Genomic DNA, 288,358 nt, shown 5'->3' with positions numbered 1-288,358 from the left:
CAGTCAACCGCACCGTCGGGAACGCGGCCCATCGGGGGCGGAGCAACAGGGGAGGACCTTCAGGTGACATGCTAACACCGTTTCAACAGCGTGCAGCGCGCGACACGATGACGTCATTTCAGAGGGGGCGGAGGATAGAAAACCGGCGTCAAGCTGGCGCCCCTGATTTCGGCGTTGGAAGGGATTCTCCGCCCGATCGCCAATTACGATGATCTTTAACCTTGCTGAAAAGCCTGTTAAGTTGTCTTTCATTAAACAACTTTTGGAAGTCTGCACACATCAATCGCAGTGCCCTCATTACACAGCTCAATCAAGTGAGTTAAATCTGATTTAACTGGCTTTTCTAAATTAATCCACACTTTGCCAAGTGACCAATGATTTTGCCCCAGATGATCACTTTTCAAAGCTTTCCTACTACCGAGGTTAAACTGACTGGTAACATTTTTAATTCTCCAGTCCTCCACCTTTGCATTTAAGAAAGAGTGGAGCTTTGGCCAGTGCCTCAGCAATTTCCAATCTTACTTCCCTCAGTATTCTCAGATTCATTTTATCTTGTCTGGTAACTTATCAACTTTAACTTGAATACTTCCTCTTCATCAGCCCATTCAGTGTCTCAACTACAGATGTTGCAACTTTTCGATATGCAGTACCTACTTGAGTTTAACGTCATAATTTTCAATTATTAGGCCCGAGAAGTTTACTTCGACTGCCCACTATGTAGTCATATGATAGTATTCAAAGTTCTGTAATAAATGAGATTCCTTTTTGTGTGCACAACATATCATAACACCACTGCAGTGAATATTTCTCCTTGCTTTGTAGATTGATAAATGCTGCAATCAGAGAGGCCTCTGATTCAATTTGCTTGTAATGTATAAATTATAAATTCAACCTGTTCTTTTGTATTTTACAACACATGTTGAACATAGAAGATAACAAAATGTCCCACTGTACTTTGTTAACAGCCTAATCTCATTTATAGCTTAGCGGATCCTTGAAACTAGTTGTCCCTAACCTTCAGGAAGTTTATGGTTATTTTCACATCAAACTTCTGAAGATTGTCCTTGTTGCAGTTTGACAAGGAGCAATAGACTTCAACTCTGAACCTTCCAACACTGTGTCAGGGATTGTCTCGTTAAGCTGACAATCCAACTGCCACACAACTCCTGATAACCATATTTCACTCTGTTCCATGAATTATTCTGATGTTATGGCAGAATTCTGCTGTGTGCTCTGTTTCACAGAGACATGGCTCACCCCCGCCTCACCGGACTGTGCCATACAACCTGAAGGCTTCTCTATTCACCGGGCGGACCGCACGGCATCTTCAGGCAAAGCGAAGGGTGGAGGGGTTTTCCTCCTCATCAACTCCTCCTGGTGCTTGGATGTGGTGATCCTGGCGACCTACTGCTCCCCAGACCTGGAATACTTGACCGTAAAGTGCCGCCCATACTATCTTCCACGTGAGTTCACTTCAGCCATTATCACAGCGGTCTACATCCCACCCCAGGCAGAAGTGAGGAAGGCGCTGCATGAACTGTACACAGTCATAAACAACGATGAAACAGAACACCCGGAGGCCTTGTTCATCATGGCCGGAGACTTCAACAAGGCCAACCTCAAGAGTGTACTACCAAAATTCCACCAGCACACCTCCTGTCCCACCAGGGGCGACAACACTCTTGACCACTGCTACTCAAAAATCAAGGGCGCCTACCGTTCCATCCCCCGACCGCATTTTGGGAAATCAGACCATAAGACTGTGCTCCTTCTCCCGGCTTACAAGCAGAAACTCAAGCGGGAGAATCCAGCTAAGAAGGTTGTGCAATGCTGATCCGAGGAGACAGAAGAACTCTTACGTGACTGCTTAGAGACAGTGGATTGGTCCATATTTAAGAACACAGTGACTAACTTAAATGAGTATGCCACCACCGTCACAGACTTCATCAGCAAATGTGTGGACGACTGCGTGCCAAAGAAAGCAGTACGTACATTCCCCAGCCGGAAACCATGGCTCAACCGCGAGATTGACTCCCTACTGACGGACAGATCTGAGACGTTCAAGGCAGACGACCCTGTCCTACACAAGAAATCCAGGTACGACCTCCGCAAAGCCATCCAAGATGCCAAGAGAGAATATCAAACTAAGCTAGAGACACAGACGGACTCTCGGCGGTTGTGGCAAGGACTAAACAACATAACGAGCTACAAAGCAAAGCCGAGCAGTATCTCTGGCAGCAGCGCACCCCTCCCCGATGAACTTAATGCATTCTATGCTCGGTTTGAGCAGGTAACCAACAATCCGCTGTCGAGTGCCCCAGCAGCCCATAATTCACCCATACCCACCATCAAAGTTTCCGAAGTCAGATCGGCCTTACTGAAAGTGAACCCACGGAAGGCGATGGGCCCGGACGGGATCCCTGGTCGTGCACTCAGAGCCTGCGCATACCAGCTGGCAGAGGTATTCACAGACATCTTTAACCTATCCCTACTCCACTCCGAGGTCCCCACCTGCTTCAAGAAGACCACCATCATACCGGTACCAAAGAAGAACCAGGCAACATGCCTCAATGACTACCGCCCGGTGGCCCTGACGTAAGTTGTAATGAAGTGCTTTGAGAGGCTGATCATGAAGCGCATCACCTCCATACTCCCGGAACGCCTTGATCCACTTCAATTCGCATACCGTCGCAACCGGTCCACATCAGACGCCATTTCCCTGGCCCTACACTCATCCCTAGAGCATCTTGAAAACAAGGACTCCTACATCAGACTCCTATTTATTGACTACAGCTCCGCCTTCAACACCATAATCCCAGCCAAGCTCATATCAAAGCTCCAAAACCTAGGACTTGGCTCTCCACTCTGCAACTGGATCCTTGACTTTCTGACCAACAGACCACAGTCAGTAAGAATGAACACCAACACCTCCTCCACAATAGTCCTCAATACCGGTGCCCCGCAAGGCTGTGTACTTAGCCCCCTACTCTACTCCCTGTACACACACGACTGCGTGGCAAAACTTGGTTCCAACTCCATCTACAAGTTTGCTGACGATACGACCATAGTGGGCCGGATCTCGAATAACGACGAGTCCGAATACAGGAGGGAGATAGAGAACCTAGTGGAGTGGTGTAACGACAACAATCTCTCCCTCAATGCCAGCAAAACTAAAGAGCTGGTTATCGACTTCAGGAAGCAAAGTACTGTATACACCCCTGTCAGCATCAACGGAGCCGAGGTGGAGATGGTTAGCAGTTTCAAATTCCTAGTGGTGCACATCACCAAAAATCTATCCTGGTCCACTCACGTCGACGCTATCAGCAAGAAAGCACAACAGCGCCTATACTTCCTCAGGAAACTAAGGAAATTCGGCATGTCCACATTAACCCTTACCAACTTTCACAGATGCACTATAGAAAGCATCCTATCGGGCTGCATCACAGCCTGGTATGGCAACTGCTCGGCCTAGGACCGCAAGGAACTTCAGAGAGTCGTGAATACCGCCCAGTCCATCACACGAACCTGCCTCCCATCCATTGATTCCATCTACACCTCCCGCTGCTGGGGGAAAGCGGGCAGCATAATCAAGGATCCCTCCCACCCGGCTTACTCACTTTTCCAACTTCTTCCATCGGGCAGGAGATTCAGAAGTCTGAGAACACGCACGAACAGACTCAAAAACAGCTTCTTCCCCACTGTCACCAGACTCCTAAATGACCCTCTTATTGACTGACCTCATTAACACTACACCCTGTATGCTTCATCCGATGCCGGTGTTTATGTAGTTCCATTGTATATCTTGTGTTGCCCTATTATGTATTCTCATGTATTTTCTTGAATTTTTTTAAATTCCCTTTTCTTCCATGTACTGAATGATCTGTTGAGCTGCTTGCAGAAAAATACTTTTCACTGTACCTCAGTACATGTGACAATAAACAAATCCAATCCAATCCAATTGTAACCCCCAAAAATGGATGGCTTTGAACCTGGTAGGAAATAGAAATATGAAGACTCCTAAACACAAACACAACCCACTTCCAACTTTAAGGAAGAATGAAAGAAATGCAGACTTGCATTTATGATCTCCGGATGTGCAATATGACCAAAGAGGTTTAGTCACTGTAATGATAGGACAAACATCAATTTGCACACAGCATGCTCCCAAAACAATGTGATAATGTGATAATGAGCAAATGAACAGTTCTTCTAATTTAATTGAAAGATACAATTTGACCAAGGCACTGGGCAAAACTCCCCTGTTGTTCTTCAAAATAGTACAAAGAGCTTTTGTGTCCACCTGAGAAGACAGACAAAGCCTCGGTTTAACACATCATTCGAACGACTGCACTTCTGACAATGTAGCACTCCCTCAGAATTGCACCGGCATACCAGCACAGATTCTTCTGTGTTCAAGTTTCTCGAATGGATCAGTGAACCAACAACATTCAGACTTGGAGATTGATGGACATCAATTCAGTTGAGACGCTGAGTAGTAGTGAACCGATGCTTTAATAGACTAAAAGTGTGCCAACCTGTAGCTCATCCCGCACTGCAAGACTGACCCAGATCGACGGGCTTTATACCTCCTCAGAGGGGCGGAGCCAACAGCAGCACCAATAACAACATTCCAACAGTACAACAGCAACAACCAATAACAGAACAGCAATAACAGTAAGTATATACAACAGTGGAGATAATGATAGTAATAGAAGAGTAGAACAATAGTGAACATATATACAACAGCCATACATGGCTCACCACAGAGTGCGAACAATGAGCTACAACTGACAGCTCAGGAAGAGAGTACGGTAAAATTGTGAAAATAAGAATATTGGCCCGAATTGATCTTGTCTACCTTAAAATGGAACACCAGTACAAACGAGAAAAAAGAATACTAGTTCAAACTGCTATTTCCTTATGGGACGAGATAAGGGCAATCAAACACTCTCAGGAGGTGGGTCACTTCTTTAAATATTTTAATGAGGCTGTATGTCTAAAAATGTTTTAAAATGTTGCCTGTATTTCAGGCTTAATGGTGGGGTTAGGTACGTTTTGGCGCAGCCATTTGGGCGCGGCCGTTTTGGCGCGGCCGTTTTGGCGCCAACCGTTTTGGCGCCGGCTGTTTTGGCGCCAACCGTTTTGGCGCCGGCTGTTTTGGCGCCGGACGTTTTGGCGTCAACATGAGGGAGGTGTGTTCATCAAATTTAGTAGTCGCACAAACTTTGTTACATTTTGTTTAAAAACCAGTAGTCCCCGTTTATAACGCGGGTGTTGGGGTCCAAGACAGCCACCCGCGTTGTATCCGAGCCGCGGATATCCATGATGGGTGTTTTAAATTTATTTTAAAATCTATGCATGCGCTTCCCATTGTGAGTCTACGGGGGGGCGGGGGGAGAGGTCAGACCCCCGTAGACTCACAATGGGAAGCGCTAGCATAGATTTTTAAATAAATTTTAAACCCCCATCGTGGATCCAATTAAAATTTCAGCGGCCGGCTCACTTTGATCCGGAGAGGGAAGCTGCTCTCACTGAAATCAGCCGGCCGCTGAAATTGACACTGCCGGCTGCTCTCTCCCTCCAATCCAACTTTTAAGTTTTAATGTTTCTGATTGGAGGGAGAGAGCAGCCGGCAGTGTCAATTTCTTTTTTTTTCCTCCGGCTTGCCCCCTCTTCCCCCACATCCTCCAACTAGACCCCTCTCCCCCCACACCCTCCGGCTCGCCCCCTCCCCACACCCTCCGGCTCGCCCCCTCCCCCCCCCTCTCCCTCCCCCTCTCTCCCCCCCCCCTCTCTCCCCCCCTCTCTCCCCCCCTCTCTCCCCCCCCCTCTCTCCCCCCCTCTCTCCCCCCCCTCTCTCCCCCCCCCTCTTCCCCCGTCCCCCACACCCGCCCCCCTCCTCTCCCCCCCCCTTCCCCCGTCCCCCACACCCGCCCCCCTCTTCTCCCCCCCAACACCATACCCCCCCCTCCTCTCCCCCCCAACACCATACCCCCCCCTCCTCTCCCCCCCAACACCCGCCCCCCTCCTCTCCCCCCCAACACCCGCCCCCCTCCTCTCCCCCCCCAACACCCGCCCCCCTCCCCCCAACACCCGCCCCCCTCCCCCCTAACACCCGCCCCCTCCCCCCCAACACCCGCCCCCCTCCCCCCCAACACCCGCCCCCCTCCTCTCCCCCCAACACCCGCCCCCCTCCTCTCCCCCCAACACCCGCCCCCCTCCTCTCCCCCCCAACACCCGCCCCCCTCCTCTCCCCCCCAACACCCGCCCCCCTCCTCTCCCCCCCCAACACCCGCCCCCCTCCTCTCCCCCCCCAACACCCGCCCCCCTCCTCTCCCCATCAAAGTGAGCGGCCAGCTCACTTTGATCCGGAGAGGGAAGCTGCTCTCTCACTGAAACAATCAGCCGGCCGCTGAAATTGACACTGCCGGCTGCTCTCTCCCTCCAATCAGAAACATTAAAACTTAAAAGTTGGATTGGAGGGAGAGAGCAGCCGGCAGTGTCAATTTCAGCGGCCGGCTGATTGCTTCAGTGAGAGCAGCTTCTCTCCGGATCAAAGTGAGCCGGCCGCTGAAATTGACACAACTGACAGTTCAAAATAGTAAATTGAATGTTTCAACAACAAATACAATAGTTTTCTGAATACAAGAATTTCTGTTGTCTGCGCCCAAACGGCCGCGCCAAATTGGCTGCGCCCAATTGTCCCATGGCGCCCAAACGGCTGCGCCCAAACGGCCGCGCCCAATTGTCCCATCCCCTTAATGGTGGCCTATTGGGTTTTCCGTGTGTTGTCAAAATTGGCAGCTAAAGGGAGGCATGGACTACTGCAGGGAACAAGCAAGTGCTTTACTGCAGGATTTTTCAAACTCAGGATTGCGGGTGGGTGTGGGGAGGGTGGCAGAGCAATCGGTCGTGGTGTTCCTGATCACAGGAAAAGGGCTTCACGTCCGTGACCGGCTTTTAGGTTGAGAATGCCGTCCGCGACTGCAGCATTTTGCCTTGCTCTATCTGATTGGCACCCAGATTATCCAATGGGTGATTAGCTTTCCTAATGTCACATTCAGCCCCTCATTGGCCCCCTGACCAATAGGAAGAGTCGGGGGCAGTACTTCAGGCGGTGGGGTTGTTGGAGCTCGGGGACTGAGAAGGACACGGAGAGTGGCCGAGTGAAGTTTGTGTGAGAGGTGAGAATAGTGGGTCACGATGTTGGTAGTCAGCACCAGTTCACCATCACAGGGAGGAGGGATTTTGTGATAGCTACGTCTACAAGTGTTCTAACCTGCCTGAATCCTATTGGCTGGGGACTATTGGTTATCCCATGACTCTTCAGGGGTATGAGCTCGCCCAATGAGCAGGGGGCGGGGCAATCACTAGTAGTTGTAGCTGTATAAATAGAGCTGGCCAGTGTGGTGCCAGCTAGAGAAGGAAGCAGTGGTGAACTGTTGCTGCTGCTTTGTACTTATTGTTGTAAATAAAGTTACTTTCTGTTTGACTCTACAAACTTGTGCTGGATTCTTCATAGCTCTCACAACAGGGATTGCAGCAATTTGTTTGTTCTTCATCCTGAGATCCAAGAAGAAAGCACCAGCAGCAATAATAAATGACATGCGTTTCTCCACTGGGACAGGGCAAGTGGAATTTAAGGACCAGCATGTGAAATCTGTGTGAATGTTTGAAACCTCTGCACTCGTGTCACTATAATGATGTATTAGAAGTTATCAGTCTTCACAAATAAAACTCATGGGACGCCATGTGCTTTTTAAAAAAAGTGAATGCAGTCTGTATGCATGCATGCCACCTCAGGGGGATTCAGCAGTGCGCAGGCGCGATGCCCAATGGGGCAGACTGCCACCTTCTGACATCAGCGTGCAGTCCCAGTACCGTCTCCTCCAGACATCAGCGTGCAGTCTCAGTACCGTCTCCTCCAGACATCAGCACGCAGTCTCAGTACCGTCTCCTCCAGACATCAGCGTGCAGTCTCAGTACCGTCTCCTCCAGACATCAGCGTGCAGTCTCAGTACCGTCTCCTCCAGACATCAGCACGCAGTCTCAGTACCGTCTCCTCCAGACATCAGCACGCAGTCTCAGTACCGTCTCCTCCAGACATCAGCGTGCAGTCTCAGTACTGTCTCCTCCAGACATCAGCGTGCAGTCTCAGTACCGTCTCCTCCAGACATCAGCACGCAGTCTCAGTACCGTCTCCTCCAGACATCAGCACGCAGTCTCAGTACCGTCTCCTCCAGACATCAGCGTGCAGTCCCAGTACCGTCTCCTCCAGACATCAGCACGCAGTCTCAGTACCGTCTCCTCCAGACATCAGCGTGCAGTCCCAGTACCGTCTCCTCCAGACATCAGCACGCAGTCTCAGTACCGTCTCCTCCAGACATCAGCGTGCAGTCTCAGTACCGTCTCCTCCAGACATCAGCACGCAGTCTCAGTACCGTCTCCTCCAGACATCAGCACGCAGTCCCAGTACCGTCTCCTCCAGACATCAGCACGCAGTCTCAGTACCGTCTCCTCCAGACATCAGCGTGCAGTCTCAGTACCGTCTCCTCCAGACATCAGCGTGCAGTCCCAGTACCGTCTCCTCCAGACATCAGCGTGCAGTCTCAGTACCGTCTCCTCCAGACATCAGCGTGCAGTCCCAGTACCGTCTCCTCCAGACATCAGCGTGCAGTCTCAGTACCGTCTCCTCCAGACATCAGCGTGCAGTCTCAGTACCGTCTCCTCCAGACATCAGCGTGCAGTCCCAGTACCGTCTCCTCCAGACATCAGCACGCAGTCTCAGTACCGTCTCCTCCAGACATTAGCGTGCAGTCTCAGTACCGTCTCCTCCAGACATCAGCGTGCAGTCCCAGTACCGTCTCCTCCAGACATCAGCACGCAGTCTCAGTTCCGTCTCCTCCAGACATCAGCGTGCAGTCCCAGTACCGTCTCCTCCAGACATCAGCGTGCAGTCCCAGTACCGTCTCCTCCAGACATCAGCACGCAGTCTCAGTACTGTCTCCTCCAGACATCAGCGTGCAGTCTCAGTACCGTCTCCTCCAGACATCAGCGTGCAGTCCCAGTACCGTCTCCTCCAGACATCAGCACGCAGTCTCAGTACCGTCTCCTCCAGACATCAGCGTGCAGTCTCAGTACCGTCTCCTCCAGACATCAGCGGGCAGTCTCAGTACCGTCTCCTCCAGACATCAGCGTGCAGTCTCAGTACTGTCTCCTCCAGACATCAGCGTGCAGTCTCAGTACCGTCTCCTCCAGACATCAGCGTGCAGTCTCAGTACCGTCTCCTCCAGACATCAGCACGCAGTCTCAGTACCGTCTCCTCCAGACATCAGCGTGCAGTCCCAGTACCGTCTCCTCCAGACATCAGCGTGCAGTCTCAGTACCGTCTCCTCCAGACATCAGCAGTGCAGTCTCAGTACCGTCTCCTCCAGACATCAGCACGCAGTCTCAGTACCGTCTCCTCCAGACATCAGCACGCAGTCTCAGTACCGTCTCCTCCAGACATCAGCGTGCAGTCTCAGTACCGTCTCCTCCAGACATCAGCACGCAGTCTCAGTACCGTCTCCTCCAGACATCAGCGTGCAGTCTCAGTACCGTCTCCTCCAGACATCAGCAGGCAGTCTCAGTACCGTCTCCTCCAGACATCAGCACGCAGTCTCAGTACCGTCTCCTCCAGACATCAGCGTGCAGTCTCAGTACCGTCTCCTCCAGACATCAGCGTGCAGTCTCAGTACCGTCTCCTCCAGACATCAGCGTGCAGTCTCAGTACCGTCTCCTCCAGACATCAGCGTGCAGTCTCAGTACCGTCTCCTCCAGACATCAGCGTGCAGTCCCAGTACCGTCTCCTCCAGACATCAGCACGCATCTCCAGTAACAGGCAGTACCGTCTCCTCCAGACATCAGCAGCGCAGTCTCAGTACCGTCTCCTCCAGACATCAGCGTGCAGTCTCCGTACCGTCTCCTCCAGACATCAGCACGCAGTCTCAGTACCGTCTCCTCCAGACATCAGCACGCAGTCCCAGTACCGTCTCCTCCAGACATCAGCGTGCAGTCTCAGTACCGTCTCCTCCAGACATCAGCGTGCAGTCCAGTACCGTCTCCCTCCAGACATCAGCACGCAATCTCAGTACCGTCTCCTCCAGACATCAGCACGCAGTCTCAGTACCGTCTCCTCCAGACATCAGCACGCAGTCTCAGTACCGTCTCCTCCAGACATCAGCGTGCAGTCCCAGTACCGTCTCCTCCAGACATCAGCGTGCAGTCTCAGTACCGTCTCCTCCAGACATCAGCGTGCAGTCCCAGTACCGTCCTCCTCCAGACATCAGCACGCAGTCTCAGTACCGTCTCCTCCAGACATCAGCGTGCAGTCTCAGTACCGTCTCCTCCAGACATCAGCGTGCAGTCTCAGTACCGTCTCCTCCAGACATCAGCGTGCAGTCTCAGTACCGTCTCCTCAGACATCAGCGTGCAGTCTCAGTACCTGTCTCCTCCAGACATCAGCGTGCAGTCCAGTACGTCTCCTCCAGACATCAGCGTGCAGTCTCAGTACCGTCTCCTCCAGACATCAGACGTGCAGTCCCAGTACCGTCTCCTCCAGACATCAGCAGCGCAGTCTCAGTACCGTCTCCTCCAGACATCAGCAGTGCAGTCTCAGTACCGTCTCCTCCAGACATCAGCACGCAGTCTCAGTACCGTCTCCTCCAGACATCAGCGTGCAGTCTCAGTACCGTCTCCTCCAGACATCAGCGTGCAGTCTCAGTACTGTCTCCTCCAGACATCAGCGTGCAGTCTCAGTACCGTCTCCTCCAGACATCAGCGTGCAGTCTCAGTACCGTCTCCTCCAGACATCAGCGTGCAGTCTCAGTACCGTCTCCTCCAGACATCAGCGTGCAGTCCCAGTACCGTCTCCTCCAGACATCAGCGTGCAGTCCCAGTACCGTCTCCTCCAGACATCAGCATGCAGTCCCAGTACCGTCTCCTCCAGACATCAGCACGCAGTCCCAGTACCGTCTCCTCCAGACATCAGCGTGCAGTCTCAGTACCGTCTCCTCCAGACATCAGCGTGCAGTCCCAGTACCGTCTCCTCCAGACATCAGCTCGCAGTCTCAGTACCGTCTCCTCCAGACATCAGCGTGCAGTCTCAGTACCGTCTCCTCCAGACATCAGCGTGCAGTCTCAGTACCGTCTCCTCCAGACATCAGCGTGCAGTCCCAGTACCGTCTCCTCCAGACATCAGCGTGCAGTCTCAGTACCGTCTCCTCCAGACATCAGCGTGCAGTCTCAGTACCGTCTCCTCCAGACATCAGCGTGCAGTCTCAGTACCGTCTCCTCCAGACATCAGCAGTGCAGTCTCAGTACCGTCTCCTCCAGACATCAGCGTGCAGTCTCAGTACCGTCTCCTCCAGACATCAGCGTGCAGTCTCAGTACCGTCTCCTCCAGACATCAGCGTGCAGTCTCAGTACCGTCTCCTCCAGACATCAGCGTGCAGTCTCAGTACCGTCTCCTCCAGACATCAGCGTGCAGTCTCAGTACCGTCTCCTCCAGACATCAGCGTGCAGTCTCAGTACCGTCTCCTCCAGACATCAGCGTGCAGTCTCAGTACCGTCTCCTCCAGACATCAGCAGTGCAGTCTCAGTACCGTCTCCTCCAGACATCAGCGTGCAGTCTCAGTACCGTCTCCTCCAGACATCAGCATGCAGTCTCAGTACCGTCTCCTCCAGACATCAGCGTGCAGTCCCAGTACCGTCTCCTCCAGACATCAGCGTGCAGTCTCAGTACCGTCTCCTCCAGACATCAGCGTGCAGTCTCAGTACCGTCTCCTCCAGACATCAGCGTGCAGTCTCAGTACCGTCTCCTCCAGACATCAGCACGCAGTCTCAGTACCGTCTCCTCCAGACATCAGCGTGCAGTCCCAGTACCGTCTCCTCCAGACATCAGCACGCAGTCTCAGTACCGTCTCCCTCCAGACATCAGCACGCAGTCTCAGTACCGTCTCCTCCAGACATCAGCGTGCAGTCTCAGTACCGTCTCCTCCAGACATCAGCGTGCAGTCCCAGTACCGTCTCCTCCAGACATCAGCACGCAGTCCTCAGTACCTGTCTCCTCCAGACATCAGCGTGCAGTCTCAGTACCGTCTCCTCCAGACATCAGCACGCAGTCTCAGTACCGTCTCCTCCAGACATCAGCGTGCAGTCTCAGTACCGTCTCCTCCAGACATCAGCGTGCAGTCCTCAGTACCTGTCTCCTCCAGACATCAGCGTGCCGTCCTCAGTACCGTCTCCTCCAGACATCAGCGTGCAGTCTCAGTACCGTCTCCTCCAGACATCAGCGTGCAGTCTCAGTACCGTCTCCTCCAGACATCAGCACGCAGTCTCAGTACCGTCTCCTCCAGACATCAGCGTGCAGTCCCAGTACCGTCTCCTCCAGACATCAGCACGCAGTCTCAGTACCGTCTCCTCCAGACATCAGCGTGCAGTCTCAGTACCGTCTCCTCCAGACATCAGCGTGCAGTCTCAGTACCTGTCTCCTCCAGACATCAGCGTGCAGTCTCAGTACCGTCTCCTCCAGACATCAGCACGGCAGTCTCAGTACCGTCTCCTCCAGACATCAGCGTGCAGTCTCAGTACCGTCTCCTCCAGACATCAGCGTGCAGTCTCAGTACCGTCTCCTCCAGACATCAGCACGCAGTCTCAGTACCGTCTCCTCCAGACATCAGCGTGCAGTCTCAGTACCGTCTCCTCCAGACATCAGCGTGCAGTCTCAGTACCGTCTCCTCCAGACATCAGCACGCAGTCTCAGTACCGTCTCCTCCAGACATCAGCGTGCAGTCCCAGTACCGTCTCCTCCAGACATCAGCGTGCAGTCCCAGTACCGTCTCCTCCAGACATCAGCGTGCAGTCTCAGTACCGTCTCCTCCAGACATCAGCGTGCAGTCCCAGTACCGTCTCCTCCAGACATCAGCACGCAGTCTCAGTACCGTCTCCTCCAGACATCAGCACGCAGTCTCAGTACCGTCTCCTCCAGACATCAGCGTGCAGTCCCAGTACCGTCTCCTCCAGACATCAGCGTGCAGTCCCAGTACCGTCTCCTCCAGACATCAGCGTGCAGTCCCAGTACCGTCTCCTCCAGACATCAGCGTGCAGTCCCAGTACCGTCTCCTCCAGACATCAGCGTGCAGTCTCAGTACCGTCTCCTCCAGACATCAGCGTGCAGTCTCAGTACCGTCTCCTCCAGACATCAGCACGCAGTCTCAGTACCGTCTCCTCCAGACATCAGCGTGCAGTCTCAGTACCGTCTCCTCCAGACATCAGCACGCAGTCTCAGTACCGTCTCCTCCAGACATCAGCGTGCAGTCTCAGTACCGTCTCCTCCAGACATCAGCGTGCAGTCTCAGTACCGTCTCCTCCAGACATCAGCGTGCAGTCCCAGTACTGTCTCCTCCAGACATCAGCGTGCAGTCCCAGTACTGTCTCCTCCAGACATCAGCGTGCAGTCTCAGTACTGTCTCCTCCAGACATCAGCGTGCAGTCCCAGTACTGTCTCCTCCAGACATCAGCGTGCAGTCTCAGTACCGTCTCCTCCAGACATCAGCGTGCAGTCTCAGTACCGTCTCCTCCAGACATCAGCGTGCAGTCCCAGTACCGTCTCCTCCAGACATCAGCACGCAGTCCCAGTACCGTCTCCTCCAGACATCAGCACGCAGTCTCAGTACCGTCTCCTCCAGACATCAGCGTGCAGTCTCAGTACCGTCTCCTCCAGACATCAGCACGCAGTCTCAGTACCGTCTCCTCCAGACATCAGCGTGCAGTCCCAGTACCGTCTCCTCCTGACATCAGCGTGCAGTCCCAGTACCGTCTCCTCCAGACATCAGCGTGCAGTCTCAGTACCGTCTCCTCCAGACATCAGCGTGCAGTCCCAGTACCGTCTCCTCCAGACATTAGCACGCAGTCTCAGTACCGTCTCCTCCAGACATCAGCGTGCAGTCCCAGTACCGTCTCCTCCAGACATCAGCACGCAGTCTCAGTACTGTCTCCTCCAGACATCAGCACGCAGTCTCAGTACCGTTTCCTCCAGACATCAGCGTGCAGTCCCAGTACCGTCCCCTCCAGACATCAGCGTGCAGTCTCAGTACCGTCTCCTCCAGACATCAGCGTGCAGTCCCAGTACTGTCTCCTCCAGACATCAGCGTGCAGTCTCAGTACCGTCTCCTCCAGACATCAGCGTGCAGTCTCAGTACCGTCTCCTCCAGACATCAGCGTGCAGTCCCAGTACCGTCTCCTCCAGACATCAGCGTGCAGTCTCAGTACCGTCTCCTCCAGACATCAGCACGCAGTCTCAGTACTGTCCCCTCCAGACATCAGCGTGCAGTCCCAGTACCGTCTCCTCCAGACATCAGCGTGCAGTCCCAGTACCGTCTCCTCCAGACATCAGCACGCAGTCTCAGTACCGTCTCCTCCAGACATCAGCGTGCAGTCTCAGTACTGTCTCCTCCAGACATCAGCGTGCAGTCCCAGTACCGTCTCCTCCAGACATCAGCACGCAGTCCCAGTACCGTCTCCTCCAGACATCAGCGTGCAGTCCCAGTACCGTCTCCTCCAGACATCAGCACGCAGTCTCAGTACTGTCTCCTCCAGACATCAGCGTGCAGTCCCAGTACCGTCTCCTCCAGACATCAGCGTGCAGTCTCAGTACTGTCCCCTCCAGACATCAGCACGCAGTCCCAGTACCGTCTCCTCCAGACATCAGCGTGCAGTCCCAGTACCGTCTCCTCCAGACATCAGCGTGCAGTCCCAGTACCGTCTCCTCCAGACATCAGCACGCAGTCTCAGTACTGTCTCCTCCAGACATCAGCGTGCAGTCCCAGTACCGTCTCCTCCAGACATCAGCGTGCAGTCTCAGTACCGTCTCCTCCAGACATCAGCACGCAGTCTCAGTACCGTCTCCTCCAGACATCAGCGTGCAGTCTCAGTACCGTCTCCTCCAGACATCAGCACGCAGTCTCAGTACTGTCTCCTCCTGACATCAACGCGCTGTTCAAGTACTGTCTCCTCCTAACTTTAACCCACGGTCTCAGTACTGTCTTCTCCTTGTCGTCAGCGCGCGTTTCCAGTACTGTCGCCTTCTGACATCAACCCGTGGTCTCAGTTCTGTCTCCTCCTGACGTCAGCGTGCTGTCCCAGGAACGTGCCATCTCAGTGCCGTCTCCCCCTGACATCAACCCAGTAGCGTCTCCTCTTGACGCAGCGTGCTGTTCCAGTACCTCCTGATGTTAACCCGCGGTCTCAGTACTATCTCCTCCTGACATCAGCGCGTGGTTCAAGTACCATCTCCCCCCCTGACGTCAACCCGCGGTCTCAGTACCGTCTCCTCCTGACATCAGCGCGCTGTTCCAGTGTCGCGTCCTCCTGACGTTAACCCGCATCTCTGTACTGTCTCCTTCTGACGTCAACGCACGGTGCCAGTATCATCTCCGCCTCACGTCAGCGTGTGGTCCCAGTATTGTATCCTCCTGATGTCAGCATGTGGTCCCAGTATTGTATCCTCCTGATGTCAGCATGTGGTCCCAGTACCGTCTCCTCCTGACGTCAGCACGTGGTCCCAGTATTGTATCCTCCTGGCGTCAGCACGTGGTCCCAGTAATGTATCCTCCTGGCGTCAGCACGTGGTCCCAGTATTGTATCCTCCTGGCGTCAGCACGTGGTCCCAGTATTGTATCCTCCTGGCGTCAGCACGTGGTCCCAGTATCGTATCCTCCTGACGTCAGCACGTGGTCCCAGTATTGTATCCTCCTGGCGTCAGCACGTGGTCCCAGTAATGTATCCTCCTGGCGTCAGCACGTGGTCCCAGTATTGTATCCTCCTGGCGTCAGCACGTGGTCCCAGTATTGTATCCTGCTGACGTCAGCACGTGGTCCCAGTAATGTATCCTCCTGGCGTCAGCACGTGGTCCCAGTATTGTATCCTCCTGGCGTCAGCACGTGGTCCCAGTATTGTATCCTCCTGGCGTCAGCACGTGGTCCCAGTATCGTATCCTCCTGACGTCAGCGTGTGGTCCCAGTATTGTATCCTCCTGGCGTCAGCACGTGGTCCCAGTATTGTATCCTCCTGACGTCAGCACGTGGTCCCAGTATTGTATCCCCCTGACGTCAGCACGTGGTCCCAGTATTGTATCCTCCTGACGTCAGCGCGCGGTCCCAGTATTGTATCCTCCTGACGTCAGCATGTGGTCCCAGTATTGTATCCTCCTGGCGTCAGCACGTGGTCCCAGTATTGTATCCTCCTGACGTCAGCATGTGGTCCCAGTATTGTATCCTCCTGGCGTCAGCACGTGGTCCCAGTATTGTATCCTCCTGGCGTCAGCACGTGGTCCCAGTATTGTATCCTCCTGGCGTCAGCACGTGGTCCCAGTATTGTATCCTCCTGGCGTCAGCACGTGGTCCCAGTATTGTATCCTCCTGGCGTCAGCACGTGGTCCCAGTATTGTATCCTCCTGACGTCAGCACGTGGTCCCAGTATTGTATCCTCCTGGCGTCAGCACGTGGTCCCAGTATTGTATCCTCCTGGCGTCAGCATGTGGTCCCAGTATTGTATCCTCCTGGCGTCAGCACGTGGTCCCAGTATTGTATCCCCCTGACATCAGCGCGCGGTCCCAGTATTGTATACTCCTGACGTCAGCGCGTGGTCCCAGTATTGTATCCTCCTGGCGTCAGCACGTGGTCCCAGTATTGTATCCTCCTGACATCAGCGCGTGGTCCCAGTATTGTATCCTCCTGGCGTCAGCACGTGGTCCCAGTATTGTATCCTCCTGACGTCAGCATGTGGTCCCAGTAATGTATCCTCCTGACGTCAGCGCGTGGTCCCAGTATCGTCTCCTCCTGGCGTCAGCACGTGGTCCCAGTATTGTATCCTCCTGGCGTCAGCGCGTGGTCCCAGTATTGTATCCTCCTGGCGTCAGCGTGTGGTCCCAGTATCGTATCCTCCTGGCGTCAGCACGTGGTCCCAGTATTGTATCCTCCTGGCGTCAGCACGTGGTCCCAGTATTGTATCCTCCTGGCGTCAGCACGTGGTCCCAGTATTGTATCCCCCTGACATCAGCGCGTGGTCCCAGTATTGTATCCCCCTGACATCAGCGCGCGGTCCCAGTATTGTATACTCCTGACGTCAGCGCGTGGTCCCAGTATTGTATCCTCCTGGCGTCAGCACGTGGTCCCAGTATTGTATCCTCCTGGCGTCAGCACGTGGTCCCAGTATTGTATCCTCCTGGCGTCAGCACGTGGTCCCAGTATTGTATCCTCCTGACGTCAGCGCGTGGTCCCAGTATTGTATCCTCCTGGCGTCAGCGCGTGGTCCCAGTAATGTATCCTCCTGACGTCAGTGCGTGATCCCAGTATTGTATCCTCCTGGCGTCAGCACGTGGTCCCAGTATTGTATCCTCCTGGCGTCAGCGCGTGGTCCCAGTAATGTATCCTCCTGACGTCAGTGCGTGATCCCAGTATTGTATCCTCCTGACGTCAGTGCGTGGTCCCAGTATCGTCTCCTCCTGACATCAGCGCGCGGTCCCAGGACTGTGTCCTCCTGACGTCAGCGCGCGGTCCCAGGACCAAATTTTGTTTTAAAAACAGTCTTCCCACCACAAGTGGCAGCAGAGAGCAGGTCAGCACCCGACATGTACACTGACGTCATGCTTTGGCTGAAAAATCATGGCAGGAGATTCCTTCACTTTGTAGCTACCAGCAAACAAGCAACAGGAGCGTGTGATGAACTGAAGATGGATCAGTTAGCAATAAGGAAGAGAGCCAGAGACACAATCTGGCCAGGATCTCAGAACTGAATCTGCTGGAGAGAGCTTATCAGGAAAGTCCACGGCAGGACAAAGCAGTCCTGGTGTCAGCTCCAGGGCTTCTGATGAACAACCCATTATGAAGAAGCTGAAATGGGGATCAAAGCAGTATAAAGATGATTTCTTGAGCTATGGATTTATTAATTGTAGGGGCCAGAATTGCTGATCCTGAGGCCATGTTGACGCCTCGAGAAACGCAACGGCGTCAACACTTAGCCTCAGGATCAGAGAATCCCGCCCCTCATGATCAGCGACTTTCACCTGATCTCTCACCTCACATTGCTCCCCAAATCTTTATGTCTGCCCTCTCTCTCTCTCTTTAAGTCCCCACTGCAATCACTCCCTGACCCTTCAGACCACATTGTGCACATATCCACCCCTTGTAATCTCCATCCCAATGGGCATAAAATGTACCTGTTCTTGGACCTTGGGTTAAGGTCTATTCCAGACCGGGAGCCAAACTTGTAAATCAGGTGGGTAACCTACTAAGGAAAAGGCCCATCATGGAGCTACAATTCATCAGCAGCACTCCTCCCACCCACCTGGAAATCCTGAACGAGTAAATATCGAGGCCTATATTTTTGTTTTTACCAGGATGTATTGACAAATTGCAAGAAATCAACTGGATTGTGTGTGAGGAACACAATCCTACTGACCATTTTGTTTAATGTTATCAGCTCAGTCAAATACAGTTGCCACAGCAACGCCTGTGTCCATTCATATAATGTCTTTAACTTAGTAAAATTTTATTCTTAGAACCTCACGGGCCGTTATCAAATTCAATTTGACTACATTGGGAGATATTAGGGCAGATGACCAAAATTCGGGCCAGAGGTAGGTTTTAAAGATCACCTTAACAGAGTAGAGAGAGGTAGAGAAGAAGAGAGATTTAACACATTGTCTGATAGTAGTGGAGCTTAAATTTGATAACCCCCAAATCTGTTGCCGAGATCGCAATGCATGAATACCCCATGTTCATTCATACAGGTAGCACATAAACTTTCTGCCTAGATTTTTTTAAATCATTCATGGGATGTGGGCACCATTTATTTCCCATCTCTAATTACCCTTAAGACGGTGTCTGTGAGCTGCTCTCTTGAACGGCTCTAGTCCATGTGATATAGGTACACCCACAGTGCTGTTAGTGAGGGAAGTCAAGCCACATGCTAATTTAGTTCATTGTAGTGTGCTGCCCAGTTGATTGGCTGTTTTCCTCAGCAGAGGGTCCAGGTTTGTATGAGGCTAGCACCATTGTAATCTGGCCTGCCCTCCTTAAAGCCTGACTACATCTCCTGGAGGCCAGGTACATTCTGGCTACTAAAACTGGTTGTACCTGGAGAAAGCAAACAAAATGGCACAGCAGACCAGGTAGCGTGTCCCACAGTTTTCAGATGGAATGCTAGAGACAATGGTTGAGAAGGACAACAGGAGGAAAGAAGTTCTCTCCCCTCAATGGCCAGAAAGTCCTCCAGACAAGCGGTGATCAGTCACAGTGAAAAGATGGACATGAATGAAATGAAAATCGCTTATTGTCACGAGTAGGCTTCAATGAAGTTACTGTGAAAAGCCCCTAGTCGCCACATTCCGGCGCCTGTCCAGGGAGGCTGGTACGGGAATCAAACCGTGCTGCTGGCCTGCTTGGTCTGCTTTAAAAGCCAGTGATTTAGCTCAGTGAGCTAAACCAGCCCCTGGACATGGTGGCAGTGCCATTAGTGTAGCCAGGGCGACCTAGTTGCAGTGCTGAGGGAAGTTTAATTATGTCATGCAAGTGGTCAAGGAATGCATCTTCGCATATCCTACCTTAATAACTCCAAAGGAAGCTGTTGTTAACAAAGATAACGCAGCATCTCGCTCCCAGTGCAATCCTAGCTGGGAGGATGTGTTACACCATGTCCTGAGTTGGGCCTGCTTTTATACCTTGCACAGAACGAGCCCCAGGTAGTTGTCCTCCGCCCTCTACCTGGGGAGTTCGTACTCCGCGGGTCCCACAGGGAGATCAATGATCAAAGGAGCATGGACGAGTTGGTTCTGCGAAAGCTTATGATCCACTATCTCTAGCATGGTAATGGTAGCTAACCTCCTGAGAACACATGTGGACCCAACTGTGGTGCAGTATCTGATGGTTCATGTCTCCAATTTCATTGCAACACAGGAAGACCATAAGACCTTAAACCATAGGAGCAGAATTAGGCCACTCGGCCCATCGAGTCTGCTCCGTCATTCAATCATGGCTAATATTTTCACATTCTCCTGTCTTCTTTCCATAACCCCTGATCCCCTTATTAATCAAGAACCTATCTATCTCTGTCTTACAAACACTCAGTGAATTGGCCTCCACAGCCTTCTGCGGCAAAGCGTTAACAGATTCAGCACCCTCTGGCTGAAGAAACTTCTCCTCATCTCTGTTTTAAAGGATCATCCCTTTAGTCTGAGATGGTGTCCTCTGGGTCTAGTTTTTCCTACAAGTGGAAACATCCTCTCCACGTCCACTCTATCCAGGCCTCGAAGTATCCTGAAAGTTTCAATAAGATCCCCCTTCATCCTTCTAAACTCCAACGAGTACAGATCCAGAGTCCCCGAGCGGGATTCTCCAATCCCGCGGCAGAGTTTCCACACCATGGTAAACGGCGTCGCGTTTTACGATGGCGTGAACGGGCCACTCCCAGGACTAATTCTGGCCCCTACAGAGAGCCAGCACAGCGCTGGAGCGGTTCATGCCGGGATCAGCAGCTGGAGCGGCGCGAACTGTGCTCCGTGGAATCCGTGCAGGCGCAGTTGCGCCGGTGTCAACGCGCACATGCGCAGTGGCCTCCTTCAATGCGCTGGCTCCGATGCAACATGGCGCAGGGCTACAGGGGCCAGGCCACATCGGAGGCCACCTCAGGTTCGGACCCCCCTCTACCCCCACAGGCCGCCACCCGACCCTTCAACGCCGAGGTCCCGCCGACCCAGAGCATGTTAGAACGGCGCCAGCGGGACTTGGCTCTTTACTTACACAGCTAGGCCCATCCGGGCTGGAGAATCAGCGGGCCGGCCGCGTAGAGCGGCCCACTCCCGGCACCGTGCCAACCACACTGGTGCCAATGGCACTGATTCTCCGCTCTGCAGAGAATCACGTGCCAGCATCGGGGTGGCGTGGCCTGTTCGTGGGGATTTTCCGGCCCGGCCCAGGGCTGGGAGAATCCCGCCCCTCAACTGTTCCTCATACGTCAAGTTTTTCATTCCAGGGATCATTCTTGTGAACCTCCTCTGGACCTTTTCTAAGGCCAGCACATCCTTCCTTAGATACAGGGCCCAAAACTGCTCACAATACTCCAAATGGGGTCTGACCAGAGCCTTATACAGCCCCAGACGTACATCCCTGGTATTGTATTCTAGCCCTCTTGACATGAATGCTTACATTGCATTTGCCTTCTTAACTGCCGATTGAACCTGCACATTAACTTTAAGAGAATCATGAACAAGAACTCCCAAGTCCCTTTGTGCTTCCGATTCCCTAAGCATTTCCCCATTTAGAAAATAGTCTATGCCTAAATTCCTCCTTCCAAAGTGAATTACCTCACACTTTTCCACATGGTATTTCATTTGCCTCTGCATGCTACAGTGAAAGCTTAGACTATGCAAGGTGATGCATTTTGGAAGATCTAATTCAAGAGCGGACTATACGGTCAATGGAAGAGTCCTGGGGAAAATTGATGTACATAGAGATCTGGGAGTTCAGGTCCATTGTACTCTGAAGGTGGCAATGCAGGTCGATAGAATGGTCAAGAAGGCATACAGCATGCTTGCCTTCATTGGACGAGGTATTGAGTACAAGAGTCGGCAGGTCATGTTACAGTTGTATATGACTTTGATTAGGCCACATTTGGAATACTGCGTGCCACATTACCAGAAGGATGTGGATGGTTTAGAGAGGGTGCAGAGGAGGTTCACAGGATTTTGCCTGGTATGGAGGGTGCTAGCTATAAAGAAAGGTTGAGTAGATTAGGATTGTTTGCGCTGGAAAGGTGGAGGTTGAGGGGGAACCTGATTGAGGTCTACAAAATTATGAGAGGTATGGATATGGTGTCAATTACAAGGGGTCACGATTTCAGGGTGAGAGGGGGAAAGTTTAAGGGAGATGTGTGTGGAAAGTTTTTTACGCAGAGTGTGGTGGGTGCCTGGAACGCTTTGCCAGTGGAGGTGGTAGAGGCAGGTACGATAGCATAATTTAAGATATATCTAGACAGATATATGAACGGGCGGGGAACAGAGGGAAGTAGATCCTTGGAAAATAGGCGACAGGTTTAGATAAAGGATCTGGATCGGCGCAGGCTGGGAGGGCCAAAGGGCCTGTTCCTGTGCTGTAATTTTCTTTGTTCTTTGTTCTATGGTCATTAAAACTCAGGATGTTACCGTGCAAGTATAGCTTGCTGCCCTGCAGGCTCAGACTACTGGCTGTAGATAATAGAGTTCAAAGGGGCTTGCTGAGTCTCACAGCTGTCCAGCAATTTGTGCTCAAGCAGGATAGTATGGTTGCTGAGGTGTCATCCCAGGGCAGGGAAGGCTTCTCCCCAGCATTCATGCAATAAAACCAATGATTCAGCATGCCAATCCCATTCCTTCTGGCAGCAAGGCTCTCACTATATGTGTGGTAGCTACATGGTAGCCGAAAGAATGCTGAAAATGTAGAGTTGCACAGGATGAATGAATTATGACTGTTGTCAGGATATCAGACATTGAGCAGCATGATGTGTACGCAATTGATGGCACCTTGCACCGGGAAAAGCCTGCTCTGCTGGGAAAGCCAAGTCCTACTTCTCTCTGTACAAATCCTCTGTGACCTCTTAAATGCAACAATGTAAAGTGAACAGCTAGGTGTTAGTTATCCTGTCAGTTCCACCTTGGAAAAACGTGCTGGGGCAAGATTGCAGGGCGACAGTCACCTTTGATCATCACTGGCAATGCTGTCCTTGTCCTGCTCTGAGGTTGCAGAACCACCTAATTTGTTCAATCATGGCCCCTAGCTTAGGGGCAGCTTGAAGAAGTGATCCCTGAATATCCTGGGTGGGTACTTTCCCCTGTTGAGAACTGTGGTAGTATGACTAGGGGTATTATGGTACCTCAAAGGTGAGCTTCCATTGGTGCAGAGGACTCGCTGCCCATTGGCCCGGGTAAGTCATGTGCCTCTCAGCCGATTGGCTGAGAGGTAGGTAGCTCCGCCTACAGAGCGGGATATAAGAACCCGTGTTTCCCCGGCAGTCGGCCATTCTTCTGTACGTCTGCTGCCGGGCACACATCTTGTGCATTAAAGCCTTTTGTTTGGATCACATCTTCGCCTCGTGTCCAATTGATGGTGCAGCAAAAATGCTCCTTCTTATCTCACTTTTTCTTTATTCTTTAATGGATGTAATATCGATGGCTGGGCCAGGATTTATTGCCTTTCCCTAATTGCCATTGAGAAGGTGTAGGTGAGCTACCTTCTTAAACAGTTGAAGTCCATGCGGCGCAGGTATACCCTCTGTGGACAGCTTGCCTTCTTTGTTTTCTTTTCACCCTATGCTCCATCTCCCTCCTGCTGAACATCAAGGGAAACTGCAACTCTAGCCCCATGACTGGGAGCAAGTGGTACGTATAGTATTCAATTGTTCGTTGTTTGATTATGTGTGCCTGTTGACTCTTCACCGGGCTGCTGTTAGTCAAGCCTGAGTGTGGTTACAGAAAATCAGAAACTAAACTGAAGAAAGAAGCTATGAGCATGAGAGAGCTTACGTTTTGAATAAACTCCTGTTCAGACATTGAAACCAGAGTGTCATCTCTGCATATCGCTGAGGCATAAAACACAACAGTGTGCTCAGGACTTTCTGAAACATCCAACTCCTTCAGGACTTCACCAGTTTTTCTCAAACCCTCTGAAACACTTAATACTTCAACAAATTCAGCAAGAGGCAGTGAAAAATAATAACCTGCAGGTTGGAAGATAGTGCTGGTGGGTGGATGTGGGGTGTCTTGTGCCACTGAATGCTTGCGTGTTCAAAAGAGGGCATTAAGTAGAGTGGCCAGGTTGAAAATGGGATGTTGAGTTTAACATCAGCACTAAATATCAACATTATCATCTTCCTAAACTGCATGCTTCTTGCACACGTTCATAACCTCTGCATTAACATCCTCAACAACATGGCATTCCATGCATGTTGTGTGGTAAGTGGTTGGGAACGGGACAGATTCCATTTTACTCCTAAACCAGCACGTTTAACACTGAAAGTGCCAGTATCATGATGTTAAATTTTGCAACCACATGTGCCCATCAATTGGATTTAACCCCTGATGTACCACGTTTAACTTAACAGCAGCAACTTAATATAAATTAACTTGAACTGCCCCCCAAGCCAAAAAAATCTCAAACTTGACAACCAAATTTGCAACATAAATAAGGGCCAATTTTCCCGACTTCATCCTGTTGAAACGACAGAAGTCAGGGAAATAGGGCGGATATGTAAGTTGTTTAGTGTCCACCTCCTTTATGCTGCCGCAGAAAGTGTGGGACCTCCAGCAAGGAGAAAAGAAATGCCAGTGCTTGCAACGGACAGGTATCAGTGCGCCACTTCCACCCAGTGATGGGACAGAGGTGGACCGGGAAGATATCCCCTTAATTCTTTCACCGCAGAGGGCACCTGTAATCACACGGAACATTTGAGGTAATTTTGCTCCTTGGAATTTGCGGTCCTTGATAAGTTTGAAAAGTGAATGTGCTAGAGAAACAAACGTATTCTTTGACAGAATTTGGATTCAAGCACATATGTTGCTTTCAGGGTCTGCTGTGCAAGACAGTGCAGCTGTTCTGCCAATTCCACATTTAAATGATATTAGAAGTCTCGAGCTATAATCTTTCAACAGGTTTCTGATTGATGATTCGAAAGGGCTAAGTAATGAGTAGGAGACTTTGGAAGAAAATTACATTGATAAAATGTTTCTTTTTAAATGTTCAATGCAGCTGATTTGATTTCCTTTGTGGTAAATTGGTTATTTGTTTCATGGAAGTCATTTGCCTGCCAATCAAGAACACAATCTACTCAGGACATGTGTCTACTTAGCGATGCAGTGATTGACCCCATGGCAACTCCTTGGATGGCAACTCCTTGGTTTTTTTTTAAGGACGGGAGATGGTGCAATCTCAAACCAGGATCGAGCTGAACTAGAAGGAATTTAAATGCTCAGTCTATAAACCATCAAAATTTCAAACTCTGTTGAACTTCATGTGATATTATTACATGCGGAACAATGGGCAGCTCTGAGTGATTGATAGCTATCAACACCTTTCAAAGGTTTAGATGATATCCTAAATCGTCCTTTTTATTGCTAAATGCTACATGTACGATTCACTTTTTATCCAGTTTTGGCATCTTTTATTTTCTGCGGATCATATCAGGCAACAACAACGAGCATTTTGCTGATGTCCAATTGTATACCTTTTAGATTCAATCATCCACCCAGTCTGAAAATACAGATAATATTAACAAATGGGCTAGATATTTCTTCCATCTTCCAGCCAGTTTCTGGGTGGGGTTTATGCTAAAGGGGAGAAGATGGGAAAAGATCACTCTCCACCTCAACTCATCAATACTCCCGCTTCCACGCCTCAACATAAGACCATTGGATTTCCAATAGGAAGCGAGAGATTATGTTTTAGAATGTCTGCACATAACTAAATGGTTTCCATTAACTGAAGGTCCATTATCCAATGTATTTCCCATCATTTGGCACATATTGATGACGGATGCAAAGGGTGCCTCTGTTTTTGTGTTGCAATGACAGCAGCAGGTGTGGATTTGCTGTTCTTAAATATTAATGAAATGAAAAATGAAAATCGCTTATTGTCACGAGTAGGCTTCAATGAAGTTACTGTGAAAAGCCCCTAGTCGCCACATTCCGGCGCCTGTCCGGGGAGGCTTATGTAATCAATCATGAAAACTTTGAACAGAAACTTGAACTTTACTGGCCTCTGTGGTTCTCCTCAGCAAGTTCACTCACTTCAGGCCCTGGCAAAAGACTGAGGAAGCTGCCAAGCAGGTAAAAATGAACCCAAGATTAGACATGGTTTGGGCAAGAATATGTCCCCTCATGCAAAAAATACACTCTTTAATTTCAAAGAGCAAAAAATAGAAACAGTCATTGACAAGAAAAACAAATTAATCAAGAGACAAGTAAAGCTAAAAAATTGGAACCATGCAGAGAGATCCATTGCATCTTGCTCCTCGACTTGAGCATGAATAGACTGATATGATCTAATGCAACCTTTGCTGTATTTTTCTCAGATTTTGTGATGAATCGCTGTTTCTGATAATTTATTGAATATTTGAACTGCAGATTAAAGTACACTGCTAAAATACACTGCTAAAATATCAACTCCCCTCTGTGGTACAATAAACAAACTCACTACTCACGTTAAGATGAGCTATTATCAATTTTTCTAGTTATACCCATTCAAAATAAAGAGAATATCCAAGCATTTGAGTTTCAATATTGATGCACGATCAATTGTACAAAGACCAGAGTTGGATACAACTGAGGCTTTATTGCTCTAAGATGTGTGGCCTCCCACAGCAGCTTGCGAAATGGCTGCTGAATGAGGACACGCATATTTATACTCTGCCTACTGGGCGGAGCCAGCAGGCAGGGACTACCGGCGAATCTGTAGTACAGGTCCTACCTTATATCACCTAATACAGGTGTAACAGTGGTTTACCACATTCACCCCCAGTTAAAATTGAGTCCGGCGGGGGTGGTGGAGAACTATATACAGCGATGAATTTATATTTACAGTATTTGATCAGAAAAAAAATGTCTTTTGAAGTCTGGTGCCAGTTGGAAATTTAACCGTTCCGGTGCCTTGATGTTCCGCTGGGATAGACGTAGCGGTGGCGGCGATATCGGTGCTGGCCTGATGTTCGGTGACTCCAGGAGTGTGCCGCAATCCTCTTCATCCTCGGGCGTGGGGAGGGGAAGGAAGGATGGCCCTGGTGGGGTTAATGCTGGGAGTGCCGGGGGAGGGGAGGGTGGCGCCGGGCCGGGGAGGTGTGTGTGTGTGGAACCTGCTGGTGCCAGGCCTCTGAGGGAGACAGTATCTTGGCGGCCATGTAGGCATACTGGGGGTTGGCATGGAGCAACTGCACCCTTTCCACCAACGGGTCCGCCCTGTGGAGTTGGACGTGCCTACGGAGCAGGCCAGGTCCTGGCGCTGCGAGCCAAGTCGGGAGCGACACCCCAGATGTGGACTTCCTGGGGAAGGCAAAGAGACGTTCATGGGGTGTGTTGTTAGTAGCGGTGCACAGCAGTGACCGAATGGAGTGGAGTGCATCAGGGAGGACCTCCTGCCAGCGAGAGGCTGGGAGGTTCCTGGACCATAGGGCCAGTTGGATAGCCCTCCATACCGTCCCGTTCTCCCTCTCTACCTGCCCGTTTCCCCGGGGGTTATAGCTGGTTGTCCTGCTGGAGGCGACACCCCTGCTGAGCAGGAACTGCCGCAGCTCATCGCTCATGAATGAGGATCCCCTGTCACTGCGGATATAGGCGGGGAAACCAAACAGAGCGAAGATAGTGTTGAGGGCTTTGATGACGGTGGCAGGTGTCATATCGGGGCATGGGATGGCAAAGGGGAATCTGGAGTACTCATCGACCACACTGAGAATATACATGGTTCGGTCGGTTGAGGGGGGGGAGGGGAGCTTTGAAATCCACGCTGAGGTGTTCAAAGGGGCGGGAGGCCTTCACCGGGCGCGCACTGTCCGGCCAGTAGAAATGCGGCTTGCACTCCGCACAGACCTGGCAGTCCCTGGTGATTGTCCGTACTTCCTCGACGGAGTAGCGCAGATTACGGGCCTTGACAAAATGGTGCAGACGAGTTACTCCCGGGTGACAAAGGCTGTCGTGCAGGGCCCTTAGTCGGTCTACTTGTGCGCTGGCACATGTACCTCGGGATAGGGCATCTGGGGGCTCGTTGAGCTTACCGGGACAATACAAAATCTCGTAATTGTAGGTGGAGAGCTCGATCCTCCACCTCAAGATCTTATCATTCTTGATCTTGCCCCGCTGTGTGTTATTGAACATGAAGGCTACCGACCATTGGTCAGTGAGGAGAGTGAATCTCCTGCCGGCCAGGTAATGCCTCCAATGCTGCACAGCTTCAACGACAGCTTGGGACTCTTTTTCGACGGATGAGTGCCGAATTTCTGAGGCATGAAGGGAGCGGGAAAAGAATGCCATGGGCCTGCCTGCCTGGTTGAGGGTGGCGGCTAGCGCGATGTCCAATGCGTTGCTCTCTCATTGAAAGGGCAGAGTCTCGTCTACTGCGTGCATCCCGGCCTTGGCTATATCGGCTCTGATACGGGTGAAGGCATGTTGCGCCTCGGCCGTCAGGGGAAAGTGGGTGGACTGAATGAGTGGGCGGGCCTTGTCTGCATAGTTTGGGACCCACTGGCAGTAGTACGAGAAGAACCCCAGGCAGCGTTTGAGGGCCTTGGGGCAGTGAGGGAGGGGAAGCTCCATGAGGGGGCACATGTGATCGGGATCGGGCCCCAGAACTCTGTTCTGGACCACATAGCCGAGGATGGCTAAGCGTGTCGTGCTAAACATGCACTTCTCCTTGTTGTAGGTGAGGTTGAGGAGAGTGGCGGTGTGGAGAAATTTGGCGAGGTTGGCATCGTGGTCCTGCTGGTCATGGCCGCAGATGGTGACGTTGTCTAGGTACGGGAAGGTGCCCCGCAAACCGTACCGGTCGACCATTCGGTCCATCTCCCTTTGGAAGACCGAGATCCCGTTAGTGACGCCGAAGGGAACTCTGAGGAAGTGGTAGAGATGACTATCCACCTCGAAAGCGGTGTATGGATGGTCCGATTTATGAATGGGGAGCTGGTGGTAGGCGGATTTGAGGTCTACAGTTGAGAAGACCCGGTACTGTGCAATCTGATTGACCATATCAGATATGTGTGGGAGGGGGTACGCGTCGAGCTGCGTATACCGATTAATGGTCTGGCTGTAGTCCACGACCATTCTGTATTTCTCCCCAGTTTTAACGACTACCACTTGGGCACTCCAGGGGCTGTTGCTGACCTCAATAATGCCCTCCCGAAGCAGCTGTTGGACCTCGGACCTGATGAAGGTCCTGTCCTGGGTGTTGTACCGTCTGCTCCTGGTGGCGACGGGTTTGCAATCCGGGGTTAGATTGGCGAAGAGGGAAGGCGGGTCGACCTTTAGGGTCGCAAGGCCGCACACAGTGAGGGGTGGTAGGGGCCCGCCGAATTTGAGGGTTAGGCTCTGGAGATTGCACTGGAAGTCCAGGCCTAGGAGTAGGGCAGCGCAGAGGTTACGGAAGACGTAAAGGCAGAAGCCGCTGAATTCTACGCCCTGGACCATGAGTGTGACCGTGCAGAACCACCGGATCGCGACGGAATGGAATCCGGAGGCCAGGGAAATTCTTTGGTTGGCGGGGTGGACCGCGAGGGAGCAGCGCCTTACCGTATCCAGGTGTATGAAGCTTTCGGTGCAGCAGGCAAGAGGTCACATAGCCATTGATTTTCACACTGGTCGATGCGGTGGCCAGGTTGTGCAGACGAGACTGGTCGATCATCACTGAGGCGAGTTGTGGTTGGTCGTCGCTGACGTCGGATGATGGGGAGCCTGGGGGGTCCAGGTGCTGGAATGCTGTCGGTGTCCATGTCCCGTGGTGGAGACAAGATGGCGGCACCTGAAGTTCCTGCGGGGGACAAAATGGCTGCATCCATGGGCCGAACGTTGCGGGGGTTGGACAAGTTGACGGCACCCATGAGCCGCACGTGGACTGGGGAGGAGAAGATGGCGGTGCACACTGGCCGCGCGTGGACCCGGGAGGTGAAGATGGCGGCGCCCACTGGCCGCGCATAGTCCGGGGAGATGAGATGGCGGCGCCCATTGTGTGTAGACTAGAGGGGTGGGGGCGATAGCGGCAACTGTGCGGGCCTGGCACACCGCGGCGAATTGCCCCTTTTTGCCGCAGGCCTTGCAAAGGGCAGCGCGGGCCGGGCAGCGTTGGTGAGGGTGCTTCTGCTGGCCACATAAGTAGCATCGGGGACCCCCGGGGTGCGTGGGCTGGCGTGTGGTGCAGGCGTACAGGCTGGGTAAGGCCCCGCTGGAGCGGCCGTCTGTGGGGTCGACGAGGGGTGGGCTGCGCGGCTGGTAGGGTTGGCCTGGATGTTACGTGAGGCGACCGTCATGGAGAGCGCTAGCTTCTTTGTTTCAGCTCGGTCGGGCGTGGCCCCTTCTAACAGTCTTTGGCGTATGAGGTCCGACCTAATCCCCGTTATGAACGTGCCCCGCATAAGAAGTTTGGAATGTTCGGTGGCCGTAACGGCCTGACAGTCACAGTCCCGGAGTGGGATTAGGTCCCGCCAGAAGTCTTCTATGGAATCACCAGGGAGTTGAGAACGAGTGGCGAGTACGTGCCTGGCGAAGAGCGTGTTTGTTTCCTGTGCGTAGTCTTCTTTGGGGAGTGCCATGGCTTCGGCATAGTTCGGGGCGTCCTGGATCAGCGGAAACATGTTGGAGCTCAACCTTGAGTACAGGATCTGTATCTTCTGAGCCTCCCGAACAGGGGTAGTTGCTGAGTTGATATACGCCTCGAAACAAGCTCGCCAGTGATTAAAGTCCTTTTTGGCGTCACTTGATGGTGGATCCAGCTGCAGGCAATCCGGTTTGATTCGGAGGTCCATCTTTTAGAAAATCTTAGACCAATAAATTGATGCACGTTCAATTGTACAAAGACTAGAGTTGAATACAACTGAGGCTTTATTGCTCTAAGATGTGTGGCCTCCCACAGCAGCTGGCGAAATGGCTGCTGAATGAGGACACGCATATTTATATTCTGCCTACTGGGCGGAGCCAGCAGGCAGGGACTACCAGCGAACATGTAGTACAGGTCCTACCTTACATCACCTAATACAGGTGTAACAGTGGTTTACCACAAATATATTGAGCATCTTTGGAATATTTTGCATTTTTGATCTTATTGGATCCAGACTTGATACCTTAGCTATTCTGGGTGCCCATAACCAATTGTATGAAAATGAAATGAAAATGAAAATTGCTGTTGAAGAAATGTTTTCAGTTTAATGTGCACGGTAGCAGCTGCATTTGTGACACTTCTGCTTTCCTGATTCCTGCAAGGGGGTTGGACTTCATTTACAAAGAACAAAGAACATTACAGCACAGGAACAGGTCGTGCGGCCCACCAAGCCTGCGCTGATTCAGACTCTTAATTTAGACATACTACTACTACTTATTGCTCAAATGATCTGTATCCCTCCATTTCCCGCCCGTTCATGTTTCTATCAAGATTCATCTTAAAAGTTGCTATCGTGTCTGCCTCCACCATCTCCACTGGCAACGCGTTCCAGGCACCCGCCACCCTCCACATGAAAAACTTTTTTCGCACATCTCCCCAAAACGTTCTCTCTCTCTCACCTTGAACCTGTGCCCACTTGAAATTGAGACTTCCACCTTGGGAAAATGTTTCTGACTATTCACCCTGTCTATACCTCGTAATTTTGTAGACCTCAATCATTCTCCCCTCAGCCTCTGCCGTTCCAATGAAAACAATCCAAGTTTATTCAACCTCTCCTCACAGTTAACACCCTCCAAACTAGGAAACATCCTGGTAAACCTTCTTTGCACACTCTCCAAAGCATCCACGTCCTTCTGGAAATGTGGCGACCAGAACTGCATGCAATCTTCCAAATGTGGCCTAACTAAAGTTTTATATAACTGTAACATGACCTGCCAACTCTTGTACTCAGTGCCCCGGCCATTGAAGGGAAGCATGCCGTTCGCCTTCTTGACCTCCTTATCCATCTTCATTGCCAGTTTCATGGAATTCTGGACTTGAACGCCCAGATCCCTCTGTATGTCAATGATTCCAAGGGTTCTGCCATTTACTGTATAATTCACACCTGAATTTGATCCTCCAAAATGCATCAGCTCACATTTGTCAGGATTGAACTCCATCTGCCATTTCTCTGCCCACCTCTCCAATCTATCTATATTCTGCTCTATTCTCTGACAGTTCCATTCACTATCTGCAGCTCCACTTATCTTAGTGTCACCAGCAAACTTGCTAATCTGATCATCTACATTTTCCTCCATATCATTTATATATATTATAAACAACAGTGGACACAGCACTGATCCCTGTGGAACACCACTAGTTACCGATCTTCACTCTGAAACACTCCCTTCTACTGTTACTTTCTGTCTCCTGTTGCTAGGCCAGTTCTTTATTCATCTAGCTAAATGGATCCCATATGACTTTGCATTTTGTACCAGTCTGCCGTGAGGGACCTTGTCAATCGCCTTGCTAAAGTCCATGTAGACGATATCCACAGCCTTTCCCTCATCAATTAATTTTGTCACCTCCTCAAAAAACTCTAGCGAATTGGCAAGACACGACTTTCCCCCCACAAAACCATTTTGTCCATCTCTAACAAGTGCATTTACTTCCAAATGTGAATAAATCCTGTCCCTCAGTATCTTCTCCAACAGATTCTGCACCACTAATGTCAGGCTCACCGGCCTATAATTACGTGCATTATCCCTGCTTCCCTTCTTAAACAAAGGGACAACATTTGCTATTGTCTAGACCTCTGGAAACTCGCCTGTGGTCAAGGATGATGCAAAGATGTCTGTTAAGGCCTCAGCTATTTCCTCTCATGCCTGATAAGTAATCTGGGATCTATCCCATCTGACCCAAGGTACTTGTCTAACAATGCATTTTAAGATACCCAAAACTTCCTCCTTCATTATGCTGACATGTCCTCAAGTATTCATGCACCATCCCTCACGCCAACATCCATCATGTCCATCTGAATACCGATGCAAAGTATTCATTAAGGATCTCTCCCAGCTCCTCTGACTCCACGCATAGCTTCCCTCCTTTGTCCTTGAGTGGGCCTACTCTTTCCCTAGCTACCCACATGCTCCTTATATATGTATAAAAGGCCTTGAGATTTTCCTTGACCCTGCTTGCCAATAAAGTTTCATGGCCTCTTTTAGGCCTCCTAACTCCCCATTTGAGTTTGTTCCTACTTTCCATATATTCTTCAAAAGCTTTGTCTGTTTTTAATTGCCTAGACCTTATCTATGCTTCTTTTTTTTGACTGGTCTCACAATTTGTCCTGTCATCCACGGTTCCCTAATCCTGCCATTTCTGTCCTTCATTTTCACATGTCCTGCACTGTAATCAACTGTACACAGTTATAATCAACTACGGAACAGAACACCCGGAGGCCTTGTTCATCATGGCCGGAGACTTCAATAAGGCCAACCTCAAGAGTGTACTGCCAAAATTCCACCAGCACATCTCCTGTCCCACCAAGGGCGACAACACTCTTGACCACTGCTACTCAAAAATCAAGGGCGCCTACCATTCCATCCCCCGACTGCACTTGGGGAAATCAGACCATAAGACGGTGCTCCTTCTCCCGGCATCCAAGCAGAAACTCAAGCGGGAGAATCCAGCTAAGGTGGTCGTGTAGTGCTGGTCCGAGGAAACAGAAGAGCTCTTAAGTGACTGCTTAAAGACAGTGGACTGGTCCATATTTATGAACTCAGCGACCAACTTAAATGAGTATGCCACCACCGTCACAGACTTCATTAGCAAATGTGTGGACGACTGCGTGCCAAAGAAAGTAGTACGTACCTACCTCAACCGGAAACCATGGCTCAATCGCGAGATTAACTCCCTACTGAAGGACAGGTCTGAGGCGTGCAAGTCAGGCGACCCTGACCGATAAAAGAAATCCAGTTTCCTCGGACCTCCGCAAAGCCATCTGACATGCCAAGAGAGAATATCAAACCAAGCTAGAGGCACAGACAGACTCTCGGCGGTTGTGGCAAGGACTAAACAACATAACGGGCTACAAAGCGAAGCGGAGCAGTATCTCCGGCTACAGCACACCCCTCCCCGATGAACTCAATGCAGTCTATGCTTGGTTCGAGCAGGAAACCAACAAACCATTGTTGTGTACCCCAGCAGCCCATAATTCACCCATACTCACCATCACAGCCATCAAAGTCAGATCGGCCTTCCTGAAAGTGAACCCTCGGAGGGCGACAGGCCCGGATGGGATCCCTGGTCGTGCAGTCAGAGCCTGTGCAGACCAGCTGGCAGAGGTGCTCGCAGGCATCTTTCACCTGTCCCTACTCCACTCCGAGGTCCCCACCGGCTTCAAGAAGAGCACCATCATACCGATGCCAAAGAAGAATCAGGCAACATGCCTCAATGGCTACAGTCACCTCCATACTCGCAGAATGCCTTGACCCACTGCAATTTGCACACCGCCACAACCGGTCCACAGCAGACGCTATTTCCCTAGCCCTACACTCATCCGTAGACCATTTCAACAACAAGGACTCTTACGTCAGATTCCTATTTATTGACTACATCTCTGCCTTCAACACCGTACTCCCAGCCAAGCTCATATCAAAGCTCCAAAACCTAGGACTTGGCTCCCACTCTGCAACTGGATCCTCGACTTTCTGACCCACAGACACAATCAGTAAGAATGAACACCAACACCTCCTCCACGATAGTCCTCAATACCGGGGCCCGCAAGGCTGTGTACTTAGCCCCCTACTATACTCCCTGTACACACACAACTGCGTGGCAAAATTTGGTTCCAACTCCATCGACAAGTTTGCTGACGATACAACCATAGTGGGCCAGATCTTGAACAACAACGAGTCAGAATACAGGAGGGAGATAGAGAACCTACTGGAGTGGTGTAGCGACAAGAATCTCTTCCTCAATGCCAGCAAATCTAAAGAGCTGGTCATTGAATTCAGGAAGCAAAGTACTGTACACATCCCTGTCAGCATCAACGGGGCCAATGTGGAGATGGTTAGCAGTTTCAAATTCCTAGGGGTGCACATCTCCAAAAATCTGTCCTGGTCCACCCATGTCGACGCTATCATCTAGAAAGCACAACAGCGCCTATACTTCCTCAGGAAACTAAGGAAATTCGGCATTTCCACATTTACTTTTACCAACTTTTACAGATGCACTATAGAAAGCATCCTATCTGGCTGCATCACAGCCTGGTGTGGCAACTGCTCAACCCAGGACCACAAGATACTTCAGAGAGTCGTGAACACAGCCCAGTCCATCACACAAACCTGCCTCCCATCCATTGACTCCATCTACACCTCCCGCTGCCTGGGGAAAGTGGGCAGCATAATCAAAAACCCCTCCCACCCGGCTTACTCACTCTTCCAACTTCTTCCATCAGGCAGGAGATACAGAAGTCTGAGAACACGCACGAACAGACTCAAAAACAGCTTCTACCCCGCTGTTACCAGACTCCTAAATGACCCTCTTATGGACTGACCTCATTAACACTATACCCCTGTATGCTTCATCCGATGCCTGTGCTTATGTAGTTACATTGTATACCTTGTGTTGCCCTATTATGTATTTTCTTTTATTCCCTTTTCTTCCCATGTACTTAATGATCTGTTGAGCTGTTCGCAGAAAAATACTTTTCACTGTACCTCGGTAGACGTGACAATGAAAAAATCCAATCCAATCCAACTGGTCTTCAAAAAACACCCACATATCAAATATGGATTTACCCTCAAACAGCCGCTCCCAATCCATTATCTCCACCTCTTGCTAAATTCTGTTGTAGTTTGCTTTCCCGCAAATTAGCACCCTCACTCAAGGACCACTCTTGACTTTATCCATGAGCATTCGAAAACTTACGGAATTATGATCGCTATTCCCAAAATGTTCCTCGACTGAAACTTTGGTCACCTGGCCGGGCTTATTCCGCAACACTAGGTCCAGTAAGGCCCCCTCCCTAGTTGGACTATCAACATACTGTTTCAAAAAACCCTCTTGGACACACCTGACAAATTGCTCTCCATCCGAACCTCTGGCACTAAGGGAAACTAAAATCACCCATCACAATAACCCTGCTACTTTCACTCCTTTCCAGGATCTGACAACATATCTATGCCTCTGTATCCCACAGGCTGTTTGGTGGCCTGTCGTACAACCCCAACATTGTGATTGCATCCTTCTTATTCATGAGCACTACCCATAATGCCTCATTGCTGGAGCACTCCAAAATATCCTCCCTCATCACTGCTGTAATATGTTCCCTAACCAATAATGCAACTCCCCACCCTTTCTGCTACCCCCTCTGTCACATCTAAAACATCAATATCCTGGAACGTTAAGCTGCCAGTCCTGTCTCTCCTTTCACCATGTCTCCATAATAGTAACAATATCATAATTCCCCACATTGGGCAGCACGTGGAACAGTGGTTAGCACTGCTGCCTACAGCGCTGAGGACCCGGGTTCGAATCCTGGCCCTGGGTCACTGTCCGTGTGGAGTTTGCAAATTCTCCCCGTGTTTGCATGGGTTTCACCCCCACAACCCAAAGATGTGCAGGTTAGGTGGATTGTCCACACTCAATTGCCCCTTAATTTAAAAAAAAAATAATTGGGTAATCTAAATTTATAAAAAAATAAAAAGTAATTCCCCACATTAATCCAAGCTCTAAGTTCATCCGTCTTACCTGTCATACTTCTCGGGTTGAAGTAACACACTTCAGACCTCCAGACCCACTGAGAGCCATGACTTCTCTCTGCCAGCTCTCCCTCTTTGCTATATTTGTCTTAGTCTCAAACTCTTCCCAAGTCTCAACACTTGCTGGCCAGCTGCTCCAGTTCCCACCCCTGTCATACTCGTTTAAACCGTCCTGAACCATTATCAAACCTCGCACCACAATATTGGTGCCCTTCCAGTTTAGGTACAACCCATCCTGCTTGTATAGGTTCCACCTTCCCGGAAGACATCCCAATGATCCACATATCTGAAGCCCTCACACTACATCAGCCATTTATTGATAACATTGGTGTAGGTGTCTAAATGGATATGATTTAATCTGGGAGGTTCACTTTAAATTGTGGAGATACTTTTGGTTGTAGTATATGGTCCTGAACTCTGATGCTGTCATTTCATAACAAGAATGTCTTTGTAATAACTGCTGATTTCTACAGTGCCCCAACCCACTCTGAATTATTTTCCTTGCATCATCATTGGTTCTTTTGTTAGTGACTTGTAGGTTTCCCAGCACACTACGAACTACACATACACGACAGAGAAAGTGCTGGAAAATCTCAGCAAGTTTGGCAGCATCTGTAGAGAGAGAAAGGAGCTAATGTTTTGAGTCCGATGACTCTTTGTCAAAGCTAACAGACAGAGAAAGTGGGAAATATTTATACTGTGGAGTGAGAAAGTAAGATGAGTCATAGTCACAGAAACCCGGGGAAATCAGGTGCTAATGGCTATAGAAACCAAGGGGAAAGAGTGCTAATGGCAGTCCCCAGAGAGAACAAAAGATGTGAAAGGCCAAACAGCAGAGAAACTAACATCAGAGAGTGAACTGGTAGATATGTGGGGAGGGGAAGCAAAGAGGAGAAAGGGTAAGGAAAAGTGGATAAGATGGGGGGGGGATGTTAATATACATAGAACATACAGTGCAGAAGGAGGCCATTCGGCCCATCGATTCTGCACCGACCCACTTAAGCCCTCACATCCACCCTATCCCAATAACCCCTCCTAACCTTTTTGGACACGAAGAGAAATTTAATATGGCCAATCCACCTAACCTGCAAGTCCTTGGACTGTGGGAGGAAACCGGAGCACTCCGAGGAAACCCACGCAGACACGGGGAGAATGTGCAGACTCCGCACAGACAGTGACCCAGCAGGGAATTGAGCTTGGGACCCTGGTGCTGTGAAGCCACAGTGCTAGCCACGTGTGCTACCGTGCTGCCCTTGATATGTATTAAGAAAGACAAGAAAGAAATGGTAAAAGACAGTTAAATTGAAATGGGATGTAAACAAATGGGTCGAGGTGGGGTGGAGCTAATTATTTAAAGTTGTTGAATTCGATGTTGGCACCGGAAGGTTGTAACGTACCTAACTGGAAGATGAGATTTGTTCCTCCAGTTTGTGTTGAGCTTCACTGGAAGATTGTAGCAGGCCAAGAACAGACATGTGGGCATGGGAGCAGGGTCCTGAATGCGTACAGACCGAAGATGGTCAAGTGATCACCCAGTCTGCGTTTGGTCTCTCCGATATAGAGGAGACCACATTGGGAGCAGCGAATGCAGTAGACCAAATTGTAAGAGATGCAAGTGAAACGCTGCTTAACCTGGAATGAGTGTTTTGGGCCTGGGATGTTAAGCATAGAAGAGGTAAATGGGCAGGTGTTACACCTTCTGCGATTGCATGGGAAGTTGCCATGGATGATGGGAGAGGTATTGGGTATGGTGGAAGAGTGGACTCGATTATCTTGAAGGGAACGGTCCTGTGGAATGCTGACAGAGGGAGTGAAGGGGAAATGTGTTTGGTGGTGGCATCACGCTGGAGTTGGCGAAAATGGCGGAGGATTATGCTTTGCATACAGAGGCTGGTGGGATGAAATGTGAGAATGAGGGAGACTCTATCCTTGTTCTGGGAGGGGGCGAGGGTAGTGGCGGGGGGGATGGACTGCACACTGTTGAGGGCCCTGTCAACAACTGTAGGTGGGAAATCATGGTTGAGGAAGAAGGAACACATTTTTTAAGCACCATTTTGGAAAGTGGCATCATCGGAACAAATGCAACACAGGCGAAGGAGTTGAGAGAAAGGGATGGAGGCCTTACAGGGTGTAGGGTGTGAAGAGCAGTAGTCCAGATAGCTGTGGGAGTCAGTGGGCTTGTAGTGGAAGTTAGTGGATAGTCTATTGCTGGAAATAGAGACAGAAAGATCAAGGAAGGGAAGGGAAGTGTCTGAGATTGTCCAGGTGAAAGTGATGGAGGGGTGGAAACTGGAAGCGAAGTTGATGAATTTTTCCAGGTCCGGACGAGAGCATAAAGCGGCACCAAAATAGTCATCAATGTATCGGAGTTGTGGGAGGGGACCCGGGTATGCCTAGAACAAGAAATGTTCACCATACCCCATAAAAAGACAAGTGTAGCTCGGACCCATGTGGGTACCCATTGCTACACCTTTGATATGGATGGAGAAAGTGGGATGAGTTAAGGGAGAAGTTGTTGAGAGAGAGAACGAGTTCAGTCAGGCGGAGGAGAGTGGTGGTGGATGGGAATTGTCCGGGTCTCTTTTTGAGAAAGAAGCAAAGAGCTGTCAGGGCATCCTGGTGTGGGATGGAGGTGTAGAGGGATTGCAATCCATGGTGAACAGAATGCAGTTAGGGCCCGTGAACTGGAAGCTGTCAATATGACGCAGGGCAGCAGAGGAATCCCGGATGTAGATGGGGAGGGAATGGACCAGAGGAGTGAGGATTGAGTCAAGTTAAGAGGAAATAAGTTTGGTGGGGCAGGAGCATGCTGACACAATGGGCCTGCCGGGACAGTCCTATCTGTGGATTTTGGGAAATAGGTAAAAGCGGGCTGTCCAGGGTTGGGAGACTAGAGGCGGTATTCTCCCCTACCCGGCGGGGTGGGGGGTCCCGGCGTACCGGAGTGGCGCCAACCACTCCAGCGTCGGGCCTTCTCAAAGGTGTGGAATTCTCGACACCGCGAACGGCCTTTCCGCCCCGCCAGCCAGCGCGAATGGCTGGCCGAAAGGCCTTTGCCAGCCGGCGTGAGGCTGCGCATGTGCTGGAGCATCAGCGGCCGCTTAAGTCATCCCAGCGCATGCGCGGTAGGGGGGTTCTGGTTTAGCTCACTGGCTTTTAAAGCAGACCAAGCAGGCCAGCAGCACGGTTCGATTCCCGTACCAGCCTCCCCAGACAGGTGCCGGAATGTGGCGACTAGGGGCTTTTCACAGTAACTTCATTGAAGCCTACTCGTGACAATAAGCGATTTTCATTTCATTTCATTTCACTTTTCATTTCTTTTCATTTTCATTTCATTTCATTTCATTTCATGGTGGAGGCTGTGGCGGCCGCGGAAGAAAAAGAGTGCCCCCACAGCACTGGCCCGCCGGCAGATTGGTGGGCCCCGATCATGGGCCAGGCCACCGTGGGGGCATCCCCAGGGTCCGATCGCCCCCGGCCCCCCCCCCCCCCAGGACCCCGGGGCCCGCTCGCGCCACCTGCTCCCACCGCCACCAGAGGTGGTTTAACCCACGTTGGCGGGAGAGACTTGGCAGCGGCGGGACTTCGGCCTATCGCGGGGCAGAGAATTGCCGCGGGGGGGTCCGCTGACTGGCGCGGGGGGCCCGCCGACCGGCGGGGCGCGATCCCCGCCCTCGCCGATTCCCGGGTGGCGGAGAATTCCGGCCACGGCGGGGGCGGGATTTACGAAGGCCGCGGGCGATTCCCCGACCATTCGGGGGGGCGGAGAATTCCGCCCTAGGAGTTTGGAAGCCATAGGGGGAAGACACCTGGAGGAAATGAGGTTACTAACGGTGTTGGAGATAATGGCTTGGTGTTCAGTGGGCTGGTCATGGTCCAGGGGGAGGTAGGAGGAAGTATCTGAGAGTTGCCGCTCAGCCTCTGCGAGGTAGAGGTCGGTGCGCCAGACAACAACAGCACCCCCTTTGTCGGCAGGTTTGATGACAAAGTTGGGGTTCGACCTGATGGAGTGAAGAGCAGAAAGGTCGGAAGGAGAGAGGTTGGAATGGGTGGGGGGGGGGGGGGGGGGGCAGAAAAATTAAGAAGGCAAATGTCCTGTCGACAGTTCTCAATGAAAAGATCAAGGGCAAATAATTGTCCCGCCCGGGGGGGGGGGGGGGGGGGGGGGGGGGGGGTCCACGTGGAGGCAGAATGTTGGAGGCACATGAAAGGATCAGTAGAACGGGGGGAGGGGAGGGGAAGGAGATTTCCCAGCATTTTCTCTTTCATTTCAGATTCCAGCATCCTCAGTAATTTGCTTTTATCAAATGCACCTACATCTGTCTGTCTCTAGTTGTGTAGCCAAGAGATAGGGGGCTGGTTTGCCTTGTTTTATGCATTTATTTCAAGATTCAGTGAGTGTAGTGCATGAAGAAAAATCAGATTGAGAGAGAAATCAATGTTGTGAAGACATCAAATAGAATACAACAGTTTTTGTTTCAAATACAAGTGAGTATAAAAACATTTATGCACTAAAGGAGTAACTTACAAGGAAGTAAAGCGATATTACCCAATTCCTCCTCTCGGATAAAGCGTATAACCTGGCTGCCCATTCCAGTGCAGCATCCCAACGTCAGCATCTAAAAGCTGCTCCATCTGTGTCCTTGTGTTCCTTTCAGTCATATGATCCCCAAAGCACCTAAACTGTCTTGGCAGTACATTCCTAGTTTTGTCTTCTCTAATCAAGTACTGGTCTACTGTATTCCATTTAACTTGGCTGTTTGATCAAGATACCCTTAAGCTTACGTTCTTCAGATATGTTAAAAAGAAAGCAATGTCATGCACTACCCAGATGTTTAATGTGATCATTATCCATCTGTTCACTCGTTCAGCTTCTCCGATTTTTCAGGTAATCACTAGCACTTCCTTATCTGAAGATGACCTCCCAATGAGATTACACAAGTTCCAAAGTAAAGACCGGTATCTTTGCCTAGAAAACATACTGATTACAGATAGTGAGAGAGCAATATATTTTGCCCGTGCCAAATGCAATCTTTCTGTGCATTATATTTTTGTTGGTAATGAAATCGAACATCCAAGTTTTGTCATCACTGTGTTCCACTTCTCAATCATCTCTGAATTTCAATGATGCAAAAATATCCTTTGCTTTATCACTCATCGGATATATAAGTGTTTGTAATTGTCTAATTTTCATTCCATGTACTAGTCTTGACATGATGTATTAGCTTTCCCAATATTTTATTGCAGCTTCACCAGTACATTAATTAATTTTTTAAACATCAAAGCGTGAACCCTGGACCAAAAAATTAAGCTGAGAAATTCTCTCCCAAAGGCAATCAAAACATCCCAGTGATTTTTCCACACGGATCTATACTTAGTCAAAGATTCCACTCTCCGCAGAGAAGTTAATGTAATTGTCAGTAGAACCAAAGGGGAGATGAGGAGAATTATTTTATGCAGCAAGCTGTTATGGTCTGCAATGCCCTGCCTAAAATGATGGCAGCCATGATGTGGAGATGCCGGCGTTGGACTAGGGTGAGCCCAGTAAGAAGTCTTACAACACCAGGTTAAAGTCCAACAGGTTTGTTTCGAATCACTAGCTTTCAGAGCACTGAGGAGGGAGCAGTGCTCCGAAAGCTAGTGATTCGAAAGAAACGTGTTGGACTTTAACCTGGTGTTGAAAGACTTCTTAAAATGATGGTGGAAGCAAAATCAAGGATAACTTTCAACAGGAAATTGAATAAATATCTGGAAAGGAAAACAATTTCAGTGCCAAAGGGAAAGAAAAGGGGAGTGGACTAAAGTAACAACTCTTTCAAAGAGCCAGCATTGGCAGGGTGGGATGTATATCTTCCTTCCCTGTTGTATCATTCTAAAATTCTAATCAACTTCCTGTCACACTCACGATATCTTTTGTAACCATTTTCTCCATTTTGCTTGTGAATATTTTTTGTCATGTTTAACCATAATTAATGAAGAAAAAACAATTAGCGATTACACACCAATAGGCAAAAGCGTTAAAGATCAGTGTCCACCATGTTATAAGTAGCAGCAGATAGGTTAGTTGTTAACTTAATTGCCTGAATTACTTTCAGATGTTGAAATGGCACCAAATGATAGATATAGGGGCAATTCTTCCCAAACGTTTCCAAGTCTGGTAGTGAACGGAAACTGCCGCAAGCTTCCCGGCACTCAGCCTTGCAAGACCGTCACCGCGATTCAATGTGAACTGGTCCACTGAAGAAGGCCCCGCAGATTTCAGGTTGCAAATGAAGGCTCGCCAGCTGATTCGGCAGGACTGCGCATGTCAGCCAGCCCGCTAACAAGGTAGAGCAGCATTAAACATTAAACATCCAACCCCACTCAGTTCGCAGCCATGGCGCCGAGACGACCGGCCTCACGATTCGGGGATACAGATCTGCCGAGGCTCCTCGAGGTGATCGAGACCAGGAGGGGTGTCCTGTTCCCCAAGGGTACTGGAGGGTCAGCCACAGGGCAGCCCGTGTCACCTGGCAGGAAGTGGCATAGGCTGCCAGCTCAGGCAATGTCACCAGGAGGACCGGCACCTAGTACCACAAAAGGGTCAAAGACCTACACCGGGCCGCATGGGTGAATTGGCACCGCCACCCCCCACTCCCCATGAGATTGCACCTGGTACTGCCTCCACCCAGCATCATGACCTGTTCTGGCCCACCCATGCTGCCCACGCTGTCCACTCCCCAAACACCTCCACAAAACCTTCTCCCCCCTCCCACCACAATCCCCACCCCAACCACCCCTCCCAGAATCAGTCCCTCCCACCCACACTGAACCACGCGTGCAGCTAACGATGCCCTCTATGTATCCCGCAGGAGAAGCTGGCCCACAACCTTCAGGAGATGGCCCAGACTGGCGGCAGAGTGCCGGACATCGGAATCCTCACCAACTTCAAGCAATGGGCCCTGGAGGTTACAGGGGTTGCCTACGACAGAGCGGTCACCAATGCGGAGATCGGTGCATGACGCAGAGGTCAGGAAGCACCAGGCCCACCTAGATGAACAGACATGTGAGTTGTTATTGTCATGCAGACCCATCCCTCCCAATGACCACATATCATTCGCCCGCAAGACCTCCAGCCGACAGCGCAGGCCCATCCAGGGTTTCCCCCCCATCCACGCCTCCCAGGAGAACACCTCGGAGGAGAGCTCCGAAGATGACACAATAGATGCATCATAGATGTCATCTCTACCCTCCACCAACCCAGAGACACGCATCTCGGTGGGCAACGTTAGTGAACAGGCTCCTGTGGCACATTCTGGTGAGCACCACACAGTTGCTGATACACGTCTGGTGGCAGCAGTAATGCCCAGGCGAGACAGCAGTCGGAGGTCTGCTGGATCCTCTACCCAGCTGTATCCAGTCAGGTTCTGAGCCTCTTGAACATGTTTACACAGTGTTGATACAAGCGTAATGGTGCGGCTGTGACATTCAGAGGGGGATGTCAGTGACCTTCCAGCAGGTCCATAGCCTATTGGAGGACTCATAGAGGCTACGGGTGCAGGAGAGGGCGCCAGCAATATGTGGCACCGAGGCCAACACCACTAGGGTGACAACCGCTGTGGAGAGCCTGGTACACAACGTCAACAGCATGAGTGGAGGTGTCCAAGGCGTCGCGCATGGCTGAGGGCCTTGGTAGACTGTCCAACTCAGTAGGGGTCGTGACCCATTACCAGACTGACCTTGATGTGGCGCTCCAGGACATGTCCCAGTCTCGAATGGGAATAGTCGAGACGCTGTGGAGTGTGTCCCAGTCACAGGTGGGCATTGCTGAGTCACTGCAGAGCATGTCGCAGTCACTGACGAGCCGAGCGAGGGCGTTGACACCATGGTGAAGACATTGGGGAGCCGCTAGGACTGACAGAGCCAAATGGTGCAGGGGCAGCCGAGGCTCGATCCAGCTGCTCCATCATCCCGAGGTGAACCCCAGGGCCATATGGGCACCGACAAGGAGAAGGGGGTACTGGGTGCCAATCAAGACCCATCCCATGGAGTGGCGACAGTGGCCACCAGCTCCCCCGGGTTCCACCCGCCTGACGACGCCACGTCTCATAGTGAGCACCCGTGACAGGGTCTCATGGCTGTACATGTGCTGCCGTCAAGTGCACCAGGTCCCTCGGCCCCCAGAGGATGCCCTCCAGGGGCATCGAAGGCCATGGGACATGGTACGCAGCAGGCTGCCTCCACCTCTAATGTGCATCCAGGGGAAAGACCTAGACACGTTAGAACAAGGAAGACTGAGGATCACTGAGGGAACTGAAGAAAGGGAGAAGATGGAGGTAGGTAGGGAGTGGGGGTGAGGCGGGTGGTGCAGAGAGTGGGGTGGTACTATCGGGAGAGTGGGGCAGTGTTGGACGTGATATATTAAAAACCCTTCACCACGACCAGTATGTCGCCTCTGTCACTTTTTTCTGCAATGCAGGCCGACCTCCAAACCCTTGCCCCCTCACCCCGTGGCACACCGCACACAGATGATGGGTGTGAGCGAGCAATCAGCAGACAGGCAAGGGTCAGACAATGGTATAAACTGAGGAGTCCCAATGCTCAGCTCTCTGCGGGTTATCATCATCATCCTGCCCTCGACAATAACCCGTTGATGATGCCGACACACTCCCAGCTGCCTGGGTTGATGTAACACAGACCCTGGGAGGGAGGGAAATGGGGGGAGCGTTGACGGACCAGGCCATATAGTATGGGGGCTTCCCTGGCACTCGAGGCTTGCTGGACCCTCGCCACTGCCACCTGTCCTGCAGCATTCGGCTGATCCGTCGGTTCCTCCCCAGGATCATCCTCCAGATCCTGCTGGTCCGATGCCCCCTGCCATGTTCCTCATCCTCCTCCTCCTCAGAGATGGCCACATGTTTCTCATCCTCCACCTCCAGCACATTGCCCTGATGCTAGGTGGAGGGCACAGCAGACCACCACAAAGCGATGCCCTCCAGGTGGTTTACTGCAGGGCACCACCAGAGCGGCCGGGGCATCGGAACCACATTTTGAGCAGTCCGATGCGCCATTCAATCACTGTCCGTGTGGCCACATGGGCCTCTTTGTACCAGGTCTCCGCTTTAGTCTCCGGACTCTGTACTGGCGTCATTTGCCAGGTCCTCAGCGGGTACCCTCATCCCCCAAGAGCCCATCCTGGGGTGGTCCTCGAAGAGGCCGGGGATGTCTGACTGCCCCCGGATGTAGGTGTTGTACACACTCCCTGGGAAGCGTGCACACACAGCACACAAGCTGGATATTCTGGGAGTGGAACCCCTTCAAGTTAATATTGGCCACTCCCAGTTGGCCTCCATTTCCCCCATTGATTTTGCACCCTCCACCCGGAACTGCCAGAGGGAGAGCTCCTGCTCACTGGACCACAGACCCTGTATCCCTGACACCCGGACATAATGTTACCATTGCACTCATCTACCCTCTGTCCATGGACTTGTCTCTGGGGCTGGGGCTTCTCCCCTGGGTGTTCGGATGTTGGCTGCTGCATCTGTGGTGTTACCTTCTGGAGTGTCTAGGCACAGTGTCCAGTCATCACAGTCTGATTGGGATGCTAGGCAATAACCCCTACATGCTGCATGGCCCGCCCACCCACGGGAATCAATTTAGGATGTGTGAAGTGCTCACATAACTATGATTCGCAATTCCTTCTTCACAATAGCCTTCAGCCGCAAGACCAAGGCCTCCACAGTCAGTGGGTGGTCAGTCGGGCAGGCAGTCAGGCTTCGCCCCGGAATGAGTACAGGCGATCCAGGGGTTGGCATGGTGGACCCCACCCTCCCCCAGTGTCCCCAGGCTCATTGGCTGTGAGCGAAGATGGCTGCTCACCTCCTCGACTCTCCACAGACGCCCTTCGGCAAGTTTGCATTTTAAAACAGGAGCACTTAAGCGGCACCAGCGTGAGCACTGGCTGGGGAGGACGCGAGATCTCGGGAAACCATTGGACATGGGGTGGCTCCCGTCAATTGTATGGGAATGGGGCTGAAGTGATGATTGTTGGTTTCTTGCCATGCTACAGTGGGATCCCGACGCGAGCAGGCCAGTTGCATTGTAAACAGTTTGGCGCCCGGCACGGTTCTGTTATTTGGCCTCTCCCGCTATTCACCGGCCTCATCGCTCTCTCGCTCAAGCGCAACGAGGCCACTGAATCGCGCCCTTTGTAAAATAGAAAGAAAAAAGCTTCTTTGAATGAAAAAAAATAATCTACTTCACACTCCAGTGGGCACTTCACACAGCATCAAAATCATGAGATCAGTTATCACTCAATAGATACAAAGGCCAACTCTTTCATCTCTTCACGTTTAGAAAAATGCAGAAATCGTGATAAAAATATTCAAAGACTGCCGCTATCCTCATTTAGTCCAGCTCCCACTGTTATGTTGCAGCCCAGCTTTGTAGGTACCCATTATATTCTTTCACATCCTGTCTGTGAGTTTTTGATGCCTCTGCCAAAATCCTTTCAGAGCTTGCTGTGCTGGAGTTATTTTAAAGATTTGCTCTCTTTATGCTCACCTGTTACCTCCTCCTCCTGCAGTTTTATATTAAAACATTTTCTTCTGCTTTCCTGACTCACTTTCTTACTCTCGACCACCAGCTTGGCTACTCCCTTCAGTCTGAGACCATCTTTCGGAAAAAGCAGGGACTTACAAATTCCATTCCATCCCGTTTCAAAAATCCTGGTTCCCTGGGGGTGTGGTCCTTTTTGAACTTAAAAATCGCCACAGTCACCTTCACAGCAGTGCCCGATGGGAGCAGTCGTTCATTGAGAAAGTCTAAAGGAGTATTGGTAACAAAGCTGAGAATACCAACAGAGCCAAAACCATCCACATGCAAAAAATTGAGCGAAAGCCAACTCAAAATCATACACAGAATTGAAAGGCATTCAGAACACATGTAAAACATCGATGTGTACAATACCATTGAACACAATATACACTGACTTAACCTTCCGTGGAGCCAACCATTAAAGCTTTCTGTTTTGCTTCAAACAAGAATTAATTGGCGCTTTCAAAAAATCTTTAACTTTCCACGGTGACTGTTACAATGAATGGCAGCATGACTCCCACACCTCCTTGTGAGAATTGGAATTTCGGGGATTATTTTTGTTCCATGCCTTGAGATAATGGATGAGGAAATTATACATCTGTAGAAAGCTATCATTCAAATAGTTTGTGAATAGAAGCGGTGGAGGCAATGAGGGGGAGGCGCGTTTTCAAATGTAAGAGATGAATGACAACATTGGGAGGCAGTTATCCTCTCTTATTTGGTGGACCATCATTTTAGCTGGATGACAGGGCAGCACGGTGGCACAGTGGTTAGCATTGCTGCCTATGGCACTGAGGACCCGGGCTCGAATCCCGGCCCTGGGTCACTGTCTGTGTGGAGTTTGCACGTTCTCCCCGTGTCTGCGTGCGTTTCGCCCCCACAACCCAAAGATGTGCAGGTTAGGTGGATTGGCCACGCTAAATTGCCCCTTAATTGGAAAAAATATTTGGGTATTCTAAATTTATAAAAAGAAAAAAAAAATTTTTAGCTGGATGACTGCCATCTCAGAATAAAACCAGAGTATTAATTGAAGTTACACTTGTGCCATAAGGCAATACTAAGATATTTGCCACTATGTACGAGGAATGATATATGGCTATTTGAATTACAAGATGCAGTTCAGCGTGCAGGAGTGATTTTTGATCTTTTTGGGCTGGTTTTCTCCACGCTTCCCATCACACTATCGCCACAGGTGGGACACGGACCATGTAAAGGTCCATTGACCGAGGGTGGGAACTTCCAGTCTCCGGGCAGGCGCAGCCAGAGAATCCCGCCCCTTGTTTTTTTTACTTGCTTGGTCATTGTTTTATTGGTTATCTGCATTACAATCATCAGTTTACAAGTTTATTATATTTCCGGACTGAAGCTTTAAATTTAGGGTAAATGGAGGGGGTCATGTGACCTGTTCAGCAGTCTGTCTGACAGTAAGCCTGGATGGTTTGATTGTGAGAGCTCAGATTGTTTAACTGAGAATAAGAGCATGATATTTTTTGGCTGTCAGCTGTGTGCACTCAGTGGACCTGGAAGCAGGTGTGAAACATATGCCTGGTCGCAATCTGTATAGAGAGCAATTTCACACTGACTGGCCAATTAATGGCTATACAAGAGGGCAGCGTTGCCAGGAAGCCAGGAAAAGGGCAGGTGATAAGAAGATAGAGGATGTGGGTTGGCTCCCTCAGAGGGCTGTTGCTGAGGACCTGTAAAAATTAAGTTGCAACGGGAAAACTATGCAGAGTGTCATGGCGGCATATCAAACACACCTCTGTCCCGCCCTGGGTCAAGTTGAAGCTGAAAGGTAAAGGCTGCCTCTGGCCAAGTGGTCTGCCCACCAACAGTCAGCTATCAGCCACATAAAACTACATTCAATAGGCTCGTTAATGGGCTAAATTTTCAGCTTGATTGTTGGCCTATGCACTTCCGAATAGGAGTTTGCACATTCTTCCCGTGTTTGCGTGGGTTTTGCCTCCACAACCCAAAAGATGTGCAGAGTAGGTGGATTGGTCACAATAAATTGCCCCTTCATTGGAAAAAAAATTATCGGGTACTCTAAAAATAAAAAAAAGAGGTGCAGCCTCGTTACAAGTGGTGTAGGTTAGCTTTAGGTGATGCGAGCTTTGTAGGGACTTGGATCACCAGCTGAAGTATGAAGTCACTATGCTCAGCCCTATGCTGCACATCACAATCGGAGAGTTTACATGCTGCTTGCATCACTTTGAATGGGCTTGGAATGATCGCACATGGCATCCCCAAGCCTGACGTTGGCACTATGCAGTTTAGCCTATTTTATCTATATAGATGGATTGTTATTAGTCAATAATGAGAATCTTGTCCTGGAGAGTAGGAAACTATATGAAATTAATCTTATCAGGACATTAGTCCAGTCTAATTCACAGATATGGCCATTTCTGGAAAGACTGATTTGCTTTTCTAGTTGAATTAAACTGAGTTTTGAAATCAGAAACAAAAAGGGAATTATATTTGTGTCATTAAAAATTGTTTACAGTGTACAGGAAATTGCATTTGAGTTCATTGTCCATTAGTTCTGGCATTGCTTTGCACTTTAATTTAAACATTCAAAGTTTCATATATCAGGTTTCTTATGAGGAAGGATGAAATGTGTAGCTGAGCAGAGCATTAGCAGTTTCAAGAATTTACTGTCTAGCTTTCGAAAGTACTTCTGAACTGAACATTTATTTCCTGGCTGAAGTGCTGATGAGCACTGAAGTTAAAGGTAGGATTTGGTTGTTTTGTATTATCCATGGAAAGAAACTTGCAACAAAATGGATTGGCCCCAGAGTAACAATAATGACAGTATAGTGGCTGGGATCAACAGAAACTGGATAGAATACAGTTTATGTCAACATCTCAACATCACAATGTTCATTGAAACCACTGTACGTCTAACACAATTCCAAGCCTCTTTGGATCTCTAGGCATAAATAATATGTACAGTTAAGGATACTCCAAGGAGGAAATGAAGTGTCCATTATGATTTTCTCTGAAACTCAGCACATGCACATGTGTATCTGAATTGCAAGCATTATTCAACACAAGTGCCTTAACCGAGTCAGCATGTTCTTCAATTACGCCAGTACGAGATGATTGCAACATCACAGCTGCCCTAGTCAAATTTGCCAATGATATCTTCTGTGACTATGATGTGGAGATGCCGGCGTTAGACTGGGGTGAGCACAGTAAGAAGTCTTACAACACCAGGTTAAAGACCAACATAATTGTATCAAACACTAGCTTTCGGAGCACTGCTCAGGAAGGAGCAGTGCTCCGAAAGCTAGTGTTTGATACAAACATGTTGGACTTTAACCTGGTGTTGTAAGACTTCTTACTGTGTTCTGTGACTATGACATTGAATGTGGCAAGACAGGTGGAGAAAGCAGTTAATATAACACATATATTCTGGGCTTATTAATAGTGTTATAAATACAAAAGCAAGGAGGCTATGCTAAACCTGTGTAGGACACTAGGTAGACCTCAGCTGAAATATTGTGTACAGTTCAGGGCGCCACACTATAGGAAGAGTGAAAACGCATTGGAGAGAGTGCAGAAGAGGTTTACAAGAATGATTCCAGGGATGAGAAAGTTCAGTTATGAAGATATATTGGAAAAGCTGGGACTGTTCTCCTTGGAGGGAAGAAGGCTAGAGGAGATTTGATAAAGATGTTGAAAATCATGAGGGGGCTAGACAGAATAGAGAGGGAGAAACTGTTTCCACTCGGAAAAGAATCATGAATGAAAGAGTACAAATGTATAATGATTTGCAAAAGAAGCAAGTGTGATGTGAGAAAAGCTTCACACAACGTGTAGTTTGGGTCTGGAATGCTCTGCCTGGAAGTGTGGTGGAGGTAAGTTCAATCAAAGCATTCAAGAGGGTATTAGATGATTATTTGAATATAAATAACATGCAGGGTACAGGGGAATGGCACAAAATCATGATGCTCATTTTGAGAGCTGGTGCAGGCACGATGGGCCAAATGGCCTCCTTCTGCACTGTAACAATTCTGTGATAGGAACATCTCTATGGCCTCACACACCCTAACTTCTTCAGCATAATGTATCTTCCCATATCCACTGGCACTAAGCACAGAATGCACAGGAGCATCTCTGTCTCTGTCTGCACTGTCTTTCTCATTCACCTGAGCCCCCCTTTCTGAATCTTCTTCTTCATACCAATCCCCATTTCCTTCCTCACTTTCAAAAGTTCTCGGACTCAGTTCTCAGTCATGACTAAAAACTCCCACAGTCTAGCACAAGCCTCCAAAATGGGAGTGTTGTTTTGTATGTTAGACATGGTAAACAAATCGAATGGTTGTTATTGTTGGATATCTCTGCTGTTTTTAAATTTTTTTTTTTTTAATTCATTCCCGGGATCCGAGCGACAGTGCCTGGGCCAGCATTTATTGTCCATCTCAAGTTACCCTTGAGAAGGTGGTGGTGAGCTGCGATCTTGAAGCACTGCAGTCTGTGAGGTGTAGGTACACCCCACAGTGCTGTTAGTGAGGACTTTGACCCAGCGACAGTCAAGGAGCAGCGATATATTTCCAAGTCAGGCTGGTGAGTGGCTTGGAGGGTAACCTCCAGTGAAATTGTGAAGTTTATTTTATTCCGTCTCAGAAAGAGATCACATCGCTGCCAGTTTCTCCTCACCCTACTTGACCTTCAGGGTAACTGATTTTAAATTATTCTTTCTCTCGGGATCTGGGCATTGGTAGGAAGCCGGCATTTAATTTCCCATGTACAACGAGTGATCGCTGAGCCATTTCAGAGGGCTGTGATGTAGTTAAGCTAAAATCCTTCACTGTTATCGTGGTGATTTGTTTTGCTGCATTGCAGCATCACAGTCAGCACTCTGCTCATCTAGCCTGGCAACAGGAATGGGTTCAAAGAAAAGGACGGAGCAGGAGAGAGAAGGAGCACTTGATGGTTATTATTAATGAAGAATTTAGCAATAATGAACTATTATTCCAGATAGATTATTTGAGGTTATATAATAATAAGTGGGTCAGTCAGTTTTAACTTTCTTTTATCCACAGAAACATACCCGATGACAGTCTTCATTAGGTTCACTAAGGATAACATATTAAAAATCTCACATTTGCTTTCAGATTTTCGATAAATTCTCATATCCACATTAATATTGGCAAATGTATATAAGCCTATCATGCAGGAATTATACCTAATACCTGCAGGACATGTTTGCATTTATTTTTTCACATTATAAATTAGAACATCGAGATTTATAGTGTGAATGAACAAATATTTGAAATTGGGACTGAAGTAGATCTGCACACCCTGGGCAGAATTCCCGTGGCAGGGGATTGTTTCCTGCTGTGGAGGCTGACGGGATGTCACGCCATACCTTCCACCCCTGCTGTAATTCATTATGCACCTGGGGGTTTTATGCCATCTTCCATCGCGGGCCGAGCTTGATGGCATGAGGCATGCCATCGTACTCGGGCGCTGCATATAAAAGGCGCCCAGCATCACTGACCCACTGTTGAAGTAAGAAGATGGATTTCCAGGAACACACTGAGACTGGGAGGGGGGCCTCCTCGAAGAAACTGAAGCTGGAAGGTTCACCTGATTGATGTCCACCCACCACTGTGGTGTTCTAGGCTCCGAGGTCGCTGGCAGCCTCCATTCCGAACTCCGGAGGCAGCTCCAGATTTTCGCACGCCTTCACCACATCCCATTGGCAGGATGCAAATCAGTTTCACACAAGCCACCAGTGGGATTCCCGATCTGCCATGGTGGACATAATCAGAATTTCACGGCAGCATGAAACAAATTTTGGGCCTCCTGACAAATCACCCCCGCCCCCGGCCATCAATCCCACCAGCAGGGGCTTGGGAGAATTCCATCCCCTGGTCCAATTATCCTTCACCCTCTAACCTCACTTCATCTGAAAACTATCTTAGGCTATACTGGTCATGTGCAACACTAACGGCAATCAAATAATATTCTAATTTATTCTTATGTTGACAATTCAATTTTAAAATTTCAGTCTGTTTTTCAGTTGTATCTGTTAGATTTCTGTTGTATCATAGACATTTGACTTTATAAAACCAGTTTAAAAGTACAGAATAATTACTGAAAAAAGAGATATGCCGTTGAAGCTTTTTGCCTTGCACTCATCAGGACATCTACACAAGATAAACCAACAGGAAAGGGAATAACAATTTATACCGCATGAGAAAATAGTGCTGATTGGTTGGCAAGTGGACAATTTACAGACAGAAGAGGGGCAGCATGGCAGCACGGTGGTTAGCACTGTTGCTTCACAGCGGCAGGGTCCCAGGTTTGATTCCTGGCTTGGGTCACTGTCAGTGCGAAGTCTACACATTCTCCCCGCGTCTGCGAGGGTTTCCTCCGGGTGCTCCGGTTTCCTCTCATTTGTCCAGAAAGATGTGCTGTTAGGTAATTTAGACATTCTGAATTCTCCCTCTGTGTACCCGAACAGGTGCTGGAATGTGGCTTCCAGGGACTTTTCACGGTTACTCCATTGCAATATAAGCCTACTTGTGACAATAAAGATTATTATAATTATATCTTTGAAACTTCCAACAAACAAAAGCTTAGAGGACCACCATTCCCAGGCTCACATCTCATGGAAGTTCCCTGACCGATCAAAATCAACCTACTTGATTTGAATTTGAAACAAAAGCTTAGTAGTTAACTGTTCTCTGCTACATTCCCTAGGGAAGCACATCTATAAGCAATGTCCACTTGCCAAGTAATCAGCATTCTCTTCTCATGCAGTGTAAATAGTGGGTCCCATCACTGTCATTTTAACATGTGTAGTGTCCTGTTGAGTGCAAGACACAAAGCTTCAATAGCATCCCTTTTTCAGCAATATTCAAGTTCTGTAATTCCAAATGACTATTTGTACAGATTAATGTTCCTTTGTATTGGTGTAGCACTGCCCTAAGTTAAGTATAGGTTATTGTAGTTGTTAGGTGTAGTTTAACTTGTAGTGTTTTATGTTGCATGTCGAAGTAATCCTTGTGTGTAAATAAACCATCTTTGAATTTGAACTGACTAACTGGTTGTATGGTCCTTTGATCGATATCAGGTAAAGCCTTGTGGTGGTACCATTTGATACCTGGCGACTCTGAAGAGCATCATTATTAATTGGCAACATTATTGGCGTCTCCGGTGCCGATTGGCAAGATCATTGGCGGTGTTCGTGGGATAATATTCTCTTAAATTGGCAACAACGTTACACAGCAATATTTAGCAGAGTCAGTGATTGACAGTTTTATTAGACCTGAGGCAACTGCTTGGTGGATTGTTTATTGAACTTTCTCTTCATCCTTGAATGCATCTCCATTATCCTGCTTTGATGCTAACCACAATGTTAATAAACACTCTTGCTACGATTGATTGCCCCTCACCACATCAAAAGCAGCAAAATGCTTTGACTTCCTCTTTTTCACAGCAGGAAGCATGGAGCTGGGGGCGGGAGGGATGGTTTAATGGGGGGGATCTGATGGGAGGTCTGGTGAGGGTCTCTGTTTAGGGTCAGGTGGGAGGGTTTGTTCAGGAAGTCTGATGGGGGAATCTGCTGAGGGCCTCTGCTGAGGATCTGATGGGGTGTCTGATGGGGTCTTAAAGGGGGGGGTTTGGGGAGTCGGTCAGGTGGGGGCAGGATTTGCATTGTAGTGGAGAGGGTGCCTGCCGATGGACTTTGGGGGTCACTTCTGTTATGCTCTGAGCCCCTTAACCCACCGCACCTGCGCCACGCTTAAAAATACCTGCACCAATCCACGCCCACATGCATCCTGGCCTGGTGCATCACTAGGGCTTGGAGAATGAGGCTTCCAGCCGTTAATCGGATGCAAATGGGTGTAAATGACCCATTTGTATCTTCCCACCAGCGCAGGGCGTGTAGCCCCCATCCATCATCAGCAGGGAACCAGAGCATCGGAACGGCATTGATTCCGTTTTTAGCCTGACGCTCGATTCTCCACTGGATTGGGAACCTCACTACCGGCGGCAGGCAGCAGCGAGTCCACCCCATGTTTTCTTACCTAACATGGAGGGAACCTTGATGTTTCAGATGTCACCTGATCGAACAATTACTCTTCGTGTGCGCCATCATTCTCTGTTATTTTAACCCAGGTGTTAGCCCATCATTCTAAATGGATGAAGTAACAGACTGAAAGACATCAAGTGGATGTGCCAGCGTTTACCCTCAAGCAATAATTACTAGGTTTCTGTGCTTTAATTTACGGTATACACAGAATTGGCACAATTTGTACCTGTTTGTTACTTGGCACTAAAACTTGTGCATGACACTGTTAGTTCTACTGTGTAATTCTTTTTCACAGTGGGTGGCTTAGCAAGCACCTGTAACTGATCCTACACCTATTTAATGCAGCAACATTAATGTTTATTTTTTAAACAATTAAAATAAAATTCCTTGCTGGAGATTTTACATTCTCTGCAGTCTATTGGGAGAGGGGGGATAATATTTGCACATGGTTTTCCAGTGTTAGGTCTGCACTCCAAGGTGACCTTCAATAGTCCTGTAATCAATGTTCCTCATTAGGTTTGAACAGCCAAATGTATAAAATGGGTTTCTGTTCTATCTCTTGATGAAGTAAAATATGAAGGCCGGAATTCTCCAGCTTTTGGGATTTGTTGTTGCCACTGGCGGTGCACCCCTGCCCATCGGTTTCCTGGCGGCGTTGGTTGGCTTCAATGGAAAATTCCATTGCCAAGCGACGGGAGTAGAGAATCCTGCGCCAGCGAATGGTGCATCGTTGAAAAACACGTGGCTGGAGAACCCGGCCCAAACGTAAAGCACAAGTCCCCACCATCCATGACAGTACTTGTTGGGCCTATTAAAATCCAACCCTTCTCCATTTGTTTCTAAATGTCTTTCAACGGTTGTACTGCCACATCCAATTCCAAATTACTGCTGCAACTCTTCTTTGTAAACTCAGTCACAAACAAGCTCACGCATGACCACGCTTGATGCTCAAAACACATAGAAGTATATGTACATGGTACAGGTTGTTTAGCTCAGTTGGCGAGTTGTCGAGAGTGTGGTGCAGAATGGTACCAACAGTGTGGGTTTGATTCTCATACCAGCTGTGGCCATTCATGGTGGTCTGCCTCCTTGCTTTGCCCCATGCTTCATGTGGAATGGTGCCCCTCAAGCTATATAATTAATTCTCTGTCTCCCTCTCTGTAATAGTTAGGGGCTGGTTTAGCTCACTCGGCTAAATCGCTGGCTTTTAAAGCAGACCAAGCAGGCCAGCAGCATGGTTCGATTCCTGTACCAGCCGCGCCGGAATGTGGCAACTAGGGGCTTTTCACAGTAACTTCATTGAAGCCTACTCATTTTCATTTTTCATTTCAGAAGTCTATTGGTCATGGCTAATAACCTCGCATATTCATGGATACATAAATGTTGCGGCTGAGGGGTGGGATTTTAACCATCAGATTGGCTTCCACTGGAAGGCTATTCTGAGGGCAGATCCTCATTAACATACTACCTGTGAGATACCTGGCAACTGAATGTGCATTGCTCACTGAAGTACACTGGCACGTGGCCGCTGTAATATCAGGAAGACTAGAGGACAGCTCGGCCTGTAGGAACCTTGGGGAGGGGATGGGGCACCGGGGTTGGGAGAAGGGTTGGCTGGCGGTGATTGAGTCAGGCAGCAGCAAGTCACATTCTCTTTGTGGAGACTGGAGGAGAAAAGCTTTGTTTTAGAGGCCTTTTTCTCCTGGTGTCCAGATTTCCCTAAGTGGAGCGTACGGCATGGTAGCACAGTGGTTAGCACTGTTACTTAACAGCACCAGGGATTCGAATCCCGGCTTGGGTCACTGTCCGTGCGAATTCCGCACGTTCTCCCCGTGTCTGTTTGGGTTTTCTGCGGGCGCTCCGGTTTCCTCCCACAAGTCCCGGAAGACATGCTTGTTAGGTGAATTGTGTACCCAGGCACCGGAATGTGGCAAGCAGGGGATTTTCCCAGTAACTTTGTTGCAGTATTAATGTAAGCCTACTTATGACACTAATAAAGATTATTATCATCCTTCAAACAGTATCGGGGACTTATGACTTAAAACATTTTTTTAGATTGCTTTATTAATTTTAAATATAGTTAATTTTAAATATAGTTAAACTTCAGGGGCGGGATTCTCTGACCCCCTGCCGGGTCGAATTCTACGGCACTGGAGATTTGGCGGCGGCAGGAAACGCGCCGGTCGGCGGCCGCTCGATTCTCCGACCCGCGATGGACCGAAGTCCCTCTGGTTCTATGCCGTCCCGCCAGCGTAAATTAGACTAGGTCCCTTATCGATGGGACCTGGCGGTGCGTGCGGGCTCCGGGGTCCTGGAGGGGGAGGGGGCGGGGTCGGTGCGATCTGGCCCCAGGGCTGCCCCCACGGTGGCCTGGCCTGCGATCAGGGCCCACCGATCCGCGGGCGGGCCTGTGCCATGGGGGCACTCTTTTCCTATGCGCCGGCCATGTAAGCCTCCGCCATGGCCGACACATAGATGAACCCCCCTGCGCATGCGCGGGGATTGCGTTTGCAGCTGCTGACGCTCCCGCGCATGCACGGACCTGCGTCGGCCGGCGGAGTCCCTTCGGCCCCGGCTGGCGTGGCGCCAAAGGCCTTTCACGCCGGCCGGCTGGGCACAAACCACTCTGGCGCCGGCCTAGCCTCTGAAGGTGTGGAGGATTCCGCACCTTTGGGGCGGCCCGACGCCGGAGAGGTTCACGCCACTCCGTCCCGCCGGGACCCCCGCCCCGCCGGGTACGGGAGATTCCTGTCGTAGATGTTTCTCTGAAACTTCACCGTGCTTACTTCAGCATTACCTAATTATTACATATATGATCCCCATAATTAACCTGTGCTTTTGCTATGACAGTAAAATTGTTCCTTTTAGTTCTGTAATTTGCATCGCGCTTGTCCCCATCTCCCACTGTAATTTTGGCCATAAGATCAGCAAAAACCCTGAAGGAATATTTTGTTGTTTATTCCTCCTTTTTCAACCAGTGAGACACAAGCAGGCCATCGGCCACATAGGGTTAGGTGGATAGGCCATGATAAAATTGCCCAAAAAAGGTTGGAGGGGTTACTGGGTTACGGGGATAGGGTGGAAGTGAGGGCTTAAGTGGGTCGGTGCAGACTCGATGGGCCGAATGGCCTCCTTCTGCACTGTATGTTCTATGTCACATGCAGGCCCATTCAGCAGACTTCAAATGGAAGCTTAATCCCAGATGAACTAAAGCTTTCTTAGCTGATTCTCAGCAAAGATCAAAGCCTACAGGGAGCCTATATGGAAGGAAAGGCCTTGATCCCCCACTCCCTGTCCTTAGAACCACTCAGCTCCTACCTTCACTCACCTTCATCTTTCATATGGAAATCCGTGAATGTGATAGTAACTGCGATGTATGAGACAGACACAGACTTAAGGCCCTGCGCCCAGTTCCCCATCAGAATATGCATAGGGTGCAGAGGCAGAAGGGAGCGTGGAAGAGATGGTCACTGACGTTCCTGGTGTTGGCAAATGGGAGTAAATTGAAGGTAGGTTGGTGAGGTGACTATAGGCTGAAAGGCCTCAGTGCCAGCTGTTGCCTCTTTTCCCATACTACCCTGTCAGACTGGATTACGGTTGAAAATCCAGTCCTATGCCTTAATATGAAAGGAAAAGACTGCAGTTCCTGGAAATCTGAAATAAAATGCAAAATGCTGGAAAAACGCAGCAGGTCTGGCAGTATATCAGAGAGAAAAACAGAGTTAATGTTTTGAATCTATAAGATTCTTCTTCAGAGTCATCCTATACATTCTCAATGTTGATGATCTTGTGTGATATTGAAGTAGCTTCCTTCTTTGCACATTGCACTCACTTGTAAATATTGAGATCATAATTGTAGGAACAATAGAAAGCCATTTGGTCCACCAAATACTTTTGGATTGATTTTAACCACACATTTTCCCATATTTACTTGTTCCTTCTTTCCCCATAAAATGTCCACTTCTCCTTGAACTAACATTTGCTGCAAGGAGACTCTTCAGTAATTTATCTCTTTCTCCAGGAAATGATAGCTGCAAAAGTATTGGAGCTTTCCTGATAGCTTAGCGAGCTTCACCATGGCATAACGCAATTATATAGGCCTTGCAGGAAAATTTGGACCAGAATTCTCCTGCCGTCAGGAGTCTCTTTTCCCGCTGTCAGTGCACCCCAGTCTACGAGTTTCCCGGCAGCCTGGGATGACTTCACTGGGAAATCCCATTGTCAAGCGACAGGGGTCGAGAATATCGCCGCCATCGAGAAATACACAGCTGGGGGACCAGAGAAGCCATTTTTCATCCGTGCTGTGATGATACTATTAGCTTCAGAATTCCAGGGTTAAGCATGAGAAAAGCCATTCACGATTCTCCTACTTGCTAACTAGGAAAAGCTGGAAAAGTGCTCACCAGGTAACAGCAAAGGCAGGCCTGGCATTGACACCTCCCATGAGAACATCCAGTGAATGTGCTCACACAAATGGCTGCCCGGACAAGCGCCTGAGGGCAACTTGTGCCCAGGGAGTCTATTCTAGCAAAAGGTCAACAATACATTTAAGACGGAAGGACAGAAAAATATAAACATCTTCTCAGCAGTGTATCACTCTGAATGTAAATGATCTTAGAGTGTTGTTTTCCTGTTTTATTCATTTTAAAACAAGAAATTTGAATGAGAAGGAGCAAAAGCAAAACTCTCCTAAATCTTATTTCTAAAATTATTGAGCTGTGTACAGATTTGATCATCCAAATGATTGCAGTCTGCAATGGCTATTTTGTTTTTCCGACAATGCCTCAGACATTACTATTCTCTGACATAATTGCACTTTGTAGAAATGGAAAACGGTAATTGTTTTATTGACAATAAGCACTGTAAAAAACTAGCATACCAAACATAAATATGACCCCTATTTTTGATGCCTTTGAAAAAAATTAATGCTTCTTCCACAATGGGAAAAGGAATGAACTGCACAAGTTTCTATTTATCAAACACCCTTTTCCGATCTAGAATTTCAAATTTCAATGAATGTCTAAGACAATACAAAGTGAAACAGGAATACAATGTTCAATAATAGCACTGTGTGGATTTTGTATTCGCTTTGCCTAGGTACTTGTCTTCTTATAAAGTATTAATGTAGATCACTCAAAAATAGAAAGAAACCTAAGAGCACATGCTATACCTACAGTGACTTACCCTTGAATGTCCGAATAACCGAAGGACGTCAAACAATCATAATCCAGACGGGAGCTATGCTGAACAATCAACCCATCAACAGCTACCGAGCTTTGATTGAAACTCAGAAATAGTTTGTAACTGTAGAATCCGGTTTTGCTCAGTTTTTTTTAACAAAAGGGCTTTTATCAAATATTTTCAGCCTTAATTTTAACATTTGGTGACATAAGGGGGCATGTGAGCAGGAAGCTTGCTTGGTTTCAGGGGTGTGAAGTCCAGGCCATTTTAGTTCCTGGACTTCATTCAACTAATTAATTAATTTGCATGTATTTGTTCAACGGATGTGGGCAGATAGTATCCACATTCCTAATTATCCTTGAGAACATGGTGGTGAGTCACCTTCTTGAACAACTACAGCCCTTTGGTATATATAGTTACAGCTATGGTGCTGTTAAGGAGGAAGATCCAGGGGCAGGACGGTGGCGCAGTGGGTTAGCACTGCTGTCTCACGGCACCAAGGTCCCAGGTCCGATCCCAGCTCTGGGTCACTCTCCGTGTGGAGTTTGCACATTCTCCCCGTGTTTGCGTGGGTTTTGCCCCCACAACCCAAAAGATGTGCAGGGTAGGTGGATTGGATATGCTAAATTGCCCATTATTTGGAAAATATGAATTGGGTACTCTAAATTTTTAAAAAATGATTTTGACTTGGTGACAGTGAAAGAGTAACAATATATTTCCAAATCAGGATGGTGTTTGATTTGGAGGTGAAACTTGCACTTACTGGTGTTCTTATAGGTGGCATTGGTTGCAGGTTTGGAAGATGCTGTTGAAGCAGCCATGGAGAGTTGTACATGGTGTATACTGCGTCATGTGAGAGTACACGCAGTACCTTACGGACAGAGACGAAAAGCAGACTGTTAGATTTGGTAAAAACATTGCAGTTAACATTACCTGACAAAATGCGAAAAGATGAGGTAATTATGGTGGTGGTTATGCACTTAAAGTTGCCTGAGATACAGTCCGACTCATTGGAAATGGCAAAAATTCAGTTGCACATTAAACAAATGATACATGAGAAAGAATTAAAGCGGCTTGAATACGAGAGAGAGAGAGAGAGAGAGAGAGAGGAAAAAGAAAGTGTGAGAGAGAGAGAGAGGAAAAACAAAGGGAGAGAGAGAGAGAGAGGAAAAAGAAAAGGAGAGAGAAGAAAGGAGAAAAGAAAGAATAGCCCTAGCAGAACAAAAAGAAAAAGAAAGGGAGATACAGATCAGGGAAAAAGATAAAGTGAGGGAGTTTGAACTTCAGAAAATGGCCATGAAACATGAAAGTCAATTAAAATTGGCAGATATAAAGGGAAAGGTACAGTTGGATAATAGTGATGAGGATAGTGAGAAGGAGCATCATAGTTGAAGGCTTGGTGGGAATCTATTTAAATATGTTCAAGCATTGCCAAAGTTTGACGAGAAGGAAGTGGAAGCTTTTTTCATTTCATTTGAGAAGGTAGCTAAACAAATGAAATGGCCACAGGATATGTGGGTGTTACTGATTCAAACAAAGCTGGTAGGTAGAGCTTGTGAAGTGTTTGCATCACTACCGGAGGAGGTATCTGGAACGTATGAGGAGGTGAAGAAATCGATCTTAAGTGCATACGAGCTAGTGCCTGAAGCTTACAGACAAAGGTTTAGAAATTTAAGGAAAGAATTTGGTCAAACATTCATGGAGTTTGAAAGGCTCAAACAGGGTAATTTTGATAGGTGGATAAGGGCTTTGAAAATAGACTAAACGTATGAAGCTCTCAGAGAAATTATACTTTTGGAGGAGTTTAAAAATTCAATTCCTGATGTAGTGAGAACTCATGTGGAAGAACAGAGGGTTAAAACTGCGAGATTAGCAGCAGAAATGATAGATGATTATGAATTAGTTCATAAATCAAAGATTGGTTTTCGACATCAGTTTCAGCCGGTGAGGGATAGAAACTGGGGACATGAGAAATACTCAAGTGGTAAAGGTAAAGGTAATCTGATGGGAGACAATAAGAGAGTATACCTCCGATTAAAAAAGAAATCCAGGAGGTTGGAAAAGAGATGAAAAGTTTCAAATGTTTTCACTGTAATAAACTAAGCCATGTAAAGTCACAGTGTTGGTGGTTGAAGAAAAGCACTGGAAAGGCTGATGTGGTAAAACAGGATAAGACAGTGGGATTTGTTGGAGTGGTAAAGGAAAGCCAAAGGGAAACGAAGGAGCTGCAAACGATTGTACAGCCTGTTCAAGAAGTAATTGTTAAGAAGGTGCCAGGTGTCTTTAAAGAATTTACCTGTGTGGGTAAAGTTTACTCATGTGTATCAGGAGGAGCAGATAAAGAAGTCACAATTTTAAGAGGTACAGGGGTTAATCACTCTTTAATGGTAAAAGATGAGGAATTATGTAGTTTGGGAAAAATGTTGCCAGAAAAGGAGGTGAGATGTGGAATTCAGGGTGAGAGGAGTAGTGTTCCATTATATAAGGTAAGGTTGGAAAGTCCAGTGAAGAGTGGTGAAGTGGTAGTAGTAGTAATAGATCAACTATCTTGTCCAGGAATACAGTTTATCTTGGGCAATGATATAGCTGGATCGCAGGTGGGAGTGATGCCTACTGTGGTTGATAAGCCAGTGGAAAATCAGACAACTGAAGTGTTGAAGGACGAATATCCTGGGATTTTTCCAGTTTGTGTAGTTACCCGGTCGCAAAGTCACAGGTTAAGACAAGAGGAGAAATCAAAGAGTGAAGATGAAGTTGAAGTGCAATTATCAGAATCGATTTTTGATCAGATGGTTGAAAAAGAACAAGAACAGGTGGAGGATGAGGCAGATATTTTTAGTTCAGGAAAATTGGCGGAGTTACAACAGAAAAATGTAGAAATAAAACAGATATATCAGAAAGCATATACGGAAGAGGAATCTGAGAGTATACCAGAGTGTTATTACCGTAAAAGTGATGTCTTGATGAGAAAATGGAGACCTATACATAAGCAGGCGGATGAAAAGTGGGCAGAAGTTCCTCAAGTAGTATTGCCGGTCGGGTATAGAAAGGAGGTGTTGCGAGTTGCACATGAGGTACCAGTGGGAAGTCATTTGGGAATCAGGAAAACTCAAGCTAAAATCCAGAAACATTTTTATTGGCCTGGACTACATAAAGATGAAGTTAAATTTTGTCAATCATGTCACACATGTCAAGTGATAGGGAAACCTCAAGCAGTGATAAAACCAGCATCCTTAATACCCATTCCAGCATTTGAGGAACCTTTTACGAGGGTCCTAATTGATTGTTTAGGACCGCTTCCAAAAACAAAAAGTGGGAATCAATATCTTTTGACTATAATGGATGTGTCTACTAGGTTTCCAGAGGCCATTCCAGTACTAATATTACAATTAAAAGGATTGTGGAGGAGTTACTTAAATTCTTTACTAGATATGGACTACCCACAGAAATTCAATTGGATCAAGGATCAAATTTTACTACAAAGTTATTCAAAGAGGTTATGGATAGCTTAGGAATAAAACAATTTAAATCAACTGAGTATCATCGTGAATCGCAGAGAGCGTTAGAAAGGTGGCATCAGACATTAAAGACAATGTTGAGCGCGTATTGTCAAGATTATCCAGAGGATTGGGATAAAGGAATTCCATTCGTATTGTTTGCAATTAGGGATGCACCTAATGAGTCCACCAAATTTAGTCATTTTGAACTATTTTTTTATCATGAGGTAAGAGGACCACTTAAATTGATTAAGGAAAAATTGGTGCGTGAGAAATTGGAAATTACACTCTTGGATTACGTGTCAAATTTTAGGGAAGGATTAAATAGAGCAGGTGAATTGGCTGGACAACATTTGAAAGTTGCACAAAATGTGATGAAACGGGTAGCGGATAAGAAATCCAAAGTTTGTAATTTTGTCAGTGGGGATAAAGTTTTAGTGTTGTTCCCAGTAGGTGAGCCTTTAAAAGCTAGGTTTTGTGGACCATATCAAATTGAAAGGAAATTAAGTGAGGTGAATTATGTGGTAAAAACACCAGTTAGAAGGAAGACTCACCGAGCGTGTCATGTGAATATGCTTAAAAGGTACTTTGAAAGGGAAGGAGAGAAAAAGGAAGTTTTAATGATTCTAACTCAGTGACGAACCAAATCCAGATGACTGTGAATTTGACATACGTCAAATTAAATTGGAAAATGAGGATGTTCTTAAAAATTGGGATGAATTGTTAAGTTACCTCCCAGAGGAAAAACAAACTGACCTGAAAGAGTTATTGATATCACATGGGTAAGTTTGTAGAGATAAATTGGGAAGTACTAAAATGGCTATATGTGATGTAGATGTGGAAAATGCTGTTCCTATCAAACAACATCCATATAGACTTAATCCTTTAAAATTGGCACAGGTTCCACTGGCGGGTGAAAGCAGAACTAGGGAACATAGCCTCAAAATAAGGGGAAGTAGATTTAGGACTGAGTTTAGGAGGAACTTCTTCACCCAAAGGGTTGTGAATCTATGGAATTCCTTGCCAAGTGAAGCAGTTGAGGCTCCTTGATTACATGTTTTTAAGGTAAAGATAGATAGTTTTTTGAAGAATAAAGGGATTAAGGGTTATGGTGTTCGGGCCGGAAAGTGGAGCTGAGTCCACAAAAAATTAGCCTTGATCTCATCGAATGGCGGAGCAGGCTCGAGGGGCCAGATGGCTTACTCCTGCTCCTAGTTCTTATGTTCTTATGTTCTTATGTTAACAGAGAGATTGAGAGTATGCTGAAAAATGGCATAATTGAAGTGGGTTGCAGCCAATGGAGCTCACCCATAGTGATGGTACCTAAACCAGACGGTACCCAACGGTTGTGTGTGGACTATCGAAAGGTGAATGCAATTATGAGAACGGACTCTTACCCTATCCCACGTTTGAAGGATTGCATTGAGAAAGTGAGACAATCTGCTTTTATTTTCAACTTCCAGACGTGGAAAGAACATTAAAAACATCGTATGGAGTTCTTTGATCGACTTCAGGAGGCGGGTTTGGTGATGAACCTAGACGAAAGTGAATTTGGAGAAGCCCGAATCACTTTCCTTGAGGGGTTCCGATACCCTCAAGACGAAGGGAAATAATGCGATTTCTTAGCATGAATGGAGTTGATTGAACCTTTGTGCAAAAGTTTTGTGGCATGATTACTCCACTGATGGACTTGCTAAAGAAAGGTGAAAAATGTCAATAGACAGCGGACTTTCAACAGGCATGTGACTGCCTGAAATCTGTGATTACCGATGCTCCTGTATTGGAGAATTGCAAGGGACTCTGTGATCAGATTGAACTGAAGTATCTAACTTTAAAGAGATTTGCCGAGGCGTAGAGGAATGGATGGATCGTGCATTGACTTTCTTGTTCAAAGAGACTGTCAATCAAGAGGATTTCGGTTGGAGGAAGAAGAACGGGAAAGATGGACTTTCTTATTATGCCTGTTTGCGTGTGCTGTTTTTTTTGTGAAACAAAAAAGTATATTTACTGTGTACATTTCTTAGTGAATGGTGCAAAAGTGAAAAATGAAACCATCTTGAAGTTGATGGTTTATTTTTTTTTCTTGGGGGGAGGAGTCATTTGAGAGTACCTTTAAGAAATGGATGTTTAAGCAATGTACCTTTAAGAAATAGTGTAGCTCATATTACTGAAGTGACGTCAGAGGGGGGAGCTGAGCTGAGATCACTTCTGTTTTGTGGGAGTTTTAGTTTCAGTTTTGAGAAAAAGAGCTTGGGTGTGTCTGTGTTTGCAGTAAACTGGATCTGCTGTGATCTTTGCCAGGAAAGACTATCTCTGAATCATTTGGGTGATTTAAACTCATAATATTAATGTCTTTAACCTGATGTGTTTCTGCTTAAAGGTGTTAAGTCTGTTGGAGGTTTGAAGGAACATTTTGAGGAATTATTTAGTGTTGTATTATTTTTGGGGTTATCTTTGAAGTAAGGGGTGGTAAGGGATCCAATGTTTATTTAAAAAGGTTAAGTTGAATTCATGGAATAAACATTGTTTTGTGTTTAAAAACCCAGGTGTCCATAATTGTAGTACTACACCTGAAGACCAAGCCGTGTGCTTTAAAGGGAGAGGTTGGTTGAACTCCATGATACATTTTGGTGTTCTGAAAACGCCGCTCCCATGACAACTGTTACCACTGTGTACTGGAGGGAATATTTACTGTCGAGCATGGGGTCACAATCAAGTGGACTTCTACATGGTGTTAAGCTCCTTGAGTGTCGTTCAAGCTGCACACACCGAGGCAAGTGGAGTGTTCTATCGCATTCCGGCTTATGCCTTATAAATGGTGGTCAGGTTTTGGGGAATCGGGAAATGAGTTACTGCAGAATTCCTAGCCTCTGAACTGCTATTTTACCCAGCACTTTTATATGGCTGGTCCAGTTAAATTTCTGATCCGTACTAACCCCCTTTGACTGTGGGAAATGCGGAGATGGTAATGTTGTTGAATGACAAGGGGATATGTATTGATTCCCTCTTGTTGGTCATTTTTATGGCATGGGAGTTATTTGTCATTTATCAGTTTAAGCCTGAAAGTCAGGGGCGGGATTCTATGATCCTGAGGCTAAGTGTTGATGCCGTCGTAAACGCCATCAGCGGTCCTGCGCCCTACAGGGGGCCAGCACGGCACTAGAGTGACTCATACAGCTTCAGCTGATGATACCGGTGTCAAGCGGGCACCGCGGATCTGCGCGTGCGTGTTGTAACCGGCACAAACATGCGCACGCACGCTGCGACCAGCGCGATCATTGCTGATCACAATGATCAATTGACACAGCACTGCTGTTGAATGCGTTCAACCCCTGTCACTTATTTCTCTTTGCAATGTCTTGACATGTAAGTGAAGCTTGTTCCATAGTTGGCAACACTTTTGTATTTGAATCAAAAAGTTATGGGCTGGATTCTCCGATTTTGTGGCGATGTCTGGAGGAAGCGGCCAAAAAGTCCTGCTGCCCCCGCACCGATGGGGGGCTTGCAGCCGCACCATGTAAGGTATTACCTGCAGACACGGACGGAGAATAGTTGGGTCCGTGGCCGCGCATGAACACGGCGGCGACCTGCAGCGGCCGTGCCGTCCAACATGGCGCCGGCCACACGAGGAACCGGCATGCCAGATAATGCCCACCTGTAACCCACCTCGCCATCCCTGCACCACCCCCCCAGCAGTCCTCCCAGCTCCTGACAAAGCCGCCCCGCCAGCGGAACAACCCCCCCCTCCCGCCCGCCACTGTGGTGGCGCTAGACACAGTCCGCAGCCACTACGTGAGGTACCCAAAAACTGAGAGGATACGCGACTGACGCTGTCAGGAAGTTGGCCCACTGGGGGCGGATCATTGGGGGAGGACCTCAGGTGACGTCCTGAGGCCGTCGCATCGGTGAGCAGCGTACTCAGCGATTATGCTGTTTTTGAAGGGGCGGAGCATCCAAAAAATGTCACTACCCCTGATTTTGGCCAATCGTCGAATGCGATTTCAGTGTCAGAAATCAGAGAATCCAGCCCTATCCAGTCCCACTTAAGGCTGACACTCCAGTGCAATATTAAAGGAGTGCTGCACTATCAGAGGTACTGGCTGGAATTCTCTGGCCGTTGGGAATCTCTATTGCCACTGGCAGTGAACCCCCACCCTTGGTTCCCCGGCAGCATTGGGTGACTTCAATAGGAAACCCCATTGACAAGCGATGGAAATAGAGAATCCTGCCACCAGCGAAAGGCGCGTAGCTGGGGGATAAAGAATCCTGCCCACTTTGCAGGTGAAATTTTCAACTGGAGCCCCATTAGTCCCTCAAGTGGACGTAAAGGTTCCCAGCACACAATATCAATGTAGAAAGGGAGAGTTATTCCTGATGTCTTGGCCAATATTTGTCCCCCAGTCATGAACACATTGTTGTTTGTGGGAACTTGATTTGTGCACACTGACAGCCACGGATTCTACATGTAGTGACTACAAGGCTGTCAAATATTTGCTACCTTTAAAATCTTGAAAGACGTTCTTTGTTTTCTGTTGAAACCAGCCAATAGAGCATTTTAAAGATTTGAGTCCAGCAGTATTTTCGCAGCAGCATGAACTTTGAGAAAAGATGCTTTACTGTATACTGCTTGTGCTCCTGACGTCTCCACTGCAGATGGTACAGGAGCTGTAACTAGCTAGCAAACTGCAATGCAGACAACCACCTATCCATAACTGCACTGACATGGGGCTGGTTTAGCTCACCAGGCTAAATCGCTGTCTTTTAAAGCAGACCAAGCAGGCCAGCAGCACGGTTCGATTCCTGTACCAGCCTCCCCGGACAGGCGCCGGAATGTGGTGACTAGGGGCTTTTCACAGTAACTTTATTGAAGCCTACTCGTGACAATAAGCGATTTTCATTTTTTCATGTTTTACATGGATACAAGTTACTCTCATATAAACAGTACTGCTCACATTGCAAAATCTATTAGCCAGCTCTGTGAGCTTTGAATCTCTAGACACTGTGGCAGAGCTATTAACTGTTCTGAATCATTACCAAATTGTTTCCAGGCCTGATCTATGTTTGTCACCAATCATGCACATACTGTGAGTTGCTATGCACTTCCCGCCCCCAGCGTTCCCTTTCTACATCCTGTGGATTGTGTGTAGTTGGGCTGAATTCTCGTTTGGAAGACTAAGGACGCAATTCAATGGAAAAAAAATCGATGTTAGATTTTGGGTGCATTTAGCAGGCAGTGTCTCAGCGGGTTCGGCCCAGCAGGGAAGGCTTCTTGCAGATTGGTGCGGCATTTTGTCTGGCTGCCCTGATCCTTCCCACTCTTTCAGCAGCAGCAACCACCACCCCCCCCCCCCCATCCGCCATTTTTGATTTCCCCCTCCCTCCACAAACCTCCAGAACGCCCCCAGGAATAACCCATCACCCCCTCTGACTGGTCAGGAATCCAGGGTCTGATCCCTGTCAGTGCCAACCTGGCAGTGCACCTTTCAGCCTGGCAGTGCCACCCTGGCACACTGTCAGTGCCAGGTTGCAGTGCTAAGGTGTGTAGGTGCCAGAGGAAGTGACAGCGTGCAATCCTATCCTGTCCTCGACTACCTGGAGGACTCTAAAGGTCTGGGAGACCCTCCAGGTGCCATTATGACTGGTCCAGGTTAATGCAAACCAGTATTAAATGGTGCCCTGGCAACATCTCCTGGATGCATATTTAATTGATCCTAATTGATCATGGATGGATGGTCCTGGGGAGGAGGTGGTTACTGGGGTGGTGAGCGGCGATGGGTCACTCACTGGGTAGGCCCTACCACATGGCAACCCCACATCACCGACCGGTCACATGCCATCCCCACCCCACGTCCCCCACAACCTCCCACACAGCACAACCTCTGCGCCCAGCACAGCCCATCCCTCGGATAGAGGACAGAGGTAGTTTGGAACATCGGTGAGCAAGGTTTATTTGTGACAATATTATGTACAATAACTGTGCCTTAGCCCCGAACACTATCCTATGGTATAACACTATCCTGGTGTCTACCTTTCTAATCTTACATGTCCTAATGCTTGATCTAGGTGTGTTCCAAGAGGTACATCAGAAATGGAGGCAGCCTGTGCGTTTCCTGCCCTGTGACCTGGGTCCCATTTGGCAGCCACTCTTTAGAGCGACTGGGCTGCATGGGCCCGGCAGATGGTGCCACAGATGGCTGCCCATCAGATGTACCAGGGACAGGTAGGGTGTTCAGAGGCGGTGTTCCAGGAGCTCCTCTGCGGCAGTCACTGGCACTTGCCCCAGTACCTCCTCCTCCATCGGGGTGCCCGGTGACAATCAGGCTGCTCCTTGAGTTGGGGATGCAGCTGGAATGAGCTGTGTGGCGCTCCACCGTCACCTGGCACTGCCAATTTTGGAAGCCCACCTTTGTGGTAGTATGGCTAGAGAGATCATATTATCGGAGAACCAAGCTGCCATTGGTACAGCAGCCTCGCTGCCCAGTGGCCCAGGCAAGTCATGTGCATCTCTGCCAATTGGATGTGGCTGGTCATGTAACTACCCGCCGATTGGCTGAGAGGTTGGTAGCTCTGCCTACAAGGCGGGGTATAAGAGCTCGTACTGGCTGGCAGCCGGCCTTTCTCTGTATGGCCACTGCCGGGCTCACATCTAGCGTATTAAAGCCTGTTGTTTGGAACTTCACTGTGACTCGAGTCCAATTGATGGTGCATCAACCTTTGTCTCGAGATGGATCTCCATGCTCGCGGCCATGGAGCACAGGGACTATGCCACATCTCTCTGGGACTGTGCCACGTCACTCAGCGGCTGTGCCAGGTCCCTCTATGAGAGGCTCAGGTCAACCAGCGCCAGGCCAATGCTCCCAATGCCACAGCTCTGACACATGGCTGCCTGTGACAGGGCCGCTCTGTCCTGCGCATCAGCCATCAACCGCACACTGTGCCCCAGGTCTGACCCATGACTGTACCCTTGCACCCAAGGCCTCTACCATGGATGCCACCCACGTGGTGTGGCCTAGGCAGTACGGATTGTTGCTCCTGCAGCTGGTTAGACTCCTCAAACTGAGCCTGCAGGCGCTAGATGGTTACTGACAACCCCTCATCTATTCCCCGGCTCTGCGTCTGCATCTCCAACACTGATGTGACTGTCCTTTCCAGAAGCACTCAACCTGCCTGGAAGGCAGATCATCCCTGGGGTCGGGCCACCTCTGACCCTCCGCCCGCTCGAGGGTTCCTACCTCCACCTGATGCACTGCTTCATTTATGTTGTACGCACCAGATGGTATCCCAGGAGCCTCTTCAGTAAAGTGCCGAGCTGAGGTGAGCTTCTCTCAGATGGTGGAGGGTGCCAGTGGCAGCAGTGATGAGAAGTTGGTGTCATTCCCAGATGTGTGCTCCGGGGTGTTGCAGGGTTGCGGTGCGGGGCGTGGGATCCCGGACAGTCCTGCCTCGTCGCCAGGTGTGTCGCGGGGTTGCAGCGGGGGGGAGAGAGACCCCAGCTGGTCCTGCCTCAGCGGCAGGTGACCCACCTCTGCGACTGCCGGCTTGCTCACCCCGCTAATCAGGTCTATCACTTCTGCTCCGCGGCGGTGAGGTGCCGCAAGTCCCACTTCTCCCACTCCCAGCGGTTGTAGTCGGCCTTCTCCCAGGGGAACAGATAATGCACAGCCTGAGACACTCAGGCGCAGGCAACTGGTGTCTTATATCTGTAGGGCGCCTGACCATGGTGGGCAGTATGGGTGTTGGGATCTGGTGCAAGGTGGGGTGCACATACTGCGGGCGGTTCGGTTCGGTCATCCTCTAGGAAGATGTGGGAGTTGGGTGCAGGGGAGTGTGGGATGGGGGTGGTGCCAGGGGCTCACCCAGGTGCCGAGAGGAGGTCATGCACCTTCTTTCTGCTCAGCTGTCCAGTCCTCACGGTGGGCCCAAGGTGCTCATGGCCGCTGCCACCTCTGCCCAAGCCAGTTGATGTTGGCGAGTGGTGCCTCATTCCCACCATCGGGAACAGGGTGCCATGCCTCTCCTTCATGCAACCAGCAATATCTCAAGCTCTGTGTCCACGAATCTCGGAGCCTCTCTTTGCATCTTCTTGGCTGGAACGATAGTGTTTGAAGAGGAGTGCCTATATGCAGCTGCAGCTTGTCAGGCTCTTGAGTGACATTCCCTACCCCAGTGAATCTCATGCCAGCGTGGGTTGGAATTGCACGATGTCCACGTGGCGCGAGTGCTGGCCCATGATTGGCTCCAGCAGTCGCGCCCCCATTGAGACTGTGGAACACCCAACATTCAGTCCCGGTGTCAGCACTTAGTCTCTCAAATGGAGAATCCAGCTCATTAAGTGCATTCTTTGCAGCTGTTTTTACAAAGGAAGAATATACGACCCAGGCAAGGTGAGAGGAGGAGTTCACAATTGATAAGGAGGAGGTGTTAGAAAGGCTGGCCAAGATTCTCTATTTATGTTCTCCTGCCAGAGCTGAATTGCACCGGGGAGTGCAAATCAGGAAGCAATTCCAAATTCTTAGCCATGAAAATGTTTGCATGGTGACTATTGCGAGTGATTCCTGAGGGAATCTCTATATGGTTCTTGATGTTTACCCATCGTGGATACTGGTTAAATGGCTATGGGAGTGGTTGGGGCACAGCAGTGGTTATCAAGGTGACATGGGGAATATGACAGGGAATGGAAGTGGATGGAAGAGTAAGGAGCTAGGGTTAGAGTATCTCACAGTCTTTTGTGGAACTGGGCTGAATTCTCAGAGAACTGAGGTGGGCCTTCAAATCCAGTCTGCCTTGGCACTTACCTCCATGGCCACCTCTGAATTGCCCCCTCAAGACAGTATGCCCATTTTGATCACATCACTGCCACCCCACTTGTTTCCCCAATCCCTCTGGAAAATATAAATCATGCTTGTAGCGATCACTTCCATGAAGATGGGTCTGCCAAGTCGGGAGATTTCCCGACCTGAGCATCACACCTCCATGGTAAAAATCTGGAAGGTAAATAGCCTGGTGTCCTTTATTGCAAGGTCTTGAATACAAGAATAAGTAAGTTTGGCTACAATTGTATGAGACCACACCTGGAGTGCTGTATGCAATTTTGTCTCCGTATCTAAGGGAGGTTATCATTGCCTTGGAGGCAGTACAATGAAGATTCACTAGATTGGCTCCTGAGATGAAAGGATTGAGTTTTGTCATATAATTAGAGGCTTTTTTTTCTTTATTCTTTCATGGGATGTATGTGTCGCTAGTAAGACCAGCATTTGTTGCCCGTCCCTGTTTGCCATTCAACTGAATAGCTTGCTGGACCACAGAAGAGGAGAGTTAAGTGTCAACCACATTGCTGAGTAAATTAGGTCTATATTCTCTGGAGTTAAGAATAATGAGAGGTGATTTCAGAGAGTCGTGAACACCGTCCAGTCCATCACACGAACCTGCTCCCATCCATTGACTCTGTCTGCATCTCCCTCTGCCTTGGAAAAGCAAGCAGCATAATCAAAAGACTCCTCCCATCCGGGTTTTTCACTCTTCCAACATCTTCCATCGGGCAGGAGATACAGAAGTCTGAGAACACGGACAAACAGATTCAAAAACAGCTTCTTCCCTGCTGTTACAAGACTCCAAAACTACCCTCTTATGGACTGACCTGATTAATACTACACCCCTGTTTGCTTCACCCGATGCCTGTGTCTACGTATTTACATTGTGTCCCTTGTGTTGCCCTATTATGTATTTCTTTTCTTTTCATGTACTTAATGATCTGTTGAACTGCTCGCAGAAAAATACTTTTCACTGTACCTCGGTACACGTGACAATAAACAAATCCAAATCCAAATTGAATTGCAGCATTCAACATATAGGAGCACTGTGTCTGGATAGGGTGGAGGAGGGGTGGTCATTTAGGACTGAGGTGAGGAAAAGTTTTTTCACTCACAAGGTTGGGAATCTTTGAAGCTGACTGCCCCAGAAGATTGAGGATGCTCCATCATTGAGTTTATTAAAGACTGGTATGGCATCTTATTGCATAAAAATAATTTTTAACCTATTCTCACCTGAGAAAGGAGCTGCGTTCCAAAAGCTAGTGATTCAAAACAAAACTGTTGGATTTCAACCTGCTGTTGTAAGACTTCACATTGTGCCCACCCCAGTCCAACACCGGCATCTCCACATCATAACTTTGACGAGGGGACAGATTACAATGTATCCAAATTTGCCGATGATACAAAGCAGGATGGGTAAGCAAACTGAGGAGCACTCAAAGCGGTTGTGATATAAGCAGTTTAAATCAATGGACGCGGTCATGGCAGATAATAATAATCTTTATTATTGTCACAAGTAGACTTCCATTAAAACCACAATTAAGTTACTGTGAAAATCCCCTGCAAATTATGAAATCCATTTTGGTAGGATTAAACATTGAGAAGCAAGAAAATGTTGGTATTCAGAGGGAATTACACCTGCAGATAAAGCATCAGATGTTAACATGCAGGTACAGCAAGTGACTAAAATCACAAATTGTTTATTAGCCTTTATTACAAGAGAATTGAAGTGGAAAGAAATCTTACTGCGATTATAGAACCTTGGTGAGAACATACCTGGAGTAGTGCGCACTCTTTTAGTCTGTTAATCCAAGGAAGGATATACTTGCCTTCAATGAAGTGCAACAGATGTTCACTTGACCAACTCTTGCAATGAGGGGATTGTCTTCTGAAGAGAGATTGAGTAGTGTAAGTCAGGTTCTAGGCAGAAAAGATTTCAACAGGTTGGTGTTTATCATGACTGGAGGTGCCAAAGCACAGGTAAGGATTTCAGTAGCGGAGCGGATGAGGTTAGTTTGGAAGTAAGCAATACAAAAGATATGGAAATGGAAGCTTTGATGATAGATGTGCATGAGGAGTGTTCAAAATGTTGTTTCCTGCCAAACCGCACTTGTCCGTGAAGGTTATGGTGATATATATCACTCTAAATACACAAGGGGTTAATGTAAATACACGTGGACTAGCTAGACATTAGAGGGAGCACCAGAGACATGACTCACAGACATTCAACCAATAGGTCAGTAAGATAGGACACGACCAATGGGCAGTCAAGACACACACAGAGGTGACACTACCACAAGGGGGCTACCCATATAAAAGGACACAGCACACATGATCTTTCTCTTTCCAGTGGAGACACTTAGTAAGTACAGACAGGGGTGATTGAAACACATCACACCCACCACGTGGATTGTAGCATACTGGTTAGTTAGTCTGAGTAGCTATAGCAGGATTAACAGGAGAGTCGAATCCAAGTAGGAGAATCGTTAACAGTTTAATAAATGTGTTAAAGCTATCTCCGTCTGAACCTTCCTTTGTCAGAGTGCACATCAAGGGAGCAGCTTATGCTGCGTCAAGAGCATAACAAAACAAAGGTAAATAACACTGTGGTTTTACGTAATACAAATACCTCACTGGCTTTAATAACGGAAGGTAAAGTAAATGGAGTAAAGCAGGTCTACCCGTTGCCACAAGACAGCTTGGTTTAGCTATTGCTGGCTTGTTGACAATGGGTTAAGAGAGGGTCATTCAGGATTCCAGCAGTCAATAATGGAACTACCTCTTAGAAATCCCTTGTGCCTGACTGATAAGCATACATTGCAGCACTGAAGCCTCTGCTGAATCTGTCTGAGTCAGCTTATCTCCAAGCAGCCTGCTGAGCAATTAATATTCAAACATTAAAGAAATTCTTGCCTTAGAGAATTGAATAGATAGGAATAATTTGGAGTGATTTTGTTAGTGCTGTTAAATTCTTTCATAATCTAAAAGAACCGTCAGCTTAGTTAAAAGCTTGTTTTTATTTGGCCTGTGTGCCATTCAGCCAGAACAGATACATTTGGTAGCTTATCTTACCTATTTCAAGGAACCTGCCTGAAGGTCATTTCCTTCCAAGTCTCTACAGCCGCCTAATATGAGCATAATGAGAAATCGCAACATCTTGTATTTACGCAGTGCATTTCACTTCCTCAGGGCATCCCCAATGTTTCCAGCCATTGAAGTGCTTTTGAAACGTATTCAGTGTGGTAATGCAGGAAAAACAACAGCCAGCAGGATCCTACAAAGAGCAATGCAGCACAGGAAGACGCCAAGGGCATTTAGGGATCAGCACCAAATGCTGGCCTGCCCAAGGATGGTCCACATGCCAAGGAAGGATAAATAAAAATATTCCCAATTTCTTTCCACTGAAATATTTCTCCAATTCTCTTTTGAAAGCGGATATTGAATGTGTATCGCCATCCTGTCAGGCACTGAATTCCAAATCTTGAACAGTCATTATGCAAAAAAGGTTTTCTTCAACTTGCCTCTGGTTCTCTTATTAATCACCAGAGATGTGGGCGGCACGGTGGCATAGTGGTTAGCACTGCTGACTCACAGCACTGAGGACCTGGATTCGGCCCGGCCCCGGGTCACTGTCTGTGTGGAGTTTGCCCATTCTCCCCATGCCTGCGTAGTCTCACCCCCACAACCCAAAGATGTGTAGGTTACGTGAATTGGCCACGTTAAATTGCCCCTTAATTGGAAAAAGAACATAATTGGATACTTTACATTTATTTATTGTTTTAAATTAATCACCTAAGACCTGTGCCATTTTGCTATCAAGCCTTCAGCTTTTGGAAACAGTCTCTCTTTAATTACCCTTTTTTTAAAACTATCTGTACAAAAGACATAACCCGAATGCCTCATTCCTCGAACCATTCTAGTCGATCTTTTCTGCAGCCTCTCCAAAGCCTTCATATCCTGCCTGAAAGTGCGGTGCTCAGAATTGGACACAATTTGACCCCAGATGGGGTCAAAGTAATGCTTCATAGAGGCTCAGCACAACTTTCTAGCTGTTGTACTCTGTGTTTCGATTTATAAAGCCCAGGATGATTTGTGCTGTATTAGCTGCTTTGTTAATTTGCTCGGCCATTTGTGAAGATTTATGCACACACATCCCCAAGTGTCTTCCTTCTTGCAGTCCTTTACATTTTTACTCTGCCGCTTGTATTGTCTCTCCTCTTCCTCCTCACTGAACTATATTACCCCACACTTTTCTGCATTCAATTACATCTGTCATGTGTCCACCCATTCCATCAGCCTGTCTATCTCCTCTTGTAGTCTATTGCTACCTTTCTCGCTGTTTCGTGCAATTCCGAGTTTTGTGTAATCCTCCAAATTTCAAAATTGTGCCCTGTACCCTTGCATCCAAGGCATCCACACATATCAGAAATAGCAGTGGTAAACAGTGAAGAAGATAGTAATAGCCTTCAGGAGGAGGTGGACAGGGTTGGGGGAATAGGCGGACAAATGGCAGATGAATTTCAGTGCAGAGAAGTGAGATGGGTCCAGAAAATACTGTGCTATTTGTTTAAGGTTACACGTCAGATCTTGAGACTAGCTTACTGTAAACTACCCTTTCTACAAAATACTTGAGAGTAAACTGCATCGCATTTGTCAGTTGTGTGTGTGAATAATTCTTCTTTTCAGCCTTTTTCAGCTGTGTCATTGTGTTCTTTTTTGCATCCTGCTGTGCTACTTCTCAGCCATGATTGTACAACAGTTTGGATAATCCAGCACGATGGTCATCAGGCCAATCTGTGATTCTCATGACAGCTGTGGATCAAACGTTCTAAATTCCTCTCTTGATTGTTCTTCAATTGAGCGAGGGTCTGTGCGAGGAGCATCAGATCAAAAGGCCAACCCTTCAGCATTAACTAGTTACTCAGTTATGGGAAGTGTTACATTTGGGAAGAATCCTGTCCTTAGCCAATAACTAACTGTTTATTTTCCAGCAAAGGTTGTGATCAGAAGGGGGCGAGGAGATGGATTTTGGCCATCTTCCTCTGAGGACAAGTTTGTACAGCCCTTAAATACTCGTCCGACCAAATTCATCAACAAAGATTAGAACTGGGATTTCCTGAGTCTACAAAGGCTTAGGAGTACATTAGGTAATGCTATAATACACTAAGCCAACAATGGAGTGTGGTGATATACAAACACACATAAATGTGTATAATTATGTAAAAGTATAAAGTTGCATATCAGTGCATGTATTCACACGTATGGGGCGCGATTCTCCGCTCCCCATGCCGGGTGGGAGAATCGCGGGAGGGCCGGGCGACTCATTTCACGCCTCCCTGGCGCCCCCCGCGATTATGCCACCCCCTGCTCGGAAGAATTGCCGCTCGCCATTTTTCACGGCGACCGGCGATTCTGCAGCCTGGATGGGCCGAGCGGCCTGCCGTTCCTGACCGGTTCACGATGGCAGCAACCACACCTGGACGCTGCCGTCGTGAACATGGGCGCCAGAGGCCCGTTTGAAGCTTGTGGGGGGCAGAGAGGGGAGTGAGCACCACAGCCGTGCTCGGGAGGGGACTGGCCCGCGATCGGTGCCCACCGATCGTTGGGCCGGCGTCTCAAAGGGACGCACTCTTTCCCCTCCGCCGTCCCGCAAGATCAAGCCGCCATGTCTTGCGGGGCAGCAGAGGGTAAGACGACCACCGCGCATGCGCGGGTTTGAGCCATCAGCCGTCGTGACGTCAGCCGCGCATGCGCGGGTTGGAGCCGGCCAACCTGCGCATGCACGGCTGACGTCTCATAGGTGCCACTGTCACATCATTCTCAGCGCGCCAAGGCCCGGCGGCCGAGAATAACTGAGCACCACTCCTAGACCCTGAGTGGGGGTGAATAAGGTGAGTGGAGCGGCCTCCGAGGCCATCGTGAAACTCGGCCGAGTTCACGACGGCCTTCCCGATTTTTCTCGGGAGCGGAGAATTCCGCCCATGATCTCTGGCTAGCGTCAGACATGCATCACGTGACTGAAGTAACCGCGCAGTTGGTGATAGGACGTACTGAAAGTGCAACAACCTTTTGTGCTGAATCCAGCGGAAGAACTGGGTGCAAACCTAAGACTGAAGAAGACACAAACCAGCTAGCAGAGCCGGTGATCAACGGCACCTTGGCTGCGGTGCATGTGGAACGACCAGCAATGGATGAAAATGGGATACTTGCACCAACTCAACCATCACTCAGGAGGTCGACCAGTGTAAGGCGCAAGCCTGACAAACTGAACTTGTAACAACAGGTGTTCAAATCATCATGCATATCACGTTATTTAAAATGCAGTTATATTATATAAATGCCTCCAAAGGAAGGGGGATGTGGTGATATGCATACACACATAAATGTATAATTGGATAAATGTATAAAGTTGCATATCTGCATGTATTCACAGATATGGGGCAGGATTCTCTGACTCCCTGCCGGGTTGGAGAACCGCCGGGGAATCCCTGCCCCCGCTTGCTGCCGAATTCTCCAGCGCCAGGGGTTTTGGCAGGGGCGGGAATCGCACCGCGCCAGTCAGCGGCCGCTGGCAACAGCCCCCCTAGCATTTGTCCGGACCACGATGGGCCAAGTGACCGCCCATTTTCAGCGGGTCCCGCCGGCGTAAATCACAACAGGTCCTTACCGGTGGGACCTGGCTCCACAGGCGGCCTGCAGAGTCCTTGAGGTGGCGGGGGGGGGGGCGAGGGGATCTGGCCCGGGGGCATGGCCCCACGGTGGCCTGGCCCACAATAGGGGCCCACCGATCCACGGGCGGGCCTGTGCCATGGGGGCACTCTTTCCCTCCCCACCGGCCGCTGTCAACCTCTGCAATTGCCGGTGCAGAGAAGAACTCCCCTGTACATGTGCTGGGATGATGCCAGCACACGCTGGCGCTCCCGTGCATGCGCCAACTCGCACCGGCTGGCACAGGCCCTTCAGCGCCGGTTGGCGTGGCACCAAACACTCCGGCGCCGGCCTAGCCCCTGAAGGTGCGGAGGATTCTGTACCTTCGGGCTAGGCCTGACGCTGGAGTGATTCACGCCACTCCTCGGCGCTGGAGTGTCTTGCCCCACCGGTTCGCGGAGAATCCTGCCCATGACCTCCGGCCAGCAGGTAGTGTCAGACATGTGTCACATGATTGAAGCAACTGGGCAGTAGGTGGTAGGACATACAACAGGATAGTCGCATTTAGAGTAGTTCCCTAGGAATTCGAGTAACTTTGTGTATAAAACTGTCAGTTATCTTTCCACATGCTTTAGAATGAACCATCATTCAGGTTGAACACATATATGTTCTGTGTGCATCTTAATCATTGGTGGAACAACAGAACACAACATGGAGCTGTCAGATTTGTAACTCTGTTAAAATTTCTGAATTAGCAGAATAATGCATCAGTAACAAACTTGCTGCTTGGTACTTGGTAATATTTTCCTCTATGGTAGCGCAGCCACTTTATGGGGAAAGCCTTTGCGGTCCACATGACCCGGACCGGCTTGGTGCCTATCGCACAGGAGAAAGCAAACCCCAACCAATGGGAAGAAAGCGTGGAGCCCTGGGAGCAGTGTGGACCCTGTTGCCACAGAATTTAGACCTAAGTATTGCCGTTCTGTGCCTATACACAGTGGACTTTACCTGTTGTTAATAAACCCCTTTGTTCATTACTAGACACCTCCCAATGTATTGTCTCAAGCCACCACACCCTCCGTAGTCTTCCACCAGAGAATGTTCACAGGACATGTACAATGAGTGCAGCTGATGAGTACATTCATTTCCTTAGAGGGCATTGAGATTCAAGTTTGTGGAAGATTGTTCCAGTCTTGAATTGTTCTTGAAAAAAAACGGAATTTACAAAGAATGCATGTTAGGGACTAACTCACATCCGGACTCCCTAAAGCCTGTCCACCATTTATAAGGCACAAGTCAGGAGTATGATGGAATACTTTCCACTTGCCTGGATGAGTGCAGCTCCATCAAAATTCAGGGAGCTGGACATCATCCAGGGCAAAGCAGCCCACTTGATTGGCACCTCATCCATTTTTTAAAAAAAAATTTAGAGCAACCAATTTTGTTTTTCCAATTAAGGAGCAATTTAACATGGTCAAGCCACCTACTCTGCACATCTTTAGGTTGTTGGAGTGAGACCCACGCAGATACGGGGATAATGTGCAAACTCCACATGAACAGTGACCTGGGCCGGAATCAAATCCGGATCCTCAGCGCCATGAGGCAGCAGTGCGAACCACTGCGCCACTGTGCCACTCCTGGAACCTCATCCATAAACATACTCACTCAACCACCATCGCACAGTGGCAGTCGTGTGTACCATCTACAAGATGCAACTCACCGAGGCTCTTCCAATAGCACCTACCAAATGTTTAGAAGGACAAGGGCAGCAGCAGTATGGGAACACCACCACCTGCAAGTTCCCCTCCAAGCCACCCACCATCCCGCTGAAGTTGACACTGCCGGCTGATTGGAGGGAGATTCAGTGAGAGAGGAGCAGCTCACACAGCGTCCGGAAGTGGATTGTGCAGAGCTACAGCTGCCTCAACCCTGCACAGCAGACAGGTTCTTTAAACCGGTGGCGGTCAGAACATATTTTTGAAAGGCAATCCTTTCCTCTAGTTTGGTGAAACCGACCAGAGTTCCTGGTAAGTTTCTGTGGGTTTCCCTCTGGAATAACTCCTCATTCTGTGGCAATCAGAGAGCTTGTTTTAATTAGATCCACGATGGGGGTTTTAAATTTATTAAAAAATCTATGCATGCGCTTCCCATTGTGAGTCTACGGGGGTCTGACCTCTCCCCCCGCCCCCCGTAGACTCACAATGGGAAGCGCATGCATAGATTTTAAAATAAATTTAAAACCCCCATCGTGGATATCCGCGGCTCGGATGCAACGCGGGTGGCTGTCTTGGACCCCAACACCCGCGTTATAAAGGGGGACTACTGTACAAATGCTGGCCTAACCAGCGATGCTCATATCCCGTGAAGACATAAACAAAAAATAAGGTTATAGCTGTTGATTATGAACTCTTCAAGTTTAAGATTAATATACGCTTAAATATTTAATTGTTCATTCAAAAGTTTATAGAGGTATATTAACCCATGGACTTTTCTTCGGTTTTCTTCGGTTTTCACAGTGACCAACTGAGAGACGCAAAGGTTTCTCAAGTCATTGTCTCTGACAGAATGAGCTGCCTGGCATTGAACTTCCTCAAGGACAATGTTTTTAACAGTTTTTGTGCCCCAAGTGGCCATACTTTAAGTATGGCACTGTCAGCGGGTCACTATACAAGGCAGGAGAGTGATAGGGGCTGGTTTAGCACAGTGGGCTAAACAGCTGGCTTGTAATGCAGAACAAGACAGCAGCGCAGGTTCTACCCATGAACAGGGTCTCCCTGAACAGGTGCCGGAATGTGGTGACTAGGGACTTTTCACAGTAACTTCATTGAAGCCTACTTATGACAATAAGCGATTATTATATTCTATTATTATTATAATGTCTGGTATAGCATTTCCTTATTTGAAGAGTGATTCACGTTCCTTTCATGAACTCATGCATTTTGGATTATTTAGAGGATGTGTATTGACACTGTACATTCCACAAAATTATTTTCGATTTGGCTTTCTAAGTAACAGCATTTTATATTAACCTCAAGGGGGAAATCTTGCACTTTGTAGTTGGGCACTGATGGACATTGAGTATTACTAATTTGCATGATCTTACATTTCTCTATATTATTGGTCCATTTGATGAGGCTGGTTAGATATTTTTGAAGGCTAACCTTACCTGTTGCTTGAGTCACAATTCTATGAACCAGAAAGTAATCTGCAAAGAGTGTGATATGGCTTGATATTCTATCTTGGATATCATTTAGAAAGAGGAGGAACAGGGTGGAGACAGGGCCATATGTTCGGGCATACCACTTAATAGAACATAGAACATAGAACAGTACAGCACAGAACAGGCCCTTCGGCCCTCGATGTTGTGCCGAGCAATGATCACCCTACTCAAACCCACGTATCCACCCTATACCCGTAACCCAACAACCCCCCCCCCCCCCTTAACCTTACTTTTTAGGACACTACGGGCAATTTAGCATGGCCAATCCACCTAACCCGCACATCTTTGGATTGTGGGAGGAAACCGGAGCATCCGGAGGAAACCCACGCACACACGGGGAGGACCTGCAGACTCCACACAGACAGTGACCCAGTCGGGAATCGAACCTGGGATCCTGGAGCTGTGAACCTTTTATGCTAACCACCATGCTACCGTGCTACCAAATTGGGTATCCAATTTGAGGCTGTGACTCTTTGGAAACGTTTTTCCCACCACGTTGCACGCAGCATCGATCTCATTATACCGGGTGAATAGCATAATCAAAATCGCGGGCGCGATTCTCCGCCCCCCACACCGGGTGGGAAAATAGCGGGAGGGCCTCCCGACATTTTTCAAGCCCACCAGCTATTCTCCCACCCCCCCTCACGCCCGACCCACGCCACGAATCGGCGCTCGCCGTTTTGTACGGCGAGCGGCGATTCTCCAAGGCCGATGGGCCGAGTGGCCGGGCCTTCACGCCCGTTTCAACATGGCAGCAAACACACCTGCTCGCTGCCATCGTGAAACGGGCACCAGATGCCCGTTTGCGGCATCGGGCGGCCCGATTGGCATGGCAGTACCACGGCCGTGCAAAGGGGGGCATAGGCCCGCGATCGGTACCCACCGATCGCAGGCCGTGCGTCCATAACGGACGCACTCTTTTCCCTTCGCCGCCCCGTAAGATCAAGCTGCCACGTCTTGCGGGGCGGCTGAGGGAAAAGACGGCAACTGCGCATGCGCGGGTTGGCGTTGTCCAACCTGCGCATGCGCGGCCGACATCATCGGCCCCGTCAGCCGGTGTGACGCTTGACGTGCGACCTTGACGACCGTTGTCAAGGCCGCGCCACCGTGACGCACGGGGCCGCGCTCCTAGCCCCGCCCCGGGGGGAGAATCAGCCCCAGAAGTGGGCGTGAAGGCTGCCGTGAGTCACGGCCTGTCCCACGGCAGCCTTTACGATTCTCCGCATTTGCGGAGAATCTCGCCCGAGATTCGGGCTGGGAGTGAACCATTTTGCAATTCACCCGCCCACTCCTGATGGCGAGATCTGGATTCTGGCCAAAAATGGCAAGAAAGTCATGAGGCCTAATTTGCATTCATTTCAATGTCACTAGCGAGATTGAAGTTGAATGCAGCAGTGTCCTGGGAGTCACCCGACTCCCAGCGAGAAGTCACATGGGTGTCGATTAGTACTTCTCTACAAAAATGATGACCTGGCACAATGGCTATCAAGGAGAAGTGAGGAGGTGAATAGCCTCTCCATTTTTTGACATGCAGCTCAAGGCAAGTGTAGTTTCTGCCCAGAGCTCTGCTGGGGGTGAGGGCCCTTCAGAGGGGGTTAGGGATCTTCGGGAGGCTGAGGGATCTAGGTCGGGAGTCACCCCTTGGCCGGGGGGGTGGTGCTTTGCGACTGTGAGGCCGACTGGTCACCTTTACGCGATGTGGACGTCACTAGCTAGGCCAACATTTTTTGCCCATTCATAGTTGTCTTTTAATAGGTGGTCGTGAGCTGCCTTCTTGAACACTGCAATTCCTGAGATGTACATCCATAGAGCTGTTTGGGAGGGGGCTCCAGGATTTTTACACAGCAACAGTGAAGCAATGGCCATATATTTCCAAGTCAGCGTGTTGAGTGACTTGAAGGAGAACCTCCAGGTGGTGGGGTTCCCAGGTATCTGCTGCTCTTGCCCTTCTAGATGGTAGTGGTTGTGGGTTTGGGAGATGCTGCCTAAGGAACCTTGGTGAGTTACTGGAATGCATTTTGTAGATGGGACACATGACTGCCACTATTCATCGGTGGTGGAGTGTTTGAATTTATGTGGAAGGGCTAGCAAGCAAGCGGGCTGCTTTATCCTGGATGGTGGTGACCTTCTTGATTGTTGATGTGGAGATAACAGCATTGGACTGGCATGGGCACAGAAGAACTCTACTACACTAAGTTAAAGTCCAACATGTTTGTTTGGAATCACTAGCTTTCGGAGCACAACTCCTTGAAGGAACTATGCTCCAAAAGTTAGTAATTCTAAACAAACCTATTGGACTTTAACCTGATGCTGTAAGACTTCTTCTTGAGTGTTGTTGAAGCTTCATTCATCCAGACAAGTGGAGAGTATTCCATTACACTCCTGGCGTGCCTTGTAGACGGTAGACAGGCTTTGGGGGATCAGGTAGTGAGTTATTCGACGTACGATTCCTAACCTTTGAACTGCTCTGGTAGCCACAGTATTAAAATGGCTCATCCAGTTCAGTTTCAGATCAATGGTAACCCCCAGGATGTTGATTGTGGGGGATTCAGTAATGATAATGCCATTGAATGTCAAGGGGTGGTGGTTGGATATTCTCTTGTTGGAGATGGTAATAGACTGGCACATATGTGGCGCAAATGTAATTTGCCACTTGTCAGCCCAAGCCTAGATAATGTCCAGACGGTGCTGCATTTTGGACATGGACTGCTTCGTTGTCTGAGGAATTACGAATGGTGCTGAACATTGTGTTGTCATCTACGGACATCTCCACTTCTGACCTTATGATGGTTGGGAGGTCATTAATAAAGTAGCTGAAGATGGTTGGCCCTGTTACCCATAATTATAATAATAATAATCTTTATTGTCACAAGTTAACACTGAAATGAAGTTACTGTGAAGAGCCCCTAGTCGCCACAGTCTAGAGCCTGTTCGGGCACACTAGGGGATAATTCAGAATGTTCAAATTACGTAACAGCACGTATTTCGGGACTTGTGGGAGGAAACCGGAGTACCAGAACAGAGCCAACCACACACAAATGCCACCTGTCTGTCCTGTGAAACTATCCCAGTACAGAGCCATGCTGCAGCTTCTCTTTGCATGTGAGCAGACTCAGATCCACTGATCAAAGCTATTTCAAATGAGGGATTCGCACTGTTAGTTGTGAGAGCACTTCATGCTTCTGCACTCTCAAGTGCCTCCTTGAAGGAACAGGTGCCATGTCTGAGAGGATGATTAGAGGACTGAATGCACAGTGAGCCTGAACTCTGCGAGCATCCGCATCATAGTAGCAGCTGCCAACAATCAAACAGTAAATTTCAAGGCTTCTCCACTGCGGACCCTCTCATGGCCAAAGGGTCTGGATGTCTGGGTGAGCGGAGGATAACTGAGCATAGCCTCCCTAATGTGGCTGGTATCGGTTTGGGGCACAGAGGTTCCTGATTTGGTAACGAGTGAGTGTGCAGAGTGAAATCTGCCAGCACAATTGGCTCATTGGATGGTCCTCTGAGAGAAGGCAGAACAGTCATGGTAAAGGTGGAGAGGTTTTGGAGATATCAAGGTCCTGGAAACGAAGACCTAACTGATTTGTTGCTCTCTCCCCTTTTCTAATTCCGTCCAGATACAAAATAATTTCTGGTGTCGATCCCGTGGAGGCTGCCGTCATTGTGCTTGTTACATAGATACATAGAACATACAGTGCAGAAGGAGGCCATTCGGCCCATCAAGTCTCCATCGACCCATTTAAGCCCTCGCTTCCACCCTATCCCCGTAACCCAATAACCCCTCCTAACCTTTTTTTTATGGTCACTAGGGGCAATTTATCATGGCTGATCCACCTAACCTGCACGTCTTTGGGCTGTAGGAGGAAACCGGAGCACCCGGAGGAAACCCACGCAGTCACAGGCAGAACGCGCAAACTCCGCACAGTGACCCAGTGGGGAATGGAACCTGGGACCCTGGTGCTGTGAAGCCACAGTGCTATCCACTTGTGCTACCGTGCTGCCGTGTTGTAATCAAGACGGGCAGACGCAAAGAAGACAACAAGTCCAACACAGGCTAGATGCAGCACTCCATGTGCAGGGAGCTGCCGCACACCCTGAAGACCCGGCCACCCATCAGACTGAGGAAGGGCCCAGAAAGGGTGTCCAGCGATGTGCCAGGGTGTACAGGAATTGTTGGTGTTTCAGTGGGTCACTAGACAAGGCAGGAGAGTGATGAACACTTGCTGTGAGGAAAGCTCTGGTGCTCCTCGGGTTCTGATTAAATCTGACAAACAACATGTTCACACTCACCCTCATGACAAAATCTGCATCGGGGCTTTTGTTCTGGACTACTGTGCCCAGGAGGTGGGGGAGGATGGGGAGGAGGGTGTGGTGATATGATTTGCATAGCTGTCTTCCATTGGTGCAGAACACCGGCTTACCATTGGCCCTGGTCGGTCATGTGCCTCTCGACCGATTGGTTGAGACCAGTCATGTGACGGCCCTCCGATTGGTCGAGAGGCTGAGTTAACCACGCCTCCATACCGAGGTATAAATAGTCAGAACGCCCGGCGGTCGTCCATTTACTGTAGTCGACCGCAGGGCTAACTTCTAGCTTATTAAAGCCTGACTTTTGTACAGCAACTCGTCTCGCGTTCGATTGATGGTTCATCGGAGGGGGAGCAGGGGAATAAGCGGTGAGAGTTCGGGAGGCCCGCTGTGAAGATTAAAGTGACAGAGGCTTCATATGTATCAGGTGTGAGATATTTTAATGCTGAACAGTTTAATGTGAGAGATTTCCGTTTTCCTTTTGCGGCCTTTGAGGCCCTTGGCGGTCGTCCTCCGGAGGGCCTGAAGCAGGAGTGCCCTGGCAATTTTCTCAGTGGCATAGGCATCTCTGTGCCCTCTGAACTCAAGGTGCATCGGTATCAGGTGAGGGAGATTCAGAAGAACTGGAGACCGTTGTATCGCCTTGGTATAGGGCCCCAGGATGGGCTTCTGCACCCCCTCCCCAGTGAGGTTTCCCGTAGGGCCATGGGTGACTCCATGAGATGGAGGGGCAGCTGGAGTGAACTCCAGAGGAATCAGAGTCATCTGGCCCTGCCAGTCCTGAAGGCTCCCCATTGTCTGCACCATGGTGTAAATGCCTCCAACAATGATCGTCACTGACTGGGACATGCTCTGGAGTGCTTCAGCCATGTGATAGGCAGAACATCTTTTTAGTTTGACGGCAGCATCCTGTCAGTGGTCAATATCACTCATGTTACTGCTGCATAGTAGCAGAGTACAATAAGAAGAACACCAGGTTAAAGTCCAACAGGGTTGTTTCGAATCACTAGCTTTCGGAGCATTGCTCCAACCTCAGGTGCAGTGCTCCGAAAAGCTAGTGATTCAAAACAAACCTGTTGGACTTTAAACTGGTATTGTAAGACTTCTTACTGTGCTCACTCTAGTCCAACGCCGGCATCTCCACATCGTAGCAGAGTAAAATAGCTAGCCTCACCTGTTACTTAAGTTTTTGAGATGCCGCGCCCTTCCAGGGTAATCTGAAGTAGCCTGAACACTTTTCAATGTTGAAATTGATGGCCTTCGGCATGTTCATGAGTTTGCACAATATACAGTGTGAAATAATCTGATTAGGGTAGTCATTATCCCACAAGATGTCTTTGGTGTTCCCCATTTCAGCATACTGTTAAGATTTGTTGTTCTCCCTTACATTGGTACTCTTGCAAATTGTCCTGACAAGTGCTAAATGTCTCTTTTTTTCAAACAATACTCAAGTTCTGTATTACATAACGACTATTCTTTCACCGAAAGAGAAAATGCTGGAAAATCTCAACAGGTCTGGCATCATCTGTAGGGAGAGAAAAGAGCTAACGTTTCGAGCCCAGCTGACCCTTTGTCAAAGCTAAAAGACACAGAAAGTGGGAGATATTTATACTGTGGGGTGAGGGAATGAAAGATTAGTCATAGCCTTGACTATTACTAAGCTAGACTATTTGTTAGCTGTCTATTATGCTGTGATGTATTCTGGTAAATTACAGAAAAGACGAGTAAAAAGAATGAGTTTGCTGGATCAGAAGGGGGCCCTTTCTTGTAAATTGGAGGGACACTAGCTCACATAACCAGTCAACTGGTAGTTCGCTTTTGTTTGTGAATTGTTGAAAGATATATTTGTAACCTCGGTGCAAAGTCACTTGCTGCAGTTTTAAGTGCATGGTTTGGGATTCATCTAGAAAGCAAGCTTTAGATAGATCAATATTATGGAGGAGTTTGTCAACCTCATTAGTTGTAATTGTAACAGCAGGCATGGTTTTGTAAGGATGCTATCGTACTATTCAGGTGCCCTGATTCCTTCCTTGAAAACATTCTGAGACTGTTAGCTTAGCGCTCCAGTTTTTTTCCTTATCATCCAATAGATGCTTGTTACCTTCTTCTATTCTATATTGCTACTGCTTCCTTGGAAGAAAATGTTCTTTGCTTTTTAAGCATTTTTAACCTTTTGTATGGGTAGAAAATAATGATAACCCTACTATTATTTGATAATGAAGATAATGAATTCTCTTCCCCACCCCCCACAACCCCTTGCCCCTCCTCACCCCAATTGGAATAAATATCGCACAGTGGTCAAACTGCACATAGAGAGAATTTTAGCAATTTCCCTGAGCATTTTTTTCGACATTATTTAAATTTTCAATTCTAATGTCGAAATGATTACTTCAACAACGTGTCTTTTTTTAATCAATAATTTTGTTTGCACAGTTTAGCATTTTATAAATAAAAGACCTCTAATTAAATCTTCCAATTAAATCAGCATAACTCAACGAAGAATATTTTACATACAAAAGTCAGGAAGTGGTACACAACGTGGGTAACCACAAAAACCTTCTCAATCCTGGAGTGTTGCGGTCACCTCTAGGTGGTGGTGAGGTATATTAAACAATTAGTGGACCAACTATATGTGTGCAATCAGGACCAAGAGTTATCCTCATTTCAATGTCTACCGCACCATTTAAAATAAAATCATTCTCAGGATGTGGCCAACGTAATGGGCATTTAGCAAATCAATCAACATGATCTTCCTGTCATAGTGGGATTTGAAATCATATTCTCTTAATTGTTAGTCTCCGGATAACGAATTTAGTAACAGAGCCACTGCACTATCATATCTTTTACCATTCAAACATGCTTGTCTTGACCATTTTGTTTCCATTTTTAAATTAGATAATTTTTCAAGGGGAGGATCATTGTAGAAATATCTTTCCCAGATAGTTCCTGAAACACAGCCATCATCCTTCAGTATTATAAGCAATGTCAGTCAGATATAGCTACATGTAACATACAGGGGGACACTCCAGAGATTACATTTGTATCAGTATGCTTACAAAGCCAAAATGATGTTTATCCAATTAATATTTTCATCTGTTCCAATGTTAATATAAAATAAAAAATTTTGTTTCTTATCTGTTTTCATTAACGTACATCAAACCAAACTCCCGTTTTGCATTAATTTTATATTTCTAAGATGGAAATCTCTCGGGCATGAAGAGAGGTGTGTGAATAGAATAATAACTACTTGGATGGACAATATGGTCGTATGAAAAGAGCCACATTTTGAAGGGGAGTGGGGGCACCATAGATTAAGATAGAAATTAATTAATTGAATGTGTTTTGGTTAGCTCTGGAGTCTATTATTAATGCATTTGAGGAACATGTTACCTGGAATTTTGTACTGTCTGTGCAGAACACAATGTAATGCATCATTTCACCTGAAAAGGCAAGTTATTATCTTTCTCAAATTAAATTCTAATGAAACCTCATCATTGACAACCAATATCTGCCGCAGGACATAATGTTACCTGAGTTAATCTGAGCTATATGAACAATAATGTTAAAGCACGTCTGAACCATCTATTGATCGGCTTCCTCTTATTTTCTCATTTCAGGTCATTTTTGATGTTCAAAACATTTTATGGAATTTGATTGCACATAACGTACATGCATGATAATTAAGCAAACTATCACCGTGTCCCACATCTTCCAATCGCAATAGCAGGATGTTTGCTATGGCATTGAAAGCTCTAGGGAGCTGCTTTACACTGGAACCAGGAACTTCTGATACCCCAGAAAGGGCTCACTGATGATCTCCCATGTGACCTGTAAACATGCAGCATGGGCGGTTTACTCCTATCGTACCCTGGTTTGTACACTGACCTAGTGAGCGATGATGCTGCAGGCTTCTCAGGAGCACAGCTCCACATACATCAGATGGCGTGTCAAAGCATCCCCAGTGCTATGGCAAACCTGACACAACTCACCCCCCTTCTAATAGTACTGCTCACCTCCCCAACATAGCTCGTGTGAAACAGTCAGGAGTGCTGGCAGATGCGGGATGTGTTTGTGATGAGGGGGAACGAGGAGGCGGAACAGGGGGATAAGCATTATTGGGGGTGTGCGTATTGTTAGGAGGGGGGTGGTGAGCATTTCTTCAGAGGAGGGGAGGGGGAGTAATGAACATTGTCGGGAGGAAGTGAGCAGAGGTGAGCGGGAGGGAAGCGCTGTCTAGAGCCAGAACAGAAAGCTCCTAAAGCTTCAGTTAGATGAGAAAAGAGGCCAGTTTTAAACATGGTCAGAAGCATGCGCTCCCCATACCACTACTGAGCATAAGATCTGATTCGATGTGTCTGTACTCCATCAGTAACCCTGCTAGGATCACTTCACTGATTTATAGGGTGGCACGGTAGCACAGTGGTTAGCATTGTTGCTTCACAGCGCCAAGGTTCCAGGTTCGATTCCCAGCTTGGGTCTCTGTCTGTGCGGAGTCTCCCCGCGTCTGCGTGTGTTTCCTCCGGGCGCTCCGGTTTCCTCTTACAAGTCCCGTAAGACATGCTGTTAGGTGAATTGGACATTCTGAATTCTCCCTCCGTGTACCCGAACAGGCGCCGGAGTGTGGCGACTCGGGGATTTTCACAGTAACTTTATTGCAGTGTTAATGTAAGCCTACTGGTGACACGAATAAAAGATTATAAATTTTATAAAAATAACATTGTATATTTATGTGTTGTCACCAGTAATATCCAATGCTTGTTAGTAAAGTTTTGCACAAGTACCTGCAGTTATATTTTGGGATGGTGGGATTTATTTATTGATATTATTTAAAATTTATTACATAGCAACTAAGTAAAATTTTAGAAAATGATTTTGGCCCAGTTTTTCATACCTTCATACGCCCCCCAACCCCTCCCCCCTGCTCCCGGCAATGACCGTTCATACCTACACACGCCCCCCCCCCCCCCCCCCACATGGCCATTCACACCTACACACTCCCCCCGTGCCCGCTCATACCTGCACACGCTAACCCCATGCCTGCTCATAGATATATATGGGCCCTCACATGCCCACTCATACCTATACACACCATCCCTTGGCCATTCATACCTGCACATGCACCCCCATAACCATTCATACATGCATATGCCCTCCCCATGGCTGTTCATACCTGCACATGTGCCCCTATGACCAGTCAGTCATGCAAACACATCCCATACCCATTCACACTTTCACATCCACCCATGTCTATTCACACTTTCACACATCCTATGCTCATTCACACTTGAATGCACTGCCATGTCCATTCACGATTCACACATCCCAAGCCGGTTCACACTTTCACACGCGCCCACTCCATTCACACTTGCACACACACACCCATGTCCTTCTTCCAATCCTCTCACTCCACACCAACTCACAATCCATGGTGCCTGCAGCATTTTGCTCTCTCCCCTACTACAATCAACTTTCTCCCATTTCCCTCTAAGTCTCCATACCTGCCCCATCTAGCCATTCCTCTGCTCCCCATCTAATCTCCCTCCCGCAACTCCAAGCCCAGGTGTTCGCTGCTCAGCGGTATTTCATGCAGCCAACCACCCACAGCGCTATGATTCGTGTGGTGGATGCTCCACTCACTCACTCATGCTGTTTCAGGGTCCACGGTCCATGGAAGTCTTCATCTTCCAATCTCTGCAGCTACCTTAGGCCTTCCCCCAGGTGAGTCCCGCCATGTCCACGCCAAGTTGGTCAGGACATGTTCCAGACCAGCATGATACCTCCCTGGTGGTGTGAATAATTGGGATGGAGTGACAATTCCAGTTGGGGCTTCATCTGCATCCCATTGACCAATGGAAAATTGGCATCTGGTGGGTAGGTTGACCTGTCACGATGGGCACGAGTGCATTTTCGCACCGTGATTTCAAGCAAGTGGGAAACCAATTTTTCAGCTCTTATCGACATGCCCCTCCCCATCGTGCCTGCCATCACTGATGGGACTGGAAAATCCCAGCCTATATTACTGATAAATTTATTTTGCAAACACCCATCCCACACATTATGCAGAAGATATTCCATAAAAGAGAATTATGAGCATATTAGAAGAGACTGAGAAAACATTTGTGGTGAAATTAGTATCTTTATTGCAACAATTTAAAATATTAAAATATTAAAACAATTTAGGGCAGCAGGGTAGCATGGTGGTTAGCATAAATGCTTCACAGCTCCAGGGTCCCAGGTTCGATTCCCGGCTGGGTCACTGTCTGTGTGGAGTCTGCACGTCCTCCCCCTGTGTGCGTGGGTTTCCTCCGGGTGCTCCGGTTTCCTCCCACAGTCCAAAGATGTGCGGGTTAGGTGGATTGGCCATGCTAAATTGCCCGTAGTGTCCTAATAAAAGTAAGGTTAAGAGGGGGGTTGTTGGGTTACGGGTATAGGGTGGATACGTGGGTTTGAGTAGGGTGATCATGGCTCGGCACAACATTGAGGGCCGAAGGGCCTGTTCTGTGCTGTACTGTTCTATGTTCTAATGCTTCTTTAAATCCCAATCTGAAGCTTTCCATCATTCTGATGACATTTCTCTCAGGAACATTTAGGCAAATTGCAATCTCACCAAATTTATTTTGGTTGACAGAAGTACCATGCACAGCAAGGAAGTAATGCAGTCAGAACATAATGGAACGCAGTGTGCCTAGTTACAGGGCAGTGAGCCCATGATCTCCACATGTTAAATTATCAATCTACATCATCAGATGGCACTGAACCATGGAATTCCTCACGAGCGAGCACATTGAGTGTGAGGTTCACCCCGGAATCATTCACACATATTTGCAATCAGCTCATTAAAAAGTAACACTGGTAGTCATCTTTTGCCTCAGTGTATCACAAGGAATAATCTGCCAAGTATGGATCTGAACAACAGGGCTCAGGTTTGATCCTGGTCTATGTTGTGTGGCCTGATCTCAGCTCAGATAATACTGAGGATGGTACAATTGGCTTCCACGCTCCTCAGGTAGAAAAGGACAAAATGTAACTGGGGTTTCTAATCCTGATTACTTTTTTTTAAAATTGAGCGTCTTAATTGGCATACTTTTGTTTCCTACCCTCCTGTCTACTCTAAATGTCAGAACATTATGAACATTGGATCCCAAATGTGCCATTACATCTACTTTTCTTATTGTGCCTTCTTCATTCATTAGAAACAGACCTCATGTGGATTCTTTGGCATGCTGGTTTGGAAATTAGTTCCTCAGAATTTCAATGAATCAACTGAATGATTTTGTTAGACATAGAAAATTACCCAAAGCAGATACAAAGGACTTTGAATCATAAAATTCCTACAGTGCAGAAGGAGGCCATTCAGCCCATCGAGTCTGCACTGACCCTCTGAAAGAGAACCCTACCTAGACCCATGCCCCTGCCTTATCCCCGTAACCCCACATAACATTTTGGACACCAAAGGGCATATTAACATGGCCAATCCACCTAACCTGCACATCTTTGGACTGTGGGAGGAAACCCATACTGTAGACATGGGGAGAATGTGCAAACGCCACACAGATAGTGACCCGAGGCAGGAATTGAACCCAGGTCCCTGGTGCTGTGAGGAAGCAGTCCTAACTCTTTGCATTGATCCTTCTAACCTTATTTGACATAAATCACAATTGGCAGCATGGTAGTATTGCGGTTAGCACAATTGCTTCACAGCTCTAGGGTCCCAGGTTCGATTCCCGGCTTGGGTTACTGTCTGTGCGGAGTCTGCACATTCTCCCCGTGTGTGCGTGGGTTTCCTCTGGGTGCTTTGGGGGGGTTTAAACTAATTCAGCAGGGGCATGGGAACCTGGATTGTAGTTTTGGGGTACGGGAGATTGAGAGTATAGAGGTCAGGAGCACAGATTTGACTTCGCAAGAGGGTGCCAGTGTTCAGGTAGGTGGTTTGAAGTGTGTCTACTTCAATGCCAGGAGTATACGAAATAAGGTAGGGGAACTGGCAGCATGGGTTGGTACCTGGGACTTCGATGTTGTGGCCATTTCAGAGACATGGATAGAGCAGGGACAGGAATGGTTGTTGCAGGTTCCGGGGTTTAGGTGTTTTAGTAAGCTCAGAGAAGGGGGCAAAAGAGGGGGAGGTGTGGCGCTGCTAGTCAAGGACAGTATTACGGTGGCGGAAAGGATGCTAGATGGGGACTCTTCTTCTGAGGTAGTATGGGCTGAGGTTAGAAACAGGAAAGGAGAGGTCACCCTGTTGGGAGTTTTCTATAGGCCACCTAATAGTTCTAGGGATGTAGAGGAAAGGATGGCGAAGATGATTCTGGAAAAGAGCGAAAGTAACAGGGTAGTTGTTATGGGAGACTTTAACTTTCCAAATATTGACTGGAAAAGATATAGTTCGAGTACATTAGATGGGTCATTCTTTGTACAATGTGTGCAGGAGGGTTTCCTGACACAATATGTTGACAGGCCAACAAGAGGCGAGGCCACATTGGATTTGGTTTTGGGTAATGAACCAGGCCAGGTGTTAGATCTGGAGGTAGGTGAGCACTTTGGAAACAGTGACCACAATTCGGTGACCTTTACGTTAGTGATGGAAAGGGATAAGTATACCCCGCAGGGCAAGAGTTATAGCTGGGGGAAGGGCAATTATGATGCCATTAGACATGACTTAGGATGTGTTGGTTGGAGAAGTAGCCTGCAAGGGTTGGGCACACTGGATATGTGGAGCTTGTTCAAGGAACAGCTATTGCATGTTCTTGATAAGTACGTACCAGTCAGGCAGGGAGGAAGGGGTCGAGCGAGGGAACCGTGGTTTACCAAAGAAGTGGAATCTCTTGTTAAGAGGAAGAAGGAGGCCTATGTGAAGATGAGGCATGAAGTTTCAGTTGGGGCGTCTGATAGTTACAAGGAAGCGAGGAAGGATCTAAAGAGAGAGCTGAGACGAGCAAGGAGGGGACATGAGAAGTCTTTGGCAGGTAGGATCAAGGAAAACCCAAAAGCTTTCTATAGGTATGTCAGGAATAAAAGAATGACTAGGGTAAGAGTAGGGCCAGTCAAGGACAGTGGTGGGAAGTTGTGTGTGGAGGCTGAGGAGATAAGCGAGATACTAAATGAATACTTTTCGTCAGTATTCACTCAAGAAAAAGATAATATTGTGGAGGAGAATGCTGAGACCCAGGCTATTAGAATAGATGGCATTGAGGTGCGTAGGGAAGAAGTGTTGGCAATTCTGGACAAGGTGAAAATAGATAAGTCCCCGGGGCCGGATGGGATTTATCCTAGGATTCTCTGGGAAGCCAGGGAAGAGATTGCTGAGCCTTTGGCTTTGATTTTTAGGTCATCATTGGCTACAGGAATAGTGCCAGAGGACTGGAGGATAGCAAATGTGGTCCCTTTGTTCAAGAAGGGGAGTAGAGATAACCCCGGTAACTATAGGCCGGTGAGCCTAACGTCTGTGGTGGGTAAGGTCTTGGAGAGGATTATAAAAGATACGATTTATAATCATCTAGATAGGAATAATATGATTAGGGATAGTCAGCATGGTTTTGTGAAGGGTAGGTCATGCCTCACAAACCTTATCGAGTTCTTTGAGAAGGTGACTGAACAGGTAGACGAGGGTAGAGCAGTTGATGTGGTGTATATGGATTTCAGTAAAGCGTTTGATAAGGTGCCCCACGGTCGGCTATTGCAGAAAATACGGAGGCTGGGGATTGAGGGTGATTTAGAGATGTGGATCAGAAATTGGCTAGTTGAAAGAAGACAGAGAGTGGTAGTTGATGGGAAATGTTCAGAATGGAGTTCAGTTACGAGTGGCGTACCACAAGGATCTGTTCTGGGGCCGTTGCTGTTTGTCATTTTTATAAATGACCTAGAGGAGGGCGCAGAAGGATGGGTGAGTAAATTTGCAGACGACACTAAAGTCGGTGGAGTTGTAGACAGTGTGGAAGGATGTTGCAGGTTACAGAGTGACATAGATAAGCTGCAGAGCTGGGCTGAGAGGTGGCAAATGGAGTTTAATGTGGAGAAGTGTGAGGTGATTCACTTTGGAAAGAATAACAGGAATGCGGAATATTTGGCTAATGGTAAAATTCTTGGTAGTGTGGATGAGCAGAGGGATCTCGGTGTCCATGTACATAGATCCCTGAAAGTTGCCACCCAGGTTGATAGGGTTGTGAAGAAGGCCTATGGTGTGTTGGCCTTTATTGGTAGAGGGATTGAGTTCCGGAGCCATGAGGTCATGTTGCAGTTGTACAAAACTCTAGTACGGCCGCATTTGGAGTATTGCGTACAGTTCTGGTCGCCTCATTATAGGAAGGACGTGGAAGCCTTGGAACGGGTGCAGAGGAGATTTACCAGGATGTTGCCTGGTATGGAGGGAAAATCTTATGAGGAAAGGCTGATGGACTTGAGGTTGTTTTCGTTAGAGAGAAGAAGGTTAAGAGGTGACTTAATAGAGGCATACAAAATGATCAGAGGGTTAGATAGGGTGGACAGCGAGAGCCTTCTCCCGCGGATGGAGGTGGCTAGCACGAGGGGACATAGCCTTAAATTGAGGGGTAATAGATATAGGACAGAGGTCAGAGGTGGGTTTTTTACGCAAAGAGTGGTGAGGCCGTGGAATGCCCTACCTGCAACAGTAGTGAACTCGCCAACATTGAGGGCATTTAAAAGTTTATTGGATAAGCATATGGATGATAAGGGCATAGTGTAGGTTAGATGGCCTTTAGTTTTTTTTTCCATGTCGGTGCAACATCGAGGGCCGAAGGGCCTGTACTGCGCTGTATCGTTCTATGTTCTATGTTCTATGCTCCGGTTTCCTCCCACAGTCCAACGATGTGCAGGTTAGGCGGATTGGCCATGCTAAATTGCCCTTAGTGTCCAAAATTGCCCACAGTGTTGAGTGGGGTTACTGGGGATAGGGTGGAGGTGTGGGCTTAGGTAGGGTGCTCTTTCCAAGATCCGGTGCAGACTCGATGGGCCGAATGGCCTCCTTCTGCACTGTAAATTCTATGAAATTACTCTGAAAAAATTACAAGCTGTAAGTACATAGATGCATCTCTACATTTAAATTTAAAAGGTTGGACACTTGCCTGGCTGGCTTGAGGTGATGTTTCTTGCTTTATATTGTTGCTGTAATTATGCATCAATCTTATAAAAGATTCACTTTCAATACTGCAAGCAATATTTAGTTTTAATTCAGCATTAAATCAGCAACCTCCCATCAATTAGGGGTTGCAATGTCAATTTGGAGATAGAATGATGATATGCAATCTCAAAGACTACCTGCTAGAATGAAAATATGGCACCTCATGACCTCATTTCATTCCCCACAGTGGAGAGCTTAGCCAGGCAGGACCTGAAACACCTGCTGCTCACACATCAAAAGGATAAAAATCTTATCACTTTCCTCCTGTCACCAGTCACAAATAGTTGCCTTAATCTTAAAAGCCTTTCAGGTCAAAATATAAAAAGTCAGCTTACAATTGCAGAAATCTAAACTGCGGCTGTATTGTTTTTCCATAACCAAGGAATACAAGGTGGATAGCTTGTTCTTCCTGAGAAAACAATATACAGCTCATTTTCCATTTTGTAGCCCAAAAATGTGCTCCATTTTTGTCGAATTGCAATTTCACCCCATCTTCTGTAAAGAGAGGTAAATGTGCACGGTATTATATTTCTATTGTTAATCTATGAAAGAAAGGTAATTTAATGATCTTCATTCATGATTTTACATGATAATGCACAGAAATGGTTACCTCCGGATCATAGTGGTTGTGAGATCTAATTACTGGGGTGGTCGATGATGCAAAACCTGAGAAATAGCCAAGATGACAGCCCAAGAATTGGAGCATTAAAGTCCTTGGGATGGATAAAAGCAAATTACTACGGATGCTGGAATCTGAAACGAAAGAGAAAATGCTGGAAAATCTCAGCAGGTCTGGCAGCATCTGTAGGGAGAGAAAAGAGCTAACGTTACGAGTCTGGCATAAGCCTCCCCGGCCAGCGGCACAACTGTCAGTAAACTATGACAATGCTGGACACTTTACGTACCCCCCTCTCTCTCCCCACCACAGCCACAATGCCAGTTTCACAATGTTTAAGAGCACAAGTGAAACTTGCAATCGGGAATTCTGTCCATCCATCGGAGGCGGAGCATTGCAGAGGCCCTGGAGAATACCAGGTTGGGCCCGCTAATGGTGTTTACTGTACGTGCGTTCTGGAACGCACTGATGCCACTGTCGAGGTGACAGAGAATTGCGATTTGGCGTGAAATCGATGCCCATCACGATTTCGGAACCGATTCTCCGCCCAATCGCATTTCCAGATTTCAATGTCAGCCAATGCAGAATCCTGCCCGTTGGCTCTAAAATCATATTGGTTTCTCCCAGGTGCCTGTCATAACTCCAGCAGCATCCCAATGGATCATTCAGAGGTGTGGTAGCAGCAGGGTTACACTGTTTCTCTAGTGGTCTCCATGAGTTGCAATGGGGAACTGATGGAATTCCCATGGAATTTCAGGGCTTGTATCTATTCTGTGAGATATGCATCCAATGATAGGATCCCCACAAGAGCTCTCTCTACCCCTTGCAGTAACTTTGTGGGAGAATGAGCAGAATCCCTGAACAAACAATGTAAATGTTCATCCACATTGCTTATCCGAGGTTTCTGTCAATGTCCATCCAAAGTTAAAACTGATTGAAGGAGAATCCTGCTGAAGAAATTCTACCTCCAAATATCACACTTCAGAATACATTTTTCAAAAATCTGAAGAGAGAAAGAAACATGATTGTTTCATGTCATTTCATATTATTTATTAGCAGGAGTGCACCTCCTAGCTGCACAGCAGATTTTCTAGACCCTGCCAGCCCATGCTCACATCTTCCTGTTTCCACCATCTTCCCCTACTTATCACCTCTCTTCTCCACCCTTGATTCATGCACCTTCCCCACTAATTCAGTCCCCTGCCCTGTTATATCTTTGCAGGACCAAAACATTGTTTGTAGCATAGAATCAAGTGAAAGCTGGTTTGGTTTATAAACATACATATGCAAATGGCCACAATATTACACTACTTCCTCCTTAATGGAAAAGCTACACAATGTTTGCATTGCATTCAACCTATTTTCATATTTTGTTTTTAATTTATTTACAAATCAAACTTAACCACAGGTTTCCTACTCCCAGGAGTATATCTCTTTTCTTGATCTAAACTTTGAATACTTAGGGAAGAACCTGACCCATCCTGGCCTGAGTCTGAGAACTTTTCTCCAACAAAGATTGATTTTGACCTTGACCTTCAGTTGGATCTTCTACTTCATCAGGCATGTCTCGCTGTCTCTGCCTTGGATCAGGCACAGCAACTATTGTGTTACGGGCCAGGGTTTAGAGAACCCCAAAGTGTATCACAGAGTTCACCTGACCCACAGCTTTTAATAGATTGTGGTGTGAGGAGCACACGGCCCACTCTACAGGTGTGGTACAGCAGAAATGGAAAAGTATTTTTTAAAGCAAAACAATGTTTATTCTATGAACTCAAGTTAACCTTTTTGAAACAACAGTGACCATCTTAGCAACCATCAATTCAAATACAACCCCCAAAGACTACAACACTAAGTAATGATTAAGCTGTCCTTTTAACATCCATAAGACTTAAAAACCTTCAAAACAGAAAGACATCAGGCTTAACTTCAGATTTATATTTACTACTGAAAATATTTATAATTCTGAATTCCCCAAATGATCAAGATATAGTCTTTTGATGGCAGAGAGAACAGCAGTACACCTGCTCTGTCTGGCTTCAGCTCCAACACTGAAAACAAAACTAAAACACACCCTGCAGCCTGCTCAAAAACTAAAATAAAAAGCTGACAGGCAGCCCAGCTCCACCCAGTCTCTGACATCACTACAGTAGTAAACACCCATTTCTTAAAGGTTCTCTCACTCCAGGTATTTATATACACACCCATTTATAAACACCCATTTCTTAAAGGTACTCTCACATGACAATTGGTACTCTACTTGTATCCCAACTATCTTATATGATTCTTCCAACTTCCTTCTTCATGAAACTCTGAAGGTAAAACATGATCTACAAATCCAATCTTTCCACTGCTAAACATCTTGATCAAATACTTGTGAGAAGTAGGTATTTTCACATCTCTTCTTGGTAGGCACTTCAACCACTTGTGAGGATAATCTTTCATTTTAACCTTTTGGTTCAACTTCAGACTTTTTTCTCTCACTATACCCCTATTATGACAATTTTCTTTGGGGTTCCATAAGGAGCAAGCAAACTACGGAAAGTATCAAGAGTTTTTCTCATTGTCCAATTCACCAAAACCTTCTCACCCATTTTGAATGGCATCTCTAGCACGATAAATAGTTATTAACCTTCAAATTCTGCAAAATCTGTGTGCAGCTGCTGCCACACTCTCGCTGGCCATTTCCATGGTTGCAAAGGTACAATGGCAGCTTCTTTTCTATCACTTGGAATATTCCACATTGTTTCACTGTGTCACTGTGTCTTCTTTGTCCCAAGTGTTGATCATATGAATCATATTGCAAATGTGATCTGTATAATGCAAGAATTACAATTCTGGCTCCCCACATAGTAGAACCGTTATCCACCATTCTTCCATATAAAAAAGTGCCTGATTTCTAAATCCAGTATCTGTGTTGGCCACATGCTCAGTTGCTACATAATCACACACTTTTGCCAATACAGGATACCTGGAATTGTTCTAAAATAGTGGAAATGTTGCAGGCCACTTCTCACCTGAACCCTTGGTCATCGCTTAGAGGTTCAGGTTCCCGAAACATGGCCACCAAGAGGTGAATCAATCACACAGTTCAGAGCTACTTTGAAGAAATGAGATGAATATCGGGAATTTAGAGATGTCGTGAATAACACCATTAGAGACAGACTTATGTGGGCTGAGAAATAGTGTTATCTCAAAAAGACTTTTACAGAAAGAAAATTAAACCTAAAGAAAGCTTTAGAAATCACAACCCTTATGGAATTAGCAACTAAGGAAGCCCAACTATTAATTTTGAGCATCAAATTCCATGAAATGTCAGCTGAGACCTGAACACTAACACAGGTCCAAAATTGCCATTGATATGCAAAAACTGGGCACAGCAGCTGATGGCGGGAGTAAAGATGCAAAATGCAAGATTTGTGGTAAAAAGGCACACACAAACATGCGAGTTGGAGAAAGAAACAAAAGTTTCAACCAAGAATTATAAAAAGCAAGAACCAAATACATCAAATGAAAAATCAAAGTATCCACATGATACAAAAGGGGAGTGAAAAAGGACCAGAGTCACAGTCGGATGATGAACTGTGTCGTTGAACACATTGGCCATTGCTGGTGCAACTAACCATTACTGGGTCACTCCTTTACTGGGAAGACAACCAGTGAAAACGGAGGTGGACGCTGACACAGCTGTTGTATTAGTACCAGAAACTGTTTAAGAAACTATTACATATCACCTTGAAACTCTCAAAGATAATACTTAAAACCAATACTGGAGAAGTGGTTTGGTTCAGCGACCGTCTTGAGGTAAATGTGAACGGACAGACCGCAGATTTGACTCATGAAGGATGTTTGGATGGGAGTTGCTCCAGGTGACCAAATGAAGAGTTGGAGCTGCTCAGAGTGCAGTCTGCAGCACCAATATTCCTTCCCTAATCACTCTGTACAGCAGCATCTGAAATCCAGTGAATATTCCAACAGCAAGAGGAATTACCGTAACCTTACTTTGCTTCACCAATCAGTGTATTCCTTACAGCCTGAAGAGCATACCCCTTTCCAATAAAGCTCTTGTTTATTTGTAGCTTTGTGGTTTGCAAGCCTATACTTTAAAAATACCACAGGTACCTGACAACATTGTGAACATATCTCCCTTCAGGTTTTGCAAACAATCAGCTGGATTATATTCCAGTACCTGATTTACGGTTGACTTATAATCACATTTGACTTTGGTACTACCGCTAGTGAAATAACCAAATTATCTTACTTAGAGCTAATGTTCTCATATCCAACTCTTTTCAGTTTTTGCTCCAAATAAAGCATGGGGTATTGGATGTGAATTGGTCTTGCGCTCCTCTGAATTCATGCCCTTAAATCAGTTTACTGATTTCACGAAACAGCTGAGTTGCCTTGTGATGTGAATTTGTTTTGACGCAACATGCTTTTGACCACTTTAACTTAAGTGTTGTGTCATGAACAGAATTTATTTACTCACCTTATCAGCATGTTTTGTATGGAAATAGGTATGTCTTCTTACCCTTGAAATGTGCATGACAATTCAATAATTCAGCAGCAAACTTTTGTGAGTTTTAAATAAAGAAGGTTATATATTCTCACATTTTACCACAAATCAATGCAACATCACACAATTGACCTCGTGCCCCATGCACACATTAACACACAAACACACGCACATACACAAAGATTGCACACAGTTAAAGATAGTGCACTTTACGGTGCAGCACGGTAGCATTGTGGATAGCACAATCGCTTCACAGATCCACGGTCCCAGGTTCGATTCAGGCTTGGGTCTGTGCGGAGTCTGCACATCCTCCACGTGTGTGCGTGGGTTTCCTCCGGGTGCTCCGGTTTCCTCCCACAGTCCAAAGATGTGCAGGTTAGGTGGATTGGCCATGATAAATTGCCCTTAGTGTCCAAAATTGCCCTTAGTGTTGGGTGGGGTTACTGGATTATGGGGATAGGGTGGAGTTGTTGACCTTGGGTAGGGTGCTCTTTCCAAGAGCCGGTGCAGACTCGATGGGCTGAATGGCCTCCTTCTGCACTGTAAATTCTATGATTCTTTGCCAGTTTACAGTTAATTCGGCCTCTGGTATGTGATCTTTTAGCTCTCATGTGCAGGTCTGTAGTTTTTTAAATAGATTTAATTATATAAAGTTGAAATTAGGGTCTGGTAAAGATAAGGGTTCATAGCAGGCTGTGAGGTTTCTTGTAGCCGAATATCTGGAGGCTGGTTCTCAAGTGAAACTTGAAATCAGAACAAGTTAAGTACTTTGATTGCTCAATAACCCGCAGCTAATTTCTGGGTCACCATCATCTCTCTCCCAAACCATCATTTCTCTCCTAACCAGTCACTTCTCTCCCTCTACCAGTTCCCTTTCTCCCTCCCATCCTCTTTCCCTCTACCCATCATCTCTCTCTCTCTCTACCCGTAACCTCTCTCCCTCTATCTGTCACCTCTCTTACTCTATTATTGCTTTTTCTCTACCATTACTTCCCTCCCCTCTCCCTGTTACCTCTTTTTCCCTTTATGCCACCTCCCTCATTATATCCATCATCTCTCACTCCAGCCATCACCTATTTTCTCACAGGTCAGTTTTATATTACTCAGTAATTAAATGAATGATCTTTTATCTAACATGCTATGAGATATCTCTTTGGCTTTGCTTTCCATTCCTTCAATCCTTTAATCTTGGATTAGTATTGTTGTTGTGATGAGATACCAAAGCGAGATATGAAGGTAGTATGGAATAACAAATAAGCCAGAAAATTGATGTTGATCCACATTGGGCTGAAATCTACAAACTGTGAGTAACGTCAGAACAGTGTGTGACGGGGTTTATTTTGCATTGCAGTGACAATGTGGTAGCACAAGTGATTAGCACTGTGGCTTCACAGCACCAGGGTCCCAGGTTTGATTCTCTGCTGGGTCATTGTCTGTGCGGAGTCTGCACATTCTCCCCGTGTCTGCGTGGGTTTCCTCCGGGTGCTCCGGTTTCTTCCCACAGTCCAAAGACGTGCAGGTTAGGTGGATTGGCCATGCTAAATTACCTTTAGTGACCAAAAAAGGTAAGGAGGGGTTATTGGGTTACGGGGATGGGGTGGAAGTGAGGGTTTAAGTGGGTCAGTGCTGACTCGATGGGCCGAATGGCCTCCTTCTGTACCGTATGGTCTATGTTCACGCTTTCTGTCATTTCTCCCACTATCTATCACTTCTCTTCTTCTATTGGTACATCTCTCCCTCTGCCTGTTGCACCACCTTCTACTTGTTGTCTTTCTCGCCCTACCTTGGGGCTGTTTCCTGCCCTTGTGTTGACCAATCTTGCTCCATGCCTGAGCAAACTCCGGGATTAATAAAGTATGCTGTTAAATTATGCAGATGCTCTCGAAACAACTTTGGCGTTCCTCAGGCGCCAGGGTCCCAGGTTCATGTGTAAATTGCAGTCGGCTGCTCTTTTAGCGGCTATATCACCAGAAAATGGCTATTTTATCATTTTGTTTAATTCACTCAGGAAAATAAACAGCCTCTTTTGCTTATGGCTAAACAACACAGTCATCATTTTAACTTAACTTGCATAGCATAACTCACTGGTCAATTGCAAATAAGGGAGATAAGTACTGATGGGGCCATCAGTTCTGTACAGCTGCATTAAAATAAAAAGCATAGCATATACTAAGATAATCTGTTTGTGTCCCAGATTCTTCATAATATGTGTCATTACTTTACACATATTTCTTGCAATACAATGAAACAAAATATCAGTTCTCACCAGATGGGAAACAGCGCAAAGTCAATCTTGATCCCTTGAAACCTGTCCATTCTCATTCACTGCAATGCAAAATAAACCCCGTCACACACTGTTCTGACGTTACTCACACATTGTAGATTTCAGCCCAATGTGGATCAACATTAATTTTCTGGCTTATTTGTTATTCCATACTACCTTCATATCTCGCTTTGGTATCTCATCACAACAACAATACTAATCCAAGATTAAAGGATTGAAGGAATGGAAAGCAAGGCCAAAGAGATATCTCATAGCGTGTTAGATAAAAGTTCATTCATTTAATTACTGAGTAATATAAAACTGACCTGTAAGAAAATAGACCAATGACAGGCTGTTGTGAAGACTCCCCCTTGGCAGCAATTAGAAGGTTTAGTTGCCATTTTACTGCTCTGTGGTGTCTCCAGCATATACTCCAAATATTCTGAGTGCACAAATGTGCATTTTTATAATTTTGTCTCCCTAATAACAACTACTAACTCCATCTTGTGACAACAATAAAACATATGACACCACAACAGTCCATTCAGCGAATATAAAAGTGAGCCATAGTAAATAGCAAATCCCATGTTTGATTGTATTTCAGCGTAGATTAAGTTGAATCTCAGCTAAAGGTGGCAATTGGGGTACTTGGCTAATGAAAAGAAGGACACAGTCAGTGTTGTTGCTATTCAATGATATCCAGCACTGCAGCTGGGAGGTGTACATGCATGGACATGATTGAGTTCAGTTGTAATTTCATTTACATTCACATAACCTGACAACACTATGTGATGTAAAATTGTATTCTGTCATGTTTTTAATCACTTAATGTAATCTATTTTTCAGCGAAGGCAAATTAATTTCTATGAATCTTCATGACTCAGAGTAATACATCATATGACTATCATTTTGTCCTCAGAAACATCTCTTTGAAGATATCTTGAAGGTCTTGTGGCACATTATTTGCACACAACTCCAATTACAATTTATCAATTACCTAACTGCTTGGCGTGCCTTTTGTATGTCAAATCCTACAAAATAGAACCGAAAATAGAGTGGTTCACACCTTATTTCGGCAACTACAAAGTTGGTTTCGTGTCTGTGAAATTATTTGATAGAAAGTCAATTTGGTGGTTAAAATTGCCAGTTTTAAATATGGCCATTGGCAATAGAGGCAGAACGGTAGCACAATGGTTAGCACAGTTGCTTCTTGGCTCCAAGTTCCCAGGTTCGATTCCTGGTTTGCGTCACTGCCTGTGCGGTATCATAATATCCACTCATGTATATCATGAGATGCAGACAGGCAGTGATTGACACACAGGATAACCAATGAACACACATGACACAGAACAACCAATCACCAGACAGGACACCACCACTATAAAGCCCACAGGGCATTACGGCTCTCCCTCTCTCACAGGACACGGCCAGGGAGATAGTTGCAGTACAAAGGCCAATGAACATCATCACCATGTGATAGAGAGCTAGTCTGGTCAAGCCAGTAGGAAGTTAATAGAGTGTCAACCCACAGCAGATTATGTACAGCAATCAACAGGTTCAATAAAACGGTGTTGGACCATCTCCTGTGTCGGAAGCCTGTTTCTCGCTTTACTGCATCCAGTTGCAGTCGATGTTAGACCAACACAGATAACACATCACGGAGTCTGCGCGTTCTCCCCGTGTCTGCGTGTGTTTCCTCCGGGTGCTCCGGTTTCCTCACACAGTCCAAATATGTGCAGGTTATGTGGATTGGCCATGCTAAATTGCCCTTCGTGTCCAAAGGGTTAGATGGGCTTACTGGGTTACGGTGATAGTGTGGAGATGTGAGCTTAGGTAGGGTGATCTTCCCATGGGCCAGTGCACTCTGTAAATTCTATGATGAAATATCACAGCTGTCTTGTTGGTTCGAATGAACCTTGGCTGTCCCAAGTGAAAAGAATGCGGACTGATCTAATCATACTATGTAAAGAGGTGCCCCGTCCTAGAATTAGGACCCTTTTGGAAAATCGATGATGGAGAGTGCCTGATTTGTTTATTTTTAAGCTTGCTCATCAAAACAAGTCAGACTATTCATAGCTCTCTGGGTTAGGGAATTCGAAATGCTCATAATCGCTTGAAATTTCCCCTCATCTCAATCCTAAACCCCTAGTTGTGACCCCTAGTTCCAGACTCCCCAGCCAGGGGAAATACTGACCCAGCCAAACAAGTTAAGAATGTTTTAAATTATGCATTATGTACTTTATTATAGATTTATATATTTTGTTTTTTAATTAGATAGAAAGCCCTGGAAGCACTCATGTAAACAACACCTCATTAAGAAGGTGGTTTCTGTTCTTATGGCATATAGAGAATTAGAAGCCCAGCAGAAAATGCCAGTGAAATAAATCAATGTGAGATGGTATGAAGAGGAAGAATTGAGTGCTGTCACCAGAAATTGCTGATCTATTGACATTTGCACCAGAGAAAAATTGCAGCGTTCTGGCAATATCACAGATGAACATTTGCAGTAGACTGTGGAATTATATTGCTGTCAGTTATATTACTTGCTATAAAATACTTTCTTTGTTTCCTGCATAAAATTATAACTTCACTGAGGAAACAGATAACCCGATCGCTGGCTGGAAGAGGTCTGCAGTGAAATTTCATGGTCTCCATTCGAAGCAACTTCACAGAGATTTTTTTTTCAGAGATAGATAGATGTGGAGAGATTTCTACAGAACCCTGAAAACTCCTGAAGACCTGTCAATAGAACACAGTGCAAAATCCTCGAGAAATTGCAGAGCTTGGTCTAAATTGTGCATTGCAATGCATTTGGATGCCTGTCACTATGGCTAATGTTGACCATTTCTTCCTTTGGCATTATAAGTTTTTTCTTAAAATATTTTTATTCAGGCGTTTTCATTATTATACAAAAATCAGGAGATTCTGCAAAATGAACAAAAACTTGGGAGAAAAGTCATCTTTTTGGTCAGGACTCCTCCCCCCCACCAATGATGATGAGAGAACATCCCACCTCTTAAAAGCCTCCCTCCAGGCAGCACAGTGGCGCAGTGGGTTAGCTGCCTCACGGCGCCGAGGTCCCAGGTTCAATCCCAACTCTGGGTCACTGTCCGTGTGGAGTTTGCACATTCTCCCCGTGTATGCGTGGGTTTCGCCCCCACAACACAAAAATGTGCAGGGTAGTTGGATTGAACAGACTAAATTGCCCCTTAATTGGAAAAAAATGAATTGGGTAAGCTAAATTTATAAAACAAAATAAATAAAATCCTCCCTCACCCTACATGTAAATAGGAGAGGGAACAGTATCCTAAGGGATAGTGCATAGAACATCATATTTATGAATGCAAGTAGCAGCCATGATGTCTTCATCCTTACGCAGTTAACTGTTCTCATTGTCTTTGGGCATCTCCGACAAAGCAGAGGCTGGCTGTCGGTAATTGGGATACCTTACATACATTTAGTTCACGGCTCCCCTCTGCCACCCAAGTACACAAGGACAACACATCTATAATGAGAGCCATGCAGCCAACAAGCAACCTCATGGAGTAAACCATCAGTGGTCTGAAGCAATAATCTTGTTGCATGAATTGTGTGGAGTTTGCACATTCTCCTTGTCTATGTGGCTTTCCTCCAGGTGCTCTGGTTTTCTCCCACAGTACAAAGATGTGCATGTTAGGTGGTTGGCCAAGCTAAATTGTCCCTTAGTGTCCAAAGATGTGCATGTTAGGGTGGTTATGGCGATAGGACGGGAGAGTGGGCCTAGAAAGGGTGCTTTTTCAGAGGGTTGGTGCAGACTTAATCAGCCGAATGGCCTCCTTCTGCATTGCAGGGATTCTTTCTTTTTTTTAAAAGAGTACCCAATTATTTTATTCCAATTATGGGGCAATTTATTATGGCCAATCCACCTCTTTGGGTTGTGGGGGTGAAACCCACGCAGAAAGGGGAGAATGTGTGAACTCCACACAGACAGTGATCCAGGGCCAGGATCGAACTTGGGTCCTCAGAGCCGTAGGCAGCAGTGCTACTTACTGTGACACCGTACTGTAGGGATTCTAGGACTCAATGACTGCTGAGATGGAATCCTTCAGTACATACAGAGCATGTGCCCAACTTCATGGGTGTCTGCTGTGCCCATCACAATCTCACCATAATTAGGACATCCAGCATTCGAATGCCATTTCAGGAAGAGGGAAGGGAGGAGCAGGAGACAGAGGAAGCAGAGAGGGGGCATCTGGGATTTTGTCAGTTCAGGTTGGCTATCTGTGAGTAATTACTGAGGCTCTCATTCCTCTAAGATCACATCCCCACATCATCTTTTCTCCTCAATTCCCTATTTTTCAATCCATCTGTTGCATTCCTTCCCTCTTCCTGAAATGGCATTCGAATGCTGGATGTCCTAATTATGGTGAGATTGTGATGGGCACAGCAGACACCCATGAAGTTGGGCACATGCTCTGTATGTACTGAAGGATTCCATCTCAGCAGTCATTGAGTCCTAGAATCCCTACAGTACGGTGTCACAGTAAGTAGCACTGAGTGCTGAGCTTGTGGCATTTGAGTGCTACAGTGAGAGTTTGGTGACTGAGGGAGTATAAGGGTTATTTAAAGTCTAGTATTTCTTTTATTTAGTTAATTAACTTAAAAGTTGCTGTTTGGTCTATAAGAAGGTGAATTTTGAATCAGCTTTAAACAAGGTTCTACTTGGACTTACTTGCAGCTGGAGCTTGTTAATTAGTTAATTGCATTAGGCCAGTTTTTAGAAGCTAGAGTCACAGTATAAATAGGGGCTAGATACAGTGCAGACTTTGTTTGCACTGAGTGCTGAGCTTGTGGCATTTGAGTGCTACAGTGAGAGTTTGGTGACTGAGGGAGTATAAGGGTTATTTAAAGTCTAGTATTTCTTTTATTTAGTTAATTAACTTAAAAGTTGCTGTTTGGTCTATAAGAAGGTGAATTTTGAATCAGCTTTAAACAAGGTTCTACTTGGACTTACTTGCAGCTGGAGCTTGTTAATTAGTTAATTGCATTAGGCCAGTTTTTAGAAGCTAGAGTCACAGTATAAATAGGGGCTAGATACAGTGCAGACTTTGTTTGCACTGAGTGCTGAGCTTGTGGCATTTGAGTGCTACAGTGAGAGTTTGATGACTGAGGGAGTATAAGGGTTATTTAAAGTCTAGTATTTCTTTTATTTAGTTAATTAACTTAAAAGTTGCTGTTTGGTCTATAAGAAGGTGAATTTTGAATCAGCTTTAAACAAGGTTCTACTTGGACTTACTTGCAGCTGGAGCTTGTTAATTAGTTAATTGCATTAGGCCAGTTTTTAGAAGCTAGAGTCACAGTATAAATAGGGGCTAGATACAGTGCAGACTTTGTTTGCACTGAGTGCTGAGCTTGTGGCATTTGAGTGCTACAGTGAGAGTTTGGTGACTGAGGGAGTATAAGGGTTATTTAAAGTCTAGTATTTCTTTTATTTAGTTAATTAACTTAAAAGTTGCTGTTTGGTCTATAAGAAGGTGAATTTTGAATCAGCTTTAAACAAGGTTCTACTTGGACTTACTTGCAGCTGGAGCTTGTTAATTAGTTAATTGCATTAGGCCAGTTTTTAGAAGCTAGAGTCACAGTATAAATAGGGGCTAGATACAGTGCAGACTTTGTTTGCACTGAGTGCTGAGCTTGTGGCATTTGAGTGCTACAGTGAGAGTTTGGTGACTGAGGGAGTTAGGTGAGGAGGGAGTAAGGTACTCCTTTCATTTAATTTCCTATATTTATCAAAGAGCGTGAAGGGAACCAGGAGTTTAGAGTACAGCTGACTGGGAGCAGAGTCGGAGGGCGGAGGTCCAGTTGGTCCACAGGGCAGCTAATTCTGTAAAGTAAGAGGGGATGGAGGCTAGGGCAGTTGCATGCTCCTCCTGTAGGATGTGGGTGGTGAGGGATACCACTGGTGTCCCCGCTGACTATACCTGCGGGAAGTGCACCCAACTCCAGCTCCTCAGAGACCGTGTTAAGGTACTGGAGCTGGAGCTGGATGAACTTCGGATCATCCGGGAGGCAGAGGGGGTCATAGAGAAGAGTTACAGGGAGGTAGCCACACCAAAGGTACTGGACAAGAGTAGCTGGGTTACAGTCAGGGGAAAGAAAATTAACAGGCAGACAGTGCAGGGATCCCTCGTGGCCATTCCCCTTCAAAACAAGTATACCGTTTTGGATGCTGTTGGGGGGGATGACCTACCGGGGGAAGGCCCCAGCGGCCAGGTCTCTGGCACTGAGTCTGGCTCTGGGGCTCAGAAGGGAAGGGGGGAGCATAGAAAAGCAATAGTAATAGGAGATTCAATGGTTAGGGGAATAGATAGGAGATTCTGTGGTCGCGAGCGAGACTCCCGAAAGGTATGTTGCCTCCCGGGTGCCAGGGCCAGGGATGTCTCTGATCGTGTCTTCAGGATCCTGAAGGGGGAGGGTGAGCAGCCAGAAGTCGTGGTGCACATTGGTACCAACGATGTAGGTAGGAAAAAGGGTGTGGAGGTAATAAACAAGTTTAGGGAGTTAGGCTGGAAGTTAAGGGCCAGGACAGACAGAGTTGTCATCTCTGGTTTGTTGCCGGTGCCACGTGATAGCGAGGCTAGGAATAGGGAGAGAGTGCAGTTGAACACGTGGCTGCAGGAATGGTGTAGGAGGGAGGGCTTCAGGTATTTGGATAATTGGAGCGCATTCTGGGGAAGGTGGGACCTGTACAAGCAGGACGGGTTGCATCTGAACCAGAGGGGCACCAATATCCTGGGGGGGAGGTTTTCTAGTACTCTTCGGGAGGGTTTAAACTAATTTGGCAGGGGAATGGGAACCGGATCTGTAGTCCAGCAACTAAGGTAGACGATAGTCAGGACGCCAAAGCACGTAGTGATGCAGTGGGGAAGGTAACAATGACAAAGGAGAGTACTTGCAGGCAAGGAGATGGGTTGAAGTGTGTATACTTTAATGCAAGAAGCATCAGGAATAAGGTGGGTGAACTTAATGCATGGATCGGTACTTGGGACTACGATGTGGTGGCCATCACGGAAACTTGGATAGAAGAGGGGCAGAAATGGTTGTTGGAGGTCCCTGGTTATAGATGTTTCAACAAGATTAGGGAGGATGGTAAAAGAGGTGGGGGGGTGGCATTGTTAATTAGAGATAGTATAACAGCTGCAGAAAGGCAGTTCGAGGGGGATCTGCCTACTGAGGTAATATGGGTTGAAGTTAGAAATAGGAAAGGAGCAGTCACCTTGTTGGGTGTGTTCTATAGGCCCCCCAATAGCAGCAGAGATGTGGAGGAACAGATTGGGAAACAGATTCTGGAAAGGTGCAGAAGTCACAGGGTAGTAGTCATGGGCGACTTCAACTTCCCAAACATTGAGTGGAAACTCTTTAGATCAAATAGTTTGGATGGGGTAGTGTTTGTGCAGTGTGTCCAGGAAGCTTTTCTAACACAGTATGTAGATTGTCCGACCAGAGGGGAGGCCATATTGGATTTAGTACTTGGTAATGAACCAGGGCAGGTGATAGATTTGTTAGTGGGGGAGCATTTTGGAGGTAGTGACCACAATTCTGTGACTTTCACTTTAGTAATGGAGAGGGATAGGTGCGAGCAACAGGGCAAGGTTTATAATTGGGGGAAGGGTAAATACAATGCTGTCAGACAAGAATTGAAGTGCAGAAGTTGGGAACATAGGCTGTCAGGGAAGGACACAAGTGAAATGTGGAACTTGTTCAAGGATCAGGTACTGCGTGTCTTTGATATGTATGTCCCTGTCAGGCAGGGAAGAGATGGTCGAGTGAGGGAACCATGGTTGACAAGAGAGGTTGAATGTCTTGTTAAGAGGAAGAAGGAGACTTATGTAAGGCTGAAGAAACAAGGTTCAGACAGGGCGCTGGAGGGATACAAGATAGCCAGGAGGGAACTGAAGAAAGGGATTAGGAGAGCTAAGAGAGGGCATGAAAAATCCTTGGCGGGTAGGATCAAGGAAAACCCCAAGGCCTTTTACACATACGTGAGAAATATGAGAATGACTAGAGTGAGAGTAGGTCCGATTAAGGACAGTAGCGGGAGATTGTGTATTGAGTCTGAAGAGATAGGAGAGGTCTTGAACAAGTATTTTTCTTCAGTATTTACAAATGAGGGGCCATATTGTTGGAGAGGACAGCGTGAAGCAGACTGATAAGCTTGAGGAGATACTTGTCAGGAAGGAAGATGTGTTGCGCGTTTTGAAAAACTTGAGGATAGACAAGTCCCCCGGGCCTGACGGGATATATCCAAGGATTCTATGGGAAGCAAGAAATGAAATTGCAGAGCCGTTGGCAATGATCTTTTCATCCTCGCTGTCAACAGGGGTGGTACCAGAGGATTGGAGAGTGGCGAATGTCGTGCCCCTGTTCAAAAAAGGGAATAGGGATAACCCTGGGAATTACAGGCCAGTTAGTCTTACTTCGGTGGTAGGCAAAGTAATGGAAAGGGTACTGAGGGATAGGATTTCTGAGCATCTGGAAAGGCATTGCTTGATTAGGGATAGTCAGCACGGATTTGTGAGGGGTAGGTCTTGCCTTACAAGTCTTATTGAATTCTTTGAGGAGGTGACCAAGCATGTGGATGAAGGTAAAGCAGTGGATGTAGTGTACATGGATTTTAGTAAGGCATTTGATAAGGTTCCCCATGGTAGGCTTATGCAGAAAGTAAGGAGGCATGGGATAGTGGGAAATTTGGCCAGTTGGATAACAAACTGGCTAACCGATAGAAGACAGAGAGTTGTGGTGGATGGCAAATATTCAGCCTGGAGCCCAGTTATCAGTGGCGTACCGCAGGGATCAGTTCTGGGTCCTCTGCTGTTTGTGATTTTCATTAACGACTTGGATGAGGGAGTTGAAGGGTGGGTCAGTAAATTTGCAGATGATACGAAGATTGGTGGAGTTGTGGATAGTGAGGAGGGCTGTTGTCGGCTTCAAAGGGACATAGATAGAATGCAGAGCTGGGCTGAGAAGTGGCAGATGGAGTTTAACCCTGACAAGTGTGAGGTTGTCCATTTTGGAAGGACAAATCTGAATGCGGAATACAGGGTTAATGGTAGGGTTCTTGGCAATGTGGAGGAGCAGAGAGATCTTGGGGTCTATGTTCATTGTTCTTTGAAAGTTGCCACTCAAGTGGATAGAGCTGTGAAGAAGGCCTATGGTGTGCTAGCGTTCATTAGCAGAGGGATTGAATTTAAGAGCCGTGAGGTGATGATGCAGCTGTACAAAACCTTGGTCAGGCCACATTTGGAGTACTGTGTGCAGTTCTGGTCACCTCATTTTAGGAAGGATGTGGAAGCTTTGGAAAAGGTGCAAAGGAGATTTACCAGGATGTTGCCTGGAATGGAGAGTAGGTCTTATGAGGAAAGGTTGAGGGTGCTAGGCCTTTTCTCATTAGAACGGAGAAGGATGAGGGGCGACTTGATAGAGGTTTATAAGATGATCAGGGGAATAGATAGAGTAGATAGTCAGAGACTTTTTCCCCGGGTGGAACACACCATTACAAGGGGACATAAATTTAAGATAAATGGTGGAAGATATAGAGGGGATGTCAGAGGTAGGTTCTTTACCCAGAGAGTAGTGGGGGCATGGAATGCACTGCCTGTGGTAGTAGTTGAGTCGGAAAATTTATGGACCTTCAAACGGCTATTGGATAGGTACTTGGATTAGGGTAGAATAAGGGAGTGTAGGTTAACTTCTTAAGGGCAGCACGGTAGCATTGTGGATAGCACAATTGCTTCACAGCTCCAGGGTCCCAAGTTCGATTTCGACTTGGGTCACTGTCTGTGTGGAGTCTGCACATCCTCCCCGTGACTGCGTGGGTTTCCTCCGGGTACTCCGGTTTCCTCCCACAGTCCAAAGATGTGCAGGTTGGGTGGATTGGCCATGACAAATTGTCCAAAATTCTATGATTAACCTAGGACAAAAGTTCGGCGCAACATCGTGGGCCGAAGGGCCTGTTCTGTGCTGTATTTCTCTATCTATCTATCTCTATTCCATCACAGGATCCTTTTGGTCAACATCCTGAAATTAAAGCCACTACCAACAACAACAAATCCAATACTCCATTCAAAAGTGAACTAATTAGCCTTGTGCACACCTTTTCCTGTCTTAATGCTCCGACGCATTGCTATCCAGTGGCGTCAGGGTGGCTGATGGAAGTCTACTGACATACAGGGGAGAAGACTGTAGATAGCCTTACAGGACAGCCTTGAACAGTTCTGGGCCTTGAGTGCCCGGCTTTAGATTGCACCACCTCAGCATGTATGGCAGCAGCTGTATCTCAGGCAACAGCAAGGGGAATTGACAAACTGACAGTGGTGGGTGCATAAATACTGTCAGCGGAGAGAGTACAGCAGGTTGATGCACCACGGTGCAACTGCCATGGCCCCAAGGCATTGCGACTACAACCTTATCTATCTGCTCGAATACAGATTTCTGGACTGCTGTGGGTGCAGCAAATGTCCCTTTGTACACTGAGATCCACAGCCACAAAGGTAGCAGACTGAACCGGCATGGCAGCAAGCATGGATATCATGACCCCAGTCTGAACTTTGACAAAAGGTCATCTGGACTCGAAACGTTAGCTCTTTTCTCTCCCTACAGATGCTGCCAGACCTGCTGAAATTTCACAGCAATTTCTTTTTAGTTTCAGATTCCAGCATCTGCAATAATTTGCTTTCGTGACCTTAGTCTGAGTGCTTCCATTGCAAGGGTGTCCCACCCTCATCCAAGTCCTGCAGCGGAACTTGTCTGCAACTTTGCCCTCCCGGGAGCTAGTGCATGAAGCAGCCTTTTCCTCTGGTTTTGCCCCAGCCCACTCATGTCTGATAGTTCACTAGATGCTGATCCCAACTCTATATCTCCCTCTAAGGCAGGGTTTTTCAAAGTGCAGGTCGTAGGCAGTAGTTGGAAGGATTGCGGAGCGATCAGCCGCGGCATTCCCGTAGTGGTCCCAATTGTGGGAGAGGTGGATTTGGATTTGGATTTGTTTATTGTCACGTGTACCGAGGTACAGTGGAAAGAGCTGTTCAGCATAGACAGATCATTCCATACATGAAAAAACTCACAGGGCAAACATAAATACACAATGTCATATCAGTGTTAGAATTAAATTTTAAGAGGTTAGTTCTGTTATAAGAGATATAGGAAGAGGATCTATGTGAGGGAGTTCGCAGAGAGTCGCCACACTCAGGTGCCATCTTGCCTAAATGCCCAACGTCTGCTACCAATATTTTTATTGAGAATGGTGGCCACTGCTGTTTCTTAACTGAGGAGGAAATGAGGCTGTTTACAGTCTTCCAACTATAAGCGGTCGCAGTGAGCAAGTCACAAACCCTACATATTCACTTGACGTCAAGCGCCCTGCATGTATGTGCATTTGGTGCCAAATCATGGAGGAGAGTTTCTTCTAGTTTCTAGCTGTTAGCAAGCAAAGCAAGAGGAGTGTGAAGATGAATTGTTTTCTTACAAGTAAGAGATGGCCAGAGACACAAATAGGCAGTGTACCTACTAGCCAGGATCTCACAACTGAACCTGCTGGACAGAGGTGCACAGGAGAGTCCAGGGCAGGACGGAGCAGCTCCAGGGCCTCTGGTGAACAGCCTACAAAGAAGAAAATGTATTTAAAGTAATCTTTAGTGTCTCAGGTAGGCTTACATTAACACTGCAATGAAGTTACTGTGAGAAGTCCCTAGTCGCCACATTCCAATGACTGTTCAGGTACACAGAGGGAGAATTCAGAATGTCAAATTCACCTAACAGCACATCTTTCGGGACTTGTGGGAGGAAACCGGAGGAAACCCAGAGAGACACATGCATTCTCCATACAAACAGTGACCCAAGGGGAAAAGCAAATTACTGCGGATGCTGGAATCTGAAACGAAAGGGAAAATGCTGGAAAATCTCAGCAAGTCTGGCAGCATCTGTAGGGAGAGAAAAGAGCTAACGTTTCGAGTCCGATGACTCTTTGTCAAAGCTAACAGACAGAGAAAGTGGGAAATATTTATACTGTGGAGTGAGAGTGAAAGATGAGTTATAGCCACAGAAACCCAGGGAAACCGGGTGCTAATGGCCACAGAAACCAAGGGGAAAGAGTGTTAATGCCAGTCCCCAGAGAGAACAAAAGATGTGAAAGGTCAAACAGCAGGGAAACTAACATCAGAGGATGAACTGTGGGTGTGGGGGGAGGGGAAGGGGGAAGCCAAGAGGAGAAAGGTGCAGGAAAGGTGGATAAGATTAGGTGGGGGGGGGGGGGGGGAAGAGAAATTAAATGTATAGTAAGAAAGAAAGAAATGGTAAAAGACAGTTAAAATGAACAGCCTGGCCTTAAGAAAAGCAGCCTGGCTGCACACATGACACCTGCACAATACAGTTTCTTCCCCTACTAAACATGGGGACATTCAGAATTGTGCAGAAGGAAACAGCACAGGAGCCACTTCACTGCATACAACAATCATGCTGATGAGGTGGGTGCACTCATTTTAATGCAATGTGCCTCAATCAAAATCACCATAAGCAGGTTGAGAATTGTGACGACTGCCTTACATCCAGGCCATACAAATTTCTAGTCCATCTCATATCCATATCATTTTACTTCAGTGGTCTTTTAATTCAAATACGTAGCTTTACATTTAATATACACAAATATCATCTCAAAAGATAATGATTAAACGTATTTTCTTATTTTGCCATCAAAATTGATTCCAAACTCAATGATAAATAATGCAATTAATGTCAAATCAATATTTAAGGGCATAAACACATTCTTCTGGGGAAAAAAACTCCAGCCAAGTCAATTACGTTTAGAGGTGCAGCAGAATTGCTCTGAGCACCAGCGCCAGCCATTGCCTATCCTGTACAAACACTGCAGGTTCTTTCAAATGGTTCTTAATAGCTTCTAGTGCTGCAGGCTTGTTGCTGACTTCCAGGAAACATTACACAAGAGTGCTGAATGAAATAGTGTTTTTTTTAGCAGATGTCAAAATACACCAACTGCAGAAAAAATATCATGTTATAATTCATGCAACTTGTCAAAAGCAATAGTAATTCAGTTTACTAATCCAAAAAGCAGTTCCCCCAAAACTATCACAATTTTCAGCTCTCCCATGTTATTTGCTGCCATTACTTGCAGGCCTCCACCCAATTTATTATTTTATGTCACAGGAGAAAACAGCTGGAAGAGGTGAGCCTTCAGAGAGGTTATTCACAGCCTGAATCACTTTGCAGCCGAGAAGAAGACAATGGTGGGCATGCGGAGCCACTTTGCTCTGGTCGTGGGTGACTGGCTTATTGTCGGCATGAGTGCATTTGCCTTGGATCCCTGTGGCACACTGCCCAACTATAAGCTCCCGGTCCATCTGTCACTAAGTCTCAAAGGGGTAACATTCACTCATAGGATTTATAGTGCAGGGCAGCACGGTGGCACAGTGGGTAGCACTGCTGCCTCACGGCGCCGAGGTCCCAGATTCGATCCCGGCTCTGGGTCACTGTCCGTGTGGAGTTTGTACATTCTCCGCATGTTTGCATGGGTTTCGTCCCCACAACCCAAAAGATGTGCATGCTAGGCGGATTGGCCACGCTGAATTGCCCCTTAATTGGATAAAAAGAATTGGGTACTCTAAATGTATTTTTTTAAAAGAATTTACAGGGCAGAAGGAGGACACTCGGCCCATCGAGTCTGCACCGGGCCTCATTGGGAGTGGTTTGGTCACCGTCTGATTCGCCAGATTTGCACCTCAGTTGCCCGCCGCTAACAAGGTGGAGCTGCTTTTAAACATTCCCTTACCACTCATTCGCAGTCAATACACAGGCATGGAAGCGTGCAGACCTGCTCCTCGATTTGGGGATGTCCATCTGATGAAGCTTCTCATTATTGTGGATGAGAGACGGGGCACCCTGCTCCCACGAGGGGGTCAGAGGGACAGCAGCAGTGTCAGAAATGGTGCCTGGGAGGCAGTGACTGCCGCTGTCAGTGCAACATGACAAGGAAGACCACTGTCCAATTTAGAAAGAAACGACTTTCAAAGAGCTGCAAGAGGAAGTTACCTCCTGGCATCGCTTCCGCCTGCTGCCCCTCAAATTCCCAAACCCCTGCACCTCCCCGCAATAACTGGCTGACACCTCGCACCCTCCCCACATCCAATCTTCAAGCTTGTTCCTCAGAACCCCCAGCACCCACCAGCACAACTCCCTCATGTCCAGGTGCAGTTTCCACATATGCCACCTGCTATTGACCCCCCTGACCCATCAAGCTTGCAGCTCAAAATGTCCTCTTTGTCTCTGCAGGAGAAGATAGCCCATTGTAAGAGGGAAAGAGCGAAGTCACAGGGAGGAGTCCTCATGCCCCATAAAGAATGGGCACTGGAGATCGAGGGGTTGCCCAATGATAAAGCGGTCACTGACAGCGATTGGCCTGACAGCAGACGTGACGGTCCACTGCCACTTCACCAGATGACCTGTCTCTTGCAGGATCACCATCTGATGAGGCCGTGCCAACAGGAGTCATACGCCTGTGACATTCAGGAGCGGTGTCACCGACATCCCAGCAACTACAAGACTGGGTGGAGATGTCCCAAAGGCTTCAGGCAAGGAGATGGTGCTGACAATGCGCAGCACCAAGGCCAACACTGCTAGGGTGGAGAGCGCAGTGTAAAACCAGGAGCACGATGTCCATACCTTGAATGGTGTTGTCCAAGGCATGGCTCAGACTGTGATGACCATGGCTGAGGGCCTCAACATCATGTCCCAGTCGCTGATGGTCAATTCCAAGATGCAGGTAGATATTGTAGAGGCATTCCAGAGAGTGGCCCTCCAACTGAGGAGCATTGCTCAGGGCATCAACACTGTGGTGCAGACAAATGGGGGGCCTCCAGGACTAGCAGGGCCAGATGAATTAGAGGCTTTTGGCGATCACTCCAACTACCCCTCCATCCCATGGAGTTCCTCAGGGCCCTAAAGCACCCTCAGGGAGGAGGAAGTGCCGGAGGCTACTCCAGGACCTGCCACCAAGGAGACTACAGCAGTCTCCATTTCCTCAGAATCCTACCTCCGGCACCAATGTATCTCAAGGGCAGTGAGCAGAACAGGAGATGCCAGTGACAACAGTAAGTTGGCCGGGACCCTCCAGCTCCAGGCCCTCGAGAGGACGACAGCCAAGGGCATCAAAGGCCTCAGGGCAGAGAAAGCAGCAGGCTGCCTTCACCTCTGCGGTACATCCTGGAGACACACCTAGACGTAGGACTAGACCACATAAGATCATTAAGCTTGAGAAGCATTAGTGACACTAGTGAGGTCACTATCTGTAGCTAGGGGGAATGGAAATCTGTCGCGGTAAAATATTCATTGTTAAAACATGCCACACATGATACATGTGAAGTCTCTGCCACGATAATCTTTACAGTGGACCTGCCCGCACCCCCAACCCCAACCACTACCCCACCCACATTCACCTCACCCCCACCCCATCCCCATTCACAATCAAAATCCCTCAATGCAGACCTTACAGACCCCATTCAGAGGATGGGTGTGAGCACACTGTCAGCGGAAAGACAGGTGTCAGATCCTGAGGAGCATCAGAGCTTTCCTCACTGCGAATGATCAACACTCTCCGGCCCTGTGTTGTGAACAGTTGACAGTACCAACGCAGGCCCATCAGCCTGGAGTGATGTTACATAGACCTTTAGAGGGGGTAACAGGGTAGTCGGGGAGAGGGTGGTTGATGGGGGCACCGGGGGGAGGATTGATGGAGGTGGAATGGAGGGGGGGGGAAGGAAGGAAATGGGGTGTGGGGGTTGAGCTGACAGACACAGCCTCATCCTTGGGGAATCTAGAGAAGGTAAGGGCCTCCCTGGTCCTCCTCGCATGTCAGACCTCCATCGTCCATCTCCCCTCGAGCTCATCCTCCAGCCCTTCCTGGTGCACCTCCTCCTCATGTCACTCTATATCCTTCCCCTTCTCCACTTCCAGCACGTTGCCTCGCTGCTCTGTCATATTGTGGAGGGCATAGAAGACCACCACGAAGTGCGGTGCCCTCTTGGGGGTGCACTGCAGGCCACCAGCAGAGTGATCCAGGCATCAGAAACAAATTTTCAGCAGTTCAATACACTGCTCAATGACAGCACAGGTGGCAACGTGAACCTCATTATATAGAGTCTCCGCCTCAGACTCAGCCATGACCTCAGCAGGTATCCCTTGTCCTCATGAGCCAACCAATCATCCTGGGATGGTTCTCAAAGACACCAGGAATCTCCCAGTGCCCCAGGATGTAGCTGTCATACACAATCCCAGGGTATTGGTCACACACCTGCATGATTTTGAGGCAGTGATCGCACATGGTCTGAACATTCAGGGAGTGGGACTCCTTCCTGCTAATATAGGGCACTCCCTGATACCCCGGTGTGCACAGGGCAACATGCATGCCATCGATCGCCCCCTGGCCCTGGGGCATCCCGGTGATGGCTGTGAATCCTGCAGCCCAGACATCTTTGCAGGCCTTGTCCAACTTGAAGGTGATATAGTCTAGTGCCTTAGCACTGCTGGCGTTGAGGACCCAGGTTCGATCCCGGCTCTGGGTCACTGTCCATTGTAGAGTGTACACATTCTCCCCGTGTTTGCGTGGGTTTCATCCCCACAACATAAAAATGTGCAGGCTAGGTGGATTGGCCACGCTAAATTGCCCCTTATTTGGAAAAAATGAATTGGGTACTCTAAATTGATTTTAAAAATAGATATAGTCTCATGCCTGGGCATACAGAGCATCATCGCCATCTTCATGCTCCTGTGGGCGGAGGATTGGGAAATGCCACCTAGGTCCCCACTGAAGCCCTGGAATGACCCAGTTGCTTAAATGTTTGGGGCTGCAGTGACCTTCACAGCCACAGGAACAGGTATCCTCCTTCTCCTTGTGATGCCATGTCTGTGAGGACATGCCACAGGTGCTGCACTGTTCCTCTGCTGAGAGGGTGTCCTGTGGAACATGGTGTCCGTCAGCTTATGGAATGACCAACGATACCGCTACAACTTGAGCTGTCGCTGGACTCCCCTTCTGACCCCCCTCCTTGGCCTGATGGGCGGCTGTGTCTTCAGGTTGCGCATCAGCCACATGCACATGTGGTGTCGCTTTTAGTCTGTGTTGGCCTTGCTGCCTTCTAGGGCATCTGCCTGCCTTGGCTGCCAGAAGCATAGCGAGGGCACCCTCTGTCTGACCCACACCATGAAACATTGTTTTATCTGGAAGGAAATAGAGAGAGACCGACAGTCAATTAGGGGTTCCACCCCAGGAACCTCAAGTACCCCCAAGCCTCCCCCATCCTTACCAATACTGTCCCACCATCTCTCAGAGTGTCGTCCAATGAGCCAATTGCATTGGCAAACTTTGCTCTGCACACTCATTCCGATCCAGATCAAGAGCTCCGAGACCCCAGATCTTTGACGGGAACATTAGGGAGACCGTGCCCACCTCCCCTCTGCTCATCCACATACTTTGCTCTTTGGCTGAAAGAGGATCCTCAGTGATGAGGTCCTGCTCTTTAGCATTTAATTGTTGGCAGCTGCCTCTGTGGTGCCAGCACTCCTAGAGTTCAGGCACTCTGTTCAGACATCAATGTTTGCTGTGCACAAATCATTTTCTGAGACATTGCAGCTGTATCTTCAAGGGGGCACTTGAGAGTTCAGGAGAGTTAAGTGCTCTCACAGCTAACAAGGCTAATTCCTCATTTGAAATAGCCTTCAGCTGTGAAGCGAGAGGTGACTCACAGTCAAAGTGAATGAACTCACCATCAGGAGTGGGCCGAATGAATTGCAAAATGGTTTGGCCTGGCGTGAATCTCATTTTCTTCCCTCTCCGGCTACTCTCCCGGCACGCCTGGATCCGCTCCAGGCGCGACGCGGTCGCTGAATCTCGTCTTTTAATTTTATGAATTGTGTCCCCCACTTCTAGCCTTTCCCACAAGAGGGAACATCTTTTCAGCATCCAGCCTGTCAAGTCCCCTCAGGATCTTGCAAGATCACCCTCTCATTTGTACCAGCCTCTCCGTACCAGCCTCCCCGGACAGGCACCGGAATGTGGCGACTAGGGGCTTTTCACAGTAACGTCATTGAAGCCTACTCGTGACAATAAGCGATTTTCATTTCATTTCATTTTTCATTTCATTCTTCAAAACCTCAATGCAAAGAGGCCCAATCTATCCAATCTTCCCTCAGAAGATAACTCGCTTGTCCCAGGAATCAGTCAAGTGACACTTCTGGGAACTGATTCTAATGCAATTATTTCATTATACAATCGCATATCTAATACTATTTTGTATTTCTTATAGAGTTATTATATAATCATTATATTACGTAAGATCACACAACCTCACTATGTTATTTAAAGGACCAGACCATCTCCTGTGGGCAGGTTGGGTGCCCACCGTTCCCCTCGCTCCTCTGTTCAAACTGGAAGCAGTTAGCTGGCGGCCATTTTTAAACACTTTTAACATTTTCACATGAAACCCAGCCTGAACCCACCTGTTTGCTTCGGAGATAAAACTCCCTCCTGAAAACACATGCTTGATTTCCAACTTATATCCGCGAGGAAACAAAAAGGACAACTTTTAAATTGAAGTTAAATTACATTTATTGAATTGACGATTAGTTAGCAATCAAATTCCACCAGGTTGCCTCTAGATTCTTCCTGCATGGGTGTTTTCAGCTATCTCAGTGCTGAGAATAAGGATCATTAGTTTCCTCTTGTTTGAAATAATTTGTCTATTGACTCCTCCTTGCCTTCAGCTAAGAAATCATTCAAATAGAACTCGATATTCCTCCACCACACCACCCAGTAAAGGCATCAATTTCAATTACTTAAGTCTCCTGTTACTGTATGTTTCGACATGGATGTTCAATTTTCAGGAACAGCAAAAAGAGGGAGATGCAGAACCATTACAACCGGTCTGCACCACCATAACCCTGCCTCACAATTTTCTTCATTTTTTTGGGTCAACATAATTGAACTTACTCCTGCCATGGGCACTGGCCTAGCATAAAATGGGAGTGGTATTCCATACACGTCCCAGAAAGTTTCAATGCCAACAATCAGGAAATAGTTGTGTGCCATATGCTCCACATTCTTTTCAAATGGCCCAGGCCAGGAACTGCATTCCAACTCATCCATTCACGGGCACAATTTATCTCCATAATCCTGAACCTGTAGCAGGGTGTTAGGGAAGAAAATGATTCCTCTTTGATGCCGTGATATCATGGTTTTGTTATAATTCACCAACTGACCACTAGGGGTCTCATTAGTATAATGAAATGAAAATGAATATAAGTTAGAGTCAGGGGACCTTAGACTGATTGGGGAGCTGGGAGAGAGAGGTTGCTTGTCCATGTTCATACTGTTATTCATCTGTTGTTTTGTATATATCTGACCCACAGTTAATGTTAATAAATCGTTTATAGCTTTAGCTACAAGTGTTCCTGTAATATAAATCAGGCCATCTAACAAGAATATAACATTCAGTCTTGTTCCTCTATTTCAATTACTCTCACTGGGCATTAACACAACCACGGAATCATTACCACAGAAGCAAATTCTGTCGGGAGGTGTATCCTGGACACAACACTGTAACATTGATCACTATTCTGTAACTGTAGAGTGGGAACAGCAACCTAAATTGACCCAGTAAGTAAACTAGGGCAAAGCAGCACCTCTCACAACTCTGCAGCCCTCCCCCCAACTTCCAGAAGCAACAGATTAGCTGCAGACATCACAAAAAAAGTTGCTTGGGAGCTAGAGGAGGTAGCTTGGTTGAATTTCATGGCAGATGTGAGAAAGATCGAAATGGTGCTGGAGAGAGAAGTAAGAATCACTTCCTCTTTTGGAAATAAAGCAGGGAATGACTTGGTTTTGTGCCATGTTTATATTGCTAGTCAGTAGTAAAAAAAATGGATTAGCTGGTTATATTGATCAACACAACAGTCAATTGTTTCTACACCAGTGGATCATAGTGCAAAAGGTGGCTGTTAGATTTGAAAGAGGGAAAAAAAATATTGGGCAAAATTCAAAGTCCTTTCCTGTGGTAAGTTCGGAGGTTGAGGTGGGGTCGTGTCCAGTGGGAACCCCAACGCCTTCCCACATCTTCTCCAAATGTAATCTGTGGTGAGAAGGCCTACATGGATGGCCGTCCACCGCAGCCATCAATTGAGGCCTTCAAATGTGAAATTAATGCCATTTAAGGACCTGAACCCAAATTGGGGTCATTCCCTTGAGGGAAACCCAAGCAACAAACTGAGTTGGGGGGGGGGGGGGGGGGGATCCACTTTGTCAGACTCTCAGTGACTTATTGAGGGACCCAGCAACGGAAAGAGAGGGGCCTGCTGAAAACCACCTCTTGCCCTTAATTTCTGTGAATCCCCAATTCCTCTCTTTCCGGCAACCCCCAACCCCATGACCCACCACGTCACTCTCACTCACCTGTGGTCCAGGTCCCTTGCGGATCCTAGACCATTCCCTGGTTTCATTGCCGACAGCTTCCATTGTTCCCACTGGCACTACCTGCAAACCTCTGATTGCTGGGCAGCTCTCAGGGGTGGGTTATCCACCTCATGGTCCTTGAAGCTCGGAATGGCCTACCACTGCTCAGTTATGTGCCTGAGGGCGATCTAATTTGGTGTGCCTAACAATGGAGGTAACATGGGCTCTCACTATACCCCTGGCTGGCCAGGCCCTTTTTGGCCATATTAAAAACCACTACAAGCACCACTAACTGTGGACAGAGTTTAATGAGCCCGACCGAGAGTCTTACCCACCAGTTGGAGAATCAGGTGGGGGCTCCAGACATTTTTGTGGGGGGAGGTCTGACGGAATTACTTACCCATCAGACTTTTTTTTTTGCAAAAGAACACTTCATTCATAAAATATCTGAACAAAACATTTCAAATTGTAATAACAGGAAATTGCAATGACACTCACATTTTCTCCAAAGATCAAGATGCGCTCTGAGGTGCTACAGTTCATTAATGCGAACATTGCAATGTTTCAATATTTTCAATCCAGAAAGTACAATTCTTTTAAAACTATATACATTGGCCATGTTGCACTCTGCTGTGCTTTAATATAGTTACATACAGTTAGGGTTAAGTACACAGTCCAAGGGGTTTTACACAGCCCCTCGGCGAACATTGGCTGAAAGGCCTTACACAGGGGCCCTTCCCCATTGCACCTTGGCAGCAGCTGCCACAAGCTTGGGTTTGTCCATCAGCACATAGTTCTAGACCTTGGAATGTGCCAGTCTCCAAACTCGGCTGTGGACAATTCTTTGCACTGGAAAAGCAACAAGTTTCAGGCAGGCCAAAGGGCGACCTTCACCAAATTGATGATCCTCCAGCAGCAGTTGATGTTTGTCTCGCCGTGCGTCCCCGGGAACAACCCATAGGGGACAGAGTCCTGCATCACGGAGCTGCTCAGGATGAACCTTGATCAATACCACTGCATCTATCTCCAGACCACCTTTTCAAAGGCACATTTGACAAGGAGATGTGTGACTTTCTCTTCCCCCCTCAGCCACTCTGAGGGTAGATTGCATTGTCACTGAGACCTCAGGCGTGTATGAAGGATCTGACAGAGAGTGCACTTCTCACCACCGGCCAAGCTAGGTCTTGTGGTTGTCTACGCGTCCATCAGACACTTAACATGACACCATCTGGCCTGCTTCCACAGGAATCCTACCCGCCAAGATCTGTCAGCTAATCAGAGGCCGGAGCACCACATTACTGTTAGTGTTACTGGAAGCAGGGGCAGCTGATGGAAATGCAGCCGCCAGAGGCCTGGGTTCAACATAGCATCCAAGGTCAAAGATACAGATGGATTGGGGGTGCACTCTGCTGCTTGACTTACAGATACCTGTCCATTAATCATCCATGGATCAAAAATGATAACGGCAAAATAAAAGAAAGGGGAAATAAGAGAATAAACAGGAAGGACCCCTTTCTTTTATTTTGCCGTTATCATTTTTGATCCATGGATGATTAATGGACATGTATCTGTAAGTCAAGCAGCAGAGTGAATGAGGAAATCAGAAGTTACAGGAGAGAACACTGCTAGTTTGAACAGGAGCTTCAGATTTGTCAACACCAGAGGTAGAGGTGAGGTTGGGACTCGGTTTGATTGATTGACTGGTGGTCAGTAAATTGGACTAAAAGGCTGTTCTCTGCCCGGCAACAGATGGTGATTGGATGCTATCCCAATGGAATGATTCTCAAAGTCGCAAGGAGCTCAGTTTGAATCCTGGAAGCACAGGGACAGGGTCCTACTCTCCCATGTTTTCTCCAGAAATGCTGTGAGTGCTGTTTTTCTGGAGCTGCAGAGAACCTGAATGAATGAATGAATCTACAGGAAAACCATTACAGGCTGCAGACAAAGACAAGGGCCCCCTCTCTCTCTATCTCTCTCTCTCTCTCTCTCTCCAGACAGTCTACGAGTGCTGTTTTTCTGAAACCACAGAGACCCAAATGAATCGACGGTAAAAATCCTCAAACTGAAAGCAAAGTGTGAAGAGGACTAAGGTGCTGGAAAGAAACATCTGAAACCAAGATTCTGTTTTCTTCTTATTCATGATTTTTATGTTGGTCTGTCCTGGATGTGTGTAGAGGGTGGGGTGGGGGGGGGGGGGGGGGGGGTGGGGGGGGGGGGGGGGGAATTAAAGTGGGGAATTAGGAATTACATAATAATTAGCCAGTTATATTTGCTGCATATTTCATTATAGTTCTTGTTATTAATCAAATGTAATTGTGTTTAAATTTACAAATCTGGTGACTGTAATTATTGGGCAGCCAAGGGCCCAAGACTTTGGGTATTTTTCTCAGACTTATTGTCAATTCACTTGTGTTGTAACTCCGGGTCAACTGGGGCTGGAATTGACTGCACACTAGCCCAGGGTGTGGTAACACAAGGCTGGTGAGATGGGTTTCATTGGCCACCCTCTGCCCAATGCCGAATGGGCACCACCCCATAGATGGCTGCAGGGTTCGGTAGCCTTCGGAGGACATGGGAAAGCCATGCCACTCACACTTAATCTGTGAGCCACCATTAAATTTTAGTGGTCTCGGACATAATTGGTGTTGATTAGCTCAACAATGAGCCTAATTTACTACCCATATTGAGTGAGTGAGTGAGTCGCCCCAGGCCTGTTGCCACCTCCAACTTAATCATGGAGCCTTTGCCCCCACGCCGGGAAGTTTGGCCCCTCCAGTAAATTGGTAGGCCTAACTGCGATGTTTCCTGTCTCGGTGGGCTGCATTCAAGCCAACCCTTTCTCTACCACTTGCAGTGTTATTGATAAGATGCAGGTTTATGTGAATGTCCTTGCAGCAGATAACACAGCACCTGAACCCCTGCTTGATTCACTGCCTGTCAGATTATTGGTCATTGCCAAATATGTATGCTACATCCTACAGATATGGTAAGTAATGTCATGGCGGGTGAGTAAATTGAAGTCGTACCTTCTGATCTCTCTTCCATTTTTTATTTCATCTTGTACTACATAAAGCTGGAAATCCTTTCCAGGCATCCTCACTGGCAACTTGCCAAAGGAAACTGCACTTGGTGTCGCTTCTAGTTAGACACAGTGGGACTTCAAACAATCCCTGTTCAGTGCATAATAATTGTTGGAAGTGCCTCAGAGTGAGAAATATGCCTGTTTGAAGTTTTAAAGGAAGCAGGAATGAATGGCATGAGATCCCAAAAGGAACAAGACGAGGTCAAATGCTGCACAATATCCTAGTCCCAGCTTGCCTGAAACATACCACTGATAGCAAACCTCCTGGCAAAAATTTAACCCCCAAATTCTCTTTCAAATCAACAATTCGAGCTGTACAAGCACATAAATAGAGGGTCTGTGATAAGAAGTTTTATGTGAGACAGAACTCTCATAGTGCCTTTCATCAACCTCTGTCTGTATAGAGGCACAGCAAGTAATAGGCTGTAAAGCTAACACTGTCATCCCGAGTTATATCTTTCTCTTTCCCTTGGATGGGAAGCTGACACATTAAATAAAACTGTCAATCAAAGTAGGGTTTATACTTAAACAGGGCAATCTCCCAGGAGCCTCTCAAATCATTCATCGTCACCGGGCCACCTGCAGCCCCCCCCCCCACAACCTCAACACTCAGGACAAAGCTAATTTGCGAGGCTGGTAACCAAAAACGTTGTACAGCCAATCAGTGCAGCTAGTGGCTCCTCGAAGGATTAGTACACAAACAAATTTCTCAACAATAGTAATATACCGGGTAAAGATTCATTTGTTGTGACACATCCTTGACTTGTTACAACATCCTGAAACTTGCATAAAATATTAAACCTTGCTTGCGCAAAGTAAAATGAAGCAATACAGTCAATATAAGGATATGGCGTGGTGGGGTTATTTCTGTCTTTGGGCAGAATGAGCAGGGCAGCACGGTAGCATTGTGGATAACGCAATTGCTTCACAGCTCCAGGGTCCCAGGTTCGATTCCGGCTTGGGTCACTGTCTGTGCGGAGTCTGCACATCCTCCCCGTGTGTGCGTGGGTTTCCTCGGGGGCTCCGGTTTCCTCCCACAGTCCAAAGATGTGCAGGTTAGGTAGATTGGCCATGATAAATTGCCCTTAGTGTCCAAAATTGCCCTTAGTGTTGGGTGGGGTTACTGGGTTATGGGGATAGGATGGAGGTGTTGACCTTGGGTGGGGTGCTCTTTCCAAGAGCCGGTGCAGACTCGATGGGCCGAATGGCCTCCTTCTGCACTGTAAATTCTATAATCTCTCCAGCTGCTCATTCATTATATGTCTCATGATTGTCATTTCCATTGACTTCAATTGTCCTTTTAGCATTGTGATTCAAAATTAAAATTACCTCTGGGTAGTCTCCAATGTTCTAATTTCAAAATGCAACCTGTGAATTGAAAAGAGAACCAGGACATTTAGGTTAGAATACCGGGCCAAAGACAGTTTGTGACATACTGTGACAACTAATTAATTTAGAGACTAGAAAAGCCAATTACTGTATATTTATTATGAAGTTAATTGGTGGTATTTACCTGGCTTAATTAACACCGAGACAGCTTGAAAGGAAGCTTTAGCAAAGCACACAGGTAGCAGTTTTATCCCACAGACAAATGTGCAGCACGGCACTGCTCCAGGCAGCAAGCAACAGAGAAAACACTTCACAGATTTAACAACAAAAGAAGATTGTTTTAAAAATGTCAGGATTGGGGCGGCAGGTGGCACAGTGGATAGCACTGGGGCTGCGCCGCTGAGGACCCGGGTTCAAATCCCAGCCCTGTGTCACTGTCCGTGTGGAGTTTGCACATTCTCCCCAAGTCTGCGTGGGTTTCACCCCCCACAGCCCAAAGATGTGCTGGTTAGGTGGATTGGCCACACTAAATTGCCCCTTAATTGGAAAAGAAAAATAATTGACTACTCTAAATTTATAAAATAAATGTCAAGATTGCCACTGGTGGAATATGTGGGACTTTGGTTCACCATAAGAATTTTCTTCAGAAATGTGATGCAACTGGTGTTGCCAGCTGAATATGGTCTAAATGCAGCGCAGATAAAATGCGATTGATTTACTATTAACAATTATTTGGTTCTTGAATTACTTACAAAGTTTGTGTATTCTGGTCATGTGTATTATCAAGAAATGTTCAGAGTTCAGAATAAATGAATGGTATAGATTTTAGGGCTGACTTGTTCACCGATCGCGGGCCAGGCCACCGTGGGGCCACCCCCCGAGGTCAGATCGCCCCAGGACCCCGAGGCCGCTCACAGACCTGTTCCTGCCGGCACAGAGATGCTCTGATTCCCGCCGGCTGGATTGGCCTGTCAGCGGCGGGACCTCGGCCCATCGCGGGCCGGAGAATCGCCGCGTGGGGCCCGCCGACTGGCGCGGCACGATTCCCGCCCCCGCCGATTCCCGGGTGGCGGAGATTTACGGCCCCCTCCCAGGGGGGCTCCTTTGCTTTATTTTCTTATTTGACTAAGCTTTTTTTTCTTGTTTCACTGAATTTTATTCCTTGCATTTTCTTTTTCTACTACTGTAATTGTTCTTGCATAACTGACCCAGTCAGAGTTGTGAAAAGGGAAAAAGTCAAATCAATTTATTCGTGGTTCCCATTGGCACAAACGGCGCAGGGAAAAAGAGTTATGTCAGACAGAATTTAGGAAAATTGGTGGAAAGTTAGTAAACATAGGCTGTTCAGGAAAGACAGGAAAGGAAGTAAAGGAGGAATTAACTGAGCCGAATAGTGCAGCTCTGGAGAGAGATGGTATCCCAAAGGGACCATCAAACACAGAGGGCGAAATTCTCCGCACCCGCGGAAAGTCGGCAAACGGTCGTAAAAATCGGGACCGTTTTACGACGGTCGCGAAGGCTTCATTTCCCGACCGATTCACTTCCTGGAAATGGGCTAGCAGCGCGGCCGCGTCAATTACGTGCGTGATGACGACGGAACGCGACGACGACACGAACCCGCCCATGTGACGCCGCCCGACGCCGTAAAAAGGCGCGGGCGACCACAGAATCTGTCGGGCAGGATGTCGGAGCCTAGGCGAGCTGCACCTCGCTTTATTGATGCAGACGTCGAGGCGCTGCTCGATGCCGTGGAGCAGAGGAGGGGCATCATCCGCCCGCGGAGAGGGCATCGCCAACCTGCCAGCACGGTACGCCAGGCCTGGCGTGACGTGGCTGCTGCCGTCAGTGCTGTGGGGCAGACCCCTCGCTCAGCAGAGCAGTGCCGAAAGAAGCTACATGACCTCACCAGGTCTGCCAGGGTAAGTGCCATGAGGGTGCCCCTAGTCACAACCATCCCTCCCCCTTAACTGCCCGGGGGGGGGGGGGGGAGGGATTGGGGCAGAGTTATTTGAGGGTGGTTCACAAAGTTGTCACAGACCCAGCGCTCTGGCCCCGAGGAGAGATGCAATCATCTGATGACAACTTGCCCCCCCCCCCCAAACTGTGCCAGTATCAGAACGGACTTCTGAGACCTACCGTTTTGTAATGATCTACCTATGTTTCCTCCCCCAACAGGCCAAGGCCGGTCATAACCACCGTGAGCGGCACAAGACTGGAGGGGGTTCGCCCAACATGCACCCCCTCAGCACCTTTGAACAGAGGGCACTGGACCTTGTTGGGGGGTCTGCCACCCGCGATATCGCGCAATGCGAGGTTGGCGGAACTGCAGCAAGTGAGACAACCCTCCCTGACAAACACCCTCCCCCCCCCCCATCCTCTGTCCCTTCACACACCCTGCCCACTGGGACACCTCCCCATCCTCTGTCCCTTCACACACCCTGCCCACTGGGACCGTCCAGCGGCCTGCCGAGCAAATCGAAATAACCCGTCTCATTCTCTTCCCTAGGACGTGATGCCGAACGACCAGGGCCGTCTGGCTGCAGACGGAGACACGAATCTGCCGCCACCTCACCCGGGGCCTCACAACAGAGGGTGCCCGATCAGCGGGCAGCCCTATCTGCCCCAACCCAATCTGCGGACCAGGACGCACAGAGGGTTCGAGGTCCACCACCACCACCAGAAATGGCCAGGGACAACCCTCCTGTCGCTGAGCGGCCCCACACCCTGGACGAGGACCTAACCATTGAGAGCGTCGGGCTTGCGGCACTGCTTTCTCCCACCACTTCCATCATCCCAGAGATACACACCCCGGCGGGCCTATTTAGTGATGAGTCTCCTGGGGCACAGTCTGGTTGTCACATCACAGATGAGCAGGTACAGCAGGTGGAGGTCGGAGCAACAGAGGGCCCGGACTCGCGGAGGCCAGACCAGGCCCAGGATGCAGCTGGCTCCCAGACGTTTTCGGAGTTCCTGGAGTTTCTCAACCCACCCGCACAGCCGATGCCTCGGGAAACCCAGGGAAACAATGACGGGATGAGGGCTTCCTTCCAGACTCTGCAGACGCTGTTAGAGGAGTCGATCCGCGTCCAAGAGCAGGGAGTGGTGCCGCTCATGGCAGAGACCCAGTCCGACACCGCACGGGTGGCATCCGCGGTGGAGGCAATGGGTCAGGTTATGCAAGACGTTGGGATTAATGTGCACGCGTCATCCTCGGCCCTGGACAGGGTTGCCCTCTCACAGGCAGCAATGTGCCAGAGCCAAACCGACATTGCCGGCGCCCTGCGGGCCATGGCCGAGTCTCAGCAGGTCATTGGCCAGTCGCAGCAGTCAGTCGCCGAGAGCATCAACCGCCTGACACATGTGCTGGATGGCGTCGTGCACAATCAGGTTGAGATCGCACAGTCCCTGGCGGGAATGTCTAACTCCCTGGACTCCGTCTCTGCAAACCTTCGGATCCTGGTGGATACCGTTGCAGGCCTCCAGGACTGGCAGCGCCAGGTGTCGGTGGTGCGACGGGGAACCTCCCCGCTCGCACCTCTGTCCCAAAGTGAGGCCCGGGGGCCACCGGGCTCCCCGAGGGAGGAGGAGGTTTCGGGGCCCGTCCCATTAACTCCATCACGGGACGTCCCGGAATTCTCGGCCTCCCCCCGTCCCATCCCTGGTGCATCGGGTGGGCAGCAGGCAGAGCAGGGTGGCACAATGTCACCCGAGACGCCCGCAGAGCAGCCTGGCCCATCAAGGCCGGGTCGCCCCAGGAAACGCTTGGCCAAGGAGAAACGAGTCGAGGGGGGCGATTCGCAGCAATCCTCCTCCACTCCTGCTGTATCATCTGGGGATTCACTTAGACGTAGTGGTAGGGCCCGTAAGGCAACTAAGATAGACACTGAGTAAGTTGGCACGGGTGAAGGGCACAGTTTAGTTGTAGGGGTAGGGCACCTGTAAATAATTGTTAATATTAAACACACTGTTCCACCTTACTTGTAATACCGTGTGATTGTTCCACAGCCACAGGAATCGTGATGGTGACCGAGTGTCGCTGGGGGTGGCGGGTGGTGAAACCTCGGTGCCGGGTGTGCAGTCCCTGCCCCTACCCCCCTCCCACAGCTAGCCCACGCAGGCACGTGATGGAGTGTCAGTGACGAACTCAGCGGCCACCAAGGTGGATGGTTCAGCTATTGCCATGGGTCAGACTCTCTCTAACGATTCTGAGCTCACAGCTCTTCGCAGAGCGGGCTGTCATCATTCCACATGGCACTGATCACACCCGCTGACACAGCCATCAATGTTGTGCCATTCCGTCTGGACCCAGTGATAAGCGTCATGTCGAAGTGGAGCAGTGTACACTGAGGGGGGGGGGGGGGTTTGGTGGTGGCAGTTGTGTGGTGACCCTCTGCATGACTAGCGATGCAGGTGGTGGTTTGGTGTTCATCGGGGACGTCACATGCGATGCGTGAACCGTGCTGCCACCATGGCGTCGCGTGCCCGCCGTCCTTGCCGGGTCCGTCGTGCCGCCTCCTGGACATCACCAGCACCTGGGTCGTGTCTGCGTGCTGCGCCCGCCACTCCACCAGCGTCCTCCTCCTCCTCCTCCTCCTCCTCCTCCTCCTCCTCCTCCTCCTCTGTGCTGGCACCACTGCCACTAGCTTCTCCCTCCGCCTCCTGCAACAGGTCATCTCCCCTCTGCATCGCGATGTTGTGCAGCGCACAGCAGACCACTACAATGCGAGCGACCCTGTCGGCCTGGTACTGCAGGGCCCCTCCGGAGCGGTCCAGGCACCTGAATCTCATCTTCAGGAGGCCAAGGCAGCGCTCCACCACACCCCTGGTTGCTGCATGGGCCTCGTTGTATCGTGTTTCCGCATTGGTCTGAGGCCTCCGTATCGGCGTCATCAGCCAAGACCTCAGCGGATAACCCCTGTCACCTAGCAACCAGCCCCTCAGCCGGGGGGGACGTCCCTCAAACATCGCAGGGATGAACGACTGCGCTAGTATGTAGGAGTCATGCACACTCCCTGGGAACCTTGCACAGACGTTCAAGAACCTCATGTGGGGGTCGCATACCACCTGGACATTAATGGAGTATGTCCCTCTCCTGTTTGTGAACACGTCCCTGTCCACAGCAGGCGGGCGCATGGGGACGTGAACACAGTCGATTGACCCCTGAACCCTCGGTATCCCGGCCACACTGGCAAATCCACGGGCTCGTGAGTCTTGACTTGCTCGGTCCTCGGGAAAGGTGATGTAGCGATCGGCGATGGCATAGAGGGCGTCGGTCACATCCCGGATGCACCTGTGCACCGATGACTGGGAGATCCCAGAGACGTCCCCGCTCGGAGACTGGAAGGAGCCGGTAGCATAGAAGTTCAGAGCGACCGTCACCTTGATGGCTACCGGGATCGCGTGTCCTCCCCCCGTTCCACGTGGGGCGAGGTGCGACAGGAGTTCGCAGATATGTATCACCGTCTGCCTACTCAGCCGGAGTCTTCTCCTGCAGGTGATGTCCGGCATTGTTAGGAAAGAGACCCGGACACGGTACACCCTCGGCTTTGGTCGTCGCCTCTGACGCCGTGGCTGCACCCTCACTCTCTCCTCTTCCTCTTCCTCCTCCTCCTCCTCCTCCCCCCCCCCATGCTGCTCGACGACTGGCAACTCCTCGGCCCTTCCCTCTGCTGCTGCAGCTGGCCCTGCAGCCACTGCGGGTTGTGGGTGTGGATGCTGCTGCATCTCCAAATCCAGTAGAGCTGCCCCAACCACTGCGCAGAACATAGCCGTTCTGTTCCCATGCATCGTGCTAACCTACAGAAGGGTGGTGGGGGGCGGAGAAACGGGACATGTTAGACGGACGTTAGTCGACACCTCGGCAGCCGCCAGCCATGGGATACCAGTGTGTCCCGGTGGCCTGGTCGCGCTGCTGACACGCGGTCAGCCTAACCCCTGGTCACTTCCTGCATCCAACGGCCAGTAAACTATGTCCTCCTCACGGGTGCGTCAGTGGCCTGTGGCCGGAAGCCACAGGGGAACCAGCGGCCGTGTCCTCGTCACCTGCACACCATGGCATGGTGGCAGACATTTTGTTACGGGGTTGGACGGCTCACTCTCTACCTAAACCCCCCCCCCCCTCCGTCGCCCCCCACTGCCTCCCCCGTCTCCCCCACTGCCCCCCTCCGTCTCCCCCACTGCCTCCTCCGTCTCCCCCACTGCCCCCTCCATCTCCCCCACTGCCTCCTCCGTCTCCCCCACTGCCCCCTCCATCTCCCCACTGCATCCTCCGTCTCCCCCACTGCCCCCTCCGTCTCCCCCACTGCCCCCTCCGTCTCCCCCACTGCCCCCTCCGCCTCCCCCACTGCCCCCTCCGTCTCCCCCACCGCCCCCGTTCTGGACCCCCTCCCGGTCCCAGGGATGCCTTCCCCGTTGTGGCCAGACTCGAGCGGTGCGCTGAGCGGTGCGCTGAGCGGTGCGCAGAGTGGTGCCCTGACCTCCTCCAAGCAGTCGTCAGCCAGGCCGACTGGTTGACGAATTTAAAAAGCAGGTGTGTTTCACGACGTCCAAACAGGGCGCCATGACGTCGGGACTTCGGCCCATCCGGGCCGGTGAATAGCGGGGGGGCTCTCAGTGGCGATTCTGGTCGTGTCAGGGGCGGGAAGGAGGCGTTTGTCGGGAAACGCGACTCCGACAATTTGCGGGGTTCGGAGAATAGCGGGAGGGCGTCGGAACAGCGTCGCCGTAAAAATTTCCGACGCCCGCTATTCTCCGACCCGTCGTGAGTCCGGAGAATCTCGCCCAGAATTTCTTTGGCTAGAACTAAGAAGCAATAATGGTGCAATTACATTGCTTAGTGTGGCCGACAGGCCAACAATTAGTGGGAAAGATATAGAGCAACACATTTGCCAGGAAATTACAGTAAGGTACAAGAATTATTGAATAGTTGTAATGATGAAATATAGATTGAGATAGTAGTTGTGTAAAGGGCAGAGAAGGACAAGAGTGATAGAATCATAGAATTTACAGTGCAGAAAGTGGCAATTCAGCCCATTGAGCCTGTACTGGCCCTTGGAAAGGGCACCTGACTTAAACCAACACCCCTACCCTATCCTCGTAACCCAGTAACCCAACTTTTTGGACACTAAGGGACAATTTCACATGGCCAATCCATCAAATCTGCACATCTTTGGACTGTGGGAGGAAACCGGAGCAACCAGAGAAAACCCAGGCAGACACGGGGAGAAAGTGCAGACTCCGCACAGACAGTCACCCGAGGATAGAATTGAGCCCTGGTCCCTGGAGCTGTGAGGCATCAGTGCTAACCACTGTGCCGCCTTCAAATTGTAGGGTGTGTTCAGGAAAACTTTCTACAGTAGCGCGGTTCCAGTCTAATGGGAAAGCAGACACTGCTTCAGCTGCTTCTTGGGAATGAGGTGGGTCAATTTGATCAAGTGTCAGGGGAGAACTTTTATAGGACAGTGATCATTGTATCATAAGATTTAGGTTGGCTGTGACAAAGGTACAAAGAATGATCAAGGGTAAGAATAATTAGGTGGGAGAAAGCCAACTTCAATGAGGTAAGAATGGACCTAGGCCAGATAAATTGGAATCAAAGGTTGGCAAGAAAAATAATATCTAAACAATGAGTTGCCTTTAAAGACGAGGGACGGGATTCCCCGACCCCCCGCCGCAGGGTCCGGCGTGAATCCAGCCTCGCCGCTCCGACGCTGGCTGCCGAATTCTCCGGCGCCGGTTTTTGGGCGGGGACGGGGATCGGGTTGCGCCGGTCGGGAGCCGTTGGCAGCGGTCCCCCTGGCAATTCTCCGGGGCCTGAAGGGCTGCCCATTTTTGGCCAGTTCTGCCGGCGTGAAATGGACATGGTCCATCCCGGTGGGACCTGGCTTGTCGGCCCTCTAGAACAGGTCCTCGGAATGCGTGGGGGGATCCGGCCCCGGTGGGGGGGGGGGGGGGGCACGGTGAACTGGCCCGCAATCGGGGCCCACCGATCTGTGGGCGGGCCTGTGCTATGGGGGCACTCTTTCCCTCCACGCTGGCCTCTGTAAGGCTCTGCCATGGCCGGCGCAGAGAAGAAACCCTCTGCACATGCGCAGGAAACACGGCGGTGGTTCTGCGCATGCGCCAGAACATGCTGGCAGTCCTACACATGCGCCAAATCACGGCGGCCAGTGGCCGCCCTTCGGCGCCTGTTTGCCCGGCGCCAACCCCTCCAGTGCCGGCCTAGCCCCCGGAAGTGTGGAGGATTCTGCAACTTCCGGGTGGCCCGACGCCGGAGTGTTTTGAGCCGCTCTTGACGCCAGTATGAGCCACACCGTCAATTGCGGGAGAATCCTGCCCGAGCTAGTTGGGCACAGTCAAGGTGTATTCCCACGAAGGGGAAAGGTAGGACAAATAAATCCAGAGATCCCTGGATGACAAAAGATAGTTATAGAATTTACAGTACAGAAGGAGGCCATTCAGTCCATCGAGTCTGCACCGGTCCTTGGAAAGTGTACCCTAGATAAGCCCCACGCCTCCACCCTATCTCCATAACACCACCTAACCTTTTTTCGACACTAAGGGCAATTTAGAATGGCCAATCCACCTAACCTGCACATCTTTAGACTGTGGGAGAGAACCGGTGCACTTGGAGGAAACCCACACACACACACAGGGAGAATGTGCAGACTTCACACCAACAGTGACCCAAGCCGGGAATCGAACCTGGGACCCTGGAGCTGTGAAGCAACTGTGCTAACCACTATGCTGCCGTGCTGCCCCTTTTAAGATGAATTTTAGATGATTAAGATGAATATGAAAATGATGCTTATGACACATGCCAGGTGGGTAAAGCAATGTGCAGACTTCACACCAACAGTGACCCAAGAACCAGGCTGAATATAGAAGTTTCAGGGGGGAAGTAACCAAGCAAATAACAGAAGGAAAGAAAGAGCAGGAAAAGAGACTGGCAGTTAACATTAAAAGGAATCTCAAAGCATTCTTTAGCATATAAATAGGTAAAGGTGAAAATCGGACTGGTGGGACCAGTTAGGAATCACAAAAAGGAGGCACGAGGTATGGCTGAGGTATTAAATTAATACAGTGCATCTGTCTTCACCAAAGAAGAAGATTCTAGCCAAGACATGGTGACAGAGGAGGAAATGAATACACAAAAGGATTTAAAATTGATAAGGACAGACATTGGAAAGGATAGTTGCACTTAAAGTTGATAGGGCACTAGGACCGGATGACACACATCCAATGAGACTAAAGAAGTGAGAGTGGAAATATAGAGGCATTGGCCATAATCTTCCAGTCTTCATTAGTCTCACAGGGAGTGCTGAAGGGCTGGAGAATTGAAAACATTACACCGTTGTTCAAAAAAGAGTCTAAAGATAAGCCCAGCAACTGCAGGTCAGCCAGTTTAACTTTGGTGTTGGGAAACTTCGAAAAACAATTAATAATAATAATAATAATCTTTATTGTCACAAGTGAGCTTACATTAAAACTGCAATGAGGTTACTATGAAAAGCCCCTAGTTACCACATTCCAGCACTTGTTCGGCTGCACAGAGCTGGTATGGGAATTGAACCAGCGCTGCTGGCTTTGTTCTGCATTACAAATCAGCTGTCTGGCCCACTGAGCTAAACCAGCTCAGGGCAAAATTAATAGTCACTTGGACAAATGGGGGTTAAACCAATAAAACCAACAGTGGTTTGTCCAGGGAAATTGTGTTTAACTAATTTGCTGGAATTTGTAGAAGGGGTAACAGAGGGGGTTGCTGAGGGTAATGCTGTTTATGTGGTACACATGGACTTCCAAAAGGCATTTGACACAGTGCCGCACAACAGACGTGTGAACCAAGATTTATGTCATTGAATAAATTGGACAGTAGCAACATGAGTACAGAATTGGCTGAGTAATAGAGGGTGGTTGTTAATGGATATTTTTCAGTCTGGAAAAAGTTTCTGGTGAAGTTCCCCCATGTTTTTATGTTGGGACCATTCTCTTCTTCATTCTTTTAATAACCTAGACCTTGGTGTACAGGGAACGATTTCAATGTTTGCAGATGATTCAAAACTCAGAAGCATTGTGGAACCGTAAGGAGGACAGTGTCGAATTTCAACAGGACATAGACAAGTTGGGTGGTCAGCTGGCAGATAAAGTTCAATGCAACGAAGTGTGAAGTGATTTATTTTGCTAGAAGACATAGAGACAATGTAAAATAAAGAGTTCGATTTTAAAAGGGGTGCTATAACAGATGGACCTCGGTGTATTTATATTTTGTTCATTGAAGGTGGCAGGGCAGGTTGAAAGTGCGGCTCATAAAGTATCTAGTGGGCGTAATTCTCCAGCAGCACAACCCCACCCGCGTGTTTCCCAATGGCGTGGGGTGATTTCACTGGAAAATCTCATTGGCAAGCAGCGGGAAGAGAGAATCCCGCCACCAGCGAACGGCGCACTGCCGAGAAACACGCAGCTGGGGACAGGAGAATCCAGCCCAGTATCCTAGGCTTTATTAATAGGGACATCAAATATAAGAACAAGAATGTTTAATTAAACTTGTATAAAACACTCGTTTAGCCTCAACTAGAGTATTTCATCCAGATCTTGGCATCACACGTTAGCAAAGATGCACTGGCATTAGAAAGAGTGCAGAAATGTGCAGGAGAATGGTTCCAGGGACGAGGAACCTCAGTTACAAACATAGATCAAAGAAGGTTGGATTATTTTCCATGGTGAAGAGAAGGCTGAGAGGAGATTTGATCAATGGACAGAGCAGATAAGGAAAAATGTTCACACGTGAAAGAAGCGAGAATGAAAGGGCACAGGATGAAGGTAATTAGCAAAAGAAACAATGAACATAGAACATAGAACATAGAACAGTACAGCACAGAACAGGCCCTTCGGCCCTCGATGTTGTGCCGAGCAATGATCACCCTACTCAAACCCACGTATCCACCGTATACCCGTAACCCAACAATCCCCCCATTAACCTTACACTACGGGCAATTTAGCATGGCCAATCCACCTAACCCGCACATCTTTGGACTGTTGGAGGAAACCGGAGCACCCGGAGGAAACCCACGCAAACACGGGGAGAACGTGCAGACTCCACACAGTCAGTGACCCAGCCGGGAATCGAACCTGGGACCCTGGAGCTGTGAAGCATTTATGCTAACCACCATGCTACCGTGCTGCTCCTAAAATGGTCACGTGAGTAAAAATGTTTTCATGCAGTGAGTGGTTAGGATCTAGAATGCACTGCCTGAGTGTGTGCTGGAGGCATTAAAAAGTGATTCAGATTGTTATCGGAAAATGAAAATGTGCAGAGTCACACTGGGCTGAATGGTCTCTGTCTGCTGTAACTATTGTATGATTCTGTGAAATTTTTAAACAAATAAAAATATCCGAGCTTTCTTCTTAACATGAAACATAGCACAGATCCATCAAAAAAATTGCCATGAGACCCATTAAGCTTGAACACTTTTGACACAGATCAGCGCAGCAAAACTCTGGATGTTTGGTAACAGATGAGGAAAAATCCAAGGATTTCAAATTGTCCCCTAGCATATTCCAGAAAGCGTTATATTAAAAAAAAAGACAATATAACGGCACTTTTACACATTCACAATCATAGCTTGGAACTGGTCATAGGAAGCACCATTTGGGGCAGAAGATTAACTGTCAACAGACTGAAAATCCAATTAAAGCTCCTGATCTGCAGGCTCACATTCACAGTGTACACTCCAGGCAAGTTAAACTCTGCCACCCCAAGCTGGGAAACCTCTGCACTGGGATTAATAATGTTGCTTTCTATTGTGAGCGAGATTCTCTGGTCTCCCCGTGACATGTTTCTCGGTGGCAGGAGACAGCCCACCATTTGCCCGCAGCAGAATCCTTTGGTCCCGCAGCTGTCAATGGATATCCGTGTATTTTTATTCTGACCAGCATGACTGAAGTGATATGCATGTAAAGCAAGGGCATGGGAAGTGAGGTGTGCTGATTGGGCACAGCATTGATCGTGAGAACTGTGCACTCCCCCTGCCTCCAATCAAGCGTGAATATTGATTTTGCTTTTTCCACTTGAATGTCATGACAGTTCAATTAATATGTGAATGATTAAACATTTTCTATAACTTTGTAAGAAATCATCAGCATGTATTAAATGTATTCAATCTCATCCAAGGATCATTGTTAGTGAACAAGCCCGATTTCAATCTCACGGCCGACTGAGATGGAGCAGGGACACTAATTCGCCCACTCACGAGCCTCGTTTGCCATCACTGCATTAGAAACATTTAGAAACTGAACATGAAATGGTGGGTGGGGTTCTCTGATGGAGAGATTGTGTACTCCTGCCAGAAGTTCACGCTGGTGCCACAAGTGGCACCCAGAATTGATTCCCTCTCTTGCCATGCAAATTTACACATGGCAGAGAGGTAAAAGGGATATAGAACATATAACATTACAGCGCAGTACAGGCCCTTCGGCCCTCCATGTTGTGCCAGCCTGTGAAACCACTCTAAAGCCCATCTACACTATTCCCTTATCATCCATATGCTTATCCAATGACCAATTGATCAGGCCGTCATTTTGAACAGGCAACCTGATACCAAGGTCTGGAACCTTGCTCCCCTCCCCTCCAAAATGCAAATTCCATCCTCCCTGACCTGCTGACAAGAGGGGGCGTTTCCCCCCCCCCCCCACCCCCCACAGGGGAATTGCTGGGTCACCCACTAATGGCACACACATGAGGGTGACCCCCCAATGACCCCCAACCAGACCACCATCAGAGACCCTGATCAGATCCACCCACCAAAGACCTCCACCAAAGATCGCCATCAAAGACACCACCAAAGCTCCCACCAGAGAACCCCATCAATGATCCCCATCAGACCCCCAACAGAGACCTCCACCAGAGACGCCCACAAGAGACTACTCTAGGACCCTCCATCAGAACGCTAAATCAGAGAACCCCAATAGACAGCCCCAAATCAGTGACCCCACAAGGAACCCTCAACAGAGGCCCCCGGGATTAGAACCCCCATCAGATTCTCCCCTATCAGAGACCCCCCCCTAATCAGACACCCTCCATATCAGAGACTAACCCCTCATGTCAGTTACTTTTTCAATTACCTGTCCCTTACATCTGCTGCCTCAGAAGTGTATAAAGCAGAGGGTGTTCCTTCATAGAAAGCCAAGACCACATCACAATGTTTTAAACCCCCTCAGATCTTTTGATCTCAAGTGCCCTGCCTCAAACCAAACCACAATGTTTATGAAGGCAAATTACTCCAGATGTTGGAATCTGAAACAAAAACAGAAAATACTTGACAATCTCAGCAAGCCTGACAGCATCTGTGGGGAGAGTCAACCAGACTCAAAATGTTACCTCCCTTTTCTCTCCACAATGTTTATAAATATCTAGGAGTTCAGTACTTTCACTTGCTCTTTTCTCAGGAGAAATCACTTCACCACTTTTGATATGGTTAGGAGCTGTCAATCACAGTTAGATATTTATAAACATTGTGGTTAGCATCATAGCAGGGTACTTGAGATGTATTCAAGTATGAAGGGAAATAAAAATAAACAATCCAAATACCTGGATGTCTGGAAGCTATTATGCTGTCAATTTCAGCTTACTAAAAGCTATTTCTCTTTGAAAGTGAATAGAGGCCTTGCATATCATAGCATTTGAGGGGATTTAAAGCCTTGTAATGTGGTTTTGGCTTTCTATGAAGTAACAGTTGCTGCTTTCTGCACTTCTGTCTGAGGCAGCAGATGTAAGGGGCAGGTAAGTGAAAAATCAGTGACCTTTCACTGTTTTGGCCTGGACTGCTCTTTAGTTTTCAGGCAGGGTTGACTGATGGGCAGGTCTCTGATACAGCTGGTGGTTCTGATATATGGGGGTCTGTGATATGTGTGGGTCTCTGATATGGGAGGATCTCTGATGAGGGATCTGATGGGAGTCACTAATGGGGATCTGAGGGGAGCTTGATGGGTGTGCCTGATGGAGGTCTCTGATAGGGGTCTCTGATGGGGAGGTCTGATGAGGGTCTCTGATGGGGGATCTGAGAGGGGTCTGATGGGGGTGCCTGATGGAGGTCTCTGATAGGGGTCTCTGATGGGGAGGTCTGATGAGGGTCTCTGATGGGGGGTCTGAGAGGGGCCTGATGGGGGTGCCTGATGGAGGTCTCTGATAGGGGTCTCTGATGGGGAGGTCTGATGAGGGTCTCTGATGGGGGGTCTGAGAGGGGTCTGATGGGGGTGCCTGATGGAGGTCTCTGATAGGGGTCTCTGATGGGGAGGTCTGATGAGGGTCTCTGATGGGGGGTCTGAGAGGGGCCTGATGGGGGTGCCTGATGGAGGTCTCTGATAGGGGTCTCTGATGGGGAGGTCTGATAGGGGTCTCTGATGGGGCGGTCTGAGAGGGGTCTGATGGGGATCTCAGGTAGTGGAGGTCTGATAGGATTTGCACTGTTGTGGGGGTGAGCGGGCCCTTCAATGGACTTTGGGAGTACCTGCGTTAAATACTTACCCCTGTGACTCACCACGAGGGCCATGCTGGAAAACACGTGAATCAATCAATGCCCGTGTTAATCCCACCATAGAGGGCCGGATCATCACGGAGGTGTGGAGAATCCGGTATACAGCCCAGTAATAGGATGCAAATGGGTTTAAATGACCCATTTGCATCTCTCGTTGGCATGAGGCGCAAACCAATGGGGGAGCATTGCAATGGGATCAGCACCCGTTTTTCTCCCAACTGAAATACAATGGCCGGGATTGCCCACCGCCGGAAGACGAGTTCCCAAAGTGGCAGAGAATTCTGGCCATTATATTTGAATTGAGTGTTTGAAGTTTGCTGTTCTATTTTGGAATCTTACAGGGTAACCTGGGGTTGAAGCCCAAGTGCAGATCAATGAAAATGAAAAAAACCTGCAACATTGGTTTTATGCCAAGAAAAATCTTGCTCCTCTAATTATTCCAAATCAATTTTCCTATTAGGCACTCGGATAGGATTGAATGAATCTAATTCCGTATTAAACCTGGCGTGAAAACCTTGATTCAGGCAGTTAGATTAAGAAGTGTACAATTTACCTTCAGCAAAGTATATGTGGAAAGCTGAGGCTAATCCTACCAACTCTGCATGCTGTTCGCAGATTCAAGCTATACATAATATATGGAAGGTTACTCTCATGGGCTGTAATTAAATCCATTGATCTGGGTGTTAAATTAGCAGTCTATGGAGATTTTAGCTTTTAAGGTACAGGATGTTTTAATGCTTGTTACATTGGTTCCTGCAGGGATGAAAAGCTCTGGGAGTGTTTTGATAGGTCATCAGATCAGTTCAAGTGTCAGTGACAACTCTTCTTGAGACAGTGAGTTTGAAGCAGTCTGCCAGCCAACAAGTGTCACAAATATAAAAGGGACAGAAACAGGCCTCAGCTTAGTTAAAGGGCTGCCGGGAGCAGACTTTAAGTAAAGAGGGCCATTGGACCAAACACACCCCTTTATATCAATTATGTTTTGCTTGACACGTGTACTTATAAGCTTGTGTTGAATGCACTCAGGTATTAAGGAAGAAGGAATATTGGAAGGTGAGATTGAAATCCTGTGAGATGGATCATTGTTAAGGCCTTCCTAGTGGGAGCGACCTTTGTAGGGAACTCTAAGGTGGGATCTTCAAAGGTCCCTGGTAAGACAGGGTTCTCTCAATTCAAGTGGGGCATGGGCACCTCGTAACTGATGGGCTCAAGGAATGGGTGGTTGAATAGAGGAACAGACTTCTCCTTGAGGCTGCTAGTTTTTTTCTTCTGGGTTTCTGAAATCCTGCATGATCTAGTGGGTTGGAGAGAGTGACATGATTGTGCTGGACTGGTGTTTAAACATAGTAAGAAGTCTTACAACACCAGGTTAAAATCCAACAGGTTTCTTTCGAATCACAAGCTTTCGGAGCACGGCTCCTTCCTCGGGTGTTTAAACATGGCACTGGGACCTTTGAACCCACCAGCTGAGGGCAAGAGATGAACATGCCTATGCATAATTAGTGAGGTTCCGGGCACAGAATCTAACTTGGAGTGCTTCCATTTTGGTCGGCGGAACAGGCACCAGGGAACCACCCATCACCGCACTTAGTCGCTGCCACCCGCAAAAGGACAAAGTGACATTTTGGGCCAGATCGCTATTCACCCACACTTAGTGCAAAAAACGAGCCCCACGTGAAACTCACCATATCTGAATCTCCTGGCATCTGATTCGCCTGACTCACACCTCAGCTGCTCGCAGATAACAAGGGGAGCAGATTTGAAACAGTCGCTCAGCACTCACTTCCAGTCAAGTCAAAAGAATGGCAGCGCGGAGACCTGCTCTTTGATTTGGGATGCAGACTGTGCCAGGCTATGGAGGAGAGGTGGTGCATCCTGTACCCCCGAGGGAATAGGAGAGAGCCCGCAGCACGATGACAAATGCCAGCTGGAAGGCAGCTGCAGTTAATGGAAGCAGCATGACAAGTAGGACCACCGTCCAATGTAGGAAGAGGATAAATTACATTGTGCGAGCTGCAAGGGTAAGTTACCACCTCTCTCCTCCTTGCATCAGTCCCTCCTGCCACGCTTTACTTCCCAAACACCTCCCCACCACCCCCTCCAACACCCACTGGTTGACACCTTGCACCCACCCAGCCTTCAACCTCTGAGCTTGCTCCTCAGAACACTCTGGCACTCACCATCACGACCACTTAATATCCAGTGTGGTGCCCACATATGCCATCTGTTATAGACCACCTGACCTATTAAGTGTGCAGCTCACAATGTCGTCTCTTTGTCCACGCAGGAGAAGAAAGCCCATACTATGAGTGAAAGCGTAAAAGATGGGAGAGGAATTGTGAGGTTGTTGATGTCCCACACAACTATCCTTCCCTTTCATTGAAACCAAGGGCGATATCTTCCAGGCCTCATTACACTCGTGCTCAAGCGCAATGAGGCCGGTGAATTGCGGGAGAGGCCAAAAAGGGGAACCGCGCCAGGCGCCAAACAGTTTGCGATGCAACCGGCCTGTTCCCATAGGCAAATTCAGAATTTTGCCGTAGTGTGAGAATAGGTGCATCTTGGCGAGAAACCAATTATCACCACTTAAGCCCAATTTCCATACAATTAACGAGAGCCACCTGTCATCCAACAGCTGTCATTTACCAGCCTCCCCAGCAAGTGCTCATGCTGGTGCCGATTAGTACTCCTTTTTAAAAACGTGAACCTGATGGAAGGGCTTCTGTGGGGAGCCGAGGAGATGAGTAGCAACCTTTGCTCACAGGCAAAGAGACCAGAGGTGCTGAACCTGCCACCCCAGTGTTCGGCAGGGGATGGGGGCCCTCTGCAGGGGTGGTCGGCCATGGGAGGGTGGGGGGGGTAGTGCTGTAAGGGGCAACTGAGGGGCAACCACTCGTGGCACCACCGTGCCAACGTTTGGTCCCAACCCCTTTCCGGGGCCGACCTTGTCCTTGCCCATCTACCCCACCGATCACCCATAATCTCCACTGCTGAGGCGACGAGCAGGAACCAGTCCGGAATCTCACAGCTGAGCGTATAGGTGCATCGGCGCCATCATGGAGATCAACTAGATCCCACTCCCTCGATCCTCCAGTCCCCGGAGAATCGCTCGGGAGTCTCTCGTGCGCGAACTACACGGCGCGGTTAGGGGGCCATTGGCAGAGCCCCCCGCCCCCGCGATTCTCCGGGCAAAACTGACTGAGTTCCTGACGGCGTGGTTCAATCCACCCATCGGCTGTCAGGAACGTCGGGTGGCATCTGTGGACTCAGTCTGCGGCCGCCCTAATGGGTGGCGGGGGGATCGGGCACCGGGGGGGGTGGTGGGGGGGGGTCTCATGGAAGGCCAGGGGAGCGATCGGGCGTCACGGACTCGTGGGCGCATGCCATCACGGGGGAGGCCTACATTTCTGGTGCCGCAAAGTGAAAGTCCGCCGTGTCGCACAGTGGGGCTGCTGCAGGCCACCGCCGTGCGCATGCGCGGACTCCCGACCGGAAGCGCAGGGCCCCATATCTGCAGCCAGAGCTGTGAGGAGCACTCCGGGGCCCTGCAAGCCCCCTGCAGGTAGTAGAATCACTCAGCACTTTCCTAAGGAATGTCCAGAATGAAAGGCAAGCACTTTTACGCTAGAGTGGGGACATAGCCCCATTATTGGAGAATCCAGCCCCATAATTCCATAAATAGTAAGATAGCTATAGAGAATAATAGTTCTGGCCCAAAAGTTAAATTCTAAATTGGGGCCAATTTTGATGGCATTCGGTGGGAACTTTCAAAAGTTGATTGGGGGAGCCTGTTTACAGGCAAGGGAACATCTGGTAAGTGGGAGTCTTTCAGAAGTGTGTTAACTAGAGTTCAGGGTGAGCACTGGATAAAAGCAAATTACTGCGGATGCCAGAATCCAAATCCAAAGAGAAAATGCTGGAAAATCTCAGCAGGTCTTTGACAATGGGTCATGTGGACTTGAAACGTTAGCTCTTTTCACTCCCTACAGATGCTTCCAGACTGCTGAGATTTTCCAGCATTTTCTCTTTGGGTTCAGGGTGAGCACATTCCTCTTAGAGTGAAGGGTACGGCTGGTAGAATTAGGGAACCCTGGATGACTCAGGATATTGAGGCCATGGTCAAAAGTAAGAAGGAGGCATATGACATGCATAGGCAGCTGGGATCAACTAGATCCCTTGAAGAGTATAGGACTTGTCGGAGTAGAGTTAAGAGAGAAATCGGGAGGGCAAAAACGGGGCATGAGATTGTCTTGGCAGATGAGGCAAAGGAAAATCCAAAGAGCTTTTCCAGATACATAAAGGGCAAAGAGTGACGAGGGAGAGGGTAGGGCCTCTTCAGGATAAAGAGGGTCATTTATGTGCAGATTCACAAGGGATGGTAGAGGTCCTAAATGAATATTTCTCGTCAGTATTTAGTGTTGAGCAAGGCATGAATGTTAGGGAAATTGGGGAAATAAAAAGTGTTGTCTTGAGGAGTGTACATATTACAGAGAAGGAAGTGCTGGAGGTATTAAAGCGCATCAAGATAGAAAAATCTGGCAGCATGGTGGCGCAGTGAGTAGCATTGCTGCCTCATAGCGCTGAGGTCCCAGGTTCACTCCCAGCTCTGGGTCACTGTCCGTGTGGAGTTTGCACATTCTCCCCGTGTTTGCGTGGGTTTCGCCCCCACAACCCAAAAGATGTGCAGGATAGGTGGATTGGCCGTACTAAATTGCCTCTTAATTGGAAAAAATGAATTGTCTACTCTAAATTTATAAAATAAAATAGAAAATTCCCCAGGGCCTGACAAAATGTACCCCAGGACGTTGTGGGAGGCTAGGGATGAAATTGCCAGCCCCCTAGCTGAGATATTTAAATCAATGACAGCCACAGGAGAGGTGCCTGAAGATTGGAGGGTGGCAAATGTTGTGCCCTTTTTTAAGAAGGGCTATTGGGATAAGCCTGGGAACTACTGACTGGCGAGTCTTACTTCTGTAGTGGGTAAGTTGTTAGAAGGTATTCTGAGGGACAGGATTGACAGGTATTTACACAGGCAAGGCTAATGTGGGATAGTCAGCATGGCTTTGTAATGGGAAAGTCATTTCTCACCAATTAGATTGAGATTTTTGAAGGGGTAAGATGAGGGCAGTGCGGTAGACATTGTCCACATGGATTTCAGGAAGGCCTTTGACAAGGTACCGCATGGCAGGTTGTTACAAAAGATTAAATCTCACAGAATCCAGGGTGAGGTAGCCAAATTGGATGCAAAATTGTCTTGGCCTGTGACCAGCGGTTTGCCTCAGGGATCGGTGCTGGGTCCACTGTTATTAGTGATATATGCTAATGATTTTGATGAGAATGTAAGAGGCATTTACATAGAATTTACAGTGCAGAAGGAGGCCATTTGGCCCATCGAGTCTGCACCGGCTCCTGGAAAGAGCACCCTACCCAAGGTTAACACCTCCACCCTATCCCCATAACCCAGTAACCCCACCCAACACTAAGGGCAATTTTGGACACTAAGGGCAATTTATCATGGCCAATCCACCTAACCTGCACATCTTTGGACTGTGGGAGGAAACCGGAGCATCCAGAGGAAACCCACGCACACACGGGGAGGATGTGCAGACTCCGCACAGACGGTAACCCAAGCCGGAATCGAACCTGGGACCCTGGAGCTGTGAAGCGATTGTGCTATCCACAATGCTACCGTGCATTAGTTAGTAAGTTTGCAGATGACACCAAAATTGGTGGCACAGTGGATAGTGAAGAAAGTTATATAAGATTGCAACAGGATCTTGACCAATTGGGCCAGTGGGCCGATGAATGGCAGATGGAGTTTAATTTGTATAAATGTGAGGTGATGCATTTTGGTAGATCAAATCAGTGTAGGACCTATTCAGTTAATGGTCGGGAGTTGGGGAGAGTTACAGAACAAAGAGATCCAAGGAAATAGGTTCATAGCTCTCTGAAGGTGAAGTCGCAGGTGGACAGGGTGGTGAAGAAGGCATTTAGCATCTTAGGTTTCATTGGTCAGAATATTGAATACAGGAGTTGGGGCGTCTTGTTGAAGTTGTACAAGACTTTGTTAAGACCACACATGGAATACTGTGTTCAGTTCTGGTCACCCTATTATAGGAAGGATATTGTTAAACTGGAAAGAATGCCGAAGAGATTTACAAGGATGCTACCATTGATCATTTGAGTTATAAGGAGAGGCTGGATAGACTGGGACTTTTTTCCCTGGAGCGTAGGAGGCTTAGGGATGATCTTATAGAGGTCTATAAAATAATGAGAAGCATCGATAAGGTAGATAGTCGACATCATTTGCCATATGTAGAGGAGTCTAGAACTAGGGGGCATAGGTTTAAGGTGAGAGGAGAGAGATACAAAAGAGACCAGAAGGGACATTTCTTCACACACAGAGGGTGGTGAGCATCTGGAACGGGCTGTCAGAAGCAGTGGTAGAGGCAGGTACAATTTTGTCCTTTATAAAAGCAGTTCCACAGTTACATGGACAGGGTGGGTATAGAGGCATATGGGCCAAATGCAGGCAAGTAATACTAGCTTAGAGATAGAAACTGGGCGGCATGGACAAGCTGGGCTGAAGGGCCCATTTCCATGCTGTAACATCTATGACTATATGACTCTATCACTCGATGAACGTGCAGCTGATGTGTGACCATGAGATGCATGTCATGCACGTCTGTGCCCGATACCCGGGCAGTGTGCATGAGGCTTTCATCCTAGGGCACTTGACTGCGGTTGTGACGGATGATGGCGATCTGGATGCCACAGACCGACACAGAGACCCACTACAATGACGCCTATGCAGCAACCAGGACCTTGATCGAGCTGTGTTTCAGCATCCTGCAGATGCGGTTCAGGCGTGTGGACCACTCTGGAGGGGCCATCCAGTATAGTGCTAGTATGGGGTGACATGGTGGTACAGTGGGTACAACTGCTGCTTCAGAGCGCCAGGGTCCAGGTTTGATTCCCGGCTTGGGTCACAGTCTGTGCTGAGTCTGCACGTTCTCCCCATGTCTGCATGGGTTTCCTCCGGATGCTCCAGTTTCCTCCCATAAGTCCCTAAAGATGTGCTTGTTAGGTGAATTGGACATTCTGAATCCTCCCTCAGTGTACCCGAACAGGCGCCGGAGTATGGCGACTAGGGACACAGTAACTTCATTGCAGTATTAATATAAGCCTACTTGTGACAATAACAAACATTATTATTATTAGAGGAGAGTCTCCCACATCATGTGGCCTGCTGCATGCTCCACAACATTGTGCAGCAGAGGGACAATGTGCTGGAGGAGGAGGCTGAATGCCAGGCCTCATCTGACGAAGAGGATGTGGGGGGAGGGGGAGGATGGGAAAGACATGGGGCACAGCCAGGCACAGGAGGTCAGATAATGTGTGTGTTGGTGGTAGCAGGGATATGGTTGGATGTTGGGGGTGGGATTGGGCCAGAGACCCCAGTTCAGCCAGCGCTCTCCATTTTGGTGCCCCACCCCCACCCCTCTCCACCCCATACTCCCCCCCCCCCTCCCCGCCTCCCGCTTGGGTGGGGGGGGGGGGGGGGGGGAGGGATGGGGTGAGATGGGATGTCTGTGTCGCAGGCCAGGACCTGTAGTCGATGAACCTGGAAGAAATTAGAGCGTCCCATGTTCATCAGCTCTGCTACTAGCTCAGCCCAACCCCGTCCATCCCTCGCACCCATCTGACTGAGCATTTTTGAAAATTGTACACATGTGTTTAATGCGAAACGGTAAACAAAAATAGACAGGCCTCAGCCCCTATCGCTATACTGTGCCTTGCACCCATGCCAACTTAACGTCTAGGTGGATCCCCAGGTATTACATTCGAAGTAGAGATGGCCTGCTGCGATTCTTACCCTGTGACCTGGGTCCCCGTTGGCAGCTGACTTCTGGGGTAACTGGGCCTGGATGGGCCCAGCTGCTGCTTGGGTGTCCAAGGTGGCGTGGTGGGATCAGAGGTGGGGGACACCAGAAGGGCCCGTCTAATAAGCAGGAGATTCTGCAAGACATGACGCATGATAGGATTGCGGGTTGTGGTCATGGGTGGTGGTGGAGGGGTTGTGGTCTCGGAGTGGAGGAGGGTTTGAGGGTGTTGGGGTTGTGGTCGTGTGGTTGAGGAGGGTTGTCTAAGAGGAGGTGGTGTGGACGGGGGTGGTGTGGGGCTGATATAGGAAGGTGGAAGTGGCGGTGGGGGTGGTGCCCACATGCCATGGGGAACCGCAACTCAGCGTGGTCTCACTTACTCGCCCAATGCCAACTTCCACCTTGGCGTCTGTCCTCTCCCTGGGCCCACCAACCAGGTCCAGTGCCCACTGCTCTGCTGCAGTAGGGGGCTGCAGGTCTGGCGGTTTCCCTCCGGTCTGTTAATTCTCCAGGGATTGTGGGTCACCTTCTCTTTGGGGGAGGGGGGTACAGGAAATACACAGTGTTAGACAGTCAGATGCATGCTGCACAGGGGGTGGGTAGCTGGTGGCATGATTGGTGGCCATTTGTGGCCATGGCGGCCAGTATGGGTGCTGGCATGTGGTGCAGGGTGGGAGATCAGTCACCCTCTGGGTTGGAGGGGAGTTCGGGGTGTGTTGCCCGGGGGTTAGTGTTGGGGCTTAGTGCTGCCTATTCACCCTGGCTGCCTTGAAGCAGTTTTTTTCCTGCACTGCTGGCCAGTCCTGGTGGGGTCCACGACACTCACAACCTCTGCCTGGTGTACAGCAGTGGGTGTAAGCCTCCTTCCCACCCCGTAAGACAGGGCAGCTTGCTCTCCTCCACAGCATCTAGCAGGGTCTCCAGTTCTCCAGGGTCCACAAACTGGTGTGCCTCCCTCCGTGCAGCCATCTTGTTGGCTGGGATGAGCATGTGTGGAGAGTGGAGTGCTTATATGCAGCTGCAGCCTGTCAGCCTCTCGACTGCCAATCCCGACTCCGCCGTATCCAACACCGCTTCTCATTGGAATCGCTTGTGTTCCACATGGCCATGTGTACATTTCCCATTCCAGAGTCGAAGTCTGGTGGTGTGCATGAAGGTGGGAGTGATTTCTGTTGTGGGGGAGGAGGTTGGGGTGAGTGTGGAGTGGGTAGCTGCTGGCGATACATGAACTTGTACCATTCAGCTCATTAATATGCATTCACAAGGAGTATACTGATTCTCGTGGCAGCAGCTGGAAGGAAGTTGGCATCTGCACCATTATTTCTTGGGGGGGGGGGGGTCATAGGTCCAGTTGCCATACTGTCATGTGAGAGTGCCTTTAAGAATTAGATGTTTAAGAAATGTACCTTTAAGAAATGAAGCTGATCATATTACTGAAGTGATGTCACGGGGGGGGGGGGGGGGGGGGGGGGGGGGAGGGGGGGGGAGGGGGGGGGGGGTTTGAGCTCGCTTCTGCTTTTTGGGAGTTTTAGTTTCAGTTTGAAGAAAGCATGGGTGTGGCAGTGAGCTGCATTGCTGGTGATCTCTGCCATGAAGGACTATCTCTTAATCCGTTGGTGTAATCGGAATTGTAAAAAGGTCTCAGTATTGAATATAAATCGAATGTGCTTCTGTTTGAAGGATGTGTTAAGTCTTTTGGATGTGTAAAGGAACAGTTTGCAGGATTGGGTAGTGTTGTATTATTTTCGGGGTTATCTTTGAAGTAAGGGGTGTTAAGAGATCCAATGTTTATTTAAAAGGTGAATTTGAGTTTATGGAATAAACATTGTTTTGTTTTCAAAACCCCGAGTCCAAAATTGTAACACTACACCTGGGGAACAAGCCGTGTGCTTCAATAGCAACAATCCATTAAAGGTGGGGGTTGGTTGAACTCCATGATACATTTTGGGGTTCTGTAATCACCTCTCCCATAACTATATCTAATGGGCACATGGATAGCACGCACTATCCCTTCCACCTTTTCCCAACCACTGCTCTACACTTCCCTGCTAACCCTTCCTCCTTTGGTCACCCTTCACATAGCTTGCACTGCCATCACCCGATCTCAAGCATAGGCTGTTGTTTACTGACATTTGCTAATGGAGTGGCAACTCATCGTTAATCATGGAAGATGTCTACTTCACCAAGTGCACATCACTTCAATGCAGTCACGAAAGTGAATGTTCTAATTTCTTGCTGGGGGAAACTTAATTGGGGGTGGGGGGGATAACCTAATTCCAGCTAGGTGACCTTTTGGGGGTCTTGTATGATTTGATAAAACATGCAAAAGGGCTTCCTGACATTTTTCATCGAGAAGCCTTTCAGGTCCACAGAATATAATTCCTACAGTTCATCCCGATGTCAGGAAATGGACATTTGACCCCTCTGCCTTTCAAGCTTCCCACTGGTGGCAGGATCGGAAGTTCCTGTCGAACCAAAGGTGCAGTGCACATGGTTTGATGATAAAATGTATGTTTCAAAGTTGAAACTGGGTACAAGAGTCAAGAAGGGAAAGTTAAATTTATTTCACAGCTTTCACCACCTCAAAGCACTTCAGAGGCAATGAAATAAATTTTGAAGTGTTGTCTATTATAATATAGGAAACACCGAAACCAAATTGAATCAATAAGATCAAGTAAACAGCAATGAGATAATTACCAGAGAATCTGACTTCTCAGCAATGGTCAGTGAGAACATCCTTGCTCTTTGTTTATCTCAATATTAATTACATCCATCAAAGGGAGCAGACAGGGGCCCAGAGCTTTGCTCCCGAGTTGGCTGCACGGACACGGAAGAATTGTCGGCTCTGTTAACCTGGCACAGGGCGGCATTTCATTCTGGGTGGGAGGGCTGGATTGAAAGTTGGGCCCACTGTCCCCAGAAAGAGTGTGGAATAAGACCATAAGACATAGGAGCATAATTAGGTTACTTGACCCATCGACTCTGCTCTGCCATTCAATCATGGCTGATATTTTTCTCATCACCATTCTCCTGCCTTTTCCCCATAACCCCTTATTGATCAATCTATCTATTTCTGTCTTAAAGACACTCAGTGATTTGGCCCCCACAGCCTCCTGTGACAAACATTTCCACAGATTCACCACCCTCTGGCGGAAGAATTTCCTCCTCATCTCTGTTTTAAAGGATCATCCCTTTAGTTTGAGATTGTGCCTTCTGGTTCAAGTTTTTCCCACAAGTGCAAATGTCCTCTTCATGTCCACTCTATCCAGGCCTCGCAGTATCCTGTAAGTTTCAATAAGGTTCCTCCCCCCCTCATTCCTTCTAAACTCAAAAGCGTACAGACTCAGAGTCCTCAACCCTTCCCCATATGAAAAGCTCTTCATTCCAGGGATCATTCTTGTGAACCTCCTCTGGACCCTTTCCACGGCCAGCACATCCTTTCTTACATAATGGGCCCAAAACTGCTCACAATACTCCAAATGGGGTCTGACCAGAGTCTTATACAGCCTGAGAAGTACATCCCTGATCTTGTATTCTAGCCCCGTTGACATGAATGCTAACATTGCATTTGTCTTCCAAAGTGCCAACTGAACCTGCACATTAACCTTAAAAGAATCTTGAACAAGGTCTCCCAAGTCAATTTGTCCTTCTGATTTCCTAAGCATTTTCCCATTTTGAAAATAGTCTATGCCTCCGCTTCGCCTTCCAAAGTGCATAACTTCACACTTTTCCACATTGTATTCAATCTGCCACTTCTTTGCCCACTCTCCTAGCCTTTCTAAGTCTTTCTGCAACTCCCCTGCTTCTTCAACACTCCCGGTCCCTCTAATATCTTTGTATCATCTGCAAACTTAGCAACAGTGCCTTCAGTTCCTTCTTCCAAATCGTTAATGTATATTGTGAAAAGTTGTGGTCCCAGCACCGACCCCTGAGGCACACCACTGGTCACCGACTACCATCCTGAAAAGGATCCCTTTATCCCCACTCTCTGCCTTCTTCCAGCCAGCCAAACCTCTATCCATGCCAGGGTCTTACCCTTAACACCATGGGCTCTTAACTTATTTCACAGTCTCCTATGCGGCACCTTGTCAAAGGCCTTCTGCCTTCTGGAAATCTAAACAAATCATGTCCACTGGTTCTCCCTTGCCGAACTTCCTTTTTACCTCTTCAAAGAACTCTAATATATTTGTTAGACAGGACCTCCCCTTGGCGAAGCCGTACTGACTCAGTCCTATTTTACCATGCACTTCCAAGTACTCCGTGATCTTATCTTTAATAATGGATTCTAAAATCTTGCCAATGACCAAAATCAGGCGAACCGGCCTATAAATTCCTGCCTTCTGCCTCCCTCCCTTCTTAAACAGTGGTGTTACATTAGCCGCTTTCCAGTCCTCTAGGACCCTCCCTGTCTCCAGTGATTCCTGTAAGATTACCACCAATGCCTCCACAATCTCCTCAGCTATCTCTTTTAGGACCCTGGGCTGTAGTCCATCCGGTCCAGGTGAGTTATACACATTCAGATCTTTCAGTTTCCCCAGAACCTTCTCCTTAGTGATGGCCACTACACTCAGCTGTGCGTCCTGATTCTGCTGGAGCTCTGGCATCCCACTGGTGTCTTCCACCGTGAGGACTGATGCAAAGTAACTATTCAGTTCCTCTGGCATTTCTTTGTTTCCTATTATTACTTCTCCAGCCTAATATTCCAGTGATCCATTTTTGCCTCTCTCTTTACCTTTTATATATTGAGAAAAGCTCATCCTATCTTCTTTTATATTACTCGTTAGCCGACACTCATATGTCATCTTAGATACATAGAATTTACAGTGCAGAAGGAGGCCATTCGGCCCATCGAGTCTGCACCGGCTCTTGGAAAGAGCATCCTACCCAAGGTCAACACCTCCACCCTATCCCCATAACCCAGTAACCCCACCCAACACTAAGGGCAATTTTGGGCACGAAGGGCAATTTAGCACGGCCAATCCACCTAACCTGCACATCTTTGGCCTGTGGGAGGAAACCGGAGTACCCGGAGGAAACCCACGCACACACGGGGAGGATGTGCAGACTCCGCACAGACAGTGACCCAAGCCGGAATCGAACCTGGGACCATGGAGCTGTGAAGCGATTGTGCTATCCACAATGCTACCGTTCTCCCCCCTTATTGCATTTTTAGTTGTCCTCTGCCCATTTTTACAGGTCTCCCAATCCTCTGGCTTCTCACTAACCCTAACCACTTTGTATGCTTTTTTGTTTGCTTTTAAGTTGTCCTTGAATTCCCTCATTAGCCATGGATGATTCGTCCTCTCCTTAGCATGCCTCCTCCTCCTTGGGATGAATTTCTGTTGTGCCTCTCAAATAATTCCCCAAAACTCCTGTCATTGCTGTTCCACTGTCTTCCCTGATGGCTCTTTTTCCAATCAACTCTGGCCAGTTCCTCCCTCATGTCTTTGTAGTTACCCTTATTTGATTGTAATACCGATCCCAGGTTCTCCCTCTCAAACTACAGGCTAAATTCTATCATATTGTGGTCACTGCTCCCTAAGGGTTCCTTCACCTTAAGTTCCCTAATCAAGTCTGCCTCATTACGCATCACCAAATCCAGAATTGACTGTTCCCTCGTAGGCTCTGTCACAAGCTGCTCCAAAAAAACATCTCTTAGACATTGCACAAATTCCTTTCTTTGTGATCCACTACCATCCTGATTTTCCCAGTCCATCTGCATATTGAAGTTCCCCATGATTATTGTAATATTATGTTTTTTACATGCCCTTTCTATCTCCTGATTTATTTTCTGCCCCACATCCTGACTACTGGTAGGGGCCTGTACATAACTCCCATCGGGGTCTTTTTACCTTTGTGATTCATCAACTCTACCCACAGAGATTCTATGCCTTCTGATTCTATATCGCTTCTCAAGGGCAATTAGGGACAGAAAACAGAATATTTGCGATCAGTGTGGTGGATTGTGCTGTGCTGAATTTAGTGTTTGGTAATAGGCCCACAGCTCCTGTTGATATATATTAAGTAATCTAAACTTGGGCGAGTTGGGGGTAATTTCAAAAGGTGCAGATGATAGGCAGAGTCATAAAATGGGGAGAAACTTGGTAGATTCAATTAAATGCAAGGAAGTGTGAAGTGAAACAGGAAGAAATAATGAGAAGAAGCAATATTATATGATATAATTTTAAAGGGGATGCAGGAACAGTGAGGTGTACGTACCCAAATTTTGAAGGTAAAGGAAAAGTTGAGAAGGCTGTTAAAATACTGCATGGCAACTGTGACACTATCAATAGAGAGCAAAAGCAGGAAGTTATGTTAACCCTTCATTATGCGTGGTGAGACCTCACCTTGATGTGTGTGATTCTAAGCATCGCTTTTTGGAAAGGATATCAAAGCCTCAGAGAGATGGTAGAGTCCATTTACTGGAATGGTAGATACCAGTGGTAAGAGGTTACAATTACTTGAATAGGATCATTTCACTCAGAGCACAGAAGGTTAAGGAGAGATATAACAAAGTTTCTTGGGGTTTTCAGGGGAGTAAATAAGGAAAATCTGTTCTCAGTGGCACAAGTGGTGGAAATCAAAGGACACAGATTGTCTTTGTAGTGATATTTGTCAAAATAACCAGACGCAACAAAAAGAGTGTAGAATCTGCTAAAGCAGAACACATGGGTCAGCCAGGTAGCAAACAAAGATTCTATTTAGTCACTATATTACACTCTCCACTCCCCAAAGGGCTCCCTCCTCTCCGACCTGCTCCCAGGCCGGGGTTTTTAATACTAGAGCGCTGAGCTCTCAGTTAAGGGGGAAACCCGGCCCCCTCATTACCGGGGAAACTCATGTTCAGAGGAGGTTGCCTGGAAACTAATTGTCCTTCTCTTGTGGCCTTCCTGAGGGTTATAAGAAAAAGGAAAATTTACATTTTGGAGTGGTTATGATCTTCAACGGACTGCCTGAAAGGGTGGTGGAAACAGATTTAGTAGTAACTTTCAAAATGCAATTGGATAAATGCTTGAAGGGATAGGAAACAATTGTATGGCTCTGAGGGAAGTAGGATTAGCTCCTTCCAAAAGCTGGTGCTGGCATGATGGCAAAATGCTTCCCACTCTCCTGTATGACTCTATTGTTCGAGGCTGAATGCATACCATAACTAACTTCACTTATCCTACAAGATCCTGGTTGCAATATTAAATACAATGTTCGATCAACAAGGCTAATTAATGGTAGTCATTATAACGAGGCGGCTGGAGTATTTTGGAGGGGAAGATTTGCTTAATCCATACAAAACCCTCCTTCGACCACATATTGAATTGTACAGTTCAATGCATCACACCTTAGAAAGGATACATTGACCTTGACAGAAGTGTAGCACAGATTCATCAGAATGTCATTAAGATTCCAAGAGTGAGTTTATGAGGTGAGATTACATAAACGCAGGTTGTATTTCCAGGAATATAAAAGATTAAGGGTGATTTGATTGAGATTGAAGTGTTGGCTAGTGTGGACTTGAGAGATGAACAGACACTACCAACACTGATGAAAGTTCAACTCAATTTTATTAACTACGTCTAATGGGGCAGCACAGTGGCCTAGTGGTTAGCCTCACGGCGCTGAGGTCCCAGGTTCGATCCCGGCCCTGTCCGTGTGGAGTTTGCACATTCTCCCCGTGTCTGCGTGGGTTTCGCCCCCACAACCCAAAAATGTGCAAAGTAGGTGGATTGGCCACGCTAAATTGCCCCTTAATTGGAAAAAAATAATTGGCTAATCTAAATTTTAAAAAAAATTAACTACGTCTAACTAACTAACACACGATGACTGTGGGTCTGAATAATGCTAACTTAAACTAGAGACCTAAGCCTCGTCCGAACCAGTTGATTCTCTCAGCACGTGTTGTAAGTCTGTGCTAGGCTGGATAAGTTCTTGTTACACTCCGAGGCAGCACCCAGAATGAGCGGGAACCGTGGTGCCCTCTGCCTTTATAGTGCGTGTATTCTAACTGGTGATTGGCTGCGGTGTTTGTACATGTTGATTGGTTCCTGTGTGTGTCCATCAGTGTGTGTCTGCACCATGATATACTGGTGTATATTATGACATCCCCCCTTTTATTAAAAAAATGTTGATATAGGCATGTGATAATAAATAGTGTGGAGAATGTACCTAGCTACGTCTGAGGTGCGGAGACATATGTACAAAGCTATATACAGGGAACAAGACTATTTACAGAGGAAGGTGCCTGGTGCAGATGACTACCATGAACTGGAACAACCAACAAATCTAGTTACAAATCACTGGATAACGAATGCAACAATAAAGGATACAGGAAAAAAAAACATTTCAGAGAGTCCACATGTGTACAGAGTTCATAAGTTCAGTCTCTGAGATGGGCGACGAACTCTGGTTGACCGCCTCAAGGGAGGGGCAATGGCTGGCGACTCAGGAGCCTGGAGGGCTGCAGCACTGTCAGGGGCAGGCAGAGCGACCAGAAGCGCCACACAGTCCACGGCGGGATCAGTAGAAGAGCTGGTCGGAGGATCCCGTGATGACCCTGGAACCAGGCGAAGTTGTAGTGTGGGGCGAAGCCGGCCCATTCCTGGCTCACGAAACAGGGGCCATTGTCTGACATGATTGTCAGCGGAATGCCATGTTGGGCAAATGTCCCCTTACAAGCCCTGATCACAGCCGAGGATATAAGGTCGTGCAGCCTGATGACCTCCGGGTAACTGGAGAAGTAGTCGATAATGGTGACGTAGTCCCTGCCCAATGCATGGAACAAGTCGATGCCCACTTTGGTCCAAGGCGATGTGACGAGCTCATGGGGCATCAGGGTCTCCTGTAGTTGGGCGGGCTGAAAACGCTGGCAGGTAGAGCAGTTGAGCACCACATTGGCGACGTCATCATTGATGTCCGGCCAGTAGACGGCTTCTCTGGCCCTGCGGCGGCACTTCTCGATTCCTAAATGGCCTTCATGGAGTTGCTCCAACACTAGCTGGCGCATGCTTTGTGGGACGACGATGCGATCCAATTTCAGGAGCACACGGTTGACAACCGCCAGGTCATCGCGGACGTTGTAAAATTGCGGGCATTGGCCCTTGAGCCACCCGTCTGACATCAGGCGCATCACCCGCTGCAGAAGTGGATCAGCCGCTGTCTGACGGCGAATTTGCATCAGTCGTGCATCCGTAGCTGGCAAATGGGAGGCTGCAAACTGAACGTGAGCAGCTATTTGACAAATGAAGCGGTCATGATCACACGGAGTTGTGATCGACCTTGAGAGGGCATCGGCAACGGCAAGGTCCTTGCCAGGGGTATAGATCAGTTGAAAGTCGTACCTGCGCAGCTTGAGTAGCTGGAAACGATACGCTGGAGACGAGGCGTCATGTCATTCAAGTCCTTTTTGATAATATTTGCAAGGGGACGGTGGTCGATTTCAACTGTGAACTGTGGAAGTCCATAGACCTAGTCGTGGAACTTCACGACTCCAGTGAGAAGGCCGAGACACTCTTTCTCAATTTGCGCATAGCGCTGCTCTGTGGGAGTCATCACCCGCGACGCATATGCAACTGGGGCCCATGACGAGACATTGTCTCGTTGCAGGAGCACGGCACCAATCCCCGACTGACTGGCATCAGTAGAGATTTTGGTCTCTTTAGTCGGGTCGGAAAAGGCCAACACTGGGGCCATGGAAAGCTTGGCCTTCAGCTCCCGCCATTCACGCTCGTGAACGGTGAGCCATCGGAAATCTGTGGTTTTGCGAATCAGGTCTCTGAGGGCCGTGGTGTGTGAGGCGAGATTCGGGATGAACTTCCCGAGGAAATTCACCGTGCCCAGGAACCGGAGGACCGCTTTCTTGTCCTCGGGCATCTTCATGGACGTGATTGCTGCAATCTTGTCCTCGTCCTCGTCCGGACGCACCCCCTGGTGGGAGATGTGATCCCCCAGAAACATTATACTCGACTGGCCGAAGGAGCGTTTGCCCTATTGAGGCGGAGGCCATGTTCGTGGATGCGCCTGAAAACGCGCTTAAGGCGGGCAATGTGTTCCTGCGGGGTGGTTGACCAGATAATAATGTCGTCGACATATACCCGGACACCGTCGATCCCCTCCATCACCTGCTCCATGATCCGGGGGGAAACTTCGGACGCAGAGATGATGCTGAATAGCATCCAGTTGTAGCAGAACCTGCCAAAGGGTGTGTTGAACGTACACAGCTTCCTGCTTGACTCATCTAGTTGGATCTGCCAGAAACCCTTCGAGGCATCCAGTTTTGAGAAGCGTTTGGCATGGGCCATCTCGGACGTGAGCTTCTCACGTTTCGGAATCGGGTAGTGCTCCCGCATGATATTCTGATTCAGATCTTTAGGATCGATACAGATCCGCAGGTCGCTGGATGGTTTCTTAACGCAGACCATGGAGCTTACCCAGTCTGTGGGTTCCGTGACCCAAAAATGACTCCTTGGTCCTGGAGGTCTTGGAGCTGTTGCTTGAGGCGGTCCTTGAGGGGTGCTGGGACTCTGCGAGGTGCATGAACGACAGGCGTGGCGTTGGGCTTGAGTAAGATTTTGTACGTGTTGGGAAGCATTCCCATGCCTTCGAAAACATCATGGTATTGCTGGATGATGGAGTCGAGTTGCTCCCTGAAGTCTGTGTCAGAATAGCAGACACATCACTTGAAGAGAGAGAGTGTACTCTCTGCACTAAGTGGAGCAGCTTGCATGCCTGCGCACTAAGCAAGGAAGCTTTTGAGGCAGCAACAATCCCGAACGGGAGAATGACTGTGTGAGCACGATGTGTCACCTCAAGGCGGCAGGAGCCGGTGCCGGCGATGGCATTGCCATTGTAGTCCAGCAATTTACACGCAGATGGCAGGACAGCAGGCTGTAGGCAGAGCTTGCGAAAATCAGACGACGCAATGAGATTGGCAGAAGCGCCAGTGTCCAGGTGGAACCTGACAGGGGACTGGTTGACCGTAAGGGTGGTACACCACTCATCATCCTGGCTGACGCTGTGGACGTGAACGGGTTCAGTGCCACGCTTGGGGGACATCCTGTTCATAGTAACAACGCCAATTTGGAACGGGACCTGTGGGTCATTGCAGGCACAGTCGGAATCAAGGTCTGCAGTAGGTTCATTGATGGCAGGCTGGATAGCCCTGACGTCTCTGTGGGGACAGTAAGAAGTCTTACAACATCAGGTTAAAGTCCAACAGGTTTGTTTCAAACATGAGCTTTCGGAGCACTGCTCCTTCCCCAGGTGAATGAAGAGGTATGTTCCAGAAACAAATTTAAAGTCAGAGATGCCAGACTTTAACCTGGTGTTGGACTTTAACCTGGTGTTGTAAGACTTCTTACTGTGCTCACCCCAGTCCAACACCGGCATCTCCACATCATGTCTCTGTGGGGCTGGGTGGACCTTCGAAAAACAGCAGGCATGGAAGATCTCCACATTGCAGCATGGTGGCTTCATTTGCCACACTGCAGGCAGCGTCGGGACTTCGTAGGACATTGCCACTTTAAGGAGCCGCAGTTGCCGCACGCCGGAGCGCGGGAAGTTCGTTGCGCCACCGCGCATGTGCGGGGCGATCCAGCGTAGCGCGAAGCGGTCCGTGACGTCAGCACGCTCGCTGCGTGTAAGCGCGGGACTCTGTGAAAAGCCCGTGAAATGGCCGCCATCATTCAGGTCCAGAGCCTGAAAAGATTTAATCATTTGGACCCGTTCTGCCTCGTAAAGGGCTTGCTGTGCCGTTTCAGCAGCCTGGATGCAGGAGTAACGCTTGGAGGCATGTTCATGAAGTACACAGGTCTCAATGGCCGTGGAGAGAGTGAGCTGCTTTACTTTTAGTAGCTGTTGGTGCAGCGGCTCAGATTGAACACCAAAAACAATCTGGTCACGGAGCATGGAGTCAGAGGTGGACCCGTAGTTGCAGGACTGCGCAAGGAAGCGGAGGTGGGTAATGAAGGATTGGAAAGGCTCGTCCTTACCTTGAATTCGCTGCTGAAACATGTATCTCTCGAAGCTCTCGTTGACCTCGACCGCACAGTGGCTGTCAATCTTCAGAATTATGGTCTTGAACTTCGATTTGTCCCCCCCTCATCAAAGGTGAGCGAGTTGTAAATGTGCAGAGCATGGTCACCGGCTGTGAAGAGGAAGAGAGCAATCTTCCGTGCGTCCGAGGCAGCTTCCAGGTCCCTGGCTTTGAGGTACAGCTGGAAGCGCTGTTTGAAAAATTTCCAGTTCGAGCCCAGATTCCCTGCAATGCGGAGAGGCAGCGGCGGGCGAACGGAGTCCATTCTGTTGGATGGCGCGAGACTGGTGGAAGGCAGATCACTGAAAGGTATGTCTCAGAAGTGCGAGCATCCCTCAACTCCTGGTACGATGAAGTGTTGGCTAGTGTAGACTTGAGAGATGAACAACACTTCCAACACTGAAGAAGGTTCAACTCAATTTTATTAGCTACTTCTAACTAACTAACACACGATGACTGTGGGTCTAAATGATGCTAACTTAAACTAGAGACCTAAGCCTTGTCCGAACCAGTTGATTCTCTCAGCACGTGTTGTAAGTCTGTGCTGGGCTGGATGTGTTCTTGTTACACTCAGAGGCAGCACCCAGAATGAGCGGGAACCGTGGTGCCCTCTGCCTTTATAGTGTGTGTATTCTAACTGGTGATTGGCTGCGGTGTTTGTACATGTTGATTGGTCCCTGTGTGTGTCCATCAGTGTGTGTCTGCACCATGATATACTGGTGTATATTATGACAGAGATGTTTTAGAATTTTGAAAGAAATTGAAGAATAGCGAGAGAGAAACCTTCACAGCTTAAGTGGGAGTCGCAGACAATAGGAAGTAAACTTAAATTCAGAACCAGCCAAGAGAGAAGTTTGAGAAAATGTTTTGCCCAATGGGCAGCATGAGCCACCTACCTTTCTCCTACAACAAGCAGTAGATTTTTAGTTCAGATTATTGGTTTAAATCTGAGGTAGATATTTCTTTGCTAATCTGTGGTGTAAAAGGATATGGAACCAAGGCAGGCAGATGGAGTTAGGATAGGGGTCAGCCATCATCGAATGGTGGGCCTCAAGGCCTGAGAAACTGAATGTCTTAGTCCCTTTCCTATGTTCCTAAATTATCACCACTGGCTCCAATTTATTATTAACGAGGGGTTCTCTGAAACAAGTGACTATACAATAAAAGTAGGTGAAACTTCACCAGGCATGAAGATTGTGATTGAGGCTTGATTATAATTGTACATTAGATGGCAAATTTTGTCACCCGTCACAGTGTTTCAGTAATTCAGATGGAAAATCCCGCAGGAACCACTGACCTTCATGCTTGAGTTCCCTACATACACTCTCATCAGGCATATCTCACAGTAACAGCTTCCTATTAAAGACAAATTATTAATACTTCTGGGAGTAGTGCACGTGGGCTAGCTATTGGATGTTGAAGATATCCTTGGGACAAAATGCTCTTTTCTTGCATTTATCAAATGCCTCTGTATATGATCCTATTACTTATATGATGATTGCATCCTTTTAATAATTGCACTCTCACGCACATTGCTTTATTTTAAAATCCTTTATATTTTGTGAGTGGAGGTTGTGGATTTCCTTCTCCCAGTTATGAAGTTACTAATGAAAATGACTCTTTACTGGACTGCCCAGCATTTATTGCTTTTAATTCTGACAAATTGAACCTTTCATGGCATTGATAGTTTGCTGAATCAGCTTTGTTATGTGAAACTAGGGCGGGATTCTCTCAGCCCGGGGCCGGGCCGGAGAATCCCTACGACCGGCGCGAATTGCGCCACGCCGCCCCGATGCCGGCACACGATTCTCTGCAAAGCGGAGAATCGGCGCCATTGGCACCGGCGTGGTTGGCGCAGCGCCAGTTGGGGGCCACTCTAAGTGGCCGCCCGCTAATTCTCTGCCCGGGATGGGCCGAGCAGCCGTCGTAAAAACGTCGAGTCTCGCTGGCGCCATCCACACCTGCTCTCAGCTTGCAGGGACTTGGCGTGGAAGGGTCAGGGGGCAGCCTGTGGGGGGTGAGGTGGGATCCGCGCCGGGGGGGGGCCGCCAATGTGGCGTGGCCTGCGATCGTGGCCCACCGATCGGCGGGTTGGCCTCTCTGAATGGGGGCCACCTGTCTACCGCGCCGGCCCCTGTGGTCCTGCTCCATGTTGCATTGGGGCCGGCGCGTTGAAGGAAGCCACTGCGCATGGGCACGTTGGCGCGGCACCACTGCGCATGCATGGATCCCGTGGTGTCCTTTCATGCCGGGAGCAGCAGCTGGAACGGCGTGAACCGCTCCAGTGCCATGCTGGCTTCCTGTAGGGGCCAGAATTGCTGATCCTGAGGCAGTGTTGACGCCGTCTCGGGATCACAGAACCCCGCTCCCGATATTATTTTCACTTGAACATATCTTCGCCCAGGTAGCAGCTAGGAAGCCAGTCAGCGTTAGCCAAACACAAAAGCAGAAATCTAGAATTTTGCAGCCAGACATAACTCATTCAGTACGGCACGCTGGCGCAGTGGTTAGCACTACTTCCTCACGGCGCCGAGGACCCGGGTTCAATTCCGGCTCCGGGTCACTGTCCATGTGGAGTTTGAACATTCTCCCTGTGTCTGTGTGGGTCTCACCCACAAAAGATGTGCGGAGTAGGTGGATTGCCATGCTAAGTTGCCCCTTCATTGGAAAAAAATAACTGGGTACTCTAAATTTATTTTCAAAATCTTTTTACCCCCAACACTCTCGGGTGCCACAAAAAAAATCAGTAAGAAGTCTTACAACACCAGGTTAAAGTCCAACAGGTTTGTTTCAAACACGAGCTTTCGGAGCACGGCTCCTTCTTCAGGTGAAGGAGCCGTGCTCCGAAAGCTCGTGTTTGAAACAAACCTGTTGGACTTTAACCTGGTGTTGTAAGACTTCTTACTGTGCTCACCCCAGTCCAACGCCGGCATCTCCACATCATGACAAAAAAAATCAATACACCTCATCAAAAACCTTGGGTGGCAAGGTGACCTGGCGGTTAGCACTGATGCCTCACAGCTCCAGGGTCCCGGGTTCAAATCCGACCTTGGGTGACTGCCTGTGTGGAGTTTGCACTTTCTCCCCATGTCTACGTGGGTTTCCTCTGGGTGCTTTGGTTTTCTGCCACAGTCCAACGATGTGCGGGTTAGGTGGATTGGCCGTGCTAAATTAACATTTTGTTTTAAAAGGTTAGGTGAGGTTACTGGGTTACGGGGATAGGGGGGAGGCGTTGGCTGAGGTAGAGTTCTCTTTCCAAGGACTCATGCAGATTTGATGGGCCTCCTTCTGCACTGTAAATCCTATGACAAAAATATGGGAAGGAATCCAAAACAATTGTAGGGCTATGAGGAACAAACATTGGATAGCTTTCCGTAGAAGTGTTTTGGAAGTTTCTCTCTTTTTTTATAGACACAATAATTGCAGCCACAACAGGATAAATTTATTTGTAAAGTTCAAGTGAAAGATGATTGTAACACTGAAGACATAAAAATAACTATTGGACAATAATATGCAGTGGCACAGTGGTTAGCACTGTTGCTTCACAACGCCAGGGCCCCATGTTCCATTCCCGGTTTGGGTCACTGTCTGTGCGGAATTCGCATGATTTCCCCGTGTCAGCATGGGTTTCTTCCGGGTGCTCCGATTTCCTCCCACAGTCCTGAAAGATGTGCTGTTAGGTGAATTGGATATTCTGAATTCTCCCTCAGTGTACCCGAACAGGCGCCGGAATGTGGCGACTAGGGGCTCTCACAGTAACTTCATTGCAGTGATAATGTAAGTCTACTTGTGACACTAATAAAGATTATTATTATTTTTATTATTATTGTTATATACCACGGGGATACCTTTAGAAGATTCAATGGGTGTAGCATAAAGGTCGTTGGCAGTTAAACAAATGTAACTGCAAAAATCGCAAGTGGCTGACCATCACCTAACGGTATTTCGGTGCACCAACAAGATTTTCCTTCCTATTCTTCAGTTGTTAATTTTTCCATGCAATGGATAGCCTTTACGCTGCAAGAAAAATAGGGAATAAAACAAAGCGATGCCACTTCATTGGAAAAAAATAACTGGGTGCTCTAAATTTATTTTCAAAGTTTTTTTACCCCCAATACTCTCGGGTGCCACAAACAAAATGTCAGTACACCTCATTAAAAACCTTGGGTGGCACGGTGGCGCAGCGGTTAGCACTGCTGCCTCACAGCTCCAGGGTCCCGGGTTCAAATCTGTTCCCAGATTTCACTATATGTGAAGCCCAGTGAAGCCATTAAATACAATATAAAGGGAATTACCTCAGCCAGTTAAAGCAAACTGGCGTCCAATATGCCGAATGCGAGTCCCACCAGTAAAGTTCAGACCAATGGGTAATCGCCTGGAGTCATGAAAGAAGTGTTGAAATGAATTTAAAAACAAGTTATACAAGGCTGGTATTAGTGTGGAGTTGCCTGGGAACTGTGATATCTGGCCAAATTAAGAATGTCAAACGTCAGAAATAATGAGGCTCCTCCAGTGTGCACTGTTGAGATTGTGCACTGAGAATTTTCAGCCTCAAAATGCCTCTAAAAATCTCATTGTGGCTTCCTTTGTTCGAAAAACATGCAACATCTTCAGTGGAAATAAATAATATTTTTCTCTGTCTCTCTAGTTCAGTAGTTCTGATAGTCAGTAGTTCTGATATTATCTTTATTTGCCTCTATTTTTTCACGGTCTCTATTTTTTAAAGTGTAATTATTGAAGTATAATTTGTCAGTGTGCCTTCACTTGATGTATGTTCGGCAGATCTAGTAAAGTACCTTGTCATTATATTTCTCCCAGTGAAAGGTACTCCTAAAAACACTAGACAATTTTTCTCTCAGAAATGCAGAACAAAAATGCTCCCAAAGCATCAATGTGGCTGCTTTTCCAGTGGTGCTGGTTGACGTAGAAATGTTTTGCAGGACATCAGGGAGAATTCCCTAGCTGTTCTTCAAAATAGTGCCAAGGTATCTTTTACCCATCATCTGAGAAAGAGGGGATCATTTTAATCCTGGATAGAATCAGCTGTTACAATTTGAAACATTTTGGACTTGCGGTGGAGATATGTAGGTGGAGGTCTCAGGTTGGGTGGCTTCCACTAGAGTCCTTGGTTTTTGGCCCTTTTCACCCAGTTTTGGGGGGAACTTGCGTGTAAACTCATCCAAATAGAGTTCTGGGCACTAGAGGATGTCTAAATCCCAAAGAAAGAAAGAATACTGGGAGAAAGGGGACGAGTGCATCCCATCGCTCACCCCCTAGACCATGGGTATCCTGGCCGCCGCAGCGAAGCCTGCTGCCCGGGCATCCTGGCTGGCCCGGTCCATAGGGAACTGGATGTAACGGTCTGCAATGTCATATAGGGTGTCTGTCACTGCCCGGATGCACCAGTGCACCGATGTCTGCGAGATGCCGGACAGGTCCCCACTCGGCACCTGGAATCACCCCGTGCCATAAATGTTCAGGGCCACCGTAACCTTGAAGGCCACGGGGAAAGGGTGTCCTCCCCCAGTGCCACACGGTGGCAGGTGAGCCATCAGGTGGCAGATATGGGCGACGGTTTCCTGGCTCATCCGGAGTCTCCTCCTGCATGCCCGGTCCGTGAGGTCCTGGTGCGACGAGCGGGGTCGGTACACACAGGGCCTCATCAGGCGTCTTCGACGCAATGGCACCACTACCTCCTCTTCCTCCTTGCCCTGTTGGGCGGGCAACCCTCCAGCCTGGGCACCTGCCTCCCTGCAGTATGCTCCTCTGCGGCAGCTTCCGCCACCTCCATGGCACACTCCTGTTCCTGCTCCCCAGGGCAACATGTAGAAGTGCGGCTCCCACCACGGCGGCCAACATCGCTGGGTGATGACCAAACATAAAAGCCTGCAGGGAGTGGGATTGAGGTGGGGGGGATAGACAACATGTCAACATTGGCCATACCCCTGCACTGCCCCCCCCCCCCCCCCCCCCCCCCCGTGCGCCCCCCCCCCCCCTCCCACAGCCAGGTGCCAAGGGCTGCATGGTCGTGACCGTTGGAAGCTGGCACCTGGCCAGACGGACACGTCCCCAAACCCCCACCCCTCCCCAGCATGTGCCCCCCCCCCCCCAACACTCGCGCTCTCCTCCCCGGCACTCGCCCTCTCCACCCCAGCACTTGCCCGCTCCTCCCCAGCACACGCCCTCTCCTCCCCGGCACTCGCCCTCTCCTCCCCGGCACACGCCCTCTCTACCCCAGCACTCGCCCTCTCCTCCCCAGCACATGCCCTCTCCTCCCCGGCACACGCCCCCCAAAACCCCGCCCAGCCCTACCCAAACCCCCCCTCCCCAAACACCCCCCACAAAACCCCCTCCCGAAACCCCCCCCAAACCCGCCGCCCGGCACGCACACTCCAACGGGTTCTGCGCCCCCCCCCCCTCCACCAACCGCAACCGTGCTGTCACTTCTCCTGCGGCCGCCCCACGCCGAGCCCTACCTCCGCACTTGCCAGCGTCAACCAGCTCGACTGGTTGATGCCATTAAATAGGTGGTTGGATTTACGCTGACGTGACCCGTGGTCACATTGGTGGGACTTCAGTCCATCTGACCCGGAGAAATTCGGGCGGCCCCGGGGCCCATTGCTTCGCCCAGGTCCTCGCAATTCTCCAAGGCGGGATTTTTGAGGGGCCGGAGAGTTCGGCAGCTGACGGGGTCAGGATTCACGGCGCACCCCGGCGATTTTCCGACCCAACCGGGGGTCGGAGAATCCCGCCCCATAGCTGAGGTATTCGAACATTTTGGGATAGATTCAGGCAACATTTTCAGCTAGGTGTTGTGTCGAAGATGACGCCGATCTGTGCAAATCACCTGTTTGAACCGGCTAGATTAAATGTGAGGTTTCAGGGCTGGGAGGACAAGAGGATGGTAAGAATGAGAGGTTTGTGAGTTTGGAGGAGTTAACGGAGAAGTTTGGGATCCCACAGTTGGAAACTTTCTGGTATATGCAGGTGCGGGATTTTGCAAGGAAGCTCTTTCCGACATTCCCGTTGATACCTCCTTCCTCGTTGTTAGAGAGAGTGATGGTTGGGAATGGCACTGGACGAGGGGGTGTGGTGTGAAGTGTTGAGTGGGGTGAACTCCATGATGTGTGCGAGATTAGGGTTGATTCAGTTAAAGGTTGGTGCATAGGACACATTTAACAAGGTTGGAATGAGCCTGTTGTTTGAGGGAGTGGAAGACAAGTGGGATGGGCCCGGCCAATCACGTTCATATGTTCTGGTCTTATCCTGAGCTCAGACGGTTATGGGGCTCGAGCTTCAGCACCATATCGGCAATCTTGCAAATGGATTTGGAGCACAGTCCCCTAGGGGCCTTATTTGGGATGTCGGAACTTCCAGAGCTACAGACAGGGAATTATATTTTAGCCTTCACCTCACAGATTGCTCTCAGACAGGTCCTGTTGGAGTGGAGGTGAGCTTTTGCGCCCTGTACCCCAGTATGGTTGAGGGATTTAATGGAATTCCTCCACCTTGAAAAAGTTAAGTTCACCTTGAGAGGGCCGATTGAGGGGCTCTATAAAAGATTGTGCCCATTCTGTATGTATTTCAAAGTGTTGGTCACCGTCATCTGATAGGAAGTGGGTGGGTTGGGGTATGGAGGGGTGGGGGGGTTGTGGGTTTTTCTTTTTGTACTAGTTTTATGTGGCGTGTGGTGTGTTTTCTTTTTTATGTATAAAGTGTTAAACCTGAACAAAAGTGCAAAACAAAATCAATTAAAAACCTTTCAACCCAGGCACCAACATGCCGCGAATACACCCACCTCCGGTTTAAATGGACAGGGGTCAAGGACGGATGACCAATCAGCTCTTAGGTGACGGGGTGCTCGGTGAAACCTTTTAGAAGGCCAGGTGCCTCCATTTTTGTCAGCCAGTTTTCCCAGCTCAGTCTTCAACAAACCTGACAGATGAAAGATGGTGAGAAGGGTTGGATCCATGACGCACCTGCATTTCCAGCACTGCTTGTGAACCATGTGGAGCAGGAGTGCTTCCTCCAGGTCTAATCAGCTTATCTCTTCAAGTCCTGGAATCTATTCCCCCTCCTGCAATTGCCCTTTCCCTACCCTAATTACTATCTTCTTACTGTCCCCAGCCGACACTTCAGCCCGATGATTACCCGAACCCCCAACATCATGAGACCCCCCCATCACAATCTCTCACTGCTTCCCAACATGTTCCTCAGCTGTATTCTTGTGCTGCATGCTCCCCCCCCCCCCCCCCCCCCCCCTTGACTGGTAGCAATCCTCTTAATGAGGTTGTCTGATGGATGTGAACTTGGCAGGGAAAATTTAAAAGACGTACCTCCAGATTTCCTATCCATAATGCTTCCTGCTAAACAATGTACTCTTATAAAGGTTGGGACCAGCCTGAATGGTGAAGTGATTGAGATGTTTCCTCCAAATTTTACTGTTCGTGCGGAGAATGCTGGTGGAAATGAAGGTAGTGCAATCAAAAAGAAATGACCAAAAATTGGCAAGGACAAACACCAGAAATAAAAAGTTAATATGCATTTAATTTTGTGATTTTTTGTCAGTTTTTAGTTCCAGTTCTTTTCCCAGTAGATTAGTTGGTTAATAGTATTTTAATAACAGATTTAGCGAAGAGAATTGTGAGGCAAAGACAGATTTAATGAAATTGTAATAGGCTCAGTTATTAGATTGACATGTAGTCTATTACAATTCCAAGCAATGTCACACTGGAGCAAGGGAACTAATTCATTCTAACCATATTCTGTGGATAGTTTTGCTTTAATCGTATGACTTGGAAGCAAATCAGAACTAATGTTTTAATATTTTGCAATATGGTATTCCATCGACTGTGTGTGAGTCAGAGGAAATATCAAGTTACTTGAGTAGCGTTTGTGCATGACAGTAATTGCTTTCTGAGGTAAGGATAGAATCTCAGTGATTTTTTGGTTTGCCATTGTCCCTTGGTTGGAAAAGCAATTTCTTTGAAAGATTACATTTGAATTCAAATTAGGTAACAAAAATTGATTTTTTTTAAACTTATGCTGCATTCATTTAAAATTTGTCAGTGTTTGAGAGTGACAAGGAAGGACTTGCCTATTTTATCCTTTACAATGCATAGTACATGTGATGAATGTATTCACCTAATGCAGGAGCTGCCTGTAGGATACTGTAACCTATGACCTGGACGTGGTGATACGATCTACTTCCAGGTACTGTACTGTAACCCTGATGGGCTCCGCCTCTGGCTCCGCCCTCGCCGGGGCCATATATAGATTGGCCACCTGTGGGTGGCACTCATCTGTACAACCAACTCTGGCTAGCCAAGTTCATGATTAATAAAGCCTAATGTTCACTTGCTCTCTCAGTCTCTCGGTGAATTGACGGTACATCAATTTATTAATCATCGACAGCGCCATGAAAGCTGCTCTAAAGCCAGACAAGCTCGAACTCGACGCGCGTGCGTCGGAAGCCAAAGAGATATTCGAACATTGGCTCCAATGCTTCGAGGCCTACCTCGACTCCTCCACAACGCCTTCCACGGAGACCCTCACGCTGCGACTCCTCCACGCTCAGGTGAGCCATCGAATCTCAGTAATGATCGAGAAAGCGGCCACGTACAAGGTGGCGGTCGCAACCCTCAAGGCTCATTTCGTAAAGCCCGTAAATGAGGTGTTCGCCCGACACCTCCTTACTACTTGCCATCAATGCACAGGAGAATCGCGGGACGAGTATCTTGAAACCCTGACTCTACTCGCGAGGTACTGCAGCTATCGAGATGTGACGGCGGAGGAACACATGAACATACAGATCCGGGACACCTACGTGGCTGGGGTCTGCTCGAACTACATCAGGCAGCGCCTGCTGGACAACGGGACCTCTGACCTGCGGGACACGGTAAAGCCAGCTACCTCGTTAGAGGTGGCCTACCAGAGTCTCAGTGCGTTCCCCGTGGGCCTGGCAAACCCCTTGTGGACACCATCGTCGCGGCCCCCGTTGGACCCGACTACGTCACAGGCCTGTGACGCGTGGCTGCCAGTCCAGCAGTGCTACTTCTGCGGCCAGGGTCAACACCCCTGACAGCATTGCCCAGCCCGCACAGCGATGTGTAGCGACTGTGGGAAAAGGGGGCACTTCGTTAGAGTCTGTCTGGGCCAACCTGAGGCCCAGAAATCAAAAACGCACCAGGCCCGACCCATGGACTCGCAGGCCCTCAGACCCCGCAATGTGGCTGCGTGCCTGCCCGGAAAGCCCCCTTCAGATGCGTCATCAACCTCATCTTGGCCGCCGGCTCTGGCACCGACTGTCATGTGCGATCGATTGGAGCGGCCATCTTGGTCACCATCTTCGCCCCAGCCCGACACATGCGACTCATGGGGACCGCCATCTTGTGATTCCACCAACCACACAGACTACCCGCAGCTCGGCGCAGTCACCCTCAACCAGTCGCAGCCTAAACAGCTGAAGAACTCCATGATGGTTGTCCGGGTCAACGGGCATGAGATCCCCTGTCTTTCTGATTCCAGGAGCACGGAGAACTTTGTCCACCCCAAGACGGTAAGGTGCTGCTCCCTCCATACCTACCCAGCCTCCCAAATAATCTCCCTTGCCTCCGGTTCCCATTCAGTTCAAATCCGGGGGTACTGTATCGCCAATCTCTCGATGCAGGGCGTTTTAAGCTCTACATCCTCCCTCACCTCTGCGCCCCCCTACTGCTCGGTTTGGACTTCCAATGTAATCACCGAAGCCTGATCTCACAGTTCGGCGGACCCTTGCCCCCCTCACGGTATGCAGCCTCGCGACCCTCAAGGTCTCCCCCCCCACTTCGTCCCGTACCAGCCTCCCCGAACAGGCGCCGGAATGTGGCGACTAGGGGCTTTTCACAGTAACTTCATTTGAAGCCTACTTATGACAATAAGTGATTTTCATTTCATTTTCATTTCATTTCATTTCTTTGTGAACCTCACTCCCGACTGTAAGCCTATCACCACCAGGAGCAGGCGGTACAGTTCGCTAGACATGACTTTCGTCAAGTCGGAGGTCCAGCCACTGTTAAGTGAAGGGATCATCGAGGCCAGCAACAGCCCCTGGAGAGCGCAAGTGGTGGTCGTCCAGACCGAAAAAAGAATGGGATGGTTGTGGACTACAGCCAGACAATTAACCGATTCACGCAACTGGATGCATACCCCCTCCACTGCATAGCAGAGATGGTTCACCAGATCACGCAGTACCATGTGTTCTCAACAGTCAATCTGAAGTTGGCCTACCACCAGCTCCCAATCTGCCCGGAAGAGCGCCACTACACTGCCTTTGAAAAGCCGGCCGACTCTTCCACTTCCTCAGAGTCCCCTTCGGCATCACTAACGGGATCTCGGTCTTTCAGAGAACGGTGGACTGAATGGTGGACCAGTACGGTTTGCGGGCTACATATCCGTACTTGGACAATGTGACCATCTGCGGCCATGATCAGCAGGACCATGACACCAACCTTCAGAGGGTCCTCCAGGCCGCCCAATCCCTCAACCTCACATACAACAAAGAAAAGTGGGTCTTCCGCCCTATCCGACTGGCCATCCTCAGCTACGTCGTGGAGAACGGAGTCCTTGGGCCTGACCCCGATCGTATGCGCCCCCTCACAGAACTCTCCCCTCCCCACAGCCTCAAGGCCCTAAAAAGATGCCTGGGACTGTTCTCCTACTACGCCCAGTGGGTCCCCAACTATGCGGACAAAGCCCGCCCACTTATTCAAACCACCACTTTTCCCCTGACGGATGAGGACCGCGCGGCCTTCAGCCGCATCAAGGCCGACATCACCAAGGCCGCAAGGCACGTGGTGGACGAGTCAGGCATCAGACGTCGCACTGGCCGCCACACTCAACCAGGTGGGCAAGCCAGTAGCATTCTTTTCTAGGACCCTCCACGCTCCCGAAATTTGACACTCTTCAGTCGAGAAGGAAGCACAAGCCATAGTGAAAGCAGTGCGGCACTGGAGGCACTACCTAGCCAGTAGGAGGTTCACCCTCGCCACCGACCAGCGGTTGGTCGTCTTCATGTTTGACAACGCACAACGGGGCAAAATTAAAAATGACAAAATCTTGAGGTGGACGATCGAACTCTCCACCTACAATTACGATATCAAGTATTGTCCTGGGAAGCTCAACGAGCCTCCAGATGCCCTGTCCCGCGGTTGATGCACCAGCGTGCAAGATGACCGACTTCGGGCTATCCACAATGACCTCTGTCATCCGGGGCCATCCGGCTTACCCACTTCATTAAGGCCCACAACCTGCCCTTCTCCACCAAGGAGGTCAAGGCCATGACCAGGGACTGCCAAGTCTGCGCGGAGTGCAAACCGCACTTCTAACGGCCAGACAAGGCCCGCCTGGTAAAGGCATCCCGGCCCTTTGAGCGCCTAAGCATTGACTTCAAAGGGCCCCTCTCCTCCACCAACCAAAATATATACTTCCTCACCGTGATCGATGAGTACTCCCGGTTTCCCTTCGCTGTCCCCTGCCCCGACATGACCTCGGCCACTGTAATAAAGGCACTGCACAGCATCTTCACACTGTTCGGTTTCCCTGCCTACGTCCACAGTGACCGGGGCACATCGTTTATGAGCGACGAGCTACGTCAGTACCTGCTCAACAAAGGCATCACCTCGAGCAGGACTACGAGCTATAACGCACAGGGAAACGGGCAGGTGGAGAGGGAGAATGCGACGGTATGGAAGGCCGTTCTTCTGGCCCTCAGTTCTAGATGTCTCCCGATCCCCCGCTGGCAGGAGGTCCTCCCTGACGCCCTCCACTCCATCAGATCGCTCCTCTGCACAGCCACGAACAAGACCCGTCACGATCGTTTGTTTATCTTCCCCAGGAAGTCCATCTCTGGGGTCTCGCTTCCATCTTGGCTAACAACTCCGGGACCTGTCTTTCTCTGGAGGTACATGAGCAGCCATAAGATTGATCCCCTGGTCGAGAGAGGTCAGCTGCTGCACACCAACCCCCAGTACGCCTGCATCGCGCACCAGGACGGACGGCAAGATACGGTCTCCCTATGAGATGTGGCGCCAGCTGGTTCCCCTGCCAATGCGCCCCCTCTCCGCTGCCCACCACCACCCCCAGTGCCCTGTACACCCCCCTGGGTCTCCTGTATTGTCCCGCACCGACACTGCCGCCACCCACCACCCCCCTGCCTATTGCCACCCCCCAACCGTCTCTGACACGCCAGACTGAGGCTCAAGCTCCAGACACAACGCCCCTGGAGTCACCACCTGCAACAACAATGCCCGCCACACCGCCAGAGCTGAGGAGGTCTTAGAGAATGATCTGGCCTCCAGATAGACTGATTATGTAGTGACCCCCACATCACCCCCGCTGGACTTGATTTTTTTAACAGTTGGTGAATGTGGTGAATGTATTCACATAATGCATGAGCTGTCTATGATACTGTAACCTATGACCTGGAAGTGGTGATACGAGCTACTTCCAGGTACTGTACTGTAACCCCGGTGGGCTCCGCATCTGGCTCTGCCCTCGCCGGGGCCATATATAGACCGGCCACCTGTGGGTGGCACTCATCTGTGCAACCGACTCTGGCAAGTTCATGATTAATAAAGCCTAATGTTCACTCGCTCTCTCAGTCTCTCGGTGAATTGACGGTACATCAGTACAATGAAGGGGCAGCATGGTAGCACAGTGGTTAGCACTGCACCAGGATACCAGGTTCAATTCCTGGCTTGGGTTACTGTCTGGGAGTCTGCACATTCTCCCCGTGTATGTGTGGGTTTCCTCTGGGTTTCCTCCGGGTGCTCCGGTTTCCTCCCACAAGTCCTGAACGACGTGCTGTTAGGTAATTTGAACATTTGGACATTCTGAATTTTTCCTCTGTGTACCTGAACAGGCGCCGGAATGTGGCGACTAGGGGCTTTACACAATAACTTCGTTGCAGTGCTAATGTAAGCCTACTTGTGACAATAAAGACTATTATTATAATAATGTAGAGGATACCACATTGTCCAGTTATAATATTTTGTTTCAATAAATAGTGGCGCTGTTGGGAAATACACCATTGAGAAAAGGTGGGGGGGAAATACCTTTCCCCTCTTGGTCATTTGCCTGTTGTAACATAGGTTACTTTTACATTTTATGGACATAATTTTAAGGTGTATTTGGGTCTTTACTCAAAATTGACTTACATTCTTTCCAAAAAGTAGCAATTCATATAGCTCAGTGGGTTCCTGGCTGTCCCCTGAATTGTTTGTCTTAAAAATGGAATAAGCATGCATTGCCATCCTTTATTTGAAGATGAACTTAATCAACAGACACAATTGTGACAGGACAGGCAGTAGACCACACTGGGAAAAACCTTCACCCACTGTGAACTGCTTATTATATGTAAGTGATAGGCTGGGAGCTCATAAAATACTTGGAACATATCAAGGTTTATATAGATAACAACACTGCAGGTTAGTATAGGACAATTGCATGGGTTCACTGAGGTAGTTATTTCTATTTTCATCAGGTTGCAATCAATAATTGTGTTTCACAGTAACACAACACAATATATAAACCATTTATTTCTCATTAATTCTTTTACGGGATGTGGGTGTCGCTGGCTAGGTGAGCATTTATTCCCATCCCTAATTCCCATTGAGAAGGTAATAGTGAGCCACTTTCTTGAATAATATTCCATCTGGTTAAGGTACACCCATGGTGCTATTCGGAAGGGAGTTCCACAACTTTGACAGCGAGGCAGTGAGGTAATGGTGATATATTTCCAAGTCAGAATGCTGTCTACCTTGAAGGGCAGCTTGCAAATGGCGATGTTCCCAAGCATCTGCTGCCTTTGACGTTTGAGGTGGTAAAGGTCATGGGTGAGATTCTCCGTTTCTGAGAAGTGTTGATGCGAACACATAATCTGTGGACCTGTACGACAGAAAAACCGGCTGCAACTGGACCGATTCCGCTACCGTTAAGGGGCTACCACCAGCGTCACATGGAACACAATCGATTCTAATAGGAATTGGTGCCGGATTCGCTTGATTTGGCGGTTTCATGATTGGCACGCAAAGGCTGACAAGCTGCAGCCGCATATAAACAATTCTCCCTCCACATACACCATCCCAGCCAACAAGATGTCAGCGAGCAGAGCAGTGCTGAGGTTCACAGATGCCGAGCTGGAGGCCCTGTTGGACACTGTGGAGGAGCGGCAAATGACCATGTACCCCAGTCCAGGGAGGAGGTTGCTGGCTGTCGCTGGTCAGGGTGCCTGGACACAGGTGACAGAGGCCGTGAGCGCCACCAGCAACACCATCCGGACAGGCCAGCAGTGCCGGAAAAAACTGCACGTCACCCTCTGGGCAGCCAGGGTGCGCAGGCAGCATCTGCCCCTGTCACTAACCCTGTCCCACACACCCGTAACTCTCTCCTCTGGAGGCCGATCAAACTCCCACCATGCACCACATGCGGGTACCCATACCGGCTGCCATGGCCAGGTGACCTGGCCACTGCAATCACCTACCCACATCCTGAGCTGCATGCGTCGGACTGTCTAACACTGTTGTTCTATGTGTCCCCCACTCACCCCCCCGGGCATCGTCAGACCTGCAGTCCCTCACCATGGCACAGCAGAGGTCACTAGACATGGATGGTGGCCCGGAGGAAAGGGAGGTCAGCAAGGTGGACCTTGGCCACGGGCGAGGAAGTGAGAACCTGTTTAGTTGCCGTTCCCTGTGGCACGTGTAACTCCCGCAGGAGAGGTGTCAGAACAACACAGCATCTCGGATCCCCCCCCCCCCCCCCCCCCCCCCCCCCCCTCCTGCCTCTGGTGCATCTGGTAGGCAGCGGAGAAAACATAACAGAGCCACACCACCTGGGATACCCAAACAGCAGCCGGGCCCATCCAGGCCTGGTTGCCCCAGAAGACGCCGCCAACAGGGACCCTTGTAGCAGGGTGAAATTCACAAGAGGCTACCTCCATTCCTACTGTCCTGTCTAGGGATCCACCTAGACATAGTGTTAGGACCCGTAAAGCCAGAAAGTTAGACACCAGTTAAGTTGGCATGGGTGCAGGGCACAGTTTAGTGTTAGGGGTTAGAACACGTATATGTTTCTATTTGTTCACATTAAACACCTGTTCACAATGTTAGAACTTGCCACGGTGCTATGTCAGATAGAGTGAGGGTTGGGATGGTCTTGGCTGGCCAGGGATGTGGTGTATAGGGGGGGTGGTATAAAAGTTCAGGGAAACCGTCACCTTGATGGCCACCTGGAGCAGGTGTCCTTCCCCATTCCCCCATGGTGCTAGGTGGACCATGATCTGGCAGATGTGTCACAGAATCATAGAACCATAGAATTTAGAACCATAGAAGTGCAGAAGGGGGCCATTCAGCCTATCGAGTCTACACCGGCCCTTGGAAAGAGCACCCTACTTAAGCCCACACCTCCATCCTATTGCTGCAACCCAGTAACCCCACCTAAACTTTTTTGGACACTAAGGGCAAGTTAGCATGACCAATCCACCTAACCTGCACATCTTTGGGCTGTGAGAGGAAACCGGTGCACCCAGAACAAACCCACACAGACATGGGGAGAACATACAGACTCCGCACTGACAGTGACCCAAGCAGGGAATCGAACCTGGGACCCTGTAGCTGTGAAGGAACAGTGCTAACCACTGTGCTACCATGTTGCACTGTCTCCCTGCTAAGACAGAGTCTTCAACGGCATGCCTGGTCCGGCAGGTCATCGAATGACAGGCGATGCCGGTACACACGAGGATTCATGCAGCACCCGCTTTGCATCTCCTCTTCCTCAGCCTGTTAGGGGGGCCGGCTCTCCATCCTCAGCGGCTGCCTCCTGTTCCGCGGCACGCTCTGCTGCTGCAGTGTTCTTCTCCTTGAGCAGCCCCAGCTCTGACAGCCGCAGGGCATCCCCCAGGACTTCCTGCTAGTTTCCTACACGAATAAACAGTAAGACATAGGGCAGTGGGATCTTAACAGAATTTGGCTAGCAGGAAGGCCACCATTTCTGGTTGTATTCCAATATCCATTGTCTGCAAGGGGGAAAGCCTGGTGTCACTCTACAGAACCAAGGCCAAGGTGGGTTGTCAGTGGGGTACGTAGAAAGGTGGCTGCCTTGCAGGCTGCTTCAGTGGTGGTCCGTGCCTAGACACCGCCTTAATCCCGTGAGGGGTCGCCCCAGCCACAGTGCTCGTTCCCCCATCACCACCCCCTCCCCACCCCAGTCATGGCAGGGCCCCCTCCACCCCAGCCAACCTGCCCAATGTTCGGGATGGCAGCCCACGGTTGTGCCTCTCCGTATTCTACCTTCTGTCTCTACCTCATCAGCTATGGCGCCAGTTTTATGATTTTTGAAAGCATAAGTGAACTTCCCCATCGGGAATTCGCCCCAGAGAATCTCAGGGGCCCCGGAGAATACCGCATCTGGCCCGCATATGCCAATGGTGTTCACCCGCATATGCCAATGGTGTTTACCCGCATATGCCAATGGTACTTGTGTTCTGGAACACATTGACGCCACTGCCTAGATGATAGAGAATGTGCTTTGGCATGAAATGGCGCCCGCCATGATTTTGGCGTCAGGACAGATTCTCCGCCCAATCATGTTTCCTGATTCCGGTGTCGGCCGATGGAGAGTCCCGGCCTGGTCTGTGTAATTCGAGAGTTGCACGGCAGTTTTCATTTTAAGCCTGACACTTTGCCAAATTCTGTTAAGATCCCACTGCCCTATGACTTACTGTTTATTCCTGTAGGAAATTCAATTACCCTTTATGAAATTCTTTCCAATTTATCTGGGTTGTGAACCTGTTTTAATTCACTGACTTAAACTGGCATTTCTACAGTTCTGCAAAAAACAACCTCTTGGAAAACGTTCATTATATGCAGACCTTTAACACACTGTGCAGTTGAGGTTTCTCTAATATGGCATCATGAATCGAAATAAGTAAACTCCGCGAAACACCTCAGTATCTAAGTTCTCATGTTGTTAAGCAAAGGGGAAAGGATAATTCAATGAAAATAAAATTTGAAAAAATTTGAAAAGAGACATCCTCACATTACAAGAATAGTCCTAGGTTAAGCTTATAGCGTGTGATCTTCTGGTCTCGTTACGCTCTTGCTCAAGAGAAATAGGCCGGTGAATAGCGGGAGAGGTCAAAAATGAGAACCGTGCCAGGCAGCAAACGAATTGCGATGCAACCGGCCCACTCCGTAGGTGAAATCGGGATCGCGCTGGAGCGAGGCGAGAAACCAATTATCACCACTTAAGCCCAATTCCCCTACAATTAACAAGAGCCACCCCATATCCAACGACCTCCCGTCATTTAGCGGCCTGCCCAGCAAATGGCACCGATTAGTACTCCTTTTGAAAAACGTGAACCTGGCGGAAGGTCTTCTATGGAGAGCCGAGGAGGTGAGCAGCCATCTTTACTGGCAGGCAAAGAGCCCGGGGGCGCTGGGATTGCCGCCCCTGTGCTCGGTGGGGGCTGGGGGACCCTCGGCAGGGGTGGGCCGCCATAGGAGGGCGGCAGGGAGGCGCTGGAGGGGGGGGAACCATGGGCTAACCACTCACAGAGCCACCATGCCAACCCCTGGATTGTTTACCCAATCTGGGCACAACCCTTGTCCCTGCCTGTCTGCCCCACTGACCACCACTAACCCCCGCCATACATTACCTTGTGTGATGTATCTCAGCTGAGTTGATGAAATGAACAATAATCTTATAAAGATGAACAAATTTATTGAGTAATACAGTAGTCCCCCTTTATAACGCGGGTGTTGGGGTCCAAGACAGCCACCCGCGTTGCATCCGAGCCGCGGATATCCACGATGGGGGTTTTAAATTTATTTTAAAATCTATGCATGCGCTTCCCATTGTGAGTCTAGGGGGGGCGGGGGGAGAGGTCAGACCCCCGTAGACTCACAATGGGAAGCGCATGCATAGATTTTTTAATAAATTTAAAACCCCCATCGTGGATCTAATTAAAACAACCCACAGAAACTTACCAGGAACTTACAAGGTCTTGCTTGCTGTCTGCACCCCATCTGCCGCACGCGCTTGCACCCTGCGCTGCATGTCAGTTTCAAAGGCAAGGCTGGGATTCAGTTTTAGGTGTCAGGGCTGTCAACTTGGTGATTTGGGAACAAGTGGCAGGGGGGTGTCGCATCTCTCCTCGGTCCCAAACCCCTGCAGTTCAGGCCTTTCTCCACACCGCCACCCCCACCCCCTCCCCCCCCCGCCCCCACCCTACCTCAGCCACTATGGAGGTACCAACTGTAGCTCTGCATTATCCACTTCCGGACGCTGTGTGAGCTGCTCCTCTCTCACTGAATCTCAGTGAGAGAGGAGCAGCTGGCAATGTCAAATACAGCCGGCAGTGTCAATTTCAGCCGGCAGTGTCAATTTCAGCGGCCGGCTCACTTTGATCCGGAGAGGGAAGCTGACAGTTGGGGTCCATAAGCCCCCCCGCCGTATATCGCGAACCGCGGTATTGCGGAGCGCGGTATAATGGGGAACTACTGTATAAATAATATTTGTGAGTCCTTTGTACTCAATACTCAACTAGTAAGAGCAGTAAAATACAGTAAAGATAACTAACTAACTATACAATGTAATAATGAATAACTATTCTATTTCTTGTCTGTTCACTCTCCTGAAACACACTCTCTCAGAAAGAGCGGGAAAGTCTTTCTTATACCATCTGGTAGTGAGACATCTAGGGCGGGATTCTCTGTTTTAGCGGCCGAGTGTTGACGCCGTCGTAAACGCCAGGGCATTTTACGACGGCGTCATCTGGCCACTAGGAGCAGCGATCCCCCAGCACGGCACTGGAGCGCTTTCCTCAGCTCCAACTGTCAATAAGCGCTCCAGCACGGCCGTCGTGCGTCTGCGCATGCGCGTGGGTTGCCGTCTCTGCGCTGGCCCCCACACAACATGGCGGAGACCTACAGGGACCCGGCGTGGAGTAGGCTCCCCCGGAATTAGCCCGCCCGCCAATCGGTAGACCCCGATCGCGGGCCTGGCCACCGTGGAGGCCTCCCCTGGAGTTGGATTCTCCCTCCCTCCCACCAGGATGGCACCCACAGCCAGAATGGCGAGGTCCCACTGGGTAGGACTACACGCGAATGACGCCGGCGGGACTCGGCGGAACTCGGCGGGGACAAGGCCCGTCGAGTGTGGAGAATCACCGCGGGGGCCTCTCTCAATGGCCCCCGACTGGTTTCTGGAGAATCCGAGGCCCGGCGTCAGAGCGTCGTGGCGGGATTTGCGCGCCACCCCGCCAATTGTATATTGATATACAGAGATCACTACAGGGATCAGCCCACATTGTGGAAGAAACTGACAGAGGCATCATACTGGTATGCAAAAGGTGTTTAATGTGTTTTACGATCGCCCACTCTCCCGATGGTGCCACCCCACACATCTCCAAATCCCCCCCTCCTCTGTGATCCTCAATGTGTTTGCTCTCCTACCTCGACCACTACATCTTGATGTTTCTGTCTACCTCGTCCCATGGCCTTCGATGGCCCTGGAGGGCGTCCTCTGGGGGCTCTGAGGCCAGAAGGCCCCGGCGCCCTGTCCCGTGTGCTGACTTCGAGACGTGGACTCATCAGAGGAGTGGAACTCGGGGGAACTGATGGCTACCATCCTCACTTCATGATACGGGTCCGGGCTGGCACCCAGTGCTCCTTCCTCCCGGTCAGTGCCCATAGGGCCCTGGGGTTCACCTTGGGATGTAGGGGCAGCTGGTTCGAGCCCCGGCTGCCTCTGCATCATCTGATTCTGCAATCCCTGGCGGGTCTCCGATGTCTGCACCATCGTGTCGATGCCCTCAGTGATACTCCTCAGTGACTGGGACATGCTCTGCAGCGCTTCGGCAATGCCCACCTGCGACTGGGAAAGCACAGCTGTGCTTCGGCCATGCCCATCTGAGAGCGGGACATGTCCCACAGAACATCATCAAGGTCAACCTGGTACTGGGTCACATCCCCCAGTGAGTCGAACATTCTGTTGAGACCCTCAGCCATGGCCATCACCGACTGCGGGATGCCTTGGACACCTTTACTCATGCTGCCAACGTCATGCACCAGACTCTCCCTAGCATTGTTGGCCTCGGTGCTACGCATGACCGGTGACATCTCCTGTGCCCGTAGCCTCTGGGACTCCTCCAAACTGCATATCGATCTGCAGGAGTGATGCTGACATCTCCCTGTGAATGTCCCGGCCGCACCCTATTGTCTCAAACAGCTCCGGGAAACTCTGTACCACAGGCTCAGTATCAGGATGGGACCCAGCTTGGTCCCAGGATTCTGCTATCTCGCCTGGGGTTCCTGCTTCCAATGACGTGCATCATCAGTGGTGTGGTGATCACCAGATTGTGCCCCAGGAGCATGCCCACCAACATGTCCCACTAAGGTGTGTGTATCTGCGCAGAAAGGGGGAGGGGGGGGAGGGGGGGGAGATCCGGCCTTCGGGGGGGGGGGGGGTCCGGCCTTGGGGGGGGGCTCCGATTTGTCCCACCGATCTGCGGATGGGCCTGTGCCGTGGGGGCACTCTTTCCCTTTGCGCTGGCCTGTGTAAGGCTCCGCGATGGCCGGCGCGGAGATGAAACCCCCTGCGCATGCGCAGGAATCACGGCAGCGGTTCTGCACATGCATCAACTCGCGCCGGCTGGCGGAGGCCCTTCCGTGGCGGTTGGCATGCTGCCAACCACTCCAGCACCAGCCTAGCCCCCGGAAAGGAGGAGGATTCCGCACCTTCCGGGCGGCCCGACGCTGGAGTGGTTCACGGCACACTTTGGCGCCGTTACAGCCCGCCCCGCCGATTGCAGGAGAATCCCGCCCTTGGTTCTGGACTCAGAGGGAGGATTCAGAATGCACAAATTACCTAATAGCCTTTGTGAACCTAGAGGAGCACTCCCTCTGTACCAAGAACATCCTTCCACAGATACGGCGACTAAAACTGCACATAATGTCCTAGGTGTGGTCTCACCAAAGCCCTGTATAATTGTGTAAAAGGTTTCCTTTACTCCACACAGACTGGTCTTTAGTGTCACTGATCACTGTGTGTGTCTCTCTCCTGCTGGCATTGAAAACTGAAACCCGGAAGTGTCACACTGGGACAGCTTCGCAAGACAGACAGAGAGCAAGGCTCACTGTTTATACCTGACCAGTGAACTTGACCTTGTGCCACGCCAGTTATCCTGACTGCCACCTTCAACTGGGCGAGTCTCTTTCTTGTAGATGGTAAAATGTCACCCGGAAGTGCCTCACTAGGGCAGCTTCACAAGAGAGAGAGAAAGAGAGACCACTGTTTATTCCAACCAGTGGACCCTCTTGAGTGAGTGTTTTTGAGGTACCAGATTCCTTTCTGGTTCTGTACCCCGGAATTATGTTCGGGCACTGATTACGACTGACCAGAGCGGAAAATGAGAGAAAGAGAAACTAAACAAGGGTAATTTTAAAAATAAATAGTTTATTTAAGAAAATCCAGATCGCAAAAAAACACATTCAGATCAAGCACACAATACCCCACGATGGTATGGGAGCAAGAAACTAAAGGCAGCGCAATGTAAATTCTTACTCTTACACAATTACCTTTACCCGCAAACCACCCCACCTCAGCAACCTGACATAATTGGTGCTTTCTAAAGGCTACTCACTGCTCCTGGAGTTGGTTTAAAAGGCACAAAGTGTCTTCTCTGCTCCTTCTTTAACACGGCTGGACCTTTGTAGCAGGGTCTTCCTGTAGTTTTCTGTTTGTCATAATTCTGTTGAATTCTTCTTAGAGTTTCTCGCAGTCGTCTTTTCTGGCAAAAATCTGTTAGTTTCTTGTAGTTTTTGCTTCCTTGAAGTCTCTCCTTGTAGTCTTAGAATTTCCCAACTCTGTCCTGTGTTCAATATTTTAAAGGTAAAAACCTGAATCGAGTTGGCTGGCCCTTCCCACCAGTAGGTTTCAGGATAAAGGCGCACTAATTGTTACAGGATGAAACTGATATGATCAGTTTTAGGAGACAACTGGGGCTGGATTCTCCGTTTTTGGGACAAAGTCCCCATGCCGTTGTGAAAACTGTGATCATTTACGCCACCATGGAGGCCCTGCCCGGAGTCGGATCCCCCCTCCCGCACACCAGGACTGCCCCCGCAGCATGAAAGCCGAGTTCCCGCCGGGTAGGACCACAGGTGAACGGCGCCAGAGAGACTCGGCCGAACTTGGCGGACATTCAGCCCATCGAGCGTGGAGAATCATCGAGGGGGGGGGCGTGTAGAGCAGTCCCTGACCGGCGCCGTGCCGACTGCACCGGCGCCATTGGCGCTGATTCTCCGGTTGCCGGAAAATCGGCGGACTGGCATCGGAGCGGCGTCACGTGATCCACCCCCCCCCGGCGATTCCCCGACACGGCACGGGGTCGGAGAATCCTGCCCCTTACATTCAGTTTCCTCATTTAAATCATCAATATATACGGGGAATAGCTGGGTCCCAGCACCGATCCCTGTGGTACCCCACTAGTCACTGCCTGCCATTCGGAAAAAGACCCATTTTTCCTACTCTTTATTGCCTGTCCGCCAATTATTTTCTATCCATCTCAATACACTACCTAATTCCATGCGCTTTAATTTTACACGCTAATCTTTTATGTAAGAATTTGTAAAAGTCTTCTGACAGTCCAAATGAACCACATCCACTGGCTTCCCCTTATTAACTCTACTAGTTGCATCCTCAAAGAATTCAAGTAGATTTGTCAAGCATGAATTCCCTTTCTGAAAATCCATCCTGACTCTTTTTGATTCTGCCACTTTTTTTCCAAATGCTCGGTTATGAAAGCTTTTATAATGGATTCTAGAATTTCTGCACTACCGACGTCAGGCGTACTGCTCTATAATTCTGTTTTCTCTCCACCTCCCTTTTTATATAATGCTGTTACATTAGCTACCCTCCTATCTGTAGGAATTGTGTCAGAGTCTATAGAATCTTGGAAGATGACCGGCAATGCATCCATTATTTCTAGGGCCACTTTTCTAAGTACTCTGGGGTGTAGATTATCAGGTCCTAGAGATTTATCGGTCTTCAATCCCATCAATTTCCTCCACACTATTTTCTTACTAATACTGATTTCTTTCAGTCCTTCCCTATGTTCTCCAACATTTTTAGTATCTTATTTGTGTCTTCATTTTTGAAGTCAGAACTAAGGTATGTATTTTGTTGGCCAACCATTTCTTTGTTTCCCATTATAAATTACCCTATTTCTGATTGTAAGGGACCTACATTTGTCTTCACCAATCTTTTTCTCTTCAAATATAGAAGCTTTTACAGTCATGTTTTATATTCCCCACAGCTTACTCTCGTACTATATTTTCCTCTTCTTAATCAATTCCTTCTTTGCTGAATTCTAAACTGCTTCCAATCCTCAGGCTGTTGTTTTTTCTGACCAATTTATATGCCTCTGCCTTGGATCTAAGTCATGGTTTGGCCACCTTTCGCGTTTTACTTTTTCACCAGACAGGAAAAAATAATTGTTGCAGTTCACCCATGTGGTCGTTGAATGTTTGCCATTGCCTATAATTTCCTGTTTTCTCTCTACCTCCCTTTAAGTAACATTTCCCAATCTATCACAGCCAACTCGTGCCTCATACCATCATAGTTTCATTTATTAAGATCAAGGACCCTAGTTTCAGAATCAACTACATCACTCTCCTTCTCAATGAAGAATTCTATCATATCATGGTCACTCATCCCCAAGGGGTCTCATACAACTAGGTTGACAATTATTCCTTTCTAATTACACATTATCCACTCTAGGATGGCCTGTTCTCTATTTGGTCCATCAAGGCTTTGGTCCAGAAAACCCTCCCAAATGCACTTCCGGAATTCCTCCTGTAAATATTATAACTAATTTATTACTAATTTTATTTGCCCCATCTAAATGCAGATCAAAGTCACTCATAATTCAGATGTTCCTTTATCACATGCATCTCTAATTTCCTGTTTCATGCCATTCTCAACATCACCATCACAGTTTCGGGGGCCTGTATATAAGCCCCACAAAAATGTTCTGCCCTGTGGTGTTTCTCAGCTCTACCCATATAGATTCCACATAGTCGGGAGCGAGCTAATATTTCTACACTAATAAGTATTCAATATCTTTCCTCACTATTGCATTAATTTCCTCTTTAACCAGCAATGCAACTCCACTGCCTTTTCCTTTTTGTCTGTCCTCCCTAAATACTGAATACCCCTGGATATTTAGTTCCCACCCCTGGTCACCCTGCAGCCATGTCTCCGTAATCCCGACCATATCATACCTGTTTACATCTATTTGCGCGATTAATTCATCCACTTTATTGCGAATGGTCTGTGCATTAAGGCTTATCTTTTCAACACTACTTGTCCCATTTTCATCATTTTTCACTGAGGCTGTTTGATTCTGGCCCTTGATTTCTCTGCCTATCATTTTTTCTCATTCCCCTTTACCATCTTTAGTTTTTGTCCTTGATTCCTCCTCTCCGGACTCCATGCATAGGTTTCCATCTCCCTGCCATTTTAGTTAAAATCCTCCCCGACAACTCTGGCAAGTAATCTCCCTATGATATCCATCCCAGTCCTACCCAGCTGTCACCCACCCAGTTTGTACTGGTCCTACCTCCCCCAGAACCGGCTCCAATGTTGCAAGAATCTGAAACCCTCCTCCTCACACCGACTCGTCAGCCACATATTCATCTGATGTATCCTGCCATAACTGCGCTGACTAGTAATCCTGAGATCACTACCGTTTCAACTTGCATCCTAACTTCCTATATTCTGCTTTCAAGACCTCATCCCTACTTTACCTATGTTATTTGCACCAATGTGTACCATGACCACTGGTTGTTCCCTTCAGAATGTCCTGTAACTTCTCCGAGATATACTTGACTCTCGCAACATACCATCCTGGATTCTCATTGCGGCCACAGAAACGCCTATCCATTCCTCTCACAATTGAATCCATTGCAACTATTGAATTACATAGAAGGTTGAGTGGCTTGTCTAATCAATCCCTGGTTTACTCTCTTCTGCCAGATTACCCTCCAAATGGTGAAGTGGAGAAATTAATCCCTTACATTTTATCTACTAACCGATGATAACAACCCCAGTGCAAGGACCACCTCCGCACAAACACCCACCCACCCACCCCACCCCCCCCCACCCCCCCCCCCCGACCAGCAAATTCAGTGCTTAACCTCAAAACATTTTGAATATTTATTCGTGTAGAAATGTAATGCATTCTTACCACATTTAGAACAAGAATTATTTGGTTCAGCCACTAACACAAGGCAATAACAAATCTCTGTGGTCACGGATTCAAGCCGTGTCAACTGTCAATTTTCAGATCCCATGTAAAAATCAACATCCAGAACATGATATTATTAGCAGGGGTACAAAGACTGACAGCATGTTTCCCAATGGATGGATAGCTCTTTGTGATTGACTCAAGGGTGATGACCCATGAAATTGCATCAACAATGAAACAGATAGGAGAATGAGGAACTGGAATGCGGTAAGGAAAGCAAATTTAAAAATCTACTGCATGAACTTAGACAAGCAGAATTAGGTGGTACAAAATTCAACTTGGGAAATGCCTATTGGCCTTTCAAATAAGTGGGATACTTTCACAGAATGACAATGAATCTTCGCATTGTGGAGTCCAAAAGAAATCAATTTGTCCAACTCGCCTACAGTCTCTATGTATATTTCGTAAGCTTCAAAATTGCTGATTGATGCTACAATTTTCAATGAAATCCATTCCTTATTACAATAGTTACTTAATAAAGGTACTTGTGCTGTTCTTTATTTCAGTGACCTCGACTTCCGTTCATTGCCTGTTGTATGTGAAGGGTTTTGGGAGTCAGTTAGTTCAGTTGGCTGGACGAACGATTTATGATGTTGAGTGATACCAATAGCACAGGTTCAATTCACCTACCAGCTGAGGTTATTCATGAAGGCCCTGCCTTCTCAACCTTTTCCCTCACCTGAGTGGCAGAATTCTCCGCAAGGCCCGACGCCGTCGTGAAACCCGGAGAGGTTCACGACGGCATCGGAGGCCGTTCCTGGGCCCCTATTCTCCACCCGGCGGGCGGCTAGGAGGGCCGTGCCATGAAGCACGGCCGCTGGACCTTGTCGCTGGCGTCAATGCCCGGCACACCGAGAATGACGCGGCTGGCACGCTTAATGACGTCAGCCGCGCTTACGCAGGTTGGCCGGCTCCAACCCGCGCAGGCACAGCTGACGTCACGACGGATGACGGCTCAAACCCGCGCATGCGCAGTTGCCATCTTCCCTTCCGCTGCCCCGCAAGATGTGGCGTCTTGATCTTGAGGGGCAGCGGAGGGGAAAGAGTGCGTCCCGTTGAGATGCCGGTCGGGAACGGCAGGCCGCTCGGCCCATCCGGGTCGGAGAATCGCGGGTCACCGAGCGGCGTGTCGCAAAATGCGACACGCCATTTTGGGGGGGGGGGGGGGGGGAGAATCGCGGGGGGTGTCAGAGCGGCCCTCCCACGATTCTCCCACCCAGCGTGGGAGCGGAGAATCGCGCCCCTGGTGCGGTGAAATCTCACTCAAAAGGCGAGAGCAGCCTATAGTGCTCTGGGACCCTGGCGGTTGTTGCAGTTTGCTAATGGCTTTATTTGTAAGCTCTATTTTTTTTAAAAGCAACCTTCCCACAGATGGGGGAAGCAGATGTACAGGGGACAGAATTAAATTTACAGAGAGCGCAATTCTTCCAAAATAATTTTGAAGTGCTTTCTCTGGCGGCAAACACTGTGCGATTCATGCCGGGTGGGTTGGTGCAATCCACCCACACTTAGAAATGTTTTTGGAGGTTGAAGTGATTTGCACTGTCAAAGAGGTGTGAGACCTAAGGGCACTTTCCAACCGTGTCCCCCAGCAAACGGGGGCTTCAATGGCTTCCGAGCCCTCAGCATGGTCATCACATTTGGAGTCTGTTTTTGGAGACAGTAGTGATTCCCGTCAACTTCACGTTGCACCAGCGGGTGGGGGAATTACAGGAACCAGGTGAATTTGGCTTAAAGCTGCAGAATTGAATTAGCATTTAAATATGCTAATCTGGTTCACACCCAGCAAAGGCACTAACCAAATTATGTTGCCAGCGGAGGCAGGGAAAATCGCAAATCACATTTTGGCCCTCTCTCAAGAGTCTCCGGGCATAACGGGATTTGTGTCCTTGTGAGCGTGGCTGGAAAATCACCCCCGGAATCTTTCTTTTTTTAAATTTAAAATATACAATTCTTTTTTTCCCAATTAAGGGGCAATTTAGTGTGGCCATTCTAACTAACCTGCACATCTTTGAGTTGTGCGGGTGAGACCCACGCAGACGTGGGGAGAATGTGCAAACTCCAAACGGACAGTGACCCAGGGCCAGGATCGATCCCGGGTCCTCGGCCACCATCCCACCCCCCTGAATCTTCCTATTAACCTTGTCTCAAGCACATGTGTTTATGGCTGTGTGTGAAATTCAAAAGGTGATGTCTGATGATGTCATTCGGACAGCAATAAAATGTTTACGTGCGATTGGCCCTGACCCACAAACCTCAGGGACACGGACTGTATCTACTCAAACAGAGCAAAGCTGGCAAATGGCATTCCACAAAGCTGGCACCAATTTGGGAGGTGCAGTCAACACAAAGGAAGAAGACATGAAGATCCATGAACAGGCATGTAATTGGCAAAGGAAATTGGAGTTCCCTGGGTCTCATGTTGATGAGTCAGGGTGAACCGGTCTTGCTCCCTGTTACCCCTGCTCTTACCTCTTGGCCTATTTCAAATTAGGGACCTTGCAGTTACTTCATTTAATTCTAAATATTTGCACTCCTTTGAATAAAAAGATGTATTCTTATCAATTGTTTGAAAATGTTTGCTGCTTTAAAATTACACATCTGTTCTATTTGCCTGACTTTCCCGATATTATTCAATATTTTACCCACTTTATCCACAATCTAATAGTGTTCAAGGGGGTAGCAATCCAGCTTATCTAACCTTTCCTCATTGTTCCTTTTTGTTACACTTGGAAGTAGTGAGATTCCGTTCTCTTTTAATTTCATCAATGTGTTTATGTCTCTTTTGCAACATTTTTGAGAAAACGGGGCACAATATTCCAAGTGCAGTCCGACCTATAGCATTGCAGACTGCAATCCATGGACCGCAGGGGAGCGTAACAAGATTTCAAGTTTCTGCAAAGTCATTGGATTTCCATCAATTTGTCCATGGGCATGACACAGATTCTCCACTCCCCACGCCGGGTGGGAGAATTGCGGGAGGGCCGGGCAAATCACGACACGCCGCCCTGGCACCCCCCGTGATTCTCCCACCCCCCCCAAAAAGGCGTGTCGCGATTTCACGGCGACCGGCGATTCTCTGTCCCGGGCGGGCCGAGCGGCCTGACGAACCCAACCAGTTCACGCCGGCATCAACCACACCTGGTCGCTGCCGGCGTGAACATCGCACGACCGGTAAGTGTGGGGCCTGTGGGGGGCGGAGGGAGGATCGAGCACCACGGGCGTGCTCATGAGGTGACTGGCCCGCGATCAGTACCCACCGATCGTCGGGCCGGCGTCCCTGAGAGACGCACTCTTTTCCCTCCGCCGCCCCACAAGATCAAGCTGCCATGTCTTGCGAGGCAGCGAAGGGGAAGACGGCAACCGCGCATGCGCGGGTTGGAGCCGGCCAACCTCCGCATGCGCAGCTGATGTCACTTAGGCACGGCCGGCCGCATCGTTCTCGGCGCCCGAGATTCGTGCACCGCTGCTCCTAGCCCCCGGGAGGTGGGGGGGGGGGGAGATGAGGGGCCGAGGAGCAGCATCCGACGCCGGACTGAAACACTCCAGGTTTCACTCCGGCGTCGGCTGTTTCTCTCCGTTTCGGAGAATCGCGCCCGGATCTCAAAAATTCTCCATTCTATACATTTCAGGGGCGGCATTCTCCCCTACCCGGCGTGATGGAGGGTGCCGGCGTAGGGGAGTACCACCAACCACTCAGGGGTCGGGCCTCCCCAAAGGTGGGGAATTCTCTCCACCGTTGAGGGCCAGCCCCGCGCCGGAGCAGTTTGTACCAGAAGACTGGCGCAACAAACCGGCGCCCCCAGCAGCGGGGCTGGCCGAAAGGCTTTCACCGGTCGGCGCATGCGCCGGCAGTGACGTCAGCGGCAGCTGGCTGCTGACGCCACTGCCGGCGCATGCGCGATGTTGGGTTCTCTTCCGCTTCCGCCATGGCGGACGCGGAAGGAGAAAGAGTGCCGCCAGGGCATTGGCCCGGAATCTGAGCGGGGGGCCCCGATCGAGGGACAGGCCACCGTGGAGTCACCCCCCGGGGTTCGATCGCCCCCCGCCCCCCCCCACAGGACCCCGGGGGCCCGCTCGCGCCGCTTATCCCGCCGTTCCAGAGGTGGTTTAAACCTCGGCGGCGGGAGAGGCCTCCCAGCGGCGGGACTTCGGCCCAATCGGGCCGGAGAATCACCGCAGGGGCCTCTCCGATTGGAGTGGCGAGATTCCGCCGCCGCCACTTCCTGGGTGGCGGAGAATCTCTGCCACGGCGGGGGCGGGATTTTAGGCGGCCCCAGGCAATTCTCCGACCCTACTGGGGGTCGGAGAATTTTTTTCTGCATTTGTTGATTCCTTAGCATTTTCTGCATTCTAACAATGGAATCTTTATTGTACTAATAATATTACTTTCTCTCAGGTAGCTGACAATGCCTTTTGAAAGATAGCACTGGCAGGAGTTTATTTGCTGTGTGGTCAGGAGAAAGTAAATATTTATTGAGGGTCCCCAGATATATGGTATTATAACATAGAGAAAGATTGACAACCAGTAGTCTGATCAATGTATGATAAAATATCAGTTTGATCTCGGTGCCCTGAACAATAATATTCTGGCTATAAATCCCAATATTGCATTACTTGTTTTAATTGCTTTGCCAATGAGTTAGACCTTGGAATTGGTGTGGCTGCTATTATCCCCAGGTTCTGAACTACTACCCCTCTACTCAATATACATCAGTAAAAACTCACATTTATTTAGCCGATTTGTTGCAATAAAATGTCAAATGTGTTCCACAGAGATGTTATCAAACAGAAGTCGCACTGAACCACATAACAGCAACAATGTGTATTTATATAGTGTTCTTAACATAATATAATATCACGAGGTGCTTCACAGGAGCATTGGAAAGGAACATTTGACAATGAGTCACAAAAGGTGATATTAGAACAAATGGCTAAAACCTTCAAAGAGGTAGGTTTTTAAGATGCGTTTTAAAGGAGGAGAAAGAGATAAAGAGGTAACAAGATATAGGGGGGCAAGCACAGGTCTAGCTAACTGAAGGCACAGTTGTCAATGGTGGAGCAATTAGAATTGAGGATGCCCAAGAGGTCAAAGTTAGATGAGCGCAGATACCTTCGAAGGTTGTGGATGGGTGGAGGTTCCAGACATTTTGAGGGGCAAGGTCACAGAGATATTTGAAAACAAGGATGAGAATTTTTTTAAAAGAATTTTTAAAGAAGGGTAGCATGGTGTAACAGTGGTTAGCACTGCTGCCTCCCAGTGCCAGATACCCGGGTTCGATTCCAACCTCGGATGACAGTGTGGAGTTTGCACCCTCTCCCCTTGTCTGCATGGGTTTCCTCTAGATGTTCCGGTTTCCTCCCATTGTCCAAAGATGTGCCGGTTAGGTGAATTGGCCATTCTAAATTGCCCTTTGGTGTTCCAAGGTTAAGTGGGGTTACAGCATACTGTAGGGAAGTGGGCCTAGGTAGGGTGCTCTTTTGAAGGATCAGTGCAGATTTGATGGGCTGAATGACCTCCTTCTACACTGAAGGGATTTTATGGATTCTAAGATGTTGCTTAACCAGGAACCAATGTACGTCATCAGATAGCACAGAGATGATGGGAGAATGGAACTTGATGCGAGGAAGAACACGGCAACGGAGGTTTGGATGTCTTCAGGTTTGCAGAGGGGATTATGTGGCCAACCAAAAATGAATTGGGATAGTGAAGTCTGCAGGTAACAAGGGCATGGATAAGGAGATACTAAATCAGACAACCAAAGGTTTTGTCAAGGAGGTAGATTTTAAGTAATGTCTCAAAGGAGGAAGATGAGATAGAGAGATGCGGAGCTTTAGGGGGCATATTACTGAATTTAGGGCCAAGACATGGCCACCAAAGATGAAGTGATGAAAATTAGGAGAAATTCCAAAATTGGCAGAGTGCAGACATCTCAGACAGTTTTTTCCATCAAGAATTTCCTATGTCCCTATGAATGACTTCATCTGTTAAACTAATTTGCAAAAAAAATCAGAATGTTCCTCAAAAATGACTAATCAAACTCACCATGTTCTGATAATTTAAACACAAAAATAAACATTTTGAACTGTATAAATGTGTTGCATTGCTCATAGCTACAAAATGCAGATTGTACCACTTTACAGTTTAGTCGTGTTGAAGGTGCTTATATTATGTCCTATTCAATGTAGCCAGATGGCAGGTTTGGCACAAAGTGACTTCTCGTGGTAAAGATCAGGAATGAAGAAAGTTAAAAACAAAATCCTCCACTCGCTGCCGACTCTGACAAGATATACCAAAAGACCACGCACGTTTACTCTTCAAGTAATGTTATTTAAATGGAGAAAGACTGCAGACAACCGCAGAACAGAGGGATTTGGGGGTCCTCATGCATAAATCACAAAATGTTAAGCTTGCAAGTTCAGCAGGTATTAAAGAAGATAAACAGAATATTGCCTTTATTTTAAAGGGAATGGAGTATAAATTTAGGGAAGTCTTGCTAAAAGTATACAAGGCACTGGATGGACGACACCTGGTGTGTTCCACAGAATTCCTACAGTGCAGGAGGAAGCCATTCTGCCCATCGTGTCTACACTGACCCTCTGAAAGAGCACCCTACCTATGCCCATTTCCCTACCCTATTGAACAGGGGAAGCCGTGTGTACCATGTACAAGATGCAGTGCAGTAACCCACCAAGGTTCCTTCGACAGCACCTTCCAGACCCATCACCACTACCATCTAGAAGGACAAGAGCAGCAGATACCTGAGAACCCCACCACCTGGAGGTTCCTCTCCAAGTCACTCACCATCCTGACATGGAAATATATCACCGTAACTGTCGCTGGGGCAAAATCCCTCCCTAACAGCACAGAATCTGCACCTCCAGGAATGCAGTGGTTCAAGAAAGCAACTCACCACCATCTTCTGAAGGGCAACTAAAGATGGGCAATAAATGCTGGCCTAACCAGCAACGCCCACATCCCATAAGTGAATTTTTAAAAATATATATATACTGGCATTGAAGGCAGTCCAGAGATGGTTCACTAAATTGATCCCAGGTATGGAGGGGTTTTCTTATGAAGAGATATTGAGTAGATTGTTCTTCTAACCAGTAACGTTTAGAAGAATGAGAGACGGCCTTATTGAGACATTATCAGGTGGCTTTAGAGGGTAGATGCTGAAAGGCTGTTTCCCATTGTGGGAGAGTCTGGGACCAGAGGGCAAGTTCTCAGAATAAGGGATCACTGATTTAAGACACAGATGAGGAGACATTTCTTCTCTTGGAGGGTAGTGAATCTGTGGAATTCTTTACCACAGAGAGCTGTAGAGGCTGAAATGTGGGGTGGGAGGCAATTAACTAACTTACCACCGATGATCCTGCTGCCACCTGTCATGTCCTGATGTTAACCTGCTCTCTTGATACCTACATGATATTCTTTAAATATGCAGATTATAGCCCAATGATGTCAACCATTTCAATAAAAGCAAAATGCTAGAGATCTGAAATAAAAGCAGAAAATGCTGGGAAAACTCAGCAGGTCTGCCAGCATCTGTGACGAGATGAAGAAGAGTCATATTGAACCCAAAACTCTGTTTTTCTCTCTGCAAAGATACTGTCAGGCCTGCTGGGATTTTCCAGCAGCACCTGCTTTATTTTGTAAACCATTTCCACAGGCTCCTGCCTGCAGCCTGCTGGCACAGAATTCCCATTCCCACTCGCCAACCAGGTAGTGGATCTACCTGGGTTCGGGCAGGAGTTGGTGAAAGGTTCAGCAAATAAGGTCTGGCCTTCACAGCATAGAACATAGAACATAGAACATTACAGCACAGTACAGGCCCTTTGGCCCTCGATGTTGCACAGACCTGTGAAACCACTCGAAAGCCAATCTACACTATTCCCTTATCGTCCATATGTCTATCCAATGCAATTTGAATGTCCTTAGTGTTGGCGAGTCCACTACTGTTGCAGGCAGGGCATTCCACGCCCTTACTACTCTCTGAGTAAAGAACTTACCTCTGACATCTGTCCTATATCTATCTCCCCTTAATTTAATGCTATGTCTCCTCGTGCTGGACATCACCATCCAAGGAAAAAGGCTTTCACTGTCCACCCTATCTAATCCTCTGATCATCTTGTATGCCTCAATTAAGTCACCTCCTAACCTTCTTCTCTCGAACGAAAACAGCCTTAAGTCCCTCAGCCATTCCTCATAAAATCTTCCTTCCATACCAGGCAACATCCTTGTAAATCTCCTCTGCACCCCTACCAATGCTTCCACATCCTTCCTATAATGCGGCGACCAGAACTGCACGCAATACTCCAAATGCGGCCGTACCAGAGTTTTGTACAACTGCAACATGACCTCATGGCTCCGAAACTCAATTCCTCTACCAATAAAAGCTAACACACCGTACGCCTTCATAACAACCCTCTCAACCTGGGTGGCAACTTTCAGGGATCTATGTACATGGACACCGAGATCTCTCTGCTCATCCACACTACTAAGAATCTTACCATTAGCCCAGTACTCTGTCTTCCTATTATTCCTTCCAAAATGAATCACCTCATACTTTTCTGCATTCAACTCCATTTGCCACCTGTCAGCCCAGCTCTGCAGCTTATCTATGTCCCTCTGTAACTTGTAACATCCTTCTGCACTGTACACAACTCCACCAACTTTAGTGTCATCTGCAAACTTACTCACCCATCCTTCTACACCCTCCTCCAGTCATTTATAAAAATGACAAAGACCAATGGCCCCAAAACAGATCATTGTGGTACACCACTAGTAACTGGACTCCCGTCTGAACATTTCCCATCAACCACCACCCTTGTCTTCTTCCAGCTAGCCAAATTCTGATCCAAACTGCTAAATCACCCTGAATCCCATGCCTCTGTATTTTCTGCAATAGCCTACCGTGGGGAACCTTATCAAACGCTTTACTGAAATCCATATACACCACATCAACTGCTTTACCCTCATCCACCTGTTTGGTCACCTTCTCAAAGAACTCAATAAGGTTTGTGAGGCACAACTTACCTTTCACAAAGCCATGTTGACTATCTCTAATCAAATTATTCCTTTCCAGATGATTATACATCCTATCTCTTATAAACCTTTCCAATACTGTGCCCACAACAGAAGTAAGGCTCACTGGTCTATAGTTACCGGGGTTGACTCTACTCCCCTTCTTGAACAAGGGGACAACATTTGCTATCCTCCAGTCTTCTGGCACTATTCCTGTAGACAACGATGACTTAAAGATCAAAGCCAAAGGCTCAGCAATCTCCTCCCTAGCTTCCCAGAGAATCCTAGGATAAATCCCAACCGGCCCAGGGGAACCCAGAATCGGTTCCCGGTCGGGAAGGGGGGGCTGGCGTCAAACCCGCCCGGATTTGACGCCAGCCTTACGATTTCTCCCCATATGGGAGAATCGTGCCCTGTGTTTTTCACGTGGCAATCTGGGATTTTACTTTACACCATTTTATGTCAGAGACTTCAATGAAGTTCTGCCCACCCCGGTCTTTCAAAACTCTTCTAATCTTTTTGTGGCATGTCACCAAAACTAAGCAGAGCCCTCGGAAAGTGACCAAACTTGAAAAGGCTTGGAATAATAGTACTCTTCTGGATGAACTGTTATACTATACTCTCTAGAGTTTAGAAGAATGAGGGGAGATCAAATTGAGGTATACAAGATGATAAAAGGTGTGGATAAAGTAGACGTGGAGAAAATGCTTCCTCTTGTGGGGTAATCTAGAATGAGAGGTCATAGTCTTCGGATAAGAGGTAGCAAATTTAAAACAGAGGTAAGAAGAAACTATTTCTCCCAAAGGGTCGTGAACCTGTGGAATTCACTACCCCAGAGTACGGTGCATACTGGGACAGTGAGTAAATTTAAGGAGGAGTTAGACAGATTTTTAATTGGTAATGGGTTGAAGGGTTATGGAGAGCAGCCAGGACTGTGGAGTTAAGGCCAGGGTGAGATCAGCCATGATCCAATGGCGGGGCAGGCTCACTTGGCAAAATGGCCTAACTCTGCTCCTATATCTATGGACTTATGAACATCTTAGCATCTGCGTATTCTTTTAATAGCCTCAATGGAACATTGGTTGATCTGTCTCCCGCAGAGCTGAGGAACACAGACATCAACCACACCACTATTCCGACCAATACAGTGTTCAGATATTGTCTGGAAAATCTGTTAAACGTAATTTAAAGGACATGCCATCTGAATGCTGAACATAACATACTGTCACTTGAAAAAGAAAATGGAATGCAGCTCCAGCCAGGCACAGAAAATAGAGTTTGCTTCCAACGACATTTAGATTTCTGGTTTAAAATGCTAATAATTACTTCAATATCGACAGTCATATTTATTTTCTTGAACCAAAAAATGGACCAACCAGGGTTCTTAGTCAGCATCTTGGAAACAACTTTAAATTGGCAGATAAGAGTGGCTGATTGACTTCTAGAGGAGATTGCGTTGAATAATTTTCTTTTAATAATATGAAAGTTGCGATGTTTGAAGGATAACTTCAGGCTTTGTTAATTGCTGTTTGCCTCTAATCTCATTGCTTTGATTAATTATTCAATGCCACCATTCGTTATATTGATTTCATCAAATATTAGCTGGGATTCTAGTGTCTGAAGAGCAATATATCAGCTAAAGTAGTCTTCGGTTGTTGGATGAAGGTTCACATCTAAAGAATAGTGTGCAGCAGTGATAGGCAAATAAAGAGGCCTCATTTTCAATCATTTATTAATGAGTCATATACAATAAAACTGACGCTCAGCTTCAATACTTTCAAAGAACATTTAGTTCCAATGTTCACCTAATTTTGATACTTTTACTGTTTTCAGTTCTGTACTTTAGCTTCTAAAAGCACTGAAGTGTGTTAACAATCAAGGCTTGCCAAGGTGATTGGAAAAGTAGTGAGGTTTATGGAAATATTAGTACACAGATTAATTGTGGCAAATATTATTCCCATGTTGTGATATCCTAAGGAAAATAGATTCTTGATCAATGTGGTAAGCTTCATTTCTGACGAGCACTGTGGAAATGTTGAAAGATAAATTGCAACTTTAAAGATTCTATTGCATGCAAAGTTCATTCAAAGGGGCGGCACGGTTAGCACTACTGCCTCACACCAGGGACCTAGGTTCAATTCCAACCTTGGGTGACTGTGGTGTTTGCATTTTATCCCCGTGTCTGCATGGGTTTCCTCTGGGTGCTCCGGTTTCCTCTCAGTCAAAACATGTGCAGGTCATGCTGAATTGACCCTTAGTGTCACAAAGATGTGCAGATTGCGGGGGGGTTATGGGGCTACAGGGATAGGGCAGGGTACTGGGCCTAGATTAGGATGCTTTTAGAGGTTTGGTACAGACTTGATGGGCTGAATGGCCTCTTCTGCACTGTAGGAATTCTGTGCCTACAAGCAGACTCCAGGAAAGGGATTCAAAGCTATAGAAAAGTGGGGGTTATTTAATAATAATAATAATAATAATCGCTTATTGTCACAAGTAGGCTTCAATGAAGTTACTGTGAAAAGCCGCATTCAAGCGTGATGGGAAAGATAAATAAACAAACCTCCTGTCTGCTGTGTTTAAACCATGAAGCTGTCAATCAAAGACTAGTTAAAGGTACTGCAATGTGAAATTGAATGAATGCAAGGGATTTCAAAGCTTATCAAGTGTTATGGGCTTCTTAGGAAGGCTCAGACACTTCAAAAAGTAGCAGTGTTAAATGTATGGGGCTGAGGGAGCAGATGTGAGGAAAGGGAGTCCTTGAGGATTCCTGGCTTGAATTGTCGATAAATTGATCTCATCAGCTGTCAGGCAGAGCAGTTCAGAGCGTGCAGTCCACTTGAAAGTTTAAATAGCTCACAGACAATGAAGGTGATTTTGAACAGAGGATTGTCGGAAATCACCATGCCAAGAGTGATCTTCAGGTTGCACAGAGCTAAAACGGATACAAAGAACAAAGAAAATTACCGCACAGGAACAGGCCCTTCGGCCCTCCCAGCCTGTGCCGATCCAGATCCTTTATCTAAACCTGTCTCCTATTTTCCAAGGTCTACTTCCCTCTGTTCCCGCCCGTTCATATACCCGTCTAGATGCCTCTTAAATGATGCTATCGTGCCCGCCTCTACCACCTCCGCTGGTAAAGCGTTCCAGGCACCCACCACCCTCTGCGTAAAAAACTTTCCACGCACATCTCCCTTAAACTTGCCCCCTCTCACTTTGAAATCGTGACCCCTTGTAACTGACACCCCCACTCTTGGAAAAAGCTTGTTGCTATCCACACCTCTCATAATTTTGTAGACCTCAATCAGGTCCCCCCTCAACCTCCGTCTTTCCAATGAAAACAATCCTAATCTACTCAACCTTTCTTCATAGCTAGCCCCCTCCATACCATCCTGGTGAACCTCCTCTGCACCCTCTCCAAAGCATCCACATCCTTCTGGTGATGTGGCGACCAGAACTGCATGCAGTATTCCAAATGTGGCCTAACCAAAGTCCTATACAACTGTAACATGACCTGTCGACTCTTGTACTCAATACCCCATCCGATGAAGGCAAGCATGCTATATGCCTTCTTGACCACTCTATCAACCTGCGTTGCCACCTTCAGGATACAATGGACCTGAACTCCCAGATCTCTCTGTACATCAATTTTCCCCAGGACCCTTCCATTGACCATATAGTCCGCTCTTGAATTTGATCTTCCAAAATGCATCACCTCGCATTTGCCTGGATTGAACTCCATCTGCCATTTCTCTGCCCAACTCTCCAATCTATCTATATTTTGTTGTATTCTCTGACAGCCCTCCTTGCTATCTGCAACTCCACCAATATGTGTATCATCTGCAAACTTGCTAATCAGACCACCTATACCTTCCTCCAGGTCATTTATGTAGATCACAAACAACAGTGGTCCGAGCACGGATCCCTGTGGAACACCACTAGTCACCCTTCTCCATTTTGAGACACTTCCTTCCACCACTACTCTCTGTCTCCTGTTACCCAGCCAGTTCTTTATCCATCTAGATAGTACACCCTGAACCCCATACGACTTCACTTTTTCCATCAACCTGCCATGGGGAACCTTATCAAACGCCTTACTAAAGTCCATGTATATGACATCTACAGCCCTTCCCTCATCAATTAACTCTGTCACTTCCTCAAAGAATTCTATTAGGTTTGTAAGACATGACCTTCCCTGCATAAAACCATGCTGCCTATCACTGATAAGTCTATTTTCTTCGTTATGTGAATAGATCCTATACCTCAGTATCTTCTCCAACAGTTTGCCTACCACTGACGTCAAGCTCACAGGTTTATAATTCCCTGGATTTTCCCTGCTACCTTTCTTAAACAAAGGGACAACATTAGCAATTCTCCAGTCCTCCGGGACCTCACCCATGCTCAAGGATGCTGTAAAGATATCTGTTAAGGCCCCAGCTATTTCGACCCTCGCTTCCCTCAGTAACCTGGGATAGATCCCATCCGGTCCTGGGCACTTGTCCACCTTAATGTCGTTTAGAATATCCAAAATTTCCCCCTTCCGTATGACAACTTGACCTAGAGTATTTAAACATCCATCCCTAGCCTCAAATTCCATCTTGTCCCTCTCCTTTGTGAATACCGATGCAAAGTACTCATTAAGAATCTCACCCATTTCCTCTGAGTCCACGCATAAATTCTCTCTTTTGTCTTTGAGTGGGCCAATCCTTTCTCTAGTTACCCTCTTGCTCCTTACATACGAATAAAAGGCTTTGGGATTTTACTTAACCCTGTTAGCCAAAGATATTTCATGACCCCATTTAGCCCTCTTTATTGCGCGTTTGAGATTTGTCCTACTTTCCCGATATTCCTCCAAAGCTTCATCAGTTTTGAGTTGCCTCGATCTTATGAATGCTTCCTTTTTCATCTTTGCTAGTCTCACAATTTCACCCGTCATCCATGGTTCCCTAATCTTGCCATTTCTATCTCTCATTTTCACAGGGACATGTCTGTCCTGCACTCTAATCAACCTTTCCTTAAAAGACTCCCACATTTCAAATGTGGATTTACCCTTAAACAGCTGCTCCCAATCCACATTCCCTAGCTCCTGCCGAATTTTGCTATACTCTGCCTTTCCCCAATTTACCACTCTTGTCCTTGTCCATGAGTATTCTAAAACTTACGGAATTGTGATCGCTATTCCCAAAGTAATCACCGACTGAAACATCAACCACCTGGCCGGGATCATTCCCCAATACCAGGTCCAGTACTGCCCCCTCCCGAGTTGGACTATTTACATACTGCTCTAAAAAACTCTCCTGGATGCTCCTTACAAACTCTGCTCCATCTACACCTCCAACACTACACGAATCCCATTCAATGTTGGGGAAGTTAAAATCTCCCATCACAACCACCCTATTGCTCCGACATTTTTCTATAATCTGTCTGCATATTTGTACCTCTACTTCATGCTCGCTTTTGGGAGGCCTGTAGTAAAGTCCCAACAATGTTACTGCACCCTTCCTATTTATTAGCTCCACCCATATTGCCTCAGTGCTCGAATCCTCCATCGTGCCCTCCTTAATCACAGGTGTGATATCATCTCTGACGAGTAATGCAACTCCTCCCCCCCCTTCTACCTCCCTCTCTATCCCTCCTGAAGCATCTATACCCTGGGATATTCAGTTGCCAGTCCTGCCCTTCCCTCAACCAAGTCTCAGTAATATCATATTCCCAGGTACTGATCCAAGCCCTAAGTTCATCTGCCTTACCTGCTATACTTCTTGCATTAAAACAAATGCACCTCAGACCACCTGCCCTTTGCGTTCATCAACTCTTCCCTGTCTACTCTTCCCCCTAGTCACATTGAGTTTATTATCTCGTATCTTACTGCCGTTAATTGCTGCTTCTTTACTGACGTCTAACTTCCTAATCTGGTTCCCATCCCCCTGCCACATTAGCTTAAAACCTTCCCAACAATGTTAGCAAAAGCACCCCCTAGGACATTGGTTCCAGTCCTGCCCAGGTGTAGACCATCCGGTCCAGAAAGGGACCCCCATCCTGGGAGAGGGTCTCTAGGTCAACCCCTTACCCCCTGTCCGGGGGGCGGGGGGAGGTCGGTGCATAATCAAATTAATGCATATGGGCTGTTTGCATGTTCCCACCGGAGCGGAGTGGGAAGCCCCCAATAGCTGGTGGGGCGAAACCAAAGACTGGAGATGGGTCTGCCACCCAGCACCAATCCCATTTTTGGGCTGATGTGGGATTCCGCGCCCAATCAGGATTCCCGATCTTAGCAGGCAGGAGTGGAGAACTCCCCTATCGTGACCTGACCTCCGATTGCGCAGTGCCCATGACGCTACTTTCGTAGGAAGCTGGACACGGGGAGAAAAAATAGATGGAAAGTAATCAGTTTTTTTGGGCAGGAACAGGTTGAGAGGATTAGTCTATGATGGCAGTCCTGTTTATGGATCTAGGGAAGGAGGGAGTAATGAGGGGGTTGGAGGCCAGGGTGGAAGATCTCTGGAAGAGCTGAAGTCACTAACTGTCCTGGAAAGAAATGACTTGATGTTTGGTGGTTAGGTCATGGTCCAGGGGGAGATAGGAGGATGTGTCAGAGGTTGACCTTCAGCCTCTCTGGGTAGAGGTTGGTGCACCAGGCAACAGTTGTATCATCCTTGTCAGCAGGTTTGATGACAGTATTAGGGTGAAACTTGAGAGAATGGGGTTCTACAAGTTTAGAGGGAGACAGGATAGAATCAGTGAGCGGAGCAGAGGAATTGAGATGGTCACTGTTATATCAGCAGTTCTAATGAAAAGATCATGGCAGCACGGTAGCATGGTGGTTAGCATAAATGCTTCACAGCTCCAGGGTCCCAGGTTCGATTCCCAGCTGGGTCACTGTCTGTGCGGAGTCCTGCACGTCCTCCCCGTGTGTGCGTGGGTTTCCTCCGGGTGCTCCGGTTTCCTCCCTCAGTCCAAAGATGTGCGGGTTAGGTGGATTGGCCATGCTAAATTGCCCGTAGTGTCCTAAAAAGTAAGGTTAAGGGGGGGGGGAGTTGTTGGGTTACGGGTATAGGGTGGATACGTGGGTTTGAGTAGGGTGATCATGGCTCGGCACAACATTGAGGGCCGAAGGGCCTGTTCTGTTCTGTACTGTTCTATGTTCTACTGTTCTATATAGACATGATTACAAAGTGCTTTCCAAACTACTTTCCAATGCGACCATCACTGTTTCTCCAATCACAATTTCTGCTATTTCCTGCCATTTGACTTGATTAACTGCTGACGTGAGCCTTGCTGCCATGCCTACCCCCCAACGTTTGCTGAAACTCCCAAATGTGCAAGGCGGCAGTGCATCAGGTCACAACCCATGGTTTGGCAACTGCTGCTTTCGGCTCCCTGTCATCCTCTGCATCCGTGTCAGCCACTTTGTGTGTGTCTCTCACTCTCTGTCACTCTGTGTCCTCTCTCTCTTTGTGCAGTATATCTGTATCATTGTGTGAGTCTCTCTTTCTGTTTCCCCTTAACTCTTTTTCTCTCTCTGTATCTCTGTTCCTGTCTGTGTCATTGCTGTGTATTCCAGGTAGCTTACACTTTAATTTTATTTATACTTCCCCAACAAAGATGGCAGCAGAAAGACAATATAACAAAATTCCCACATCCGCAATATACTATTGATGTGCCATCAATGAAAACAAGACGAGTAGTGAACAAAACTGAGGCTTTAATAAGCTAAACAGGAAGCCTCCTGGCCACTGATCCCGAACTGGGGCGGGGCCAGAGGTCAGCCACATTTATACCGAGCCCGAAGGGAGGAGCCATAGGCGGAGCCATCAGGCAGTGGTTTACCACAATACATGTCGTACAGTAACAGTTGACCACAATACATATAATACACTAACAGTGGTTTACCACAACTACATTCCCTCCCCACTCCAAAAAAAGTACACATTAAAAGGTAAAAAGATACATGAATGTAAGTTCCCAGGATACAATATGATCAAACCAACATCAGCAATACTTGAAAACTGAACAGAGGCTGCATACTTGTTGGAACTGTAATAACAACCAAAATATTTATGGCCAATACTTCAGACTAATTTACTTTCAGCCAAATGTGAAGCCTTCATTGATAATTACACCAATCTTCTTTGTTTTATGGTTGAATTCCCTCATTCTGCCCAAATATCTCTTCATGTTGGCTCATTGTATGTCTGAACATGATGTACACATGGAGTAATCTTTCACCAATAACAACAGAAAGTGCTGGAAAAACTCAGCAGGTCTGGTAACATCTGTGCAGAGATGAACAGAGGGCTGGATTCTCCGATTTTGAGGCTTTGTCTGGAGGAAGTGTCTCGTTTTACGATGAAAAAGTCGACGGTGCTGCCGCAATGATGCTCCACCCAGTTTGGGGCAGGCAGCCGCGCCACAAAGAACCCCCGGCATTCTCAACAGACACGGTTGGAGAATTGCCGGCTCCGTTGCCACGCATGCGCACGGCGACGACCTGCAGCGGTCGCGTCGTACAGCACGGCGCCGGCCGCGCACTCTCCCAGCCTACCAGATAGAACCTCCCTGTAACCCCCCCTTGCCAACCCCATATCACCCGCCACCAGACCCCCCAGCTCCCTGGCCAACAGAATAGCTCTCCCCCACCACTGACTGTGGCGTGCTGGCCCGCATCAGGCACGCATGCGCAGTACGGCCGCATTTTTTTTAACATGTTCGTGGCCATTTTGAAGGCCGCTTGCAGCCGGCGTTATTAAAAGCCGGCTGTTGCGCGCAGATTTATGCGATCGGAAGCGCCACAACAGATGGCTCTGTGACCCTCCCGACACCCGCCCCCCCAGTTTGACAATGCCTGCGCTGGAGCATGCCCATACAGCTGATGTGTTGGCTGGGGCCAGAGGGCACCTAAGGGGGTGGCCTGAGGGGATACCAATATGACCTGGAGCCCTCGGTTCACAGTGGGCAGACAGCTGCATGGCTGCCTTGCAGTCCACGACAATGGTGCTCCATGCCCATTCACCCCGACCCCACAGCCCACATCCTGGCCAACTCCCACTACTCCCCCCAGCCCTGGCATCAACCCCCCACCCCTCGTCCAAGCCAACGGCAAAACTGTCAGCAAACTATATCGATGTTGGACACTTCCCGCAGCCCCTCTCATTCCCTCATCAGCCACGTCGATGATTTCACGATTTTTTAAAGCACAAGTGAAACTCGGCATCAGGAATGCGGTCCATCGGAGGCGGAGAATTGCGGAGGCCCTGGCGAATACTGGATTAGGCCCGCTAATGACATGAAACAGTGTTTCAGGTCTGTGTGTTCTGGAACGCATTGATGCCAAAGTAAAGGGTACGCAGAATTTGCGATTTGGCGTGAAATCGGCACCTACCGCCTTTCAGCATCGGAACCGATTCTTCGCCAATCGTGTTTCACGATTCCAGCATCAGACAACGGAGAATCCCACCCTAGATTACTCTTCTTTCGGGCTAAAAGGGAGAAATGTGATGGATTTTATACTGTATAAGAGGGGATGGAGTAGGTGGAGCAAAGTAGAAGGCCAGGAATAAGTGGGAGCTAGGAGAAATTGGATAAAGATGTGCAAGGCACAAGCCAAAGACAATGTTAATGGCAGTGTTAAGGATTATAGAATGTGCTGATAGTGGCATAAAGGTAAGAAAGTAGAATGTGTCAATAGGAGATCAAAGGTCAAGTGACATGACCCAGTGAGCAAGGCATGGGGAGTTGGGGGTTGGAGTGGTGGTGGGGGCGGGTGGGTTACATTGGGACACAAAATTGGATTTTAAAAAGTGGATTAAAAAGGGGTCCGAATGGAAGAGAAAGTTCACAGTCTAAAGTTGTTGAAGTTGCAATCTTTCAAATTACTCAAACTCCTCCAATAATCAACTTCAGAAGTTCCAAAAGATGTGTCACAATGTCCTTGAGTCTTTATTTGTGCAAATTAAATTTTAAAAATAATTCTACTCTATCTCATCCCTTTCTGTTGTTTTTAGCACTAAATAAGATTAACAATAGCCATGGGCAGTCATTACTGAACTAATTTTATTTACACCTCTCCAACAGAGAAGGCAGTAATGAAGGCAATATAACAAAATGCTCAGATCTTGCAATTTCCTGCAGTCAGTCCTGTTTTTCTCTGACAAAACAGCTTTGTATCTCTCTTTCCCTAGTGGCCAACACATGACTCCAATGGCGGGATTTTCCGTCCGCCAACGCGGGAATGGGGCGACTAGGCGAGAATCGGTTTTGATGCTGAAATCGTGGTAGGTGTCGATTTCACGCCAAATCACAATTCTCTGGTTCCTCGATGGTGGTGTCAGTGCCCTCTGTACGCACAGTAAACATAGTTGGCATATCGTCAGCAAGGCTGAGCCGGTATTCTCTGGGGCCTCTGCGATTCTCCGCCCCCGCTGTGGGGAATTCCTGACGGCCAGGTTCACTTCTGTTTTCTTAAATCGGGAAACAAGCACCGTGGCTGATGAAGGAGAGAGAGGAGGTAGGACAAAGAGAGGTGGGACTATGGGATTCCGGTCCTAACACTGGTCGGGATGGCTGGGGCGGGGTGGGCCTTCACAGAGCCGGGGGCTGTGGTGGGGGGAATGGGTTAGGGTTAAGTGTGGGTTAGGTGGGTTGGTTTGACGTTGACTGCAACTGGATGCAGGGAAGCTAGAAACAAATGTCTAACACCGGAGATGATCCAACACTGTTTTATTTAACTATGAGCTGCTGTACATGTTCAGCTGTGGGTTGACACTCTACTAATCCTACTGACGACCTCTTACTGGCTTGACCAGACCTACTACTACCACATGGCAATAATGTTCACTGACTGGTGCACTCTGACTGTCTCAGTGTCTGGGTCCCGAAAAGAACGGGAGTCTTAACGCCCTGTGAGCTTATAGTGGTGGTGTCTTGTCTGGTGATTGGTTGTTCTGTGTTGTGTGTTCATTGGTCATCCTATGTGTCAATCACTGCCTGTCTGCATCTTATTATATACATGAGTGGATATTATGACATCTCCCCCTTTTTAAAAAATAAATAAGTTATGGAACGTGGAGGTATATACATGCCTGACTATGTACAAGTGGTGAGTTAACGAACATATGTACATGGGAAGGTGTCTATCGTGCAGATACAGAGCAAACTGAACAAAATTTAGAAAAGTAAAGTCTATAGATTCAGTCTTTGAGGCGGGCAACGAATTCTGGTCGATCGCCGCAGAGATGGGGCAGGAAATGCCGGCACTTGGACAGGCGAGATTGCTGGCATGGCGGTGGTGTCATGGACAGGCAGGATCGGTGTCCTCGTGGCAGGAAACGTCCGGAGGAGGCATGCTAGCCGGCGGAGTAATGCGGTTAGGCAGTGGGCGGGGAACTCTCTGCAGCGCCCTCCTGTTGTGCCAGAGAATGGAGCCATCAGCCAATTGGACAATGAAAGACCTTGGGGCAGCCTTCCTGATAACAACATCTGGGGCCGACCAACCTCCATCAGGCAACTGGATGCGAACAACATCTGTGGGAGCCAGGCCAGCGCAGGCAGATCCGTGGCATGAGCATCATACGCGATCTTCTGCCGGTCCCTGGACCAATGCACTTTTTGCAACACTGTGAGGTGGTCAAGGTCTGGAATGTGAATGGCTGGAACAGTCGTCCTCAAGTTGCGGTTCATGAGCATCTGCGCCGGAGACAAACCAGTCGTCAGAGGGGCCGCCCTGTAGGCCAGCAGCGCCAAGATGAAATCGGATGCTGAGTCTGCAGCCTCGCACAACAACCGCTTGACGATATTCTCGGCCTTCCCGTTTGATTGTGGGTAATGGGGACTGGAAGTGATGTGTCTGAAGTTGTAGGATCGTGCAAAATCAGACCACTCCTGGCTGTAAAAACACGGACCATTGTTACTCATTACTGTGAGTGGTATCCCGTGTCTGGCAAACGTCTCTTTGCAGGCTTTGATGACGGACCTAGACGTGAGGTCCGACAATTTCACCACCTCCGGGTAGCTTCAAAAGTAGTCGACCAGGAGCACGTAATCACGCCCATTGGCGTGAAAGAGGTCAACCCCCACTTTAGACCACGGAGAGGTCACCAGCTCGTGCTGTTGCAGTGTTTCTTTGGGCTGAGCCGGTTGAAACTTCTGGCAGGTCGGGCAGTTGAGGACCGTGTCAGCAATGTCCTTGTTGATACCCGGCCAATAAACTGCCTCCCGAGCTCTGTGTCAACATTTTTTGACCCCAAGGTGACCCCCATGGATCTGCCCGAGCACTATAGCTCGCATGCTTTGAGGAATAGCGATCCTGTCCTGTGGCAGATGAAGTCGCCCTGTTCACACGGCGTGGTGATGGATCGGGATAGGGCATCCGCGATGATCAGCTCCTTACCCGGTGTGTAGACAAGTTCGAAGTCATATCGGCAGAGACGAAGAAGAATGCGCTGTAGCTGAGGCGTCATGTCATTTAGATCCTTCTGGATTATGTGAACTAAATGCCTACGGTCTGTTTCCACTGTGAACTTCGGCAGGCCATATACATAGTCATGAAACCTGACTCTTCCTGTCAGGAGACCCAAGCACTCCTTCTCGATCTGGGCATACCGTTGCTCGGTCGGCATCATGGCCCTGGAGTCATACGCCACTGGAGCCCAGGACGAGGAGTCGTCTCGCTGGAGGAGCATCGCCCCAATGCCGTCCTGGCTAGCGTCAGTAGATATCTTGGTATCCCTGGTCGGGTCAAAGAACGTCAGTATTGGGGCTGTGGTGAGCTTCGCCTTTAGCTTGAGCCAATCCATTTCATGTGCGGGCAGCCACTGGAACACTGTCGACTTCTTTACGAGATGCCGGAGGGCCGTGGTGTGAGCTGCCAGATTGGGAATAAAATTCCTGAGAAAATTTACCATCCTGAGGAAGCGGAGGACCGCCTTCTTGTCCTCTGGGACCTTCATGGCATTGATCGCCAGCAGCTTGTCGGCGTCAGGTTGCACACCCTGCTGTGAAATGTGGTCACCCAGGAACTTGATAGTGGATTGACCAAACAAGCATTTAGCCCTGTTGAGCTGGAGGCCATTTGGTGAATCCGCTGAAAGACCTGTCGGAGGCAGGCAATGTGATCCTCGGGCATTGTGGACCAGACGATCTCGCACCCCCCCGATGCCCTCCATCATTTGCTCCATAATGCAATGAAATACTTCGGAAGCTGATATGATACCGAAGGGCATGCGGTTGTAGCAATAGCGGCCGAACGGAGTGTTGAACGTGCACAGCTTCCAACTGGAAGCATCCAGCTGTATTTGCCAGAAACCCCAGGAGAGGTCAAGCTTGGTGAAGAATCTGGCATGAGCCATCTCACTGGTTAACTCTTCACGCTTCGGAATCGGGTAGTGCTCCCGCATGATGTTGCAATTCAGGTCTTTGGGATCAATGCAAATGCAGAGTTCACCAGAGGGTTTTTTGACGCAGACCATGGAGCTAACCCAGTCTGTTGGTTCCGTGACCTTTGAGATGATGCCCTGGTCTTGGGGGTCTTGCAGCTGCGTTTTTAGGCGATCCTTGAGAGGAGCCGGCACCTGGCGGGGTGCATGGATCACTGGGGTGGTGTTCAGCTTTAGCAGAATTTTGTAGCGATGTGGGAGCGTGCCCATTCCATCAAACACGTTGTGGTATTGTGTGAGGATGTCGTCTATCTCGGCCTGGCGATTCACATCGGTCGAGATAGTCGCCGGTGTCGAGGACATGGTGTGGACTCGCTGGACCAGGTTCAGGAGCACCGAGCAGCGACGCCCTGTCAGGCCGAACGATCTTGAATCGTAAGGTTGCCTTGAATTCCTTGTGAGATACCCCTAACTGACACGATCCACTGGCAACTATGGCATTGCCATTGTAGTTGAGGAGTTGGCATGCTGGTGGAAGAATGCTTGGTCGGTCACGGATGCTGTCGAGATCTGACTATGATATGAGGTTTGCAGACGCGCCAGTGTCCAGTTTAAATTGGATGCGAGCCTGGTTGACTGCGGATAGCACACCACTCATCGTCGGGATCCACACTGAGGATCAAAAGGCGGGTTGCCGGTGCAGTGGGGACCAGCTCACGTGTGGTTATGATGCCCACCCGATTATGGAGATTCGAGGCAATCAGCATCGGGATCCGTTGGGCTGTCGGGATCAGTATCCTGCATGTCTTGTTGTACCGAACGGATACTTCTGCGGCGTATCTGGGACCGCTGGCTGATAATCGGTGGAGCGGATCTTGCAGCAGGCCACGTAATGGCCAGGCTTCCCACATTGTAGACATCGCCGTCCTTTGGCTGGACATTGCCGCTTTAAATGGGCGGAGCCACAATTCGGACACGTCATAATGCTGACGTCAGCGCGTTCCGTGCGCCAACGCGCATGCGCAGTGCGGTCAGCCGAAGTGCGCACCTGCGTATTAGGGTTTTCGGCCTCGTCGTCTTCCCGACTGTGGCGCGCATGCGTCGGGACCCGGGAAAAGTGCGCAAAACAGCCACTCTCCTCGAAACTCAGGCCTTGCATTTTTTCAATGGCCTGCACCCGTCCTGCCTCGTGGGAGGCCAGTTTTGCAGTTTCCGCCGCCCTGATGTGGGAGTAATGATTCTTGGCAAGCTCCTGGTCCACGCATGTCTCAATAGCGACGGAGAGAGTTAGCTGTTTTATTTTGAGGAGCTGCTGCCGCAGGGAATCGGAGTGGACCCCGAAAACGATCTGATCCCGGAATCAGCCGCCGACCAGTAATTACATGACTGCGCCAGGACGCGGAGCTGGGTCAGGAAGGACTGAAAAGGTTCATCCTTTCCCTGAAGTCTCATTCACTTCAATGTCGCAGTGGCTGTCGAAATTTAGCAGGACCGTTTTAAACTTCGTCTTGTCTCCGCATGCAGCCCAGGGGATGGGTAGTTGGTGGTTCAGTGGTCAAGGCACCCGACCATGGTGACCCATATAGGTGTCAGCATGTGATGCAAGGTGGGGAGGTTCAGCACACTCTAAGGGGAGGGGTTACAGGTGTGGGGGACAGCAGTTGGTGCTAGGGGTACAGTGTTGCTACTCACCCTGGCCACCCTGAAGACGTTTTGCAGTTTCTTCTGGCACTGCTGGCCAGCCCAGATGATGTTGCCCACAGCGCTGACAACCTCTGCCACCCGCGCCTAATTGCGGCGAACGGCAGTAGCTGGCAGCCTCATTCCCACCCAGGGATACAGTTGCCCGCATCTCCACCACGGCATCCAGCAGCCGCTCCAGTTCTGTGTTGGTAAACCTTGGTGCCTCTCTCCTCGCTGCCATCTTGTTGGCTGACATAGTGTGTCTGGGGAATGAAATGTGTAAATGCGGCTGCAGCTTGTCAGCCTCCTGAGTGTCAATCACTTACTCGACGAATCCCGCACCGTTTCTCACTGGAATCGACCAAGTACCATGTGGCCTCGGTGCTAACCCCTTAACGATCGTTCAATTGGTCCAGATATGGCGCCAGTTTTGCTACCGCTGAAATCCACGATCGTGCCCTAGCGTCAACACTTAAGGCTGGATTCTCCAATCGCCAATGTCGAAATCGTGTTCGGTGATCAGCCGGAGAACGCATTTTTATGCTGGAATCGGGGGGGGGGGTTCTGATGCTCCGCCCCCTCAAAAACAGATACTCGAGGAGTACGGCATGTGCCATCGGGACGGCCTCAGGATGACACCTGAGGCCCTCCTCCGATGCTCCGCCCCCGAAGGGCCGAGTCCCCGACTGCGTGGGACACGTGTGGTCGCAGCGTTCGGGGACCTCGCGTGGTGGCTGCAGACTGTGTTCAGCACCGCCACAGTCGGGGTGGGAGCCGTTCCGCTGGCAGGGGGGCTTTGGCAGGGGATGGGGGGACTGATGGGAGACGGTCCGAGGCTGGCGAAGGGGATTACAGGGGGGCAGTTTTTGGCAGGCTGGGTCCGCACGCGGCTGGGGCAATGTTGTACAGAGCGGTCTCTGCAGGCCTGCCTTGCGTATGCGCGGCCATGGATCTGGCCATTCTGTGGCCGTGTCCGTAGGTAATTTACGTGTCACGTCTGCGAGCCCCCACTGAGCGGAGAATCGTGCAGACATAGCCATAGAATCGGAGAGTCTAGCCCTTAGTCTCAGGAACAGAGAATTCCAACATTTATCCTTCATAAGACAACCCTACTGCTTGACTTCTCTATTTCTCCTGTGGAAAAAATCCTGAATTTTGTGGAGCATAAACAATTAATCATCAAGTTTTTTGGGCTTGTATATGGGGTTATCCCAGTAGAAGTTCTGTTTGCAATAGAATGAAGGAGACTCAGTTCAAGATACAACACCGTTTGCCTAGTCTAGGACATAGGTTTGATCCCATTGTATCCCCAATATCCCGAATGTGTCTGGTTGTTGAGGGTGATTATATACACTGTATATGGACCTGTGACAAGGTTCAATCCTATTGGTCTGGTGTAATTAGTGAACTGGAGAGGATCTTTGAATGAGCCTTACAACTTCTTCTGGGTCTCCCAGACGGGACAAATGCTGATGAGAAAAGGTTGTACAATATCCTAACATTTAGCAGCTCACAAATGCATCTTATGTTCCTGGATCAGCCAGAAATATCCTTCAATTCAAAACTGGCACAAAATAGTGATGGAATGTATTCCAATGGAATTCCTGACATCTGTGACCTGCTCTGAGTCTGATGCATTCCGTAAATTATGAGACCTCTATCTTAAATTTACAGGCTCCATCTTATCTGACTTGCTCCTGCTGGAGTTTTCCATGAGCCATATTGTAAATCTTGATCTCATTGTGCATAAAAGTGTGCATCCTGAACTTAATCCTTTTGTACTTATATTAATTTATCCACCTATTCCCCTTAGTCTGAATCTGTATTTGGTTGATATGATGTCAAACCCTTACGGCTATTGTTCTAAATGTATTCTCTTTTGGTTATCCCTTTGTTTGCTATAATTCTTATTCTGTACTATACCTGTTTGGCATTGATTAACTATTGGGCTAAATTCTCCAACGCCCACCACCAGTAGCAGAGTTCCCGATGAAGGCGGAGAATCTAGCATTGGTCAAAATACCAGGGGTTCGATTCTCCGCCCCGCCGCACCACATTTCAATTTCAGCACGCCGGCAGGATGCTCCGCTACACCGGCTGGCCAATGGGGTTTCCCATTGTGGAGCAGCCCCACACCGCTGGGCAACCCCTGGGCTGCCGGCAAAATGTTGCATCCCGCTGGCGGAAAATCCAGCCCCAGATCAGTGCCCCATTCTGATACTCAATTCCCCCACTGGTAGTGGCATCAAGGCAGTTAAGTGCTTTCTGCAGAGAAAAGAGAAAGTGGGAGCACTTAACTGGCTTTGATGTGATCTAAGAGATGTCAGTCATAACTAGATGCTTATAAACATTGCGTGAAGTTTCATTGCAGACTACATGTAATCCACTCAAATGTGAAGGGAAATGATATTAAACATTCCAGATAGCTGGCTGTGTGTGCAAGCTATTAATCACAGCCTCGTAAAATCAATTTCTCATTGATATGAATGAAAAGCTTGCAGATTAAAGATCTGAGGGGGATTAAACCCAGATGATGCGCGTTTTGCTTTCTAGGAATCGGAAGGTGCTGCTTTTTCTGCCGAAGCCAGCAGGTGTATTGCACAGGTGAGTTTTAAAGCTGTGATGTGTTTCACTGTCTCTGTCTGGACTGCTCTCCAGCTTCCAGGATGGGGTTTCTGCAATGAGGGGTTTCCAAACAGGGGCCTCTGTAATGGGGAGCTTCCAGGCAGGGATCTCTCTCATGGGGGACTTCCTCTGTAAAGGGGGGCTTCCAAGCAGGGTGGGGGACACTTATGGGAGGATTTCTGTAATGGGAGTTTCCAGCAGGTGGTCAGTGTGGGGGTTGGGTTGGGGGTAACCCAGAAAATCCCATGGTTGGGGGGCAGATTTGCATTGTGGGGGGAGGGGGCTCAGCTGCTTGACCTCACTATTGCCCCGCCTGCTCAGAATGCCAACCCAATAGAGGGATTTGTGACTGAATCCATTGCAATCCCCTCCATGCATAAATTTGCATGGCAAGGGATGGTGAATCACCTCTGATTTGCATCCCAGCGCGGGTTAGAATCAGAGACGATTCATCTCTAGTGGGAGAATACGGGACAGGATTCACCATTCCCGTTGCCAATTACGTAATCGGTCGCAGCGCGTATTTGACGCAGGGTTTGTATCCTCCGACCCTCCGAAATGGCGTCATTGTGTCGCGCGCCATTGGGATGGCCTTAGCGCATCACCTGAAGGCCCTCCCCGATGATCCGCCCCCAATGTGCTGCGTGGTTGACGTTTGGTCTCAGTGGTTGGGAACCCGGTGTGATGTCTGAGGACTGTGTCCAGCACTGCCACAGTCAGGTACGAGCCGTGCCCTGTGGGGGGGGGGGGGGAGGGGGGAGGGGCTTCCATGAGGGCTGGGGGGCGTGGTGGGGGTTGGCCCTGGGTCACTATCTGGCAGATCGGTTCCGTGCATGACTGGCGCCATATTTAACGGTGCGACCGCTGCAGGTCATCGCCGTGCGCAGGCGCGGCCACGGACCCGGTATTCGCCAGCTGTTTTTATCGTGGAGGCCGGGAGTTTTACGCCGCACGGCTGCTAGCCCTTCGCCAGTCGCAGGATCCAAGTGGAGAATTCCACCTTTTTTTTTACTCTGTGCTGCGATATTTGTAAAACAATTCAAAAACCTTATTAATATATATTTTTAAAGAACAATACTTATGAATTTTGCATTCCAGTGAATTACACAAAAATTCAATGAATTTTCGAAGTTGAGACTTTTCTTATTTTTTAAAGAAAGACTTGCATTTACAAAGTTCATTTCACCACCTCAGGATGTTGCTTTACAGTCAATTCAATACTTCCCATGTGTATTCACTTCAGAAACGCAGAAACCAATTGGGATGCAAACAGCAATATGGTAATGAATAGATCATCTGTTATAGTATTGCTGTCTGCGGGATAACTATTTGCCAAGACAATGGGGAGATCTTGCTCTCCTTCAGCATGGGGGACATAGGAGCAGGCAGTAGTTCATTCAGCCTCTCAAGCCTATTCCACCACTTAGTTAGATTAAGGCCAATCTGTTCCTCAACTACATTTGCTCCGACTCTCTTAATACACTTACCTAACGACAATCTAGCGATCTCAGTTTTTTGGGTGTGAGACCAACAGATTTCTGGTACCCTTTATGTGAAAAGGTGTAACCTGACATTACCTTTAAATAACCTAGCCCCAATTTTAAGGTTATGCCTCTTTGTTCAGGCCTCCCCTTCTTAACCCTCAGCACCGTGAAATCACCTGAGAGAGTGACACACTGGAGCTGTAATGCTCAGCTGAAAATCAACGTTTCTCATGAAGCAATATCCTCTTGGTACTGCGCAGGAGTTTTTAATATGCAGTTGCACATGAGATTAACTAAGTTTAAATTGTGGATCTGTAAAAATTCTTTTACTCCACACAGATTAGTCTCGGATGCCACATATAACTGGTAGTCTCTCTCCTGCAGGTGTTGAAACCACAACCCAGAAGTGTCGCGCTGGGATATCTTCGCAAGAGAGAGGGAGAAAGACTCATTGTTTATTCCTGATCAGTGAGCTTGCCCTTATGCCACATGCGTTACCTTGGCTGCCAACTACGACCGTGTGTGCCTCTCTCTTGTAGGTAGTGAAATACAACCCAGAAGTGCCCCACTGGGACAACTTCACAAGAGAGAGAGAGAAAGAGAGGGAGGGACCACTGTTTATTCCTGACCAGTAGACATCCTTGAATGGGCGTTTTCAGAGGGCTCGGACCCTTTACAGTTCTATACCCCGGAATTATGTTCTGGCTTTTTCGTGCCTCACCAGAACGGAGATAGAGAGACTCGTCAAAGTTAATTTTAAAAATAATTTATTCAAGAATAAGTTCAACCAACTCAGTCAATAAAACACAGATAATGCTATGCTATGGAAAGGAACCTATAACGGCACAACATAAATTCTTAGCATTACACAATTTACAAAAAGAATTGCAGGTCTCTCTCTGCAGTAAACCACGTTGAAGCAGGTTCCATCAATTATTTTCAAAGGGCCTGTGCCTATTTACATTGTGTATTTATGTATGCCCGATGTTGTTTTTTCATGAATGAATTGATCTGTCTGGACTGTATGCAGAACAATATTGACACTGTGCCTCGGTACGCGTGACAATAAAACCAATCTAATCCAAACTGAGATATTTACATGAAGAAGAGCAATATCAAAAGCAGTTAGACAGTTACATGGGCAGGGTGGGTATAGAGGGATATGGGCCAAATGCGGGCAAGTGGGACTAGCTTAATGATTGTGGTGGTATGATTTGCATAGCTGTCTGCCATTGGTGCAGAACACCGGCTTACCATTGGCCCTGGTCGGTCATGTGCCTCTCGACCGATTGGTTGAGACCAGTCATGTGACGGCTCTCCGATTAGTCGAGAGGCTGAGTTAACCACGCCTCCAGATCGAGGTATAAATAACCAGAACGCCCGGCGGTCGTCTATTTACTGTAGTCGACCGCAGGGCTAACTTCTAGCTTATTAAAGCCTAACTTTTGTACAGCAACTCGTCTCGCATTCGATTAATGGTTCATCAATTTAATAAGCTAGAATTTTGAAGATGGAGCTCCGGATCAAGCCTGAATGCCTCCGCATCAGCCCGCAAACTCAGAACGCTTCAGAAATCTTTCAACATTGGCTGGCATGTCTCGAGGGATACCTGGCGTCTGCAAACAGCCCCCCCACAATGGCACAGAAGCTTCACATCCTCCACTCCAGCGTGGGCACGACAGCCTACGCGATGATCAGGGAAGAAAAAGATTACGATGCGGCCATGCTTAAGCTGAATGGACATTTTCTTAAACCAGTCAACAGAGTATTCGCCTGACATCTGCTGGCCACCAGACAGCAGCTCCCCGGTGAGTCATTAGACCAATTTTACCAGGCCCTCGCTGTCCTGGGGAGGAATTGCTCCTGCCTCCAAGTTTCAGCCACGGAGCACATGGAACTTCTGATCAGAGACGCTTACGTGGCTGGGATGCAGTCTGCCGCTATCCGCCAGCGGATGCCGGAGAAAGACGACCTCAGCTTAACTGAGGCACGGACTCTCTCCACCTCCCCGGAGGTCGCCGATTTAAACGCCTGCGCCTATGTCCCCAGCCGCGCTGCATCACTCTGGGCCTCCTGGCACGCTTCCCCACCGCCATCTGCCGCTCCCGACCCCCCTCAGGCCTGCGCCGCGGGACGCCCCGACAAGTCCACGGGGCCCTGCTGCTATTTCTGTGGGTTCGCGAAACACCCTCGCCCGCGCTGCCCAGCCCGCTCCACCCTCTGTAAGAGCTGCGGGAAGAAGGGCCACTTCTCCGTCTGCCAGGCCAAATCGGTCGCTGCTGTACCGCGCAGCGACCGGGGATCCCCCCTCCGGGCCCATGCTGACCCCTCCAGTACACCGCGCCAATCTCTCCCCCGCACCCCCGGGCCCCTGTGCCCGGCCTGCGCGCCTCCCCCTCTCCTCCGGGCCCTTCCGGGCCCCCCCAATGCACCGTGCAACTCTCTCCTCACCACCCCCGGGCCCCTGCGCCTGGCCTGCGCGCCTCTCTGCCCCCGCTCTCAGCCGCACCGGTCGGCCCGCCGGCACCGCTAACTCAGCCCCCCCAACCACGAGGGCCCCGCGGGCACCACCATCTTGGGGCGCCGACTCCATGTGCGGGTCCTTGGCGCCGCCATCTTGGGGCCCCGACTCCACGTTCGGGTCTTGGACGCCGCCATCTTGGGATCCCGACTCCACGTGCTGATCCTGGGCACCACCTTCCTGGACTGGCACACAAGGTTCTGCCAGGTACTACTCGGGCGACAACAACTGCGACGACGGTTCTTCTCCACGGCTCGCGGCCATTCAACTCGACCAGTCACGACCACGCGCGCTCGCCAAAACAACAACACTGATCCACCTCAACGGCCACGAGACGGGCTGCCTGCTGGACTCCGGGAGCACGGAAAGCTTTGTTCACCCTGCCGCGGTAAGACGCTGCGCGCTCCCTGTCCATCCTGTAAAACACAAAATCAGGTTAGCCTCAGGTTCGCACTCCGTCCACATCACCGGCTGCTGCATCGCATTAAAAAAAATTTTAAATTACAAACTCCTTGTCCTCCCTGACCTTTGCGCACCGGCACTCCTAGGGCTGGATTTCCAGTGTAACCTGCAGAGCTTGACCTTCCAATTCAGCGGCCCTATACCCCCCTCACTGTCTGCAGCCTCGCATCCCTCGAAGTGGACCCCCCTCCTTTTCTGCTAATCTCACCCCCGATTGCAAACCCGTCGCGACACGGAGCAGACGGTACAGTGCCCAGGACCGGTCCTTCATCAGGTCCGAGGTCCAGAGATTGCTGAAGGAAGGGGTCATCGAGGGCAGCAACAGTCCCTGGTGAGCCCAAGTGCTGGTGGTCCGGACTGGAGAGAAAAACCGGATGGTCATCGACTACAGTCAGACCATCAACCGGTTTACGCAACTGGACGCGTATCCTCTCCCCCGTATTTCCGCCATGGTAAACGACATCGCGAAATACAAGGTCTTCTCCACTGTGGACCTTAAGTCCGCTTACCACCAGCTCCCCCTCCGCGCGAGTGACCGCAAATACACCGCGTTTGAGGCAGATGGGCGCCTCTACCACTTCCTTAGGGTTCCATTCGGAGTCACAAATGGGGTCTCGGTCTTCCAACAGGAGATGGACCGAATGGTCGACAAGTACGGATTACAGGCTACCTTCCCGTATCTTGATAATGTCACCATCTGCGGCCACGATCAGCAGGACCATGACACCAACCTCCAGAAATTCTTCCAAACCGCAAAACTCCTTAACCTCACATACAATAAGGATAAGTGCGTGTTTAGCACCGACCGTCTAGCCATCCTCGGCTACGTAGTGTGTAACGGAGTGATAGGCCCCGACCCTGAACGCATGCGCCCCCTGATGGAACTCCCTCTCCCCAATACCCTCAAATCCCTCAAACGCTGCCTGGGTTTCTTCGCTTACTACGCCCAATGGGTTCCCAATTACGCCGACAAGGCCCGTCCCCTCATTCAAACCACGACCTTCCCGCCGTCGACGGAGGCCTGCCAGGCCTTTAGCCGCATCAAAGCAGACATCGCAAAGGCCACAATGCGCGCCATCGACGAGTCCCTCCCCTTCCAGGTCGAGAGCGACGCATCAGAAGTGGCTCTGGCGGCCACCCTGAAGCAAGCGGGCAGACCCGTGGCCTTCTTCTCCAGAACCCTCCAGGCTTTCGAACTCCGCCACCGCTCTGTGGAAAAGGAAGCCCAGGCCATAGTCGAAGCTGTGCGACATTGGAGGCACTATTTGGCCGGCAGGAGGTTTACCCTCCTCACAGACCAACGGTCAGTAGCCTTCATGTTTAATAATGCACAAAGGGGCAAGATTAAGAATGACAAGATCTTACGGTGGCGGATCGAGTTGTCCACGTACAACTATGATATCTTGTATCGTCCTGGGAAGCTCAATGAGCCTCCTGATGCCCTGTCCCGCGGTACCTGCTCCAGCGCGCAGATAGACCGCCTCCGCTCCCTCCACGCGGACCTCTGCCATCCAGGGGTGACCCGTTTCTACCATTTCATAAAGGCCCGCAACCTGCCTTTCTCCATCGCGGAAGTCAGGTCAGTAACCCGTGACTGCCACATCTGCACAGAGTGCAAGCCGCACTTCTACCGCCCCGAGCGCGCACATCTGATCAAAGCATCCCGCCCCTTCGAACGTCTCAGCATTGACTTCAAGTGGCCCCTTCCCTCTAACAACCACAACATTTACTTCCTGGCGGTAATCGACGAATACTCCCGCTTCCCCTTCGCCATTCCCTGCCCCGACATGACCACATCGACCGTCATTAAGGCCCTCCTCTCCATCTTCTCCCTGTTCGGCTACCCCGCGTACATACATAGCGATCGGGGGTCCTCATTTATGAGTGACGATCTGCGTCAATTCCTGCTCAACAGGACGACCAGCTATAACCCTCGGGGTAACGGACAGGTCAAGCGGAGAATGGTACCATCTGGAAGACCATACTACTGGCCCTCCGGTCCAGAGATCTCCTTATTTCCCGATGGCAAGAGGTTATCCCCGATGCCCTACATTCTATCTGCTTACTCCTCTGTACCGCAACAAATCAGACACCTCATGAACGTCTTCTTGTTTTCCCCAGGAAGTCGTCCTCCAGATCCCCTATCCCGATGTGGCTGGCCGCCCCCGGACCCACCTTGCTCCGGAAGCATGTGCGGGTGCACATGTCCGGCCCGTTGGTGGAACAAGTCCAGTTACTCCACGCTAACCCGCAGTATGCGTACGTGGAGTACCCCGACGGTCAGCAGGACACGGTCTCCCTCCGGGACCTGGCACCCGCCGGCGTGCGGCCTTCCCCCCCTTCACCACAGACTCCCCATGTTTTTTTCCCCCAGCGCCCCACCCAGGCCACCCCTTCCCCATCCATGGCGTCTCCACAGCCAGCTCGGGTGACGGAGACAGTTCAAGGACCATCGCTCCCGGACTCCAGGACGTCAGCGGAACCACCACCATCGGCTGAACCGACGTCACCTCCTCCACTGTGGCGGTCTGCCAGAACATCACGGGCCACGAAAAGACTGATCGAGTCGATTTAATTTACAACTCCATGGACCTTGTTGGGACATTTTGTACTATTGTTAATTGTCTGGGCCAGTGGGAAGCCAAAAAATGTTTTTTCTCCCTTCTCTGGCTGCTACTCATACCACCAGTTCTCTCCCCCCCCCACCCTCCCGGCTCTCGTTGATACACCCCCCCCCCCGGCTTCTTTCTCCGCAAGGGGTGAATGTGGTGGTATGATTTGCATAGCTGTCTGCCATTGGTGCAGAACACCGGCTTACCATTGGCCTTGGTCGGTCATGTGCCTCTCGACCGATTGGTTGAGATCAGTCATGTGACGTTTCTCCGATTGGTCGAGAGGCTGAGTTAACCACGCCTCCAGATCGAGGTATCAATAACCAGAACGTCCGGCGGTCGTCCATTTACTGTAGTCGACCGCAGGGCTAACTTCCAGCTTATTAAAACCTAACTTTTGTACAGCAACTCGTCTCGCGTTCGATTGATGGTTCATCAATGATAGAAACTGGGCGGCATGGGCAAGCTGGGCTGAAGGGCCCGTTTCCATGCTGTAAACATCTATGACTCTATCTATGACCCCTCCTCAACGTCTCCCTAACTGGGCATTGCTGAAGGCTGAGAGAATATACTCACCACTCCTCGCATTGTTTTAAAAACAAAAGCCTTTTCTGCTGCAGGATAATAGTTGATCTGTCTTGCTTGCTGCTGTCTCTTCATTTTGCTGCTGGATCTTCCTTGTTTCTTCCTCTGCCCACAAAGTAGTTGTCTGGCTGGACACCTGAATTCACTGCTTTCCGACTTCGCACATCATTCCTGCACCAACTGAACCCTCACAGAACTCCTTTCAGAGTTAACTGCTGAATTAACTGCTCTCCAAATTCCTTGCCCTGGAATTAACTTGAAATTGACTCACACACCACTCCTACACTGCTCTTCACTTCACAGAACATTTCAGTGGGGTGCCTCTGAATTAACTTCTTAAAATCAACTCCTTCCCCTTGGCCAGAGTTCAATATTTTAAAGGCAGTTTACCTGAATCAAATTGGCTGACTTCTCCCATCGGTCAGTTTCAGAACAATGGGTGTAAAACACTCACAAGCTGAAACTGATTTTGATCAATTTCAATGAGAAAGAGCCCAACGCAATTGGGCGGAGAATATCTTCCGACGCCGAAATCGGGGTAGACACCGGTTTCATGTCAAATCGGGATGCACCCCGGAAATGCGTAAATGCGTCGCTCGCCGCGCGGGGTGAAAGTACAGCAGGCATATCATTAGCGGGCCTGACATCCTATGCTCCGGGGCGTCCACGATTAACCGCCTCTGATGGGCCGATTTCCCGATGGCATGGTTCACTTGCACGTTCACAAATCATGAACCTGGCGTCCTGGCTGCTGAGCGAGAGAGAGGAGGTAGGAAATGGATTGAAGTGACTGCGGGTTGCTGGCCCGGACACTGGCCTTGCAGACTTCAGCGGGGGGGGGCCCTGCCAGGGCGGGTGGACAGGAGGAGAGGAGGGAAGGGTCGGCTGAGCAGTCGAGGTACCCCGCCCCCCCATAGGACTGGGGCAGTACCGTGGCACCGATCGGCATTTTGCTGAACACCCGCTGACCACCCACCCTGGCACCTGGTTCAACACAGTGGCATCGGCTGTATGGGTGCACCCACCCCAGCACCCCCCCACCATAGCACGTCACCCCCCCCTTCCCCCCCCCCCCCCCCCAGCCCTGAACACCCCGCTCAACCGGCAACCACTCATCAGGGGACCACCCAAGGCCACACCCAATGCAGCCCCCAGTGAGGGCAGTGCCAGCCAATGATGCCCTGGTAGCAGGGACAGGCGCCAGGACCAGGGGCACCGACAGGGCCTAATACCGACGGGGCGGGGGTTGGGGGGGGGGGACATGCATGCTTAAATTCTAATCCCATGACGGACACGGATATCAGGGCATGGAGATCAGTACGGTCCACCATTAGGTTGGTGGCCGGAACTAAAGTTAGATGTCACTCATTACATTGAGGACTGCCTCATTTGGGCCCAGATTATTTCCAATGGTTACACCAGGAAGGGACATATAGGACACACCCGTCCTGTGGAGGGTCCTTGGCCGAATGCCCATGTGGATTACACGGCCCACCCCTACATGCAGAAATGGATTTAAGGATGTTCTGGTTATCATTGACACCTTCACGAAGCAGTTCACCCGCAACACAACTGCCCCACAACCACTCACACACCCCAATCTCCCTATTGGACATGGGACCACGGCATATGGTTGGTCGGAGTAGCCGAACGATTCGAGATGCAGGATACGGTAACCCTGAACCCAATGACCACAAGCAACCGGCAGCAACTGGTGACCGAGGGAGGTAGATGATTCCATAGATGAATCTCCCATGGGGGTATTACAAGAACAACTGCGGAGCGCAGTGTTCTGAGGTGTGTGGAGCACAAACATTCTGAGGTGTTCAAATGATGACAATTGGACCCCTCCCAATAAGCATGGTACACAATTTCCTGATGGAACCTGCCCCATCAACTGTGCTCCAAGCAAGATCTTCCCAGTACACCCGCAAGGGGGGGGGGGGGGGGGGGGGGGGGGGGGTGGGCAGCACTAAAGGGGCTGCCGTTCAAACAAGCCCGAAATAAATTCCGTTACCTGGGGATCCAAATAGCCCATGACTGGAAAGGGATCCACAAATGGAACCTCACCAGCCTGACGGAGGAAGTTAAAAAGGACCTGCAAAGATGGAACACACTCCCGCTCTCCCTCGCGGGGAGAGTCCAGACGATCAGGTTCTGCCCAGGTTCCTCTTCCTGTTTAAATCCATTCCGATCTACATCCCCAAGGCCTTTTTCAAAGCGCTGGACAAACATATCATGGCGTTCGTATGGGGGGGTAAAAATGCTAGGATCCCAAAGAAGGTCATACAAAAAACAAAATCCAGGGGGGGGCTAGCCCTCCCGAATCTACAATTCTACCACTGGGCGGCAACAGCCGAGCGAGTAAGGGGATGGATCCAGGAGCCAGAAGCCGAGTGGGTGCGTGCGGAGGAGGCCTCCTGCATGGGAACCTCCCTCCGGGCCCTCGCCACGGCAGCACTCCCAGCCCCACCCAAAAAACACTCCACCAGCCCAGTGGTGACAGCCACCCTCCAATCCTGGAACCAACTGCGGCAGCAATTTGGCCTGTACAAAATGTCGGACAAGGCTCCCATCTGCAACAACCATAGGTTCAAACCAGCACTGACTGACGCCACCTTCAAAAGGTGGAGGCAGGACGGGGGGACACTGACAGTCAGGGACCTATACACGGACGACAGGATCGCAACACTGGACGAACTGACAGAGAAATTTCAGCTAGCTGGGGGGAACGAGCTAGGTACCTGCAGCTCAAAAACTTCCTACGAAAGGAGACAAGGACGTACCCACAACCGCCACGACAGACACTACTGGAAGACCTACTGGACGCAAGTATCCTAGAGAAAGGGAACTGTTGTGACATGTATGACTGACTGGTAGATAGGGACGACACCGCACTGGACGCAACAAGAAGGAAATGGGAGGACGACCTGGGGATGGAGATAGGGTGGGGACTCTGGAGCGAAGCACTGCATAGGGTCAACTCCACCTCCACGTGCGCAAGGCTCAGCCTGACGCAACTAAACGTGGTACATAGAGCCCACTTAACGAGAAACCGTATGAGTAGGTTCTTCCCGGAGGTGGAGGACAGATGTGAGCGGTGCCAAAGAGGCCCGACCAACCACGCCCACATGTTCTGGTCTTGCCCCAGACTTGTGGAGTACTGGACAGCCTTCTTCGAGGTTATGTCCAAAGTGGTGGGGGTGAGGGTGGAGCCATGCCCGATAGTGGCGGTCTTCGGGGTTTCAGACCAGCCAGATCTATTCCTGGGGAGGAGGGTGGACGCCCTTGCCTTTGCCTCCCTGATTGCCCGCCGTAGAATCCTGTTTGGCTGGCGGTCAGCAGCACCGCCCAGAGCTGCAGACTGGCTGTCCGACCTATCGGATTCTCTCCAAATGGAGAAAATCAAATTCGCCATCCGAGGGTCAGACGACGGCTTCCACAGAACGTGGGAGCCATTCATGCAACTGTTCCGGGACCTGTTTGTGGCCAACGTACATGAGGAAGAATAGTCGGGTGGCCAAGAACCAGGGGAAAATGGACGGGAATCGGGGGAAGGTAGCCGGGGGGGGGGGGTTACGGGCTCGGTTTGGGGGTTTGATGGCAAGCCAAGGCCCAAAACCAAACTATAAATAAATGCCTATAAACATGTGCCTCGGCCATATTGGGGAATGTAAAATATGTATGCTGGCTAAAGGGGGCGGCCACAATTGTTGTTATGAAGATGCTTACCTGTAAATATTCATGTTAAATTTTTGTGTTTTCTTTTTTTTTCTCTCTCTCTAATAATTTGTAATTTGTCATATATAAAACATGAAAACTCAATAAAAAACATTTATAAAAAAAATGAAAAAAAAACTGTGCTCCAAGCACACACTTCTTTTTGTTTGTGCGTTGCTTCACCCTCGTCTCCCCATCCCTTCTTCTCCTCCCTGCATGTTATTTGCAATTCGAACTGTCCCTCACCTCTCACTGATCAGACTCTGAGGGCACCTTCTTCATCAACACTCACGCTGAGCCGCCTTTCCGTCCATGGATAACAGACCACCAACCCATTCTACCTTGTATGCCTGTACCCCACGTTTGCCCCCCCATTACTCAGAGCAATTGGCATGTACACTACCAACACCCTTCTGCCTAGTGTATTTCACTGGGGTCAACCCACGGTTATATTCATTCCCTCACCATCTTCGACCCCCCACCCCACCCCTGATCAGAGTCCGATCTTCACCGTCGCTGTGCGTGGGGATCACCCCACCTTTCACGGACTAGGGCGTAGTCCCTCACCAACCTCATCCTGTCATTGTCCTTGGACACCCAACATATCGCCATTGCCTTCCTGGCGGTTCAAACCCATCGGTCTGTCCACACCGAGGAGGTAGCCCCTTCCCAGGAATAGACACTAGTCCTGTTCTTCAACACACTTGGGTAGTGGAGTAACGGCATTTCCCCCGCCCTACCCAGGGACCCACAGAACCATTCAAAACGCTCGGGAGGTGGAGTAACGGCATTTCCCCCGCCCTACCGGGGGACCCAACACATTCTTCGCCCACCGCGGCCTATACGCACCTCTCTCACCCCTAACCCCTCTTTCCCTCTGACTCCCACTATCTGGAATGGCTACTTACAGTACCAAACACTTGGGCAGGTCTCCGACCAAAACCGTTTCCCCACAGCTCACCGTTTGGTTGTGGGACGCAAAATGTATTCAGTGACTCAGGTCACAACTCATCCTCTTCTTCACTCTTCTTCAGAAATCCCTTTGGACCGACTGCACATGCTATTTATGCTGAGCAAACCTATGGTGATTATTGCTATGAAAGAATCAGGCTGCCCTACAATTCGGCCCCCCCCCCCCTCCTCAGGTCAGACCTCTATGCTCCTGGGATGAAACTGTATTCAGGAGGCCTCCCTGGAGTTCGGCTGGTTGAGCCAAACCTCAACCAGTATACGGTCGCGTTAAGAAGGAGGTGGTTATGAAGGAAAGACAGGTTCCGACCACTCCCAAGCCTCAGCCAAGAGGAGACTGTGCTGGGTTCAAACATGTTGGATGAAATGCGAAAAGGTGTAGGGGAGGGTCACGGGTGGTGACAATATGATCGAACGAACGCAGATGTTAGGCGTGCGATACTAACAGAAACTATGCTTGGTTCCCTCAGAGACAGCAAACCCAGGATATCACCTTACCGGGCAGCGGGCAGCAAGGTAGTACAGTGGTTAGCATTGTTGCTTCACAGCGCCAGGGTCCCAGGTTCGATTCCCTGCTGGGTCACTGTCTGTTCGGAGTCTGTACGTTCTCTCCATGTCTGCGTGGGTTTCCTCTGGATGCTCCGGTTTCCTCCCACAAGTCCAGAAAGATGTACTATTAGGTGAATTGGACATTTTGAATTCTCCCTCTGTATACCCAAACAGGCGCCGGAATGTGGAGACTAGGGGCTTTTCACAGTAACTTCATTGAAGTGTTAATGTCAGCCAACTTGTGACAATCAAGATTATTTTTAAAAAGCTGCAGAATGCAAGGCCAGAACTTCGTGGGATGATTCCTGGGATTGGGGCTCGAACCTTCAGAGACACCTCATTGTTCAACTCCGCCCCCACCTGGCTGTCATGTTGATCCTGTTAACCTTAATTTACCTCATCATCTGTGGTGATATGCATCACTGTAGGTACACAAGGGGTTAATGTAGGTACACTGCAACTAAATAAACAATAGAGGGAGCACCAGAGACATCATGACACACAGACATTCAACCAATAAGTCAGTAAGATAGGACACGACCAATGGGCAGTCAAGACACAACCAGAGGTGACACTACCACAAGGGGGCCACCCATATAAAAGGACAGGGCACACATGCTCGTTCTCTTTCCATAGGCGACACTAAGAGAGACGGGCAGATCAGGAAGCATCACACCCACCGCATGGATTAGAGAGACCCACCACTTGAGCAGACTGGTTAGTTAGACTGAGTTACTATAGTAAGATCAGCAAGAAAGTCAAACTCAAGTAGGAGAATTGTTAACTGTTCAATAAATGTGTTAAACCTATCTCCAAGTCTGAACCTTCCTTTGTCAGAGTATACATCAAGGAAGCAGCATATGCTACATGAAGAAGCATAACACAACATGCTACCAGTTAGAGCTTGTTAAATCTACATAGTTCAACTCAACAAATCCGTGACTACCAGCAACAGCACCCAGGCAAGATGTTCGAGATTCCGGTTCCATTGCAGCTCAGGTACCAAGGCAATCTCAGTGCAAACTGGCGTGCATTCAAGCAGAGATCTACCTGGTAGTGTACGACCTAGTGGCGGATGCAGAGAAAATAAAGCTTCTGCTCACCATTGCCAGTGCAAGAGCAGCAGAAATCTTCGACACCTTCAAGTACTCCAAAGGGCAGGACAAGAGAGGCAGTCCTGGACAAGTTTCAAGAATACTGCGAGGAACACACAAATGAACAGCAAGAAGACTATGACAGTCTATCACGCTCACGTGAACAGCAAAACGACTATGACAGTCTACCCAGATAATTTGAGCCATTAGAAGAAGACTCTGACAGTCTACCCAGCTCATTTAACCAGCAAGAAGACACTGAAGGTCTACACACAGTACGCAACAAGTGACGAAGGCATCACAATTCCCATACAAGATGTGCAACATGACAGCGAGACTGACTGTTCTCCACTAGTTTGTAGAGAGGCACACGACGATTAAAGTGCGGCAACTAGTGACTCCAGTTACACCACTTTAATTCAACCCTCATCCACTCGAGCCTCTCCACAAGAAAATGCATTCCTGAACATTTTGACTCCGGAAGGGGAGCATCAAGACACCTCAGATGATTCAAGTGACACCTCAGATGATTCAAGTGACACCTCAGATGATTCAAGTAAACCTGCAATGACGCCGGACGGGGAGTGTCAAGAAACCAAAGCTGATTCAGGTGAACCAGAAAGGATTCCAAACGGGGTCCATCGACAAGCCAAAGATGATTTCAGAGAACCGGACATGACTCCAGACAGGGAGCGTCGCGGAATCAGAGACGGCACGCTCAATGAAACAGCAGATGCCACAAAGGACACTGACACAAGTATCTTTGTGAAAGACTCGAATTCTCCACTCAGTGTGGTCATTGAGTGCAGCAAACACAAAAAAAAACCTATGAAAACAACAACAAAGACAACAAGAAGCGTACCAAAGGCACCAACGTCAACTACAAGCATGACAAAAACAACAACACTGGAATAACACCCGGTACGACATGGTACAACTCTGCAAATGCAGGACAATGTAACAGCACAGCTGCTGACACTGGCAGGAGTACAGCCATACCATGGCATGACAGCAAATCTCACCGATCCAAGTTTGCTCCACTACGAACAAGCAAACCAGATTTCAAGGCAGCTGGCATACTGCGTCAATATCACAATCACAAGAAACAGTCCAGGTTGGACAATACAGATGACATACTACATCGCTATCACAAGCATCGAAAAAAAAAAGAGTCCAAATCAGACAACAAAGTGATTTGACCAATTATTGGTTCCTGAAGCACAGGGACACTGACGGCATTCACAAGGACATGCTCCCATCAACATCACCACTTCACCAACAAAAAAAGAAAGCCACTCAACCATATTTATTCATGAACCTTGGACTCACACATATTATTTGGTATTGTATAATCATCACTGTCATCATGGCTTGTACATGTCATCACTTTTCTACCTATTTTGTTCAATTTTCTTTAATTCTGTACAGAAAATGTGTAACACGAAAAAAGGGGGGATGTGGTGATATGCATCACTGTAGGCACACAAGGTGTTAATGTAGGTACACTGCAACTAACTAAACACTAGAGGGAGCACCAGCGACATCATGACACAGATATTCAATCAATAGGTCAGTAAGATAGGACATGACCAATGGGCAGTCAAGACACACCAGAGGTAACACTAGCACAAGGGGGCTACCCATATAAAAGGATAGGGCACACATGCTCTTTCTCTTTCCATAGGCGACACTCAGAGAGACAGGGGCAGATCAGGAAGCATCACACCCACCGCATGGATTAGAGCAGACAGGTTAGTTAGATTAAGTTACTATAGTAAGATTAGAAGAAGAGTCAAACTCAAGTAGGAGAATTGTTAACCGTTCAATAAATGTGTTAAACCTATCTCCAAGTCTGAACCTTCCTTTGTCAGAGTATGCATCAAGGAAGCAGCTTATTCTACATGAAGAAGCATAATACATCATAATTCTCATGGTCCGATTCCGTAGGGTGACAGCAGAGGTCAGGAAACGCCAGGATATGGGACCCATGTTTACTGTATGGGCTCCTTTAATTCAGCCAAACCAACGGGGACTCATAGTTGTTTTGCACTGAGTATCCAGGTTGGCTTGTATATGACCTCTGTAAATTCTTAAGGTCAGCCTGTTTACATTGATCTCCATTACCGTCGATATGTTCTGCAATTTGTACCGGACAATATTTCTCCACTTCTGTATTAGGTTTACAATATTTTCCCACTTCTGCATTAGACTGCCAATTGTATCTTGCAGTACGGACACTTCAATGTTTCTAACTGTATTAGGTCCATGGGTTGAGGGAGGTTGTGGGTCAAGGGTGGTGTGGACTGAGGGGGGGTGGGATGGGGAGTCCACAGATGTGTCATAGGGATGCGCAACTAAGCAGGGTCTCACTTGCCCGCCGTCGACCTCTACTTCGGTAACCCCCTTTTCTCTGGGCCATTCAGGCATGGTAAGGGGCCGCAGGTCTGGTGGTCCCCCTCCCGTCTTCTCCTGCTGGCGGCGGTTTTCTGTGGCCTGCTCCTGGGGAGGGGGGGGGGCAAACACAATGACACTGTTAGACGGTCCGATGCATGCAGTCAGGATTTGTGTAGGTGATGGCCTTAGTTGCCAGCGCTCCTGGCCATTGTGGCTGGCATGGGTGCTGGCTTGTTGTGCAGGGTAGGTGTTCAACCGTCCTCCTGGAGGGAGGGGGTTAGGGTTCTGGGTGTATGGGACGGGTATGTGCCAACTCACCCTGGCCGCCCTGAGGGGGTTGTCGAGTTTCGTCTGCCACTGTTGGCCAGTCCGGGTGATGTTGCGTACGGCGCTGACCGCCTCTGCCACCTGCGCCCAGGCACGGTGAATGGCGGCGTCTGTGGCCTTTCTCCCGGGCCGGGGTACAGGGTCATCCTTCTCTCCTCCATGGCGTGCAGGAGGGTGTCCAGCTCAGCGTCCCTGAGCCGTGGCACTGCTCTCCTTCCAGCCATCTTATTGACTGGGATGGTGTGTGCGAGGAGATGGATCATTTAAGTGCGGCTGCGGTGTGTGAGCCTCATGTGCGCTAATCACGGACCCAGCGAATCCGGCGCCGTTTCGCATGGAGCCAGTTGTGTTCCACGTGGCGATGGTGCCAGCCCATTTAAAGTAGCTGAATCGGTGCACCTGTTGTGCCGTTTTTCCTGTCGTAAAACACCACGGTTCCCACACCGGCATTAGCACTGGTCTCAAAATTGGAGAATCCAGCCCAATGTGTTGCAAAGTGTCCCAAGGTGGCTTCTGGGAATACTAAACATTTTCCCATTAGTGGAGGCATGATTCTACACAGCTGGGGCAAAACCCATTATAATTTCCATTGTCTCATCTGTAGTTGGTCAGGGCTATCGGAACCCCTCTGCATAATCTTGTCAGCTAGTTTTGCCATGACGCATGGCTTCTTTGTTTACTTTTTGGATGGTCTGGTAGTGTTGTATATTTCAATGCCTGGTTTGCAGCCATTTTGCTTGAATGTAACCTTTAAAGTCATACTGTCTTTAAAATGTCCGTTTTTCCTATTGAAATTGGCCATGTTGTGTCTGGTTTAATATAATGCCCGTGTATCCTATGGAGTTTGTCCAAATGATGGATTTGCTCCATCTTACAGATCAATTCTCCCGAATACAACTGAAGAGGAAACATTACAGGGGTACATACCAGTGGCTTCATTTTCCAATATTTGTGCTGAGCGCATGTGAAAAATATCCTGAATTCACAAAACTTCATATATTGGTACCTTACATTGAGTTGGTGGCATTGTGCAAGAGAAGGTCATGGTAAAGGTAATGGCAAGTTATCTGAGGTCAGTAATTGCTTGACAATCAAAAGTACAAGGCAAGTATTAATCATCAAGACTCTGAATCTGGGAATAATCCTCAGGGTGCACTCAAAACCTCTTTACTCCTGACAGTGTTTATAAATAATGTGGTGTTTCTTAAAACCAGATATTCAGATGGCTGCACAGAAAAATTAGGAAATTCAAAATAGATCTTAAAAGCAAAGCAGATAGAGCAGGGAATTGCAGGCAACAGTTGGCCACATTTGAAGTAGGTGAAGTTTTTATTGAAGAGCACAACAAAAAGGAACATGAAGTAAGTTTTTAACAGTTGAATAAACATGGGTAATATTGAAATAATCCATTTATTCAACTTAAAAATGTTGAAATATAAAATTAGCTCCCAAAGATTAGAGAATCCAGGAATTATTTTTATCCAACAGGGCACATTTTGCACAATATTGCATAATTAGTGATAGCGAGTCTGTAGCCCATCTCACAACTCTTCCTGTACTTTTACTTCCGTTGAAGTCAAGGAGAAGAGAGTCGAAAGGCTCATTAGATATCCAAATTGGAGTCCTATGCTGTGCTGGGTGCAAATTGCTGTTCCCTTTTCTACAACACAAACCAGCTCCTCTGACCTTTTTAGTTTTAACTCACATCCGGCAACAGTTTGAAAGAACTTACGGATTTCTTTGTAAAATTGAAGTTTGAAAGGCTCAATCCCTGGCCCATGTCCCCTTACCTCCCACACTTTCTCCCCATTCTAAATTGCTTAATATAAATGTCACCGCAGTCACAGCTTTCCCCTTTGAGAGAGAGCTGACTGGTGGTGATTTGACCTGAGGATCACCACACCTCAGGCAAGGGACAAAGTTGAGAAGGTAGGGTCTTCGCAAATAACTTCAGCCAGTACAGGAATTGAACCCATGCTATTGGCATTGCTCCACATCATGAACCAGCCATCCATACAACTAAGCTAACTGTCCCCATGCTGCTCGTATTGGAAGGAACCTTCCTGGTTATTCCCTTATTTCCCCATTCTTTTATTTTGCTGTTATTACTTTGATCCATGGATGATTAATGGACATGTGTCTTTAAGGCAAACAGCCAAATTCAAGCAAGTCTGTACTGATCTAAGCTGGAGCTCCAGACTTTTCAGCACCTGTGAAAGAGATGGGGTTGGGACCTCATTTGATTGATTGGCATGTCGTAACCAAATTGATCCAAAAGGCTGTCCTCTGCCCCATAGCAGGTGGTGATTGGATCCTATCCGACTGGGATGTTTCTCAGATCCCAAAGTTTCTTTTTGACTCCTGGCAGCAGAAAGACACTATTTCTCCATTTTCCTCCAGAAAGGTTGTGTTTCTGAACTAGCAGAGTCTAGACAAACCACTACAGGCTGTGCAAGCGGAGTCCAGTACCTGGTATACCTCTCAAGAAGGCTTGTGAGTATCACATTTATAAACTACAGAAAACCTGAATGAATTACTCTACAGAGAAGATCATCACAGGCTGCAAACCAAAGACCTTGGGCAGAATTCTCCGACCCCCCCCCCCCCCCCCCCCCCCCCGGGCAGGGTCGGGGAATTGCCCAGGGCCGGCGTAAATCCCGCCCCCGCCGTGGCCGGAATTCTCTGCCACTCGGGAATCGGTGGGAGCGGGAATCACGCCCCTCCGATCGGCGTGCCCCCCACGCCGATCGGCATGCCCCACCGCGGCGATTCTCCAGCCCGTGATAGGCCAAAGTGGATTGGCAGCAAGAGCGGGCCCCCGGGGTCCTGGGGGGGGCACGGGGTGATTGGACCCCGGGGGTGCCCCCACGGTGGCCTGGCCCGCGATCAGGGCCCACAGATCGGCGGGCAGGCAAGTGCCGTGGGGGCACTCGTTTTCTTCCGCCGCCGCCATGGCCTCCACCATGGCAGAGGCGGAAGAGACCCCTTCCACTGCGCATGCGCTGGTGGTGATGTCAGCAGCCGCTGATGCTCCGGCGCATGCGCGGACCGGCGAAGGCCTTTCGGCCAGCCCCGATGCCGGGCGCGTAGCGCCAAAGGCCGTTGGTGCCGTTTTGGCACCATCGGTGGAGCGGGAGCCAGTCCGGCGCGGGCCACGCCCCTAAAGGTGCAGAGAATTCTGGACCTTTTGGGAGGCCCAACGCCGGAGTGGTTGGCACCACCCCGCTACACCGGGATCCCCGCCCCGCCGGGTAGGGGAGAATTTCGCCCCTTAATCCTCAGAGCCACCATCTGAAACAAAGACTCTTTCTTCCTTGCATTTATCCCTCTGTAATTGTCTGCCGTGTGTGCGCGTGTGCGTGTGTGTAGAGGGCAGAGGCAGGTATAAGTAGGGGTTAGGAATTAGCTCGTAGTTAATCAACTGTATTTGTTGCATTTTTCATGATAGTTCTTGTTCTAAATAAATAAAAGAAATAAATTGTGTATACATTTGTAAACCTGTTGACTGTAAATATTGGACAATCAAGGGCCAAAGACTTTGGGATTTTTTAATAAGAATTATTGGTTAATTCACTTGTGTTGGGGCAGCAAGGTGGCAGAGTGGTTAGCACTGCTGCCTCACTGCACTGAAGTCCCATGTTTGATCCCAGCTCTGGGTCACTGTCTGTGTGGAGTTTGCACATTCTCCCCGTGTTTGCGTGGGTTTTGCCCCCACAACCCACAGATGTGCAGGATAGGTGGAATGGCTACGCTAACCCGCCCCTTAATTGGAAAAAATGAATTTTTAAATTCACTTGTGTTTTGTGAATATGAGACTGGAATTGACCATGCAATAGCCCAGGGTATCATAACAGTATATTAATATATTAATAATATCAGACTAACTCCTATTACTAACAAACACTCCAATAAATGTGAATGAATTAAACATATCAAGGTGTTAACTTTTGGTTCTAATATTTAAATTACATTTTGGGAACTACACAATGAGTAATTCTTCATATTAATTTCAATTTGTGCTTTACTTCATTTTTTATGTCTTGTCATGTGAGCTCCAAACATTGTGTTAAATTACATATATTTGTTCCAAACTGAATTTTTTACTTGAGCTGACTTGCAGTATTATGATGGATGAATTAGTGTTCAGGAAATCCTGCAGCTCCTTTGTAATAAATGACACGGTGGCTCAGTCTGGACTATTGATCTTATATCCCATATCTGAAGGTCAATTATACATCAGGTCAAAATCTGTCTATTATATATGCATGCATAAAAAATGTTTTTTCGACTGCAGTACAGTAAAAACAAATTGCACGTCATGTATATTTTAAAGAGTGCAAATTTTAATTTGTCCATTTAAATAAATAAATAAATGAAATAACTTAAAATAAGCATTTTCCTATTGTATTTTGTGTGATAAACTGCCCTTACATATAGTGTTGGGTGCTGCTACCTTGATAAATGGTCTATAATTTAGATACATCTTAAACCTTGCTTTTAGCTTCAATCCAATAATAGTATCCATGAATTAATTATAATTTTGGATATGATCACCATTACAAGTGACCATGAGCATTCAGTTGTCACTTGAAATAATCTGCTTTATGTATGTTGGAATTCAACATAAAAATTAACAAAACCATATATCTTTTTGATCATTATCTTTTGAGCTAATGCATTTTCTGATAAACCATGATCCCTGAATTCACCAATAGACCGCCACCATCTGTGAAGATCACTGCTAATGCAAATCCAGTTCCATTATAACCAGTCAAATTTAACATTGTATAAAAGTAATGATGCGGCAGGGCTGAAGTGGGGGGAGGGGTTTGTGTGTGTGTGTGTGTTGGTGTGCTTAGCTCAGTTGGCTAGACAGCTAGTGTATGGATCAGATTAATGCCAACAGTGCAGGGTACATTCACTGTTCTAGCTGAGGCAGATTCACTTCCTGCATCTTTGCCCTATCTGCAGTAAAGAAAATCACAGCCCTTTACTGTGCGTCCGCAAACAATCACTGAGGACCTGCCTTCAGCAGAGAACTGAAAAAGAAGCATTGATACGCCGTGTGTGTAAGGTGCAAAATCATATAGTGCCCATCATGTTGCGTGATCTAATTGCAAGAGCTTGCTGTCTTTCATCTCCACAATGAGACCCACGGATAATGAATGAAACCAAGTATGATTTAAAAAATCATTATTGCTTCATATTTCCAAAATGGAAGAAGCTGCATGTTTTATGTTTTAGGCAGTTTAGCTTTCAGATAAGAACATAAGAGCTAGGAGCAGTAGTAGGCCATCTAATCCCTCGGGCCTGCTCTGCCATTCAATAAGATCATGGCTGATCTTTTGTGGACTCAGCTCCACTTTCCGGCCCGAACACCATAACCCTTAATCCCCTTATTCTTCAAAAAACTATCTATCTTTATCTTAAAAACATTTAATGAAGGAGCTTCAACTGCTTCACTGGGCAAGGAATTCCATAGATTCACAACCCTTTGGGTGAAGAAGTTCCTCCTAAACTCAGTCCGAAATCTACTTTCCCTTATTTTGAGGCTATGCCCCCTCATTCTGCTTTCACCCGCCAGTGGAAACAACCTGCCCGCATCTATCCTATGTATTTCCTTCATAATTTTATATGTTTCTATAAGATCCCCCCTCATCCTTCTAAATTCCAATGAGTACAGTTCCAGTCTACTCAATCTCTCCTCGTAATCCAACCCCTTCAGCTCTGGGATTAACCTAGTGAATCTCCTCTGCACACTCTCCAGCACCGTCCTTTCTCAGGTAAGGAGACCAAAACTGAACACAATACTCCGGGTGTGGCCTCACTAACACCTTATACAATTGCAGCATAACCTCCCAAGTCTTAAACTCCATCCCTCTAGCAATAAAGGACAAAATTCCATTTGCCTTCTTAATCACCTGTTGCACCTGTAAACCAACATTTTGCGATTTATGCACTAGCACACCCAGATCTCTCTGCACAGCACAGCAGCATGTTTAATGTTTTATCATTTAAATAATAATCCCTTTTGCTGTTATTCCTACCAAAATGGATAACCTCACATTTGTCAACATTGTATTCCATCTGCCAGACCCTAGCCCATTCACTTAACCTATCCAAATCCCTCTGCAGACTTCCAGTATCCTCTGCACTTTTTGCTTCACCACTCATCTTAGTGTCGTCTGCAAACTTGGACACATTGCCCTTGGTCCCCAACTCCAAATCATCCATGTAAATTGTGAACAATTGTGGGCCAAACACGGATCCCTGAGGGACACCACTAGCTACTGATTGCCAACCAGAGAAACACCCATTAATCCCCAATCTTTGCTTTCTATTAATTAACCAATCCACTATCCATGCTATTACTTTACCCGTAATGCCATGCATCTTTATCTTATGCAGCAACCTTTTGTGTGGCACCTTGTCAAAGGCTTTCTCTAAATCTAGATATACCACATCCATTGGCTTTCAGTTATCTACCGCACTGGTAATGTCCTCAAAAAATTCCACTAAATAAGTTAGGCATGACCTGCCCTTTTGAACCCATGCTGCGTCTGCCCAATGGGACAATTTCCATCCAGATGCCTCGCTATTTCTTCCTTTATGATAGATTCCAGCATCATCCCTACGACCAAAGTTAAGCTCACTGGCCTATAATTACCCACTTTCTGCCCACCTTTTTTAAACAGTGGTGTCACGTTTGCTAATTTATTGATAAACATATTCTGATCAATACATTGCCTACAAATATAACATTTTCCTTGTCCATCCATTGAGATTTGCATAGATTGATATTGATTAATTCTCTGATACAGTTACTCAATGAGGAGTTTCTAAACCGCAGGTATATGACTTTGGAGCTAACACATTTCAATAATCAACAATGCTGTTGGGCGCGATTTACAGGCCTCATCATGCCTGACTCGCGTCTGCTCCACCATTCGATTATGGCTGATACGTTTCACATCCCCGTTCTCCTGCCTTCTCCCCATAACCTCTGATCCTCTTATTAATCGAGTACCTATCTATTTTCAGTCCAGTGAGACCTGAGGTCCAATATCTAGGGCTCCCTTAACTTTATTGTTTGTGAGCAGAGTTAACCAGCATGGAGTTTCATCCACATTAGGACTGATATTATCTTTCCAATGGCAGCAGGAAACTTTAAGTTAACAATCAGCCTAAAATCCAATGTTGTGTTTCAAATATTCTGGACAGCTTATATTTTATTTTGTTTTCACACCCTCATAGTCTATTGCAAGGATAACATAGTATCACTTCTGATAGTAATTTAGTAGAAAAAGATCATTTTCTGAAATAATGTGGGAAGGAATGATTTATTTTTTGAGTTAGAGTTCTTTAGAGAGATGGAAAATGCTGCCATGTATAGAGCTAGTGCACAGGTGCTGATGCCTGCCAGTTATTATAAAATAGATATTAAATATAGGTTTCTCACAGAATGGACAGAGAGTTAGGCAATATCATTTTCAGAAAAATGGCTGTGTCATATCAGATATTTTACCACAGCAAGTATTCTCCTGGGGCGTGTGGAAAATTGCTAAGTTACCAGATGCCAACATCTGAGGTTGAGGATTTCTGCTGTTAGCTATTTAAGGTACGGTAAAGTCGCCATAGACAAAGATGACCATAGGCTGCTTTCCCCTTTGAGGGGAGAGAGGTGACTGATGGTGATTTCACCTGAGGGTCACCACATCTACCATGGGACAGACAAATTGTTTCAGGCAATAAGCCCCTTTAAATAAATTGTGATCCTAATGTCATGCTTCGAACCACTATTGCCATGTTGGGACAGAACTGGTTGGTTTATATTCCCATGTCTCTCCAGCTGGTTTGACTGTCTTGACAGCAATAGAGACCCAGAAAGCCAGCATGTGCTGGCATCATCCCAGCACATGTGCAGGTGAGTTCTTCTCCGCACCGGCCATGGAGAACCGTTACACCGCCAGTGTGGAGAGAAAGAGTGCCCCCACAGCACAGGCCCGCCCGTGGATCAGTGGGTCCCGATCGCAGGCCAGGCACCGTGGGCTCCCCCCCACCGCCCCCACTCCCTGGGGCCAGTTCTCCCTGCGCCCCCCTGAGGACTCCGCAGGCCGCCGGCAGAGCCAGGTCCCGCCGGTAAGGACCTGGTCTAATTTACGCCACCAGGACTGGCTGAAAACGGGCTGCACTTGGTCCATCGCTGGGCGGAGAATCGCCGTGGGGGGGGCGCTGCCAACGGCCCCCGACCGGCGCAATGCAATTCCCGCCCCCGCCGAAAAACCGGTGCCAGAGAATCTGCCCTATTGTCCCACCCCTTCAACGGACATTCCCCCTCCCTTCCACTGACATTTCTCCCACTCCTTGCCTAGGATTCTTTCTCCTTCGCCGGACAATCACTCCCCCCTCGAGTGCACACTTCCCCCTACTCTTCCCATGACAGTCCACATCTTGCTGCAATGGCTTTACTTTGTTGGCAACTCCCCCTCTACCTTGCCCAGACACTCTCTACCCCCCACTTTTCCTGACATTCACTCCACCTTTCCACAGTGAGCCCGCCTCCCCTGTCCGGCCTTTTTCCCACCCTTCCACTCTGCTATCTGTGGTGAACATATTGTATTAACCATTCACCATGTGTTACATTGCATCACGCTGTTGCCCATGTGGGCTCCACCTATGGACCATTATATGATAGTATCATGTTGGTGCCCTTGTGGGCTCCGCCCCCTTGAGGGGAGGTATAAAGAGCAGCAGCCCTGTAGGGGGCTCTCACTAGCAGAGCAGTCACAGGCAGGCGCTGTTCTATTCGATTAAAGCCACAGTTTACATCCACTCTCTGTCTCGCGTGAATTGATGGTCGCATCACTACCTGCTAATGGTACTCAAGTGAAGTTACATGAGATCCTCAAGAAAGCAAAAGCAGCATCCATTGTCCTCAAAGTTGTGGAAGAGGTGAAGCTCACCAAGTGCACGCAACCCAAATGCTCTGAACTTTTGCTGGTGGGGTATTTACTTTGAAGGACAAACTTAATTTCGTCAAAGAGGCTTTTTAATGAACATGCATAAGATGCATTCCTCTCATTGCCAATAAAGTTCCTGACTTTGTGGGGAAACCTGACACTTTATATGGTTCTATCTGAAACTAATAGCCTGTACGATGCAACAACACTCACTTTCCGATCATAATGAGGATGGATATCAGAAAGATGTTCATTTTAGAGATGTTATCCTGACATAATTTGATTAAAATTCTTCTTGATAGTATTCTGAAGTGGGGGTTGGGGAGGGGGAAACTGGTGGAACTGGGTGCATTTTGAAAGACTTATTCTCCATGCCAGATTTTGATAGCTGAGTTAGAGCTCCAGATCAGAGGATGTGTATCCATAACAAAGCATTATTCCTCTCAATAATGTATTTGAAATGAGATATTTATTTGATTTAAATTACCCTCTATGCTGAGTGCAGCCTTCTGAATCATGCTTGATAGCTGAGATTACTTCTAGCTCAGCATATTAGCCTGATCCACAGCAGGGAAAGCGCAATGGACTGTATTGTGTTATAAATTGTTTTCCCTCGGCAACTATTCTTGCACAGAAAACCATTTGATCGTGATGACTGAAAGAGACGAATGCTCACTCTGGACAAACATGCACCGAACACCACTAAATAAAATACAACTGAATTGTTCTCAGAAATTCAGTTAGTGGTCTGTCAGAATTAATTTCCAACATAGCTACTTTAGGAATTGTGATGTTTTGTTTTAGTTAGACAACCTGTTAAAAGAAGAAAAAAAATTTCAAGCTTGAGATGAGATCATACTGGTCTCAAAACTATTTACAGTATCAGTATTTATCATTTTCCTATATCATTAAATTGAGTCGCTGTGCCAGTTAGAATGAATAGCCTAATGCTTATTCTTATTCAGCACCTTAAAATTGCTCTGTAGTGGGGGGAACACGGTGGCACAGTGGCTAGCATTGCTGCCTACGGTGCTGAGGACCCGGGTTGGATGCAGGCTCCAGGTAAATGTCCGTATGGAGTTTGCTCATTCTCCCCGTGTCTGTATGGGTTTCACCCCCACAAACCAAAGATGTGCAGGTTAGCTGGATTGGCCACGGTAAATTGACCCTTCATTAGAAAAAAAAAAATTGGGTACTCTAAAAAAATGCTCTGTAGCATCAAGTTAGACAAAGGAGAACCAGTGGACGTGATTTATTTAGATTTCCAGAAGGCCTTTGACAAGCTGCCGCATAGGAGATTGTTAAATAAGTAAAGAGCCCATTGTGTTCAGGGTAAGATCCTGGCATAGGTAGAGGATTGGCTGACTGGCAGAAGGCAGAGAGTGGGGATAAAGGGGTCTTTTTCAGGATGGCACCTGGTGACTGGTGGTGTGCCTCAGGGGTCTGGATTGGGACAAATACTTTTCACAATATACATTAATGATCTGGAAGAATGAACTGAAGGCACAGTTGCTACGTTTGCAGATGATACAAAGATCTGTAGAGGGGCAGGCAGTATTGAGGAAGCAGGCGGGCTGCAGAAGGATTTGGACAGACTAGGAGAGTGGGCAATAATGTGACAAATTAAATACATGTGGAAAAGTGTGAGGTTATGCACTCTAGAAGGAGGAATGGAAGCATAGGCAATTTTCTAAATGGGGAAATGCTTAGGAAATCAGAAGGACAAATTGACTTGGCCCTGTTCACGATTCTCTTAAGGTTAACGTGCAGGTTCAGTCGGCAGTTAGGAAGGCAAGCGTAATTTTAGTGTTCATGCCAAGAGAGCTAGAATACAAGACTAGGGATGTTCTTCTGAGGCTGTATAAGGCTCTGGTCAGACCCCATTTGGAGTATTGTGAGCAGTTTGGGCCCTGTATCTAAGGCAGGATGGGTTGGCCTTGGAAAGGGTCCAGAGGAGGTTCACAAGAATGATCCCTGGAATGAAGAGCTTGTTATATGAGGAATGGTTGAGGACTCTAGGTTTGTATTTGTTGGAGTTTAGAAGGATGAGAGATCTTATTGAAACTTATAGGACACTGAAAGGCCTGGATAGAGTGGATGTGGAGAGGAAGTGGAGAAACTAGAAGCAGAGGACACAATCTCAGACTAAAGGGACAATCCTTTAAAACAGAGATGAGGAGGAATTTCTTCAGCCAGAGGGTGGTGAATCTGTGGAACTCTTTGCTGCAGAAGGCTGTGGAGGCCAAATCACCAAATGTCTTTAAGTTAGAGATAGATAGCTTCTTGATTAATAAGGGGATCAGGGTTGATGGGAGAAAGCAGGAGAATGGGGATGAGAAAAATATCAGCCATGATTGAATGGCAGAGCAACTCGATGGGCCGAGTGGCCTAATTCTGCTCCTATGTCTTATGGTCTTAAATTACAGGATTTTAATCTTTTTCCAGCTCCAATAACAGTCCTGGATAGAATAGGATATATTTGTTCAGAAGCAGTAACGGCACTAGTATTCTGACTTGGGTCTGCTTCGCCCTTACTACCCTTAGAGGCAGCGACAGTAGCAATTATAATGGGGAATAATGAAATGTTTTGGACATATTTGTACCTGTCTTCACAGCAGAAGACAAAAAAACTACTAAAGTAATGGGGAAACAATGGCTGAGTGAGATTGAGAATTTATAGAAATTGATATTTGCAGGAATGTCACACTGGAGAAATTTAAAGGATTGACAGCCATAACCCACCTGGACCTTACCCTAACATTTTAAAAGAGGTGACTGCAAAGGTAGTGGATGGTTTGTTTTCATGTTCCAGAAGCCCCAATATTGTGAAATGGTCCCTGTGGATTGGAAGGTAGCAAACATAACTGTGCTGAGCAAGAGTGAGGGAAAACAAGGAATCAGAGGCCAGTTGGCCTCACACCAATACAAGGAAAAATGGCTGAGCAGAATCAACAGAGATTCATAAAAGGGAAATAATGTTTGGCAAATCATGGGCGTTCGAGAGACTAGTGCTGATGCCGGGACTGAATCGGTGGTGTTCTACCATCACAGGAGCATCGCCGGTCCCAGAGCAATTCAGGATCTGTTAATGGGCTCGCACCAGCACCACGTGGAACCAATGAAAAAGTGTCCAATTCGTCAGGGAGTGATTGGCAGTCGAGAGGCTGACAAGCTGCAGCTGCATATAAGCACTCCACTCCCCATACACAGTCATTCCAGCCAACAAGATGGCAGCCTGAAGGGCGACACCCCAGATCGCAGGTGCAGAGCTGGAGACTCTGCTGGAGGGGAGGGGCATCCTGTTCCCTGGGATAGGAAGGGGGATGCCACCCACCAGCTGAGCGCAGGTGGCAGAGGTCATGGGAATCATGGCCACCACCACCAGAACTAGATAGCAGTGCCAGAAAAAGTTCCACACCCTCCTCAGGGCGGTCAGGGGTGAGTAGCCAGCATCAGACCCCTGGCAACAACCCCCGTCCCACACACCTATAAGCTTCCCCCCCTCCCCAGAGAGCAACCAAACCCCACCCTGCACCACATGCCAGCACCCATGCCACTCACTATGACCGGGTGCCCTGTTCACAAAACCCCTGTGCTGCCGCCACCCGAATGCCTAACACTGTGTAATTTCTGCTCCCCCGCCAAACCTGCACAGGAGAAGGTGGCGCACAACCACAGGGGGAAAGAGGAGGCCCGATGGACCTGCGGCCCCTCACCGTCACGGAGCAGCAGACACTGGACCAGGTTGGTGGACTAGTGAAGAGGGCAGTCGCCGACGCGGAAGACAGCATCAGGGAACAAAATGAACCCCTGTTGAGTTGCGGCGTCCCTATGGCATGCGTGGCGCAACCCCCACACCACCTACCCGGATATTTGGTAAATTTATACATCTTTTGATTTACATGGAAATTTTCCAGTTTAGCAGAGGCAGGAGACATCGGGAGACATTTTTTTGGGACGTTAATATTTTATATTATTAGTGCCTAGCATTTATAAATATGTGAAAAATGCAAATAAAATGAAAGGAAAATATATATTTTTTTTGTAAACTTTGGTTTGTAATGAGTCTGTTAATTCCATTAAAAGAGTACACCGTATAAAGTGAGTTTGAAGTCACAGAAGGTGAAAGAATTATTTTGTTATTCAACTTTGGTTTGTCATGAGGATGTTAATTCCATTAAAGGAACTATAATGGATAGAATGCAGTGATCACTCACTGACGAATATGACTGTCCACATTAGGCGCGGGATTTTGTGATTCTCGACGGCGTCAACTATCTGTCAGACAGGTATAACAGTGAATCAATCACTCATCCCATAAGTGTACTGCCAAAGGACATCCTGAAATGATGTCAGAGGAGATATGTGCCAGGACTCGGTGCTTCAGCAGCTGCTGCTTTCGGGCATTGAGCTTGTCAATGAACAATTGTCAAATCCCTCCCCTCCCTTACCCCCTTTCTCTCCCTCCACCTTACAAATAGATGGGACCATTGTGTTTAAGTGAGAAAATATGTTTTATTGCAAGTAATTTGTATATGTTTCGGCAGTTTTATGCCATTGTTCAGCTGATATGGCTAAACGTGAAGTTAAATATTAATTTGTTTCAGAAAATGAAGATTCCAAGAGGAGGCAAGAGCAATTGAACAAAGCGTGAATCTCAAATTAGTAACAATTTTTTTATTTACAAAATAATTTTCATTATAAATGTTTTACATTAAACTTTACAAGCTTCTACAATTGTCTTAATGAAACTTCAGCACATAACATTTAATTGAGATATTTATAAATGAATAAGATAATTGAAGTAAACAAGGCAAAAACATATTTAACATGGTGGCAAACTAGTTTGCACTGCTGCCTCACAACACCAGGACCCATGTTCATTTAGGACCTTGGGGTGACTGTGTGGTTTTTGGGCATTCTCCCCGAGTCTGCATGGGTTTCGGAGAACCATGGAATGGAACCATTTCCTACACTGCAGAAGGAGGCCATTCAGCCCATCAGGTCTGCACCGACCCTCTGAAAAACCTGTGTCCACCCCTGTCCAGGGGTTGGCATGACAGACCCGCGGTCACTGCAGCACCATCTCTCCTCCCGAACCCAACCAAGGCCATGGGAAGCCTACCCTCTGCGTTGCAACCCCCCACCCCATGATCGCGGCCCACCCCCTACTGATAACACCATAAAATAGAATAATCTTCAATATGGGGCTGGATTGTCTCAAAATGAAACTTTGGGCAGGATTCTCCGAACCTGGCGCTAAGTGTTAATGGCGTTGTAAACACCGGAGCGCTTTACGACAGAGTCATCGGGCCCCTAGGAGCCGCGATCCTGCACCGCACAGAGGGCCAGCACGGCATTGGAGAGCCTCACGCTGCTCCAGCTATCGATAAGGACATCAGCACGGCGGCATGGGTCCGCGCATGTGCGCCACGGCCAGCGCGAGTTCGCGAATGCGTGTGGGTTGCCGTCTCCGTGCTGGCCCTGACGCAACATGGCGGAGACCTACAGGGGCCTGGCACAGAGGAACATAGGCCCCCATTGGGATAAGCCCGCCCGCCGATCGGTAGGCCCCGATCGCGGGCCAGGCCACCGTGGAGGGCCACCCCCCCAGAGTCGGGTGCCACTGCCCCCAATAGGCAGCCCATGCAGCATGAACGGTGAGGTCCCGCCAGGTAGGACCACACGTGGACGACACCGGAGGGACTTGGCCAAAAATCGGCGGGCACCCGGCCCATCGCGTGGGGAGAATCGCCCGGGGGGGCCGTGCTGAGCAGCCCCCGACTACACCAGATTCTCCGATCTACTGGATTCTCTGGTGCACCAGGCGGCATCATGTGATTCGCGCCCCCTCCACCAATTCTCCGATCCGGTGCGGGGTCAGAGAATCCCGCCCTATGTCCCCACGCCGGCGTAAAAATGGTGGAGTTTCACTCCAGAATTCCTTACAAAAAGTTGAAGAAATTCAATGCCCTGCAGGGGGCTAGCAGGGACATGGAGTAAATCACGGAAGCTTTGCTATGGATATGGGCCCCACCTTTCCGGTTTGGAGTCCGTGCATGTGCACGGCGGCTCCATTGGCCACGCCGAGCTCCATGGCGGACGTGGACCGTGGAGCCTCACAGAGAAAAGAGACCCCCAGATCGGCTGCATGCCCGAGCCTGAAACCACATAGATTTAATCGCCAGCCGCCTATAAGGCCCCCCTGGCCTCCGATACCCCGACCAGAGTGGCCGCAAACTGAGTCCGCAGCCGCCACGCCAGCATCCTGACCGGCAATAGGTGGCTAGTCCCACGCCATTGGGAAGTCAGTCGGTTGGTAGCAAAGGATTGCTGGGTGGGCCTCTGGCAATGGCCCCCCCCCGGCGGTGTGGCGTACTCTGTGGTCACACCGAGTTTTGGGACCCGGACCAGCACTGTGCCCGATTTCGGCACAGGGCTACGGAGAATCCAGCCCAAGTTCTTTTATACCTGTTGGAATGCATTTTAACGTCTATTTTGCTGAATAAAAACAAGTTTGAACAAAAGTATTGACATCATTGGGCCAGGACTTTTACATTTCCAATAGGTCACGCCTGCTTTCACCATCCAACTTGAAAATCAACAAAAGTGAAAAGTGAAATGCGGACAGGGAGCGAGCACCCAACTTTAACCTCTCCCACACAGCTGTGGGAAAACTTAATGCTAGCAGTCCTATATGTTCTTACGTCAGATCAGAAACCAACTAAAGCTTCATCAATTGCATTCATTTGAGAAGTTACTTATTGCAACGTGAGAATAACTTCCCAGAGCAGCCATCCTTGGATCATTTAGTTGTGAATGTACGAACAAAATGTTCTGGAATTTTGTACCCGGAAGCTCTCTCCCAGTAATTAAAATGTGTTGTGATATCGCCCCCATTTAACCACAGCCAGAAGACTACATTAGTATACTTTTTTATTGCCAAAAAGACAATTTTAATCAAACTTTAAATTACAATTTCAAAATGTACTGGAGGTTCTGTGTGTATTATGAGTGTCTTGGGAATATATCCATTTTCTGTTCGCTTTGCAGTACATATCAGCTGATCTTTGCCTTTGAATGTAAGTCAGTTTTTATTTGCATTAAGAGTCACCTGAATCTCAAGTGTAATTCTTGCTCTATTTACTGGTCTAAAACCCAAATTTGCAGAATTATTCCCACTCTAGGTAAAAACCAGATAGTGAGGGATGGCCACAAGGGCTGGTTTAGCACAGGGCTAAATCACTGGCTTTGAAAGCAGGCCAGCAGCACGGTTCAATTCGCGTACCAGCCTCCCCGAACAGGCGCCGGAATGTGGCGACTAGGGGCTTTTCACAGTAACTTCATTTGAAGCCTACTTGTGACAATAAGCAGTTTTCATTTCATTTTTTCATTCCGGAGGTGCCAGAGCATCCCGATTTGGCATTAAGCCAGCGTCTACAGCGATTTTGGCTATTCTCCGCCCATTCATGTTTCGCGATTCCACCATTGACATATGGAGAATCCCGCCCGATGGCTTTCGGCTTTCCAATATTTAGCAGAGTAAAAGTCATCAAAGAAGTGTCGCAGCACCAAAGGCAACGAAGGACCTCTGGGCAATGCTTTTACTATTCTTCACCAGAATTCTTTACACTTCTTCTGTGAAACTCCTTGGGCGCGATTCTCCGCTCCCCACGCCGGGTGGGAGAATCGCGGGAGGGGCGGGTGAATCACGCCACGCCGCCTTGGCACCCCCCGCGATTCTCCCACCCCCCCCCCCCCAAAATGGCGTGTCGCGTTTTGCGACAAACCGCTCGGAGAATCGCTGCTCGCCGTTTTTCCCGGCGACCGGCGATTCGGATGGGCCGAGCGGCCTGACAACCCCGACGGGTTCACGCCGGCGGCAACCACACCTGGTCGCTGCCGGCGTGAACATCGCGCAACAGGTAAGTGTGGGACCTGTGGGGGGCGGAGAGAGGATCGAGCACCACGGGCATGCTCTTGAGGTGACTGGCCCGCGATCGGTGCCCACCGATCGTCAGGCCGGCGTCTCTAAGAGACACACTCTTTCCCCTCCGCCGCCCCGCAAGATCAAGCTGCCACATCTTGCGGGGCAGCGGAGGGGAAGACGGCAACTCCATTTGGAGTACTGTGTCCAGTTTTGGGCCCCACATCTCAGGAAGGACATACTGGCACTGGAGCGTGTCCAGCGGAGATTCACACGGATGATCCCTGGAATGGCGGGTCTAACATATGATGAACGGCTGAGGATCCTGGGATTGAATTCATTGGAGTTTAGAAGGTTAAGGGGAGATCTAATAGAAACTTACAAGATAATACATGGCTTAGAAAGGGTGGACGCAAAGAAACTGTTTCCGTTAGGCGAGGAGACGAGGACCCGTGGGCACAGCCTTAGAATTAGAGGGGGTAAATTCAGAACAGAAATGCGGAGACATTTCTTCAGCCAGAGAGTGGTGGGCCTGTGGAATGCATTGCCGCGGAGTGCAGTGGAGGCCGGGACGCTAAATGGCTTCAAGGCAGAGATAGATAAATTCTTGATGTCGCGAGGAATTAAGGGCTAAGGGGAGAATGCTGGTAGGTGGAGTTGAAATGCCCATCAGCCATGATTGAATGGCGGAGTGGACTCGATGGGCCGAATGGCCTTACTTCCACTCCTATGTCTTATGGTCTTATGGCAACCACGCATATGCGGGTTGGAGCTGGCCAACCTGTGCATGCGCCGCTGACATCACTTAGGCGCCACCGGCCACGTCATTCTCGGCGCGCCGTTCTGACGCAAGCGTCAAGGCCGGGCGCCTGAGATTCTGGCACCACCGTTCCTAGCCCCCCCCCGGGGTGGGGGGGGGGAGAATAGGGGGCGAGGAGCGGCCTCCGACGCCGGAGTGAAACACTCTGGGTTTCACTCCGGCATTGGCACTCAGTCTCCCTTTGGGAGAATCGCGCCCCTTTAATCCCATACATTCCTTTTCAACTTGTTTACATACAACTTTTCTCTCTAACCTCCTCGGCCTGTTGGGCGGCCGGCCCTCAGACCAACACGGAGACCCGATACAATGAGGCTCTTACAACGACCAGTGGTGTGGCAAGAGGTACTGAATGGGTAAAGAAAGGGAGGGTGGGGAGGATAGGGCCTGCACTGGTCCCCCATCATCCTCTCCCCCAGCCGTCACTGACCAGCCCACACCCACACCCATCAGACAGAGCATCGAGGCAGGTTTCAATGGTGTTAATAGATGTTTATTGTGGAGAAAGCCAGTCTGTGCCCCAACCCCTCTGTCTAAACTGTGCCCTGCACCCATTCCAACTTAACTGGTGTCTAACTTTCTGGCCTTATGGAGTTGTAGACAGTGCGGAAGGATGTAGCAGGTTACAGAGGGACATAGAGGGTGTAGGGGAGTGGCGCCAACCACTCAGTGGTCAGGCCTCCCCAAAGGTGGGGAATTTTTCCCACCTTTGGGGGCCAGCCCCACGCCGGAGCAGTTGGCACCAGAAGACTGGCGCAACAAACTGGCGCCCCCGGCAGCAGGGCTGGCCAAAAGGCTTTCGCCGGTCGGCGCATGTGCCGGCAGTGACGTCAGCGGCAGCTGGCCACTGACGTCACTGCCTCTGCATGCGCGATGTGGGGTTCTCTTCCGCTTCCGCAATGGTGGAGGCCGTGGCGGCCGCGGAAGAGAAATAGTGCACCCAGGGCACTGGCCCGGAGTCTGAGCGGGGGGCCCGATCGTGGGCCAGGCCACCGTGGTGGCACCCCCTGGGGTTCGATCGCCCCCCCCCCCCCAGGACCCCGGGGCCCGCTCGCGCCGCTGATCCCGCCGATCCAGAGGTGGTTCAAACCTCGGCGGCGGGAGAGGCCTCCCAGCGGCGGGACTTCGGCCCATCCGGGCCGGAGAATCACCACAGGGGCCTCTCCGATCGGAGTGTCGATATTCCCGCCACCGCCACTTCCTGGGTGGCGGAGAATCTCTGCCACGGCGGGGGCGGGATTTTCGGCGGCCCCAGGCGATTCTCCGACCCTGCTGGGGGTCGGAGAATGTCGCCCAAGGATTACTTCGACATGCAACACAAAACACTACAAGTTATACTACACCAAACAACTACAATAACCTATACTTAACTTCAGGGCAACCGGCTCTATGCAGATGGACAAGGCCTTTGACCGGATCTTGCATGGCTAGGTGGAAGAGTGGCTCTGTGTCTGCTGGGCTCATCCGTCTGGTAGCGATCGTTGGTCTTGAACTTGTCTGTCTGGTCGTTATGCTGCACTTGGGTTGGCATAGGCCGCATCCAAGAGACACCGAGCACATGGCTGTGTCTCTTCTTATCCCTCCAGGGATTTTGCGCTCTTTGGGGCGTTCCTTAACTTGGACCCAATAATTTGACAGGCTTCTATCACTGCCTTCGATTTTGGCCAATAAAGGGGCGGGTGCCTTGATGGCTGGGCATTAGCGGTCGTTGACCTTGGCTGTTTGAGCTTCCTGAGTAAAGGGAGTGGCGCCGATTAGTCTGTATCTGTATCGGTTACCTGAGAACTATCTTTTGTTCTGGGGAAATGGGCCATTAGAATGTAAACGAGCGGGGGTTTCGATCGTGAATTGCTATCTGGATTACAAATACACACACGAGTCTGTCTGAGTCCTGGGTTGGCCATAATTCCCATGGTCCTTTGCCTCTGAGATGGCCACAGCGTGGTGCCACCCTGTTCTTCTCACTGCCCACCAGATGCATCAGGACAGGAGGGGGGGAGGTGGGGGGAGTCCGGAGTTCTGCGCTGTTCAGGCACCTTCCCTGCGGGAGTCACCTGCACGGGCCCCACCATCTCCTCCGCCCTTTGGGTGCAGAATGGCCCCCGGGCTACTCCATGGGACAGGGGTGCAAACGGAGCCATCCCCTGAGGACCCCCCCCCCCCCCCCCCCACCATCTGGCACTGTCCGTCTTGTAGGCCCGCTCTGATCTCAACCATGATCTGCACATTCGCGGCCATGGAGCACAGAGAGTGGACCATCTCCATCTGGACTGCGCTATATCACACTGAGACTGTGGCACCACCCTGAGGGTCTTTGCCACATCAGCCAGTGACTGAGTCACCTCCCTCTGGGACTGTGCCACCCCGCCCAGTGTCTGCGCCACGCTGGAGAGCACCTGGGCAATGCTGCCAACGTTCCCTGCCATGGCCTACTGTGACTGGGCCATGCTGAGGAGTGCCGCTGCAATGTCCAGACGGCTCTGGCACATGGCTGCCTGTGAGAGGGCAGCCCTGTCCTGGTCCTTGGCCATCGCCTACGCAGAATACCCCAGGCCTTGGACACTCTGACCTATATCCGACACCGTCACCCCCATTGCCTCCAACGCAGACGCCACCCGAGCGGGTCGGCCTGGGTGTCATGCATAACCGGCACCACACCCTGCTCCTGCATGTAGATGAAGCCGGCTGTCATCTCCTCCCGCAGTCCCCGGGTCTCTGCCTGCATCTGCACTGTGGCTAGGACTCGATCTTCCAGGAATCTGGGACCCGTCTGGGTGGTAGCTGGTTCCTGGGGCCGGCCTGCCATCCGACCGTCCGCCCCTCGGCTGTTCCTACCTCCATCTGCTGTACCAGACCAACTGTGTGATGAGTACCAGTGTCCCAGGAGCCTCTTCGCTAGAGTGCCCAACTGAGGTGATAGTCTCTGAGATGGTGGGGGGTGTAGGAGACAGCTATGACAGAAAGTCGGTGTCCTCCTCTGACTCGAATTCTGGGGGTCTCCTGAGTTTCGGGCAGAGGGCTGGTGTTCGGACTGTTCTGTAAGACACAAGACATCATGTATGGTTAGAAATCGGGCCGGGAGGAGGGGAGGGATGGCGGAGGGAGGGGGGGAGGGTTGGGGAGGCTGAGGGGGTGAGGCTGAGGGGGGTGAGCGGGGATGTGGGTTGGGGGGGGGGTGATGGGGGTTTAGGGGGAGGTCTGGGGGGGGCTACCCACACACGTGTCATGGGGATCTGTAATTAAGCGGGTTCTCACTTGCTCTCCCACTGCGGATTTCCACCTCGGTGACCTCCCTTTCCTCCGGGCCGCCAACCACGTCCAGTGCCCTCTGCTCAGCCCGGGTGATGGGCCGCAGGTCTGGTGGTCCCCCTCTGGTCTTCTCCCGCTCCCGGCAGTTGTGCGCAGCCTTGTCCTGGGGGGCAAAAACAAACAACACTGTTAGATGTTCCTAAGCATGCGGCCCAGCGGTTGGGTAGATGATGACATCAGTGGCTAGGGCACCTGGCCATTGCAGCTGGCATGGATGCTGGCCTGTGGGACAGGCTGGGGTTCGGCCATCCCCCGGGGTGAGGGGCCGGGTTACGGGTGTGTGGGGGGGAGGGATGAGTGTTGGGGGCACAGCGCTGCCTACTCACCCTGACCGGACTGAGGAGGTCATGCTGTTTCTTCCTGCACTGGCTGCCTGTCCGGACGATGTTGCCCATGGCGCTGACTGTATCTGCCACCTGCTTCCAGCATGGGGAACGGCAGCGCCTGGTGGCCTTCCTCCTGGGTCAGGGTACAGGGTCATTCTTCTCTCCTCCATGGCGTTCAGGAGGGTGTCCAGCTCAGTGTCCCTGAACCGTGGCGCTGCTCTCCTTCCAGCCATCTTGTTGACTGGGATGGTGTGTGTGGAGGGAAGGATAATTTAAGTGTGGCTGTGACGTGTGAGCCTCATGTGCACCAATCATGGGCGGCACATGGCGCAGTGGTTAGCACTGGGTTTACGGCGCTGAGAACACGGGTTTGAATCCCGGCCCTGGGTTACTGTCCATGTGAAGTTTGCACGTTCTCTCCATGTCTGTGTGGGTTTCGCCCCCAAAACCCAAAAGATGTGCAGGATAGGTGGATTGGTCACACTAAATTGCCCCTTAATTGGAAAAGAAAAATAACTGGGTACTCTAAATTTTTTTTAAAATGTGCGGCAATCACGGAGCTGGCAAATTTTTGCTGTCGTGAAACACCACGCTTGCCATGCCGGCGTCAGCAGGTCGTCTCAAACGCAGAGAATCCAGCCCATCATTTTTGTTCCTGACACAAACTTTGTACCCTTGCCAATAATTGCATTTCTTTGTCAGACACTATCTTAGGCTGAGTCAAACTGTTTTCAAAACTTAATATCTTATTCAACCTTGAGGTAAAATTTAATGCTCACATTTCCAACTCCACGATCAATTACTGCCACCTCTGCAGTGTTGAAATCCTTCATTCTGAATCGGACTGTTTACGACTGAAATCCTGCTGTGTCACTTCTAGTCTAAAACACTCTATTATTCCACTGCCTCCAATCCTTTCCATACACCCTTGGCTGGATTCTCCGCCTTGCCGCGCCACATTTCTGTTTCAGCACGCTGGCAGGATGCTCCGTTGCACCGGCTGGTCAATGGGGTTTCCCTTTGTGTGGCAGCCGCACACCGTTTGGAAACCCCTGGGCTGCCGGCAATATGGAGCATCCCATCGGTGGAGAATCCAGCCCCCTGAATAGCCAATAAAATGTGCACCTGAACCATGACTTGCACTAACATTTTCATATCTATTAGCCCATCCTTCATAATCAACAGTCAAGGGCCACCACCCCCGCCAAATACATTGGCAGGATTCTCTGTTGTCTGATGCCAGGATCGGGAAATGCGATTGGGTAGAGAATCTGTTCCGATGCCAAAATCATGGTGGGCTCCGGTTTCACGCTAAATCGCAACTCTCCATCACCTCAACAGCGGTGTCAATGCAGTCCCGAATGTACGTACAGTAGACACCGTTTGCAGATCATTAGCGGGCCTGACTCGGTATTCTCCGGGGTCTCCACGATTCTCCCCCTCTGGTGGGCTATGTTCCTGATGGCGCTTCACTTCTGCGTTTAAAAATTGTAGAACCGGCGTTGTGGCTGATGAGGGAGAGAGAGGAGGTAGAACACGGAGAGGTGCGACATTAGGCTGCCGGGCGGACACTGGCCGGGCTGACTGGAGTTAGTGGGGGGAGTTGCCAGGGTTGGGCCGCGGGGGGGGGGGGGGGGGGGTGGGGGGTGGGGCTATGGCGGAGAATGGGTTCTGGGGGTGGGGCACCCATATGGATGTTGTCACTCTGCAGAACCAGGGCCAAGGTGGGTAGTTACCTTGTTGCTATGTGGCCGGGGTGACCCCCCCCCCTCCCCTCCATGGACCTAGGGCAGTATCCAGGCACACCCGCCATTGTTGCAGCCTGCAAGGCAACCATCTTGCTGCACACACCACTGACTACCCACCTTGGCCCCGGTTCTGCAGAGTGACGACAACCGTATGGGTGCCCCACCCCCGCAACCCATACTCCGCCATACCCCCGTCACACCCGGCCACAACCCGCTGGTGGGGCATCAGGCAACTATAGGGGCACTGGGCTGGGGACGCGGAGTGTACCGTTGGTAAAGGCAGCACCAGCCGAAGGTACCTCTGGCATCAGGGACGGGCGGCAGGGCCAGATGACCTCACGGTGCCGTGCACCGATGAGGCCAGGGGTGCGGAGATTTGGCAGAGTATCTGGGACAGGGGACCTGGGGCAGAGCCCGCAGTGCCAACTGGGACTACCATATTTATGTGTTACTGATGTGCTTATTTCTGTGTTCAAATTAAAGTTTGTTTAATGTTAAACCTGTCTATTGGTCAGTGGCATCATTCCTGTGGTGCAGTCCTCCCAGTTTTACCAAATGCAAATAGTTGGGTGCTGGACCACTATTTGAATGAAAATTGGGCTTCTGGTCCAGACCCATACCTGCCTTTGGCAGGATTTAAAAAGTAAGCTTCCTTGTTTGGTTTGGGGTTATTGAATTAAAGACAACAAACATGAGGAGCTTTTGCTAATAGGTGTTGACACTCAGTCAGTTTAATAGGGAGTGATTTGTAAAATGGCACTTTCAGAGGTTGAGTTTCCTGGGTGTTGAAGAAATAACGCAGGGTGGTTTACAGCAGGTGATTAAAACAATCTTTAGGAATTTGCAGGCAATTTACAATTGAATTTATCTGCAGGAAGGAGGAAGGTAGAGATAATTGAAGCGATCACTCAGCATTTAAATTTGGAAGGATTGCCAGAAACACAGCTTGGATCGTGGCAAGCATCATTGGATTCAGCTGAGATCCAGTTACAAATGAAACAACTGCAACATGATGAAGAAATGAGATAGCTTAAATTAGAAACAGAAGCAAAGGAAAAAAGTAGAGAGAGAGAGAGAATTTGAACTTCAGAAAATAGACCTGAAAGAGAGGGAGTAGGAAAGGCATGGAGAATATTAACTTAGAAGGTTGGAATTGAAGGCTGAAGTTGAGGAATAACAAGTGGTAGGAGTAACCCTTCCCAGTCCAAATTCTAGTGCGGATATGTTTAAATATGTTCAAGCACTGCCAAGGTTTGACGAGAAGAATGCAGAAGCATATTTTTATCTCTTTTGAGAAAGTAACTAAACAACTGAATTGGCCAAAAGCCAGGTGGGTATTGTTAGTTCCATCAAAATTAGTAAGTAGAGCTAGTGAAATATTTGCATTGTAATCCGAGGTGCCACCTCGAGATTATGATGAAGTGAGAAAAGCCATTTTAAGTGTATATGAACAAGGGCCAGAAGACAGAAATTTAGAAATAAAAGCAAGGCACCAGGTCAGACATTTATAGAATTTGATAGAATAAAGCAAAATACTTTTGATAGGTAGATAAGAGCATCAAAAATAGGTTGGACTTCTGAAGCTCTTAGGCAAATGATTATTCTGGAGGAATTTAAAGATTCACTACGTGCAATAGTGAGAACTCACGTGGATGTGCGAAGGGTTAAAACTGCTCAACAGGCAGCAGAAATGGCAGATGATTCTGAATTAGTTTATAAATCAAGGTTTGGTTTTCAACATCATTTTCAATCTGTGAAAGATAGAAACTGGGCTAATGAAAAATTAAGGCAAAGGAGGTATAATTGGTGATATTAAAAGATTTTGCCTCAGGTTAAAAAGGAAATTTATGAAAGTGGAAAAGAGAAATAAAAAATCAGATATTTTTATTGTTATAAAGTTCTACACACAAAGTCGTAGTGTTGGTGGCTTAAGAAAAGTACTGGGAAGACAGACTCTTTAAACCAGGATATGCCAGTGGGATTTATTAAGGTGGCAAAGGAAACCACGGTTAAAGCTGAAAAAGTGCAGAAGTGTGCACAGCCTGTTCAAAGATTGGTTGATAAACAGGTGTCAGATCTTGTTAAAGGTTTTATTTGTGAAGGTAGGGATTTACACATGTGTACAAGGTGGAGTAGGTAAGGAGGTTAAATTCTTAAAGGATACAGGAGCAAACCAATCTTTAATGATGAGAGATAATGAGACATCTAGTTCCAAAAGAGTATTGCGAGAAAAAAGTGGTAATGTGTGGAATTAATGGTAAAGTGAGTAGTATTCTATTATGTAAGGTAAAGTTGGAAAGTGCTGTGAAACGTGGTGAAGTGGTGGTAGAAGTAATGGAGAAATTACCTTTTTCAGGGATACAGTTTATCCCGGTAATGATATAGCTGGAGCACAGGTAGAAGTGATGGCTACTGTGGTTGAAAAGTCAGTAAAAAGTCAAGTAACTGAGGTGTTACAAGAAGCATATCCTGGGGTGTTTCCAGGTTGTCTGGTCACACGATCACAAAGCCACAAGTTGAGACAGGAGGAGAAGAAATCAAGGAGTAAAGAAATGGAGCCTGGGGTTCAGACATCAGAAACAATCTTTGGCCAGATTGTTGATAAAGAACAAGAGCAGGTGGAGAATAAAGCTGATATCTTTGGTTCAGCAAGATTTGTAGAGTTACAACTGAGTTAAAAAGTTGTATCAGAAAGCCTATATAGAAATACAGTTTGAATGTATATCATTATATACATTCGTTATAACATTAGAAAAAATGTATTAATAAAAAAGTAGAGACGTTTGCATATTCAGGCAGATGAGAAATGGGCAGAAGTTCATCAAGATATATTACCGGTGGGTTATAGAGAAGAAGTGTTGTGGCAGCGCTAAGGTTCTAGTAGGGGAGCATTGAGGAGAAAGGAAATCCCGGGCGAAAATACAAAAACATTTTTATTGTCCTGGACTGCATAAAGGTGTAGATGACTTTTGGCATACATGTCACACATATCAAATGATAGGAAAACCTCGAGCAATAATCAAACCACCACCCTTAATACCCAGTACGGCATTTGAAAAACCTTTTACCAGACTCCTAATTGATTCCGTGGGACTCCTTCCTAAGATGAAAAGTGAGAATCTAGCATGAAGGTGTGATTCTGGTAAGCTACCTTGATGATGAAAATTCATGGTATTCCAATGTATTCAAATGGCCTTCTGGACAATGCATTGAGGGTGGGAGTGGATGATTGAAACCTATTTTTACACTGACATTTTCACTCTTACGATATTTTATGTTCCCACCTACCATTACACTGATTGCTGACAGGACTGGAAAAACCCAACCATTGACCCTGTGGAAGAGACCAGGACTAGAGGACACAGTTTAAATTAAGGGGTCTCATGTTTAAGATGGAAATTAGAAAAAAAAATTATCTCAAAGTGTCATGGATCTTTGCCAGAGAGCTGTGCGGCAGGGCAATGAATATTTTCAAGGTAGCAATAGATAGATCCTTGACTAACATTGAAGTCAAAGGATATCGGGGGTAGGAAGGAAAGTGGAGCTGAGGCGATAATCAGATCAACCTTGATCTTATTGAATGGCAGAGCAGATTCAAGGGGCCGAATGGTCTGCTCCCTGGACCTAATTTGTATGTTTCGAAGGTCACCATGCAGTTGGCATCCAAGGAAGGAATTTGGTGTGAGATTTTCTGACTATTGTAAATTATGGACACATCCTGCCACTGACCAACTGTGCTTTTCAAATGAAATCCTACAAATTGTAGCTGCAAAATAAGAAAGCCTCCCTCCATTGAAGTTGAGCTATCATCTTTCAGGCTCCTCCCAATACTTGTAATTTTTCCATGGCCTTATCAAACAAATGTTATACGTGCAAAAGTGGCCATTTTTTATTTAATGAGTATTGTGCTTTCATGTTTTATTGATTCTCTGAGGGGCTTGATGGATGCACAACCATCTTAATAGGGATTTTCCTCATTCAACCCTTTTCCTACCACAGACCTAGTACTGTATCCCCACCTGGGTGGTCATCAGGCTACATGAGAATAGTCTATAGGCCAATATATATGCCTTGGAATAAGTATTTCATCATTGCTCACTGTAACCAATCTTCCCATCTGTCTAATCAAACCGTGCCAGTCTCATATAACCGGATACCCAAACTCTCAGTGGCACCAGTCAGAGTTTGTGAGAGAACACTGTTTGGCACTTGTTCCTTTGCTGCTTTGAGACTCTGCTGCAGATGCCTGTGAAGATAAGACTCATTCCATTACACTCTGCATTTCCATAATTCTCTCCTGCAGGACTGAAGTGATATCAGAGATGCACGATTGCACATTTATGCCAGCTGCTGCAGGCTGCTCAGGGCATTCTCAAAGAATGTTTTAAATACCTTTTGCCATGCATTAACTCTTGCCTGAAAGCAACCCCATGGCATTTTCTTGATACACATTATAATCCAGTTTGTAACATTTGTATGAGTTGTCATCTGCACTTCCTCTTCTTTACTTTTGATACACTTGGTGCATTTCTTCAAATTTACTTCCTAGATTCTGCAGGGTAGCAATATCCGAGGTGGGCTGTCTTGGAGGATGTTTGGCTCAAACTGCTGTGACAAGCAGAGTTAGTGAATTACTTTTTCTCAGCTCACCTTGGGGAGAAAAGTAAGCTTTAAAATGATTCCAAAGCAATAAATGTCTTCAGAGAGAGGTAGGTTTTTAAGCAATTTTTGCATTAATGTTTAGTGTGACGAATGCAGGATTTTATATATTTTGGATTACAAACATTTGTCAATTTAAGGGTAAAAGCCTGGGTTAGAGTCTATTTGACTGCAGTAGTGCTTTTTTTTAAAGGATATTGTTTTGTAAGACCGGAAAGCTTTTAGGAGCCAGAGGTGAAATTGACCATCATAAAAGACTGGGCTATGCACTGTTGTTTTACCAGGGGGAGTCCCTGGGGAGTTAATGGCCGGGATTCTCCCTTCTGGGGACTAAGTCCCCAAGCCAGTGGGAGACCGGATGCCAACCCGTCTGGCATCAACAGCCCCCGAAAGTGCGTCCTCCGCACTTTCGGGAGCTACGTGAACACTGGAGGGGTTGGCACCACTCCAACCGGCGCTGAAGGAACAGCGCGAGTTTGCGCACACGCCAAAGAGCCGCCATGATCTCGCGCATGCGCAGAACCGCCGACATGATCCCGGGCATGCGCAGACCGGCCGGCATATTTTGGTGCATGCGCGTGCGGTTCTCTTCTCCGCGCCTGCCATGGCGGAGCCCTACAGGGGCCGGCGCGGAGGAAATGAGTGCCCCAACAGATCAAACCCGCCCGCAGATCGGTGGGCCCCGATCATGGGCCAGGCCACAGTGGGGGCCACCCCGGGGTCGGATGCCCCCGCGACCCTCCGAGGACTGCCCCCGCTGACTTACCACCAGTACGCAAGCTAAATGATATACACCGGTGGGACTGACCAGAAACGGACAGCCACTGGGCCCACCTGGGCCTGGAGAATCGCCGGGGGGTCCGCTGCCAACGGCCCCCGACCGGCATGGGGGAATCCCACCCCCGCCCGAAAAACGGTGTCGGAGAATATGGCAGCAGGCGTCGGGGCGGGATTCACCCTGCCCCCCGGCGATTCTCCGACCCGGCATGGGGTCGGAGAATCACGCCCAATTTGTTTTCAACTTGGCAGTCAATGGGCGGGATTCTCCGACCTCCCCCCCCCCCCCCCCCCCCCCCCCACCCGGGCCGGGTCGGAGAATCACCGGGGGGCGGCGCGAATCCTGCCCTGCCGCCATGACGCTGGCTGCCGTATTCTCTGGCGCCGTTTTTCAGGCAGGGGCAGGATACACGCTGCGCCGGTCGGGGCCGTTGGCAGCGCCGCCCACCCCCCCCCCCCCTGGCGATTCTCCAGGCCCCGACGGCCGTCCATTTTTGTCCAGCCCCGCCGGCGTGAATCACTCAACTCACATAATGGCAGGACCTGGCAGGTAAGTCGGCAGGGGCAGTCCTCGGGGAGGTGGGAGGGGGTGCGGGGGATCCGGCCTGGGGGGGCCCCCATGGTGGCCTGGCCCATGATCAGGGCCCACTGATCTGAGCCTGTTGGGGTCTGGTCGGGGATTGTAACATCAGCAAGTGTAGTCTAGGATCACTATGAACCACTCAATAGGAGATCCATGGGTAGTTTATGGAAAATTATATGGAAGCAGCATGTTTTAAACAGAGAACCCAGATTGTGCACAGCTAATGAAATCCAGATGTTAATAAGAATAGGGTCTGAATGACTTCTACCAAAACTTTATATTACAACCTCTAATTGCTTTGCTTATATTACTTAAATAAATATATCAGCACAATATTTTAGGGGAAGAAGATAAATTGATAAATTTTATTAATTTTATTAATTTTGTGTTCATGCATTACCAATGAAAATATTCCCGTTATTTCCATCAAATTACTTTTGTTTGCTCAGTTTGTTGTATGGTTTCATAACACATTCGTACCTTTACTCATAACTGATGTCTTGGATTATGCAGTCAGTGGTGTAGGATTGACACTTACTCTTACCTCGCTGACAGCTGGTCACAATGCTTTTGTGGACTTGAAAGCACAGCCTTGCTCCAATCCAGTGCCTGATCCAGGCAGTGCCAGCTTACCTGTGGCATATGTGTGAACAGCTCGGCATCAAAGCTCTTCAACCAGTCAGTTTGAAGAAACCTCACTGAGGGAAATTTTCATGGGGGTAAGTCAGTGGAATCAGGAGTAGGTAGGAGATTTAACAGGCAAAGCATGTGAGCATATCGAGAAGTCAGCACCAATTAATTTCCGGGTTTAACTCAGGTGCAACAAATGGGAAGGCAGCCATCCTGCCCACAAGGGTCGTTTCGTGTTTTAAATATGTTATTAAGGCTGGAAGCCTCAGTTTTAACTTGCTTTGCGGGTTTAATTGTAGCCAGCCGAATTTCTCCAGCCTCAGGAAACCTGGCGGCTACAGTGAATCCATATAATCCATAGAATCCCTACAGTGCAGAAGGAGGCCATTCCACTCTGAGAGTCAACTCAACCTAGGCCCACTCCCCCGCCCTGTCCCCATAACCCTGCGCATTGATCATGGCCAATCCACCTAACCTGGACATCTTTGGATGTTAAAGGGAAACTCAGCATGGTCAATCGACTTACCCTGTATATTTTTGATCTGTGAAAGGAAACCGGTGCACCGGAGGAAACCCACCCAGACACATGACAGGACAGAGGCACAGTGATTAGTACTGCTGCCTCACAGTGCCAGGGACCCGAGTACAATTCCAACTTTGGGTAACTCGCTGTGTGGAGTTTACGCACTCTCTCCGTGTCTGCGTGGTTTTCCTCCAGGTGCTCCATTTTCCTTCTATAGCCTGAAGGTGTGCATGTTAGGTTGATTGGCCATGCAAAATTTTCCCTTAGCATCTAAGAAGCTCAGTTGGGGTTATGGGGATAGCGTGGGTGTGTTGACCTCGATAGAATGCTCCTTCAGAGAGATAGTGCAGACTCGATGGGCTGAATGACCTCCTTCTGCACTATAGTGATTCTATATTCTATGAACATGGGGAGAACGTACAAATTCCTCACAAAGGTTACCCAAGGCTGGAATTGAACCCGGTTCCCTGGTGCTGTGAGGCAGAAGTGCTAACCACTGTTCAACTGTGTCCCCTGAGGTGAGCACATCCTCTACGCTACCTGTCCCCCCCCTAAGATGAGTACAACCTCAAGGGGAAGGCTAGTGTCTATACAGCATGTTTTGTGTGAGCAGGAGTACATCCTTGCCTCCCATGATCCCCACAGCCAGTTGATGACCCTCACCCATCCAATTCATGTCACACTCCCCAGTCCTAGATTGAATCCCATCCTGGGATTCTTCCCCCTTGGGAACTGATCCTTCCAGGTTCAGGAATTGAACCTTACCCTTGGGATCAGACATCTCCCCCAAGAATTGAACCAACCGGGTCCTCCTTCCAAGAATTCCCACCAGACTGGAAGTCAAGCTTTGGATGGGGAAACTGTCAATTATGAGAGGCACACAACACAGAGTTAAAACTCCACAGCATTTGGGAAAACCCAGTCATAAAGATTGACTTGCGCACTATCAGAATGTTTAAATTCCACACACACACTTCCCATCTCACACATATTAAACAATAGTTTAATATTAAGCCAGAAGATGAACTAGCAATTGTGGGATGGGATTAAAAGAGAAAAAGAGATAAAAGAGATAGGCAGAAAAAATGAATATATAATCTTTGCACTTACATAGATATATATATATATTTAAAGCACTAACAATAATTAACTTCTGAAGTGATGAGACTCGACATTTGAAAGTTTTAGTTTTCAAGGCTAGAGAGGTTTTTTTGGCAGTGATTATCAGGCATTAAATGTGCACTTACTCCTGAATCCACCAGCCTTAACCTTTAATGGCATCCTTAATGGCTAGCATATGGATAATTATCCTAAAGTCACACCATTACATGTATTTGAATACTGGATTTGTCAGCGAGGTACTGTTACATTACAGCCTGGGGTGGAGTGCTGTAACTTGAACTGCAACAAATGGAGTTCCATATTTTCCTGTGTATGTGCAAAGGCCGGAAGTTGCTATCCAAATTATTCCATAATAACAGGATCCCTGACAGCCCCACTGTTATTATTACTGCAAAATCTGGGCTAATATGTGAACTGATGGCATGACAGTAAACAACAGCTTTTTGAAAAATAATACTTAACATTACAATGGGATATTCTTTATCCTTATACTCAGCAATGCATAGTATCTTCTGTTGTGAAAGGCAAGTGCAATTCAACCACACTTGCTATACTGAAATGAGAAAAGACTGTTTACTTAAACTGACAAACCCATTCCTTTAAGTTTACCTCATGAAGTTAATTTCAAACATTATAATAATTGACCCGCAAAAGCAAACAGAAAATGGGGGCCATGAGACCCTTGGGTGATATCTGTCACCACACTTCTATATGACTTGAGATTCAATACTGTCAAGATCAACAAAATTTGACAGAGACTGATGTGTTGGGTAGGCTGGGTCTATGTGGACTGCGTTTGATGCAGTGTAGAGAGAGAGACTGGCTTCCAACACTTGAAGAAATGCAACACAATTTTATTGATCAACTAACTATAATACATGGTTAACTGTGGGTTGACACTATGCTGACTTGACTGGAGACCTGAGGCTAACCTGATCAGACTATCTGATTACCTCATGCTGTTGTTTTCTAGTTTCTGCTCACGAGCTCTGACTGTCTCAGAGGCTGGATCCCGAGAGAGCGAGAAAACTGGTGCCCTCTGGCTTTATAGTGGCCGTGTCCTGTCTGGTGATTGACTGCTGTGTTCTGTGTGTTCACTGGTCATCCTGTGTGTCAATCACTGCCTGTCTGTAGTCCATCATATACCTGGATGTATATTATGACAGAGACGTTTCCATATAAAATATATGTAAGACATGATTTGTTTCTTTTTAATTTCACACTGCCAGTTTAAAGCTGTGAGTATAAATTCTGAATAGTTCATCTTTGGGGTATTTAAATTTTTAAAAATTCATTCTCAGGCCTGGTATCACAGGCAAAGCTGGTATTTATTGCCCATTCCTGGTTGTCCCGAGAAAGTGGCAATATGCTTTAAAATCAAGAGTTAAGAGTCAGCCATGTTGATATAGAACTGCAGTCTCATTTAGGCCGGACTGGCTAACAACGGCAAGTTCCCCTCCTTAAGGGCATTAATAAAGCATTAGGAATTTTACAAAAATCATGGTCGCTATTATGACGCCAACGTTTTGGGCTGGATTCCCCGGTCCCCCAGTTGTGTGTTTCTCGGTGGCGCGCCGTTTGCTGGCGACGGGATTCTCTTTTCCTTCCGTTCCTATGGAAGCCACCTCACGCTGCCGGGAAACCCGCAAGGGTGGGGCTGCGCTGTCAGCGAGAAAAGGGAATCCCAACAGCCGGAGAATTTCGGCCTTTATTTCCTGATATTTTAAACTGATTTGAGATGCTCAAACTACCATGCTGGGATGCTTGTTCAGGATTATTAGACTGCCAATTTAACTGCTGCACTATTGTATCCCACAATTCACTGCTGTGATAATAACTACCTACATGTCAAGAATGGCTGGCTGAACAATACTAGACGAATATGTACGCCTGTAGAACTGTACACCAGTTTGAGTCCACACCTTCAACAGCGGAGAGGGTAATTCTGTGAAAAATAAGGCAATCTTATGGATTTCGCGAATCTTTTCTTTCAGAAGACATTTAATAAGTCGCTTTGAAAAACATTGGTGACTAATAATGCGCTTTGATAAATAGAAGGCAGAAAACTGCGCCATGAGTTCGCTAAACACCAGGAATTACAGGGTAGTGAATAATGATAGCTCTATTTTGATAGTTTATACCTGCAATTCACGCCAGGGGCTTTTAATTGGAACCTGTAGGTGTAATATGTGGGTTTTGATGCAAGGGGCAGGGGTACAATTTGGGAGTTTGGAGTCTGTTCTGGAGGACCAGGAGAAGTGCGACGCAAACCTGGAGTAGTATGTAGCAGGTCAGGATCACCGTGAAGCAGACCAGGCAGACTTGAAGGAGACTGGGAAGACTGTGAGCAGGTCAGGATCACTGTGAAGCGGAGTGGGAAGACTGTGCAGCAGGTCAGGATCACTGTGAAGCGGAGTGGGAAGACTGTGAGCAGGTCAGGATCACTGTGAAGCGGAGTGGGAAGACTGTGCAGCAGGTCAGGATCACGGTGAAGCGGAGTGGGAAGACTGTGCAGCAGGTCAGGATCACTGTGAAGCGGAGTGGGAAGACTGTGCAGGAGGTCAGGATCACTGTGAAGCGGAGTGGGAAGACTGTGCAGCAGGTCAGGATCACTGTGAAGCAGAGTGGGAAGACTGTGCAGCAGGTCAGGATCACTGTGAAGCGGAGTGGGTAGACTGTACAGCAGGTCAGGATCACTGTGAAGCGGAGTGGGAAGACTGTGAGCAGGTCAGGATCACTGTGAAGCGGAGTGGGAAGACTGTGCAGCAGGTCAGGATCACTGTGAAGCGGAGCGGGAAGACTGTACAGCAGGTCAGGATCACTGTGAAGCGGAGTGGGAAGACTGTGAGCAGGTCAGGATCACTGTGAAGCGGAGTGGGAAGACTGTGCAGCAGGTCAGGATCACTGTGAAGCGGAGCGGGAAGACTGTACAGCAGGTCAGCAGGTCAGGATCACTGTGAAGCGGAGTGGGAAGACTGTGCAGCAGGTCAGGATCACTGTGAAGCGGAGTGGGAAGACTGTGCAGCAGGTCAGGATCACTGTGAAGCGGAGTGGGAAGACTGTGCAGCAGGTCAGGATCACTGTGAAGCGGAGTGGGAAGACTGTGCAGCAGGTTAGGATCACTGTGAAGCGGAGTGGGAAGACTGTGCAGCAGGTCAGGATCACTGTGAAGCGGAGTGGGAAGACTGTGCAGCAGGTCAGGATCACTGTGAAGCGGAGTGGGAAGACTGTACAGCAGGTCAGGATCACTGTGAAGCGGAGTGGGAAGACTGTGCAGCAGGTCAGGATCACTGTGAAGCGGAGTGGGAAGACTGTGCAGCAGGTCAGGATCACTGTGAAGTGCAGTGGGAAGACTGTGCAGCAGGTCAGGATCACTGTGAAGCGGAGTGGGAAGACTGTGCAGCAGGTCAGGATCACTGTGAAGCGGAGCGGGAAGACTGTGCAGCAGGTCAGGATCACTGTGAAGCGGAGCGGGAAGACTGTGCAGCAGGTCAGGATCACTGTGAAGCGGAGTGGGAAGACTGTGCAGCAGGTCAGGATCACTGTGAAGCAGAGTGGGAAGACTGTGCAGCAGGTCAGGATCACTGTGAAGCGGAGTGGGAAGACTGTGCAGCAGGTCAGGATCACTGTGAAGCGGAGTGGGAAGACTGTACAGCAGGTCAGGATCACTGTGAAGCAGAGTGGGAAGACTATGCAGCAGGTCAGGATCACTGTGAAGCGGAGTGGGAAGACTGTGCAGCAGGTCAGGATCACTGTGAAGCGGAGCGGGAAGACTGTGCAGCTGGTCAGGATCACTGTGAAGCGGAGTGGGAAGACTGTGCAGCTGGTCAGGATCACTGTGAAGCGGAGTGGGAAGACTGTGCAGCAGGTCAGGATCACTGTGAAGCGGAGTGGGAAGACTGTGCAGCTGGTCAGGATCACTGTGAAGCCTAGTGGGAAGACTGTGCAGCAGGTCAGGATCACTGTGAAGCGGAGCGGGTAGACTGTGCAGCAGGTCAGGATCACTGTGAAGCAGAGTGGGAAGATTGTGCAGCAGGTCAGGATCACTGTGAAGCGGAGTGGGAAGACTGTACAGCAGGTCAGGATCACTGTGAAGCGGAGTGGGAAGACTGTGCAGCAGGCCAGGATCACTGTGAAGCAGAGTGGGAAGACTGTACAGCAGGTCAGGATCACTGTGAAGCGGAGTGGGAAGACTGTGCAGCAGATCAGGATCACTGTGAAGTGGAGTGGGAAGACTGTGCAACAGGTCAGGATCACTGTGAAGCGGAGTGGGAAGACTGTGCAGCAGGTCAGGATCACTGTGAAGCGGAGTGGGAAGACTGTGCAGCAGATCAGGGCAGGTCAGGATCACTGTGAAGCGGAGTGGGAAGACTGTGCAGCAGGTCAGGATCACTGTGAAGCGGAGTGGGAAGACTGTGCAGCAGGTCAGGATCACTGTGAAGCGGAGTGGGAAGACTGTGCAGCAGGTCAGGATCACGGTGAAGCGGAGTGGGAAGACTGTGCAGCATGTCAGGATCACTGTGAAGCAGAGTGGGAAGACTGTGCAGCAGGTCAGGATCACTGTGAAGCGGAGTGGGAAGACTGCAGCAGGTCAGGATCACTGTGAAGCGGAGTGGGAAGACTGTGCAGCAGGTCAGGATCACTGTGAAGCGGAGTGGGAAGACTGTGCAGCAGGTCAGGATCACGGTGAAGCGGAGTGGGAAGACTGTGCAGCAGGTCAGGATCACTGTGAAGCGGAGTGGGAAGACTGTGCAGCAGGTCAGGATCACTGTGAAGCGGAGTGGGAAGACTGTGCAGCAGGTCAGGATCACTGTGAAGCAGAGTGGGAAGACTATGCAGCAGGTCAGGATCACTGTGAAGCGGAGTGGGAAGACTGTGCAGCAGGTCAGGATCACTGTGAAGCGGAGTGGGAAAACTGTGCAGCAGGTCAGGATCACTGTGAAGCGGAGTGGGAAGACTATGCAGCAGGTCAGGATCACTGTGAAGCGGAGCGGGAAGACTGTGCAGCAGGTCAGGATCACTGTGAAGCGGAGTGGGAAGACTGTGCAGCAGGTCAGGATCACTGTGAAGCGGAGCGGGAAGACTGTGCAGCAGGTCAGGATCACTGTGAAGCGGAGCGGGAAGACTGTGCAGCAGGTCAGGATCACTGTGAAGCGGAGTGGGAAGACTGTGCAGCAGGTCAGGATCACTGTGAAGCGGAGCAGGAAGACTGTGCAGCAGGTCAGGATCACTGTGAAGCAGAGTGGGAAGACTGTACAGCAGGTCAGGATCACTGTGAAGCGGAGTGGGAAGACTGTGCAGCAGGTCAGGATCACTGTGAAGCGGAGTGGGAAGACTATGCAGCAGGTCAGGATCACTGTGAAGCAGAGTGGGAAGACTGTGCAGCAGGTCAGGATCACTGTGAAGTGGAGTGGGAAGACTGTGCAACAGGTCAGGATCACTGTGAAGCGGAGCAGGAAGACTGTGCAGCAGGCCAGGATCACTGTGAAGCGGAGTGGGAAGACTGTGCAGCAGATCAGGGCAGGTCAGGATCACTGTGAAGCGGAGTGGGATGACTGTGCAGCAGATCAGGATCACTGTGAAGCGGAGTGGGAAGACTGTGCAGCAGATCGGGATCACTGTGAAGCAGAGTGGGAAGACTGTGCAGCAGGTCAGGATCACTGTGAAGCGGAGTGGGAAGACTGTGCAGCAGGTTAGGATCACTGTGAAGCGGAGTGGGAAGACTGTGCAGCAGGTCAGGATCACTGTGAAGCGGAGTGGGAAGACTGTGCAGCAGGTCAGGATCACTGTGAAGCGGAGTGGGAAGACTGTGCAGCAGGTCAGGATCACTGTGAAGCGGAGTGGGAAGACTGTGCAGCAGATCAGGATCACTGTGAAGTGGAGTGGGAAGACAGTGCATGTGATGATATGATCTGCATACTCGTCTGCCATTGGGCCAGATATTCGGCCTACCATTGGCCCCTGTCGGTCATGTGCCTCTCGACCGATTGGCCGAGAGGCTGAGTTAACCACGCCTCTATTAACGAGGTATAAATGCTTAGACGCCTGACGAATGTCCCTTTCCACTGTAGACGATCGCAGAGCTGTGTTCTAGTTAATTAAAGCCAGACTTTGGTAAATCACTCGCCTCGCGTGCAATCGATGGTACATCAATTTAATTTACTACGACTTTGAAGATGGAGTTCTGCATCAAGCCCGAATGCCTCCGCATCAGCCCGCAAACTCCGAACTCTGCAGAACTTTTCAAACTCTGGCTGACTTGCCTCGAAGGGTTCCTAGCATCTACAACCACCCCCCCCACCGGGGCACAGAAGCTGCACGTCCTCCACTCCAGCGTGGGTATTGACACTTACGCCATAATCAAAGAGGAAACGGATTATGATGACGCTATACAAAAGCTAAAAGGACAATTCATCAAACCGATCAACAGGGTATTCGCTCGACATCTGCTGGCCACCAGAAAGCAGGTCCCCGGTCAGTCTCTAGACCAATACGCCCGGGCCCTCTATGTCCTGGGGAGAGGTTGCGCCTGTGTAGCGGTGTCCGCTACAGAGCACATGGAGCTACTCATCAGAGACGCTTACGTGGCTGGGATGCTGTCTCCCGTTATCCGCCAGCGGATGCTGGAAAGAGACGAACTCAGTTTAACGGAGACGCTGACTCTCTCCGCCTCCCTGGAGGTCGCAGATCTAAGCGCACCTATGACCCTGGCCAGGCCGCCTCCTGGCACGCTTCCCACCAGCCACCTGCCGCTCCCGGCCTCCCTCAGGCTTGTGCCGCGGGGCGCCCCGATAAATCCGCGGGGCCCCGCTGCTACTTTTGCGGGTACGCTAAACACCCTCGCTCGCGCTGCCCAGCCCGCTCCACCCTCTGTAAGAGCTGCGGGAAGAAGGGTCACTACTCCACGGTCTGCCAGGCCAAAACGCTGGCTGCAGCGCTTCTCGAAGCTGCACAGCACTCTCCTCCCCCTCCCCCAGGCCTCTGCAAACGGCCTGTGTGCCTCTCTCTCTCCCCCAGGGCCCTTCCAGCCGCTCCCGACACGCGCCCCGCCGGCCGACAAGCGCACCTCCCCGGCCCCTCCAGGCCTCTGCCAGCCTGCCCCGCACGTTTCTCCCCCCCGCCCCCAGGCCCCGGCGCCCGACCGGCTCGCCTCTCCGGGCCCTCCCGGTCCCTGCCTGCCCGCAGCGCGACTCTGCTCCCTCCGCCCCCGGCCCCCTGCACCCGGCCTGCATGCCTTACCTCCTCCCGCAGCTGCTACACCTAACCGGCGTCCTGGAGCCGGCCTGCGCGTCCCCACAGCTGCTACACCTAACCGGCGTCCTGGAGCCGGCCTGCGCGTCCCCACAGCTGCTACACCCGGCTCGCCTCCTGGAGCCGGCCTGCGAGTCCCCACAGCTGCTACACCCGGCTCGCCTCCTGGAGCCGGCCTGCGCGTCCCCACAGCTGCTACACCCGGCTCGCCTCCTGGAGCCGGCCTGCGCGCCTCACCTCATCAGCTCACAGCGCCGGCAACGCTAGCTCCGTCACCAGCGGCCACGAGGGCTTCCTGGGCGCCGCCATCTTGGGGTGCCGACCCCACGTGCGGGTCCTGGGCGCCGCCATCTTGGGGCCCCGACCCCACGTGCGGATACTGGGCGCCGCCATCTTGGGGAACAGACCTCACATGTGGATCCTGGCCACCGACTTCCAGATCTGCCACGCAAGGTCCCTCCAGCATCGAATCGGACAGCGACGACGGATTTTCTCCACGGCTCGCGGCCGTTCACCTCACATATGGATCCTGGCCATCGACTTCCAGATCTGCCACGCAAGGTCCCTCCAGCATCGACTCTGACGGCGACGACGGATTTTCTCCACGGCTCACGGCCGTTCAACTTGACCAGTCTCATCCACGCACGCTCGCCAAAACGACTACGCTGATCCACCTCAACGGCCACGAGATGGACTGCCTGCTGGACTCCGGGAGCACGGAAAGCTTCGTTCACCCTGACACGGTAAGCCGCTGCGCGCTCCCTGTCCATCCCGTAACACGCAAAATCGGTTTAGCCTCAGGTTCGCACTCCGTCCACATCACCGGGTGCTGCATTGCGGACCTCACGGTCCAAGGGAAGGTTTTTAAAAATGATAAATTCCTTGTCCTCCCTGACCTTTGCGCACCGGCAGTCCTAGGACTGGACTTCCAGTGCAACATGCAGAGCTTGACCTTTCAATTCGGCGGCCCTATACCCCCCTCACTGTCTGCAGCCTCGCATCCCTCAAAGTGGACCCTCCCTCCCTGTTTGCTAACCTCACCCCCGATTGCAAACCCGTCGCCACACGGAGCAGACGGTACAGCGCCCAGGACCGATCCTTCATCAGGTCCGAGGTCCAGAGGTTGCTGACGGAAGGGGTCATCGAGGCCAGCAACAGTCCCTGGCGAGCCCAAGTGCTGGTGGTCCGGACTGGGGAGAAAAACCGGATGGTCATCGATTACAGCCAAACCATCAATCGGTTTACGCAACTGGACGCGTATCCTCTTCCCCATATTTCTACCATGGTAAACGAGATCGCGACATACAAGGTCTTCTCAACTGTGAACCTTAAGTCCGCTTACCACCAGCTCCCCATCCGCGCGAGTGACCGACTACACCGCGTTCGAGGCTGACGGGCGCCTCTACCACTTCCTTAGGGTTCCGTTTGGTGTCACAAATGGGGTCTCGGTCTTCCTCTCCCCAATACCCCCAAATCCCTCAAACGCTGCCTGGGGTTTTTCACATACTACGCCCAATGGGTTCCCAACTACGCGGACAAGGCCCGTCCTCTCATGCAAACCACGACCTTCCCGCCGTCGACGGAGGCCTGCCAGGCCTTTAGCCGCATCAAAGCGGACATCGCAAAGGCCACGATGCGCGCCATCGACGAGGCCCTCCCCTTCCAGGTCGAGAGCGACGCATCAGAAGTAGCTCTGGCGGCCACCCTGAACCAAGCGGGCAGACCCGTGGCCTTCTTCTCCAGAACTCTCCAGGCTTCCGAACTCTGCCACCCCTCTGTGGAAAAGGAAGCCCAGACCATAGTCGAAGCCGTGCGACATTGGAGGCACTATTTGGCCGGCAGGAGGTTTACCCTCCTCACAGACCAACGGTCAGTAGCCTTCATGTTTGATAATGCACAAAGGGGCAAGATCAAAAATGACAAGATTTTACGGTGGCGGATCGAGTTGTCCACGTACAACTATGATATCTTGTATCGTCCTGGGAAGCTCAATGAGCCTCCTGATGCCCTGTCCCGCGGTACCTGCGCCAGCGCGCAGATAGACCGCCTCCGCTCCCTCCACGCGGACCTCTGCCATCCAGGGGTGACCCGCCTCTACCATTTCATTAAGGCCCACAACCTGCCCTACTCCATCGAGGAAGTCAGGTCAGTAACCCGTGACTGCCACATCTGCGCCGAGTGCAAACCGCACTTCTACCGCCCCGAGCGCGTACACCTGATCAAAGCATCCCGCCCCTTCGAACGTCTTAGCATTGACTTCAAGGGGCCCCTTTCCTCTAACAACCGCAACATTTACTTCCTGGCGGTTATCGACGAACACTCCCGCTTCCCCTTCGCCATTCCCTGTCCCGACATGACCACATCGACCGTCATTAAGACCCTACTCTCCATCTTCTCACTGTTCGGCTACCCCGCGTACATTCACAGCGATCAGGGGTCCTCATTTATGAGCGACGAGCTGCGTCAATTCCTGCTCGACAGGGGCATCGCCTCTAGCAGGACGACCAGCTGTAACCCCCGGGGTAATGGACAGGTCGAGCGGGAGAATGGTACCATCTGGAAGACCATACTACTGGCCCTCCGGTCTAGAAATCTCCCTATTTCCCGATGGCAAGAGGTTATCCCCGATGCACTGCACTCTATCCGCTCACTCCTCTGTACTGCAACTAATCAGACACCTCATGAGCGTCTTCTTGTTTTCCCCAGGAAGTCGTCCTCCGGATCCCCTCTCCCGACGTGGCTGGTCACCCCCGGACCCATCTTGCTCCGGAAGCATGTGCGGGTGCACAAGTCCGACCCGTTGGTGGAGCATGTCCAGTTACTCCACGCTAACCCGCAGTATGCGTATGTGGAGTACCCCGACGGTCGGCAGGACACGGTCTCCCTCCGGGACCTGGCACCCGCCGGCGTGCGGCCCCCCCCCCCACCACAGACCCCCCCCTCCCCTTTTTCACCCCAGCACCCCACTCAGCTTCCCCATCCCTCATCCATGGCGTCTCCGCGGCCAGCTCAGGTGACGGAGACTACTCGAAGTCTATCGCTCCCGGACTCCAGGACATCAGCAGGACCAACAGCCGATCCGACGACAACTCCTCCACTACGGCGCTCGGCCAGGACGTCAAGGACCACCAAATGACTGATCGAATCCTTCTAGAGTTCTACAGCCCCATGGACTTTCTTTTTGTAAATATCGTTATGTCTGGGCCAGTGGCAAGCCCCCAAATTCGATAAGGGTACGGAGAGAAAATTATTCTCCCGACGGCTACTCATATCATCAGTTCTTCCCCCCCCCCCCCACCCACCCCACCCTGGGTCTCGTTCACACCCCCCCCACCCGCCTTCCTTCTCCGTAAGGGGTGAATGTGATGATATGATCTGCATACTCGTCTGCCATTGGGCCAGAACGTCGGCTTACCATTGGCCCTGGTCGGTCATGTGCCTCTCGACCGATTGGCCGAGAGGCTGAGTTAACCACGCCTCTATTAACGAGGTATAAATGCTCATACGCCTGATGATCGTCCCTTTCCACTGTAGACGATCGCAGAGCTGTGTTCTAGTTAATTAAAGCCAGACTTTGGTAAATCACTCGCCTCGCGTGCAATCGATGGTACATCAGTGCAGCAGGTCAGGATCACTGTGAAGCGGAGTGGGAAGACTGTGCAGCAGGTCAGGATCACTGTGAAGCGGAGTGGGAAGACTGTGCAGCAGGTCAGGATCACTGTCAAGCGGAGTGGGAAGACTGTGCAGCAGGTCAGGATCACTGTGAAGCGGAGTGGGAAGACTGTGCAGCAGATCAGGATCACTGTGAAGTGGAGTGGGACGACTGTGCAGCAGGTTAGGATCACTGTGAAGCGGAGTGGGAAGACTGTGCAGCAGGTCAGGATCACTGTGAAGCGGAGTGGGAAGACTGTGCAGCAGGTCAGGATCACTGTGAAGCGGAGTGGGAAGACTGTGCAGCAGGTCAGGATCACTGTGAAGCGGAGTGGGAAGACTGTGCAGCAGGTCAGGATCACTGTGAAGCGGAGCGGGAAGACTGTGCAGCAGGTCGGGATCACTGTGAAGCAGAGTGGGAAGACTGTGCAGCAGGTCAGGATCACCATGAAGTGGTGGTCTAGCTCAGTGGGCTAGACAGCTGGTTTGTGATGCAGAACAAGGCCAGCAGCGCAAGTTCAATTCCCGTACCAGCTTACCCGAACAGGCACCGGAATGTGGCAACTAGGGGCTTTTCACAGTAACTTCAAGGGGTTACTGTGTTAAGGGGTGACGATCGGTCAATAGAGTAAATTGATGGCCATATAAATAATGGTGGAATCTTCAAATACCAATAATAATGCTGAGAGTTTCTTTCTCAAGTTGAGCATAGTTGGACTCAGCGGTAGTCAAGGTTCTGGAAGTAAACGCTATTGGTCACTCTTCACCTGAACGCATTATGTACGAGACAACTGCTCCAACCCGATAATGTGATTCATCACAAGCAAGCTGCAGCTTCAGTTTTGCATTATAATGGACCAGTAACTCCGATTCCTGCAATCATGCTTGACATTTGCAAGCATCCCCACAATCCTTCATCCAAAGCCACGCTTGTTCGTTACAGGGCAACATGTGTAAAGTCTTCAATCCTCTGGTAAGTGTGGTACGAACTTTCCATAGTGATTTATTAAACCTAGAAACGACCTTAACTGAGTCATGTTCTGTGGTCATGGAGTATCCAGGATCTCTGACATTTTCTTCGGTTCCTTTTGAAGACCGTCTTGGTTGATGATGCGTCCAAGATAGTGAATGGATTTTCAACATTCACATTTCTCATTCTTGGCCCTGAAGTTATGTAGTTGCAGCATTACAAAAATAACTTTTAGGTTATTTACGTGCTCTACATCATTCAAACATGTAATCAAAATGTCATCCAGACAGCATTGCACACCCGAAAGCCCACTCATGATCTGATCCATAGATCATTGGAAGAGAGTCAGTGATGACGTTATCCAAACGGAAGCCTCGGATATCAACATAGGCTCTTTGTGTTACGATGGCCAGTAACTGTTGAAACTCAATAGCTACATTCATTTACAGATAACCTTGAGGTCAATTTTGCTCAATGTTTGTTCACCTGAGAGGCCTGCAAAAAGACATTCATTAAGCAATAGAGGGTACTGATCAGCACATAATACAGGGTTGATGATCGTTTCAAAATCCCCACATATTCGTACTGAACCAGCCTTCTTTAAAACTGGGATGATGGGGGCTGTCCAATCTCTGGTGGTAGCAGGCTTAATGACTCCTGTCTTCAGTAACCGCTTTCATTTTAGGTTGAATAGCATAGGGTACGATACACACTTTCAAACTCTTAGACATGCTCTTGAGTTTCACTTCAAACCCAGTTATGGATCCAATAACTTCTCAAATACCTTTCTCAGGAGTGGTTGAACATCAACTTCAAATCAACAAGAATGGTTCACAACAGCCCAGTTTAGCTTAATCCTCCTGGACCAAGATCTCCCAAATAATGCTGGAAACAGTGAACAGTGTGAAGATGCAATTTCACTTCCTGCTGGTTAGCTTCCACGGTCATCTTGCTGAAACCCTTCAGTAGCACCACCTACTCGGTATTTTCCCTCAAGATCACATGAGATGGTTGTACTGCAGATACTTCAACTTCTGATGGTACATCAATTCAGGTATAAGTGATATTGCAGCGCTCGTATCTACTTCCATCTTAATAGCATTCCCATTTAATTTTGGATAGACCCAAAATCATTGCTTGTCTTGTATTGCTAGAACATCGAACTTAAATTCCTTAAGCTGACTTGACACTGTGGTACTCTGTGGGTCTTCAGTTGGATCACTTAACTGATAAACTCACCCTGTATTTTTCCTTTGTGCTGATGAAGATTGGTGTGATCAACACGCCTTGGAAATGTGACCGACTTGACCATAATTTTTGCATTTGTTCTCCTTGCTCCAGCAATCTCCAGCCATATGTCCCACTTTTGTTTGCAAAGACACGGTCGGTTCCTGGTGGACCTGCTTATCACAGATTCCATCGTACGGACTTCAGCTTGACTTCCATTCAACAAAGCTTTTCCCACAACAAGTTCCATAGACGTTGCAATTTCTATAGCAGCGTTTAGGCTTAATGCACCTTCAGTCACCAATTTCCTTTGGATTGCTTCATTCCTATGGTTTCAAACTAATTAATCACAAAGTCTGGTCACATTCGCAGTACTTTGCTAACTTTCGCAGTGATGCAACAAATTGTGAAATGTTTCCCCTTCCTCCTGTGCATGGCGGTGAAAGCGGAATCTTTCAGACATTAATAGTAGATGGGAGAGAAATGTTCGGGCAAGACAGTTATTAACTCATCTGTGGTGGTATGACTAGAGGCGCTGCCATTGGTGCAGAGCACCGGTTTCCCGTTGGCTCTGGCTGGTCATGTGCCTCTCGGCTGATTGGCTGAGGCTAGTCATGTGACTGCTCACCAATTGGTCGAGAGGCAAGTAGACCCCACCTCCAAGGCGGGGTATAAGTACCCAGAGGTCCCGGCGGTCGGCCTTTCACTGTAGTCGACCACCGGGCTAACATCTAGCTGATTAAAGCCTAAGTTTGGACCTTCATCGTGTCTCGCGTCCAATTGATGGTACATCATCATCCTATGACTTATTTCCAGTTTTAACTGGATGTATTAAACTCTCTAGTAACATGAATGTTTTCCTCCCAACTGAGCTGAGAAATATCGCAGTATGCAGATCTGCTGCTCTCTGATTGACTTTAAGGAACGACTGCAACCTTTCCTCATGATAGTTCCATGCCTGCTCCTCCTCATTAAATACATCCATGGTTCTTTATTTCCCACCACTTTCTGATTGCAGCTCCCTGGTCTGTGCTACTCAACCTTCAGCCTGATTCCTTTCTGTTTATTTTCTCTCTGTTTAAAGCAGGCAAACTCGTAGCGCACAAGTAGACCAGCTGTTTCTGTGCCTCGCTATTGATTCCCGGGCAGGAGGCTGCAGAGTCGGCAGCCCCGTAGGTTCATGTTCCAGCGGCCCCTTTCAGTGCCTCGTGCATGGTCTCTGCAGCTCTACCCACTACAATGGTAAGTGTACTAAAAACCCCGATCCTCCCGTTGAAGTAAGCAACTCGCAGTTATCCGATATTTTTTTTTGTAAACCCGAGCAGCTGTCACAATCGTCCGGATGATTCACCAATGCCCCGCTACAAACCGTATGGGATCCAAGTATTTACTTGAGAGCTGTATTCACTGCCACAACGATGATTTCACCTTGGAAGTCGACGATATTTCTCCCGCCTAACTCCCAATGGTGTACGGGTCTGGATCTAGGGTGATGATTTCTTCTTCTGGCTCTCAAAATCATCTTCAAAAGATGTTTTCCTCCTGTTTTCTTTATGGTTCAGATCTCGTCGCCAGTTTCTCTTTTGCTATGTTCTTTGCTGTAGCCGCGAAGAGAAAGAACTAGAGGTCGTACATGTCGGGTTCGTGCAAGGCATTTCTTTTAGATGCTGCTCAAACAGAGTACAGTGGTGAACACAAAAGCCCGCAAAATGCTCCGATGGTATCACTGTCCAACATGTGATATTACAACAGGTATTACTCTGGTACATAACACTATAAAAGACAGTATTGCGCTTATCTTTAATACCTCTAGATCTTTCCAGGCTCCACTGGATGGCACATGGCACAGTGGTTAGCACAGCTGCCTCACAGCTCCAGCCTCGGGTCACTGTCTGTGTGAAGTTTGCACTTCTTCCCGTGTCTGTGTGGGTTTCCTCTGGATGCTGTGGTTTCCTCCCACAGTCCAGCAGGTTAGGTGGATTGGCCATACTAAATTGTCCCTTAGTGTCTGAAAGGTTAGGTGGGGTTACTGGACTACAGGGACAGGGGGGAGGCATGGGCTTAGGTAGGTTAATCTTTCCATAATGGGAGTCCATGGGCCGGTGCAGACGCAGTGGCCCGAATGGCCTCCTTCTCCACTGTAAATTCTATGATTCTGTGATTGCAGGACATTACAGTCAGAGAGGCCACAACTGCATCAGACTGATGGCTTCTTTGACAGGGCTGGCAATTATTTGAACTTTGCCTGTAATGATTCCAGTCAGAATGAATGGGTGTTCAGGTTTGCAGTTCTGGCTGTCTTCTCACAGGTACAGGGTATCATCGACTTTACGCACAGAAACTAAGGCATCCCTTGATCACCCAGGGGTGTTCAGCAACTAGAAGTTTTCCACTCCAGTATTGTGCAGCTGATGTGATACCACAAAAATATATTTATGCAAATGCCACCAGATTCTCAGGCAGCTGCCAGGTTGTTTTTGTCCTGCTGCAGTTCATCCTCCCAAACATCTTTGCACCTCAAAACAGAGTTACCGTTGAATGCTCAGAAACAAGGGCTAACCCCTTAAAGCATGGCTATTAGCCGAGGAACGTACACAGTACGTAGTAGACACAAGAATAATCAACAGAGAACATTGGCAAATGGTACATCGACAAAACAATGATTGGTTACAGTGTGGAACAAGGAGCCAAACAAAGCAAACAAAGCAAATACATGAGCGAGAGCAGCAGAGGGCATCGTGAATAGTGTTCTTACAGGGAACAGATCAGTCCGAGGGAGAGTCGTTGAGGAATCATGTAGCTGTGGGGAGAAGCTGTTCCTATGTCTGGATGTGCGAGTCCTCAGACTTCTGTACTTTCTGCCTGATAGAAGGGTCTGGAAGAAGGCAGTGCCTGGGTGGGAGGGGCCTCTGATAATGCTGTCTGCCTTCCTAGGCAGCGGGAGGTGTAAACAGAATCAATGTGGGGTGGCAAGCTTGTGTTATGCGTTGGGCTGAGTTCACCACACTTTGCAGTTTCTTGCGATCTTGGGCTGAGCAGTTGCCATACCAGGCAGTGATGCAGCCGGATAGGATGCTCTCTATCACACTTCTGTAGAGGTTTGTGAGAGTCGATACAGACATTTCTTTAGCTTCCGTAGGAAGTAGAGACATTGTTGGGCTTTCTTGACTGTTGCATCAACGTGAGTGGACTAGGACAGACTGTTGGTGCTGGTGACCCCCAGGAACTTAAAGCTATCGACCATCTCCACTTCGGAGCCATTGACGCAGACGGGAGTGTGTGTCCTGCTTCCTGAAGTCGATGATCAGTTCCTTTCTGTTTCCATAATTTAGAGAGAGACACTTTCCAGAAATCCAAGAGATGAGTTCCAGGAATGGTACAGCGGATGTCATATGAGTATCATATGTGACACTGAATAAGTAATCAGTATGTTGAAGGTGTGCTTTAGATGCTTTGACAGATCTGGAAGTATCGTCCATATGCACCAACCAATGTCTCCAAAATGATTATGATGTGCTGCTCTCTGCAGTGAGATTTGGACCTGCAGAATAAACAAGGCACAGAGTGCAGAGCCTCCTTCAATGATTCTGAGGAAGAGGCAGAATATGCGGGAGGAGGAGGTGGAAGGCGATCTGTGCAACACCCTACAGAAGCACACAGCAGTGTAGCATTCCTGCAACAACCAAACACCTCCCATTTCTCAATATAATTTCATATCCTTTCAGTCATCATCACACAACTTGCCAGCCAGCAATCATGAGTGCCAGTTAGTCACACACATTCTCTACTGCTCCTCAAAAGTATTGTCTTCAGCGACGGTACCCATGATGCAGCATCTGCACCTGGATGATTCTCCAACACAAAGCCTGCACTGCTGTTCATGACTTCAACAGCTGGTCTTGTACACTTGTGAGATGCAAGTCACTATGTGAGATCCCAGTTATCTCTGTGGCAACTGATTCTGAAGTGTGAATATCTAAGCTGGTCCATGGTCTATAAAGGTCCAGTGGCAGTGCACCGTCAGCGGGCATGATCTCATCTGAGGAGTCGTCATTGTTATCATCCTGGGCAACCTTGAGCACCACCTGATGCACTTGTGAAGACCCTGTGAAGGGAGATAAAATACATGAAGGAGTAAAATCTACGTAAGAGTGCTTGAAGTTACTCTGATGTATGAGATTGGATTCCAGTCATTGCTGACATATGGTAACCATGTGACACATATCATGTGGCTGAGTGATATTTAATTTTGGCAATAAAAAGCTGGAAGTCTTCCACTCTTACAACTAGGCAAACATGGTCCTATAGATTAGCCATGTCTCACCTTCTGCAGTTAATTGAAAAATCAGTGGAAGTCCACCTTCAGTACTACCCTTCTTCCTGGTGTTCTTCTCCTGCAAGCAGGTAAAGTGCTTACCACTGACTGAGTACTGGTACGTGTTGAATGAAGGGAGAGGTTTTGTTGAGCATGACCATGATCTTGCATAAAGATGAGAATGGTTATCAATGGTAGATAGACAGATGGGATGTGAGGACATGCAGGTAGATGTACCTGCAAGGTAAGCTGATGTGAAGAGTGATGTGCTGAAGTAAGTTAGAGAAGGTTGGTTGGGGTAATGCTCACATTAGGATTTAGGAGAATGTATCACTGCTCTAAATTTTCCTGCCCTGCTTAGACCACTTGTCCACTGGATCCAGAAGTATGGCACCATGGTCCTGACTTCCTAGGCAGCCTCCAATCTCACTTTCTTTGTGTCAGCAACAAGCATTTTCCTCTGATTGCCAGAGAATGTTTTTTTCTTTCAGGTCCTCACAAGCTCGAACAGCACAACCAGGGTATGTTTGCAAAATGGGTTGCAGTCTTTGTCCAGCTCAACCCGACTGCCTCTCCCTTCCAACTGCAACCCTAGAAGGCTGAGCAGAAATTTCTTGGGCGTATTCAAAATCACGAAGAGTCAGGACAGAGTAGGTAGGGAGAAACTATTTCCATTTGTGAAAGGAACGCGAACGAGAGGGCACAGGTTATGCTGGGTTAAAGATGGATGAATGATAATTGCTCATTCAAAGAGATTGTGCAGTCACAATGGTTGTGAATGCTGTGCGGCGTGGCCGGGATTGTAAAATGCCACCCTGTGATTCAGAAATACAATGATAGTAAGTGGGCTGATTTAAAAGCGGATGCTTAATTCCAGATTTCCCCACATTATAAGGTTCCCAGTTTGCTCTCAGTATGAATACATATTAATCTCCAGCTCCAGGAGCCAATCCTCTAACCTCTATCTGTTCAAAGTATTAATTTAGATTAATACAGAATGTAACTGATAATAAATTATGTGAAAACCGGGATGGCCAGCAAAAAAAAGATAATATTTAGAGACATCAATCTTACATAAAATTTTATATTGAGAAAAGTGTGAAGGAAGATTGGTAGTAAAAATAACAAACATGATTCCAAAATCTTCCATTATTGCAGAAGGTGAATGACTAAAAATTCATGCAGGTGTAATATTTGATTAATTATTTAAGGTGTTAGTGCAGTGTGGCGCAACAATTGCAAAGTCAAACAGAGAGGAAGAACTTCTGTTGATATGGAGATTTTCACAAGCTCAGGAATGCCGCTTGCTGTTACTAGTCCTAAAATACAAATTCAGAAGATAAAAAAAAATTGCTATATTTTTGTTGTATTGAGCCACTCAGCAAAGGGAACATTGTTAGGTTGTTTCAATGCAATTGGTCAAACAGATGGTCAGCGTTTTACTGCCAGTAAATAACTTATTCACAGCAAGCATTCAATTAGTGGCGGTCAAATGAAGCTGGGGTATTATAAACCAGACTATGACATTTGAGAGTTAAGTCCTTGATCAGCATGTTATTCAAGCTTGCACGTCGTTCTTAGTGAAATGGTGAAGAAGATAGAACAATAGAATCCCAGACGGAGGACATTTGGCCCATCGAGTCTGCACCCACCCTTTGAAAGAGGACCGTACCGAGCACTCTCCCTCACCCTAACCCACGACCCCCCCTACACACTTTGGACTCTGGAAGGAAACCAGAACACCAGAGATGGATAGAACGTGCAAGCTCCATATCGGCAGTCATCCAAGGCTGGAATCGAATCTGGGTTCCTGGCGCTGTGAGGTAGCAGTGTTAACCGTGCCTCCCCAATAATGAAAAAGTTGTGCCTTTGCAGCCCTGCCAACAAATGTGATGACAATTCATTGTTACAGTGCTACAAATATTATAAAATTCAACTTGACAATTAAGTGATAATCTCTGTGGCTTCAGAAATAAAATATTTCAATAAATAGTAACAAAGAGAAAATTGCATAAGACAGCTGTAGACTCTTTCTATAAATTTTTTTAAACTTAGAAATCAAATCTAATAATTTTGATTAGAACTTTTTCAAACTAAATATGTGCACTGCAAGTCTAATCAGTACCTTGATCATAGAATCTGTACAGTGCAGAATGAGGCCATTTGACCCATTGAATCTGCACTGGCCCTGTGAAACAGCACTCGACACAAGACCCCATCCCCACCATATCCCTGTAACCCCAACTAACCTGCACATCTTTGGACTGTGGGAGGTAATCGGAGCTCCCGGAGGAAACCCATGCAAACACGAGGAAAAAATGCAAACTCCGCACAGTTACCCGAGGCCGGAATTGAACCTGGGTCCCTGGCATTGTGAGGTAGCTGTGCCAACCAGTGCCACCGTGTTGCCCTGGTCTAAATAATTATTTTGCCTGTAAGAACTTAATTTGTTGTTTAATTATGTTTTATTTGCTGAAGAGACAAAATGTCTCCTAAGTGTTTTATTAATTTCGAGTCGACAAACTTCCTTCAGCGGTCCCAAGAGAAATCATTAAATTGACCTATTTCTAATGTGCTTTCATTGTGCCACGTTACCCCATTATAAATCATGGCTTGATGTATCTGATGTGACTATATTGCGGTAACTACCTTAAATAATACCGAAAAACACCATCACTGTGAAAAGAAACTGAACAAAAAAATCAATTCTGGCTTTTTATTCATTGCATCCTTTGTCTTGGTCGATAAACACGGCAGCTGCAAAACTTTGCTCCATGGGGTCCATATTTCTGGCACTATGGGTGCTCCCAATATAGGTGTCATTCAGGAACTAAAATGGTGTCTAGGTCACACATGCAAAGTTACAGTATGATGCGTTGCCGCCGCCATATTGGTGAGGGCTTTATAAACCTGCTCCAGCAATATGCAAAATAAGCAGATCATGATGGCAGTCAGCATGCAACACTGATTTGATGTAGTGATTTGGGGCTCCCTGCTCCAGCTAAGCTCCACTATTAGACATTCATTAGTGGAAGGCTCATCCCACCAGCACTGTTGAATGAGAGCATTAACAGCTCGTAGGTTTGTCCTTGATTGCTCGGTCCTGGCTCTGTTTGAATTTTTGGAAGTGCCGAGTGTTTTGAAGAGTTGGTCACACTTGGCGAAGTCTGCAAAGGATGCTTTTTCAAATGGTGTGGTGAATGCGATTCACACGGTATTATAATCTGTATATATGTATCAATATTGTAAGTGCAGTTGCACTACCTGACCACCGGGGGAGTAGCTCTGGGAGTACTCGAGAGTTTGTACTGGGCTCCTCCCTTGGCTCCGCCCAGGACTCCTCCCTCTAGAGCTGCTGGATAAAGATCCGTGCCACAGGGTCAGCCAGCCAGTTCACCGAAAGTTCAACGGCTAACAGGCTGGCTCTGTTGTAAGTATATTAAAACCGCTATTCTAATCCTCCAAGCACGTGTCCATAGAATTGTTGGTTCCAACAAATGGAGAGTGTAAAGGGTCGGGAGTGACCATTTGTTCCCAGTCACCTGTGCTTTAGTTGTAATCCCTTCTTGGTTTGAGGCATGACAGTGGTGAAACAGGCAACAAAGAAGAGAACAAGCTGCTCACAGAGGGAGAGGGGGTGGAGAGGCGGGGTTTGGGGGAGGAGTGCTCTGAGCAGGTTTTATCCACCAAGGCCTTCAGGGAGCATTTCCCTAAGCTCCACCTAAGCCAGGAGCCGAAATTACAGAGAAAAGGAGAAAAAAGGCCATGGAAGAAACTGAAAACAAGGTTATGAATTTTTAAAAGTGACAAGGTTATGAATGTTGCATTACAGTGAGTGCAGGCCAGCGAGCACAGGGGTGATAAGCACTGTGAGTTAAGGCAGAGGCAGCAGAATTTTAGATAACCTCAAGTTTATGGAGGGTAGAATGTGGGATACCAGCCAGGAATACATTGGAATAATCTGGAGGTAATGAAGAGATGAATGAGTTCATTGTGTTCTTTCTGAATAAAAAGAAGTGGGTGGATGGTTCATGTGATCTTATCAATTTAGCAGGTTTCCCCATGGTGCATGGAGCAATCAATTGTAAGTATGTTATTTTGCAAAACCTCCCTCAAGCTGAATGTGCAGTTGGTGTGCTAACAATACTGAGAACATCATGCTGTCTGGCTGTGGTCAGCTCCCACATCAAACCAGATGATCACACCCAGGAAACAAAGCTTACCTACTTTACATCTGGCTCATGTCTGCATTCTACAACCAATGTAGCGGCTGGCATGTGTGCAATGGAATCCATGCAGTGACCAGGAGTATGAGCGAGTGGTGCTTCAGCCTCCTGAAGATGCGGTTCAGGTGCCTGGGCTGTTCTGGAGGGACCCTCCAGTATGGCGCTCGGTGGGTCGCCGTGGTGGCCTGCTGCATCCTCCACAACATCGTGCAGCAGAAGGGTGATGTGCTGGAGGAGGGGGATAAAGGCCAGGCCTCCTCTAACAGGGAAGATGTGGGGGAGGGTAAGTATGGGCAGGACCTGAGGCCCAGGCAGGCAACGAAGCTGCAAGTCATGTGCGCCAGGGCCAACGTGCACAGGATGTTGTAATCGCCCTCAGGTACACTGATTGGGGGGGGGGGGGGGGGGGAGAGAGAGGGCGGGATGAGGGGAACTGACCAGGGGCACAGACACCAATCCCACCCCCGTTGCTACCCCCATTCCCCCTGTTGCCACCCTCCTGCCTACAAACCCCTCCATTATACATACTTGCCACACTACGGGGTGCAGGCCCTAGGTTTGGTCCATGTGATGGAGAATGATGACAACCCACTCTGCGATGAGCTCTGGTGCTCTGCAGCATATGACAACCTCTGACTCCTGACCACAGTAGCACTTTCCACATCCACTTGGGTGATCCCTACATGCGTGAAGGTAGCTTTCCATGATTCCTAACCTGTGACTTGGGTCCCCATTGGCGGCTGTCCTCTGGGCGACCGGGCCTGGATGGGCTCAGTTGCTGCTCAGTTCTCCGAGGTGAGATGGTGCTGCCCTGTTCTGCCTGCTGCCCACCAGATGCACCAGGGACAGGAAGAGTGGAGTCCGAGGTCCTGCAGGAGACACTGACACAGACCCCCATCACCACCTCCTCCCTGGGGGTGCTTGTGGATCCTGGGTTACTCCATAGGATGGGGGTGCAAGTGGAGGTTTCTCCTG

This window comes from Scyliorhinus canicula, chromosome 6 (genome assembly GCF_902713615.1).
Source record: "Scyliorhinus canicula chromosome 6, sScyCan1.1, whole genome shotgun sequence".
In the NCBI taxonomy this organism is placed as follows: domain Eukaryota; kingdom Metazoa; phylum Chordata; class Chondrichthyes; order Carcharhiniformes; family Scyliorhinidae; genus Scyliorhinus; species Scyliorhinus canicula.
This window is presented reverse-complemented; position numbering follows the sequence as displayed.